This window comes from Astyanax mexicanus, chromosome 24 (genome assembly GCF_023375975.1).
Source record: "Astyanax mexicanus isolate ESR-SI-001 chromosome 24, AstMex3_surface, whole genome shotgun sequence".
In the NCBI taxonomy this organism is placed as follows: domain Eukaryota; kingdom Metazoa; phylum Chordata; class Actinopteri; order Characiformes; family Acestrorhamphidae; genus Astyanax; species Astyanax mexicanus.
In genome coordinates, this window is record NC_064431.1 from 20589953 (window position 1) to 20878310 (window position 288358).

Here is a 288358-nt window from a genome sequence, read left to right on the forward strand (position 1 = left end):
CTTTACTTTTAAGATATTTATTTCAAAGGATTAAACACAACCGACAGGGTTCACATCCCGATTACTGGATTCACTCATATTACTGGACGTACTAGAAAAGTTTCAGTGTTTGTGCAAAACCATAAACAATAATGCCAATAATGTCAATAACAGTAGACAAGTTCTACCAGGAGACTCCAGAGGCCAAATAATGATAAACTTTCATTTTAGACAAAGTCTGTTTCTAAAAACAGCAAAGAAGGCATGTTCAGGACTCTCTAAATCTAAACTGAAAACTAATTTTTTCTTCCAGCTAGGGTGTGCTCGTGTCTATGTTACCCTCTGGCTCTCTCCTTGTAGTTAGGCTGTTACAGACATCCCAAGTTGCAAAAGTTGATTTCAGGGAGGTTACCCTTTTGGAAGGCCTGCCTTCTGCTTTCTGCTTTCCCTGCCTCCGCCATGATCTGCTTTCTCTCACTCACTGAACAAATCCCGTCCGGGAGGGGGGAAAAACACTGCCCGCCCACACTAAAAACTGATTGGCTGTCTCACAGACTCTTTGCAGAGAACAGGCCAATCAGAACCCTCTCTGTTTTCCCTCTCTCCTTCCCACGCGCGATTAGAGAAAAAAAGTCTGTCGCCTGTGTGCACGTTTGTGTGCAGTGCACTCTTGGGGCGCTCGTTCTGAATTCCGGGAGATTATATGTGACTCGCGGGCATCAGGGAGCCACTACCGAAATGCGGGAGACTCCCGCAGCTTCAGGGAGACTTGGTTTTTTCTGCTGTTTTATACAGCTCTTGAAAAAAGAGCACACAAGAATGGTCACAAGCCAACAAACCAAGCTGAACTGCTTGAATTTTTGCACCAGACGTGGCATAAAGTTATCCAAAAGCAGTGTGTAAGACTAGTGGAGGAGAACATGCCAAGATGCATGAAAACTGTGATTAAAAACCAGAGTTATTTAACCAAATATTGATGTCGGAACTCGTAAAACTTAATTTATATGTGGACTTGTTTTCTTTGCATTATTTGAGGTCTGAAAGCTCTGATTTTTTGATTTTCTGCAAACAAAAGCTCTAAATGACATTTTTTGGGGGAGAATTTGGGAGAAATGTTGTCTGTAGTTTATAGAATAAAACAACAATGGTTATTTTACTGAAACATATACCTATAAATAGCAAAATCAGAGAAACTGATTCAGAAACTGAAGTGGTCTCTTAATTTGTTCCCATTCTCGGTTCTGTTTTTGAGTCTCTTTACCTTTTTCCAAGTTAAAGACTGATCAGCTGTCCGGGCCGGAAACTGATGGAAGACTCAACGTCCAGCTCTTGTTACCTTCCTCTGACTAGTTGCTATTAGTTTTTACAGACTAAAGTTTTTAGTGACACAGCATTAGAGTCTCCTGGTTGAACTTTTTTCGCTAGATGCTTTCATTTTAGAAGGAATGAACATTCCCAGATCTCTTAGCTCGTTGTTTGGCATGTCTGTGGAATTTTTGAATGAAGCAACAAAACAGCATTAAAGGTAAAACCCTCTAACCACGCTAAACCCTTAGCTCTTTCGCCATTCAGAGGTGAGTATTATCAGCCTGTAGCCTGCTGCTAACCCCAGCTAGCACTGCTGGAGCAGCATTATCATTAGCCACTAACCCCGCATTCGCAGTTCAGAGGTGACTATTATCAGCCTGTAGCCTGCTGCCAGCCCCAGCTAGCACTGCTGGAGCAGCATTAGCATTACTCTCTAACCATGCTAAGTGCTAGCTCTTTCACCTCCCAGAGGTAAGCGTTATCGTTCTGAAGCCTTTGTGTTTACCGTGGTAAACAAGCTAAGTGGGACAAACCGCTGGCTGATATCACCCTGGCTTACTGGAAAACTCAGGGTTCCTAAGTGTAGCTCTGTCAGGCGACATTTATAGGCAAACATGGCGACACCCCTGTTCCTTACTAGTGTTGCATAATGCGTCTTATAATCCTGTGTGTCTTATGTACAAAAAATAGCACCAGAAAATATACATTTTTTGAGAGTGCACCTTATAATCTGGTATATAATCTAGTGCAAAAAATTTGGTAAAAAAAAAAGTTATTTCTTTTATCAATGTCATTTTGATGTATAGCTTTGTAAATTGCAGTGTTTAGTCTTCCACTCTTCCTTTTTCATTGCTATTTTTCACTGAATAATTTCAGATGCTAAATGTTTGATGTGTTTGAGTGTAGATGCATACATATGAAGTTAGACTCCGCCTCTTTTCCAACTGCTGCCAATCTACTGCAGCATCCGATGAAAAGCAGTGGATCCCCAGCTCTGATACATCAGCTGACAGATGCAATGCGAGGCCATTAAAGTCTACCAGCCTGGTAAGGGTTAGGGTTACCAATCCATTGCTAATTCTCTAACAGTACGAGTCCACTGGCGCTTTTCTTCCACATATTCTGTTGTTCCGTATCTCTTGGCTCGCCTTGTGTCATTTTTGATTATTTTTTTAAGTAGGCAATCATATATTTTTTTGTAATTTAATTTGTAATCAACCTCGTTCTAATGCACATTTCTGTAAAATCCTGATTCTGATGTTGTTAGCTGCACTTTTCGTTATAACAGCATAATGTAAAGTCTTATTTAAACGTTATTTAAAAGGCAGGTGGACTTAGTGATTGGTCGGAAAATGAAGTGATTTATCATTACAGTCTCCTAGTATAACTTTTTTTGCCTTCAACATCCCATTCCATTTTCTTTAGCTATTTCTGACTAAATAATTTCACATGCTGAGTGTTTAATGTGTTTGAGTCTACAACAAACAAAACAAAAGGAATCTTTTCTGTATGGTGTTCAGTGGTTTTTATTCCAAAAACTCAGCAGTCGAGCCAGTTGGCATCCTGTTGATTCTATGCCATTTGCTGAGGTAAATGTGCGCTTGATTAAAAGGATGACATTTCTGTGCTTTTCTCGTTGGTTTTAAAATTTCTCATTGGCCATTTCTTTGACTGGCCACACATTACCATTATTTTCCCAGAATTCCACCAAATGTCTCCGGCATGCAGCGGCCAGTGTCAATTTCCTGTCTGACAATCCGCATTAATTTTTTTCAAAAATCACTTTACATCAAACTAAAATTCCAACTCTTCTAAAAATATCTTTGTATTTCTCTTCAACTCTTGCTTTATTGTTGCAGACTTTGTCTTTGTCGGGCTTTTGTCGGACCCTCGTCGGAGAACCCGTTGTGTTTGAGACGTTTTCGGGTCAAGATCTCAGACGTGCCGAGTTCTGGCAGATGTGTGAAGAGAACCTGATCCTGAGCCAGAGTGAGTTGGAATAACACACCACACCCTTTGTGAGAGTTTTTATATATATATATATATATATATATATATATATATATATATATATTTAAATACATATATGTGTGTATGTGTGTGTGTGTGTGTGTAGAGGAGTGTGTATAGGCTCTGTGACTGGGCCTGTCCTGCTGTGTTTTTTTCTCCCCCCCTCTTCAGTTTTTTTCTTTTTTTTTTGCTCACTTTTTGACTGGTTTACTGGTTTATTTACCCCTCCTGGTGGACGGAGTTTGTAGCACAGCAGATGAAGGTCCACACTGAACTCTGTGACTTCCTGACCTCAAGCAGTTCCAGATCAATAAACCAAATTAAGCTGAAAATGAAACTCAGTGCAGGAGGAGTATTTTTTCAGTTTGTCTTAATATGAGCTAAAATATTTGCTTGTGTGTTTCTTTATGGTAAAGGTACTTTAATTAACAGTACTTACAATAGAATGGCTCAGCTAATTATAATTAACTATACTTAAGACATTATTGTTAATTACAATGTTTTAAACTGTCTCAAATGTCTTAATTCATTATTATTTACAACAGTCATATTTATCATGAACATCCCATTCATGTAGCTTGCCATCAGCTGCCGGAGCCCTGAGAGAGCACAATCGGTCTTGCTCTCTCTGGGTGGGTAGATGGCGCTCTTTCTTCCCTCATCACTCCGAAGGGTGTTGAAGCTGTGCTTTTAAGCTGAGCACACTGTGATGCAATTGAGTAAAATGAACATTGATGTTTTATTCTATGAACTACTTACAACGTTTCTCCCAAATTCCAAATAGAAATATTGTCATTCAGAGCATTTATTCTCAGGAAATGAAAAATGATCAAACTAACAAAAAAGATGCAGAGCTTTTAAAGCTCAAATAATGCAAACAAAACAAAACAAGTTCATATTCATTTAGAAAAAAACAACAATACTTATGGTCATAAGGTGGCGTAAGGTCATCCAAAAGCAGTGTGAAAGACTGATGGAGAATGGAATGCCAAGACACATGAGAGCTATGTTTAAAAATCAGGATTATTGCACGAAATATTGATTTCTGAACGCTTCCTGAGGTAAAAACATCAATATTGTTTTTGATTCCTAATTAATATGATTTAGATAAATGCTCTAATTAACAATATTTGAAAACAATATATGTAAAGCATATATGCAAACCAAATTTGACTTAAGAAAAACAAAAACGGGAAAAAGAAAATCTAGAAGTGTCAAATAAGTGGAAATTGCTAACTGACTAATTATGTTATTCTCTCTCTATATATTATTAATTTATTTTATTTTTTTTGGGATGGTGGAAAGGTTTTCACAACAACCTTTAAAAATGTTCTGGAGAATTAAACTAATATAAGAAATCTTTTTCAGAATGGTTTGTTCTGAAATTCACTATTCAAAAGAAACTCACTCAGTCAGAATTGTTGACAGTGGTGCTGATAGGATCCAGATGTTAAAGCTATGTTACCTCCCTGAAAACTATTATATTGAATTGTTATGAGTACTGTTTGACAACCAAGACATTGTTTATCATTGTTTATCATTTTTGAGACGTTTTTGAGTATATATTTCATGGTGGAGCAGTCATATGTGCAGGGTGTTGTAAGACAAAATAGTCCTCAAATTATATAAATACATTGGTTATATTTTTGCAAGGTTTACATCTAATAGTTATTGTTCACATTGTACTAAAATATAATAAATGGACTGATCGAAATGCTACAGACTGTCTTGGATTGAAAATCTTGATTTTATTTATGATTCCTCCCAAGAAACTGGTATCATACATTGGAATTTATAATATGATTATAACTAATCATGGTTTAGGTTCATCTGAAACCTAAAATGTCGTATTTTACACCCTGCACAAGGTGCATCATGATGCTCATTGCTATCTTACACCTTGCTAAGAGAATATTTTTATGCCTTTTGTCTGCATCGTTCAAATAGCAACAGTGCTTGTGAATATATCTACGCAGATGGGCGTGGTGGTTTTGAAATGAGATGTGTTTATGTACATTTCTGGCGTATTGCTATCTTGGCAACAAAAAACACAGGTGCGCCACTGAATGAAAAAAACAACAACCTGGCATGAATCAACCGTCGGATGTTAATTGCTGTCTTGGCAGTGAATTTTAAAAACAGACATGTGCCCAATGTATATACAACCAAAGTTAGCATGTTAGTTAGCAAGTTAGCTTTTATATCAACAATAAACAGAAATAAACTATTATTCAACATTATTCCATAGCGTGAAAGAGCAGGTCAGTTTCCTCAGGGTAGCTGCGCCCCTGAAATAGCAATTCGCCAAAGGGCATGGCATTTGACATGCTGATTAGTTTGATGCACCTTACACCGAAAATAGACCCATGATTTATTAAAAGAGTTGGTACATGCCTTTCTTTTGCACATTTCAAGTCATACAAGGTGTACTTTTCCCGTCGTTACAATAGCAATGACACACTGATACACCCTAAATCGATCTGCATGGAGTCCATGGTAGGCGCCTTGTGTAAATATAGCTAAAATAAGGCCCAGAGGCTTTATTTCTCCTAGTAAAGGCCTGAGAAAAAGAAAAAGTTGCAGAAAGTGATGACACAGAAAGTGATGACACTGTGGGCCACTGTTGAATAAGTCATTTCTTCTTCAGTGAAATGCTAGCTCATGCTTGTGTAATTACACCCTCTCACTATTTTACCTTCCTGCAAACTGTCCAGAGGAATGATTAATCTCAGGAAACTGGTCCCACCACAGGAGATCAGAACAAGATTGGTTAATTCCTCTTTCAGTATTTATGGTGGACGTTAATCTGAAGTCAACTACAGAGTTTGTCCAGAGTTATGATTACTCTCAGGCGCTTTCTTTCACACAGATTTCACAGATTTTCTCAATGAAGTTATCCTTTCATAATCATAATAATTTACACATACAGTATAAAGCTCCCTCACATATTGCGCTTCTTGGTGCAATATTTATTTTTTTTTTCAGTGTCAATTGTAACTATCATTAGCTTTATGCTTTTTTAGCATGGAGGCCTATTTCAGGCAGGCTTCAGACAGTCCTCTATACTGCTATTATTATTATAATAAGCCCACCCAAGACCCTTCACATCATTTGTTCTCTCCAGATGTTTAACCCCGAACAGTCGAGGCCCATCTTTCAGGCCCGATCATTTACTCGTGCCAAACCCGATGCCACCAAGTGTCACATCTGATGCTGTTTTCTTTCTTTCCTTTTTTCTTTCTCCCTTTTTTGAAACTGAGGCTCCGCCCTCCTTCTCACACATCTAATTGAAAGCACATTTCTGGCGTTTTGCACACAGTGCAGGTTTTTCTGCAGCTGTGGAGAGAGAGAGAGAGAGAGAGAGAGAGAGAGAGAGAGAGACAAAGAGAGAGAAACAGAGAGAGAGAGAGAATAAGACAGACATAGAAACAGACAGAAAGAGACAGACAAAGAGAGAGGGTGAGAAAGAATGCAAAAAAAGGGTGAGAAAGAGTGATAGAAAGAGAGAGGATGAAAAATGGGGAGGTGATAGATAGATAGATAGATAGATAGATAGATAGATAGATAGATAGATAGATAGATAGACAGCATAGCATAAATTACATGTAATTAAAATGTATGCTATGTATTTTGTTAGGTTACCTGATTATTATGCAATTTAAACAATATACCTTATCTATTGTAAATAAATATTGATAGTTGTTATTCATTTTGAGTAATTATACTTTATTAATACTGAATACATAAACCTGAGGATTATGCATTTGAAATAAACAGGCTTTATTACACGAATAAATATGCACCATGTAGGGGCTATTCGATAGGTTTGTGTTAAAATTGGCTAAAAATGTCAATAGGAATTTGTCATGTAATAAAATCACATAGATCTTAAATGTTAGGGTTTCAGTATTTCTGTGATACTGGTGGAAGTCGACTCTCCTCTTACTACTACTATTACTACTAGTAGTAGCATTATTATTATAATTATTATTATTATTATTATTATATTAGTGGTAGTAGATTAGTAGTAGTGATATTAATCTTATTTTTTTTACATTATTCCAACCACCACTATTATGACTACATGAGTACACCTGTTAATTGTGACTTTTTTTTACACACAGAGTGATCTATTTTAAGCGTTTATTTATTTTATTGTTGATGATTTTGGCTTACAGCCAATGAAAACCCAAAAATCAGTGTCTCAGAAAATTTGAATATTATATAAGAGCATCTGGTACTTTTGACACTGTGCCAAATAAATTATTTTATATTTCATGTTTTGTGGATTTTTGTGGATATTTTTTAAAATACAAATACTATATAAATTACATTTGATTTGAAATGTTATATTTTGTTTGTAGTTTTTATTTCATTAGAATTTTCACATGTTAAATTCTGACAACAAAAAGAAATTGTGCTCTAAAATCCGCAGTTTTTGTTTGTGTGTGTAGAAAATTAAATATAATATTTCATCTGACCTTTGCATGCTGTATTATTAAATATAATGAATAGTCAATTTACTTGATGAAATAAAATAGTGATTGCTGCTAAAACACCCTTAAAAGTATTTCATTGTGTGGTGACAGAAAATGAACACTCAAACCAGCCGTGGACAGTGTAATAAGTATTTTATTGCATTTTATAATGCCATTGTCAATAATTAGTACAGATTACATGCAACTAGAACTACTGTACAGTTTTTTTATTGTCTGCATGGGCAGACACAAGAAGATTCAGGTTACAAATACACAGATATATGTGTTTTTTTTTTTATACAGCATGAAGAAAAAATGGCAGTGACTGGCATAAACATGGTCACCCCGGGGTAAAAACAATAACGGTGGATGGCTAGTTGCCTTTTTTTTTCTCTATACCATCTCAGAACCACCACCTATTCTTCCCCCAAAGTCTCATTTGAAAGATAAAACAAAACGAAACAACAAAAAAAAAACAAAAGTAAACAAAAATATTATATATATATAATAAACTAAGTACATAGAAGTCACTGCTGAAAAATTTACACACATTCTTAAGATGCGATGAAAAGGAGAGCTGAAGTGGTAGTTCCGTTCCATTGGCCAAAAAAAAAAGTTAACACCATTCGGGCTTAAACTCCCTTTGCTAGGGTCCCTTTTCCTGGACAATACGTCGCCTTTAGAGCCGTCTGTCAAGGGCAGTGGCACTTTACGCCAATCACAGCGCTCGGTGCTGGCATGAATGTGGTGGTGGCTGCTGTGGTAGAAAGTGGTAAAGCAGTAGAAAAGTTTGCTGAGAGAGAGTGAGAGAGAGAGAGAGAGCGTTGGTGCTGAAACACTGCTCACAGGTGCCGGTTCACCTTCGTTACGTCTTAGTTTGGTTACGACTGTGGTAGATTTGACCACTTTGGAGTACGAAAAAAAAAAATCTACGCACAACCACTTTGGTGGACGTAGAAGATGAACGGCAGTTTCTGAAAGCCTTTCTGGAGTCTTATTTGGTATGCTGCTGGAAAACGAACAAGAAAAAAACGAACAATCGACAACAAAAAAAGAAACATAAATAATGTTATATTATCCTCTGCAGACCGAGCTTCTCCCCAAGAGCTAAAATCAATAGAACTGAGACTAAAAAATAATCTAAAACCCAACTAAATCCATTGGAGTGCCATTATTTTTTAAATTTCCAATGGCATTCAATACAACTAAAGCAAACTAGAGCGAACTAAAGTGAAAAAAGGAAGCCAGTAAACCAGTGAAGACACAAGCATTAGCATTAGCATTGTTTAGAACTGTTCGCTAATGCTAATTGCACCAATAAGTGCCTTCCCACCAAGCCTGCTGGGTCAAGAGTCAACAAGAACGACACCACGCCAACACCACCAGCCACCGCGCCAACACGAAGCTAAAGCTACCGCCACATAAAGCGCCACTGCCACCGTTAGCGACGGCTACGCCGCCTTTATCACTACAGGAATGATTGGGTTTAAAGGGAGTCTGTACACACATATCGGCACCTAAAAAGGACCCACGAATAAAAGTCCCGCCTCAGATTTGCTCTTTTTGAAAAGCAAGAGAGGGCTACATATTTTTCTTCAGGTCTGTTTTTAACGTATTCCTCTTTCTCCTCAAGCGAGGTTTTGGTCCTGTCTTCTTTTTTTTTGGATTTTTGAGAAAAAAAAAGTCCTTCTGAGGTATCGTTACACAACGAGTTCAACTTTTTTTTTTTAACTTTGTGTTTTCTCGCATTTTTCATTTTTCGTTTTTTTTTCCTTAAAAATGCATAAATGCCATCATTATACAGAGACAAAAAGTATCAAAATAGACCTAACTAAGATAAATATACAAACAGGTGTTTACCTAAACCACTTATCTAACTTTTTTAACCTTTTATTTGTTTTTGTTTATTTTTTGACATTTTTTATTCTTCGAGATAATACACAAAACAAAAACAAAAAAAAGAAAAAAGAAAAAAAAAAGAAATAAAAAAAACAAAAAAATCATCGTCCCAGACGTTTTATGAAGGAAAAAATGAGAAAATAAATCATGAAAAACAAACCTATTTAACCGTGATACCTGCAACACATAATATGATAAATACATACACTTCAGCATAAGCAATACAGTATAGGAATTCTGAAGCTCAAAGCTTTACAATAGCTAGACAAAGTGTAAAAAAAAAAAAGAAAAATCAAATTCAGAATAAAAATAACAAAAAGCAAAAAATAAAATGAAATAAAAAATTGAAAAAAAGCAATCGGGGGAAATAAAAGTGCCCTTGAGAGCAAAGCCAGTAAAGAAGAGCAGTAATAATAATATACATCAATAATAATAATAGTAATACATCATTACAACAAGATTGTAAGAGTATCCAAAGTGTTGTGGTGATCGCTAATACCGTCGACGTGTCAGTCTTACATCTTTATAAAATAAAACAACTTTGTATACAGGTGTACCTTTTTTTTTTTGTTAAAGCACGATTGACCGTTTGTATTCAGTGAATGCAGCAGTTCCGTATTACTGAGAGAGTCAGTAAAAAAAATCCGTTATAGTTTTCCGTTATTTTTATCTGTATTTTATCATCATCCATCCGTGTATTTATTTATTTATTTTTTCAAGAGTGTAGCGTGTAGAAGTTTCTCTTTGGAAATTTTGGTTTAGTAAAAGTTTTATTTCGCTCGCACGTGTGCAGTCCTGTAGCCAAGCTCGCCTGAGCTCACCTTTGATCGGAATGACCTTTGCCTTTGACCCCGTTTACACCTGGTCACTTCATGGGTATTTAGTATCTTAATATTTAGTATCTTAATTGTATCTGGATGAAGCCAAATTATGTGTAAAAAATGCAAAAAAGTGTAAAAAGACCAATACATTATTAAAAGTTTGATTTAATGGAAAAAAACTGAGTACTCGTCTTTCTCTTCCTGAATAACCGTAAGCTGATGACATGTTTTTAACCCTTTCAGACCTGAATTATGTTTCAGTGAAAAATAGAGAAAAACCTGTATAAAAAATATTAAATCCAGTTAACTAAAGAATTTGATAGATTTTTTAAGGTGTTTAACACTTTTATTTTAGATTTGATTTTCACCTTTTTACTTCACAAATCATCCATGAACAGTTTATCATGTTAACATGATAACAGTGTTCTAAATACACATAAACAGATAAAATTTGATTGATAAAAATTAGCTTTTAATTTTAGTGGGTGGGGCTAAGCTACGGTACATTTTTGATTGACTGGAAAATGTTGTATTCTGATGGACAACAGGCTTAAATAAGCGTTATGTGCAAGAAAACATCGGGAAAAAAAAGAAAACACATTCTGTCCATTGTAACACATTGGACGCAGGGTCTGAAAGGGTTTAACTATAAAAAATGTAATTGCTGCCGTTTTTTATTTAATAATGCAAGAAAATAGCTGTAAAAGTGTGGCAATTTTCTGGCACCTAAACACCAGTAATAACTGGCACACAATATGCAAATTTGCGTATTCCATCTTATTCAGCAACATCATGGAATCCAGATACTATACAGTCCAGAAACAGGTCACATGACTTGCCCTAACAGCTGTAAACAATGCCCAGGCACAAATAATACCCAGGTGTAAATGTTGCCCAGGTATAAACGGGGTCCTCAAGTTGTTTTTGAGCTACAGAATGAAAAACTGTATTAGTCCCACTGTATTAGTCACTTCCCGTCAGCCAGCCGGAGCGCCGCAGACACTCGAGTGTGGTTTTCCACATCCACGTCCTGCCCAAACCCCCCACCGTCCGTTTTTCCCCCCACCCGAAGCCGTCACAAAGCCACACTCTGCATTAATTGGAAAGCGGGGGCCGCTGAACGGAGCGAAGCTTGGCGTTAGTTAATGCATTCTGCCCATCATCGTTCCTGACACCCAACTGACTGCCCCATCCAGTGCGCTCTAATGACTGGCCGTCTCATTGGCTTAAAGCGGGGCCTGGCCCCTCATTATGCATGCGGAATTAGAACACACAATTAAGCCTCCGCGCGAATCCAGAGGACGTATATATGTGTGTAGACATATATGTGGACGATAGGCTAATATACTAACGGCTCACTTAAAGATGGCGATGGACTGTGCAGTTTTTTTGTGGTTTGGAGTAGACCTTAAAAAAACGGGAGTCAGCATTTGTTTGTTTGTTTGTTTTTTTTTTTCATTTTGGAATTCGGTTTGGTTGTTATCGTTCGTCATAGGGCGAAGAGGTAGTCATATCTGTTGTTTTTTTTTTCATTTTCTTTCATCCCAGTAGTGCGATGCGTGTAAGAGTGTGTTAGAGTGTGTTACAAGTGTATGTTTTCTTTTTTTTCCCATTCATGCTAACGCTAATGTTAATGCTAATGATAATTCATTTGGACTCAAAAGAGATAAGCCAGCGCGAGCTGTCTGTTCACGAGCACACATCAAAAGAAGCGTATTTTGGTTCTCAACTAGGTTTGAAAGAGGATGAACGAGATAACGACACGTACGAGTGCGAGCGACGGTGAGCGTCTTTCGTTGGCGTCGTCGGCGTCTTTTTTTCTTGTTGTCGTGGACTACTTTTGAAAGGAGGTAGAGGCGACATTTTTGGTTTTTTATCTCACAAGCGTCCGTCCTTAAACCAGGTGCGACAAACCTCTCTTGAATTGAGAAATGAAAGAAAGAAAGAAAAAAAGAAGAAAGAACAAAAAAGAAACTTGAGAAAGCGATTTTGTCCTATTGTCTATTGTTTTTTAAAAACGTTTCCACCAGATCAAATGCAAGTCTGAAGTGCAATCACGGCTGAAACTGTCCAATCAAAGCTTTTAAAAGACTTCCGCTCCTGTCAATCATTCGACATTTGTTTTACGTGAACGATGCGTGTTTATCTTCCGAACCGTAATTTTCAAAGGACTTTCTCAGCACCAGTAAAAACCAGCAAATAAAATATGTTAATTAATTTCCAAACAATTAAATCGTAAATTAGCGAATTTTGACGTGTTTAAAAATGCACCAGATGAAGACATTGTTTTTTTGTTGTTGTTGTTGTCATGCTTATTTTGGTGAAATGCTTGCCGAGTTTATTTTTTGGTATTTGTCGCTTAAACTGAAGTGTATTTTGAAGTGTTACATGATACACACTGCAAAAAAAAAACTGACGGAAATAAATTACGGAACATAGGAAAAGGAACACTGAGCGTTTTCTGCTGGCTTCTACAGAGTCAAATATAAATTTCTCGCTGTTCTTCGCTGTCATTCAAGTGCCTTAATTGCGTAAAAGCAATCTTGCAAAGTTGTAAAGAAATCTTAGACGTTTTCTGTTTTCCGTAAATGTATTTTTTTTTTATTTTACGGAAAGTGAAGTTGTGTTCTTAACACTGCCATTGCCTAAGCATTAAGTGCTTAACTGTATTTTTTTTTTTCAACTAAAAGAACTGCAAGAGGCTTATTTATTTAATACTGTTTGTCTCTCTCTCTTTTTTTTATTTGGCCTCATTCCGTAAATAATTTGAACTCATTCGCGTAACGTATACTTAAAGACGGGCTTTTTATCTTTTTTCTCAAACCACCAAATTCTCTTTTGCATCTCATACTTTGGTTTTTTGGAATTCTCTGTACTGTAAGTTATGAAGAATATCTTAATGAATAATATTTAAGCTAATAAAATAAAATAAAATAATAATTAAAGCAATGACTGTCCTTTTGGCCATTTTTTTTTTTTTTGGAATAAAAAAGGAATTAAAAAAAAAAACATGGAGGGTTTTTGGTTTACTACAAATCTCTTTGGTAACCTGTAACGAAAGCAAAATGGGGAGGAAATTAAAACGTAAATAAAATTAAAACTTAAAAAAGAAACATCAGAAGAATTTGGCGTGGCACTGCTGAGAATGGTTATTTTCTAGTTTGGAATTTTTACGGAAAGCAAAAAAAAAAGAAGCTTTTAAAAATCTCACATGCGAACCAGACACTTTTTTTTTCTCAACTCACACAGTGAATTGTAGATAACTTTCATATATCTAGATACTATAGATCTTTGAAACTGATATGGAGAGTCACCATGTCGGCTAAGCCACAGCAAGTATCCTCTTGGTAACGGAGTTAAGAGGAAACACCGTGGTATGAGGTATTCCGTGACCGCAATGTCGTATTATTTGTTTTCATTTTTTTTTTTTACTCATTAAAGCGATGCTTTGTATCACAGCTGATGTTCATCCACCAGTAAGAAAAAAAAAGAAAACAAAACCAACAGAATGTTTCTTAAAAAAAAAAGAAAACAAATATATGATGTAGAAATACGGAAAATACAGTAAAAACATAGTAAAAGTGAAGACTACTGAACAAGTGACTGAATTAGGGTTAGGGGTTCATCCTGGAACCTTCAAGGAACCTGTACCATGTGACCCACCACTTTGATCTAGCCCATCTTAGCCCATTATAGTCTATCGTTACTAAACAGTCTCTCTTTTTTTTCTATGTATCTTCTCTGCCAGGGTAGTGTGTAAAATAAATTTTGTGATTTTTTGTGTTTTTGGAATTTGTGGTTTATCCTTGGAATTTGTAGATTGAATTTAGAAACAATGTCACACTGTTTCCTTTTCTCTGGCTGAAACATGTTAAATGTACAGAATTCTGAAATATAAAAAAAAAAAAAACATATTGTTGCTGTTAAGCAAAATTTTTGAATTTGAAAATTTTCCGTTTTTGATTTTTGACATTCAAATTCAAAATAATTCATTATTGTTTTTAAAGATTTTAACTCTATATTGAGCACTATTCATTCACCTATTCAATATTGTGGAGATATCAAATAAGAAATCTTCTCTAATTTTACCAAAATTTTCCATATTTTTTCTGTATTTGTGAATCCTGTACAGAAAGCACTCATCAACATGCCACCCAGAAGAGAGGAACAGTATTACATGAAAATTCTGAAAGAAGGGTTATTGTTTGATATTATTTTTGCTATTATTATTAATATCAATATCAATATCAATATATTATCAAAGTCCAGCCCCTTTTTTCGGAATGGTGACAGTGAATTGAATGCATCGATAATAATAATCAATAAAAAAGTATATATAATACTAATAAAATCAACATACAGAGACATACAGTATTTATAACCAAAGTACATCACAATGCAAAACGTTGATCCTTTTTAGAAAGAGCCGACAATGGATGTGAAATCAAAGAGAATCGAAAGCTACCTCACGTATTATATAACAATCCATCCAACCGTACGGTCCGTCAGTCTGTCCGTTTTTTTAATACGAGCCTCCTGTCGGTCCGCTGCGAAATCCAGCACCAGTTGGTCCTGCTTCCTTTTTCCTGAAATGCCATTTTTGGGAATAATTTCTTGTTTTTTTTTTTTGTATTGGTTGAACAAAAGCAGAGAGAGAAAGAGAGAGAGAATGATAGGTAGAGAGAGATACGTAAAAGAAGGAAATACGGAAATACGGAAAACAAAACGTCCTAGCTGCTTGTTTTTCCCCCAGCTTGCCTGTCTGATATCATCAGATATCATCAGACAGTGACATCAGACAGCAGAGATATAGGAGAATAGGCCAGTCAGTCCGAGTGTCCGAGCACTAAAGGTTAACACTGCTCCGAAACGAGAAAAGCAACATCCTCCGTTTCTTCTTTCTGTTGTTCTTTGAGTAACTAACAGTGGGATCAGGGGTCAGCGTTCAACCGTCCATCTGTCCAACACTCATACTTTCATTCTGTGATAATGCCACTCTGCATTTCTGGAAAAACACAGGGATAAGAAAGCCGTATGGCTCTGAACGGGACCCCGATTGGACCCTTGATAATATCCCCCCCAAAAAAGGTCAAGGACAGAAATGAGGACATTCTGAAAGGACATTCCGTAGGACAGTCTGAAGATGAGTCTGTTGTCTTCTGTTGCCTTCTCCTTTTCTCCTTTGAGCATCAATCTGAGGTAAACCACAAACCCACTGTACTGTAGTTTAGCTGTTCAGCCCAAAGCCAAGCAGTAGCAGTGTTCTCAGGCAAAAATTATTATAATAAACAAAACAAAAGAAATAAAGATTAAAGCTGATAACAAGAAAATAAAGAAAGACGACTCGCCTCGGGGAGGGGATAGGGGCATTTGGAGCGCTGTGTTTGACTGCAGCAGTTTTAAACTGGCCGATCTCAGTGTCCAACAAACACGCACCGCATCGGTACCAGTCCGAAATCTGAAAAATCCGTAATCACATACGTCAGCGAGCGACTGGCTGGCTCCGGTGGATGGGTGGCGCAGAAATAGTCTCTGGGAGTTTAGTTTAGAATGTGTTTCCTTAGTCTTTAGTGATCAGAAGCACAAAATCAATAAAAAAGAACAATAAAAAAAGATAAAGGGAAAGGAAAAACAAAAACGAGAAAAAACAAAAACAATGCATGTTCCGTGTTTTTGCATGAAGAAGCGACGAGGTCTAACCCTGTTTTGGTTTCATGTGACGTTTGTAGTTTTGTGGTTCCGTATCACCTCTCGTTGTTTTCCTCGCTTGTCTGTGGTCATTATTAACGTTATTAACACCTTTTTTTTGGGAAAGGAAGCAGAGCCGGGGTCTTCTCCTGGCTCCGCCCACCTCTTCCTTGCTCCTCCTACTCCAGCTCCTCAGTGGGAAGCTCCTCATCCATGTCACGCTCATCACCGGGCATGCTCAGGTTTTGAGTGACGGACGCCATCAGGGACACGGGCCTGCTGTCCTCCTCCATCTCGGCCGGCTCCTCCTTCACGTGGATCTGGTGTCTGGAGCATAAAAAAAATTACATGAATTATTTTAAAAAATGTGCTATAAAATACTGTAGTTTATTAGATGTTTACCCTTTTTATTGAGACAGGGATACTTTATTATAAAATAGAATATTATGACACCAGACAGCATTATTTCATGTTTTATTTAATAGGCTGTGTTAAAAAAAACATTGATAAACTGAAGTATACAAATAATAACATTTGAAATACAAAAAAATGGGCCATTATGAACAGTACTTGTTCTGATCAAATCAAAAAGATAGATAGGTTAACAGGTGAAAAGTGTGAGAGGATTAATGAGTGAAGGGGTGAATATGTGAATGTGCGAGTGGGTGAAGGGGTGATTGTGTAAAGAGGTGAACTCGTGAAATGGTGTGAAGGAGTGGATGATTGAGTGGATGAAGAGGTGAATGTGTAAATAGGTGAAAGTAGGAAGCAGTGGATGTTTGAAGGGGTGATTTTGTGAAGGGGTGAATAAGTAAAGGAGTGAATGGTTGAATAGGCAAAAGGAATGAATGGTTGAAAGGGTTAAAGGGGTAAATAGATTGATTATTGAGTGGCTGAATGGGTGAAGGGGTAAAGGGACGAATGGGTGAAAATGGCAAATGTGTGAGGGGGAAAGGATAAAGGGATGGATGTGTAAAGGGGTGAATTTGTGAAGGGATGAATAGGCAAAATGGGTAAATGGTTAAAGGGATTAAAAGTAAAATTGGATGATGATTGAGTGGCTGAATGGATAAAGGGGAAAGGGGATAAGTGGGTGAAAATGGCAAATGTGTGAGGGGGGAAAGGATAAAGGGGTGAATGGGTGAAGGACTGAACAGTCAAAAGGAGTGAATGGTTAAAGGGTTAAAGAGGCAAATTTGATTGATGATTGAGTGGCTGAATGGTTAAATGGGTAAAATGTAGAAGTGTTAAGGGGTTAACCGGACAAGGGATAAATGAGTGAATTGTAAAGGGTATAAATGGGTTAATTAGGGGTTTAATTAGGGGTTAATTAGTAAAGGGGTGAATGGGTGAATAGGTGAAGAGAAAAATGGGTGAACAGGATGAAGGGGTAAATCAGTGAAGGTGGGAATAAGTGAAGGTGTGAAGAGGTGAAGGTGTGAAGAGGTGAAGGTGTAAATCAGTGAAGGGGTGAATTGATGGCATGCTGGCTTACCCATACTGTTGCGGGGACAGGCCGGGGCTGCAGCTGCCGTTGCTGTTCACCTGCTCCACAGTGCTGCTGACGTCGTCATGCCCCACGTGCAACATGTTGAGGCTGGCGCCCGTGCTGTTGCTCATCAGGGTGGGGCTGTTCAGGAGGCTCAGACTGCTCTCTGCCAGCGCTGCCTGCATGGGCACACACACACATATATACACACATTAAACACACACTCTACGGTGAAGCTCACAGTCATTTTTTAAACAAAAAATGTGTATATATACAGAGATAGCTAGGTGTTGGCAGGTTCCAGCTGTTTCTGTACTTTGCTTTAAGAGTAAACGGTACAAAAAAAAACAGGTCCACAGCCTGGTAGACATAGACATGTTTATAATCCATCTCCAGGTCCAGTGAGGTTGGGTTATACAGGTCAGAGAGGACGTCAGTGATTCCTTTGCCTCAGGGTGTGTCTTGCTGTGTATTTAGATATTAACTATAATATATATGTAATCTAGTAATCTACAAGCTGTGTGAAAGAATTTGAGAGTTTAGGGTCATAAAACTGATTTATTATCATAATTAAAGCTGTATGGGGCTGTAGGTATGGTAGACTGAGCTCAGGTAGAAACTTGCTGAGAACTTTTTGGGAAAAGGTTTCACAGCTGGACTGGTTTATGATTGGGCCAGGGAGTGGCTTTACTGGAGTCATCAATATACAGGTCTGAACATCACCTGGTTTATTTCTGCTCCATGCTTTTATACGATTTAACTAAGTAAAGAATAAGAATTTTAACCTATCTATCAAGACTGCTGTAACTGGAGGCTACCACGGCTAGCTGTGTAGGTAAATTCATATAAACATATAGTTTAATATAGTTATTTAACTATTTATGCTGTAATTGAGCTTTTAATCTGCTATTAAATCACTTAAGCTTTAAGCTAATATACAGTTAAGGTTAGTTACCTCCAAAAATAATAAAAATAATGTAGGTAATATTTAATTAGCTAGTTAGCTTTAGCTAGAGTTTATTTTTGATTATCAGCTTCAACTAAATAAAATATATATTATTATCATATTAAGTTAACTTGTTTTGGTTTAAGTTATTTCAGTTTAAGGTGGCTAATTTCCAAGTAAGTTAGCTAGCTTAACTAGTGAGGCAGTGTGTTTACGGGTAGTTAGCTAATTAGCTAGCTAACCTAATGCTAGCTAACATTATACATTCTTTTTGTACATTTCATTTTTAGATAAATACCTCTAAAACTACTTATATTAACTAGCTAACTAGCTACATTTAATATTCAGGCATTTAACTTCTGTAACTTTACCTACCTGGGTGTATTTTTGGTTATCTTGTAGTTAGCTAGTTAGTTAGCTAACCTAACGCTAGCTAACATTGTATATTCTTTTAAATAGAGTGTCTCTTGGTAAACATGCTAACGCTAGCTGTAACAGTCAACCTTAGGGGTTATTAAAGTTTTTAATAAGTTATTTTTAAGGCTGAATTTGTGGAGAAAAGCTCTTTAAATAACAATTAAAGCTAGTTAGCTAATGTTTATACATAAATATGACATTATTATTAATATTAATATCATATATTGTATGATAAGTAAAATATTAATAATAATAATAATAATAATAATAATAATAATAATAATAATAATAATAATAATAATAATTAACGTGACAGACCTCATTACAATATAAGTCTATTAGTTTGTGGATCTGATATCTCACAGTTTGGAAATATAAATACAATTTTGTAGATATGCTGCTGTAATGTCATGTCATTTGAATTATTCATTTAATAATATTTTATTAAACTAATTAATATTTTAGCAAAAAAACTGTTTTTATGCTAATGTAAAATCTGCTAATAAATATACTCTTCATTATGTACTATAATGAATTTATTTATTTATTATTATTATTATTATTATTAATATTATTTACTTATTCTACATAATATAAATATATAGGTTATGTGTAATTCTTTATATTGCAGCTGTAACTGTATTGCTGTAACTGTAAATGCAATTTCCTATCTAAATGCAAGTTCTAGCTATCTAGATATGTTTTTAAGGGAAAAAATATATTTTAAAACATTTACAATTGTCATAAAATACTACAAATGTGACTGAAAAAAATAGGCAACTAAAATTATGTTTCTTTTTATGTTTTAAACTATTTTTCTGAGAAATCAATGAGCACATGAGCCCACAGGGTTTTTGTAGGAGATGTAGTTCAGTGTGTCACCACTAGGGGTCCCCTCGCCTCCACACAACAGCTCCCAAACCGCCGTGCATTTCTCCACAGCCGAGACCCACTGCCTCCTACCTTCCATTCTACTGTACTCTACTGTTTAAGGTTTGTTTGTTTGCTTGTTTGTTTTTAAATGCAAAAAACTCTATATTTTTCACAGTTATATTCTTACTATATTGTGTAAATTTAGTTTACATGTTTGTATTAATTTTTTAATTATATATAATTATAGTATTTTAGTTCTGTGTGAATGGAAAATTACCAAAAAATCATGGCTATGTATGTAAGAAATAAACTTTGAATTTGAACTGAAATTATTTTTGTCATTTAAAAAAAAAAAAAAAAAAACTTTTACTGTACTTTATTCAAAGGAAACCAAAAATATTTTAAACATAAGCATTTAGTGTAATAAATGTCATTCTCGGTTTTGTTAAACCCTTCTCACAATTTGCCAAATTCCTACAAAAACACACAAAATTTAAAAGAATTTTTGCTATAAAAAAGGAAGTCGTTTATACAGCTTATAAAGGGGATGTCGTCAAAAGTGATGGTTTCAGACGGAGGAAAGAAACACATCCTGGCATTTTAATGGATGAAGGTGAAGGAAAGGAGACAGAGTTCTGCTCAGTGTCTCACAGTTTTCCCGCACTCCACTTCGAAACGAGCCGAGCCGAGAATTTGCCAATATGTGCCGCAAAGGAAAGGAGAGAAAGGAGAGAGAGAGTGACATAGAGATAGACATAAAGGAAAAGAGAGAGAGAAAGAGAGCGAGAGAGAGACATTGAGACAAACCTAAAGGAAAATTAATGTTTGTCCACTGTAGTGGACTTAAGTGTGGGACATAAAATTTAGGCAGCATTTCTGTATAAATCTGTTTGCCACAGTTGTGGGGGCGTGGCAAACAAAACACAGGGACTTTCTTTTCTAAATGCTGGTCATTGCAGCTTTCATTATTTTTTGCTAAATAAAAAACAATTTGCTTCATTAAAATGAGAAGACAAAATACACTTTTATTCAGTGTGTTTTGTAGTGGATGTACAGGATGTATATAAATCTGTTTTATTTTCTGTTAAATTTTGTGTGTTTTGTAGGAATTTGGCAAATTGTGAGAACAGTTTAACACAACCGAGGATGACGTTTTTTACGCTAAATGCTTATATTTAAAATATTTTGTTTTTTAAAATGACAAAAATAATTGGAGTTCAAATTCAAAGTGTATTTGTTACATACATAGTCATGACTTCAGAAATCAGTATTTGATGGAATAACCCTGTTTTTTTATCACAGTTTTCATGCATCTTGGCATATTCTCCTCCACCAGCCTTACACACTGCTTTTGGATAACTTTATGCCACTTCTGGTGGAAAAATGTAAGCAGTTCAGCTTGGTTTGATGGCTTGTGAACATTCATCATCCTCTTGATTAAAAGAAGTCGTCTCTTATTTTTTCCAGAGCTGTATATATATATATATATATATATATAGGCCATTATTTAACTCTCACAGGGACAGGCCAGAATTGTTGGATCTGAACCGGGTCAGCCCTGGGTTAATTAAAACTAATGGCCACCAGCAAGGAGGACTATTTTTATTTCTAAAAATATAACAAACTAACACTACCACTAAACCATTACCTCTCCAACCCTTTTAGAAAAACAACAGCAGATGCTCACATGCTGGGATATACCAGGTGGTACTTAACATCATGTGACATCTATGAAAGCTGTGCAATCATGATTTACACTATATCACTTATGGGCGGAAGAGCAGAAACTTTTTTATCTTTTAGTGGATGTAAATGTAAAAAGATTAAATGACAATTTTTTGGGAAGTATTTATTTGATACATATTTTATCACAAAACTGTCACGCAGTGTAAATGATAGCTGCTGCGTTCAAATGATAATTTTATAGTAAGATGTATAGGTTGGCTTTTCAGAATTTGAAAACTTATTTGAAACCATGCTTGATTAATTTAATGATTCATTTTTCTAATCCAGTAGAGATCATCAAAAGCGACCAGATCGTAAAGAATCTTGTTACATTACACTAAAATGTTTTATCATGGTATAATGGTATAATTTTAGGAGTTATGCAGTAAGAGAAACGAGATTTTGCTCAAATTAGTGAATATTTGAATGTACTGTGTATGATTAAAATATGGTACACGCAGTACACACAGTACCATTGCACTCAATGAGAAAATGTCAAGTGGGATGGCAAAGCTGGCATTAAAGCAATGAATAAATTAGAAAATAATTAAAATAAAGATTGAATGAGAATATGTGAGTCCATATCTATGGAATAAGTGTTTAATAATATTCAAAAAATGTATAAAAATGAAGAAAGAAAAAAACAAACTTATTTTTTTAAGTCAAAGAGCTGCAGTGCATTTCTCCTCATCACGGTGTGATCTTGTGTGTGTGTGTGTGTGTGTGTGTGCATGCTCTTTTGTTAAAGCTTTGTTTATGTGTGGCCTTTTCGGGATGAGCGCTTCTATTTCCATAGTGATGGGCCGCCGGGTCAGTGTGGGACAAACTGGGCCAAGACGAAGCCTGTGTGTGTGTGTGTGTGTGTGTGTGCTGGCCTGTGATTAGCTGGGCTGTTTGTTTGTCAGGCGCTGACACGGCTTGTCCTGTGAGGAGACGGATGAGCACTGAGCTGACAGAGAGTGAGCGAGTGAGACACACACACACACACACACACAGCGCGAGCACACAGAGACCGACCTCCTAGATCCATCTCTGCTCCGTCACAGTGTGTGGGAAAAATATACACAGACAGATAGATGTGTACAGAGTAAGAGACACACACACACACAGTCACAGACGTGGATGCATCCCCCTGATAGTAAGAAACAGAAACACACACTCCTTCACACTCTGTCTGTGTCGGATTGCAATGCTATGCGGAAGAAAGATAAAAGTTACCAGACGCAAAAGATCTGAGTGACCCTTGGTCATATATATTGAGCTACACATAGAGAAGTAGTGTCTAACAAAGTTGTAGAGGTTCCTAATGGCGTGCAGTATGTGGACGAGCATTGTCCTGTTGGAATAGCGCAGTGAAGCGAACTATCACTGACATAATAGGCCTTAAATAGGTGATACAAAACCCTTTTTCTCTGCTGAAAATTAGGGAGTTATTTATACTGGCTGTTCACTTTTTACTCAATTTAATAATTTCAGATCAGTAGGACTAGTAATCAACCCCAAATTCTGCATATTTGAAAATAGATATGAAAAATTAGACAATCGTAATGAAAGAAAAGGTTTGGAGGTTTTAAAATGCCTGTAATGAAGACCGAGGGTGATTTGGCATAGTACAAAATTGCACCCTGCACAATCACATTCACCAGGTCTTCTGGATGTGCATGCGTGACAACGATCTCTTGATTTTTAATACCCTTGATTTTTAATTTCAGAAGAAACAATATATTTTGCCCATGTAGTATACATACAGCTCTGGAAAAAATTCTGAAAAGTTCAGAAATCAATATTTGGGGAAAAAAAACTGTTTTTTATTAACAGTTTTCATGCATCTTGGCATGTTCTACTCCACCAGTCTTACACACTGCTTTTGGATAACTCTATGCCACCCCTGGTGCAAAAATTCAATATATTCTTATATTCCAGAGGTTTTCAATGTGGTAAAATCAAAGAATCTCATCATTTTTAAGTGGTCTCTTATTTTTTTCTAGAGTTGTATAAACGTTTAGTGTACACTGGGGTTTCTGAGCAGGGAACGCCGAGCAGATTCTCAGCAGCGTGACACAGTGGCTTTCAAATGGATTTTCTAGGACAGACACTAATTTTATGCTGTGACCTTAATTGACAAATACTTGATGCTATAAATCACGGCGGGCTGGCTGAGAGAGAGAGTGAGTGAGTGTGTGTGTATGAGTGTGTGTGTGTGCGTGTGGGTGGGGGGGTCGAAGGGAAGAGGAGGTTTGGGAGAATGTGCTAATTAGTGGAGGAAATTGATATCAGTGCCCTTGTGCGCTTGATCTGGCCTGCGCCTGAGAGTGTACGCGTACGCATATGTGTGTATATATATGTGTGTATGTGTGCTTCTTTCTCTCTGTCTCGCTCTCTCATATATACATATATATACAGTACACACACACTTACCTGATAGCTGGCATTAAGTGAGCCGAAGCCCAATCCAGAGATCATGTTCTTCACCAGAGTGGGACTTCTGCACAAGACAGAGGAAAGAGACATAGTCATTTTGGAGCACTTCTATTGGTCTATTGGTAATTGGACATTGGACTGTAATATGGCAACTCACATTAAGTGATATTCAGGCTGGCTTAAAGTGTTACTAAAAAATAACATGGAAAACTCAAGTCAATAAAAATTGCAAAAGCAACAGATACTGTTAAAGCACCAATATATACAGCATGTATAGAATCTTTAAAATGTTAAAAAAATTTTCAGCATGCCAGAAATTGCAATGTAACTTTAACGTGAATTTGACAAAACTACTGCATGTTCACAAGAACTGAGTAACGCTGTGTTAACCAGTGCATATTAGAAATATGTAAAATCCTGTATTATTACCCCACTGCCTCAGTTCACATGCTTGTCTAAATTTCAGTAATGGTTATGTCACATCTCACAGCTTGCCCAGAAATGCATGTGTAAAAGTGTGTATTCCACTTCTCAAAAAACAGACAAATTGTTGCCTAATCAGGCCTAAAAACTATTTTTAACCCTTCAGTTTTTACCTAAATATGAATATGAGCAGTTGTTGTTAACTCACTGTCTCATTATTTCATAAATGGATCAATAGAAATTGGGGGGTTAGTTATAAAACATTATAAAAGTGTCACAGCCAACTAACTCTCCAGTGTTTAGGCTGCACTATAGTTTCATAATTTATGATGTATGGATCTATATATATATATATTTTTTATTTTTTTTTCAAAATTACTTACGAATAAAACCTTCTTATATATTGAACGTTATTAGGGTTTTTTGCTCCAGTAAAGCTTTGTTTTACCATGTTTAACTTGTTAAACTGTTGTTTAGTTAATTAATACATTTAGACAACTGCCTATCAAGCTGACATTCAATCAGATACTTGCTGTTTGTTTATTTATTCATCAACTACTATTTTTTTTCTCTTTGTTTATGGCAGAAACAGTTGTTTAGTGTTTTAAGACACCGGTTAAAAAAATCATCTTGTGACATAAATTCCCTCAGTAACAATACTAACAAATCACACTGTTAGTCGCTATAGATATGGTGTTTTCAATATTTTATTTTAATGTACAGCATGTGTTTTATGTGTTTGATTTTGGTGTTATGAATAAATACCGATACTAACTTTACTAACATTATACGTTATTATACGCTATCATGGTTTACGTCATATCGTATTCATATCGTAATGACCCTTTTTACTCATTATGGAAGTACATGGATACGCACTGTTATACGTTGATGATGATGTAAGTGGAACTTTTTTTTTCCATGTGTTTTTCCAATTATTACCTAATGCAGCTGACATCCAATCAGCTACTTATTATTTGTTTATTGACTGACTGTCTCAAAGACTCAGGAAATTGTCTTGTGACATAATTTCCTCCAATAACGATAATAGCACACTGCCTTCTGGCCCACCCTCACTGTGGAAGAACGCAAGTCAGGCAGAACCGAAAGCTCCGGGTGACAAAAGGCAGAGCAGTGAATTACGCAGAGCTTCCCGAGCACCAGCAGCCATTACAATAATACCGCCAACACCGCGCGTGCATCCGAGCAGACACCCAAAAACATGAATACACACAGCGGCTCGTCGGCAGTTATTCAATCTGACAAAGCGTATTGTTGTGTATAAACACACCCACACACACACACACACACACACATGCTCAGGGTGTGTGCTGCAGGCAGAAATGTGGCGAGCCAGTCGTCAGCGGGTAATATGCTGTCGTCTCGCTGGCAGGCCTTGAGAAAGCGGCTAACATCTGTTTGCACAAATGCGAGCCGGCGCGTTCCTCTGCCGTGCATCTGCTTGCCGTGTTCGCTAAACACTACAGACACCGAGGGGAAACACATATACACACACACACACAGCACAAAAGAGACCTTTGTGCTTTTTCACCACACAGGCAGCAATAGGGTAATGATGGTTAGCCCATTAGGCTAATCACACCCGCCAATAGCGATTACCTCCTCGCTCACAGGCAGGACCCACCGGCCGGCAGACCCGCCGCGGCCCACATGCTGCCGGACCCACTGCCAGACCCGCTGCCAGACCCAACCAATCTATTTACCTCTATTTTACTCAAACAGCCGTTCAGCCTTTATTGCATCCAGCTGGTTTGTAACACCTGTAATAACGGCTGAAGCGAGAGAATAACATCTTGAATCTTTAGACACGTGGCCTTTCCTATTTCTATATCCTGCCATTTGTTCTGCATATTCTACACTGTCAATGTGTTTCATTTTCGCAATGTTGTTCAGACTACAAGGTTGGAAACCTTTAGGTAAATGTAGAAGTCGACTGTGCGTCAATGTATGCTAAATGCATAATAAATGATTACATAATTTTACAGAATTTAAATGAATACACAAATGACTGCACCTAATATCATGCAAATACGCTAGAAATTGGGACTGGAGAGTTAAAGTTTTGGAATTTTGAGAAAAAAAAACACCTATTTTACATAATTTTTCACAATGCTCTATTACCTGTTGTTTAGCTGTTTGTTTTGCAGTGTTTTATTTTTATAAAGATGCATAGCATCGAAGTAAATTCTGAAAGGTTGGAAATGAAAGTCCAGGCTTTTGGTACATATAAATGTAAACATAATTAACGACATACTCAAATGCAAATAAATGAAAGAAATAACCTGTAACTAAGGGTTAATAAAAGCTGAAAGCTCTAGTGTACAGAATGATGCTGTACTGAATAGATCTCAAAGAATTTATTTGAACTTTAATTTACTGTAGTGTAATGTTTTTAAATGCAATGTAAATAGAAGGGACTGCATAGTTAAGCAAGTCATTACATTATTCAAAAGTTAGCTGTCTGTTCCTTTGCTGTTCTTATTGTAGTGTTTTATGATTGTGAGTAGACAGTGTAATTGACTGCATACTTAAATATGCACCGTAATTACCTAATTACATTTGAACAGTACACATAGTCTGTAACCTTTTACAGACTAATAATGGCTGAAAGGGCCTTAGTGTGTAGGTGAACCACCTACTTTACAGGATGTTGTTGCTCTGATTGGGTTTCAAAGGGCTGGCATTATGCCACTGTAGCATTGATACCTGGCATCATGCCACAGTGCCCATGGCTTTCCACTGCCCATCAACCAATCAAATGTAATCTGAAGCTGTTAAGCCAGGAAATTTACTGTATCAAATTTTACACAGTAATAAAAGGATGTCTTCCGGTTTACTGACTTCACCAATAAGTATGTATGTCAATCATATATTTGAATGTTATATTATTTTATTCATGTGGAAATTAATCAAGTAAGTTTGATATATCACCCCTTTTTTCACACACATTTCTGCTTATAATCCCAAATAAAGCATTTTGGATTATAAAGCATTATAAAGTTTTATCATTATAAAGCATTAACATTGTTTATTTGGCTTTAGATCGGCACGAAAAGGGTTCAAGGGGTCTACTTACCCGGTCATCTTTGGTGGTCTCCTCTTTTGGTATTCCACTTCATCCACAGTCCAAACGGCACCCTTGACATTCTCCACCCGCACAAAGCACTTGTGCAGGCTCAGGTTATGGCGCACGGCATTCTGGGTAGGCGAGAAAAATAGAAAACGAAAGAAAAAAGTTTAATTGAAAAACATTTACGTACATCTGTGAAAATGGAGGTCATTGGTTTGCCAATTCGGTATTAATATTCACATCCTATATTCAAGTTTGGTGTTTGAGAACCAGGGATCTTGACTCGCTAGCCATGGTATAGTCATAGTCTTGTATGGTCAGGTATGGTCATAGGCTTGGCTAATGACACGTGGGGCCCTATACTGGTTCTGGGATGCTAGCAAGGGTGGCACCTCGAAGGTTTGCCACAGAGTGTGTGGAGGTCTGTTGGTTTAGGGAAATGGAGAGGGGTGCCATTGGTTCCATAGTTCGGTAGTTGAGAACCAAGGGTCTTGAAGTTATAGCAATGCCCAGCGTTCATGTATGGCAGGTGTGGGCTTGGTTGAGGTCCTGTAAAACTTTGACTGAGGCACAAAATTGGGATTGGCTTATGCCATGCAAGACCCTTGCCTGGTTTTAAGATAGATTGGTTAGTGGTACCTCCATGGTTGGCCTCAGATTGTGTTTCCCTGCACTCTGGAGGTCACTGGGGTGCCATTGGTATCATCATGGTTAAGTGGTTGAGAACCAGGGGTCTTGAACCACTAGCCATTAGAAACCCCAGTAAAATGGTTCTGGAACTAGGGAATCTTGACTCAATAGCCATGCCCAGGTTTCAGTCACCATAAGCAATAAGATGCTTGAGCCTCTTGGTGTGTCTTTGTTTGGGGAGCTTTGAGCAGCCTTAGAGTGTATTCCCTACACTCTGGAGGTCTGTTGGTTCAGGGGAAGACCAAGGGGAGCCATTGGTATCATACTTTAGTGTGTCTAGAACCAGGGGGTCTTGCCCTGCTAGCTGTTCCCAGGGTTCAGGCATGGTCATGGCTTGGCTTATACAATGAGATACTCCAGTAAAATGGTTCTGCTGGTCTACAAGTAGTCCTGGAATCAGGGGTCTCGCCCTACCAGCTGTTCCCAGGGTTCAGGCATGGTCGTAGGCTTGGCTAATAACAAGAAGGTGTGCCATCCATATGAGTGCTCCGTGGTTTAAAACATTTTTAATATTTAATGTAAACAAATGAGAGGAAGCAAAAGCGACCGAGAAAAAAGATAAACCAGGAGAGCGAGGGGGAGAGAATAGCAAAATTAAGAGCTGGTCATGTGACATTGCTGGAAATGCAATTACAGTAGGGCCTCATATAAACAGTCTTTAATAATAGCATAAATCTTCGTCTACCTGCTTTCTAATTAAAAGCCTGGATGTGACGATAAGCACGATAAAAAAAAAAAAACGATTTCAGATTGCACAGCGGAGTTAGGAGAGGGATGTGTGTGGGTTGAGTTGAGTTTATCTCCTCATCTCATATTCCTCGCTGCATACACACACTATTACACACACACATGATTACACACAATACCCCCCCACACACACATACAGTATACAGTATATGCACACATGCACATGCGGCGGCACCAATTAAGTGCACATTCCACCAAGGGGTAGTGACAATAGGGTGCCACACCATCACAACAGCAGTAGGAGGTGAAAAAAATATTATATTAACCTTTTCATGCTCAGCTTATCTTTTTGGTGTAACACATTTGGAGTCGCTGTATCTTATTGAAGAAGGTGTGGAACATGGCTGTGCCATCTTTATCAACTGTCTTTTTGTTTTAATTTCTCGATAAAATGCCATCTGAAATATTTATAATTTTGTATATTTCAAAAATATTCAACACACATTTAATAATACGCCAAAAAATAATAATACACAAACAGCCATTGTTTTTTGTTGGTAAAGGCATTAAAGGGTTAAAAAAAATAATATAAAAAAGTAGAGGTGTATATGTTATTCTAAACTAATCCACACATGCTATTTGTTTAAAAAAATAATAATAATAATCCATCGTTGTAATCAATTATTTACATTTTATTAATTGTTTTCTTGGTGAGGACATAAAGACAATAGTTTAAAAAATAACAATAATAATAATAATGCTTTAATCTTCTTCGCAAAAAATATACATATATGTAAGAAAAAGAAACAAAAAAAATCTGCCCCATCCTAACCATCCACCCCCCCCAACAGTCAGTGTTCCCGCCCCCCCTCCATTTTTTTTTTTTTATAAATTTCACTAATCAGCCACTATCTAGAATAACACCCCCAAGGGAAGCCCCTTCCTTTTCATCTGCTATTTGTAGTTTGTTCATGCCCAATTTCATTACCAATTTTAATTCGTGTATAATTAAATCCTGTGTATTTTTTCTGACACGCATTTTTTTTTCCTTCTTCCCCCTCCTAATCCATGAGGGAGGGACTGCTGCCGATGCCGGAATCACTCCTAACCGTAATTACAAGTGCCATAATCAGACGAGGCCTCCCTCCTTTGAATAAATTTCCCCCATGCAGGAGCGATGATGCTTGGTTTTGCAAATTAGTATGACCCCAATTTCAGCCTGCCACCTCGCCAATTTTATTTGCATTCCCATCCGTGATGAAAGACTAATTCTCCCAGTTAAAACATTAGCAGCAATTTAAAGGGGGTCAGCCTTGGCAGACATAAACAAAATGCCTCGCTGGCTGACTGGCTGGCTGGCTGGGTGTGTGGGTGCGGTTGCGGGTGGGTGAGGGTGAGGATGGGCATAGATGTACGCCTGTGTGTGTGTGTGTGGCACGGGTGACGGGGTGGCTGCTCTGGAGAGGGACAGAAGTCTGTCGTGACGTGGGTGTCAAACGGTGTGTCTTGCGTCCTCGAGTGTCAGTGCCCACACCGCACAAAAGGAAGAGAGGGAGGAAAAAAAAAAAGCAGGAGTCCGCCATTTTAGCGCACCGTGGCTATCTGTCTTCCCGCGGCCGTGTTAACGAACCTGCGGGCTAACGAATGAATGAGCTAAAGCGTTAAGGCACAGCCATTTTAAACAACGCACAGACACCCACACAGCTAAATGCCGGCCATCCATTAAACACTCCAGAACACAAGTCGCTGTAATGGGCTTAAATACGGAATAGCTTAGCGCCAAGACACGAGGCTAAGCACTCATCTTTAGCACAACAGCCATTAAATTACACATGGCTCAGCGCATAAAGCAGGGACCAGCGCGGGGCTAAATACTGATGAAAACACTCCAGAGGAGCCGGTGCAACAGCAGGATTAAGCAGTGCCAGGCAGAGTTTATAATAATGTGCTTATACAGGGCTGGATGCTTCATAGCATAGAAAGCCGTGTAATAAAGCTATTCCGAGGGGTATGCAGTTGGGCTCGCTGTTTTTACTAGTATTTTGTCCTGTGATGGGTAGTTTAAGACATGTTTACTATGTGTCATCCACACCTTTTTAGAAAACAAAGCATTTTAAGGGCATTTTCTCACATATAGTTGGTTTGCTTTGGTTTGGTCTGGTCTTGTTTGGCTTGGGTATGTTTGGTTTGGTGTAATTTGGTCTTGTTTGGTCTGAATAGATTTGGCTTGGGGCCTAGTCTGGTTTGCTTTTCTGGTATGATCTTGTTTGACACAGGGAAAAATCCAAGCTCACCCAAATCAATGCATCTCAACAAACCATGCAACCAGTGTTCTCCATTATTGGTCAAACCAAAGGGTGGAATGTGGGCTAGGTGGGATCCAAATGGACATGATCTCTGAATGGGTCTTTTGCTTAATGTGTCATTACCAAGACTGGTACCAACTGGCCTCCCTTCTTAAATGTGCCCCATTATTAAAATTCACCTTAATCTAGGCACCTTCTAGGCCCCTCGTGCAGTGTAGAAGCTCTCAGATGGCTCTCAGTTGGGCTACCCATATAGTCCCTATGGCTGGGCATGTCTTTTGTACTGAGCTCCAGTAACCCACTTTCACCTCACATTCACTTGTTTGAGGCCAAATATCATTTCATTCCATTTTCAGCCTGAATATCCATGGGATGACACCACATTTCTTCTCGATTCTCTAGACACCCATCATTCTCAACGATTGCTCCCTGTTTGATAGTACAGCAATCATTTATAAAGCTATAAAACTCTGCTCAACTTGACTTGAGCTGGAACTGCAGGAACAAAACTGAACTGCAGGCCTCAAAAAATGACTGTAGGCAGACATCAAAAACCCTCCGCAAGCAAACACACTGTGGGAGCGTGCACTCCAAGAAGAGCATTAAGATAAATGGGGGTGGATCGCGGTTCCAGGCAGTGTCCATCTTCTACCTAAGAGACAGCCTCCGACTGATCAATGACTTCCCCCAGCTCCCCAGCTCTGACTTTCTATGAAATATGGATGGCCATTAAGAGTGCCGGAGAACATAGATCGCCATTTCTATATTTAATACTGGGGCCAAACGACTGGCAGGAGAGTGAGAGCGAGCGAGAGAGGTGGCGGAAGAGGTGGAGGAGGAGAAAGTGAGGATATAGCCATTAATTGTTAAATTTCATAAAAGTGAAATGAGTTGTTAAAGATATTCCTGCCACCTTCTTGACTTCTCTTCTCGTTTTCCTCCATCTTTAACCTCATCCCACTGCTTTTGGGTATTAAAGCCTAGAGAGGTCACTGCCTTCTACCTTCTCACTTTCTCTTTCTGGCATGCTGTCGCTCAAAGCTCAGGCAAATTAGCCCAAAAGGCCAAGCCAGGCTGGACTATGCAAGACTAGCCTGGACCAGTAGGCACTTGAGACACATTGGTAAGAAGGCGCCAGGATCAGGGGTCCAGTGACATCTCCATATGGGTACAAGAGCTGAGAGTAGGACACTCTGGAGCTTTTTAATGACTAGTGAGGTCGAGAGAGAGATCTAGGATAGTGCATTTGATGGGTTGCATACGAAGCCAGAGTATACCTTTAATGACCTCTAATGACCAAACTGACTGCACTGACCCAAACCACAAGCCCAGAGCTTTTAGTGGCTGCAAGGAGTGGGGCAAAGGCTGGGGCTGCAGCTTGTGGAAGTGGCTACCAATTAACCCATTCACTCACTAGAAGTCCTCCATCACATAACTTGTCTGGGCTTGCAATGGTCTGACACTACAAGGGTAAAGACAAGTGCATGTGAAGTCAACCCTGCCTGTTTTGCAATTGCCACCACTGCAGAATCATACGCACCCAAAGGAAAGTGCTGGATCCCCAGCTCTGATACATTAGCCAACAAATGCCTCATCACAATGGAATACTTGGCTGTATGCCCTCTCAGACTCTGGCTGCTGATAGCAAACGAGATTGACCCTGGATTTAAACTCATGATCCTTGGACCAAAGTCTTAGTCGCCTGAGCCAGGATAAATTCTTATTTAATACCCTTAATTTAGGAAGAAACAACATCCCAAATGCATCCCAAGCACAGTTCCAGAACATCTGCAAGTCAAGACAAACCTAATGTGTTGTCCCAACACCAAAGGCTAATGAAGGATATACAGAAAGAGACTGAATCTACAGTGAATCTACAATGGACAGGAGGAGAAATGACGAAGCAGGAGGTAAACGAGTTTCCTATTGCTTTTCAGTATCAGCTCCCCCACACTGTGGGCAATGCGGTAGCCGAACCGCATGCAGGCGAAGCGGCCGACTGGACATTAAAGCCCAGAGGTAAACACACGCAGGTGGGGGTCTGGTTGGCAGGGGCAGGACGTGCAGAGCACCGTGACTGGAGGAGGCCGGGTTCCTGGGGGAAGCGTCCCACAGAGCGAGGCGGGCTGGAGGTGGGCCGGAGATGCAGAGCTGAGATAGAGCGGGCAGTTGAGCAGCAGGGCGCAGCCTAATCAAGCAGGCCAAATTAAAGTGGCAGATAAGGGAAGCGCGGCATCGCACCAGTACGTGCCTGTGGTCTGATAAAACAAAGCCACAGGGCACAAGTATGTGTGTGTGTGTCTGTGTATGTAGCCAGCAAGAGCAGCTTGACACCATAAGCAAGAGAGGTTCATGCATAATCATAGAGGCAGAGGAATGTTGCCATGATAGAATATTCCAGAAACTTGGAAACTTTCGAAATCTCTTTTTGAAATTTAGAATTCTTAATGTATAGTTCTAAGTGCTTGGCACAGAAACTGTTTTTCATGGGTTGTACCTTGACGGTTCTCAAAACCAGTTTTTAAAAGCAGGTCTAACTCAACCCAACTCTAGAGATCTTTGTACATTGTCACCTAAAGATTAAACAAGCCAATATTTAGTAATTTGGTCAATTTACTCAAATCCCACAATGGGTGGGGTGGAATTGCTTGAGTACGAACCGAGGAACCACTATTGCTCTGTTATCCTTGCACACTCCAGAACAGTCATCCCAATGCCAACTAGCATTTGACATGCTGTATACAGAACATTAGACTGCCTGGCTGGCATAACCTCACATAGCTATCTCTCCCATAGCAATGCCTGATAGACAATTGAGAGGGCAAACCAGGACGGTGCAAGAGACGGTGATACAGAGAATGGAAAAAGGAACAGAAGAGGGGGGCTTGAGCGGCTGAGGGTCATGCCCTGGCTGGACGGGAGAGCGCCGGCATCATTAATTACGGCTGCTTGTTATCAGAGCGTTCTGCTGGTGGGCTGTATTGTGGCCAGACCCAGAGTGGCCATTGGAACCGGGGTAGAATTTACTACTGTTTGCATCAGGCAGAACAATGGGCTGACTCACTGGGTCTGCAGTTTATCCACAGCGGGACAGCGTGGCGGCGGGAGATGCTGAGCCTCAGAGTTAAGGCAGGAAGTAGACTATACTGTACGTCTAAATGTTTGTAGACGTCCTTTATAATGAATGTATTCTACTGTACATTCAGCTACTTTAAGCTGCTACATTCAAGTTGCACTAATTGCAAACTCAGATGTGCAATTGCTTGCATTACACAGCTACAGTTCGTAGTCTAGTTCTTGTAGTAGAGAAGTATTGCCCATTGACTCCATGCCTCCAAGGGTCAGGTATGCAATCAAATCTGCACAGCAATGCTTTAAAATCTAGTGGAAAGTCTTGCCTTGCCTTCATGGACTCTATTTTTTATACCCTATCGGTATTTACTCAAATTATATTGGCTAGTATCAGACTTTATCTGTACTATAGAAAATTTGCCAACCATTAGTTTTTATTGTAAGGAAGTTTTGGCTTGGAAAGTTTTCTTTTCAGGCTACAAAATTATGCAGAAATGCTGAACTCAGAAATAATCCTTAAACTTTTAATTATTTATTTATTACAATAATCAAAAAAAGTGCTCACCTTCCATGTTGCCGTATTTCTCCTGAAATAGGCGAACATCCGTGTAAACCAGTTGTAGATTTCGTTGAGAGTCAACTGTCGGTCAGGGGATTCCAGTATGGCCTACAGGGAGAGAGAGGGAGAGAGAAAGTGAGAGAGAGAGAGAGAGAGAGAGAGAGGGAGAGAGAGAAAAAGAGAGATAGTGGTGATTTTAAATGGCTGCTATTAGAAGCACATTAGCTGATGAGCCATCTGCGGGCACTGTGCCGTGACTGGAGGTGCATTTCAGCATGGCTGACACTCAGAAACGCTTAGGAGTCATCATAAATCTATAGCTATGAATGCAGTTACTGTAGGTGCTGGTCCAACTAGGAGAGCTGGTCTTGGGCAGGATCAACAGGACCATGATCTGATTTGTTTGCAGTCCGAAAACACTCTTTTTTAAATGTTTTGGACAAATTTATCAATAGACAAATAAAAAGAACTTGTTTTGTGCAGAAGTTCGGCTTCTCTTGCTGTGCAGGCATGTCATGCAGCAGTATGGGTGAAGCGTATCTACTGTAACTGTAGATTAATCCTTATTTATAAACAGAAATGAAAGGAATTCTGCTGCGGGAGGCGTCTGCACTCAAAGGTAGTTAGAATCTAGCAGAAAGGCAGAATTCATCATATCAATCTATTGCTTTCAGTGTACCAAACAGATAACCCTTGGTTAAGACTTTGGTTCATACTTTACGATGTAAAAAAATCAGCCATAGATACAAAAGAAGGAGACTTACATGGCGTATAAGGGAGGCGTATGTAAATGGAGGTCTGACATCAGCATTTTTGTAGAATTCACAATTCTGTGCAAGCTCTGAAAAAAAAACCAAAGAGCACACAAAACAAGATTAATTGATTTATGATCCTATTGAAACACATTTAAAACACTTTTAGCTACAAATTAAATACGGCTATTAATGTGAATATTTATATGTCAGTAACTACTACAGCTACTACAGAATAGTAGTAGTAGTTGCAAAAGAGGCAACTATTCCTAAGCACCTATCCCACAGTTTGTCTAATTCCTATAGAGTAAAAAAGTATTGCCAGTAGAATACAATAGGAGTCTCCGACAAGCTGAATAAACAAAGATGAACCTCTCGGCACTGTGCCAAATGCCAGGCATGGGCTAGCTAAAAGAGTATAAAGCCCCCCAGCTTTGAGCTGTGGAAGAATGATGTTCTCTGGAATGATGGAACTCCATCCCTCACTTTTGTTCTTACTATATAGTGTAATACATAAGTAATATTCAAGTTATGCAATGATGCATAACATGATGTGAGGATGATGTTGGAATGACTTTGCAGTTTTGCTTTGCTGACCCGATGCGATGGGGGTGCAGAACTTGTCGGAGTTGCGTCGGCGGATGGGTCCCACCCCGTGCAGGCTGGAGGAGCTGATGACGGAGGGACCCTGCCTCATGGGGGTGATAGGGGCTGCCGCTGAGGTGGGGGGGTGAGGTAAACCCTCTGGGAAACCCTCGCTGTCCCGCTTCAAGAGAGAGCCGCTGGAGGCCAGATTCAGCTGTAGACAGGGAGAAAGAGATAGAGACAGAGATATTTAAGATTCAAAAATGTATTCCTGAAATGCAGTTATCATCAGTGATAACTTAAGAATGGTGAAATTAACCAATCTGGTTTTACGTGAAATCAAATGAATGAAAAAAGTTGGAATTAATGTAATTAATATGTAATTGTAATAACTATGTAAATGTCATTACATTAGGCGCAAATGCTCCTACATGCTTATAAAACTATAAAAGTCCTGTAGAAAACTAGAAATGTATTGCCAAAAGAATAGGAGCAGATAAGCATACATGAACCTATAGGCGCCATCACTAATGCCAGCTTGCCAGCTTGCAATTGGTATGGGTAAGCTGGAGGGGTATAAATCCATACTTCAGCACTTTCGATGGCATTGGCAACTCAAATAAGTAAAGTGTACGAAGTGTTTTTTTTTGCGTGTTTCATCGCAGCTGTGTTAGATTCTAGGGCCACGTCCCCATCCAAGCCGTACAGTAAGCTGCAGCCTCCTGATTACAGCGTTAGGGGGAGCGTAATCGCTGTCAATTTGCTATCACTCCCATGCTGAGAGGAGCGCCATCCGTGCCAGGACGGGCTGGCACGCCGACTTCATTACCGGAGACGATCCCACTCAGCCGTCGGAATTCAAACAAAGCCCCCCGCAAGTCTTTGACACACACACTCGCGTGGGTATACAAAAAGCTCCTTAGCGGTGTATAGGCTGCAATTAGCGTCATGCTAAAACAAAACAATACAAAGGAGGAGGGGTGAAAGAACACAATCTGGCAACAAACAGCGTGTGCCAAAGCTGGCTGCTGCTGCGGTTAGCCGCGCTCTCGGGGGGCCTTTCGCCGCCGCCCAATTAGCTTTAGCGGGCACGGAGGAGAATGAGAGAGGAAGGGGGTTGCCGGGAACCCCCTGAACCCCCCACAACACTGCGTCTCCCCCCTTGGCCACACCACCACAATAAACCCACCGCCCCCTCGCACCATTCTTAAGCTTCAGTTGAGGGAGGCTGTTCCAGGCCTGCTTGTTTTGCTCTAATTAAAACCATCACGAGCACGTGCAAACGAACGAACGAGCGAACAAACGAAGACGGAGCGAGGAGTGTGTGTGTGTGTGTGTGTGTGTGTAGGGGGGGTGGGGTGGTTGTAGGTTGTTGGCACGGGTGCGGATGCGGGTGCAAGAAGATGGCATGGCGGTGGGTTTTGAAGCAAGCTAATATAGCGAATTAAACAGAGCCGGCCCCCTTTTTTTCCCCCTTGTACACTCAAACATCCCCCCCACCTCCCTCATCATCGCCAGAGGAGCCAACCTGGCCCATCTCCAGTAATTAGGGGGCAAAATTGTTTAACAGGTACTTAATTAACGCTGGAGCCGTGCCAGCTTGCTACAGTGCCTGCCAAACAGCGAGGACTGAAGGAAGGCGTGTTCTAAGCTCCGCCTACCAGTGACGGTCAGGACCTCTTTCTCTCCTTTCTTTCTCTTTCTATGTCTCTTGTTCTGTATCCCTTTATTCTTTCTCTTTCTATGTATTTTTTATTTCTCTCACCCTTTCTCTCTCCCTATATATATACTTTTCTATAATTTTGCTCCATTTCTCTCCTTTTTTCTTTTTTTGTTTAATTCTATATTTTTCTGTTTTTTATTTTTCTACTGTATACCTATTGCACATTTTCTCTCTTTCTTGCTCTACATGTCTCGCTCTTTTTCTCTTTTTCCTCTTCATCTCTCCTTCTATCTCCATCTCTCGCCCTTTCACCTCCTCTCTTTCATTTTATATTTTTTACTCTCTCTCTCTATTCCTCCTTCTGTTTTTTGCCCTTGTGCTTGTCTTCTTTTTGTCTTAAAATTCTATATCTCTCGCCCAATATCTCTCTCGATCTTTCTTTCTAACATCTATCTCTTGAACTCTCTTTCTTTTTTTCTTTTCTTCTTAACCCCTCGTTTAATGACTCTCTCTCTCCTTCTATACTTTTTGTCCTTTCTTTCTCTCTCTCTCTCTTTATTTATATCTGTCACTCTTTCTCTTTCTCTTTAAATCTCAATCCATGTTGCACAACTACTTTCTTTCTCTCTCTATGTCTCCTTATAAATCCCTTTCCTTATCTCTCTCTCTTTCCTTCTACACCTCTTGCCATTTTGCTTTCTCTCTTTGTGTCATTCTATTTCTCTAACTCAACACCACTTTCTATGTTTTCTTCTATATCTTTCTCTTTATCTGTTTCCTTCTATCTCTCTCCCTTTGTCTCGCTTTCAAGCTCCACTTCCATATCTCTCACACATTTTTCACTGTCTTCTTATCTGTCTTTTTCTTTTTACCTCTCTCTTTCTCTCTGTCTCTCTCTCCCTCTCTCTCTCTCTCTCTCTCTCTCTCTCTCAAGGCCTCAAGGGTCATGACCGGGCCCCGCTCCCCATTAGCGTGCAATGGCAGCCAATCCGAAGAATTTGTCACCAAACAGGAGACGCGTCCTACTTTTCCCGCCCCCCCCTCCTTCACCGCCATTTATATCCCTTTCCCCGAATTAAGACACTCCACTTCTAATTGACAATTAATTTCAACATCTTCATATTTTAATAAGACTCCTCATCAATCTTGCCATGAAATATTCATTAGATACCTAATAATTGTGTGCTGGGGGTTGGCAGCTGTGGAAAAAAGGGGGGGAAAAAAAGCCAGAAAATGAAGGCGTTATAGTAACGAGGGAGGGACCGAAGATTTTCCTCACCTTTTCTATGTCCACTAAAATACACACAAATGCTGTACACACAGACTAAAGACCATGCCTAGTCAGGAAGAGTCTGAGCTTGTGTTTAATCTGGATTTGAATGAACAGTTTATTTGTACTCAAAATTAATTACTGAAGAAAACGAGTGTAGTTAGGTAATTGGTAAACAGTTACAGCAGGCTGTATCAGTCAACAGAGCGGCAAGATCTTTCCACGGCTCTCCAGAAACAAACATTCAACAGCTGTTGAGAGTGATATTTCCTTAGAACGCCAACAGAGTGTGCTCTTCTGTAGACTGTAGATAAGCATTATAAGTATACAATCTCGGGGGCTATGCACTGTACATTTAAAGTCAGGCCAAACATTTTTGAGTTAACTTTTTCTTCTGGATCTGAGTTTGGTCCACAATAAACATATTGTACAAATGTAAATCAGAGACCACCTTTTTTCCAACTGCCACCAATCAACTGTGCTGGATTCCCAGCTTCAAATCATCAGTCAACAGATGCCTGTGCCAGCCAGTATCACAATGGCACAAGTGATGAGGGGAGTGATGAGCAGCATTAACTTAACGATACCCACTCAGAGAAAGCATGGACAGTTGTGCACTCTCATGACCTGATTAAGGACCACAAACTTTTAAGACTGTTGAAGCACTTGGAGCCCAATAATTGATAAAATGTATTAAGTATATTAATAAAGCTTTTGATTCTCAACTTTATATGTTTTGTTGACTTAACTAAGATGCAGGAGCACAAATATGTGAGTTACAAGTCAAAGTGGACAAGGGTTGCTGAGCTTTATTACTCTAATGGTCATAAACCATGGATGCTATGGTTCTGGCTCAATCTCAAAGACCTCTCCTTACTTCCTACATAGTGAACTTATGAGAAGTTTGTATCATACATTTGTCATAAAATTACAGTGCCTACACACAGATTGCACTAGATTTCATATACTGTTCTATAACAGATGTATAATTCCCTATAGAATCCGTGATTTCCTGACTTGCGTAGTGCACTACTTAAGGATTAGTTTTTAGGCAGTAATTTTGTTTGTTTTATCTGTCTTCCCTCTTTTTGGTATGCTCTGAACTGCATGTTCTCTCTTTATGGGGAACTATTGCCCCAAAAGGGCTAGAATACTTATGTATGAGGAGTTGTTTTTGTCTCTGTGCTGATAGAAATATTTGAAAAAACAATGAAGGAAGGAAAGTCTCAATTTTCAAAAGAACGTGTGGACGTAGCCTGGGGTCAAATGGCTTTAACTTACAGGTTGGTTGAAAGGCTTTGGCTCCGATGGACGCATGTGCAGGTGGGCCATCATGGCCTGCAGACGCTCGCTCTCCTTGGCCAGCTGCAAACACACACACACCTTTATAAGTACCTTTACATTGCTAATACTACAATATAACTACAGCACATCAGTAATTATTCAGTTCAGGTTCTTCAGAGTGCTTGTACAGGGTTATACAGGTTTATCTTTGCCTTTATCAAACCTACTATACTCTTTTCAGTCCAGTCACACTCCATAGTCTCTCTCTCTCTCTTCCTCTCTCTCTCTCTTTTTCTCTCTCTCTTGTGCACTCTCTCTCACTTACTTCAGGTTTAAGAGAGGACTCTTGTGTGCTGTATTGTGTTGTAGTGTCTGTAGCTCGTGGAAAATGCATTTCTTTTTTAGCTTAGGCATCTCACCAAGGTCACCTCGCACTCTAATCCACTGTGTGTTTATGTTTATATACACTATGCCTCCAAAGTTTTAATTGGTCCTACTTTCCAGATGCTTTGTTTGAGTTGGGGATGATAGGGAAATAGAATAGTGATCAACCTACCAACATTTGACACCTGACCCCAGTAATGCTCTTGTTGTCAAATGCAACCAATCAAATCCTCACAGCAATGTATGCATTCAGGAATCGTAGAGTAAACCTAAAAGTGTTAAACAAACCAAAATATTCTGTGGTATCTAAGGTAACTGTTGGTCTCCTGATGATCTTTGCGACTGCCCTTGAGGATACTTTCAAACTTCTTGAAATTCTTTGGATTGGCTGACCTTCATTTCTTAAATCATTGTGTTTCTTCATTTAGTTGAGTAGTTCTTGCCATAACATGGATTAAAACTTTACTGAAGTAGGGCTATTTAATGTGTACGGCAAGAAATGCACGCAATTAACTCTTAACTAAGTTTAGCACAGCTGTTAACTGATTTTTTAAATATATTTTGGATTACTTTAGTATTAATCCATTGATGCAGAAAAAATTGAATAATGTAGGCTTAATATGTGAGAAACATCCAAAAGCAAAGTCAATAAAATGCAATGGATTATTAACAATAGAGCATGTTTTAATTGTTTATATTGGTCAAAATTTATCTTGATGTTAATTTTTCCCCACATACTGTATAGGCTCTGTAAAATGAGAGGAGATGCGTTGAGCAGATGAGCAGATGTGCACGAGAGGAAATGAGAGAATGTGTGAGAGAAAAGGTGCGAGAGCTGGAGAGGAAGAAGGAGATTCCGGAAATCTTCCTGAGAGCAAAATTCTGAATTGCTGTCTCGTCAGTGAGCTCACTGGGACGCTCACACATCATCTCTCAGCTCCAGTTACTCGCGAATGGAATGAGCCTCTCTCTCTCTCTCTTTCTCCCTCTCTCCCTCACTCGCTCTTGCTTTCTCTGTCTCGCTCTCTCTCTCTCTCGCGCTCGCCCTGCAGCTGTACTGGTCTCTGTATGACGCTGCTGAACTCTATTTACAGTGTGTTGCTGTGTTAGTGGTGCCAAACTGAGAGCGAATCAAGCCCCCCAGCACTCCATCAACTCCATTCCACTGCGCTTATAAGGGGCTTATTACAGTAGACACTGGCACAATAGTGGGTGGCAGATGGACGTGATATTCCATTTTTGAAGGTGTTTGGGAATTTAACATTCCTCTATGATCCATAGAGGCTCATGTGTGCACCAGGAATAAACTTCCTTCATAGAAAGCACTGCAGCATGATCGTGACCGGCGATCTGTGTTAGCTGTGGTTGCAATGCAAAGTAACTGAATACATTTGAGGTCATTTGTTGTCTCAATTTTTTAAGTAATGTTAATTAAAAACCTTACACGTAAAACGTTTAATTCTGCTTACATAAATCAAATAGTTTTGCATAGTTACTCTACTTTAAATTCTACTTCTTTTTTTATTTAAGTAACATATAGATTTGAAATGCTCATAGATCATTTGATGGAGAAAGAAAATGCTACAGAGTGGAAATTATAGCACACAGCCAACAGAAATGTTCAGAAATAATGATTGCTCTTACAGCCTACAAAATAGAGGCCATGCAGGGTCAATCATAATACGTAATTTACAGTTTAACCTAAGGTAGCCTTGGGGGAATCATTACACACTGATGGTGACTGTCAGAAACTGGGGAAAAGCAGACTTAAGTCAGTTATTATAAGTTGATTAAAATGTAATATCTCATATTTAGCAAACGGCCTAGAACACTGTCCCTTATTTCAGATGAAAAAAAGAACACAGCGCCCACTGTTAAACTCTTATTCAAGGCCAATTTCCCTCCCTCTGTTTCCCACTCTCGGCATGTTTGTGTTATGCCGCTGTGCCCGCCGCTGCTAGCTGCCTGCCACCCTCCGGTCTGTTTACTCGCCCATTAACTGATCTGTGTTTAATAAGACAGCGGTCGGCACTGGTCAGCCACTTAACAAAGCAGTGGAAAAAATGAGCCTGCAAGCACCCGCGGAGTGGGCAGACTGGCATGGCCGGTCTGGGCTGGCGCAGGCTGGCCTGGCGCTTGGCACGAGGGGCTGGTGGGAGGGGTGGTAGTGGTGGTGGTGGTGGTCTTGGGTGGATGAGGTGATGGGAAATGTGCTGTGACGTGGGCTGGCCCTTGTGTCACTTCACATCTCCCCATGGCACTCGTGACCCCCCCACCCGTGACGAGCTATGGCCACCGCTCCTGTTGTATTGCTTATGTGTCCCAATGTTTGTGGACACCAATGCTTTTAATAAATGCATAAATACTACATACATATTGGAAAACCATGCCCTTGCCTAATGCCAGCTGTGGACTAGATAGAAGGGTGATATAAAGCTCTTCAGCATTGAAGATATGAAGTAATGGAAGAACTGTGTTATCTAGATTATTGTTGGGAATAGTCGGGGATGAGATGGGGTAGTGATCAATCAAATCCTCACAGCAATGCTCCAAATCTAAAATTATATATATCAGATATTTGGCTGCGCTGTCCGCTTTGGTGTTTATGATTGCCACTGGTTTCAATATGGGTTAAAATGTGCACCAGGCCTAAAATCATGTCCACAATTAATGAATGCAAGATGAATTGGAGATGGCAAAAGTAATGGGATACAATACTAGTCCAATGTCCAATAGCATTCCTTACATCAGTTTTACTTTTACAAACTTTAACACAGCAGTTTCAGACAATTTTACTGCAGGTATTAATAGTAATGGGTAGACAGACGTGAGGCTCAAGAGGCAAAAGAAGCCTTGATTTTTTTTTATATATATAATTTTATTTCTATTTTTTCCCATTTTATCCCCAATTTACACGGCCAATTACCCAACACACCCACTAGGACTCCCCCTATCACTAGTGATGCCCCAACACACCAGGAGGGTGAAGACTAACACATGCTTCCTCCGATACTTGTGAAGCCAGCCACCGCTTCTTTTCGAGCTGCTGCTGATGGAGCATTACCGAGCAGCCAGTGCGCTTGGAGGAAAGCGCAGGGGTTCGGTTCCAGTACATCAGCTCACAGACGCCCTGTGCTGCAGACATCACCGTAGGAGTGATGTGGGGAGAGAGCGCCATCTACCCACCCAGAGGGAGCAGGGCCAATTTTGCTCCCTCTAACACCGGCAGCTTGATGGCAAAGCTGCATGAGCTGGGGTTCGAACCTGCGACTGAAGCCTTGATTTTAAAGCCAAAAAGTTCAGCAGGCTGGGCAAGTTGGCGTGTGGGTTGGCTGTTGGGTGGGTGGTGGTGGTGGTGGTGGTGCAGGAGTTAAGGGAGTGTGGACAGGGGGCATGGTGTGTGTTATTTGAGGCTGGAAGGTCTGAAATGGCCCGTCGGAGTGTAAACACAGCCAGAGGTTGGGGGAGGCATGTCTGGCTGCTTATTTTACAGCTTTATAGAAGAGGAAAGTCCAGGCTGCGGGCACTGCATGGCGAGTTACCTCACCCGTGTCAGTGTGCATTAAAGTGTTTGAGAGCGGCACGTGTGTGTTTTTTTGTGTGTATATAAGTGTGTGTGGTCTTCACCCAGTCTCCTTCCCCCCGTTCCCAACAGCCAGTGGGCTTTTTCCCTTAATGTGACCTAACATGGCTGACCGATGGCTTGTCAACGTGGGGGCATCGGCTAGACAGCGTCAGTGTCCAGCCCGATCACGCGGTCAGACACTCGATTCCAGCGCAACCCTCGCTATTCCCCGAAAGCGAGGTTCGCTTAAATGCTTTGATGCCCGCTAAACGCTTGACTGACAGCTGGACGGATGCGTATTAGCAGGCGAATTGGCTCGGAGGTAGCATCTTTGTTTGGTGGAGCGCGGCGCTGCCAGCGAGTGGAGGTGATTGTTTTCAGGCTTTGATGTTATATGAAGTGATACTTGAGCTGTGGATCGCAAGGCGCTGGGCTGTAAATAATATTCAAGACGTGGCTGGAGGACTTTCTGGATCACTTTTAAAAGGTTGTCGAGCATATGACCTCGGGAGCTTATGTACGACTCAAATTCTATGCCAGCCTTTTAGACATTAGGGCTGCATTCCAATGAGTATTACACACTACTGCTATACTACTAGGGGGTAAATACCAGGGTTGTCAGCTATCATATCTATTATACAGTATGTGCTTTAGTTAGCTGAGTTAGCTACATTGACAGATTGCCCACATCTGTGTAGGTTGTGAGGTGATATATTGTGTGGAGTTAGGATGAACAATGGCCACTGTGCTCATGGCAAGTCCATATGAATTTTGGGAGTTGGAATCCTGATTGCAGTGTGTACCAGTAATTATACAACATATTCGTCCATAAAATTTAAAGGTCAGTGCAGCACACTTGTGTGTAACTTGGGTAGCACGTGGTATGGCAAAAGTCATGGGGCAATACAGTAATACCTATCTCTTGATTCCCTTAGCATTACATGAGTATTTCTCACCTGTATCTCCAGCTGTTGAACGACCTGCATCTGCACCCTGCACTGGGCTGTACTGCGGTCATCCAGGGCATGCTCATTGTTGAGGTGCCTGAGAAAGACAGAAAGAGTTGGAGAGGGAGAAAAAGAGAGAGAGAAAAGAATAGTTTAGTGAGGGGATATGAATATAATTATATATGAACATAAATTATGGTTTATAACATGGTTATAAACATGTAATTATATTTTGAAAGAAGGACAAAAGTTACCAGGAACAATGAATGATTGTTTAATGAGTAAAGGTATGGTGAAGTGACTTTACCCTTGAAATTATCAGTATTTGGGTCATCAGCTCAAGCTTTTGAAGAAGCAGTAGTCTATGGACAAGCATTGTCCTGTTTGAATGTGTGCTCAGAATAGGTTTTTAAGGTTTTCAACTACTACTAGTATAAATATAACTTTGGGCTGTCAAAATGCCTGCAATGAAGACCAAATATAGTCTGGTATAGTATGAAAATGCAACCCACACCATGACAACAAACCAGTGATTTTGGTGACCGTGACTTTTTGCACTGATTTGTTGGTCGTCTCAACAGAGACAAAGGCAATGAAATGACTCATCAATAAAAATGACCCATGATCATCGCAGTCTTTAGTGACTTTCTTTCCTGCCAGTTGATTCCTTTAGCTTGCAACTGTATTTTTTCCTTTTGTCGATGAGTGTATAGTATATGCACATGGTTATATACAGGATATGAATCCTATAAGACTTTGCACGAATGTAAACTCTGAAACCGCACGTGAAACTCTACCCAAAGAAGAGCTCGCTGCGAGAATACCCGAGGGCTTACAGCGAAATCTGCCAACATGCTGAGGCATCTGCCACTACACCATCTGCTACTAGCCCTGAGTGTGCAGCGTCTGCCTCCATTCAACACACATACACACACACACAGGCCGAGGGTCCGCCACAGAGACAGATCAGGGCGTGTGCAGCGTGTGTTAGTGCTACAGCCACCGCAGCCTGACAACACACACAAACACGGAGGTCAATCCGGCACCAGGCAGCAGCGAGGACGTCTCAGCCAAGCATGACTTCATATAAACAAACAGCCACATCAAACTCCAGCCACCAGATAGCTGATTATTTTCCCGTTCGGAGAGAGAGAGCGCTGTCCTGCGCCGCTCCGCCAGCCTTTTTACCACGGCCCCTCGGAGGAAACGCTCCACAATAGTGGATTTCCACCCAAAGAAACACTTTTCACTAGGCGTATAAACTTGATTTCCTCCAACGTGAAAATAAAAATAATTTGGGGACATGAAAGGGGCCGAGGGCAGTCGCATTGTGTATGTGTGTATACAGTATGAATGTGTGTGTGTGTTAGGGTGGCGAGATGCGTGTAACAATCCAGTGTCGGGCAATTGTTTTGGGATAAACAAGAAAGAGGAGGAGGAAACACACACGCACATATTTGTAGTATTTTCTTTTCTTTAGTTTTTAGCCCTACCCAGGCCAATTTCTTTTTATATTTTTTATAAAACATAAATAACTAGTCAAAAAGCTTATCTGTACTTTTGTACTTGGAGAAAAAAAATTATATTTGAGCAATTGTTGAACACTATTCTAGTTTTATTCATGATAAAATAATTAGTAAATAGAATTAAAGAAGGCCCCAACCAAATAACCCCCCAACCTGTCCACTCTTCATTTGCACAGTCTGTGGGATAAATGCAAAGGCTACTAGAAGGAATGGCTTACTAGAAAGAAAGGCTAGAAGCTAATGCTAGACAAGCTGCTGCAGTTGGTTCTGTGGCTGGGGGTACATCAGCTGTCAGCAGGGGAAAGGAACAAGCAGATGCTTGCTAGGCGCTAGGCTAAAAGCTACCCATACCACACCAGAAAGACTCAAAGGTTGAAATGATAAAGTTCTTGTTACAGTTCTAAAGTCTAAAATCTAAAATCTACGCTAGGCTAGGCTAGGCTAGGCTAGAGCAAGCTATGCTATGTGGCTGTGAGCTGGTAACATACGCAAGTCAGCCAATAAAGCATTTATTGCACAGTTTTATTCTGAGTCAAAATAACAGGGTGGTAAACACGGTTATAAAACTGCATCTGAGCATTTTTAACCCAAAGCAATGTCAAACACGTACTGTTCATGTATCAAACAAGCAAAACAACCTAACAAACATTAGAGTTTGGAAAGGCTCATTCCTCTCGGTTGCAAAAACAAACCTTTTGGCACAGCTCCTTTGGTATAATTCTTTTAATTCATTATAAAAATATAAAAAAAAATGAATGAATGTAATACTACATAACACTCCAAACACTCTAAAAATTGAGAAAAAAAAGAAAGCAGTAAAAGCAGGATTTCATTTCATTTTGTTTTGAACAAAGACCATGAACTTAGAGTGTGGGAGTATGAAAAAAAAAACAATAAAAAAAACACCTGGATATGATATCATTTGTTTTTCGGGGGAACATTCGGCAAACTCCGAGCGCGGCCGGCACTCATCCACCGCCATGTTTTTCTTCGTGAAGCAATCGCGTACCTCTCTCCAAAAACAAAACAAACAGATGACGAAGGGTGAATAAAAGGAGTGAGAAGAGGGGTGAGATGAGGAGGCGGAGGGAAAATAAGCGAGGGATGAAGTCAGACTGAGGGAAGAGTGGAGGATTTGAGCGATTGACAGGAGAATGCTGGAAGAGAGGAAGGAAGGGGGAACGGGGGAAAGCGTATTGCTATAGCGATAGCGAAAAACACACATATAATGAGAATAATAAAGAAACTGTGTGTGGAGTTTGTGTTTCTATCCTTGTGAGGACATTATAATGGTCCTCATTAGGTTTTTTTCTTTTGGTTTAAGCTTAGGGTTTAGGGTTTATGGTTTAAGGTTAGGATCAGACCTAGGATTTTATTGTTAGGTCAGACTAACAGTAATCATTGTGTCAATGGAAGGTCCTCACAAGTACAGTAAGGTCCTCACAAGTATAGTAAGAAACACATGTATGTGTGTGTGTGTGTTTGCAGTAGCTGTGTCGGTCAGACTAATGTGTGGAGGGACTGGGCGCTAAACTGTAAATAACCCGGATAGGGCTGGACAGAGGCATGCTGGGAAAGATCACAAGGTCTCCCGTCCTTCTCCATCACAGGAAACAAACAGTTTAGACAGCACACACACACACACACACACACACACACACACACACACACACACACATACAATTCCTACCCAACTCTACCCTCAAATGCTACACTGCCACTCCTCTGGAACATTCTCTACAGTGCATAATATCATTAAACCATTCAAGGAATCAGGACCAATTTTATCTCATTGTCTAAAGGTTCAGGGCACAAGCCTAAGCTCAATACCCATGATCCCCAATCCTTCAGACGCACTAAATTAAAATCATCATTCAACAATAGCTGATAGAACCACATGGACCAGGAATTACTTTGGCAGACCATTTTTGTCCAGCACTACAATACGACATTAAAGTTAAATTAACAAAGGCTGATTAAAAACACTGTCTGGGGGTGGGATTGTGTTCGTACACTCCTGGGATGCACGACTAAAGCAGTAATGTATACTTTAGATGTTAGAGCAACATTTGCTGCGTTCAAGTCAAATCTTTTTCCAACAAGACAATTTAAATCCACATGCTGCACATATTATAAAGGCATGTGGGTGCTTGTAAAACTGTAATTTGAAAACTTGCATGGATTTTCCAGGGATGTTTCAACAAGACAATGCAAACCCATATGCTGCACACATCACAAAGGCACGTGGGTCCTTGTAAAACTGGTATTTGAACACTTTGAAAACAAGGCAAGAACTGCCTTGAATCTAGGCTCTTCTAAAATATTTCTAATAGTTCTAATAGAACTACTTGATTATAAATATGATTGTTCCAGGCACCTGTTTAATAGGACACCCTTTATTAATAAACATACATAGAGTATTCAGACTGTACTGTACTGTTGGCTTTGGCTGCATGTTCAGTTCCAAGAAATATTGAGTTTTAGCATGTACCACATCAACTTGACAAACCTGAGGCATCTGCTTGTCCCTGTGCTATACTGTAAGTCCCTGTGGAAATGGAAAAAATAGAGAAGGACTCTTTGAAATGGAAAAATAAGAACCTACTAGAACCACAAGCACTAATAATGCCAGGTGTTTGGAAGGAGATTGGAATAGGTTAGGTAAGTGCAATCAAATCCAAACAGCAATGCTCCAAAATGTTGTAGAAAGCCTCTTCTTCTGGGCAATAGAGACAAAGTTACTTCAGGAAAAAGTACGAAAAAACTCTCTGTAAAACCCTTGAGTTTGGATAAAAAACAATAAATGAGCAGGTGTCCCAATACTTTGGTTCAAATAGTAAAGCTACTGTAAGCATGCACATGCTGACTATACATAGGCGTATTCCTATATTTCCATTTTGGTATCTCAGGTCTCAGTGCGGACGGAAAAGTTGTTTGTCGAGAACAATGTGGACGGAAAGTTTTACGACATGAAATTGTTGTTGTCGAAAGCCTCCGTATTAGTTTGGACACGGCATCTGCTGCTCATGTGACGGCACACCTGCTGAGGCCATACGACCCCAAGGTCAGGGGCCGTGAGAGTGTCCAGGGCAGCGGCAGGGAGGGAACCGTGCCGTGTTTGGACATCCCTCCACGGAAATAAAAGTTAAAGGCTTTCTTCCTGAAGCTTCTAAACCCCATAAAGCATGCGCTCTCTGGGGTTTCGGGGGATTAGTTTATCCCGAGGGGAGAATCCCGGCGGTATACAGCAGGGCTACATCAGACACCCCCCTCCTTTGCAGCCCCTTCACTGACTCATATCTCATAATCACTCATCTACAAATCATACGCCCCCGCCCCAACCCCCACTGACGCTCCCGCTAACGCTAACTCACTGCCTAAATCTCCTCCGATAATTCTGCCCATCAGGGGAATTCCTGCGCTGGTGTTTTCCAGCATCTCGGTCAGCAGTTGCGTGGGTGGACAAACGGACCAGATCCTGACGTAACGTTCTAGAGCACAGCACATCGCTGAGTGGCCGACAGGTGGGCGAGAAAAGAGTCTCTTTTACTGTAGATAGCCAACACAAGTTTGTTTCTCTATATGAACAACATGAAGTATTGGGACATCTGCTCTTTTACAGTTTCTTCCCAACTCAAGGGTATTAAAAGTTTTCAGAGATTTTATCCTGCCCTTGTTGTAACTTGTCCCAAATAAAAATACTGGATGGTGCACCATCTTTCCAGAGAACACAATCTGCAGCTTAATGCTGGGGGGCTACATACCATTCTAAGGACAGGAGCAGTTCTTCGCTTGCTATTAGGCACTGTTTATCCTGTTTATCTGCTTTAGAAAGTCATTTTCTATTGGCATGGCAATACTTTTACGCTTTTACAGGGACTAGACAAGCTGAATATGTGCATTTCCATGCCTCTTTCAGCAATGGAAGCAAGTTAAAGCAGCTGAATGTAGCATTTAACAGAAAAGGGGTGTCCACCAACATTTGGATACCCCTTGCAGAAGTTTGCATGGTAAATGGTGGCAAAGTTGTCAGTTATCAATTCAGCTAGTTGCCTTTCCAGAATTTGTTGTTGTGCCATATTCTGCCTACCTGACAGAACAGAATTTCTTTACATTTCTTTTGCTTCTGTTTGTACTGTAAATAAGGGTTAATCTACAGTTACAGTAGATACAGAGGAATTGCTTGTGTAATCTGTTGTTCTCTGAATGTAATACTGCAACACTGCTGTGTGATGTTTCCCCACAGAACTTCAAAGGAAGTCAGATTTTTGCACAACACCCCATCTTTTTCGTCATCTATTGTTTAACATAGGACAATAGCTTGCCTCAACTAGCATCCAAAAAAGTGGTTTCACACTGCAAACGAACCGAATCATGATTCAGTTGATCCGGACCAAATTTTGGGTCACCTTTCGCACCTGCTATTTTGGTTTGGATCAAATTAGTTAGATGCGAAAGCACCCTTAGAAGCATACTGTAGTTAAATCTGATTGGTTTACAGTCCGCCATTCTCATCTCATCCTTCGATATTTCCTTTCCACATTTCCTAAGTTTCTCCATCTGCTCATTCCCTCAGTGATGGACGTGCAGCATTATTGTCCAGGGCACTTTTTTCTTTTTCTTTCTTTCATTTTTTTTTTTTTTTTTGAGAATGTTGACGAGCCGGTCATTCTCCATGAGAAATTAAACGAAAACAATGATGTCATCCCCTCCACTAACCCAGGCGCAGATAGCACTTTTTCCCGCAAGCAAATAATGATAAAAACATGATCTCACCCCTCTCTTTTCCTTCTTTCACTTCTCTCGCTCTCTTTCTTTCTCTGAACAGAAGGACACACCACAAGCTTTATGGCACATAATAAACAGTAGCCGCATTTTTTCCGAGGGACCCGACAATGAGGTACTGTTTACTCGCTGCGCCCCGACCGGGATCTAAGCAGCATTTAAGACAGCTTAAAAAAAAAAAAAAAAAAAAAAAAACGACAGAAAAAAGTGGCACGGGCCGGCCCGACAAAAGGCCTGAGTATTCTAACACATGTAGTCGCAGCATGCCAGAGAAAATTGAACATCATTTAAGAGCTCAGGGGCGAGAGAGAGAGAGAAAAAGAGAGAGAGAGAAAGAGAGGGGGAGAGAGGGATTAGCAGCGAATGAGTGTTTTATCATACTTCTGGTGCTCTATAGGGGAAAAAAGGACAGAACGAGACGGTCAGAACTGCTACATGTGGCAGACAGCCAGCCCGAGCTATAGATGAGAAAAGCGAGAGAGAGAAAGAGGGGGTGGAGAAGAGAGAAAGCATGAAAGAACACAAAAGACATTGAGTGAGAAGAGAGAGAGACAGAGGTCATAAAGAAAGTAAAAAACGAATGAAAGAAAGCAGGAAAAAGTAAAAGTGAGAAAAAAGTCAGAAAATAAAAAGAAAGAAAAAACACAACAAACAAATAAAAGAGATGGAGAGTAAGAGAGAGAGACGTGAAAAAATAGAGGTAGACAAGTAAACAGACATGAATTGTGAGAGAGACACAGCATAATGAAAAATAGAGAGACATAGCAGTTGAAAGAGACACATAAACAGAGAGTTAAAGAGACATACAGAGACACAGAGAGATAGAATACAAGAGAATCAGATAGAGACAAAGAGAGATGGATGGAGAGACAGAGAGAGTCATAGAGAGACACAGAGAGACAGACAAAAAGGGAGACAGACAGAGTGAGAGAGATAATACTCAGCGAGACAGAAAGGGAGACAAATAGAGAGATACAGATATAGAAAGCAAGAGAAACAGATAGAGAGACACACAGAGAAACAGATACAGAGACAGAATGAGAAAGACAGAGAGAGAGAGAGAAAGACAGGGAAATACGTTGCAAGACAGAAAAGGAGACAAATAGAGAGATAGAGAGCAAGAGAAACAGATACAGAGAGAGACATTGAGAAATAAACAGCAAAAGAGATGGATAAAATTGTGAGACATAGAGAAACACAGAGAGACATAGCCATTCAAATAGAGACACAAATGAAGAGTTAAAGAGAAATACAGAGAAACAGAGAGATAGAATGCAAGAGAATCAGATACAAAGAGACAAAGAGAGATGGATGGAGAGGCAGAGAGAGTCATAGAGAGACACAGAGAGAAAGAGAGTGGGAGAGACAAATAAAGAGAGAGAGAGACTGGGAAACAAAGAGTGACAGAGACAAATAGAGATAAAGAGAGACACAAAGAGCGAGAGAGACTGGAAAGACTTTGAGGCAAGTAGAGAAAGTAAGAGAGACAGGGAAAGACTTTGGGAGACAGAATGAGAAAGACAGAGAGAGAGAGTGAGAGAGAGACAGGGAAATAGACAGAAAGAGAGACGAATAAAGAGATACAGAGATAGAAAGCAAGAGAAACAGATACAGAGAGACCCAGAGAGAGAGAAAAACATTGAGAAATAAACAGCAAAAGAGATGGATAAAGAGACAGACAGAGGGAGGAAATGAACTAAACCACATCCTCTCTCTCTTTCTCTCTCTCTCTCTCTGTGACAGTGATGAGTAAGATGCGCTGGCTGGGTCGTGGAGCTCAGGACTGACAGCGTTATCTGTCACCCCCCCCTCACCCCTCCTCTGGGCGAGCCCCTGGGCTATGTGAAATGAGACACCGTGTACCAAACAACAGCTCTGCTCTTAAAACTTTCCCAGACTCCCCGGCTCTTTGATGTGTGTGTCAGCGGGCCATCATCTCTCCGCTCCTGCTCCTCAGGCCCGTCGCCCGGGACGACGGCAGCTCATCTGCATGGGGCGGAGTGGTGACCTGTCACAGCAACCAAACCCCAAAAGGGGTGGAGCCCTGGAGCCACAGGCTAAACACATGGGGAAGTGTGCATTAGTCTGGGCAGAGTAGAGTGTACTGGGAGAGTATACAGTACCAGGACTCGCTTTCTGGGCCACAGTTCAGTTTAGCTCTTAGACCACTTCAGTTTCTGAATCGGTTTCTCTGATTTTGCTATTTATAGATATATGTTTGAATAAAATAAACAGTGTTGTTTTATTCTATAAACTTCAAACAACATTTCTCCCAAATTCCAAATACAAATATTGTCATTTACAGCTTTTTTTTTTTTTTTTTTGCAGAAAATGAGAAATGGCTGAAATATGCAATAAAAAAAATATGCAGAGCCTCCAGACCTCAAATAACGCAAAGAAAACAAGTTCATATTCATAATGTTTTAAGAGGTCAGAGATTAATATTTGGTGGAATAACCCTGGTTTTTAATCACAGTTTTCATGCATCTTGGCATGTTCTGCTCCACCAGTGTTACACACTGCTTTTGAAATAACTTTTTACCACTTCCGGTACAAAAATTCAAGCAGTTGAGCTTGGTTTAATGGCTTGTGATCATCCATTTTCCTCTTGACTATATTCCAGAGGTTTTCAATTTGGTAGAATCAAAGAAACTCATCATTAAAACTCTTTTGGAGAGTGTCCATCATAATTCATTATTGTGCAATTTTGGCACTTCTACAATATCTATCAGATTATGTGGTCAGATTATTCTCAATATTGTTAAGTTTTGAAGTCCAGAGAATTAAGTGGAACTGAAAAAGTAAGTAAGGGCTACTCAATAGAAAAAAGTGAGAGATACATATGATAAATATGTTATAAGTGTATTTTAACAATAATAATAATTATAGCTAGGCACTGGAACAATCGCTATTGTTATTACTGTCCTTAGTGTTGTCATTGTTATTTTGCTTTGGTGGTGGTATTGCACTGTGTTGCACAGCCATACAGTATTTCCTAGACCTCTCTGTTCATTGGGCAGGGGGCCCTCGGTAAGGCCTTTGGTGGGGGAAAGAGGTAGCAGTGCAGTGTCAGCAGTAATGGCAGCAGTTGTGGCATCAGTAACAGTGGCAGCAGTAGTGGCAGAATTTGTGGCATCAGTAACAGTGGCAGCAGCAGTGGCTTCAACAAGAGTGGCATCAGCATTAGCAATAGGCAGAAGCAACAGCACGTCATCGACGTACATCAAGACACTGTGAAGTCTCATTATTATTGTAACACCCAAAGACAATGGTGCTGTTTACCAGCCCATCCATCCTTTGATCTACCCCCCACCCTTTTGCCCCCATCTTACAATCTACAATCCCACCCCCCTCCATCCACTGTACACTCCCCCTCCAATATCCCTAAAGACCCCTTCACACCCACCATGCATTACACTGCAAGACAGAGGGATGAAGAGGGGGAAAAGGGAGAAAGGAAAAGAGCGAGAGAGACAGAGTTGGGAAGAGGGGAGTGATGAGGGGGCGGGGACTTTTTGATGTCTTTGCCAGAGTCCAAGAAACAAAGGGGTCTAATTGTAAATGAGCTAATTAAGTAAACCGCTAACGAAGCATGAAAACAATTTGCTTGACCCGACGGACGAGCCGGAGAGAGACGCTTGGGAGAGGGAGGGAGAGGCGAGAGAAAGAGAATGAAAGAGAGAGAGATGTGACGAGATAGAGAGAGAGAGAAGAGAAGAAAATTAAGAAAGAGACAGAGAGAGAGAGAGACACTCTCTCTCAAGAAAAGGGGCGAGAGCGAGAACACAAGGCAGAGAGGGATGCTTTGGAGACAGGGGTGAGAGACAGATAGGCAGAGAGACAGACAGAGAGAGTGAGTGAGAAAGTAAGAGAGAGTAAGAGAGGGATGCTTCAGAGAAAGAGGGAAGGGCTGAGAGATAGCCAGACAGAGAGAAAGAGTAAGAAATGTGTGTGAGAGAGAAAGAAAGAGAGACGCTTTAGAGAAAGTGGGTGAGAGACAGAGAGAAAAGAAGAGAGAGAGAAAGAGAGAGAGAGAGAGAGAGATAATCAGGGCCTGACAGCGGTAAGGAGTTACAGGCAGCTACCTGACAAAACACACTCTCAAACAGACATGCTCACACACACACACACACACACACCAGTGGATAGGGCCGCTGAAAGGAAGCAGGGTTTGAGGGGATATGTCAGTATGGGTACCCGCTGGGGCGTGACCTGCAGACATGTGCACACCGGCTTCCTGGAAGAAAGTATTAAGTGCAGCTTTGGGGGAAAAGTCATGGGAGAAGGCCAAACTCCAGCAAAAAAAAGACAAAAAAAAAAGCTGCGTGTCTTCAGACTAGAGCTTCAGACTAAGCTTCCACATCAGGATCGGGTTTCGGGCGCTGCCACCTTCTCCATTCATCACGCCGAGCCCAGCATTTTTATTGGTCTCTAATGGCTGAATGAAAGCTTCACTATGAGGCATGCTGATACTGTAACAGGGCTGCTGTATACAGGGGAATACCTCTGATTTCAAACTTCTGAATATTACACTACTTTAATCGATTTAAAGGGTTCAAAGTGAGGATGATTTGGTAAAATGCAATATCACGGTACCTGACACACTATATGGACAAACGTGTTGAGACACCTGCTCGTTTATTGTCTCTTTTAAAAAGCAAGGGTATTAAAAAATAAAGAGTTTATCCTGCTTTTGTTGGAGTAACTGTCTCTACTGTCCAAGCAAAAAAGACAGAGACTAATGTTTTCAATGTGGCATTGTTTCAATAGGCTTCTGTAATGTCACAAGATTTATTTCAATCCAGTGTTGCTGGATTCAGTTTTCGCCAAGATCTTGCAGCAGCATTGATGATGGTGGAGTCTGACCACTGCACAAAGCCTTCTCCATCCAGCACATCCAGGTCTGGACTCATGATCTCATGCTCCCTGAACCCTGAACTCTTTCACAATTCCAGACCCATGACTCATGGCATTGTCATCTTGGAATATGCTCGTGCCATCAGGGAAGAAAAACATCCATTGATGGAATAACCTGGTCTATATTCAGTATAATCACATAGTCAGCTGACCTCATTCTTTCATACAGCACATACTGTTGCTGAATCTAGACCTGCAGACCAACTGCAGCATCAACCCCACACCATTTACTTAGTTAAATCCAGGTGGCGACTTTTTTTTGGGGGGCCAGGCAGTGTAGTATTTCTTCTGTTTTCACTTGGGACAGGAGACACTGTCCGTTTGTTTTGACAGTGGTGTGTGTTTTTAACACAGCTGCCCTTCGATCATACAGTGTTCAGTCCCACAGCGGCTGAGAATCTCTCACTCCTCCACCATCAATAATCTCCCTCTCCTCCACCTCTTTGCGGAATTCATCCCTTGCTTTTCTGTTCAAACATCACACCTGTAGACCCATACCGCTCCCCTACCACTCGGCTCTTTTTTGCTGTGTGTCTGTGTGTGTGTGTGTGTGTGTGTGTGTGTTCACACAGATGCAAGAGTGACAGAGAGTGCTTATTTTGTCATCAAGATGCAAATTCAACTGTTGACAACAGAACAGTGAGCCATTTTTAAAGTACTGTTCATAGAAAACGTGAGCTAATTAGACCTGAAGTTTTAAATTGTATTGCCTGGTTTTCAACTAACTGTGTATTTAGTGTTGTTTTTTTTATTACACTTAAGAAAAATTTTATAGATTTGAAATATTTAAAGAAGATTTGATGGAGAATAAAAAGATGTTTGCTCTTACAGCCTACAACATATAAACCAGGCAATTAATCACAATACTGTGTGTGGTCTATAATTTAACCTACAGTATATGGTAGCTGGGGGAGGGGGAAATCACTACACACTGATAGTGAGCTTCAGAGCCTAGGGGATGCACTCAGTATGCAAAAAAAAAGATTGCGCCAAAAGCCAGTAGCAAAGAAGCGATCAACAGTACCAGAAAAAACTATTTACAGTATTTAAGTTGATTTAAGATGTGTCTGTAGTTCAAACTGATGACTGTGGGCTTGCAGTGTCATTAAGCTCCAGTCATTGTATTTAATTGCATAGAAATCTTTCCATGTCCAAATGGTAATACGTGCATCTATAGCCTCAACCAATTACAGAGCAGTGCAGCAACCAGCAGCATCTTTGTAGTAGTAGAAAATGTTGAAACACAGCTACCAGCATCTGTTTGAGGTGTCCTTTTTTGCTCTGGTAAGTGGAGGCCACTAGTGGAAGCCTCCATAAACACATGTAGCACATAGACAAGTATGTGAATAGATATGTTCACGCTTCACAGTCAGTCGTCTACGTAAAAGCATGGCCAAACACATGGTATACAAAGCATGTATTTCTCTGTCCTTAGAGTAACAGATTGTGCTTCAATGGCAAATGGCAGCTCGGTTGTCACTTACTTGATAAACTGGCCCATGTCTTCACAGAGTGCCTCGCAGCCTGGCCATTTACACTCGCCATGGCCGTAGAGCGGATGAGTGGCTGTGTGTTCCTCATGGGTCGAGCTGAAGGACAGATGGACAAATTATGGTTAGCGATCTAGTTTACTGCTTTTCAATCTCTCACAACACAAGTTCTGTATAACTAAGCCTTAAAAGAGTCCATGCTTGCAAAATATGTTATATAAAAAGATGTGTAACACAACATGCGAATGTTGTGGCATCTTGGCATGAAGTTGTAGAGGTTGTAGAGGTTCCTAATGGAGTTCTTTGATAATCTATCAGTTCCTGCTGCAGGTTTTGCATAGGGGTAGAGTGTTGATAGTGGCATGGTATCTGTGTCTTCAATGCAAGGATTTGAGATGGCAGTAGTACAGTATTCGAATGAGCATTGTCCTGTTGGGGTAGAGAACCAGATTATTCATTCAGAAATGGAAGGATCTCTGGTTGCAGGACCTCATTAATGAACTGCTGTGTTGTCAGAAATGTTAAAAAAGTGCCTGTAATGAAAACCAAAGGTGATCCGGCATTGTACAGAACGTCACCAAGATGAAAGCAGGTCTCTTCACTGAAGATGACCCACTCCTATTCAACAAGTCACTCCAAGACACCATTGGAGTGTCTGGTGACAACCCACATTGACAACCCACCAAGATTCATTCCTGTAGGTTGACTCCCACTGGGTGCACCTATTTTATTTTGATGATGAGGGTACTATATATGTTTCCTCTACAAAGTTCTCCAATATAAGAACGCACACACACTCTACAGGCACAGCAGAAGGAGGGACAATTCTCGTTTAGATGTACTGCTCGATCCAAACAGCTTGTCAGCACATAAATGCACACCATTTGACTATTACACACAGCAATGAAATCTGACATCCAAGTCTCTATGGTGCACCACTGCTGAAAAAGCACGCATACTTCCACTGTGGGCTGGAAACTTTGGTCGTTTTCAAGGATTTTTGACGTCTCTTCTGAACGGCAGCATCCTTTCAAAAACACCTGATGTGAGTGACATCGAATCCCCCATCAGCATCCAACCTCCATCAGCGTCCAGCCAAAAACAGCCGACCGCAAACACAAGGCCTAAAATCGAGCACCCTCTCTCGCCGACTCGTTCAGTCGGCTCACTTACGGATAAGGTGGCTTTGAAGCGCTGACAGAATAAGCTGGTGGAGAGTTGGAGTTGGGGGGGTGGAGTTGGCGGGTGGAGTTGTGTTTAGTTTGAGATACTGCCATTGTGTTTGAGGGTGGGCAGCTGGAGTTGCGAGGTTTGGATCGTGCCTTCGAGCTTGGCTTCTGAAAAGACCCACAGCATCTGTCTCTCTCTCTCTCTCTCTTTTTCTTACTTTTGTCTCATTTAGTTCCTTATAAGTTCCTTGAGTTTCTTTTGAATGTTTCTTAATTTGAAGCTGTGTAAGAACACTTAATGGTGCTTTTATGAACTGTCATGAAAAGCTTTTTAGAAGAAAATGTTTGCTGAAGGTTCCTTAAAGAACCTTTACAGAAGATTGAAGAACCCCAGAACATTCCCTAGAACATTCATCTTTTACAATATACACTGTAAGAAATGGTTAGTAACTTGTAAAACCTCTGGTTTACTGCAAAGATATACAGGCTCCTCCAAGAACTTAAACTCAAATGCTCTTAGAACTGCCTGTAAAAACCCGTTTGAACTGATGTTCCTCGATAAACTTCAGGCCACTATATTTGCGACCAGCGCTGAAGAAGTTCTTAAATGCACCTCTTGACCATGAGGTACCTCTTCAAGAAAATGTAGCTAAAAGTACACTATCTTTACCTGACTAAAATAAACTTTAACTTGTTGCAAAGGTTTTTTTGTCTAAAGTATCTAAGTTCCTTTTCTAGAAGGTTCTTTAAAGAACCTCTAGAAATTCATGATTCACAATTTCAAAGTGAATAGCCCCTAAAAGTTATTGAAAAGTTATTTAGGAATCTCTCTTAGGAGATCTAGAGTTTCTTCAAGGAACTTCCAAATCAATGAACCTCCAAAATTTGCTAAAGCATCTAGTCTTTTCTTTACACTGCAGTTCTTTTAGAAACCACATTTTTATTAAGGTCGTTTGATAGATTTTTTGACAGAGAGAGTTCAACTTGTTCTTGAAGGTTCTGTTAAAAACAATTTCAAGATAAGAATCTCCAAGAACCTTCCTTCAAACAAAGTAGCCTTCAATAAAAATGGGTTCTTTGAGGAACCAACTTTCATATTAAGGAACCCCCAAAGTTCTATCAGGCACTTTTGAGAGCACTGAGGAACTGCTCTCAATGATATGATATGATATCATGATTTCAGAATAACCTAGAGTTTTTTCAAGTCATTTTCAAATTGAAGAACCTCATCAAGGTTTTTCTCTCCCTTCCTCTCTCTCGCTCCCTCTCTCTCTCTCTCTCTCTCTCTCTCTCTCTCTCACTCTCTCCTCCACAGCCATCTTTCATTTCAGACCCTGGCTAGTGGCCACTGGCTAGCATGTAGCGTAGGCACTGCGACCACAGTATCTTCTGTCATGTGTCTGATTGCTGCTAAGCATGAGTTAGGATAAGTGTGTGTATGTGTGTGTGTGTATGTGTATGTGTGTGTGTGTTTTCCTTGTGGTGGTTGAGGGTCCGGGGAACTCGTCCCAAATCCACATCAGAGCGCTGTTTAACGCAAAGCAGCTTGCTTGCAGATGAGGTTCCCCCTGATGTGGAGCAGCGCACTCGTACACACACATGCACACACACTCGTACACACACTCATACACACTCGTACACACACACTGCGTTCTCGTTGTCAGATGTGCTGGCAGTGCAGAGCCCACTCAATTCAGAAGCTGCTCCGACTCTAGACATTACAAACTACTGGCAACCACATCGTCCACATGCGCCATGCATTATCCTCGCCGCACTGTTTTTCTTCTGTTCGGCATGTGTGTGTGTGTGTGTGTGTGTGTGTGCGCGAGTGTGTGTGTGTGTGTGTGTGTGTAACGCTGGCCCAGCATGAGCACACACAGCGAGGAGAACTGGATGGGTTAGAACACCCAGCGAAAAGGGATGGATGACTCCAACGAGCACAAGCTCGGATAGAATCACAAGGGTGTGTGCGTTAGCATTAGCTTTTTTAGCTAGTTTTCTTGCTTGTTTGCATTTATATGTATGTGTGGTGTGTGTGGTGTGTACTCACTGGGTACTCTGCAGAGGGGTGCCTTTGGAGTAAGGCATGATATGCTCGTCACTGGACTCCCCCTTGGTGAAGGACGAGATCCACTCAAAGAGTCTCGCTCTACAAAAAAAAAAAAAAAAAAATGTTCATCATGAACCAGAAAATGACAATGAGGGCCACAAAGATTTACTACAATGAGGAGACATGTGAGTATCCCATATGCACTATACAGTAGTGCATCATAGGATCATAGGATATGGATATGATGAGGTGGTCATATGAGTATAACATCATTAAAACTCTATTAAACTCATCATTAAATGTTTTAATCAGATCCTCGCAAGAAACTCCAAAATCCAGCAGCATAAACTCTTTTTAGTACCCTTGATTTCATACGAAACAATGAATAAACAAGCGTCCAAATACTTTAGTCTAATATAGTGAGTCTCCTGCGATTTCATAAGTGTGTGTTTTGTTTTCTTAAATGTAATAATTCAAGGCTGGCGCTGTCAGGGTCCAGTTTGATGTGCAGGTGTAAACTGCCCTGGGTTAATTTAATATTTGGTGCTTGTGCGAGTTCTTCAGAATATGGCGTACCTTTAGCGTCCCTAGCGCCTCTGTGCTAGTTTAGCATGTGTGTGTGTGTGTGTGGATGATAAAAGTGCACTGGTTTAGTCCAGGTGGGAGAAGGGTGTGTGTAAGTGTACCAGAGTAACAGAGGCAACAGAGTGTGAAGTTCTGTATTTTGTATACAAAGCTGTATTTTAATATTACTGGTAGGGATCTACGAAAATATCAGTATACAGCTCTGGAAAAATTAGGAAACCACTTCATTTTCTGAATCAGTTTCTCTGATTTTACTATTTAAAGCTATATATTTGAGTAAAATTAACATTGTTGTTTTATTCTATAAACTACGGACAACATTTCTTCCAAGTTCCAAATAAAATATTTGTCATTTAGAGCATTTATTTGCAGAAAATGAAAAATGCCAGTATTGATTCTCAGAAAACAAAATACAGTATTGATATGGCAATAAATTGCTTACATGTTTCACAAAATTGGTGTCAGACAGAGATTCGTTTAGTGTTGTGTTTAAACTCCGCCCACTAGATAGTAGCTGTGTTCTACTATGTGTTTAGATCCCAAGGTTCTGATTGGATAAAAATATCTTCAATATGCTTAAAAATGAATTGTCACAGCTTTATCTTATCATTAGCTTCTTGCCAATACAAAGCCCTTACAAAGCCCTTACATTTACTAAGTTACTACCATTAGTATTAGGTTTAGTTATATAATATTAGGGTTATATAACTACATATTCTGTACATTATATAGGCAAAAGGGTCAAATCAGGAGGTCAAATGCTAATAGATAGATAGATAGATAGATAGATAGATAGATAGATAGATAGATAGATAGATACTTTATTGAGCCCAAGGAGAAATTCTAGAAATATGTTGTAATATGTTGTTTCTTCCCAAAGAAAAAAATCAAAGGAATAAAAACTATAAAAACAAATGTTATCCTGCTTTGGTTGGAGTAACTGTCTCTGTCTATTGTCTATGAGAGCTTAGAAGTATTTCTACTAGATTTTAAAGATACTAACATTGTTTTGAGGATTTGATTGCATTCAGTGACAAGGGCTGAACTCATTCCATCCCAAAAGTATTGGACGGACCATGCATCATCCTTCTGAACCCACACTTTCTTCGAGTCTGACCCTCCACTCACCTGTCTCTCTTTGGAGTGTGCACAGAGTTCTGTCCATTTGGCAAAGGATGATGGGGGATCTGAGGTGAGACCTTGGAGGCCGAGTATGAGGTAGAGTTGGAGCTGTTGGTGCTCAGGTCGAGGCCTTCGTGCTTGACGGCCTCCTCCGCGCTCTGCACTACCGCCACGTCCTTCCACAGCTGCTGAAGATCCGTGGGACACATGGCTGAGAACAGAAACAAAGAAAAAGAGAAAGAAGATGGCAGGTTAAAATCTAATATAATAAAGTAGCAAAAACATATACAAAAATCGTAAGCATTAAATAAAAAGGTGTACTAATAAATGAGCAACTATTTGTTATTTTAGATTGTATTCTGTAATACTTTACAATAAGGGTACATTAGGTAACAATACCTATTACGCAAATTTAAGTGTTAAATAAGTATTTACAGACACCTAGTAAGACTTTATTAAGCATTACATATTTATAATAATCATGTCTCAACTTCTAATTATCATTTACAAGCATTAACTAATAATCAGTTGAGACATTTCTTAACCACTTAACAATGTTTATTATGGTCATAATTACTCTTATCTCTGACCCTCATTGTGTTACATCAATCAAGTGTTACAGATTATTCATTATATTATTACACTTGTCAATAATTCTTAATGTGTTTATTGCTATTTTAGTATTCTACACTCTTACTCCCAAAATTCATGTGGTCTTGCCATGAGCACACAGGCCAGTGCTCAACCTAACTTTAAAGTTAGCACCTCACCACTTACACAGATTTACATAATAATACATACATTTATGTATATATGTACTGATATGCATGCCACTGTTTATATTGATATCTCATATATAAAGCCTACAAATAAAGTTAATACTCTTTTTTTAATTGGAGCACCTATAGCTAGTTGATAGTCACATGACAGGTATAGTTAATATTAAAATATATTGATTATCTGGCTATAATTGCATTTATTGGTGGGTGTCAATGGGATCTACAGTATACAGAGTATTATATATTAGGCAAAAAGTAAATTTTGAGGTCATGAGCACCTAAAGCTCTCACTTATGCTTTCGGAGGCTCCGCCTACCTCTCTCCGCCCAGCTTTTAGGTCAGAATCGCACAGGACACTTTCAGAGGTCTTGAGGAGGATGTCTCTATACTGTAAGTCTATAAGTTATATAGTTATGGGATTCGTGTTGGCACAACATGGACCTGCCTAAAATTACTGTGGATTACTCTGGGTTACTATGGTTTTAATGTTATGGCAGATCAGAGTGTCTAAGGTTTGAGTCTTTGCATCACCCCCTCCCCTCCCTTTGTCTTGAACACAAGCCAACTGGCACAGTGCATCTCTCCCTGGTGGATCATAAAGCCTGGCAGCACGCTGACATTAGCATGGCAAACCCATAAAACACCCTGGGCTCACCCTGCACCATCCTCGGCTGAGCAAGCGGGACTTGTGAAATTTGTTGGAGAGCGAGTAGCAGCGGAGGAGGAGGAGGAGGAAGAATCGGGCTCGTCCCAAATTGGAGGAAGCGAGCGGATAATTCCAGCCTTTTTTTGTTAGCTTTCCACATCTCCGCAATTCCCCCGGCTGCCCCTATTTGTAATTATTGCTGTCCTGACTAACTTTGGTGCCCCCTTCTGTCACCGGCTGTATTAATCTTGGCGAGGTGGTCTCTTTTCTCTGTCCATTTTTTTCCCCTTTTTTTCCGACAAACTTGCTGAATTCGGGGTTGTTTTTGTTCCTCTCACTTTTCCTCCACTCTCAGCTGCGACGGAGGAGAAGGAGGGGGCTGCTGCAGGTTGGAGGGAGGGTCGAAGGAAGGGAGTGAAAAAAGGCAGAAGAAGAAGTAGAAGAAGAAGAACAAAAAAAGGGTGTGGATAATTCCATTGGCCACTACATTTTCTCCCCTTCCCCCTTCCTCACATTCACCCCCACCCCTACCCTGAGCATGTCTGGCGCAAGCTGTTCTCGAAAAGCCGCAGCCTGCTATGCTATCACACATGGCAGGGACTTAATAGCAATCCAAATATTATGTCTGGTGCGTCGGCATTCTTGTCTTGAGCCCCGCCAAAACAAAACTCCAGGCCGAGGCCTGTGTGCTCGCCTCGCAGCGGGACGGGGGCCAGGGGGATGATCTACGGCCACACTTTTAGCTCCGGTCTGTCCGGCACATCCAGCCTATCCACGGCTATTCGAGAACCCCCCTCTAAGAGACAACCTGTTGGAGCAGCGAAAAGCCCAAAAAGCCACGAAAGTGCTTGGACCCCTAAGATTTGTCGCTGGTGGGGGGAGAGACTTAAGGTATAAGATCCAGAACATGAACATCCACACTTTTAGCTCCGGTCTGTCCGGCCTATCTGTGGCACTTTTTGCCACACCTCCTCTAAAAGACAACCTGCCGGAGCATTAAAAAGCCCAAATGGCCACTGATGTGCTTCAAACTCTAAAATTACAGCTTGTGGGGTGAGGGACATAGGAATAAAGATAGAAAAAAACAGAGAGAGAGAGAGTGTGCAGGGTGGAGACAGAATGGTTTACCTACCATGAAGTGTTTTTGTTTCTCACTTTCTCCCTAACCAACACACACACGCACATCGAGCCGAGCCGACGGGCAGGTGGGGCGTTTCCTCTGTGGCTAGACTCCAGTGCTTTTCCTCCGTGCCCACAGACAACCCTCCTCGAACAAATATGCATGCACACACAGAAATCACACACACTTCCAGTCCGAGACCACCGAGCTAAGCCCCCCAGAGAAGGCCGGGCGATTGTAGGAATCACAGAGTTCCTGAAGTCGGAGCATATGGTGCTTTTATGCTTCCATGTGCACGTATGTTAATTCTGTTTGCTGAACAAAAAAATTTCTTCACTACATTTTGGCTTCCTATGCTCTTTTGTAATCCCCTTAAACTGCAAGATAACTTTATTTATAATTACTCCAGTTTATTACTTATGCAGTTTTATGCGATTGCTCACGAGAACCTCAGTTATTTTAACTGAATTGTTTAGTATAGTAGTTATGGAAAATTATTTATAACTTTAATTGTTTAACTTGAATGACTTGGATTACTTAACTTTAATTACTTATGTAGTTATCTGTGAGAAATAATGATCATTTTAAAGACTTAATTTTGATTAACTATGTAGTTAAGAGTTACAGCATTAGTTAGTTCAATTATTTATATAGTTATGACCAATTATTTACAATAACTTCAACAATTACTTTATCTCAGGTACTTATGAAGTTACAGACAATTGATTACAATTGAATTATTTTACTTTAATTGCTTGTTTAGTTATGAGCAAATCATTATGACTTTGTTTGCATTTCTTTAGATACTATTAAAACAATGTGCAATTTTGTTAATATAATTGTCAATTAATTAATGTTAATTACTGATAATAATAGTTATGAGCAGTTATAATAAACTCCAAGTGCTTAATTTAAATTACTTTGATTACTTATGCGACTGTGAGCAATTACTTATACTCATAACTACATTTGTAATTTCTTAGTTGTTTTAAGTGTTAGGGATCAAACAAACATCAATACAATAGAAGCCAATGAGCTGTTTCTTTAACTTATTTCACACGCCTGTTGCCATTGCCAAAGTCTAACAGCTAGAAATCTGACTTTAAATTATTGATTAATAATCTCATTAATATAATTGAATAATATACTTATGTTTAGGGATTATTGTATTTTTATCTGCACACTAAGCCAACACTGTCAGAGGGCTGGGGTGATGGGTGAGTGTCAAATCTTGATTCCTACCTCCCAGAGTAAAACAATGCAAATAAGGAGGAAGGAGGTGCAGAAAAAGTCTTTGACCACAGCCGACGTGACAGATATTGATATTAGAAAAACAGCCCAGTGAGTCGTCCCTCTGCAGGACGGGCTATTGAGTCATTTGCCAAAGTGGAAAATGCCAGTTTGCCCGAGGGAACGATTTGCAAGGAGCAACAAACAAAAAACAACGCACCGGGGCGGCGGCGCCACCCGCGGACCAGGAGGACAAATCCTTTTCAAGCGGCCGGCCCTGGCCAAGCATGACTGGCCCGAAGAATGCACACGGTTGGCTGGTTGGCTTTAATGGAAGGCCTCTTTTCAGAGAGAGAAGGATAGCTGGGGAAATTCCGCAATGCTCCCACTGTTGCCTGGCCTGTTGTGTCGATTTGAGCAAAGGAGGCTCAGCTTCATTGTTCTTCTTCTTTGGGCTCCTTAAGACCCCTTTGGTTGTTGATGTCAGGTGGGGTGGGGAGGGGGGGGTGAGAGTGCTAGCAGTGGTTTTGATAATTTCAGTTACTTGAAGTACATGTAATGAACAAATTCTTATTACAATTAGTAATTGTTTATGAGCAATCATTGAAACTTTACTCACTTAATTAATGTAATTATTACTTACATAATTAGTGCAAAGCTGTACTGTACTGATGTAATCACATTATCAGTTATGTAGCTAATATCAATTACTTATACTCATAACTATTTTCCTACCTACTTTTTTCCTACCAGAACTTTTAGTTTCTAGTTTTAGTGGTGATTCCTTCAGACAATGATGTAAGCAAGGGTTTCAGGGCAATGCTATTACCGTTGGTTATGTTAATGGTGGGAGTGGTCTGAAATGGCACGCCAATGCCAAAAGTTTGCAGCTGTCGAAAAAATTACGTCCCCAAAGTTCCCCACCTTGAAGCCTTCCATAGAAGCTCTCTCTTTTGGTTTCTTTTCTCGTTCGGTAGGTTTTCATCTTTCTTTCCACCAGACGAACCTTTTTTTTTTTTGCTAAAAACCTAAATAACCTTCTATGTAAATGTGCATTCACACACATACACATGCACACTTACTCAGGAAAGAGCATAGTGGAGACTGTTTTCTTAAGATTGAAATTATCCGAGCTGTCAGGCACAATAAGAGCAAATGAAAGTCAAGCACAGTAATAGATGGCCACAGTCTCGTTTCAGAGGCTCATTCTCTTTCTCTCTCTTTTTTTGCCCTCTCTCTCTATCTATATCTCATTCCTTCTGTCTCTTTCTCTCTTGCCCTCTCTCTCTCTCTCTCTCTCTCTTGCTAGTCCTCTCTCTCTCCAAGGAACAGAGGGAGGGGAAGTCTGCAGAGGAAACCCGAGAAGCCTCCTTGTTTGTTCTCTCCTATTGAGGCTTTTGTAATGTTACGGTCACTGTGGAACCCGTAAAAAGCCATGTGTCTCGTTACGAAGCGCGCCGGGGCCGGCCAGTTCGCAGTCAGGACTCATTTGCCGAGAGGCCAATTGACGAAACGAGGGATGTAGGAAAGTATATATAAGGCACACTTAGAGCGAAATAAAAAAAACGGACCAAAAAAGCCTAATTTCCTCTGGCGGGATCAGCGCGTCTGGCCCACCTAAAACTCCGGGACACACACATCCACGCACACATACACATCCACAGTCGTCCGCAGAGGCCGGCGAATTTTGTGGCATATTTTACCTATTATCCAAATGACTGCCTTCCACAAAACCAACAATCAAGTGTGCCTTTTATCTTTTTACGAGCTGATTAAGTTAACAAGCTTCACATGTGGCTCTGCGTACAGGGCTGCGGTTAGTCTCCGGGGGGTCACCCATCCCACTCTAATAGATTAAGATGATAGCCTGTTGCTCGCTTTAGGAGAGGGCCACGGAGGGGCTGGTTTTACGGCTGGCGTTATTAGCGATTGACACTGCGTGTTACTGTGCGTTCGCCACACGTTCATGTTTATGGCAGGGGGTCAGCATGCGAGCGTTTGAGCCCATATGGGAAGCAGACAAACACACAGTAAAACTGAAAAAAAAGTTCTACAAGGAGGCTTAAATACTGCATGACCTATACGTCAACCAATCAGCAGCTTCCACCTGCCAGCTTATTTCCATCCTGCCCTCAACCAGTTGCCCAGGGGGTTGGTTCCACCTCTGCCTTACATTTAGGGGGCCACATATTACAAGACCTGGGACAATTATGGGTCTTGTGCCAAAGACTTTGTCAAAGTATTCTGGTAGAGATGTGAAGCTAACAAAATTGTTTTACATATCATATAAATATCTAATAAAGTTCTCTGTGGAAGTGGCTAACATCAGAACATCATTGGAAAATATATATGTATATCAAGTCCCATAGGTTTCAAAAAACGATTTCCATTAATCAAAATTGACAATGTTTTTTAGAAATATAACGAATATATTTATCAAGAATAGCATGCTTTCCTTTTTCCTTTAAGTCATTACACATGTCATACAGTATAAATTGCCATGTCCACGACCCGTATACAAGACAGGACCTACCTAAAGGCGAGTGCAGAGGTGAGGAGGCACTGGGACTGTGTGAGATAGGCTGGCCTAGGCCTGCGAGGACCATCTGGTCCTGGGCAAGGCTAAGAATATACAGGCTGTGTTTATTTAGCATGCTGCATTTTTTCCTGGGCTACGCATAGGCTTGGCTTTCCTTTAATAGTCATCTCTAAAGGAGTGAACCCGCGGATGTGCGGTGGCCCTGTGGCAGGCGCTATGGGCTGGCAGGAGAGGAGGCTCTGCAATATAGACGGACCACCTGGAAGACAGACCTGGGTGGGTGTAGTACGTTCCCTTGAGACTAGGGGGAGCTGTACACAACAGTGTACATGGAGTGAAGCCAGTTTCTTTGAATGTTGATGCTTGCTTTGATTTCAGGGTATATCACAGTTTAGAGGGAAGTGATATATTTTATGGTGATGTCAACTGTAGTGATTTTCTATTGATTTTGTCAGAACTGATTTCTTTAGTTATCAATACAAAAGTTCAGCAGAAGTTATTTTTTTTATTAAGCTTTTAGCTCTAAACACCTATAAGTGGGCTCATTCTTCAAAAGCAGAGATACATATTTTATACATAGTTTTAAAGTAAATTCTGAATAATTGGCATCTGTTAAATAATCAGTAAGTACTAGGTAATTAGTAGATTCTGAATAAAACTGGTAAGTATTAAATAGTCAGTAGAATAATTCATAGATACTTTATAATTAGTAGGTTGTAATTAAATATGATATACTGAATAGTTAGTAAATTCAAAATAATTAGTAGTTACTAAATAATAATTAATGTGGAATAGATAGTGAATATTTCTTATTAAATTATTAATAGGTACTGAATCATTAGTAGATTCTGATTAATAAGTAGGCACTAAAATATTAATAGCTACTAGGTAATTAGTTAGTGTTTAACAATTGATTAGCAGGTACTTAATATTTTTGGATGAATAATTAGTTTGTTCTCAATTATAAAAAAAAATACTGAATAATAATTTAAAGTTACTGAATAGTTATTTAGATAGATACTAAACAAATAGTAACTACTAGGTAATTGATAGGTACTGATTATTTAAGGTACTAATTAGGTACTAATGGTGATTCAGTACTATTTAAATACTCTATATGTAACAAGTAGTAGTTATTTTCCTTTTTAAAAGTGTAGTTAGTTAACTGAAAAAATGGTATTCAAAAATTACTGTTAAAACTCATAGACATAACTGGGTTTTATTGTGATCATTTTTAAGGGCTTGGATTTCTAATATTGGGTCTATATTTAAGAATAACTCCTAAATTGATTTGTGGGGAAATTTATTGTGGGGAGATTTATAGATTCAGTAAATCATTTTCTGAAGCTGAATCAAATCTAATTAATCAAAAGTTGAAAAAAGAATGCGTAACTGTCCCAACAATCCTGGTGTATATACATATATATATGTATGTATGTTTGTATGTATGTGTATATATATATATTTTTTTATATACCTTGCTGCAGGCTCTGTATGGGTACCGCCCCCTGGCCCGGCTGCAGGCTGACCAGGCCCTGCCGCTGCAGGTTGAGGATGTGCTGCTGCTGAAGCTGCTGCATCTGGATCAGCTGCTGCTGGAAGGCCAGCTGTTTGCTGCCCAACTGCTGCTGCTAAAGAGACAAAGAGAAAAGAGAGAGAGAGCGTCCAACGAGTTAAAGAATGCCAAAAGGGACGGGACAGGATAGGAAGAGGCACAGAGAGTGGCAGGATGGGGAGGGAGGGAGAAAAGGAGACACTCATTTGCTTTTATAAGCCTTCAAACCTCTAGCAGGACATGTTTAGATAAGACACATCCTGGAATAGAGAAAGTTTTTCCCTTTGGTCACCACTGCACTTCCTGCAGCGGTGGACATCAAGTGCCCATACGCTAGCCAGCTGCATGGAAAGTGCAAAGTTTGTTTTTTTTTCCTAGAAAAGGGGGGTTGCGTGGAATCAGTATGGATATAGGTGTCTTATATCTTTAAAAAATGACTTTTTACAATTCGATTTTTACTAAAATTACTGTGAATATTCATCACATTTATACAACTTCACACTAAACAGAAATCATTCCTTTTTTAACCTTCTTAATAACATTTTATTTTATCATTTAAAGCATGTGTCCACCATGTCGCACAGGATGTCCTGCAATAACAGGGTGGACATTTAATTTTAGTAAAAATTGGCTTTTGATGAAAACATGGTTGACCTAAAGTTATTTCAGACATGTTTACTTTTTCATGGTGATGTTGTGTCCTGTTTTAATTTCATTTTTTTCTTCATTAATTACTGTATTATTTTACTGTGACAGGGTGGACAGCTTAAGCTTTTTGTTATCTACGAATGGAGACAATATCATATGAAACATAAAGCTATCGAGCTATCACTGATTTTGCTTTCTTAAAGGGGCGGAGTTATCTCAAGATGATGACAGTGTGGACAGGAAATTTCTTGATTTTTTTTTACTTTTTATTTTTATTAAATAGCTAAATGCATAATTTAAAGGCTTAAATCTAAAAGTAAATATGTTCAACTTAAAGCTACAGTGCTTAAAATATTTATTTTAAATTGAAAATATTATTTCTGAGTGGGAAAGAGGATAAAACATTGTAATACATGGCGCTAATGTGCTTTTGCGACCATCGCTAGAAAGCCAAGTATATGTATTCATTCTAAAAATGAACATAGAGTGGTCTGGTAGGTGCCAGATGATGAGTTTTACTGATACAGGAACTACTGCGAACATGGAGATGGAGAATGACAACTTGCTAAAATCAACAGATTCATCCGATTTAAAAAGAGACAATAGCACAATGCATGTTTTAAAAGTACTCTACCAATTGCACACTTTTACCAAAAAACTTACAGACTGTTGCGTTAACCAGGCTGCATTGGAGCCATGGCAAAAAACACACCCATCATCACCAAAATTACTTTAAAATGAAGGGTAACGTTCTCCCTCTATATTTGTAATAATGTATAATAATTCATTCAACCTACTATGCTGTGACACAAAAGGCACATTTTATTAATATTGACCTACATAATGCTCAATCTATGAGTAAGAAACTACTGCACATGTGGTCTGAAACCCTCACACACACACACTCACTCATCATTGCTACACATGGTGCAGTCGACGCTCTCACAATCCTGCCGACTACGCCAAGTGCAGCAGTCTGTTGCATGCGGCTGCTGCGCAAATTAACACAGCAATAAACAATGACAAACGACATCTGCTCAAGATGTTAAGCACAGTTCCAAATTATATGACATCAGATGTTTATCGTTTTATGATAAGGCTCAATCCGTATCACCCCCCCCCCCCCCCCCAGCACACACGTACTTATACACACATACACACACACACAAACACATTTACACAAACTCTCTGTAACCCCCAAAAAAACCCTCCCTATAGCCACCCCTCCACTTCCATCCCCTCCAACCCCACAGGGACTAAAAATGTGTGTAGCACACTTATGAGGTTTAATCTATGATGTGTGCCCCCCCCCCCCCCCCCCAAAAAAAAGAGGGAGGGCCGGAGGAAGGGAAGGAGTGACGGGGAGGACGGGGGGAGAAAAGAAAAGAGAGAGTTATCCCATTCGTTATCAGAGCTATGACATAAGGGCTGGAGCAGCAGGAAGACGGGCGGCCTGCTTTTTAAAAGAAAAAAAAAACACACCTCTGATCTTCGGCCAGGGCTGGAAGGGGTTTGTGTGTGTGTGTGTGTGTGTCTGTGTGTTGCATGTTATGACAAATTCACTGCCTTACTCTTAGACTAACACTAAGAGGGCTTTCACACTTAGCTTGTTTGATCTGGACCTTCCTTTAGACTTCAGACCAAGTTTTTACGGACCCCAAATAACAGGTACTGCTAACAATGGTACAGAATAAAGAAACAAAATTTGGTCCAGTCAAAAGAGGTGGACTCTGCCTATATCAACTGAAGCATGGTCCGATTCGATAACGGTGTGAATACACTCCTTTTTTTGGATCAATTACCGAACGTTAAGATAGGCTATCATCACTCAACAAATCACTCAAACTATAGAAGAAGAAAAAGGATTGCTGTTCCGCAAAACCTTATGTTAACACCTAAACCATTAAAACCTTAATGTTAACCATTTGTTCCAGAAGGACATCAAGATAAAATTCGCCATTGAGTTTAGTTTGTTTGTTTGCTTTTTATAATTTTTAATTAATTAAAGTAAATGCGACCTTTCCATGCGTGCAGTGCATTGAACTCTGGGCATTGCTGAACATGTAAACAAATAACAAAAGCAAAGGAAGATCAATAAAGTTAGACTTTGGTTCCTCATGGGAATTTCTGGGGAAACATAGCATAACAAAGTATGTTGGCAAAAACCACACTTTTTATTATCATAAGTAATAAAAGTGTGAAGAATCTAACGCTGCACTATTGTTTTTTTCGTGAGAAAGAAAATGTAAAACAAGCACTCGGACTGTTTTCGCCATATGAGTAATGTCATATTTTAGTTTTCAGAACATTCTCAGAACTTTATGATCCTCTATAAGGTGTGTAAGTAACTGAAAGTCACTGCAAGATCATTCAAATCATTCAAAGATTTCAATCATTTTTAGGTTACAGGAACATTAGGACATGTTCCCAGAACTATTGACCGCACAAGCAAATGGGATTATTCTATTCTATTTCTGGAAAGAAGAAAACTTTTCTGGGGAACCAAAGGGCAAGCAAAAACGATCCATTCCCAGAAGGCTTCAGAAACCAAAAGCTAATGTTCCCAAAAACTAAAACTGTTTAGCTGTTAGCAGACACACTCTTAAAGTCTATGAAAGTCCATCCGTCTCTAGGGTGGAAAAGTCCAGATTTGGGGAGTTGGGCCAGGGGTGTGTATATATATATGTGTGTGTGTGTGTGTGTTTTTGTGTGTAAATGTGTGTGTGTATATGTGTGTAAGGGGTAAAGGGTGAGCACTGCAGACTACATGGCATGTGCCGATAACGTCAGGCGGTGTCGCGGTGATAAATGTCCCCCTTCCTGAACGGCTTTCCAGCGGGACGGCTTTTTGATGTTCCCCCAAACGCGAGATGGGCCTTATCGCTTTCCAGATAACAGACAGAGCCGGAGAGAGGAGAGTGCAGGGCGAAGAAATACAGAAAAAAAAGGATGAGGAGGAGGTGGAGAAAAAGAAGGAAAATAAATAAATAACAGCACAGTTCCTCCATCTCGGGCTGCTCAGGCAGGCGGTCCCGGGGGGGGGGAACTCGGGCCAGCCGGGTCAATTCCAGCAGCGAGGGCTGAAATCCACCACTGCTGTAAAATCCTACTGTACTAACTGCTAAAGCACTGTTTCTGAAACAGATCTGGGGCTAGCGCTAGCACTTAGCACTCAACACTTGGCAGTGGATCGAGGCGGACCAGAGCTTTTAAGTCTAGAAAGTTCTGAGGAGCTGAGGAGATACAATGCTGTACAAACACTAAGAACCAATTTCTTCCATTTCTAATTTGTACCTATACTTCTTTGTTTTCAAGTGTAACACACTAACACTTCCCTTTTCCTCTTTAAGAATTGGGACAACCCTTTAAGAACCTGTAGGTAACCCTGCCAGACTTTGTATGTCTTCAAAAAGAGGGCAGGTGGTGCAGAAATTGAGCCAATTGAGCTTATTTAAGCCAAAATGAGCATTTTATTTTTCCGTTCCACCTTAAATGATGCCGTCTCTGCTGTCAGTTGCACCATTTAAGGTGGAACAGAGAATATAGCAAGCTTTACAGCTAATGAGACAAACCGATAGCGATATGTCTACGATTTTCTTGAAGGAAATAGCCATAAACATTTAAACTATACATCACACAATGGTAACAATATAATCCGGACACTAAGGAATGTTAAATTCATTGCTGACACAGATGTGCAAAGTGTTGCCAAAGGTATTGTGGGGGACAGGCTGATCATCTAACATTCTGACCTCCTGACCTCACTAATCCTCTTTTGTGGTGGAATGCAGTCAAATCCTCACAGATGGTGCTCCACAATCTAATACAAACGACTGAATGAGCAAGTCTCACTATATGGTTAAAAAAGTGTTCAAAGAGATCAAACGTATCTGGTGTTACAGTTATAATAGTAATAATTATAACAGAACAGTGTTAATTAAAATCTAGCTTGATAGCTAGCTAGCTATCGAAATGAAACATATTACTTAGCATTACCATAGATGTGAATGGCATTTACACTTCAAAACAGAGGTATAGGGCTTAGTGGTAGAGATGTGGAGTAAAATGGGATTGGGCCAATAGAGTATGTCAAAATGAGCAAGAAACAGATACCGAAAAAGATGCGAAAGAACCGAAAGAGTCTAAACTAAACTACCAGAGTCCAAGTGGACGAAGAAAAAAAGAGCGAGAAAAAAAAAAACAACAGAAAAAAAAACCCCTCAGCTCCTCATTTCCTTCCTTCTTTTTTTTTTCTTGGACTGTTCAGTCTATCCTTTTCCACTTTTCATCCCCCCCCCCCCCCGCCCCACCGTTCTCCATCCACCATTCTCCCCTATTCCCTGTGTCCATTTCTCACTCTCTTTCACTCTCTCTCTCTCTCTCTCTCTCTGTCTGCGCTGGTCTTTTCTCTCCTCGCTCGGCCCCCTGGGACACGGTTCAAGTTCTTTAACACATTGTGTCTGCGCGCTGTTTACATTAGATGCACTTGAGTGGCTAAAGCTAGCGGAGGAACAGGCCTGTCAGCTTGATTTATGAGCACATCAAACAGAGTTTGGGCATGCCAGCCACGAATGACAGGCCTACTTCATTAGGCTGACTCCGGGGTGACTCCACAGGCCCGACCGTCAAGCGTACACACACACACACACACACACACACACACACACACACTCTGAGAAACAAGAGAGACAGAACAAGAGAGAGAGAGAGAGCGTAATAACAGAGGGAAGAAGAAAAAGTTTAAAATGCCAGAATCGACAACACCCGCAACCGTGAGTGGCAACTGTCTCTCTCTTTCTCTTCTGTCTCTCCCTTTCTCTCTCTCCCTCAATCTACGCCTGGCGATCTTTCACCTCCCGCTCGTGCCGCCGTGCTGACGAGCAGCGGTGCGGACAGCAATTACAGCGCGCTTTACCGCTTTACCGCGATCGGCGCCGGCGAACTCCAGGCCTCCTCCCATACATTTTCAATCCTGCCCTTGTCAGAACTTCAAACAGACACTGATGACATCGGCAGGTCACTTTGATTGCTGTTTTTCGCTCAGCCGCTCATCCTCTGTTCTCTTCTTATCTTGTCGCATCTTTTTTTCTTTGTCGCATCTTTTGTTGCATCCTTGCATTGAGGCTTGAGTTGTGCCCAAGTGTTGAAGAGATTTTTTTTTATTATAACAAATTTCCTTTTTTTTTTTTAAATTCGTCTTACATTCATTTTTTCCATATATTAAAATGGTAGCATGGTGACCCCTTGAAATCAAAACAACGGAGATCTAAACTTAGCCTAAATGCTGTAAAATGTTCTAGTTTGAGGAGTTTTTTAAAGAGAGAAATGTGTTTTTAATTAATATCAAATATTTGTTATTGTTATATCATACTGATATTTTATACATTACCAAACAAACTTTAATATCAGACAAAGATAGCATGAGTAAATATAAAAAGGTATTTTTAAATGATGATTTTATTTATTAAAGCCCATTGTGAGAAAGTGTTTGCCTCCCCATAAAGCTGTAGAATTAAGAATTAAGAAATCACTTAAATAGAAACTGTCTGACAAAATAAAGCAGACAAAAGTTCCCCAAGACTTCAGGGTAAATATTCTTTAGACTGACGTGACAAAAGTGGAACTTTTTGGAAGGTGTGTGTCCCATTACATCTGGCGTAAAACTAATATATCATTTCAGAAATTCCGGAACATCATACTGAACGTAAAACATGGTGGTGGTAGTGAGATGGTCTGGGGCTGCTTTGCTGCTGTTTACCAGACAATCTGTATGTGACCTCAAGCTCAGGTGTACTTGGGTTCTGTAGCAGGACAATGACCCAAAGCACACAAACTCCAAAGTCCACCTCTGAATGGCTTAAAAAACAAACAAAATAAAGGTTTTGGAGTGATCTAGTCAAAGCCAGATTGCGATGCTGTGGCGTGATCTCAAAAATCCTCCAATGTGGCTGAATTAACACAATTCTGTAAAGAAGAGTAGACCAAAAAATCAATTTATTAGGTTTAGGGGGCAAACACTTTTTCACACAAGGCTAAATGGGTTTGGACAGTTTCTTTCCTTTTATTTTGTACTTTTTTATATATTTACTCAGGTTCTCTTTACCTGATATTAAAGTTTGTTTGATAAATAAAAAAAATCAGTATGCTGCAGGTACTGAAACCCACCTGGCCTTGAGTCAGAGAGAGTGAAAAATGAAAAAAAAAGAGAGGGATAAAGGATGAATGCTGCAGGAGAGGCTTGGTAGAGAATAACCACACTTCCACTCGTTCCCCCTCTCTCGCCTGACCACCTCTCGCTAAGTCAAGCATGGACACTGCTCTTATCCCCCCAGGGGGCACGCTACACACACTGACAACACACACACACACAAACAAATGCCAGCCCAGTTTGTAACCTACATCTTTCCACGCGACAGTGTGCATCCCAATACCCCAGAAATGACCCTTTACTACACTTTTACACTATACGTCCAAAAGTTTGTGGACACCCTAATAATGAATGCTGCGTTAATGAAGCCCCTCAGCATTGAATTTTGATTTTTTATTTCCTGTATTTCAGAGAGCAGGTGTCCCAATACTTTCCATATAGTCCATGTAGTGTACAGGGGTTGGACAATGAAACTGTCATTTTAGTGTGGGAGGTTTCATGGCTAAATTGGAGCAGCCTGTTGGCCAATCTTCATTAATTGCACATTGCACCAGTAAGAGTGTGAAGGTTTAATTAGCAGAGTAAGAGCACAGTTTTGCTCAAAATATTACAATGCACACAACATTACGGGTAACATACCAGAGTTCAAAAGAGGACAAATTGTTGGTGCACGTCTTGCTGGCGCATCTGTGACCAAGACAGCAAGTCTTTGCGATGTATCAAGAGCCACAGTATCCAGGGTAATGTCAGCATACCACCAAGAAGGACCAACCACATCCAACAGGATTAACTGTGGATGCAAGAGGAAGGTGTCTGAAACCTCAACCTGTTTCCATCAGAACTGTAAATTATTGTGGTCTAAAACCAGGTGTTTCAGTTTCATTGTCCAACCCCTGCATGTACTGTGTGCTGAGCTCGGGTCATGTTTCTGTATGTGTGTATGTATGAGAGGGAGTGTGTGTGAGTGTTTGTGTGCATGAGTGGGCGACAGAACATGCTCAGGTGTCAGCATGTACACATGTCTCTGCTGGCATGTGTGTGTGTGTGAGTGCATATGTGTGTGTGTGTGTGTGTGTGAGTGCATATATGTGTGTGTGTGTGTTTGTGAATCTCAGGCACCTTGTTGTGTGTTTGCCACGCATTTGCTCTGTCCTTCACGATGCCGTCTGGGCTGAATCTAAGAGCTCTTAATCCCTCTTCTCTCTGGCCCACCTCTCCACACACACAAACACACACACACACACACACATACTGCCATCCTTCATCCTGCCATTAACTCCAGAGCTTAATTTACCATACACTCCCACTGTTATCTTCTCTATCAGCTCTGCTGTTTTACACACTACACTACATTATTATATTTATTTGACTGAATGCACTTATTTCATGACAAACACCTTATAAAGGCTCAAACGTCTGATTACTTAAGTGTTTAAAATATATTTAACAAATGTAAGTGTGCTACTATATGGTATACAGTGCTACAATACTTCATATCGTTCTGCTCCTACACTACACAGTATATACAGTCACGATGCTACTATATAGTATAAACTCCTAGTGCACAGTAGTATGCAGTGCTATTATATTAGCTTATAGAGCTGTATGTAGGGCTGTTTATTGGGCTACTGTAGTGTATACAGTGCTATTATTTAACTGAATATAAGCCTACTATCCTGTATATAGAGCTACTTTACTTTATATAGAGCTACAATACAGTATACAGTGCTAATATACAGCATATAGAGGTACTATACAGTATATAGAGCTACTATACAGTAAAGAGTGCTACTGTATGTATATAGGACTACTGTATACATTGCTAGTATACTGCGTATATAGCTACTATAATATATATTCCATAATATAAATTCCAAATAAAAAATGTTGTCATTTAGAGCATTTATTTGCATTTGTTCGTATGAATAAAGTTTTAAGAGTTCAGAAATCAATTACGTTGGAATAACCCTTGGTGGTTTTTAATCACAGTGTTTTTTATGCATCTTGTCACGTTCTCCTCCACCAGTCTTACACACTGCTTTTGGAGTTCTTTATGCCACCAGTCCTGGTGCAAAATTTCAAGCAGTTCAGCTTGAGAGGTTTTTAAATGGTCTCTTATTTTTTTTCCCCCCAGAGTTGTATATAGTAGTATATAGTAGTGTATCTCCAGGTTCTAGTCTGAAGGTATCTGTGTATTTGTCTGTCAGACATATAAACACAGATAGATGGACAGACCGAGAGAGACAGACGTACAGACATGGATTGTGGACTCCAGAGCTACCCTGGATGTTGAAATTAGCGATTTGGTTTGAGGAACAGATTAGCGGTGATCTCAGCTCGACTGCAGGCTGCAGGCAGGCCTTTGTTGTAGTCGGGCTTGATCCACTCACCTTCATTACCCACAGCACCACTCTCCTCCCACGCCGCCTTCACCCACAATTAAAGCAGCTCTCCGCAGCCGCCGCAGATCCGTAATAGGGATTTTCCAGCAGGCTTAGCAAGCGGCGACTTGTAAATTAATACTTAACGAGTATTAGCGAGAAGCCCGCGGTGAGGTTTGGAAAACGGCTGCGGGTCTTCGGGGGAAAAATAAAAATCCATATTCCCTTGATGTCTTAAGCTGAGCTCTCAGATCGCAGAGTACACAAGATGCAACCGAGCGGATGAGGGGGGGGGGAAAAATAATGAAACGGAAAAGCTCGATTTGATGTGGTAAATCTGGAGTCTTCTTTCACTCTGACTGTTTATGTTTATATATATAAAGACTCAAGCAATCTGCTGACTCAATAAGTCCATATTAATGCCTATGGGCTTAGAACGAGATGTCAGGAAAGCTCATAAAAGCTGTAGGTGTAATGGAATGGTTTCCCAATGCTGTTTTACAGTAGATTGTATCGCTGTTCAATGAAAAACGTGTCCAAATATCTAAACTTCAACTTTACAGGAGACAAGAGACAAAACCTTTGTATCTTCTAATGGAAGTCAATGTAAAAAAATGGTTATTTGAGGTCATTTTGATGAAATTCTATAGGTTCATTCATCACAAAATTAAAAAAAAAGTGTAAAGAGAAGTTTGGGTGTTCAAATTATGTAGTAAAAAATTATTTTATCTGTCTCCAAACGTTCAAACCAACAACCTTACAGGAAAAAGATAAAACCTTTTTAACTTTCAATAGAAGTCAATGTAAAAAAGATGTTATTTCAGGTCATTTTGGTGAAATTCTATAGGTTCATTCATCACAATATTTTAAAAAAGTTTGGGTGTTCAAATTATGTAGTAAAAATAAATGTAATCTTCATATTTGACTGGTGCCTAATATATATGCATGATATATAGTTAGCAATAGAAATATATTGTCTTTGTATTGTATCACATTCGACTGAATTGTAACCCAAATATTCTGACATACTGTATATTATATTGCCAGGTTCCATACAATACACAGACCTACAGGTAAACTAGTATAAAAATACTATGAAATGTATTTAACTCAATATATTTACACAATTTACCTTTAGACTTTGAGTAACTTCAACTAACATTTTGTCAACTAATAAATCATTCAGAAAAGCACAGAAAAGCATATTGCTACTGTGAAAAATAAAATATATATATTTTTTATATTTTTTTAAATGAACATTACGAGAAAATATGCGGGTGTTGACTTATGTGTCATTTTGACATAAACCACCTTGTAATTATGACGAACTGTATAAATATATGATCTAATAGAAAAGTAAAAAAAAAAAGGCTTATGTATAATATTTAATAATTATTAAGGTTTTCAACATTGACTTCCATTAAACATTTAGAAGGTTGTTTTCTTCTTCTTCTTCTTCTTCTTCTTCCTTCTTCTGGAAAGTTAACATTTTGGAGATGTTGTTTTTTGGGTGACAACACATTCTTTTAGGGTGTCCTATATATTTTTTTAAATCCCTAATCTTGAATATTATTCATCAGAATGAATCTAATATAATTCCAGTTTTAGTGTAACAAATCAAACACTGCCTGTTGAAGGACAAAGCCCTTTCCTTTTAGCCCAAAAATGAGCCAATTAGATTGTGTTTAAAGCAGAATTGATTTTTTATGTTTGATGGTGGGAAGCTCCTCCCATGCAGCAGAGATGAGCGCAGGCGCAGTAGCCAAAACAAGTTTTTTGGGGAAGTTTTTTGGGCTTTATTGAGTCAAATGCAACAGACTCTTCATGAAGTTTCTATTCGATTTTATCAGTGAATTAAAATATGTTTCTGAAATGGTAATTCGACGAATGGTTTCCAGTATTTTGGCCTCTCTTCTCCATTCAAACAGATGGAACTGACTTGCCTGTAAGGACTTTTGAGTACACTCACCTCTTTGGCCTGCTTCCCTGCCTGCTGCTGCTGCTGGCTGAGGAGCTGGAGATGCAGCTGCTCCTGCTGTTTCTTGTAGTACTCCTGCAGCTGGAGAGAGAGAGAGAAAGAGAGAGAGAGAGAGAGAAAGAGAGAGAAAGAGAGAAAGAAAGAAAGAAAGAGAGAGAGACAGTTAGTCAATAGTTAATTACAAATACCTAAAATTTCTTCTTGAAATCTTGCAACAAAAAAAAAGAAAAATCGGGGCTAAGCACTGCCACTATGATCGTTAGATTGCCGGTGGTTCGAATCCTGTTTATGTGGCTTGCCATCGGCTGCCGGAGCCCTGATAGAGCACAGTTGGCCTTGCCCTCTCTGGGTGGGTGATGTCATTCAGCACAAGGCGTCTGTGAGCTGGTGTATCAGAACCGAGTCATTGGGCTTTTTCTCCGAGAGCGCTGTGATTTCGATTGCTACTCAATCAAAAAAGAGACAGTGGCTCTGTGACTTCACATGTATCGGAGGAGGCATGTGCTAGTCTTTACCCTCCTGGTGTTGGGGCATCAATAGTGATAGAGGATAGGGGTGAGTCCTAATGAGTGGATTGGGCAATTGGCCATGTAAATTGGGGAGAAAATGGGAAAGAAAAATAGAAATAAAAGTATTTTGAAATATTTTGATATACAATATCACCATCAGCACAATGCAATATCTTGCAGTAACCCTGAACAGCATATCGTCGCTGTCCTATGAAAAACACTTATCTCCACTTTTGTCGATTTTTAGTTTATTACATAATTTGAACAGACATACTTTCCCTTACACTGCACCAAAATTTCTTGATGAACAGACCAATAGAAATGCTCCAAAATGTCCTGAAATAAACTCTTTTTACATTGACTTCCATTGAAAGTTTACAAGGTTTTTTCTCCCTCCTGTAAAGTTGCTGTTTTGGAGATAAGTGTTTTTCATTGGACAGTGACGATATTCATGTATTGTATTGCGGTACTTTAGTGAAATTGAGCGCAACAAAAACCCGAGCCCAGCAAGTTCAGCAAGGCCGAGACCTTTAAAGAAAGGCTGGCAGCTCGTTCGCATCGCACACTTCCCTCAAACACTTGCTTCAACAAAAGCCCACCATCCTGTTTCCCTTTCACCTCCCCTTTTGTGCTAGCGCAAACTCAAGGCTCGCAACTGGAGAGCCAATCAGAAGCAGCATGTGGGCGTGGGTGATCTTGAACAGCGCTGGTGCTCTTGAGGAGGATGAGTCCAGGACTAATGGAAGCCTCCGGACCGACACAATAACACACGATTAATAGGAAGGCTACAGCTGCAGCATGCAGAACGTCCACACCTCCACAAGCCAGGATAACAGGTGATGTGAACCAATCAGTGCTGGTGATGAAGTGGGCTGTAATGGGTCCGTATAGTGCTTCCGTAAGCCTCCAAAGACTGCTAAACTAAGGTTAAGCCGCATTTGATTAAATTAAACACTTTTATTTTTTATTTATTTGAGTTTTAAATCTTTGGCATTTTGCCAACTGGGAGCAACCATATTGATTTTTTTATGGATTTTTTTTGTGAGACATATTGTAAGAATGACATTTACATGTAACTATAACTTAAATATTAATTTATTACAGTATGTAATGTTTTGACAAACTATCCTTAAAATCTTAAATTTCTGAAAAATAATACCGCTGTTAAATGTCATTAAGATGTTGTACTTCAGATTTTGTAAATAAAGAGAACATATTATGCAAAACTCCCTTGTTTGCATGCTTTTGTATTTTCACTTGGGTCTGGACTGCTCCTATATACACCATTTCCAGTCTTTTTGATTGAGAGCTTTAGACAATACACAGCAGGTGTAGTCAGTAGACTTTGTCTGAAGGAGGGATCTGTATCTGTGAGGAACATGTAAGTACTTTCAAATAATGAGTTTTAGTCATGCTTCTCTCACAGTTAAGCGTTAACTAGCTTGTTTTGCTTGTGTTTTGCAATTTAGCACAAGCTAACACAAATATGTTTTGTATAGACCATAGACCTATTCAAAGCATCACATTATTATGAGATTTTATGTCCTGTAAAAATACATAATTCTTTTTTTGATAGTTTGAAATGTGTCAATGTCATAACTGTAAATCTCTACTAAAATAAATAGATTGTGACATATTTGATTTTTTGTTTTTACCTTATGACTTTTATTATGTGTTGGGTCTAAATTTCAGTGACATCTTAAAAAGGATGAGATTATTTTATTTTAGCAAATTGAAAACCTCTGGAATATAATCAAGAGGAAGATGGATGATCACAAGCCATCAAACCAAGCTGAAGTGCTTGAATGCTTGCACCAGGAGTGAGTGGCATAAAGTTATCCAAAAGCAGTGTGTAAGACTGGTGGAGGAGAAAAAATGCAATGAAAAAAATGTTGATTTCTGAACTCTTAAAACTTTATGAATATGAACTTGTTCTTTTTTTTTTTTTGCACTATATGAGATCTGAAAGCTCTGCATCTCTCATTTTCTGCAAATAAATGCTTTAAATGACAATAATTTTATTTGGAATTTGGGAGAAATGTTGTCTATATATACATATATATGTATATATATATATATATATATATATATATATATATATATATATATATATATATATATATATATGCTTCCATATGGCTAAGCTTTATTACCAACAGAAAGGTATTTTTTAATATACTTTTTGAGTGGCAGGGTACAACACCCAGTCCGAAATAAGGACATGATAAAACAGGTTCGCTACTCGCTTAAGGGGCGAAAAGTTTCCACCTTAAAAACATGCTGTTCTTTTTTTTCAGTGTTTTTTCGTTAAAAGTGGAGAAGAAGCACCTGGCGAGGGGGCGTTTAGAGACCATCAGTAAATCATCTCCGGACGTGGCACACCTGACAACACTCAGACAGGCGTCTTTATTTATGAGCGACTCGACTGCAGCACCTGTCCTGAGAGAGCATCGAGATGAGCCGCCTTTAAAGCTGATCTGAGGCCACTGTTCCTGTCGAAGATGGCCTGAGGTCGTGTGGGACCTGCCTTGGGGTTGAACTGGTCTGAGATCAGTGTAAATGGGTGGACATGGCAGTTAAGTTTATCGATGTTTGATGGAGAACTGGAGGAACGTAGTGGGGGAACCGCTGGAGTACGGGTCTTTAATGGGTATAATGGAGCCTAATATTGCAGTTTCAAGTTTATACCCATAATTCCTGAGTAGCTTTAATAATGTGATAACACTAATAGCTTAAGCTTATGGATTAGCGCTTATATATTAAAAGAAGGGAATGAAGACAGTATCTGAAAAGTATCAAAATTATTTTTTCAACCATTTCTTCCAAAATGAAGGGTATTAAATATAGTTTATTCTGCTTTATCACTTTAGAGTTTAAATACATTAAAGGGTACATATTATATCTGCTCTTACACAAGTTAGAATATGTCTATGAGCTTTACATGTCTCACCAGCTCTATTCCTGCCAGTTTCACTTCCTTTCAGAACGAGCCGTTTAAGGGCTCTGTCACTTTTATGCAAATAAGCTGTTGCCGGCCACGCACATGTTCAGGCAAAACATTTTTACCACAAGTTTAGTGTTTTAGCATGTGCTAAATGGTAAAAATACTTTTAACTATTTTTCCTAGATCTTCAAACTTTAAAATTGACCCGGAACATAACAGGAGGGTTAAATGATGTAACTTTTAATTATCTATTGTTCTAGGTAGCATTTATTTCTTCTACCTTCTTACCAAATACCAATTTTCAACTTTGATTTTCTTCTTGGCAAAACTATATATTTTTGATGATGCATGTTTTTTAATTGGTGTATCAGAACAGCTGTGTATTACTCAGCTGTTAACAGTAACAATGTAGTCATGCTGTTTAGCTACAAACAGTGTCACTCATATACAGTATAATTATCAGGCTTTACCTTTCAGTGACCTCGTACACACACACACACACGTACACAAAGGCCTACAGGTAATAATCTGTGTAGCATACACTCCGCCACCTAGTTTCTGAGAAGCGAGTCGGAGTGTTTGCCCCGGGGGACAGGAGGAGGCGGGTTAATAAAGAACGCGCGAGAGAGAGAGAGTGTGTTTACACGCTGGTTACTGATTTCAGGCTCAGCTGAACGAGCCGCGATCTTTGTACACAGGTAAACAGCGCCGTGTGTGTGTCTTATCGCCGCCAAACACTTCAGAGCGACACACCTCGCCACACAGATTACAGCCTTGGGGAGACGACTGGGTACGAGTGCGTGCCGGCGTGCATGCACGGGTGTATTTGAGAAAGAGAGAGAGAGAGATAGAAAGAGAGAGAGAGAGAGTGAGAGATAGAGAGAGAGAGTTGGGAGGGAGGGGGGCGAGGCATTGCAAAATAAAGAGTGTGTCTCATTCATTTCATTCTTTTGAACAATGGAAGGTAAATACACAGGCTGTAAAAGTGAACACGCGCCAATGAAAATAAGCCTGTTCTTTTCTGCATGTTATTTATTAATAAAGCCAAGGAAAGCGCCGCCAAAGAGAGGCTTGGCCAAACAGGTTAACTGATGTCATCAATTTTTATTTTCAGAAAGAAAAAAAAAAAGATGCATTTAAACGATAAAAATGAACCTTTAAAAAAACTGACATCCACATATCTATACTAATCATAACTAGTCATAACATCAAAGCTATCAAAAACCTGTCAATTGGATGAAATATTACAAAGTTAAAGTAAAAACATGTCCCATCATTGAAGAACAATGATAATGATAAACTTCTTGAATCTTTGCATAAAGAGTAGCATAAAGTCACTCAAAAGCAGTGTGTAAGGCTGGTGGAGGTGAGAGTATGCCAAGAAAACATGAAATGAAAGATGTGATTAAAAAGTAAGGGTTCCTCCATCTAATTTTGATTTCTGAACTCTTCATTAGTATTACACATGTTAATAATATGTTATACATATGTAATACATTCCTCCCAAATTTCAAATAAAAATATTGTCATTTAGAGCAGGAAATGAGAAATGGCTGAAATAAACCAAAAATAATAATAATGCAATGTTCTCCTCCACCAGTCTTACACACTGCTTTTGGATAACTTAATGAGACCCCTCCTGGTGCAAAAAGAATCCAAGCAGTTCAGCTTGGTTTGATGGCTTGTGATCATCCATCTTCCTCTTGATTATATTCCAGATGTTTTCAATTTGGTAAAAATCGAAGAAACTCATCATTTTTAAGTGGTCTTATTTTTTTCCGGAGCTGTATATACTGTATATAAAAACTTTATTCTGCGATGTTAAGTATTTTTTTTGTAGTTTTAATATTTTTTTTCTACAGTATATTTTGCCTTGCCCTGGCTCTACTGTCCTTCCAAATCTCCCACTGCGCCACTTCCCTCAAACCACAGTGACCGCAGCAGAGCCCACCGCTGTTTGTTTTCCTTCCAGATTATTAATTTACCCAGGAAGCCCCATTTAGATTAGGATCTCCACCTCGCATGGATGACCTGTCCGACACGGAAGTGTGTGTCAACCGGAGGAGAGAAGAAAAACAACAAGGGAGCCCCTCAGACACTGGAGACCACTGGCTGGAACCTGGGAACACCAGTAACAAGAAGAGGAAGAGGGCTAGCGTAGCCGTTGGGCTAGTGTAACCATGGGCTCATTAAGTCCTGCTTTTACAGGACTGTACATGAAGCTGGTGGTCAGGTTATCTGCGGTTTAGTCCGTGGATGAGAACTGAAGTAGTATTTAGATGCATCTAGAGGTTTTTTTCTTGTACCATGGTTTGTTTTTCCAAAGTTAGACCTCCATCTCAGGTTGGAAAGAGCTGACTGCCTTTTTTCTTTTTCTTTTTAAAAAAAAATTTGCTTACTCACGGCCTCCATCATTGTTAATGCATCACTTAAGGAAAGCACAGCCAACTACAATGGTGTTCACTCATCACGTTTTTCTGACAGCAGGACTAATCGTAGGGCCAACTGGCCTGCAGAAAAGGGCTTGGCCAGGAAGTCCAGGCCATAAAGCTCAGACACGGCGTCTATGCAGGAGACAGCAAAAACCCTTACGTTTATTTTTCCTTCATCATTCGTTGCTTCCCTGTCTTGTTAAGTTTTAAAGAACAAACCTCCCCTCAGGCTTTACAAGGGCGTTCGTTGGGCAATCTGATTTGACTAATACTGTAAGTCCAAAGCAAAAAAACGTCAAAAAAAAAAGGCAAAGAAAAAGCTGGTCAATAGATTTGAATCATTGTATGTCTTGCATCCATCATTCATGTAATTGAAGTGACTTTTCTGCCATGCAGTTTGCTTTATTTTCCATATAATTAGTGCCACGGTATCCTCCTCCAGCATGGAAAAGCTGGTGAAAGTGCCTAGGCTGGACTTAAACAGTGGATAGTGAAAATCATGGCAAGGATAGGTTAACATAATAATCAAAACCAGAGGTAGCTGGTTAGAACTGTCCATGCAAACAAACAATGCAAAGATTTAATGTAGGAGCCTTCACCTATATCCCTATATCTCCCACAAGTCAGTGCAGCATTCTTTAGCTTCTATGGGATGTGACAAAAATGATGGGACACGATGATACCTTTTCTTTACATACATTTGGCATGTCAGTGTATATTATATACTACTCCACAGACTTTAATCAAAAACTTCAAGTAAAGTAGTCTGTCATATATCTACAGTTTTCTTCGTATCTTTCGGTGTCAGTAGGCCTATCATGATTACATGAATACATGTTAATGAAAAGTCATCATGCCACCTTGTTTATGTTAACAGGCTCTCGTCACTCTAAGTAACTCTAATTTCCAGTAATGTTTTCATACATAGTATCCTTATATTAATAAATTAACAATAAATCTATATAGTAATAATAGCAGCACAGATAAATCATAATGTATTACACGATATTATCAACTTTACTGCATCTTTACTGATTTACACTCTTGGGATAAGACTCTTAGGACCCTATTGAACACCCTGCGCAAGGTGCGTCGCGATGCTCATTGCTCCCTTACACCTTGTCAACAGTCTATTTTCATGCCCTGTGACCCGTACCATTAAAATAGCATTAGAGTTTAGGAATATATCTAAACTATCCATCGATGGGTGGGTTGTCTGGAAGTAAGGTGTGTTCAGTTAAATATCTGGCATGTTTCTATGCTGACGACAGGAAATACAGGTGCGCCACTGACTGACTAAAACCCTGACAACAGTCAACTGCATCAAGACTTGCAGTGACTTTACAAATCTGCAGGATATGCTTGTGGGGAATGTGAATGTAGAATCTATCCACTGTGGATGGTAATATTAACCTTCTATGATTCCATGTATTCCTGGTAAAGTTACAAACAGTTGCTTCCTGCTTTCTGGTTACTGCATTCTGTGGGTCAGTGCAGGTGTGCACTAAAAATAATGAAAGCTGTTGAAGACTACACTTTAGCGCTGGACAAATACGAACAAATGCGCACGACACACCATCACTTTCCACTGTACCGCCGCTTTGTAGGACTCTAAAGGCCAGTTACCTGCTTCACCAGGCCCAGGCCATTTCAACTAAGGACTCAGCCAACCGTGCGGCCAGTGGCAAAACTCTATTTAACGCACCGGAGCCGCGTCCGATCCAATATGTCGGCCCTTTCTCCGGGCGAAGCTGCCGTTGGATCCGCGCTCGGCTGCCGCCGGGGCCAGCCCTGCGCCCACTCACCCGCTCATTACCCTCTTAATTCATGCCTGCGTGGAGCCCAACGGTTGGGGGAATAATTAAAAGGATAATTAAGGGTTTTTTTTAATGATTTGATTCACTGGACCCCTTTTCACTGTTAACCACACTGCCTTTAGAAGGCATTCACCTTAAGATTCCCATTATTGTGACCTTGGCTTTCTTTAATAGCAGGGAGAGTGGCGGAAAAAAAAAGAAAAATATAGATCAGCTGGGCTGTAATTAAGGGTGGGGGTAGATGTAAAGGTTAACTCGTGCATGCATTAGCACACACACACACATACACATTCATACATACATACACACACACACACACAAATATATGTGTGCATATACACAGTATGTATAATTATGTGTATATGGCTATTCACAGTAGATAGAAAAATAGAAAAGGCAATATTTCCCTCCCCTTTCGCTTTTCTGTCTCTCTCTTTCTCTCTCTATACTGACTGTAATGAGAATACAGAATACATGGCCAAAAATGTGGCAATATCTGCCCTTTTCATTTATTGTTCAATTTACCTTTTTAATCAAAATATCGAAATGTTTAAAATGTGAGAATAACATACAGTAACTGTAGGTCTATTATCTACGATTGCTATGAGGATTTGATAGCATTCAACATATAACAATCCAACACCCATTCCACATCTCCACCCTTCAGTGCTGTGCGAACAGCTTTATAACCCTCTAGCTAGCATAGCTACCATACCTAGCATTATTAGGCATTTTATCTGTGCTTCAGATGGTCCTATTCTATTGGCAACTGTACAGCTCTTCGTTCTTTTCCTCAAGGACTAAGCAAGCTAAATATGTGTGTGTTTGGGCACATCTGTACTAGTCTCACATCTGTGTCAAAAGGTTACAATGGATGCAACTTATACGTTGATGATGTACTAATGTACCAAATTAATGTACCAAAACAACAAAAAAGACGCAGCGCTTCCAGACCTTAGATAATGTGAAGAAAACAAGTTTATATATATATATATATATATATATATATATATATATATATATATATATATATATATATATATATATATATATATATATATTTATAAGAGTTCAGAAAACAATATTTGGTGAAATAACCCTGTTTTTTAATTACATGGTTTTCAAGCATCTTGGCGTGTTCTCCTCCAGTCTTACACACTGCTTTTGGATAACTTTATGCCTTCACTACTGGTGCAAAAATTCAAGCAGTTCAGTTTGGTTTGATGGCTTGTGATCATGCATCTTCCTCTTGATTATATTCCAGAGGTTTTTTAATTTGGTAAAATCAAAGAAACTCATCATTTTTAAGTGGTCTCTTATTTTTTTTCAGAGCTGTATATGCAATGGGCAATGTTGACGTAACCAAAAATGATCTGATTTCTTATATACAGTTGTGTCCACAAACTTTTGGACATATAGTGAAAGTAAGTGTGTGCATGTGTGGGTGGGGGGGGGAGTGTCTCAGCAAAGTGGAACAGCTGGTTAAACAGCACTGCCTTTTACTGGAGAGGTAAAACGCACCATGAGCGGCGCTTCCTCGTTCACGTACCTCGTTAAAAAAATAAAAAAAAAACGAGGCGAAGAGAGAGAGAGAGAGAGAGAGAGAGAGAGAAAAAAAGAGAGAACGTTCTACGAGTGCCGTTTAATAAAGCGCTGAATTTTGATTTCTGCGAACGAGAGCGTTTTTCCGTCCTGATAAATTTGTCAGATCTTCTCGACACAATTTGGATTCGCCTGAAGCGACCTTCCTCCTCCTCCTCTTTCTCCTCCTCCTCCTCCTCCTCAGCTGATGATTAAATCCACTGTCTTTTTCTGCTCATCCCACAACTTCTGCTATTCAGTTGTTTAATGTGGAACAGCCCCCCTTCAACCCCCCTTCAACCCCCCCATCACTCTTTATTCCCCTACTGATTTAATCATACACTCTCACATGCCTTAAAAAAAGTCTTGGGACAGAACTCAAGTCCCAAGTATTGAATCAAGTCCCAAGGACACTGGACAATTTTAGCCAGAAGTCGCCGGTCGCCATCATTACCACCATTATCACAGCGCTGTCCACTGTGGATGGTAATAATAAGTTGGTACACACATGATAATTTTCTAGGCCATCCTCTGAGATAACACATTTATTAATATAGTTTCAGACTTTTGATATGTGAGTGGATATACACTACCGGTCAAAAGTTTTAGAACATCCCTATTGTTTAGTTAATTTTTTATTTTTTCATCTTAGCAATGACTTTATTACTGCACTTCTTCAACTGTCAGACCTCTAATTCTTCTTTTCACTGCTGAAACTAAGACTTAATCCAATGTTATGATGTTCTAAAGGCTGGCGTTGCCATGTGGGTCAGCCAGACATGAGTCTTTTGAAGGTGTAGGAAAGGCTTAATTTGTCATTTCTCTAAAGAAAAGACTTACACCTTTAATAATTGTGGAGTTCTATGTGTCTTTTTCTAGTTATTATGATGAAAGTATGAATGTGCTGTGTGTAAGTGTGTAAATGCTGCAGTAGAAAGTCCAGTAACATGATCAGTTCCAGCACTCCGTTACCACAGACAAAGATTTTATAAAGTAGTCCCTGAAAGTTTACTGCAAAACATATTTACACTTGATTTCCAGTTATTAATTGGACAAGAAGAGCTTAAATGGCAAAAATAAAGGGAAAAAAAAAACTGTGTTCTAAAACTTTTGACCAGCGGTGTAGGTGTATGTGTCTGTGGGTCAGCGCAAATGTTCCAGATGTGTGTTTATAGATGTATATACATGTTAATATATGTATATTTATACAGTAAATGTGATGGTCAAACTTATAAAAAAAAAAGATACACTGGAGGAGGATGACCTAATTTCTGGAGGGTTAGAAGGTCGAGAGGAGGAGTCTGGGGAGAAATAGCTGTTAAATATTTGAGAGACGTGTGAAAGACAGAGGTGTTTGTTTCTTCATGCCGATGCAGGGGCCACACCCCGGCCCCTCGAGCAATAGGGCGAGAGAGCATGGGCCTAGCAGTCAGTAAACAGAGAGAAAGTGAGCGAAAGAAAGCGAGAGAGAGAGAGAGAGAGAGAGAGGCCTGGACATGTAGATATAATAAGTACAGAAGCTAAAAGCTGTGTTATATGTGTTATATAGTTGTACAGCTATAGAAAAAAATAAGTGACCACTTATTTAAAAATGATGAGTTTCTTTAATTTTACAAAATTGAAAACCCCTGGAATACAGTATAATCAAGAGGAAGATGAATGATCACAAGCCATCAAACCTGAACAAAAAGATGAACTGCTTGAATTTTTGCCCAGGAGTGGCATAAAGCTATCCAAAAGCAGTGTGTAAGACTAGTGGAGGAAAACATGCCAAGATGCATAACAACAGAGATTAAAACTTTATGAATATGAACTTGTTTTCTTTGAATTATTTGAGGCCATTTTTTTATGTTCTGCAAATAAATGCTATAAATTACGATTTTTTATTTGGAATTTGGTAGAAATGTTGTCCGTAGTTTATAGAATAAAACAACAATGTTAATTTCACTCAATCATATACCTATAAAGAGCAAAACCAGAGAAACTGATTCAGAAACTGAAGTGGTCTCTTTATTATTTCCAGAGCTATATATAATTGTTGTATATACGTTAATGTATATAATCATAAATATGATCACTTTCAAGGGGCTTTCCTCACTATGCATGCTTTTCCATACGACATATCATACTATATTGTGCAAGTCGATGATCACACACACACATATATCTGCCAAGAGAGCTCGATTTAAAAGTTGTATTTTAGCATTTAGTGCTCAAACCCGTATTAATGGAGACTCAGTAGTGAACGAAGCAGCTTTATTCACTCACATCACGCACTCTTTCGCTCTGCGTTCAGTTCAGTGGCTGGCACTGTGCCAGCTCAGCGCTCAGATGTGAGAGGGAAGTCCTGAAAAACCGATACTCCTCAGTACCACCGCTGTTCCCCGGGCTTGTATAGATCGCATGCGTGTTATAGAGTAGTTATATTTTAGGTGCTGTTCCTCTTAAATGCTGAGTTTATGTTGCGGAGGGTGGAGGTATGAGGGTTGTGGGGGTGGAGGGGGGAATGTGGCGGAGCTGCTGAAACATGGCACAGGTTGATTGCATCCTTACACACACATACAGGATGGTACTGTAGCTCTGACGGCTTTGATGCGCTGTGGAACCGCACTTTTATATGCAGTGTTTATGAGCTTCGGCGACGCCTCCTTTGGCTCGTGCTTTTACATGTTTGAACGCCACCGGCCATAGACAGCTTGGGGCTGCCACACTCCCTCTTTCTTTCTTTCTTTCTTTCTGTCTAGCTCTACCAACGTTCTAGCTCCTTCGCTTTCTGGATATACTAGTGCATCTCAAAAAAAAAAGATTACCATTGGGAAGTTCAGTTCAAAATGTGAATCATATATTATATACCAATGAAAACCCAAAAATGAGTGTCTCAGAAAATTAGAATACTATACTAAGACCAATTGGTACTTTTGGCAGTGTGGGCAGTGTGCCAAATCCTGCTGGAAAATGAAATCTGTATCTCCATAAAGGTTTTTTTTTCCACAGAGGGAAGCATGAAGTGCTGTAAGATTTTCCGGTAAACCCGGAACTGACCTTGGACAGTGGATAAACACCAGTAGATGACATGACTCTCCAAACCATCACTGACCATCAGTAAATTTTGCATTTAATTTGGAAATCAAGGCACACAGTCCAAACTTCTTAAGGTCTAGAGTGAAGTTTCCACAATCAGTTTTCATTTTCCAGCAGGACTTGGCACACTGCCCACACTGTCAAAAGTACCAGCTAGTTTTTTCTAATGTTTTAATTTTCTGTGACACTGATTTTGGGGTTTTTATTGGCTGTAAGCCTCAACAATCATCAACAATAAAAAATATGCTCAATATATGATATGATATATGATATATAATATATGAGTTCCACATTTTGAAATGAATTACTGAAATAAATTAACTTTTGAGATAGAGTAGAGTGCTGATTAAGGAAATCAATGTCTAAATAAATAGCTGGCAACACAAGTGAGCACAACTCACAGTGATGAACAGATTGTTTAGACTGTGCCCAATTGTGTTGCTGTCCCACCTTTCGTGTCATGTGACTCGTTAGAAGTTACAAGATTTCAGGTCTAACTAGGGAGGAAGGCTGTTAACATGATGCTTAACATGGCATCTCATGGCAAAGAACTCTCTGAAGATGTGGAAATGAAGGAAATGGAATCTGCGTCTGCCGCAAAGCAATGGTTGCAACATAAAGTAGTTGAATGAAAGGGTATATATATTGTGTGAATGTTACCTGTTGCAGCATCAGGGCCTGTTGCTGTTGGAGCAGAGCCTGCAGCTGTGGAGGCGACAGGATCTGCTGCATCTGCTGAGGAGTGATCATCTGGGGGGTCATCATGGCCATGGACACTGGAACCTGGGCAAACAGAGCAGAAACAGAGAAAAGGGTCAGGAAACCGGTGTAACTGGTGAGCTGTGGTTTAGGTGCTGTTTTAATTTTTTTGTTGGTTAAATATCGCAGACATAATCAGCCACTATGCAGCCACTATTTTGCCCGCAGTACTGCCAGGATCTGAACTTAAGACTTACTGGAAACTTGGACAAGTGTGCCGTTGGGTAAACCAGTATATGGGCCTGTTTAACTGTACCACAGTAATATAGCCTACAGTTTGAACTGGTGACTCACTAAACCCCCTCAAGGACACTTTTAGAACACTGTAAAATGGTAAGACTCAAGTCTACAGAGGCATTTATACAAGTTTATTTCAACACAGGTTAGTATAAAGCAGTCTTTCTACTATAAATGGTTATGTGGTTGATGATATATGGTATTATCATATGATACGCCCCATGTTCAGCCCTATTTACACCTCCATACTCCATTCTGACATCTAAATGGAATGCTGTTTCTTAAAACAAACGCCAAGCATGCCATTCCTCAAGCGTACACAACACTACAAACTGCACTGTTGACACAACAGAGCGGCACACTGCCGCCATTGTAATAAACCTGGCCGTTGTTCCAAAAGAAGAGAAAGGAGAAAAAAAAGAGGGAAAATAAAATAAAACAACGCACATATATCACCCCGATCAAATTTTCCCTCTGCTGTGAAGTCTTATCTGAGCTGAACTACTTCAATAAACATATTATTATGATGAGCTATCTAGAGAATCGAGTCTTTGGCAAAAATAACAAACAATCTGATAAGATCCTTATCGGCAGGAAATGGCTTGCAACAGTCTGGAAAAGAGAGCGCAATTTGCCCGATGACAGCGAGGCGTTAAAACGAGAGGAGTGATGCTTATCTTATTGCAAATAAAGAGAGAGAGAGAGAAAAAAAAGACTGAGCGAGCGAGAGCGAGAAAAAGAGAAAGAAACAGAAAGAAAGGCATGTACGTATGAAGCTGAGGTTCTTGGGAAAGGTAATTGGGAAAAGGGCCCTACAGGCAGGAATCCCGCCGAGACCTAGACGCGCTCGTGCCGACTGACCGCTACAAGCCTGCGGACCTGGCCACACTATGGGAGTCTATGGGCAGCTTTTAGTTAGCGGACGGGCTGGGAGCTTTCCACCACCGCAGGCTGTGTGAACCACTTCCTCGAATGCCAGCAGCAGCAGCAGCATCATTCACTACACAGCACAAACTGAGACATTCACACACACACACACACATAGAGCAGCTTAGCTGCTCCGTGGTGTCCCATTTATTTCGCTATTTACTGCTCAAGGGCCATAACCGATCACGTCTCGGCAACTGCTCAATAAAAATGAAGCTATTTACCGGCAGAGGCTGCTTGAAGACAGAAATATGAGGGCGAATTACAATCCCCATAATATACAGTACATGCTAGCGATGCCATGAGTAGCGATACTTCGGTACAAAGACCTTAAAAAAGTACCAAAGTACCAAAAGTAACCAAGGCTACTGCAGCTTTACTCTTTTCTTTTCCTCCAGAACTGAAGGGGGCAGCATAGTAAGCCAAGACAAGTAGGAGTTCAGTCTGATTAAACACTGAATCCTGCCACACAAGAGAGAGTGTTGAAAAATGTTTACCCTATTTACCCACCTCTGAAGGATCTCAGATGCTACTTTAGACACTCAAAGACTTTAAGAGGATGAGCCTTGTTGTATGACTAAGAGACTGAGAGGGTGGTCAATTTGACAAACTGCCAACCATCTAGCTTCTCTGTCCATCAACCAGCCACCATCATTACAGTGGTGTTTGGAAAAAAGGACGGGTACTTGGACAGGAACCTTGTTTTTTGTTGGTAATCCAATAAAGAATCCCTGTAGTGATTGTTTCAACCCTTGAATCTTGATCTCTCTGCTATTGAGCAACACTCTGCCCAAACTGTTGGTATGACGGCCTCAGAACCCATTGCATACACAACAGTTGGTCACCTCTAGTAGTGATACAAGGGACACTAAGAGTTCAGTGATGTGTGCAGGACATCTTCTTGTGGAAGGTCTTCCAATTGCCATTTTTCTGCAGGTCAAATGCTCATCCAGACACAGTAGAGTTATCAGATTTATTGCCAATCAAGCATTTTTTGACCAGCTGGGACTCCAGCTTTGGAAGGATGCAGGATCTACAGGACCAGCTGCAATATCCGAGGTTACATATGCTGCCATGTGCCGTACATGACCTGGCCAAAGGGGTACAAGTCAGAGCCTTCTTTAACTTGCATGATTCAGATTTAAACTTTCGCTCTAATATTGTAACACATATAAAGTATTCATCTTTTCCCTACAAAGCTAGGGTATGAAGGGATCTAAGGAAATAAGCAAGAAAAAGGCCTGCGAAAGTGAGCACTTCCCAGCCCCGCTGCCAGTCCGAGCTGATATTTGCATTCATTTGTTTTGAGGCAACGCTTGAGTGCGCTTATTTTGAGTGCTCTATCTATTCAAAGCCTGAGGGGCGTGCGAGGAGGGGTAGAGAGAGAGAGAGGGAGAGATAAAGAGAGTGAACAAGAAAGAAAGAGAAAGAGAGAGAGAGAGCTGACAGTGGCAAATTAAATCTGTAAAGGTTTGACTTGATTTGACTTTGTAAACAAGACCGGCGGTAAATACGAACATACTTGTTCTCTCTCTCTCTCTCTCTCTCTCTCTCTCTCTTTCACTTTCTCTGTTTCGCTCTATCTCTCTCGCCCTCGGAAGAGGATAAACTCTCTCCTTGCGTGAAGCCGGAGGCGTACGGTTATCAGCAGAGGAGCGCGACCGGCGGGCCTTGTCCAATCCTTTATTGTAAACCGGCGTATCGCGATCAAACAAGCCATCCATAACCTAACACACTCAATCATGAAATCCCTCTAGTAGAGGGGAAAGGGGCGAGTGAGGCGGCGCTGACAGAGACAAAGAGACAACATTACACACTCCCTTAGCCCGAGTGTGTGTATATAAATATATATATATATATATATATGTGCGCTCGTCGATGTGTGTGTGTATGTATGTGTGTACGGATCAGATCAGATCAGATTGGATTGGATTGGCTTGAGTCATGCGGAGCCGTTCTATCAGCCTACCCATCCCTTCCCCATCCCGCTTGCCGTGGCTTCAGGCAACTTCAGGCAAGTCCGGGCTCACTGAGCCCAAAGATGATATCATATCTGGGATGGCGATGACTCGATGACTGGCTGCTATTAAAGGAAGGTTAAATATGATAAATGTGTTAAGTGCCAGGCCGTTTTGATATACGCTCCCCTACAGGAGATCTGGCAGCCTAGCTAAGTGACTTCAAGCAAAGGGTTCAAGCATTCCGGAGCGCTCCAATTAGGAGCTCGGAAAGCTGGAAAGCGGTGAAATAAAAGGCAGGCAGGTATACTTATGTTATAGTTATGAGTGTCCACTAACTACTTTATATACCCAACAGGTTTCTGTGTATTCTTACTTAAAGATGCCACATGAAATGAAATAAAGGCTGGTCATATTTGATGGTATGTTGCACCCAAATAATTCCAAACAGCTGTAGAGGTAAGATTTGGCATTACTTTTTAGTTAAAGTACTGGAACAACTGACAACCAATGAGGTTTTAGAGAGCCAGTTCTGTTGATAAGGGCCATTTTAAATTGATATAAGTTGCCAACATCTTTGGCCTGATGTGGCAAAAATCATGTTGGCCAGACACCAGAATACCAAAAAGAGGTCAGATTAACAGGGCAGCAATAGTAAACAACATACCAGGGAAAAAGAGCAGGCAAAAAGGATCGTACACAGGAGATCCAAACAAGAGATGGACTAGGCAAAACGAGTAGTCAAAAATACAAAAACAGGTCGCTAACTAAAACATGAGGTAGAAGAGCAAGAAACTTGGTTCAGTACTGGACAACGAGGAACAGAAATTAGGTATTCATACAAACAGAACCAGGTGTGGGCAATCAGAAACTCGGCGAGTTAGAACACCGTAGCGACACGTCTGGAAGGTCTAGTGTAGGTGCATGCTGGGAGTTGGAGTAAGAGTTCATGGCAGGCAGACTGATAATGTCAGGACTGACATCTAGGCTGAACTATCTGAATTCATTTGACTTGCAAAAAAGAAAAAGTAAAGCTAATTTGAAATTACAGCATGATAATAACAGCTTGTGAATTTTACACTAGAGCTAGGTCCAAATATTTATGGACACAGCCTTTAACAAATGCATTGAGCTTTTTCAATTTGCACCCACTTTCTCATGAGATGAGATGGGGTGAGCCATCAAATCCTCACTGCAATGTTCCAAAATATAGTAGTCAACAGCCTTCCTTCATAATATAGTAGAGACTCCCTTTTAATACCCTTAATTTAGGAAGAAACAATGTCCTAAGAACAAGTGTCCCAAATGTATCCACAAAGTTTATGTGCTGTAGTCCTCCAATCAAAATGGTGCGCCAATACTTTTGCTCATATCAGGTGGTCCATCGGAGAAAAAGTCCTAGGACAGAGACCCTACAGATATACAGTGAGGGCCTATCAAACATGGGGATAGACTGTGTCAGTAGCGCAAATGTGTTTATATGTAGGCATGCACTCGCTTAAGCAGGGCAGGATGATATTCAGGTAGGGGTAGGAGTAAGGGCGGGGTTGCTCCGGGATGGCAAGCAGTTGGCACGGCGCCAATTTGCCGCTTGTCACCGGGGCCCGGCTCCCGAAACGCAACCCCATAATTAATCCCTCTTCCGCGTCCCATTCTCCGGCGCCGACAACCCATACATTTTATTTTATACACACGTTCATTGACATTTCGGAGTTGCGGGCGTAATAATTACCGGAGTTATAACACCTTCCATTGCGGCGGCGGCGGCGGCCCTGGCGGCCCGGCTGAATGCCGAGTTGTTAAGGTTTGACGGCGTTAATTGCCCCTATAATCTAATAGCACAAAGGCGGGCCATTACGTGGCCGTGCAATTCGACACTGCGGTTTCGGGAGCCGGCGCGTGAAAACAAAAGCGTCGCCATTAGCCGCTTGACGGCTGCCGACAAAAGGCCGCGCACAATGCCGAATTATATTTTCATTCGGCTTTGTCTCTCTCTATAAATGATTTTCTCTCTCTTTCGCAAAACCCCACCACCACCCCAACCTCCCCAACCTTCCCTACATCATACACCCCCACAACCCACCCACCCCCACCCTCCCTCCCCACTCCCAATCCCTCCATCCCAGTGCCTTTCATTTGGAGCTGAATGGGCCTTGTAATAGAGGAGACTAAAAAACCTCCAACCACCATTTGAAGTCAGGCATTTATTAAATGCATTTAATTTTTCCCCCCTCGTTCTCTTTCTTTCTTTCTTTCTTTCTATCTTTAGTTCTTTTCTTTCCTTTTTTCCTTTTGCGGCGAATGTTAATTTAAAAAAGAGAGAGAGGAAGAGAGAGAGAGAGAGAGAGCAAAGGAGGTAAAGAGATAGAGAGAAAGAGAGAGAGAGATGTAGGCTAGATTAGCGTAAGCCAGCGAAGGCCTAGGTGTGAATAATCGAGCTCCAATTCTCGCTCTACTGTACTGTACTACTTTCAGAACAGAGACAAAAGGCATTGTCCCCACGCGTCATGAGCAAGCGAGCAATATATAGAGAAAGAGAGAGAGAGAGAGAGAGAGAGAGAGAGAGAAAGAGAGAGAGAGGAAAGTGAGGGGAGGCTTTAGCGCCGTATTGTTAGCTAGCGCATTAGCTTTCAGGAGGCTCTCAGAAGCAGCACTACGCCGAGGCCTTGGCCAAAGCCTTTGAAACACAGGCCAAGCCCTCAGGGAGAGTGGAGCACCTCTTGATCCGCGAGCACACAAAACACGCCTTTCTTTCACTGCCTTGCTCACTCAATCACTTGCTTGCTTGCTTACTTGCTCGCTCGCTCAATGGCTCTTTTGCTTGCTCGCTCACTCACTCACTCTTTCTTGCCACCTTCGAGAGTGTCGGTGCGAATGTGCTGAGCATTTTATACAGACTAACACATGTAACAAATACAAAGTGATGGGAACGGAACTTGCTTTGGGTCCCAAGACTTTTGCAACAGTATTTTTTTCCCACAGAAGCTACATGGTTTTCCTATCCTGCATTGAAAATAGATGCTCGTCACTAATCGCCTTGTCCTGTCACATGGACAATTGTAGCCAGAAGCCACCGGTCACGATCATAGAAACATCTATTTTCACTATTATTACAGTGCTAACTTCTGTGAATGGTAATATTAGCCTTCCCTATTAATGCAATAATACTTAATAATAGTGCATGGCTTGGGGAAAAGTTGTGAGGTGTTATCCTGTGGCCAGCATGCTCTTGGCAAAAGTCATGGGACAAGATACTAGTTACCAATACCAATACAGTAGTACATGAACCAGTACCTTTGCAAAAGAGTCGGAATGATGAAAGAAGTGTGGACAAGATTTTAAGATCTCTTGCTTATATATTTCTATATATATATGTGTGTGTGTGTGTGTGTGTGTGTGATATGCCCCTGTACCCACCCCTACCCCCACTGATGTGCGATCTCCATGACCATCTGAAATTGTCTCTTAATGAGGCAGAGCCTGTGGCACCTCGGCAGCTTCCCACTGCCATTAAGATTCTCCAGCACTGTCCACACACACACACACACACACAGATACACTACTGGCAGAGGTCAAATCAGAGCGAAAGAGAGAGAGAGAGAGAGAGAGAGAGAGATAGAAAGAGAAAGAGAGAGAGATATATAAAGAAAGGGAGAGAGAGAAAGAAAAAGATAATGCATTAATAATCAGACTAGCTTAATCAGAATACAACACCCCCATGTATACGCATCAATAAAAATAGACCACTAACAGACTGAGACCATTCCAAATACATCCTATAAATTCTGTCCAATAAAACGAGGTGGGTAGTCCCTTAAATAATTCACTTAATGCAAGAATAATAGTCTTGTAAACACCTGTGTCTGAATACATTCCCAATCGGAAAGTTTGAATACGTGCTTTCCATATGCATGTGCATTTGCTTTAGAGCTTGAGAGCTTAGCTTATACCATTTCACAATTATTTCACAACAATGTAGTGTGTATTAGTGTATATGTTACTATATGCATGCAAATAATAATTAAACCATGTTTATTCCAAGTACTTTTAGAGCGTTTCTATTGGTTTATCCATTAGAAATGATTGTTTGCCCAGTGAACAAAGGTTCAAACCATCCTAAAACCAGCTTAATTCTATAATCAGAATGAATTTGATCGGATTGTACATTGCATTTGTTTTCAATGTAAACATACCCAGTGATAAAGAATTAGAGAGAGAGAGAGAGAGAGAAAGAGAAGAGAAAGAACAGAAGAAAAGTAGAAAAGTGAAGCAAAGCGAAGTAAACAGGAAAGTGACAGGAAAAGGGAGTAAGACAAGAGCATGAATAGATAGTGAGAGAGAAAAAGAGAAAGGGAAGGATAGAGAGAGAGATAGAAAGAAAGAGAAAGAGAGAAAGAGAGAGAGAGAGGCTATGGCGGCAGGGGAGATGGGCATTTGTGGAGAGTGAGGAACAGTAATTAGAGGAGCTGTTTGAAGAGCAAGTTTAACTGATTAACAAAGAGAGGAGAGTGGAACGAGGGAGCGAGCGAAGGAAAGAGAGAGAGAGAGAGGGCGAGAGAAAGAAAGAGAGAGAGAGAGAGAGAGAGATGCGTCCCAGAGGGTCATAAAGGAAGAAGTGGAGATGTAACCCGCATTTCAATGAGTTCTAATCTCATCCTGCCTTTTTTTTTTTTTTTTTGTCGTTCGTGCCCTTGATGAATCGTGATTCTCCACGCCGGCCCATTCTACTCTTATTAATCAAGAAACCCTGCGGACTACGCCAAGTTCTCGCGACCCCAGCCAGCCGGACACCGTGTCCAGATCCCACCGCGCCGAGCTGGTATATGGGGGTCAAACTCCGAACAAGAGAATTTCCTGCCTGGTACATTTTAACACATCACTCCGCGGCACAATGCGCTGTCCGAGTGCCAAGCGCTTCATTTTAATAAAGCTTTCTTTTTATGTTCGCGCACTTAAAAGCGAGAAAAATTGCGAACGCCATCCGTCCGTCCGTCCGCGCCGGTGCACTCTATTATATTTCATCACCGAAAATATATGCGGCTTCATAATGCCTGTCCACAAATTATAATCCGCGCCGCCTTTAATGAAGCGACCACTCAAATTATTAGCCGGTTAGAAATGGATTCGGCTGATTCTGATTTATAGTGGACGAGAGTGAAAGGAAAAGACTACAAAAAAAGTCCTGAAGGTGACCAGCACAAGTACAAATTTCCACTTATTATTTCTCCAAATACTTGTGAACATACTGGTACTTGCAATCGATCGATCAATCAATCAAATTTGTAGAAATCTTTAGAAAATCTTTAGAAAAACCTTTCTTTCCATGAATACCAGAGACATACTCTAGGCTACTCCAAAACCAGGATAACACTTATGTAATACCTTTTATTGATTTCAGAGAAAAAAGTCCTGAATCAGTAGACGTCCTGTAAATTTTGTCACTTTTGCCATATACCATATAGTCACATCTATGGGTATCTAGCATGGGAATGGCTATCCTTGACTATATAAGTTGGTATATAAGGTGCGATCTTGTGATTGAGATGTTGCAATGTTTTAACCTCTTAAGGCCCAGCTTCCTCATATGTGGACATTACATTTCTGCTTCTCTTCACCATGATAGACTCCGCCTCTTTTCGAACTGCTGCTGATGCAGCATTGCTGAGTAGCATCACAGCCCACTTGCAGGAAAGCGCAGCGAATCGGTTCTGATACAACAGCTCACAGATGCAGCTTTGTGCTGATCGACATCACCCTTTGTAATGATGTGGGGAAAGAGTGCCATCTACCCACCAAAAGAGAGAGCAAGGCCAATTGTGCTCTCTCGGGCGTCCGGCAGCTGATGGCAAGCTACATAAATGGGATTCGAACCAGCAATCTCCCAGCAATCATAGTGACATTTATTTGAGAGAGAAATGGTATTTGTAGTTTATAGAATGAAACAACTATGCTCATTTTACTCAAACATATGCCTATAAATAGCAACATCAGAGAAACTGATTCAAAAACTGACGTGGTCTCTTAATTTTTTACTGATAATGCTGTTTTTTTTTTTAGACACGCTTTATTTTAGTAGTAGTATTTAGCGATAGGAGGATAAAAAATGAGTACTAAAAAAATTAATTCATAAATAAAAATGATTTTATTTTTTTTAATAAAAAATAAAATTAAACGGTGTGAGGATGGAGGGATGGAGAGAGTCCTTCTCTTCAGAAAAGGTCAGGCAGGCGGTAATGAGCGGTACACTAAATTATGGTATTTAAATAAATGGATGATGAATACATCTCCATTCTCTAGAGGTTTCTGTGCCATTCCACATTACGGGGTAATTATCACACGTAGGCCTGTGGTGTGCATACACACACACACACACAACCAAGAAGAGCTGGAGGAAAGGAGAAGGTGGAGTATGTGGTGGGTAGGGTGGGGTTGTCGGGGGGAGGCGGGGTATCGGTGGGCATGCAGCAGCAGCAGCTAGCAGGCATAAAAAACACACGCGCCTAAACTTTGAACAGACGTGGCGAATCGGCTCCATAAAGCCGTAATTGGGACTGGCTGAGTTCTTGAAAGGTTTTTTATTGCCGGAGAGGAATAATATAGTTGTCCACATAAAGAGGGGGAAAATCTGATAAATGGTGCTTAAAGTTGCTGAATTTAGCGAGGGCCATGAAGGTCCAGCGCTTTAAAGACTGCGAGGGAACTGCGCCGAGACGTCCAGTGTGAATTATGACGTATAGTACTGTATAACGCACTTAAAGAACTTAGACTGATCTTTCTCCGAACCTGATTGATCTGTATTTGCCTCATTTGTAGCATAAAAAAAAGATATATATATATATATATATATATATATATATATATATATATATATATATATAAATAATACCATCTTGAAAACAAAAAAATATTTCAACCTTTGTTAATAGTTAATATATAAAAAAAATATATATATATATATATTGCGATATTAACAAATATATATATATATATATATATTTGTTAATATCGCAATCTATATATATGTCTCAAAAACTCAATATTGCAAAGTTGGCTATTTGTTAATATTGCAATATATATCTCAAAAACAACAAACATCGCAATGTTTGTAAATATCGCTATAAATATTTAGCTCGAAAACAACAAAATATTACAATGTTGGTTTCTCGTAACTATCGCAGTATATATCTCAAAAACTATAACTATAAAAATGTAGCAATGTTGCTTATTTGTTAATGTCGCAAGATATCTTAGAAACCACAAAATATTCCGGTGTTCTTTATTTGTTATATATTTGTTAATATCGCAATATATATCTTAAAAATTTAATATTGCAATGTTGATTGTTTGTAAATATCGCAATATATATTTCAAAAACAACAAATATTGCAATGTTGCCTATTTGTTAATATCGCAATGTCAGTTCTTTGTAAATATTGCTTTAAATATATGTCTCAAAAACAACTAAATATTGCAATGTTGGCTATTTGTTAATAGTACAATATATATCTTAAAAGTTGAATATTGCAATGTTGATTGTTTGTTAATATCGCAATATATATCTCAAAAACTAAAAATATTGCAATGATGGCTATTTGTTAATGTCTTAATGTCAGTTTTTTGTAAATATTGCTTTAAATATATATCTTAAAAACAACAAAATATCGCAATGTCAGTAATTTGTACATATTGCTATAAATATCTTAAAAAACTATAACTGTAAAAATATAGAAATGTTGTTTGTTAAATGGTTATTTGTTAACATCGCGATATATATCTCAAAAACAACAAAATATTGCAACGTCAGTTCTTTGTTAATAGCGCTATATATGTATATCTTAAAAACAACAGAATATTAACAGAATACATAATGTCAGTTATGTGTAAATTTTGCTTTAAATATGTATCTCAAAAACAACTAAATATATCAAGGCTGATTATTAGTTAATTTCACAATATACATCTCAAAAATCTGAAAATTGCAATGTTGGCTATTTGAAAATACTGCCATGCATATCTCAAAACCTAAATATCACAATATTTATTATTTGTTAATATCGCAATATAAAGTATATTTCAAAAACAACTCGATATTGCAATGTCAGTTCTTTTTTCCAGTATTGTTCGGCTCTCAGTAAATAACAGCTCTGAATCTACTTCAGCAGAGCTCTTTTACCCATAAGAGGTGTGTGACAGCTCACTCGCCCTGCAGAGCTTCAGCAGCGGTCTAGTCAGCTACCTGTAAAACCCTGTCTGACACATATGCGAGTGTACACACACATGCACGCACACACACACACACACACACACATAAGCAGGCTGTTGCAGCCGGCAGAGACAGACTGTCAGATAGTGGCGAGGAAATGAACACAATTGTCCCTGTGTGGCGCGCTCCTCAGCACCAGGATGAATTTACTGCCAGAGTAATTCTCCCTGATGCATGCGGCTTTAACAAGCCCCTGAGCCCTGCCGCTGCCGCCGCTGCTGCCACTGCTGAGAGAGTGTGTGTGTGTGTGTGTGTGTGTGGGGCTCTGAAATGGAGAGCGATGGGGGAGAAAGGAACATATAATCAAAATATAAACAGCGCACTCCATCTAAATGATCTGTCTTCAAGCTCGCCGGCGGTGCCGGGGGACCCGCGAGAGGGCAGATAATTGAAAAAATGACAAGGAGATAGCTGGAGAAGGAGAGCTTACACACACACACTTATACACACACACACACTTGCACACACACACACACACATTCGTACACCTCAGTGCCACACATCGGGTACAACATCCCAGAGGTGTTTATCCCTGTCAGAAAGAATAAGCCACCTTACTGAGGGACGGCCTACACACACACATACACTGAGCAGTGTTCTCTAGAGCTCCGACCAGTAGGATAATGGAACAGGATGATTTGGGACGTTGAAAAAAAATATAAGGCAAATTGGTGACCACCCAACATTCTGATACTACAGCAACACCATACCAACCACCTAACAACATCACAGAAACTGCAAGCATAGTTTGAGACACTGCTAAAGCACACGCTTTACACATGCATTTCTGGACAAGCTGACAGGATACAATTGCCTAGCTGCCAACCACTTGGTGACATCATAGAAACTCCACGATAACCACATGGAAAACCAGAGCGACTGCCTAGCTGCCACCATGAAGCAACATCATACCAACTACCTGGCAACATCATAGAAACTCCACAATAACCACCTGAAAAAAAACAGAGCAACTGCTTCGCCGCCACCGTTAAGTAACACATCATAGAAACTCCACAATATCCACTTGTAATACCTGAGAAACTGCCTGCAGCTACAACAAAACAGCAATTATATAACAATACAATATCAGCCACCTTACAACTACCTAGCAGCCCCACAGCAACCATCTGATATACCATAGCTACCATCTAGCAATAGCAATAAAATCCCATCAGCATTCCTTGAGACACTGCTAAGGAAAACATGCTTTACACATGCATTTCTGGACAAGCTGACAGGATACAATAGAACCATTAGACCACTAGAAACAACATCATTGCCTCCCCATAGAAACCACCTGGAACACCTGAGCAACTGCCTGCAACTGAAACAAAACATCAAATATATACCAATACCTCATCAACCACCTTACAACTATGTAGCAGCCCCACAGAAACCAACTGATATACCATAGCGACCACCTAGCAAAGGTAAAAGAAAAGTTAATTCACGTCGCCTACAACTAAAAACTACTTACACTACTTAAACTTTGACTAAAAGCAAACACCAATCTAATCCCTCCGCAACATCATAGCAACCCCATAGCAACCACCTGGAATACTTAGACCAACTACACAGCAACGAACTAATAAACTAATAATTCCGTAAGAACTACCTACCAGTCCATTGAAATAACATCATTAAAACCCCATAGAACCCACCTGGAAACAAGAAACCACTTAGAGACCCAATAGCAACCCCTTACCAACATCATACCAGCCCCAAATTAACCACTTGGAATACCAGAGCAATAAAATATAGGCAAAATATACTAAAACATCTACTGTGTGTAGTGTTACTGCCGGGTACCTGTGCTTTATTCTGGTAGGCATTATGATCTGTTTATTCATGCTGACTCTCATCAGCCTCGTCTCGGCGGGTTCTGGCCGGTAAACAAGCCGTCACATCTCATTTACACAGGCTGGCGTTATAGCGCCGCGCCAGGGAATACCAACTACTAGGGCCAGAGGTGAGGGGGAGCCAGAGACTGGAGGAGGGGGCACCCGAGCCTCGCTTGAAGAGGCTGAGGAACAGGGGGTGGAGGATGAAGGAAGGGAGGGTATCCTGTACAAGAGATGAAGGGTGCTGGGTTGAGGGACCCTGTAAATCGATTTGGTTTGTATATATTGAGGGATACTATACTATATCAACTACTTTGAGCCAGTGCATATCATCACATCGGTGTCTTTTGAGCCACTGCTAAAGGACATGCTTTACACATGCACTTCTGGACAAGCTGAAAGAGTATCAAGTACATTTAAAGGACAGAATCAGGTTGAGGGAATGCAGAGCGAGCACCAGGCTATTGTATCAGCCTGTTTACATAGTGGAAACCACCTGGGATACCATATCAACTCTCTTGGAAATAAGCTACGCCCAAGCAACAACTCTGCAAATACAAAGCAAGCCCGAAACGAAACTATGGAAAAACAAAAAAAGCCAAAATAGCATCAACCTAACAATACCAAGGCAACCACCTGTTGTTTTGTTGCAACAATATTAACCACATGAGATACCGAAACAATGACCTAGTCACCACCAAGCAATACCCAACCAACCACTTAAAATAACCATGTGGGATGCCAGAGCAACTGCCACTTGCCAACAGCATAGCAACAACCAAACTATACAGTAGTAACCACCAAAGCAACACCACATCAACATCTGGTATACCAGAGCAACTGCCAAGCCACCGCCAAGCAACACCACACCATCCAATATATAGCAACATCATAGCAACACTGAAACAAACACATAAAAGAATGAAATACCTAAGAAACTGCCAGGCCAGCACCAAGCAACACCCTTGCAACCATGTGACCACAGAAAAGACAAAATACACATCTCATAGCTTTTAACCTAGCATTTATAACACTGTTATAACTGTTACACATTCACTTTCATGTAAAATTTTGTATATTTACTATGCTTTACTAAGTTCATATTCATAAAAGTTTTAAGAGTCCAGAAATCAATATTTGGTGGAATAACTCTGGTTTTTAATCACAGTTTTCATGCATCTTGCCATGTCCTCCTCCACTAGTCTTACACACTGCTTTTGGATAACTTTATGCCACTTCTGCTGCAAAAAGAATTCAAGCAGTTCAGCTTGGTTTAATGGCTTTTGACCATCCTTCTTCCTCTTGATTATTTCCTAGAAGTTTTTAAATTTAGTAAAATCAAAGAAACTCACAATTTTTAAGTGATCCCTTGTATAATTTATTAATGTACATGCAAAACACAGGAACGCTGTGCAACAGATGCTAACAGGCAGTTGCTTCACACTGCCAAAGTTGAAAAATGCTGAACTACCGCTTTAAGACAGAGGGTCAAAATACCGTCATTGTTTCATCGTAAACCCCCACCTCCCCTTAATCCTGAAAAAAAGGCCAAAAGGTCACATTGCTCAGGTGCACCCGATGAGGGAGGCCCGGGCGGGTCAACAAGACGGGAGCAGGGCGGGGGGGCCGGGCGGGGGCTTTTAAAGCGTCGCACCGCCACCTTCAAAAAGGCTGGAAGATATTAGGCAGCATGTGGAGAGTGAAGGGTCTCTATTGAGTGGGGACGCGCCGCTGAAGAGCCCTGTCATGTTAATAACGGCTGTGATGAAAAGCTCCAGGCCCTGAGACCAGGTGGATCCATGATTCAGAAAAAAAAAAGAGGGAAAAAGAAGTCCCGGACAAAAGAAGAGTCATGATGCGTGTCGTGCGCCACCATTTCCAGGGGTTAAGAATTCAATTCTGCTCTGTTTCTTTAGCTCTGTCTTTACTAACTATAGAGAGACTGTACAATTATATCACTTGCTTATAAATTAAAAGTGTATTTAAAGCAATGTAACAGGAATTTATTTTGAACTTTTCAATGGAGAATGAATATGAACACCTACATTGTTGCTACTTTGGGCTCGGCATGCTGCTAACTGCACTATGTAACTCTGTTGAAGCTGTAAATGACAATGTTTATTAAAAATATTGTACCGCCTCAGTTCTCAAGCTTTTCTCACTTTTAGTGATGCGTCTGCATCACTCAGCTTGTCCAGAAATGTGTGTGTAAAGCATGTCCTTTAGTAGTGTCTAAGGGGAGCCCAAGAATAAGAAATCAGCTTTGGACCAGTCGTTCCAGGCGACTGTTTTCTTTAAATGTTTGCACAAATCCAAACTGAATTTTTGATCCAAATCAAACCCAACAAATTAACATATATTATACAACTCTCTATACAGCTCTGGAAAAAAGGAAGAGACCACTTTAGTTTCTGAATCAGTTTCTCAGATTTATCTATATATAGGTACATGTTGGAGTAAAATGAACATTGTTCTACTGACAATATTTCGCCCAAATTCCAAATGGAAAAAAAATCATTTAGAGCATTTATTTGTAGAAAATGAGAAATGTCTGAAATAACAAACATATTCAGACCTCAAACAATGTAAAGAAAACAAGTTAATATTCATAAAGTTTTAAGAGATCAGAAATCAATATTTCAGGGTGGAATAACCCTGGTTTTTAGTCACAGTTTTCATGCATCTTGGCATGTTCTCCTCCACCAGCCTCACACACTGCTTTTGGATAACTTTACGCCATTCCTGGTGCAGAAAAAAAAAGTCAAGTAGTTCAGCTTGGTTTGATGGCTTGTGATCGTCCGCGATGGCTTCCTCTTGATTATATTCTGGAGGTTTACTATTTGGTAAAATCAAAGAAACTCATCATTTTTAAGTGGTCTCTTATATACTTTGTTGCATTTATATGAATAAAAGTTACTTGAATAATTGATTTCAGAAGAAACCAAGAGCCAAAAGCATATGTCCCAATACTTTTTCCACATGTGTATCTGCATGCACACAGTACATGCGTATCGTTGATGAAAACATTGGTTAAATCCAAACCACTCCACTGATTCAATGGTCAGAATGGAGAGTGAAGGTGGTTGGTGTGGTATATTTTTGTATTCACCATGTTTATGTGTAACAGTATATGTATAACAGTGCTTCAGGCCGGGTAAACACAGTGAGCCGCAGTGAGTAATGAGAGCCGGTCGCTGGGGGCTCGTCTCAGGCTGTCACTCGCTCCCCCCGTTCACGTCCAGTCCGGGGTAACCTCGGCCAGCGCTGGTGCCCAGGGAGCACTTTTTTGACAGCATTTGGACAAATGAAAAAGCAGCGTTGTGCGAATGCCCCGAGGAGAGCAAGTTCAAGTGGAAAATCCCCCTCCCAGTCCCACCTCATCCTCCTCCGGCTCCTCCCCCTCCCTCCCTCCCTCCCTCCCTCTCACCGTCCATGCATCCGTCCAACTTCCATTAGTCTCCTGCTTTCCGAGCTCGTCACACACTCGCACACACTCAAAACACACACTCGCGCTCGTACACACATCCTCGTGCCTCTATCTAACGCCCCACTGCCCCAGAATAAAAATGACAACAAATTTCCAGTAGAAACACGAGAGAAAGTGACCGGCTGACGGTAGCGCCGGGCCGGTTGGGGTTGGGTGGAGGGTTTGCGGCTAGCGGGGATATAAAAGCCCATTATTGACTGGCCTTCATCGCACATTTCGCTCATGTTTCACTTCAAAAAAATGGAACTTTCACACTCGGCTGCTCTGGAGCCCAAACCCTGAAACCCTGAGACCGGGCCAACGCTGCCCTGGACGTTTCTTCACAACAAAGGAAAAAAGAAGAAAGTCCCAACTAAGCATTTTCACTTAATGGAAGCAACCAACCAATGTAGAAAAAAAAGCACAGATAGTGCAAAAATTCTGTTCTCTCAGGGCTCCAGCAGCTGATGGCAAGCTGCATGACCAGGATTTTAACCAGTGATCTCCTGATCATAGTGGCAGTGCTTTAGAGCTCTGGACCAGTCGGCTCCCCAGTTGTGCTGAATTCAGCACCCCCGCCAGAAAAAGCACCCTCTCTCGAAGCGTATTTCTAAGTAAGTTAAAGCGCTTTTATCAAGAAGATGGTGCGTATGTGCTGCCAAAAGGGGGTGCTTTTCATGGCAGGGGTGCAGATTTTGGCACTACTATGTTGCCGAATTCAGTACCCCCACCAGGAAAAGCATCCCCTCATGTGAGAGGCTGCAGGTGACATGACTATTTTTCATTTTTCACTATGGGAATTTTCATCTTTTAAAAAAAGTTTAAGCCAAGAAGATGTACATGTGGCGCTACCGAGAGGGGGTGCTTTTCACGGCGGGGGTGCTGAATTTGGCATAACACCCCGTTTTCCCAGTTTGATATACCATAAGAAAAGGTGGAGTTACAATCAGGAATGAAGTGATTGACAGACCAGAAACCAGTACTGCACTCAACTCTGTCAAATTTGACAGAATAGATATAATAAATAAATATATTTTAAATAAATAAATAAATAAATAAATAAAAGCCTCAGTCTTCAAAGAAAAAAGGGTTCAGGTTCACTTTTTTTTTTTTTTCCTCTTGCAGGTTTTTGACGAGAGTGTGTGTGTGTGCAAGAGTGTGAAAGTAGCGTGTGTTTGAAAGCATGGCAGCTGAAGACCACTCCACATGACCTGCGATAAAGTGGACATCTCCATAACAAAACAGCGGCATGGGAAGAAAAAAAAAAGAAAAAAGAAAAGAAAAAAGGAAAAGAAAGCGGGAGATACTTGGCGAGGCTGAAGCACTTCGGAAGTTTAGCGCGGTTAACGACACTATAGGAACGGAACAGCGCGTGCTTGACCGCAGGAAGAGAAGTGAGTGATTATGTGAAAGAGAGAAGGAGAGAGATAGAGTGGCACGGAGAGAAGATGCAGCGAGAGGCGTGCCAGCTGGCGCCGCACATCTCTCCATCAGCTCATTTAAATGTGGCACTCTGTGAGAACAATGGCGCGGCGGCGACGCAGCCTTTCTGTTAGCGCGGGAGAAGGAAACTAATTAGCATGTCTCTAATGAGTCTTTTCATTTTTTTAATTAAACGAGGTCCTCAATAATACATGAAAAGAGGACACTTTTTTCCCTCTTTTCAATTACCAATGGATATGTGGCAGTGCCAGCCACATGCACGTGTTTTACAGTGTATTTCTCTGCTGTATATACATATTTATATATATATATATATATTTGTGGACACACCTTTTTTAAGAAATGCTAAATGCTTTCAGCTACTTTACACTGCAACCATTGTCCTTGTTAGAAAGTACTGCCAAAAGATTAAGACTCTCTAGAGCAGTTGTGGGTTATATTTCTAAAGCTCTGTAAAAAAAATTAAAAGAGACCATTTAAAAATGATGAGTTTCATTGATTTTACCAAATTGAAAATCCTCTTAAATACAATCAAGAGTAAGATGGATGATCACAAGTCATCAAATCAAGGCATAAAGTTATCCAAAAGCAGTGTGTAAGACTGATGGAGGAGAACATGCCAAGATGCATGAAAACTGTGATTAAAAACCAGGGTTATTCCACCAAATATTGATTTCTGAACTCTTACATCTTTATGAATATAAACTTGCTTTCTTTGCATTATTTGGAGCTCCATCCAATAATGTGACTAACGCCCTGAATAACTCCTATCACACAATGCAACCAATCATATCCTCACAGCAATGTTCCAAACTCTAGAAGCAAGACTCAAAATATTAATACACAGTATTATTACTATTATGCAAAAGCCTTTCATCTCTAAAATCAGTATAAAAAGATTTTGGAACATTTCTATTGGTCCATTCAGCAAAAAAATAAATAAGATACAAGGTCAACAAAAGTAGTGCTAATCTAAAGTTTTGCTCACAAAACCCTTTAAAATGGAGAAAGAAAAATAAAGAAATAAAGAAACGAAAGTAAGGTCATAGCCACACTGCAAAAATAAAATAAATAAATAAAAAAACTACATTATTTCTTGGTATATTCATACAATCCTCTTAAAATTATCTTAAACTATATATCTACTTTTTTAATGTCTTTTTTTTTATAGAAATATAATTAAAAACTCATTCCCAGCTTATTTTTTAAACTAATTTGAATCCTTTTAACAAATAAAAGTGTCTTATTCCTTCAGATAAAGGAATGTGTAGAGAGAAATGATAGATATTTCAGCTATTGTAAAAAAAAAACACACAGTATGTTCTAGTGGAATGATTCACATTCAGTAGATGAAATATCTTAAAACTCTCAAAATAACAAGTTAACAAGTTGGAAAACCTGTTCTTTATTCCTTTGACCATCTAAACATGTAGAATTGAACATTTTTGGCTACTTTAAACAGGATTTCACTTGCTAAGATACATTATTTTTTTGCTAATACATTCAGACAAAAGGCTGCTAATGGAACTTCTGTCTCCTTCTCGAGAAAAGAAGAAGAAGAAGAAGAAGAAGAAGAGACAGTGGAAGAAAAAAAAATCTAATTATCAGACAGTGAAATGATTATTATTGTTCGTTAGGCTTCATTTGCGTCTCTGAAAAGAGCTCCGCGAGGAGTTAACCCGAGCGGCAGCCATTTTCTGTCCGACTCCAGTGAAGCTGTCCGTCACTGCGTCCTCACCTCTCGCAAACGGCTGGATCTGACCGCTTTCACACTTCACCCTCGCTGACACTGCTGGATGATTGCTTCAATTATCTGCTGACGAAATTTCGGGAACCTTTACGGAACGCTTCTCACGTAAAAAAGGACGGAAAAATGGACTTTAGCAGGCTGGATTTTAACGTTTGACTTTCTATGGAAATTCTGTCCATTCTGTCCAATTGAAGAGGTTCAAACGGTGGAGTCAGATTAAAGATAAATCTCCTGTATTTTTAACATGGAGGCGAGTCGTTTGTCTTTGTGTTTGTCGCATTGGACAATTTTAGCCAGACACTGCCGGTCACGATCATTCTGTGATGGTGATGACTATGCTGCCTTTTATTTTTTCAGTATTTCCGGTACACACACATTGTGGACAATGTGGACCAAGGAATTGTAAACCGCACAATTAGTCCTTGCTCAAACTCTATATATACAGCTCTAAAAAATGAAGAGACCACCTACAAATGATGAGTTAATCAATTTTTTACCATATTTTACCAAATTCGAAAACCTCTGGAATATAATCAAGATGCTTGAATCTTTGCACTAGGAGTGCAGGCATATAGTTATCCAAAATCAGTGTGTAAGACTGGTGGAGGAGAACATGCCGAAATGCATGAAAACTGTGATTAAAAACAGGGTTATTCCACTTTGAAATATTGATTTCTAAACTCTTAAAACTTTATGAATAATAAACTTGTTTTCTTTGCATTATTTGAAGTCTAAAAGCGCTGCATCTCTTTTGCTATTTCAGCCATTTCTCTTTTTTTATTGCAAATAAAAGCTCTAAATGACAGTATTTTTATTATTTGGAATTTGGGAGAAATGATGTCTGTAGTTTATAGAATTAAAACAACAATGTTCCTTTTATTCAAACATATTTATAAAAATAGCAAAATCAGAGAAACTGATCCAGAAACTGAAGTGGTCTCTTCACTATTTTTAAAGAGCTGTATTTTGATTTGTTTAACACTTTTTCCTTCATGATTTTTTTGATGTCTTCAGTATTAATCTACAATTTAGAAAATAATAATTAAAATAAAGAAAATAAAAACATATTAAATGAGAAGGGGCTTATCCCAACTTTTGACTAGTATTATTTATAGAATTATGTAGTAAACAAAAAAAAAGTGTTTCTTTACCAAAATCAACCAACCTAAACCCAACTGGATGGTTTGGGAAAAATAGGGAAAAGTGAAGAAAAAGGAAGCAACAAGTGCAACTAGTTCTCACCACCTCTGAAAACTATATTAAAACATTAAAACAGTTATTTCCCCAAAAGTTCGGCAGCCAGTACACCTAAATATATATATATATATATATGATTCTGAGCTTAAATATACTCTGATGACGTGTTCATCTCCTGGTGTAGCTTCTACAGTTCAGAAGTTAATTAATCTAACAAGGAGCTAAACATCCGATAAAAATCCACACCAGCTGACCGCAGATCTATCAATCTGACAAACACACACACACCCCACCCCCCAACACACACACACACACTCCGGCTGACACAGGGGTCTGGTAAAGACGTCTCCGTTTCCCCCCGTTCTCGACTTCCCCTCGACTCGACACGCCTGCTGTAGCAAACTCCGGCCCAGAGTTCAATCTAATTAGTGTGGTTTGTTAATTAAATGAGTGCGGCGCTAACGAGCTAACCTGCTGTTCCTTGATAATGTTAATTACTCTGAAGGGAAAACCTCTCACCACGGCCATTTAGCCTGTCAGCCCACACTCGCTGCCGGATTATTGATGATCGGAGAAATTCAGGCCTGCTCTTACGTACTGCCTCACACGCTGACTGACTCGCTCACTGACTCTCAGCCCATCCAGTCCCTCACTCCTCACTTCACCTCACACCTTCACCTTACTGCCTTACTGATTCACAGTATGACTGCCTGCTGCCTACCTGCTTACTGGCTTACTGCCTCAGTGCCTCTTACTCCCTTAAAATCTCATTGACTGCTGCCTTACTGTCTCTTCTCTCTGCCTGCTGCCTACTTCCTTACTGGCTTACTGCCTCACTGCCTTACTACCATACTGGCTCAATGCCCTACTGCCTCAGTGCCTCTTACTCCCTTAAAACCTAATTGACTGCTGCCTTACTGCTTTAGTTCTTTACTGCTTCACTGCTTTAATGCCTTACTGACCACTGTCTTACTGCCTTAATGCCATACTGCCTGAATGTCTTACTGCCTTCTGCCTTACTGCCAACTGCTTTACTGACCGCTGGCGTATTAATCACTACCTTACTGCCTTAATGTCATACAGCCTTAATCTCTTACTGCCTCAATGTCTTACTGGCTTACTGCCATACTGTCTCAATGCCCTACTGCCTCAGTGCCTTACAGCTTTTCTAATTGCTGCCCTACTGCCTTAATGCCTTACTGCTTCACTGCCTACTGCTTTATTGACCACTGCCTTACTGCCTTAATGTCTTACTGCCTGAATGTCTTACTGCCTGAATGTCTTACTGGCCTACTGATTTACTGCTTTAATGTCCTATTGCCTTACAGCCTCTCTGATTGCCGCCCTACTACCCTACTGCTTTATTGCTTTACTGTCTCACTGCTTACTGTCTAATTGACTGATGCTTTTTGAGCACTGCCTTACTGCCTGTCTCACTGCCTTAATGCCATACTGCCTTTATGTCTTACTGCCACAATGCCCTACTGCTTTATTGCTTTACTGCCTCACTGCCTACTGCTTTACTGACCACTGCCTTACTGCCTGTATCACTGCTTAAATGCCATACTGCCTTACTTCCTTACCTTATCAGTGCCTTACACCCTCACTGCCTTAATGCACACCTGCTTTACTACCTTACCAGCTTATTGATAACTGCCTTAGTGCCTTACTACCTATGGCCTCTCTGTCTTCCTGTACTGCCTTAATGTCTTACTGCCATACTTTCTTAATGCCTTGGTGCCTTACTGATTCACTGCCTTGCTACCTGTGCAAATTCAATTGTAATTGCACTGCACTTTTAAATATACTTTGTATCCAATTAACAGAAATCTGATTTCATTTGGTTTCTGACTGTCCGGACTATCACAAATCATATTTTGACAGGCAGACTGAACTTAGCTTAACTCTTTCACCCTCTCTCTCTCTCTCTCTCTCTCTCTCTCTCTTAATAGAGGATTTTACTGTATCTGCATGCCAGTATGTGTTAGCCTCACAGCTTTGTGTGTGTATCTATATATGTGCGTGAGTGTGTGTGTGTGTGTGTGTGTGTGTGTGTGTGTGTTAATTTCTACTGTAGCAGAACAATTCAGTCTCCACACCTGCCAGTTTAAATTGGGCCATCAGTGATAACTGTGGACCTACTGTAGAACAATAGTGCAGCACACACACACACACACACACACACACACATACACACACGACATGTTTACACACTGTAAAATATCAGATACCACAGCAGATATCCCATCAACTTAAACCAAAATGCTAATTGTGCAAATTGCAATGCATAATCCATTTTCAGCACCATGCAAACTCATGATGTTATTTAACGCAAATATTAAAAAATAGTAATATATATATGAGTGCCAAATAACTGTGCAAAAAATGTGAGATACAATTTCGTACAATGCTAGATCAACTTTGATCTTCATTACAGGCACTTTGACAGCCCAACGTTATGTTAATGAGGTCCTGCAACCAGGAAATCTACCTTCAACAGGACAATGCTTGTCCACACACACTGCTGCCGTCTCAAGAGCTTACCTTGAAGACGTGAACCCATCAACATTCCTACACCCCTACCAGAAAATCTGATTAATTATTGCAGGACACCAATAGGAACCTCTACAACTCTACGCCTCACACATTGACTACACACTACTTCATAGCTACTGTGTGTGTGGCTCAATACATATGACCAAGAGTTTCTTATATCAGTCTAAAATTTTAATCATTTATTGTTCCTTCTGTCTGAATATTTTTTCAGTTCGACACTTCCTTCTCTGTGTGTGTGTGTGTGTGTGTTTGCAGGGTCAGCTGGGTGGTGTATCTGAACTCTAGCTAACCTCACACTCACAGTGAAGGAACTGTGTTTTGAATGTGCACTACAACCCCTGATACACTGATCTACCTGCTTTATAATACAGTGCAGCCCGCGTGTGTGTGTGTGTGTGTGTGTGTGTGTGTGTGTGTGTGTGTGTGTGTGTGTGTGTGTGTGTAAAATCACCTGTACTGGGCTCTGTTTGACCTCGTTGCTGCTGGGAGAGCTGAGTCCTGTGGCCTGCTGGAGGAGGAACTGGCGTGCTGCCTGGAGAGCCTGCGGACACAAGAGAGAGAGAGAGCACAGTGGTGAGCATCACACACACATATACACACACACACATATACACACACATATACACACACACACATACACTCACACATACACTCTTACATAGCTTACATTTACACAAAATCACAGGAGGGATATGCTTAACACAAAACTGTTGGCCATGGCCATTTATCGTATTTGTGTGACTGTGTGTGTATGGGCATGTGTGTGTTTATGTGTGTGTGCGTGTGTGTGTGTGTGTGTGTGTGTGTGCATCTAAGCGAAAATATAAGTACAGTGTAGTCTAATTACATTTGTTTAAAATAGTATGTATTCATTAATTTTAAAGCAATTCATTAACTGTACTAATTAATTACTTTAATTCTGTAGTTAGTAACAAATAATTACTTAATTACTTTCAGTTTACAATCTGTAGAAACAGGTTTCAGATTTGACACTATTTTCTCTACGTTTTATTTTTGTTCTATTATTATATTTCATATACACATTTACATTTACGTAGTTTTTTAGCATATCATCACTATCTAATGAAAAACATGTATCTCCAACAATCAGCAACTTTACATGAGAGAGAGAGAGAGAGAGAGAGAGAGAGAGAGAGAGAAAGAGAGAAAGAGAGAGTAAAACCGCCTTAGTTTTCAAGGGAAGTCAAATTAAAAAGAGTTTATTTCAGGTTATTTTGGAGAATTTCTAATGGTCCACACATAAAGTTATTTATCTGGTTATTTATTTGTAATACAGTTTATTTAATAATATTATAGATGATTGATCATTTATTTCATCCATTCAAATTATAGTTATACAAGTTAATAGCCTGTAATATAGTCTTTGCAATACTTACCACAAAGTATATTATCACTGTCTAATGAGAAATAAGTATCTCTATGTTTATTATGTAATTTGAACAGACAAACTGTCCCTTATACTGTGTTGAAATTTATTAAGGATTGGACCAATTGAAATTCTCCAAAATGACCTGAAATAAATGTTTTTTACATTTACTTTCATTAGAGATTAGGAAGGTTTCATTTCTTTCCCGTAAAGTTAGTATTTTGGAGATGCATGTTTTTCATTGGACAGCGACAAAATTAACATAATTCCCTTCATTAGGGTCTGTGTGATCTTTAAATTGGTACTGACTGAATACATTTAATCCACTTTCACTTTTAACACAATGTTAAAACATAAATATAAATAGGAATTTTTTTTAATCATTTTCCAAGAGTTATATGTATTTATATCAATATATATCAATATATATCTATCTATATACATATATATGTATATAAGAGGAAGATGGATGATCACAAACCATCAAACAAAATTGAACTGCTTGAATTTTTGCACCAAGAGAGGATTAAACTTATTCAAAAGCAGTGTGTAAGACTGGTGGAGGAGAACATGCCAAGATGCATAAAAAAACTGTGATTAAAAACCATCACAGTTTTAGGGTTATCCCCACCAAATATTGATTTCTGAACTTTATGTTTTCTTTGCATTATTTGAGGTCTGAAAGCTCTGCATATTTTTTGTTGTTATTTCAGCCATTTCTTATTTTCTGCAAATAAATGCTCTACATGCCAAAATTTTTATTTAGAATTTGGGAGAAATGTTGTCAGTAGTTTAAAGAATAAAACGTTATGTTTCCATGCAATGTTTTCTCTGTCTTCTCCATTCTCTCTACCAACCAATCTAACACCTGTACCCCACCATCCCATAATCTCCCTCCAGGCCTGTGTCTGAGCTCTGGAATTTTAGCTGCTGTGTTTTTTTTTCTCTCATTTGAGTCCCCCGGCCCCCAGGGATGGCAGGCCAATGGCGGAGCGCGCCTCCCCAAACAAAAACAGTGCGGGCCGCAGTAAATCAGCGGGTAAAAGCAGGTTCTGAAGAGCGCCATCAGGATGCACATTTGTTTCCTGGCCCGAAGAGACGGAGGAAGGCTACATGGTAAATATTGATATATGAGAAAAAAAGAAGAAAAAAAAAGAGAGAGGAAAGATCAGGGAGTGTGAGGGGGCAGTTCAACAGTGCACAAAATAAAGCCAAAAAGAACGGGACAGTAAGCATAAATCTCTGAAGTCACGCTCGGGTGTTGTTGGTAAATCCAGCCCAAACAGCTCTTTCTGAGTCGGGCCAGCTGCCTCGCCTCGGAGCTTCAGATGCGGCGGTTTTACAGCTGAGAGGAAAGATAAGCCTGCTTTATATAAACTGGGCTTTAACAGACACTGCCAGCACCTGTTACTACAAGCCGGAGAAGCCCGAGTCCTAAAACACTGGAAAATGCAAGGCCAAAAGTATTAGGACACCTGCTTTGTTTAGTCTGAAAACAAAAAAAAAACAAGAGTATTATAAAGTTTAAAGGGCTTATCTTGCTTCAATGGGGGTAATTTAGAGTAGCTCTAAAGAAATCTCTACTTTCTAGGAATAGGAGTATTGTGCAAAAGTTTTTGAACACCTGTTTATTTATGGTTTTGTTCAAAACCCTTAAAAAGAAGAGTTTTAAAACATTTAGAAGAGTTTTAAAGAGTTTCTTCTTTCCAGGAAAGTTTTGGTACACCTGCTTATTTATGGTTTTCTTTAAAGTATTAAAAATTTTATAAGGGTTTATCTTGCTTCCGTTGGGGTAATTTAGAGTAGCTCTAAAGAAATCTCTACTTTCTAGGAATAGGAGTATAGGGCAAAAGATTAAGGACACCTGCTTAATCTTTTTTTTTATTATCCAAAACCCTAAAAAAACAAGAGTTTTACAAAGTTTAACAGTCTAGATTCCATTGGAGTCATTTAGAATAGTTCTAAAAAGTCTCTTCTTTCTAGGAAGAGGCTTCACTTCTATATAGAATATAAGCAACAGTTTTGGGACACCTGCTTATTTTTAGTTTTGTTCAAAACCCTAAAAAAAAAGGGTATTAAAAAGTTTATGATTTTATAAGAGACTCTTAATAGTCTCTTCTTTCCAGGAAAAATTAAAATTAAAAAGTTTATAAGAGTTTATCTTGCTTCGGTTGGGGTAATTTAGAGTAGCTCTCGAAACCCTTTTTTTTTCTTTCCAGGAATAAGGGGATTCACTTATATAGTCTACAGGCAAAAGTATTGGGACACCTACTTATTTATGTTTTTCATTAAAACCCTAAAAAATAAAAGATTAAAACATTTATAATTAAAACGTTTCTAAAAGGCTATCTTGCTTCTGTTTGGGTAATGTAGAGTAGTTCTAAAAGTCTATTCTTTCTAGGAAGAAGAAGATTCACTTACATAGTCTACAGGCAAAAGTTTTGACACACCTACTTATTTATGTTTTTCTTTAAAACCCTAAAAAAGAAAAGATTAAAACATGTATAAGTGTTTATCTTGATTCTGTTGGGGTCATTTAGAGTAAGTCTAAAAAGTCTCTTCTTTCCAGGAAGAGGAGCCTTCACTTTATAGTCTATAGAAAAAAAGAAAGAATTGGGACACTTGCTTATTTATGGTTTCAGTAATTTAGAGTAAAAAAGAGCCTTTTGTTCCCAGGAAAAGGAAACTTCCTTTATAATGTATTTAAGCAAACATTTTTGGACTCTTGCTTATTAGTTGTTTCGTACAAAATTGTAAAATCACGTGTGAAAAAAGTTTATCTTGCTTTTGTTATGCTTTTGCCAGATCTCATCTAATCTAGGACTAGATCACTTCAGATCACTTCACTTCATTGTGGAAAATGTACTGCAATTATATTGTATTGTGAGTTGAAATAAAAAATTATTTATTGTAATCGAGGTAAAATGTTTATCCATTTATCGTGGTACTGATTTCAGGTTATATCACCCAACACTACATTCTACAGCCCACTTTACTAAAGTAGGCATTGTGGCAATGGGTATAGGCGTAGAATGAACATATGGTGTATTTGGACATATTGATTATATAATTTACTGTGTATATATTCTACACTATTTTACTACACACTTGCCATATTTAAATCAAGTCAGTTTAATGCCTCCCATTTTTGCTGGATGTGGTAAATGAAAAGGAGCAAGATGAAGCGTTTCTTTTTTTTTTTCATCGCCCACAAATGACTCACTGCGCGTAATTAATTCATTTAGACGAAGATTAATAAAGTCATTTAGACAACATCTGACACTCGTAGTTTGAGCTAATAATGATATCAATTGCAGAAGCACTTGAGTGTGTGGGTGGGTGTATAGCAGAGCCCACTACGCTGCCCTCTACACAAAAATCCCCATTCTTTTAAAAGAGAGAGGGAGAGAGAGAGAGTGAGAGCGATAGAGCGAAAGAGAGAGAGAGCGAAAGAGAGAGAGAGAGAGAGAGCTTCCCCCTCTCCACCACCCTATCCACCCCCTCGTTGCAATCAAATCCATTGGTCTGCATGATGAAAACCATCTGCTGCATCGAGAGCACTTGTTACTTTTGCTGAGGTCGCAACTGAATAGTGCATGCGTACACACACACATACACTTACACAGACACACACATCCCCTACACACACACACACACACACACCCTGAAAAAGCCCCTCGGTCCGGCTGCACAGGAACCAGACCCTCAGTGTGCATGACCTCAGCGGTGGGCTGTCCAAACTGAAGTGACCAAAAGCAAATCCCAGCAACGACCAGGTCATACATTACACTGTAGGTCTAAGAATGTGTGGACACCCTTTTTTAAATGAATGCATTCAGCTACACATTGCTGACACAGTTGTGCAAATGCACAAACAAAGCTAGAGCACACAGAGATGTGTTACCTATCTAAAAACTCAATGTCGGAAACAGTCTTTTTAAGGATATTGATGGACAAAAACTGCTTATTCAGCCTACTGCAGTATTGAGCTGCCTATTCAAAAAAAGTGTAGGCTACAGGGCGGCCAACCAGAGAGGACCTCATTTAGATACACATGTTCAAATGCCTGTGGACACTCCTTCTAAAAATATATATTCAAGATACTTTAACTTACAAGACAAAACTACTAACTTTAAGCTACACCCACTACTGTCACAATTGTGCAAAGTTCGGAAGCGAAGTATTGCCAATAGAGAAGGACTCTTGTTTTCAGAAGCAAACAAGAACCTACAGGCACTATGCCTAATGCCCAGTCATTGGCTAGATTTATAAGGATTTCATTATAAAGCTGTGGTGCAGTTTTAAAACTGTGTTCTTTGAAGGGACAGAGCTTCGTCCGATACTTTTGGAAGGGGTTTGAGAGTTCCAGAAGATCAATCGAACATCCAGACCTTAATAATACTGTCTTATTGGTGAATGCAATCTATCAGAGATGGACAGTAGAGCAGTAGAGACAGTTATTCCAACAAAAGTTACTCCAACAAAAGGTTTCAGAAAGAAAAGTAAGCAGATGGCCCAATAATTGTATCCCTTTGTTCCATACAGTCTAGTTCATTTTGTGCGGAAGCTAGCAGGAGCGATTTTTCCTCTTTGTCGTCTGGAGCAGCGTTTACTCTGGCTGTCCAAAAGTTTGTAAATCGTCAGGCCTAATCCGATAGGTTCTCTTCCACCCTGAACGGAGACAAGCCTGTACGCCAGTTTCCACAGGGAGGCTTCGGGTCAGCCCGGGCTCCTTCCAGCTCTGTTTGGCTTGGCCGACCTCTGGCCTCCCTGGGCCACTCTCGGCTCAGCCTGACGAAGCACAGAAGCGCCGCTGGCCACCCGTTCTCTCTGAGGCGGTTTCATACGCGCTACTCCGAGGCGAGTCAGCCATCAGGCTGTTGAGACGGCCCGAGAAGAGACAGACTTGGCCCCCAGATAATAGTGGCGTTTATTAGAGTCGTGAGGGGTTTATTACCAAAGTGCGGTAATCAGAGCGGCAATTTGGGGGCAAATTAGGCCTTATTGTTGCCAGATCTCATCTAGTCTGGGACTAGATCACTACTGGGTGTCCATGTGTGTTTTGTGTTTAAGAACGTGCAGGCACTAATGTGAGAGTGGGCATGGGTGGAAAAAAGTATATAAAGAAAAAGAGTATTTGTACTTGTTATTAATTTCTTCTGATGTCGAGGCTATTAAAAAGGTTTACTCAAGAGTTTAACCTCTTTTTAGGCAACTTTTTAGGGGCAGTAACTGCCTCTACCTCTCTCAAATGTTCAAGCAGGGGAGGCTTGATTTATATTAGATTTGATATGGAGCATTGATGTGAGGATTTGATTGATTGCATTAATTCAGCAACAAGAGGGTCATCTCCAACTCATTCCCAACTCATCCCAAAAGTGACCTTACTGGTGTTGCCAGTAGTCTGGAATAGTTTGGGACTCTGCAGCTCAATCTTAAAGGGCTTTTTAACCATCTAGCAAGCTCACGATTGGAATCATAGGCAAGATGCCGAAAGTTTCCTTTTATTTACATATATATGATCCAGAGAGTTCTATTCCTAAGGTTTTCTCTTCTACTGTCATCAGCAATGGCTCAACATAAAGCAACTGAAAGCTGAATTCATTAGAAGCGATGTGGACAATCAGTGAACAGCAGTTTGAAGCAGTGCTTGCTAGCATAGCAGTGTTAGCATAGCGACATTAGCATACACTGACCAGCCGATCCTTTGGGCCCTCCCGAAGGCCTGTGGCATTCACTAGTCCGCACTGCACCTTTAAAGAAAAAAATATGAGGGGAGGCGGTGGGCGGCCTGGCCCAACAACAGCTCCATTGTGCTGCAACGTTAGACAGGTTTTATTGCGGAGAGGGCGGGCGGGCGTTCCGAAAGAGGGAGAGAAAGAGAGAGAGAGAGCAAACGAGAGGCAGAGCGAGGGGAAGGGGAGGGTGAAGAGGTCAGCGCCCAGCTTGGCGGCCCGACTGCACAGTGTGTGAGTTCTCCTGACTTGTCATCAGAGCGCCCCCCCCAGTCCAGTCCTCCCCCCGTAAATCAACACTCCTGACATGGGCTTTAATAACAGAGCATTTTTTTAATTCAGCAGGGTCGGAGGGGGGTGGGCAAAGAAGTAGGAGTTTGGGGAGGTGGGTGCTTTTGGTGGTGGGGGGAGAGGTGTCCCATTTTTTCTTTTTCGCTTCTTTTTTTTCTCCTCTCACCCTGCACATGTTCACTTTAACAGGCTTCCGAAAAAAATGTTTGGTTTTCTTTTTTTGTCTTTCACAGAAGAAAAAGTAAGGACTTAAAAAAAGGAGGCAGCACCTTTAAGGGAGGAGTTTTAGAGCTTTGGAGAGAAACTTTGATTTGGTTGTTAAGGTTAAAATTTTTGTGTACGTCTACCAAAAATAACGGTGATCTGGTGAGTGTCCGTTAATGTTCCCTGTTTTCTGGTGTGTGTTCATTAAAGAAAAATTCATTGTGGCATAAGGTGATGCATGTTCCCTACAATCTGTCCCCCAAAAAGACAGAAAATGGGAAAATGTGTTCTCTTTCAGTCTACTTCTTTTTTTTTTCTTTCCCAAGTTCTGGTAAGGGTTTGTTAACGGGAAATAATTGCAGAATGTTCATTTTGGCGTAAGGCTTTCATTCTCTTTTGTTCTTCTTTGTAATTTCTGTCCACGTGCACCAAAAAAAATTTGGCTCAACTTTTTTTCTTCCGTCCAGTTTGACGGATGTTCCAAAACGAGGCACCGGGACGCACAAACAGGGGTGCCTCTTCCCTGGCGGGCCCAGGTTCTATTCATTAGGCTCAGGTTGCTAAAGCAAACAATTCTGAGAGGTGATGAATCTGGGCCCCGATCCGTCTGTGTTTGGGCGAGCGAGGGGTAGAATGTGGTGTACTCTCTCTCTCTCTTTCTCCCTCTCTCTTTTTCTCTCTCTCCCTCTTTTTCTACACCCCCACCCACCTACACCTTCCCTCTCTCTCTGCTGTAAATCCAAACAGAGGCCGGGTCGGCCAGCTTGTCTGCGTACAGGTGGGCACCAGATGCTGGAATGATCCATCATCGCTGACAGAGGACCATTGTTGACGCCCGCAACAACCCCCATGACTACTCCCCCCGTAGAAAAACAAGAGCCTCCGTCCCCGTGATTTTTTTGGACTGTGGGTGTGGGTGCTGGAGGCAGAACGGGTCAGAAGGAGTCCGGTTACCAAAGCTGGCCGGGCCAGGGTCTGCAGACACCTTCAGCCAGCCACTGTCTGTTGGAAAGAAGTCTGGGTCACATATGGACTGAAAGGGAAGGGAAAAACGAACGAGGGAAGAAAAAAAAGGAAGAACGCCAACTTGCCCTTTCGTTAAAGAGGCAGAACTGGGACTACTAGGACTACCGCTAGCTATTCCAGTAGTCTCAGCGCCTTAGAACCAAGAGTCATCACTGGTTATGACAAACAAGGATGGTGTTACTGTACATTTTCCACTTGTTGCTCATTGAAACAAACAGAAACATTCTAAAAAAAAAGTTAAAAGTGTGAATTCTAGACTTTCTACCTATGTAAAAGTAGGGTTTGTACGTAGACGATAATTTAGGTAGTATCGCAGACAAGGATTAAGCCTAGTTGTAGAAGATTTTGTTCTTTCAATGGAAAATCCCAATTCAAAATGTTTTATAGTCTAAAACTAGGCTTAATCCCAATCTGGGAAGCTTCCCCAACATTTTACAGTCTTTCCATTCATTCTCTCATCATTTAACCTCCTAGGACCTGGCGTCCACATGGGTGGACATCACATTTTGGGTTGTCTAGATCACAACACTAAACTTTGCTCTACAAGGGCCTGGTGTCCTCGTATGAGGCCATTATACTGTCACTCAGTGGGGGCAGAAGAGTTCAGAAATTGAAAAAAACATAAGTCTTAGTTTTTACCCTAATTAGGTGCTAATTATGGAGAGCTTCGGATTCAGTGCATTACCGGCTGATAACGGCACTCATAGAACGCCTCTCAGCCAATCACATTGCAGGGTTAGAACTAACTGTGGTATAAATTAGATTTTAAAACAAAACAAAACTAATAATACTAACAATTTAAACTCAATTCAAATATTAACTGGTCTTCAAAATGAGTCAGCAAATCTTTTGAGGTCTTTACAAAAATTCCCCCTTAAAAAAAAAGATTTTTTTTTTTACGTTCAGTACAATGACGTGTCCATGACATGTCCCTCAAAACTGCAGCTCTTTTACAGCTCACTGTTTAATAGCCTTTCTCTTGTCAAAGCATTCCAGTAACACTCTCCGGATTCTTCCAGCAAATGGCATATTTACTCCTGCTCTAAGCAGCTTTGAGGTATTATATCACACACTCCGTGACTGGGCACAATAACGCTTTTGTCCTCAACGACTTCTTATTGGAGGAGAAAAACAGAGCAGATGATGAGACAACCAGCAGAAGAAGTAGCGGTAGCACCAGATACAATCCCTATTTTGTTTGGTGGAAAAAAATAAAGGTTTGTCTGAGTTTTGTACTGGCATCTTTTTTTCTGTAAGTTTTCAGTAAAATGGACAAAAAAATCTTCCATGAAACTAAAACAATGAAAAATGCCAAAGATAAATAAACTGTCCATGTAATTTATTATAATGGCTAAAAATCTGGCATCCTGCTTCAAAAATGTGTCCTTTAATACCACAGAAAAAAATCAATGAAACAATCTGAATTTTCCATGCAATTTGTTTTTCTGGGTGACATACAATATGTTCTAGATGCTTTTTTTTAAAAGTGTCTTAAAATGACATGGACACTCCAAATTATTTAATTTAATTTCCACTGTTTATGCTTTAAGAAAGACTTTTTCGAAAGAAAAAAAAGTAAAAGAAATACAAAAAATAAATAATTGAACAAAAATTGCCCATGTAATTTGATAACACTGTTCAAAAAGAAATACTATCTGGCATCCTGGTAAGTAAAAAAATATTCAACAAAAAATTAAAAAAAAAGGGAAAAAAAAGAATAAAAATAAAGATGGATAAAGATTGGCCATGTAATTTGTTTACATTGTTTAAAAAAAAAAAAAAACATTTTTTTGTCAAATTAAAAAAATTACAATTAAGTAAAAAAATATTTACCATGTAATTTGTTAACATTGTTCAGACAAGCAACTATTATCTGGCACCCTAGTTTTAAAAAAAGGCTTTCGTAAAATGGAAAGAATCAGAAAATAAACAAAGCAAATTGGAATTGCTTTTAAGGAAGTCTTTTTGAAGAACAATATGTAAAAAATAAGCAAAAAAGAAAAATTTACCACATAATGTGTTTACACTGTTTAAAAATAATATATTTTTTATTATAGAACAGCAATTAACATTTGGCATTCTGCTTTTAAAAAGTCTTCTGTAAAACAGAAAAAAAATTATATTTATATATATATATATATATATATATATATATATATATATATATACAGCTCTGCGAAAAAAAATATGAGACCACTTGAAAGTTATGAGTTTCTTTGATTTTACCAAATTTAAAACCTCTGGAATATAATCAATTATAATCAAAATCAGAATTTTTGCACCAGGAGTGCAGGCATAAAGTTATCCAAAAGCAGTGTGTAAGACTGGTGGAGGAGAACATGCCAAGATGCATGAAAACTGTGATTAAAAACCAGAATTATTCAAAATTATTAATTTTTTTTTGTTATTTCAGCCATTTCTCATTTTCTGCAAATAAATGTGCTAAATGACAATATTTTTAATTGGAATTTGGGAGAAACGTTGTCTGTAGTTTACAGAATAAAACAGCAATGTTCATTTTACTCAAACATAAACCTATAAATAGCAAAATCAGAGAAACTGATTCAGAAACTGAAGTGGTCTCTTAATGTTTTCCAGAGCTGTGTATAATTTTATGTGTTAATACTGTTTAAAACAGCAACGGACATCTGGCATTCTGTAAAACATTTAAAAAAGAATAAAAAAAAGAAATCACCCGCGTAATTTGTTAGCGCTGTTTATAAAAGCAGCTAGGTGTGACGGCTGTAGCGTGGTGCACATGGCCTGGTGTGGTCAGACTCCTCCAGACCACCAGACCAAAGAGACCCACAGGAAGGACGGACTATTTTAAAACCAGGAGGGAGGAATATTTTTCCAATTAACCAAATTACACTCCATAAATACCACGTAACAGGATATTCTACCTTTTTCCACACTCATCATTCTGGACTTTTTCAGGTGGCCTGGGAATGTTTCGACGTTAAAAGAAAACAAGCATGAAAGAACGGCAATTCACACCGTAGAGGGAAAAAGAGAGAAAGAGAAAAAAAAAGCTCCACCAAACTAAATACGGACTAAATTCTGGCTGTTTTTTCTTTCTTTTCTTTCTCTTTTCTTTTTTTCTGGGACTAAAGACTGAAGGAGGACCCGTCGTCACACATGGACAGTTCTGCACTGCATGCTGGATAACTCGGGATCAGCAAGGAAGTGAGAAAAAAAAAGGCAAGAAAAAAGCGAGAGAGCGAGGAAGAAAGAGAGAGACAGAGAGAGAGAGAGAGAGAGAAAAAAAAAGAGACAAAGGCTTCCCTTCTTCAACTGATGGCATTCAGGCTTAAAGCAAAAGCAAAGCTACACTAAAGCTGTGTTGTTTTTTTTTCTTGGCTTGATCCACAAAGGTACACTTTATTGGAACACCTGTTAATTCACTTTTATTCTACTTTTAACCTGCTTTTATTAGAGTAACTGTATATATAGATTATTGTCCAGATATAGGTAAATTCAGCAAGATGCCTACAGAATGTGTAAGGATTGGATTGGATTATATTGCATTTAGCAACAAATGACAGGTGTGTTAGATGTTCATCACCCATCAAACCTCATCATTCCTCAGTTTCCCAATTCTCTAATTCATTCCATCACAAAAGTATTGCAAAGTGCACCATTTTTAGTGTATTTTTATATATATTTTTGTCCACATAATACACTCTGTTGAGGTCCATTGACAGAAAAAAAAAATATACAGAAACGTTTATTTCGATTAGTGTTCTTTGTTTTTCTATATTATCTCTGCGAAAAAATAGATAAATCCCATCTATAAATAGATAAATAGATAAGTAGATAAATCTATGATAAATCCCATCGCAAAAATGGTGTGCCATCGTTCTTGCTTTTTTTGTTTTACATTTATTTTTGTGTGGGTGTATTTCACTCCTTTTTAAATGGTGCGCACTAAAGCTATGCGTGCTACTTTGTAAAGAATGTAATTTTGCGAATCGTTCAATGAAAATAAGAAAGAGTAAAACAGAATGTAGGTAGGCAAGTTATCCCTATGTCACAATTATCAGTTAATACATCAGTTATTGTCTAATATATTGACAATATCTCAAATTCCAAAAGTCTGAATATTCCTAATGAAACTAACAAAATAAATAAAATTGCAATGGGTTTAAATAAGTAAATGATTCATTATTTGTATTAATATGCTATAATATCATCACTGTCTTATTTTTAGTGGCTAAAAATAGTTCTAAATTGATAATAACAACATTTTTAGCTATTTTTTTATCCATCTAGCTAGCTTATGTCTGGCATTATTCAAGTTGCCAGGTTCATGCTTATCTTGTTATTTTAAAAGTCCTATTCTTTTGGCAATACTTCTGTACAGGCACTAGACAAGCTGTGAATTTTTGTAGTTACTTTATTATTATTAAGTAAAACTCTTTGCTGTGTTGCCAAGCATTAGCATAGCATCATTAGCATAGCAACATTAGCGTACACACACCAGTCACTCCCTGGGCCCTTTTGAAAGCCTGTGGTGTTGAACACATTCATTACACGGGTTGTCCACAAACATTTGGCCACATATTCTTTCAAAGTTAAGCAGCCATGCCCAGCACCTGCCTGTACAACATCCTCAGCTGTGGGCAACACATCCAGACACTTAATACACTCGTCCCTGCCTGGCTGCCATCTCCGCCGGCTGCCAGCCGGGCTGTGATTAGGCCTGGTGACGGGTATGACAGCTTGCGGGATTGCCTCAGATCTAAAAGGCATGTTTAAGTGAAGCACTGGTTTCTGCCCGTAATGTACCGAATGCATCACTGTCAGCTGGCGGAGGAGCGTGTGGCACCCTCCAGAAAACCCTCGCCGGGCCTCAGGCTTGCGGTGGGCCACGGTATGGAGAAAACATATATATGTCAGGATCACATCCGACCATTCAGAAGTGAAGAATGGCTGTTTTCAATCATATAAAGTCAAGTTTGCTGCCAAATCACTTGGGAAATGTTTCTCAAATGGCCTTCCAATAAAAAATTCCAATAAACAGACAATGTATCAATACGTTTCACAATAATATTAAGCATTCTTGAATTCTAATCAGCCATAACATTAAAGTGGCAGTCTGTACTATTTTGTTTCTACACAAAAAAAGAAGTAGAAGGTTACAAAATATTGTGTTTAATGGTACCAATGGGGTACCATTCTACAAACAGGGGTGTTGTGTCATTTTTTGCTGTTCTTGGAGTCCTTCTGGCCATGTACTTACGTCACTTCTATTTACAGCTTCTAAAAAAGGATCCAGCTCAGTTTTACTGAAAGCGAGCGGCTGGTGGAGCATTGGAGACTTCAGAAGGGGGAAACTCAGACCTCAGTAGCTCATTCACTCATAGTAAAACAAAAGAAACGAAGTAGAGTAAATTTTCTGACTTAACCTGGAATCGGATTCATCCTGAAAGGAGGCCGCATCACACCCCCCCCAGTTTAAAACGATTCCTCCGCATGCTCTGTGCAATTACCCATTCTCACCAGAGAGGGTCCTCAATCCCCCAAATCCTAAAACTTACAGACATCAGCTTTAACAGAACATTCCCTACACTCTAAAAAACAGAGGTACGATATGAGTACTTTTTTGTACTCGAAGGTACACTCTTCATAATTGTACCCTCAAAGGTACAATATTGGTCTTTACAGGGTCAGATTTGTTCCCTCTGAAGTACAAAGTCATTTCGAACAGCAATAAGTACAAATTTGTACCATTTAACCAGCCAAAGGGTACATTCAGTATTCTGCATCACTGTACTAATTAACAATATATATTTAAATTGCACATTTTTTTATTTGAAAGCCAGACAATTTTGTATCATCAAGTTTTTGAGCCATATTTAGTTGATGATAATGTTTATAATCTTTATGATCTTTACTGCCACAAAAACCATGGGTACAAAAAAGGACTTTCACTGAAAGGTACTTTTTTGTGCCTCAATATAAGGTACAGCCCCAGCGACAAGCTTTGTACTCTTTTAAGTACAAATCTGTACTTATATTTCTTAGAGTGTACTTATTGCAAAAGTCCTGTTATTCCAACAAAACACATCTAAACCATTAAGGCTTGGACTTCTCAAGACTTAAAAAAGACATTAGCATAACATTAGCTTTGATTAGCTTTTAGCAATTTATTAGCTATAGTGGCTCTTCCATGGGCTTGAATCTTACAGCCTAGAGAGTCTTCGCTAGCCTTAAGATGACCCAACAAGATACAAGATTAGCCCATGACCTGGTCAGTGGTTCACAAGTTGGACCATTTTTGATAGGTACTGACCACCAAGGCACACCAGAAACAGGAAACACAAGACCTCAGAAGACCTGTCTGAGGTTTTGGAGATGTTCTAACATATCTTACATATCTTCAAGAACTTGACTTCAAGACACTGACTTCAAGTTCATTCCCTGGATAATGTACAGTATGTAGACCCCACCTTTTAACATGTGCCACACAAAGTGTTTTCTCAAGAGACGGCTTGGGAATGGAAACAAGCGCTAAGTTGATATAAGTTGGTACTTTGTAGTTTTGAGGTTTGATTGAACACAGGCCTTGTCCCATGACAATGACCTTTGGCTACAAGTGCAGCCTCTCCATTTTTCGTCTCCAGCTCTTTCAGTCTACACTGATAACAGAGGATTTATCTCCTGCTGGAGATCCGCCTACAACTTTTTTTTCAAAAACCCTCAAACGCCTGGATACAGCTGGTGACCAAATGAGCGATGTCTACCGCCACGCTGTAGTCAGCCTTGTCTAGCCTGTTAGCATCTGTCCAATCTGGGCCGCAGGGCAAGGTGCGTCCATGTCGGCCATGGCCAAACTTTTCGTAGATCTTAATTTCGTCCCTATGACTCATTACCGAGGCCGTAGCCCGCAGAGTCGGGCAATTTCACGGTGGGTTACGAATAAACTGCACTTTTGACCATTTTTCTCTCCTTTTCTTCTTCTCCCCCCTCCCCTTTTTCGCTCCTTCCCGATGGCCGAAGCTGGTTTTAATTTGCCACTTCCTGCTCCATCATGCAGTTCGCAGGCCCTCTCAGTCGCTTGTCACATTTGTTTTTACTCAAAGCCATTTGAATGTTAATCTTGGGAAAAAAATAATAAAAAAAACTGGAAAACCAAGAGTATTAGACTATTATCTATCCAATGCTCAAATCAAATTTACACGACCTTCAAAATGCATGATGGTGTCTCGTCATCCTCATTTCTGTTCTTTTCCTTTCTTTTCTTGTCGTCTCTTTTCTTTTCATTTCTTTACTTCACGTTTTTTTCTTTTATTTTTCTCTGTATTTAATGTAATGTTTCCGCTATATAAAGGCTATGGCAAAACCTTAAATTTTAAACGGCTACAGCAGGCCTCTCTGGACTCACGCTGGCCATTAAAATGAGGAAAGGGTGAACCGGAGCCAAGGCAATAAAAAAAATAAAAATAAAAGAGAAAGAGAGAAAAAGCGAGAGAGAGAGAGAAAGAGTGAGAGGGGGGAGAACTTCAAAATATGCTGTAATGTTTGAAAAGCCTGACCAGTTTTTCTTTTTTTCTTCACGTCCTTTTTTCACAAAGGGGACCTGTTTAAAACTTTGAAACTCGCAGCCTCTGCCGCCTTCCAGATGTGCGTTCCACACCTCCGAGTCCAAGTAAGGGAAAAAAATAACAAAAAAAAGGGGGAAAAAAGGAAAAATAAACATGGCCTTTAACAGCAGGGGCTGCTTTGGTGTTTGGGATATTGGATATTGAAGATATTCAGCATTTTTCAACAGTAAAGATTTTTGTGTTGTTGAAAACACAGATGTAATCCCAGAATTCCGTCAGAAAAAAGCTTAAATTTCAGATATAAAGACGGAAATGGAGCCAAATTGGATTTAAAAAAAATGGAAAATTGTTTACTATCTCAAAATTAAATGTATTAGTTCAATAAAGTGTATTAGCAATGTTCTCTGAAATCATCATCCCATAATTTGTTGGCTGTTCCTCAGGCTTATTTCAAACATAAAGGGGATCATGCATTTGCAGTTTACACTCCGAGGCTATTGAACAGAGTATGGTTTTATACCATAGTACCAGAGTACTGGTTTTATTTTGTTTTATCATTCATGTATAGTTTTATTTGTGTTTTTTGCATTTTTTAGCTTTTTTCTTTATTGTACTTGGTCAATGCAAGATGTTTGAAAAGTGCTTTGAAAAATAAATCTTACATACTTACTATATTTAACATGCAATATTATTCCAAATTATTCCAATATTGTGTAAAAGGGGGTTGTTCATCACAGGTGTATTTCATTCATTTTTTAAGTGGTGCGCGCCAAAGCGTAACTTGGCAAAAAATAAAGAAAAATAAAATGTCATTTGGAAAAAAAAATGAAATGGATGTCCTACTTAGGGTCAAACCTACTGCTACTCACACAAACACTCTCTTTCACAAAGAGGAGTAGGTACGTTATCCCCATGCCTGCTGCAAAAGAGCCAGTGAAGAGGATAATCCACTACTGTGAGGCTCTCTGGGCATCATTACTTTCACTGCTGGCATCCAGAGACCAGATAACATTGTACAGAGGATGAAGAGAGATCAGGACTTGGGCAAGTGGGGTTTTCATCCACCTATTTTTTTCTTTAGATTTTTTATTTTATTTTATGAATCTCTAAAAAAAGGCCAGATATAAAAAAAAACACCCAAATATCCAATAATGTCCAATGACACAATGTATTTTACTGTATTCCCGCTATACCATACTCGCTATACTTTTTGAACTGCCCTGCACTACCCTATACTATAAATATTCTATCTACATTCTGCTTTTTCTAGTAATTTTCTAGTAAACAGATAGAAAACCTGGTTACAGACAGACAGACAGTCAGTTAGACCTATAGTCTATGTAAGACTAGGCAACCAGATGGGAAAGCCTCCACTGCCCCAGTAGAAGCAGGCAAAGCAACAGCAGCAGCAGCAGCCACCCATTCGGCTAATTGACGGCAATTGCACGGCAGTTTTGCTGTGGTTTTCTTAACTCCGCCCCCCCTGGCAGCAAAACAAAGTCCTACTTGATAAAGCTTCACCATCTCTCTTCTGCAAGCGCTGCAAAAACTAATAAGCAAAAATGGCCTTTCAAGGCTCGTAGAGCTCTAAGAGCTTTTCAAGACCCCCGGCACCAGAGACCGTGCCGGACCCACGGCGACAAACCGAGGCGCTGTCGAGGTGTGAGGCTGAGTTTCAGAGTCGTGACCTTCCTCACCGGCCCTAAAAGAGATGAAATACAGCCCGACGCAGCGCTCTGAACGCTCGGCCGCCGTCCACCCCAAACCACACATTGACGAGGACAGCGCTGACTGGCAGCTCTGCATCAACACCGGACATATGGAACGCATTTCTGTGTTATTATTAATAAAGAAGGGGGAAAAAAACCCTAATAATAATGCACGCAGAATGCTGCCAAAAAGTGAACTCTGGAGAAAAGGAAACATATACAGTGTATTGTTTAAACAGACGAATGCCACGAGAACGCTCTAAACCACTCGCTCGGAAAGCCATTACCTTGCACGTCTGGTTAGGACGGAATAAAAAAAAAGAGAGAGAGAGAAGTAAGAGCTTTCATGTTTCGGGTTTAAATTTTCTACACCTGGTAATGGCTTGAAGTGCAGGCCTTTGGAAAATAATAGGAGGCCTAAAAAGGGACAGAAAGACCAAGAGATTTTGAAAAAAGAGAAAAAAAAACGCTGTGTGTGGCTGGGTCAAAGTTAGGGGTGGGCACATGGACATAGCAATACTTTGTCATGAATTGTAAACTCAGTAAAGTGGAGTTTTCCACTTTGGTCCCAGTTTGGCTTGCCTTGGGTTGATCCAAACTCACATCAAAAGCACATCAAAATGCATCCCACAAAATAAACCCAAAAATGTGTCAATAATTCTCTTCTCTCATTGGTCAGAACTGTTTGGGGCAGGGCAAAAAAGTAAATACAAAAAGAAGGCCCTGGTCCTGTTCTATATTATACGATATTATGTACAGTTTAACATGGAGCAACAGCAGAAATGGCATTAGTTCATTCATTGTTGTAGTAATTAGAATATCTGGCCAATATTCCAGCTTAAACTACTCTTGACAATTGATGGGTCAAGGTTAGATCGAGGTCATGTCATGTTCTCAGATCACATTCTTTCATTCTCACATTCCAACTCCAGATTTCATTTGGGAACTAAATGAGATTTCCTCTTCAGTGTCTCATGATTTCCCTTTTTTGTTGGTTCGCATTCAAGGACCAAATTACTGCAATTACTGTGTTCACACCTGTCTGAACGATTCACATCAAGGCTGAAAATGAACCTGATTGAGTCCGATTTACACAGAACAAAAGGTGCAGGTGTAAAAAAGCCCCAGGAGAATGAGAGTGGAAGCTCTTTTCGACCAAATGAACTCTGGATCTTCAACTGGTTCTATTAAACTTTTTTAGAAACTTGGTGCTAGCCAGTGACTTTGCCAATGTTTGCATCAGGCCAAGGATGCACCATAAACATAGAGCATAAAGCAGTAAAGCAGTTGAACTAACTCTTTGAGAGTGTTGTATTTGTTACTTCCTTCTCTTTTCTCTACAATTTAACATTCCCACAGTTGTTGTAAATAGCTTTCTGCTCAAAAACCTACTACTTTAGGGTACCAGCTTAGGTACACATCCTAGAAAGTACTGTCAGATTCTATTAACTAGAAATAGAGGGAAGGATTCACATTAAAGTGTTCAGACTAAAGATCAGAAAGGTCTTCAAAGCCAAATTAGCTCTTTATTAGCTGTACTCTCGCTTAGAGAGAGTCTAGGATGGCTAATTTCATTCTGGTCTAACTGGTCCATTCCAATTGTAACATACACAGACTAAACCATGCAGAAAACTGGGTGGTAACAGGTGTCTAAATAAGTTCCAGGAACTTGAAGAACACGGAACACCCTGTAAATACCCAAACTGCAGCAAAACGCCCCAAACGCAAGCAACGTCTCCAAGACCACAGTTAAAACAACAAACCACCCAACTCATCAATATTCAATTACATGCGTGGCATCCGCAATCCATCATCAATCACAACGAGCCTGGCACAAAGGGCCTTCATCTGGCTCCCCTACCCAGCCTTGGCTATTAAAACAGAAAGAAGGGAAAAAAGAAGCAGAAGAAGAAGAAAGAAAAAAGGAAAAGAAAAGAGAGAGAAACCAACATTCGCTCTTCTTTTCTCTTTTCTCTTTTCTCGTCTGCGATGCGTCTCCCTGTTGACTTTAATCTCTTTTTAAGATGGCAAACACAAAAAGCCAGCAGAAGCAAGCTAATTAGCAACACTTAAAAAAAGAATCCGGCTCAATTGTCTGGAGTCCCTGGCCCCCGCCAGTTACCAGGGCAACAACTTTCAGAGTGTCGCTGGGTGCATTCTCTTTCTCTACGTTTTTATTTTCTTTCTTTTTCTTCCTCCTCTTCTCCATTCTTTTTTGTTCTTTCTGCCCCCCAAACCTCCTCCCACTGGGCAGGAGTGGAGTTTGGGGAAAGAGAAGGAGGGAGATGAAGAAAGTGGAGGGGTGGAGCATTGGAGGGTTGGAGGGGTGGAGGGATCGCCCCATCCCACCGCGAGTAAAGGGTTGTCGGGATAGCGTGGGGATGGATCCAGGGCCTAATTTAGGGCCTTCTTCAATGGTTGCTTAGTCTGTGGACTCCTGCTTATGGACAAAAGTATCGAGTCCTGTTTGTTTATTATTATTTCTTCTGAAATCAAAGACTTTCTACCAAATTGAGCAGATGAAACATTGGAGTGAGGATTTGATTGCTTATTATCAAACCTGATCCCCAACTTCCAAACTTACCACCCCTACAGTTCTTGGATGGAGACCCATCATTTATCCACAGCCCCAAACAACCTGCCCTACAACACTTGAAGGCTTTATACCCCACTAGCTAGCATATTTAGAAAGCCAGAATTAGGAAGTTGCCAACAGGTTCATCTGCTCAGGTTTATCTGCTCTAGAGCAATACTACGGGGACTAGATAAGGATTGTCATGTATGTAATCTGCACCACTACGTAGGTCAACCATGGACGAAACTCTAAAAACCAGCTAAATGCAACGTTTATTAGAATATGTGTCAAACATGGACAAACATTTGTCCATACGGTATAGAATATGTAAATGAGTGCATTTCTGATCGCTGATTGGCTATCCTTTATCATGTCTCATTCATAGTAGGCTGTAGGCTGTTAATTGGCAGTACTTCTTTCTCTTCAGGGATTAGTTGTGACTACCTGTAGGATTCCATTCAAACTTAGTTATAATTGTTTTAACATTTTGACAAAAAAAATCAGCATTTTTAGCAAATTCTGTACGTAATTCTTTTTTTTTTTTTGGGAATCACTTTACACTGTATGATGATTTGAGAGCTAGTGAGGGTGGGGTGTTTAACAGTATATGCAGGGGTTAAGGTGGAGGTTCCATTTGGCACCAACTCCTGCCAAGCTGTTTACTTTCCGCCTCGTCACCTGACCAGTGCTGAGACAGCAAAAACACACACCAATTAGTGTCAATTATGGCCGCCATTTCCTGACGTGGACGGCGTCCAGTAGGAAATGTACTCCCGGGCCCAGCAGCTGACAGACCTCACTGTGCCACCTTACCCCTCCACCCAACACCCTCCACCCTCTCTCTCACTCTCTCGCTAACCCCACCACTTCCTTCCAGTGTCTTCTTTCCCCTCGTTTCCTTTCCCAATTCAACTTTTACCTACACTATCCCTCTCTCTCTCTTTCTCTTGTTCTCTCACTCTCCCTCCCTCTCTTGCTCCGCAACTCTCGCCAAATCGCTAAATCCATTCACTCCCGCCATCCCTTCCCGTTCCCTCCCTTTTCCTCTCTTTCTTCTCTCTCTCTTCCCGCTGCTCTGTCAATCAGCGCCAAAGGAGCAGTGCCTCCCGACGCCTACGCGCATTAACGTCCAACCGAGGATCTTTCATAATCGCCATGGTGACCAGGAGAAGGTCAGTGTCTGCGGCGATTCAAGAGCCTCCCGCGACGAAGATGAGCACACAAATAAACAGAACAGCGCTGCTTTGACCTCGCTGAAGACGGACTGAGGATGATAAGGATGTGAAACTCTCTAAAAAACATATGAATAAGTTGCATCAGTTGCTGACACAGATGTGCAAATGCACACACACTTAGCTTGTCTCTGTGTTGTAGAGAAGTCCTGTCAATTGTATAGGACTCTCTGTTTAGAGCAGAACAGATACACATGAACCAATTGTCAGCTAAAGGGGTAAAAAGCCCCCCAACACTGAGTAGTGGAGTGGCAGTGGAAGAACGGTGTTCTTTTTAATGGTGATGCTCATCCAATACTCTTCTGGACAAGATTTGGAGAGTTGGGGATGAAGTGGGGTGGGTGGTGATCAACAACCAACATTCAACCTGACCTCACTAATGCTTTTGGGGCTGAATGCAATCAATTAAATTCTCACAGCAGTACTCCCAAATCTAGTAGAAGCCAGCTAGCTTTTTCCCTGACAGATATTTTTTAATTATTATAACACAAGCAGAATAATAAAAAAATATAATACACTTGATTTTGGTTGGAAGAGAGAATAATTGAGCAGGTGTCTCAATACACTTGCCCATAAAAACTGTATGTTTATCAGTTTTATAGACACTTGCAAAGTGAAAAAATAGATGCTTTACAGAATTATAAAATACAATTTTAACAACAATTTAACAAGGTATATGGACATACAGGTTCACAGCAAGTTATAGAAAGAACCTTTAATTGTTATTAAACTGTTACATTTAAGGGATTTAATATTACCAATTTGAAGCGTTACTTATTCCAAAGGTTTGCGCCTTAATTCAAAAAACCCAAAACGTCTAAATGACCAGTATCAAAGTAGTAAAATATCAGCGAGAGGTTCTGCAAGATGCTGTGTTGGGCCTAACCAGAGTTCATGACCTTCGTCCATTCTGTCACAGACCTGCGACTGACCTCTCCGTCTTGCCAGGTCACTTCACACAGCCTCGCCAGCCACAGTGGGGACCTCTGACCTGCCCTCTTGTAAATAACTGTCCGCACAATCAACCATTCAGACTTCGGCCGTTGCACAGCATGCTGGGAGGCCGGGTCAACAAACAGTGCCGCTTCACTATTTGGTACTGCTGTTCTCGGAAATACTGAATACTTCAGAATACACCGTATGTCCAAATATTTGTGAACACCACTTCTAATGAAAGCTGTCCCAAAACCCAACTATAAACATCAGTACTGATGAGTATTGATGAGATACATTATCGGGCACATTAACTTGTTTAATTAGCGGATCAATAAATCGTAAATAAGATTTCTATTGTAAACTACAGTATATAGCAGTTGGTGTGAACTTATCTCGGTACAGTCACACAGGCGGCCACTAAAACACATTCAGAAAAATGAGGCTGTGAGAGACTCACTCTAAAGCACACTCCACAGGGTGTAAGAGTGAGAGTGAGTCCTCACAATGGCTGTGAATATGACTTCACTATCACACCCCGAGCTCAGCTAAAAAAAAAAACACACTCCATACAAAAGACTGTCAAAAATACCAGACACGCATATACACACACATACACACACCACAGTATGCATGCATGCACATGCATATACACACTACACACACACATCCACACACACACTCACAGAAATGGTCGGCCCTGTGTAGTCCCTGGAAAAAGTCATAAATTAGTTTTATAACCGCCCCATAAATATGACATTCCCACATTCCAGAATTAGGACTCAATGTGTGAAAAAATCATTAAATGAAGAATATAGGATATCACACAACACATGTGAAAGCCATTACGTTCAGGCAAGCCGTATACACGCTTATACAGAGCTTAATGCACATGTAACCAATCAAACGTCAGAGATCGCGGGACTACTTTCACTCTATATAATTTCTAATATGTATCTATTAGGTTCATAAACCTTCTGTATAGTCTACGAGTTTTAGGATTCTATTCTATATATACAGCTCTGGGAAAAAAATAAGACCACTTGAGATTTTTATTTTTCTTTATTGTTATTGTTTTTTTTATTTCATTAAAAAAAAACATGTCAAAAAGCTTCAAAAGCTTTTATCACATTGCCCAGCTCTATATTCATTTTGTGCATTTCTTCTGGTCCATTCTTCAATTACAGTATGTTGCACATTCACCAAATATACTACATTCACAAAAATATTGGGGCACATGCTTATTTACAAGAGTTTATCCTGATTTTGTTTCTAATAGATTTTGGATTTTGGAACATTTATGTGAGGATTAATTAATTTTTATCATATTTATCTGTTTTATGTTTGTCTAACTCTACTGGCAAAACTTCTCTACAAATTTCTCTTCTTGCCATAAGAAGTCAAGACTACAAAAAATCTCCCCGCTTCACTGCAGTGACCATCATCATCTCCACCACCTCCTCCTCCACCACACTGCCACCCAGCGTGACCTTTCCCCCTCAGTGGCCTCGGGTACAATGAGCCGGTTCGCAATTAAAAGCGCCGAATGCTTTTAAGAGATGACACCTCTCAGCGCGCCGACGGCGTCTGATTTACTGCCAGTTATTAAGCTGGCTTCTGGCCTAGACCCGGTCCGATCTCATCCCGGCCTAAAAGGGATATCATACTCTCATTCAAAGCCACAAATCTCTTCCTCCACTCTGCAGCTTCCCTCCATGCTGCCTTTTTGTTTGTTAGCCTTAAGCTAGCCTTAAGCTTAAGCTCCTCAGGGCTGAGAGAGAGATAGGGAGAGGAAGAGGGAGAGAGAAAAAAAATTGAAAGAAAGGAAGAGAACAATAAGGAAAATAAAGAATGATAAAGGGAGAGTTTTCCGCAAATTCCTAACTTATCCCTCCCAAAAGTATGTGATGTAATATTGGGTGGATATACTGGGCTGATTCTGATGCTGAGTCTGATTCAATGGTTTTCATTAGGTAAAGAGAATTTAAAAATATGTACAAATTAGTGTTTTGACTGTTCCATGCATGTATATTTATTTACATTTATTAGGTTTTTTTAGTATATTTACAATATACAGCAAGGATAAATGTGTCAGTTTGTTTTACAAATACTGAGATTTCTTTAATGAGAATGTTACAGATACTTTCATTACAAGACTTGCATTGTCAATATGCTGTGAAATGGTCAAATATTTCAAAATAAAAGTCCTTAAAAAGCAGAAATGACACTACAGCATATCCAAGTAGCAAAATTAGGTTCAGGACCTTTCTATATGATTTCACACAAGGACACGATTTGTAGTGTCGCCAGTATCACCCATCCTCTACTGACCGGTCAGTCAGCTATTGCCTGGTCGTAATGAGGCCACAGAAAACCAAATTGCGGCGAGTTAGCGCCTGTCCAAAATCACCCCTCTCCCGCCCGGCTGGCCCTGTCATGATCTGGAACCCAATTAGAGCGTCTAGACCAGCTTTGCAGGTACGCCGCGATCTGCCAGCGCCATCATCATCCCACACGGCCGACTCGATTCGGCCTAATCCGCTCAGACATCTGAGATCTATATCTCTTTATGTGTTCCCGTGGACACTTTAATTAAAGACACCATTAGGACCAATTTACCAGAGCCATAATGGCTCCTTAATGGAGGAGAGTACAGCAGAAAACAATACACACCTTGAAAGACGGCGGTACAAAACATTATTATTGTTATTATACGGGGAAAATATTATGTCTGTGCGCATAATCGAAAGATTATCGAAAGAAAAAAAAGTTTCACAAGTTTCTGCCTTAAATAAAAAGGAAAAAGTTGTTTTTTATGTGGTTTTATATATTTCATACTAATTAATGGATAATATGTTTGTTTTATGCATGAAAAAGTAAATGACTGGTATCCAGTTAATCGATAGACTTTCTTTGACTGTATAAAGCATGGACAGTGCAATGTCTTGCAGTATGAGGTAAAGCTCAACAATTAGTAATGTTTTTTTCTTAATATCCTTTAATTATTAACTTGCTATATTGGGAGCATATATGGTGGCAGGGCTACACTTAGAAATTATGTGATTGAGCATTACATGGAGTAGTCGAGTGATAGTCAAGCTGTGAGGCAACTACTGGTTAATCACTATTATTACTATTACTATTTTTGATCACGTGATCATGTGGTGTGTGGTTAGATATAGTAGACACATAATAGTCACCCACTGTACAAAGTTATTTGCAGGTGCCTACTTAACAAACTTGAAGAAACTGTGTATCCAGGGCAAAAAAGTGTGCTCTGGTTCTTGTTCTTTGGGCTTTACTATAAACTCAATGAAGGCAGACTGAGACAAATGTTTGAAACAAGACTGCCAAATGAGGCAAACCTACAAAATGACACGGGTTGCAAATTTGACAACATGCCGAACTGGGAATGGAACCAAAGTGCCCAAACTAATTTCTACACAGTCACTGATGTAAAGAGACTAAAGAGACGAAAGAAGGCAGATTAAGTGAAGGAAAAGAAAGGCTCGAGGTGAGCGAGGAAGCAAAGCGAAAGCAGAAGGGGAAGATGAGAGGAGCACGGGCGGTCGGAGAAGAGGAAGTGAGAGAGAGCGAGGCCAGGCATTCTCTCCATCTCCCCGTCCATCTGTGTGACGAGAGCGAATGTGCGCTGTGAGATGAGAGATCCATGGCTTCCACATGCATCATCTTAAATCCTCCTAAAAGCGAGCTGTCTGAGGGCCAGCACCAGCACCACCGAGAGGCTGGCCATGTCCCAGAGGGATGAGCAACAGCTAGTCTCTCTCTCTCCTTCTTTTTCTCTTCAGATCTCTGTCTTCCTACCTCACTCTCTCTGTCTCTCTCTGTTTTATGTTAGTTCTAATTTTAATATCTGTGCTAAATGGCAAAACAAACAAAAGCAAGCTAGTTCATGCTTAACTGCAATAGAAGCACAAAACTCATGATTTGTAAGTACTTACATTTCCCTTATCTGCTGACTTGCCACAGACAGTAGGTACAGATCCCTCCCTCAGAAGAAGTCTGCTGGCAAATCCTGCTCTGTATTGTCTGAGGTTCTCAACCTTTAGCAGACTGGAATAGCATTTATTTAACTGATCCAGTGTAACCATAGCCCTGGTCCTAATCCTAGCCCTAGAACTGTTAAGTAGTATGGAGTAGTATGTAGTCCCAACCGAATCTAGGATCAGATATTTTAATAGGTATTCAAAACCTGATCCAGCTGCAATCCTTTGTTTTTACTGCTATGTTCTAGCAGAGTGTCTATTCTGACCCCTGACTTTACCTGGAAAACTTTACCCAACTGCTCACAGGCCACAATTCAGTCCTAAACTCCCCTCGCTCTCTTTCAGCTCAGCGTGTTGCCCCTGATTCTGCTTAGTGTAACAAAAAATGAGTCACCCTTCCGTCCCCCTCCCTGTCCTCCTCCTCCTTACCCCCCTCTTTCCCTTCCCCGTCCTTCCCTTCTCTTTTTCTCTCTCTCTTTTCCAGTTGAGTGGTACTCCTGGAGGAAATGGCACTTCAGTGGCAACATACATCTCTCCGCCCTCCCCCCGCCTGCCCCAGCCCCTTGCCCTGGCTCTGGTGCGCTGACACACAGGAGCGCCCCTGTGCTGCGTTCAGCTGCTTCAGGTGCTACATCACAAAACTACGGCCCTTGCTGAAACGGGCCCCTAACCAGAGGAAGACCAGAGGACGACCAGAGGAAGACCAGAAGAAGAGGGTGGGCTTTTCTCGAACGAGTGGCTGTGAAGCTTTGAAGCCTCAGGGCAGGAAGGGTGAAAGACGTAGAGAAATAAAGAGAAGTTCCTTATAGGGATAGGGAAGTTTTAAAGGTTCCAAACAGGCATTTTTCAGCAGGACGATGCTCATCCCCAAACTGCAACACTTCATTCCGTTCCAACGACCTCTATTTGCGTACCCTAGTTTCCTGACAACCTGATACCTTTTTAGGTGGTGGACCCTAAAAGAGCCCAAAAGCTGGGGCACAGAAGAGGAGGGTGGATAAAGAAAAAACACACACAAAAGGAAAAGAAAGGCACCTGGTTCTCGTCAGAAACACACACACACTTACACACACACTTACACACTTATACACACACGCACAAAGGCGGGCAGCAAGAGGAGGGGCTGTTTGAGGCTTCACAGAGCCGGTCTGGTCCCGCCGATGTTTGTAACCTGCCCGCTCTGTGCCATTTGGAGCACATCCTGTCTGAACGGAGGCATGAAAGCAGGACCTACTGTAAAGCAAGAGAGAAAAAGAGAGAAAGAGAGAGAGAGACCTAGAGAAAGAACCGAACTGCAGTCTAGTCAGGCAGGGGGTCAGCCGAAAAGAAGGGGATGAAATACTGAGAGCACTCTTCTTCTACTGTGCACTCTTGTTGTTTTTTTTCCCCCTGTCTTCCATCTATCTACCCTGTCTACCCCCCTGCACCACCCCGACGTCCCCCCCTCCCTCCAAAGCCGAGGGTTCCTCTGGTTTTGGTGTTGTGAAGCAGACAGAGGAACATTCCTCAGGGGGCCCCCAGCCTCTCTGACACGTCTCAGCGTTACACTTTCACCCCCTCTTTCTCTCTCTCCATCCCTCGCTCCCTCATTCTCTCTCTCTCGCTCTCTCTAGCTCTTACTTCGACCCCACTCTCCTCACTCTCCCCTCATTCATTTCTCTCTCTCTTTATCTGTCTGCACTCTTTTCTCTCACCCTCTTAGCCCATGCACCCACAGCCCTCTATCTGTCCATACCTCTCTTTCTCTCCTAAGTCTCATTGTTTATGCTTCTCTCTTTCTCTCTTTCTCTCTCTACCTTAATCCCTGTCTTTTTCTGCGAGCCACTAATAGTCCCAAGTCACTTCCAATAGCTCCACCTCACTTCCATTGGCTCTCTGTCTACCTCACTCCTTATCTCTCTCTCTCTACCTCACTTATTATTATTATTTGTTTTTACTTGTTTCTAAGCCTCCAAGTAATGGTGTCTACCTCAACAACTCACTTGAGTCACCCTTATGTTACTCTCTACCCAACTCCTCATGTAAAAGTCTCTAAGGTTGTTCTCCTTCTCTGTACCTTAATCCCTACATCTCCTTCTCTACATCAATTTATATGTCTCTTTCTCTATCTCAGTACCTGTCTCTTTCTCTCTACCTCAATTTATATGTCAATCCCTATGTCTCTTTCTCTCCACGTCAATCCCTGTCTCTTTCTCTCTACCTCATTCCCTATATCTCTTTCTGTCTACCTCAAATCCTATGTCTCTTTCTCTCCCACAATCCCTTTGTCTCTTTCTCTACCTCAATCCATATGTCTCTTTCTCTACCTCAATCCCTATGTCTCTTACTCTCCCACAATCCCTATGTCTCTTTCTCTCCCACAATCCCTTTGTCTCTTTCTCTACCTCAATCCCTATGTCTCTTTCTCTACCTCAATCCCTATGTCTCTTTCTCTCCCACAATCCCTGTGTCTCTTTCTCTAACTCAATAGCCCAGTGTCTCTTTCTCCCTACTTCAATCCCTATGTCTCTTTCTCTCCCACAATCCCTTTGTCTCTTTCTCTACCTCAATCCATATGTCTCTTTCTCTACCTCAATCTCTATGTCTCTACTCTACCTTAATCCCTTTGTCTCTTTATTCACTACACCTTTTTCTCTACCTCACTATGTCTCCATGAACTTTCTTTTTCTCAGAAGCTCATCTCACTGTCTATCCCTCTCTCTCTCTCTCTCTCTCTCTCTCTCTCTCTCTCTCTCTCTCTCTGTAGGGCTGTGTTTGTTTAGCTGAAGGCTGCGGGGCTCTGTCGGAGACAGTGATGGCTGTGATTTCTCTCAGGCTCCCGAGGGACCGATGGAGAGAGCGGCTTGTGTCCTGACAACCAGCGCCTTGTGAAGAGCAGCCCACTTACTGCCTCTTCTTCCCCTCTCTCTCTCTCTCTTTCTTGTTTTTCTCCCTCTCTTTTCTGCTCCAGTGGATTTGGGCCCTTCCCGCCAAACTGCAGCGGGTCCAGGTGAAAGTGTGGGGCTTGGAGGCGGAGCAGGGTGTCGTTGGGAGGGAGAACAGAGAAGCGATAAACAGAAGGAGGAGGAAGAGGAGGCGTAGGGGAGTGTGTGTGTGTGTTTGTGTGCGGGTGGACAAGCGAGTGTGTGCGGGTGGGCGGGTGCTTTGGAGCGGGTGGTGGTGAGGCACTTCCTGAGAAAAACTGTGGCAATCTTTGTTTTTGCTTTTTTAGGTGAGTCAGAGAGAAGTGAAACACTAACCATAAACGGACACAGGCCTCCAAATGGCTTTGTTTAGGGGAAGTATACATATGAAAAAAACACACATATATATAAATATATATAAACAAAATCACCCATAACACGAAAAGCATAGTTAGAGCTGCTTTAGTGGCAGAAAAAAGGACTTACACAATATTAGGCAGGTGGTTTTATTGTTATGCATAAGTGTTATTAATGATATAAGTACATCTTATTATTACATTATCATATTTCATATTTTTTCCCCACAGTTTTCCCACTTTAAAATCTGAGCTCTGCACCGGACCAGACCCTATTTCTTATTAAGAGGAGCACTTCTCGCTCTGTCATTTTCAAACCCATCTTCATTAAAGCCGTGGGCTTCAAGGGTGGCCTTCGCCTTCCATTTATAATCAAACAGAAACGTCGGAAACCGACAAAGTCATTCGTTCATCAGCTTTCTTACGAACAATTATAATATAAGAAATGGGGAAATAAGAGAAGAACTTTGTCACTTTATTCTGGGGCCTCAATGTCGGGATTAAAGAATGCTTTGTCACGATTGCTGGCACAGAACATGAAGAGTAGCAAGCTGAAAGAATAGAGGATAAAATATGGACGAGAAAAGACAGATAAGGTCAGTTGGGATAAGTATGGAAGGTTGGAAAGTGATGAAATGGGTGCTAATCTAAAAAAAAAAACATGGATTGTTATGTGGTACCAGGTGGTTTTATTTGGGTTCCTTGGTTGCAGTGTTTTTCTGGACTGCAATGGAATTCCAAGCAGTTGCCATAATGTTGCCAAGTGGTTGCTAGGGTGTTGCTAGGTGGAGTCTCATGTGTGAACTTGAGTTGATATTAAGTTAGAATTGAAGAAAGTCTTGTAAATCTTTTTAATATTCCCATTTCTATTAGGGTCTGGAGGAGATGAACTACTCTCCAGGATCAACAACTCCAACAGTACCTAGCTTTTATTTCAAGTAATGGGAGACCACTTTGATTGGTTTGATCTGTTTATCATGAATGTTTCAAAGATTATAAATGACTCCTGGTGTTTTCTGAAGTATACAGTAAATAAAGTTTAAAAATTGAAAAGGTCTTGATCTGACACTCATAATATATTGACTATAGTAAATTGTTAATATTTTACTAAATATACTATATATGGAATAGAACTTGAAAAGATTTTAATTCATTTTAATTCTAATAGGGGGATGAGTAGATGAGCTTCTCTCCAGTATTAACAACACCATAGAAACATACCATTACTTAGCCTTATATTTAAATAAATGGAGACAACTTTTTTTGGTCTGTTCATCATAAATGTTTCAAAATATACAGTAAAAATGTTTAAAATAAATGTTTCAAAATATACAGTAAAAAATGTTTAAAACAAAAAGTTTCGATCTGACATTTATTATACTTTCTATGGCCTACTAAATAAAAAATTATGCTTATCATTTTTTGTTAGTTTTTTTTTTTTTGCTTATTTGCTTATATTGTATTAAATGTACTATAATATATGGAACATAAATGGGATAATGTCTTCATTTTATTTTATTTTTTGTCATTCAGATAACGCAATATTCAAACGCTGCGTGACACCGTGTTACATGTTTTACCGTGCAGCATTAGCCCGTGTCTGTATCAACCAATCACAAAGAGGCGTTGTGGTTAATAAAACCATTTGTGCATTGGTAACTTTCCAACATCAAAAGTGACAGCGGTTCAAACAGGCGCCCCGGGGGGCTGTGGAGGGGGGCCGGGGAGGGGCTGAGGGGCGGAGGGAGGGGTTCTAAAGCTCCAGGTCTTCAGGGAGAGTCAGGAAGCACCTCGAGAGAACGATGATAAAACGAGGAATGGGCTGAAGAGCAGGTGTGAGGAGCTTCGCAAGCGCTGCCCTGAGGGCTGGGAGAAATGGGATCCTTACAAACACACACCAACAGCCACACAAAACCACACACACACATACACACACACACACAACAGCACTTTCAAAGACCAACCACTGCCAACTATCACCATCAAAGCGCTACAGCGCCAGGGCTACACGGCCAACTGTGTAGAAAAAGAAAAGAAAAAAAAAAGAAAAAGAAAAAACCTATTCTGATACTGGTTCTCAGTAAATGGCCGGTTTGGGGCTCGTCTGGTCTCCTGATATGACACAGATAATCAAAGAACAAACACAGAACAAAAACTAAACGTATCATTGCCGGGCTAAATGACCGTCATTTCGTTTGTCAACAGCGCGGAGGAACACGCTGACTGCAATTATGCAATCATAAATCCATACGCATATCCCTCTGAGCCAAGAATCAGTCAGCAGAGCGAGCTAAGAGCTATTCTTACACAGCTAAAGCGAAATGTCATGTTTTTAAATAGAGGAAAATGGTTATATACAAACAAAAAGAAGCAAATTTATGCTATCAACACAAAACCCCTTTTTTTTCTCCTTTTTTTGGGGGCCATAATGTGAGTCTGGTACTTTTTTTTACCTTGGGTCAAAATTTAATAATGTATAGACCAATAGAAATGCTGCGAAATGACTTGAAATAGAAGCTAATATCATTTAAAATAAATACCATATTAAATATTAGGGTAAATATGGTAATTTCACAAACAAAGTACATACTATACCTACGATAAGTCAGGGGTTCTCAACTGGTCTAATCTCATGTCCATTAATTCGTTAAGACTCGCTTTTATAAAATATACAAACCAAACAAATTTATTTTTGAGAAAAAAAACAACAACTTAAAATTAAAACATACATATGCATGCAAAGTGAATTTAAGAGCAATTAAAAAAAACTGATGAGGAACATGACAACAACATGTATACAAGTTGTATACATGTATAAAACTAAAAAAAATATATAAAAACTGATAAAAATAAAATATTTCAGTTCTCTGCATATCACTGCATTCAGACTACATTAATAAGAAACTCTTCCTGTCTTTCTTTTCCCCAATATAAAAGACGAGTACAGCTGTCAGCAACCCACTTTTGGGTCCCGTCCCACCAGTTGAGAACCCCTGCTATAAGGTACGTACTACAGTTATCCAAAAGCAGTGTGTAAGACTGGTGGACGAGAACATGCCAAGATGCATGAAAACTGTGATTAGAAACCAGGCTTATTCCACCAAATATAGATTTTTGAAATATAGATTTTTTATTTTCTGCAAATACATGCTCTTAATGACAATATTTTTATTTGGAATTTGGGAGGAAGTTTGTCTGTAGTGTATAGTATAAAACAACAATGTTAATTTTACTCAAACATAAACCTATAAATAGCAAAATCAGAGAAACTAATTCATAAAATCTGAAGTGGTGTCTTACATTTTTTCCAGAGCTGTATGTAATGAGTTATGAATTTTGAGTTATGAATGGAAAATGTGTTAGCACTTTAGTTTGGGGCCTTAAAATCATTCATAGGACTTTTTTTAAAGGTTGCGAGAAATAGCAAAAGCTTTTTTTATAAATATCCAAATACATTGTTAATAGATACATTATTCAACATTTATAAACATGTTATAAAGCCTTCAAATATCTAAATATCTAAAAAGTGTATGTTTGACACGTATATATATATATAAACGATTAACATACCTATTAACTTATTATACGAATTCTGAATTTAATCTCTGATGGATGCTTTGTGATTTTTGTAAAGCTGTGTTAAAACTAACCACGTAGCGCGGAGGACGTACATCAGCCTGGCTTTCTCGTGCTGTGAAGTTCTTGCATAGACTACAAATAGCGAGCAAGTGGCATATTTACACTGCTACACTGCACAAACCACAATGAGGGAGATTACAGTCATATCAGTGTAAATTCTGTGGTGCAAAGACACGAAATGATGAAATTAAAGAAGCATCTCTCTCTCTCTCTATCTATCTATCTATCTATCTATCTATCTATCTATCTATCTATCTATCTATCTATCTATCTATCTATCTATAGTGAGGACAGTCTTAAGGGCGTCTCATGAGAAATATGCCGTATGTGTCCTAATATGGTCAAAACTTTTAAAAACGCAAAACTGAGACCTTGAAAAGGTGAAAAGGTCACTGTTTAGAAAAGAAAAGTGTGTATGTGTGCAGAACTGAGGCTGTGGCTGACATGTGTTTGACATTGGAAATGGTTTGGAGCGAAAGGAACTGGCAGTTTCTGTCTAATTAAAGGCTTCGGCTCACGTGACCACACACACACACACACACAGGTGCAATAACACCGGCTCGGTTGCCCCGCGGACCAAATAAAGGCCTACTTGTGTGGGGTAAGGCCCTCACTCTCGCTCGGTGGGAGGCGACAACGGAGCGAGGAAAAAGAAAAAGAATCAAAGGGGGAAAAGCTCAAGTTCAATTGAGTTCAATTACATTCATTAGGATTCCACTTCCTTATTTCGATTGACAAGAGTAGGAAAATATGGGAAAATTTCCTCACTTTATTTCCCTACTCTCAATATTACTCTCACTCTCTTGAAAAAAGAAAAAAAAAGAAGGAGGAGAAGAAGGAGGAGAAGAAGAAGCCGCCAGACTCGGGGCATCTGGTAACTTTTAAACTTTTGGCCGTCTGTGCGGGGCTAATAGGCATCAATCATTCGGCCGTGGCTGTGTGCTATCAAAGCTCATATGTTTGTCGTCTCGGTGACTCATATATTTGCAGCGCTTTTGTTCAATAATATTAAGATAAATCAAACGAGAGAGGCAAACACGCCACTGCTTGGTAGGGAGGCCTAGGTTCTGCAATGTATATTTATGTTTTAGCGGTTCTATGGATTCTATGTTTCTATGGTTCTATGATTAGGACACTTTTGGAATATACAGTAATAGTAAGGCTATCAAACTGTTATGCATTATATTCCATATGCAATACCTTGCAATGTTCATCATAAGCTTGAATAATAACTAACTCATTAAACTCATTAAAATAATGAGTTTCTTTGATTTTACCAAATTAAAAACCTTTAGAATACAATCAAGACAATTAAATGCTTAATGTTTTGCACCAGAAGTGCAGGCATAAAGTTATCATCCAAAAGCAGTGTGTAAGACTGGTGGAGGAGAACATGCCAAGACGCATGAATTAAAAACTGTGATTAAAAACCAGGGTTATTCCACTCTGAAATATTGATTTCTGAACTCTTCAAACTTTATGAACATGAACTTGTTTTCTTTGCATTATTTGAGGACTGAAAGCTCTGCTTTTTTTTTTTTGTATATGTACATACAGCTCTGGAAAAATAAATTAAGAGACCACTTAAGTTTCTGAACCAGTTTCTCTGATTTTGCTATTTATAGGTATATGTTTTAAAAAAATGAACATTGTGGTTTTATTTTATTAACTACAGACAACATTTCTCCTGAATTCCAAATAAAAATATTGTCATTTAGAAAATGTATTTGCAGAAAATGAGAAATGGCTGAAAAAAAAACCACAGAGCTTTCAGATCTCGAATAATGCAAAGAAAACAAGTTCATTATTCATAAAGTTTTAAAAGTTCAGAAATCAATATTTCAGGGTGGAATAACTTTGGTTTTTAATCACAGTTTTCATGCATCTTGACATGTTCTCCTCCACCAGTCTTACACACTGCTTTTGGGTAACTTTATGCCTTTACTCCTGGTGCAAACATTCAAGCAGTTCAGATTGGTTTGATGGCTTGTGATTATCCGTCTTCCTTTTGATTATATTCCAGAGGTGTTCAATTTGGTAAAAAAAAAAAAGAAACTCATAATTTTAAGTGGTCTCTTATTTTTTACAGAGCTGTATCTTATAAAGCATTGTAAAACTTCTCTTTATGAAGTCGCATACTTCTACAATATTTTATAGCATGATTCATATGTGGTTATATGCATGTACAAATGCATGCATAATGCATTATTATTGTTAATAATACAGGATTTCTAAGCAGTGTTACCAAAATAAATCCTCCAACAAAAAAAAAAAACCCAGTGCACCGTAATAGAGCAGGGCAGGCTCGGCCCGCCAGTAGTCAGGGGGATGGTGCGAACAAAACGCGAGAGCGTCGCAGCCAAGAAGGTCCGGGAAGCAGCGAGGAAATTCCAGCTGACACATGCACTGGATGGGGGAACACTGACGCACAGGCCAGGGCAAAAAACAGAGCGACGCGGCATTCTTAATGCTGACGTGTCACCGAAAGCAATGTGCCACTGAAAGAATTACTACAACGGGGTGAAAGCTAGGAGTTACCGTTAGGGCTTCGGGAATCAAAGTGCAGATCTGGGTTCAGTTACTGTTACGATTACTGTAATTACACTGAGTGTCATTGAGTTTCTACAGTATCTACAGTGGCATTTTAGGCAGCGACTGAACGGTAAGTTCTTGAAAGTGCTGTTTTAAAAGCGTAAGATTGTTTACTGTGATGGCTAAAACACATCTCCACAATTCTTCTCCTTACATTTGTGTTCCAATGAAATGATCAAATCAAACTGGAACATTGTGAAACCTGAGGTCTCAGGATGTGCTGAATCATTTCCTAAAGAACTGCAACCGAACCGTGACCGTAACTGTGAATATTAATGCTGTTTGGTTTTGCATTTTTACGAAGATTTTTATGCTTTTACACCTGAAAAACTCTGTTAGGGGTTTTCAGTAAACCAGCCCGCGTTTCCACCAGTTTTAGTGGAACCATCAAAACGTCACCTCATACGTCATCAACAGAGGGCGCTGCAAAGCGATGGTAAACTTCTGTTCTGTTCTGGTCACTGATTGTGCTGAAGAACCTAGTATTCTTCGGTTCCCACTGTGAACAAACAAACGTTCCTGGTTCCAGAACCTACTTTTTTTTTTGGTGGAAACACCAACTGAACACGAACTGGTTTAAAATTTGGTTCACGGACCAGGACGTTGCCAGTTCTGCATCGAAGGAAACACACTATTTCTGGACTGCAACTTGTGGGTCTTTTGTTTGATTGTTTGGTGAACGTTGGTCAAGGTGTTGAGTCTTTTCTTGCCTTGATGTTCCAATAAAATCAACCAATCAATCCATTTTTCCACCCAAACAAACTACTGCGTAGACAATGGCAGCTGCATACAATAGCTCCCTTGTTAAACAATTTCTCGTAAAATGCTCTCATTTACGGAAGCATAAACTCTAGATAGAACTCTCTTAGAAATCTCTAAAGTATCTCTAATCTCTAAAGTCGCAATTTAGAGATTTTTGTTAATAGTTACTGACCCTACATGATTCTCAGTTGCTTCTTTAGATGTGAGAGAGTCTCTGGCTAATGCTAGCCTTTCAAAAGAACAATGTCTTCAAGTGTACGCTTGGCATAAGACGCGTAGGCGTCTATTTGGATTTAGAAGATCTAAATCTGGCTCCCTGCCCAAGCTCAAAGTTTGATTTGGGCTCGGATAATCAAATCAAATAGACTTAAAGCCATTTCTCCTGCTTGAGGGACGTTAGTTATTCGGCTTATTCCGAAATGACTAATCGCTATTGTACGATATTGCAGAGGACAAAGTTTGCCCTGTCAGAAGTACAGACGTCTATTGTTGCTATCAGCTTCTTTGGAAATGGGTGAATGCTTACTCGCTGGCTGTAGGATATTTACTTAATGTGCACCTCTGATAAGGTGGAAGAAAAGTCAGAGATAATGCTTAACCAGAGGAGGGGCTGAGGAAACAGACAGTGTACACTTCAAGCCCTGCGATAATGAACTTGCGCAACGAGCTCCGCTGACATGCTATATGGATTACAATGTGTAATGTAAACTGCACAGTTTGCTTCTCATATAACCACTGGGGTGTTTATACATTACACAAGCCAAGACATCGAGACATTGCACAAGAGACGCAACTAACGGAACAACAACAGCCTTCCTGATTGTTAAAGAAAAGGAGAAAAAAAAAGAAAGCCAGTGTCGCACACATGCACACATGGACTTGCACACATACGTGTCCACACACATACACACACAAACACACACATATACACAAACACACACACACACACACACCTGCTGCTGCTGAAGGTGCAGTAAATCCACAGGGCTGATCTCGCCATTGGTGTCGCCATTGGACCCGCCTTCTCTTCCTCCGCCCTCCGACTGGCTGCTCAGACTGCTGACTCCATTTTGATTGGAGGACGCCGTTCGAATGGTCTCAGTTGCTGATTCTACCATCATCACGTGGCACCTGTGGGTGAACAGGGACAGTCAGTAGGAGTACGAGTAGTAGGAGGAGGAGGGGTAAGCGAGGTAGTGCGAGGGAGGTAGTGGTGGGGGGTGCTAGTGGTGGTGGTGGAAGTGGAGGGTGAGGTGGAGGTGGTGGTGGTTGAAGGGGGGGAGGAGGCTTGTTTAAGCAAACAAAGCCTAAATGACCATGAACGATTGCAATTGCTGAAGTCGTAGCTCTGGGCATGTTCAAGTCTCTGCAAGCAAACAAGTTTCGCAACAAGCGCTAAAATGCTAAAACACACAATTCCAACCAGGAACACACACCGCACTCGCTGCATGCCTGCCACGGCCCTTTGACAATGGAGGCCTTTAGCAAGCCTCCAGAAAGCCTTCAGGAAGCCTTCAGGAACCATTCAGTTTGCGACCTGCGCAGTTCTGGAGACTCCGGGCAATTCAGTGCTATTCCGAACCAACAGCGACAACAACGGCATGTCACATCTGTCAACCTTGAAAACACTTGGTAAACATGTTGACTGCCACTCGCTTTCAATTGGAGAGGGCAGGGGAGCCACCTGAGCCTCTTAATGACCTGGGTGATTGAAAAATTGAGGAAGACTTCAAAAGCTGTTGGGATGAAGGTCTTGACGGAGGTCTTCTTGGAGAATGCTCCAGAAGCAGGAGAAGCGCCGCACTGATCAGAGGCCTCGCGGCGGGGGCGGAATAACACTTGTGTTGATGCAAAAAAAAGGTTGCCGCTGTCAATTGCGGTCGCAATCGCGTCTATTTCTGAATTTCTGAGTGGCGTCTCTCACTGTTTCTCATCGAGGTACATAGTTTCCAGTCTGTATCTGAGACATTTCCAAAAGAATTCTGATGCATTGATACGCCGATACATCTCATGCAACAAACGCCAAAGGTCCCGAACCTTTTAATTAGAAATCAATTGAGCAACATGCGGAAGAAGGAAAAAAAAAGAAGGAAAAACCCACAGAAAACAACCACCACTTCCACGCACCTGCTTGTTGGTTGTTGTTTTTTCTTTTTTCTTCGTCTCAGATCGGAAAGAAAGGAAGAAGAAGGGAAAAAAACGTCTTGTTCAATAACGCAGGAATGCTGCGGAGTGGCGGAGGTTAAAGAAGAGGGGGAAGAAGAAGAAGCGTGGGAGAGAAAAACGACGAGAACAAACTGCCGGGGTGCGGGATCCATTACAAAAAAGCCTTCAAATGTGTGAACGAGGCCCTGTGTATCTATCTCTTCTCATAACAAGCTCAAGCTCGTCTGGCTGCCTCTTCCAGTTTTAAAAATAAAAGTTTTGTTTTGTTTTCTTTTGTTTATGTCTTTGTGCCTCGGCAAAAAACCTGGCCTAGCGGAACACGGAATGCCACGGAGGCATATTCTGCCGGTGATTAGCTTCTGGGAACGAGGGCGAACGAGGGTTTGATTAGTGGAAATAGACAGAGAGAGAGAAAGAGTCACAGGGACCAAAAAAAAAAAGAAAAACAAGAAGGCAGGTGAAGGAATGACACGTCTATTGGCAGAACGCCAGAAGTGAATCGCAGATCCTCATTTCGGAAAAATAAAGCAAATGGAGGGAATAGTGCAGGCCGGAGCAGGCACTGTATTGTTTGTTGTGGGAGCCGAGTTACTGGTACGTACAAGTGCAACCCAGCACTTGTGGCCAGCCACAACAACAGATGTGAGGCTCAAAGATAGACGTAGACACAGACGTAGACAGAGACATTCTCTTCTCTTGGCTTTGCTTCTCTGCCAGGAATCATTTACCATTCTCATACATCGCTGTCTAAGGGCTCAATTATGCTAAACTATATGTTAAATATGGAAATATGGACATACAGTAGATACCAGTATAGTCTTCATCCGTATTTCTGAACATTCTCTAAAAGTTTACAGATACCTACAGGATAGAGCAGTACAACACTGGAAATCATAGGGGCAGTACAGGCAATCTTAAAGACTTATCGACATTAAACAGCTCCGAAAAAAATTAAGAGACCACTTAAAAATGATGACTTTCTTTGATTTTACCAAATTGAAAATCTCTGGAATATAAACAAGAGTTATCCAAAAGCAGTGTGTAAGATTGGTGGAGGAGAACATACCAAGATGCATGAAAATGTTTATTATTCTTGTTATTAGTTATTAAAAAACAGGGTTATTCCACCAAAAATTGATTTTCCCACTCTCAAAACTTTATGAATATGACCTTGTTTTCTTTGCATTATTTGAGGTCTGAAACTCCTAAGATTTTCCTTAAGGTTTTTACAGATGTTCACAGCCCTTTACATTGCAATCTTATCAGATATATTAAATATCAGATATAATTATGTTTTAAAGATCAGATTATGTGAGAAAAACAGATTTTTTGAATGTGAACGTAACCTAAGAAGTGTTCTAAGTGTGTCAAAACTCAATCTAAACTTTCGAGACAAAACAACAAAAACGACAAAAAAAAGAGCCACAACGGATTGCAAATACAGTGCATGCTCTGTAGGACATGTCATTCAAACAAACACACCTGGTGAAAGTTTGGCTGCTCCAACAGGAGCTAAATGAAGCGTTCATGCTTAGATGCCAAAGGAGTGCCGGCATATCCAGCAGGCATGAGGGACTTCAAACCAACATGAGGGTGGATTGACTGGGGATAAGCAAGCTCAAGACATCAGTGCTTAGCGTCCATCGCCGCCTGCATGGAAACACTTACGGAGCGTGTCGTTATCTCCAAGACATCGCTTCAGATCTAATCAAGTTTGAAGCTTTAGATTTGCAGTGGAGCACCTGCTCCATCATTGTTTCTTCTGAATAAAAGGGTATTAAAAAGAGTTTGTGTAACTGTACCTTAAACTTAAAGTAAAGAGTTAAAGTAATGTACCCATCTAAAAGTATTGGGTGGTTCATTGCCATCATTCCAGAGAACACAATTCTTTTTAACTGCTCCTCAGATAAATGCTTGGGAAATTTATACCCCTCTAACTAACCCATACCTTGTGTTAGGCAAGGTGCCAATAGAACTAGTTTTCTGCTTCTCCAGAGATCTTTATTCTCTAGTTGGCAATACTTCGCTTTTGAGAATTTTGAGGTTTCACAAGTGTGAGCTTTGGGATAATTTACTTGTTACCTCCATAAGAACATGCAAACCAACATACAAACAAAGCACAATATGCTTTGGTATAAATTGTTCAGTCTTTTCACTTTCACATTGGTTGCATCCTAACTTATCAACCATGTTCAAGCTTCCAAATAAAAGCTTTGATTGTTTTCTTTTTTATTGTCCCTAATTTTCAAGGTGCCACAAAGCAGGGCGGCCCCCAGAATCTTTTCCTGGCAGGTACAGAGGGCCAATACCCTTGAATCAGCCGGCGTGACAGGGCCACATAGAAGCAGCAGGAGGTGTAAGCATGAGCGAAGCCTTGTCATATCCAGTAATGGGCATATATTGCGGCTATAATGGGAGGTCGTGAAAAGAAGCAAGCTGATAAATCAGCTTGCGGGAACCGCTGATTATGGCCGGGAGACAGTAGTTTGCAGAGTCTTGTAATCGTTTTTGGCAGGCCGGGCTGGCCCGACGGTGGTGTCGAGGCTTGCTGCGTCTCGTTCGAGAACCCCCCTCCAGCTGAACTTTGACCTTGGAGAATATAGGAAGATGCATTCTTTCTCGCAGGGGTGTTAGCGAAAAAAAAAGAAGGGAGGGAGGGGCATTCTTCTTCTTCAGATCTAAGAGATAAAGAATGCATTTGAGGGGTGAGTAAGGGGGAGCCGAGCAAATAAAAACGTGCGTTCGCCTTTTAATTGGACGGAAGAGAAATGGGACTGAACTTGCCTTCGCTTCAGGGACTAAAAATTCAGCTTGCTATAGATTAAAAAAAGGGAAGATGGTTAACGAAAACACGTTAAAGTCACAAAACTAGTGTCTTCCCATCTTGGTAATGTGTTACGCTTTTTTGCCCATGCTCTCTGAGCTTTTTAATTTCTCTCTCTTATTCTTTTTTTTTCCTTTTCATAAAACTTCTGATATCAGCACATTTTCTTTGGCACTTCGGCGAAAGGGTGGAGGGGGACTGTGATTCATTCTCTATCCTGTTTCTGCAAGTACAGAAGGCTACAACAAGCAAACCCTGGAAGCTCTCGCCTTCTAACTAACCGCCTGCTGCCTGTTAAGGGCTGTTTATATTGCTGAGAGATACCAAGAGTTGCTAAGGTGAGGCGGCACCCAGGGAATAAATAATAAAAAAAAAGACCTGCCTGACTTTTGGTCGCTCTCCAAAAGCGCACAACTGCAGGGCGAAAAAGTGAAAGCTTTACCAGTTTGGATGGTTTGGAGGTTGTTTCTTGTGCTTTGTAATTTAGGGAAGTCAAATACGCAAACAAGCTCAGGAAATGGCGAAACAAACCACAACTTTACCATACCATTCATGACTAAATCCTGTGCTTCCCCGAACGAGACAGTTTCTTTCGGAGGCTGAGGCTTGCAGACACCCAGGCATTTATATCTAATCCCCCACTCTTTCTCACTTTTTTGCTCTCTTCTCTTTGTACTACCCATCTCATTGGAATTTTGCACTTACAGGCAACCTTATTCTCTCTTTTACGGCACTTTTTTCTGTTTTTTTCACTAATCGACTCAAAATGTTGTGCCTCCAAACACTATGGAAACATGTCCACAGATGTTTCAGACGTTGATGTTGATGTACTGCGTGTATAACTGATTTAATGAGACAAATGAGACAAATAGATCTATGAGAGAAGTACTAATAATCTGTGTAATACTACTGACTTTACAAGTGTCAATCTGTGATGCTTTCATCTTAGATTTTGATCTTGCAGGTTGGTGAGGCTCTCCTAAATTCGTATTTGAAATTTTGAAAATGTCGACACCCAAATGGAACGTAGCTTGAATTTAAAGATCAAGAAACATTGAATTTGTTGCGCCAAAACCTTCGTTTAACCATCTTTGACCATTTGCCACTGTTCCCAGAAGAGACAACAACAAAAAAAAGGACTGAGGGAGGAAAAGCTCATCTGCTTCTCACCTTTATCTCTCCCAGCTACCAGAGAGCTGATGGGTATCTCCGGAGCGACTGCCTTTTTAAGGAGGGTGTGAAATGATGGCCCACCTGTTGGAGCTTTTCCCTCAGGGAGGCCTCCCGCCCTTTGCCCTACCTGGCTCAGGCGCCCACCATTCGGCTCTGGGCTTCTGTTCCAGTGCCAGCAGCCAGCCCCTGCCCAGAGCACAGGAACTGGAACTGCTGCTGCTGCCGCCCGAGGCGAACTTAGGGCCAGGGCCAGGGCCTGGGAGTGAGATTAATGGCAGTTTTCCACTACCTGGTATCTAATGTGCACTACTCAACTGAAGTTGACGGTACTTTTTTCTGCTTTTTTTCTTGCTTGTTTCTTTGACTTTGACTGGCAATTTTTGGTACCTTTTCAGATAGCATGAAGAGTCAGGTTGAGTTTGGTGGTTTATATTTAGTGTTGGCACAAATAGCGTGGGCAGATTGCCTTGTTATACTCGGTGACCAGAGAGTAGGCACAAGCAGCACAGGCCAATATTATATATTACTATATTAACTGCCTAGTTGGCGCAAGTAGTGCAGGCTGATTGCTGTATTACACTTTGTAACCAGTGTTTTGGCATTTGTCCATTTGGGCCAGGTGTGCACCTAGGTGTGGTATTCAGTCCGTAAATGGCCTAGATCATTTTTGCCATGTAGGTGGTCCCTAAGTCTGGGTACTTTTTTAGTAACTGTTATCTACTGTGCACTACTTGTCTTAAGTTGACTCTACTCTGCTTTTTTTCTTGCTTGTTTCTTTGGCTTTAGGCAATTTTGATTAGCACAAAGAATCAGGCTGAGTTTGGTGGTTTATATTTGATGTTGGCTCAAACAGTGTGGCCAGATTATCTTGCTATACTCAGAAACCAGAGAGTTGGCACAAGTGGCATAGATCTATTCCTATATTAACTGCCTAGTTGGCTCAAGTAGTGTAGGCTAATTGCTGTATTACACTTGGCAACCGGGAGTTTGGCATAAACTAAGCATTTGGGCCAGAAATTAGCCTAGGTGTAGTATTCAGTCAATAAATGGCCTAGGTAATTTTTGCCATGTAAGTGGTTCCTGGATCTGGGTACTGTACTTTTTTAGTACCTGATTTCAAATGAGTAAATTAAAGACAAGAATATAATATTTAAACTATGTGAAACTTTGATAGAGTATAATCGCTCTACGTGACGCAATGTGGCCATTACTAGGATTGGATGCAAGTAAAAATAAAGTACATATAAAACTAAACAAACAGACTGTGCCCAAATAAAAGTCACCAATACAAACCAAACTGTTACACAAACTGAAATTTCACTTATCTGAAAAAGCGAACCTATCTGTGATCAAATCCACATTTTGAGTTTTGTAATCCGTATGATCTGTTACATTGCTACAAATGATTTATTGTCGCTATTAACCAACATGATCAGAATCAATAAAATACGCTCGAATGATGACAAGCACTCGGGCTCCTGCAGAGTCAGAGATGAAGTAAATTCACAGAATCTCTTTCTGAACCTCTATGGATGACTAACGGCTCTGCAAGACTCCCGTGGGCTGAAGGCTGAGACTGGCGGATTGCACGAAGCAAGCTCTGACTTTAGATCCAGTTCTGCTCCAACACACTGCTCCAAGTCCCAGTAAAGCCAGCTCTACTACTTCTGCACTTCCAGCCTGGATCACCCTATACACTAGAGAGAAAGCATGCAGTGACTACTGCATACAGACCGAGCTTAGCGAAACTTCAGAACTCCAAAATAAATGAAAGCATTGAAGTTACTATAGCTATAGCTTCTGCAGTTTCTTTATCCTTTGGTACATATAGTCAGAGCACTCACAGTCTAGTCAGAATGTCATGAGGGAAAGAAGACGAAGGAGAAAATGGAGAAGAGGTAGTACAAAAAAAGAGCAAAAAAAATAACAATGTTAGAAGTAAAGGAAAGAATAGCATACCATAACTCACATCGCAATGTTGACAGACTGGTTTAAATTTGCAACTCGGGCTGGCCTACACACACCAGGGCTTTGCTTAACTACAAAGAGCATCTCCCGCTTCTAAAAATAAAATAAAATACCATAATATGACAACGATGACAAGTCTGAGCGTATTTATGAAAAAGATATACTGCTTTTCTCTCCTACTCCTACTATATTTTCCTTCATTGCTTGCCATCACTCTCTAGGTTGCTTCTTTTTATTTGCCTTTGATCACGAGCTCAAGTGAAAAATAATGCACAGAGAAGATGATATTTGGAATGTAATGCAGATTCATAGATGTAAATATGAAAAATGAGACAATATTAGAAAACTGTACTTTGTAATTGAAAGGAGGCTTTACGATAGTACCCTGTTGGACCCTGTCTAGCCTGGATGCGCGTTGACTTGTGGGTCCTGCAGATGAAGGTTGCCAAATATGTCTCTCAGTGTTTCATAGGAGCATGTCTAGTCTCTCACCAGGAGGTACACTACCTAAATGTCACCTCCGAGAGACTTTTTATAGGGAATGTCTTTTGCAAGACATGTTTTGCAAGACTCTAACTTCTTACGTCTAATCAGAACCAGAATAAGACATGCAGTAACTGCATGCCGAGTTTTGTACTAATCGAGAGAATTTGTTATTATTATAATTTCATCATTAAAATTGTTTCTTTTCTAAACTTTTTTTTGGATTGTGCATTTAAAAAGGGATGCTCTACTATGGTACCCTGTTGGGCGCCTCTAGCCTGGTTGCAAGTATAGATACGATTGGGCACGTAGGCATGAAGGTTGCCAAAGATGTCTTTGAGTGCATCATAGAGGCATGCCTAGTCTCTCACCAGGAGGTACACTACCCAAAAGTTGCTAAAAGAGAGGCCTTTATAGGGAACGTCTTTTGTCAGACATGCAATCAGAACCAAAATAAGACATGTAGTAACTGCATGCCGAGTTTTGTACTAATCGAGAGAGAGGGCGTTATTATTATAATGTCATCATTGAAGTTGTTTCTATTCTGCACTATCCTGTGACTGTACTCAAACCCTTACGTCTTCCCCTACCTGACCCACCCTCAACCCAGCAGCGTCTCTCCTCACCTATTTTACTGCCTGACAAACTCCTACCGTGAATAGAAGCTTCAAGCGGGTTTATTTATACAAGCCCCGAAAAGCTTCTACAGTTTCTGCAGCCTTGCGTCATCTCGCAGCTACACGGCTTATTAATAAAACAAAGCGGGAAGTGAACGTGATTGGAAGAGACAGCCGTGATTGTGCCGACACATCTGCCAGCCTCCCCCCCGCAGGGCTGCCCGTACCATATCGCTTCTACAGAGAAGTACACAGTTTATCAGGAGTGCGCACTTCCCCCTTTTTCCCCTCTCCTCGCGCCTCCGTAAGCGTATCTTATTTAGCAAGGGAGCGGACTCTGTAAACATGCGCCGGAGAAAAGCAGCCCGAGGGCTGGGAGCAGCTCCTGGGACGCTTGACGGCTAATGAAGACCACTTCAGGAACGAAGGTGGAGGCTGCATTAATGTGCGTGATTTGGATTAGATGATGCACTTTGTTTTTTTGATTTTTTTTAACTTTCATCAGTTACAAAAAAAAAACAGAAGCAGTATAACCTTACTGGATTCTGGGATTTTGTTACCAGTTTGTTACCACCGTTTGGCTTTTAACCAGCTTTTAACCTCCTGAACTCCTAGGAATAACTATTGATCCCTGGCTTTTTCCACTACTTAGGCACTTTGATTTGCACTGCTTTACATGTATTTATCAATTACGTAATCAGAGCTAAGTAGATGCTTAGTAGAGGTGGGACAATATATCTATATCTCGATAAATATTGTACTGTTAAGATCATATAGTACTGTATCGATGCTTGGCATTAAATTGAAACATAGGCACTCTAAACTCCACACGACTCATCCCACAATTGGACTTACTAAAAAAAAATACTCCTTCGCCACTCCACATGGTGGCGCTATAATCAAATCAAATTATAGGGTAAATCTGCGGTTAAAAATATTGTTTGTATGTTTCTGTAAAACAGACACCAATTATGACCAATACATAATTCCTGGTATTTGCTCATTGTGATCTGTGATCTCAGGATAGATAGACCAATAGGAATGCTCCAGAATTAAATGGAATACAATCCAATCCCTTTTTTTATTTTGATTTCCACTGACTCTGGAAACTTTGTTCTCCTCTTAAAGAGTTGACCTTTTTGTACAATGAGTTTTTTAAATGTTAGGTTTTTAAATGTTATTCACAAATGTGAGACCTTTTTTTCACTTTTACACCATTTTTGTTAATGTGACGTGAAAATAATCCTGATTTTACACCATTCGGTTTTATTATATTATTAAAATCAAGTAAATACCTATTCACTTTTGTTATTACTACATTATTACATGTGTATTATTACATTATAACATGAGACATTGCTGTAGGTTCTGTTTTTGACAGGGATGAGACTTTCTATTCTAAACGCATAAGTCTAAAGCATGAAATAGGAATACAATATCACATATATTACTTATAAACACAACAAAAATCATATTATTGTTTTAATAACTGTACTGTAACGGAACATTCCAGAGCTAATCAAGTCCAGAAAGGTTCACAAAAGGCGTAAAAAGGTCTGGGTGGTGGCGTGATTTGCATTAATATTGTTTATTTACTCGCCTGAACAGGAAGAGCTGCCTCGGAGATACAAACACCCAGAGCGCGTCTACGGAAGGATAGGGTGTATTTGTGTTAGCGAGGCCCGAAGCAGGGCCAAGGGCCAGAGGGCAGGTGTGGCCTCATATATATGTGTGTGTGTGTGTGTGTGTTTTTGTGTGTGTGTGTGTGCGGGTGTAAGCATGCTATGTGTGAGGTGTGGTGTTTTTTGGCGGTGGTCAGAAAACAAAGCTTGTGGGCAGCACTGACCAAGAGCTTTTATAACTACATATATTTGCACTATATGTCCCAAAATCTGTGGACACTTTCTAACGATTAAAAAAGCGCTCTGCTTAACTTTGATTTCATATATAACTGTTGCTGATACAAATGTGCAAATGCACAAACACACATGTAAATATATTGTCTACAATCCTACGATAGTAGAAGTACTGTCAATTGAAAACAACTATCTACAACTAAACTAACTTCTGAAATAATTACATGACTCTAGTTGCGAATGATAAGCCGGGCGTGATCCCCCAACATCCTGACCTCATTACTCCTGAGTTTTTGGCATTCCTGCTGAATGCAGCCAAATCCTTACAGCAATGTTCTGAAATCTAGTATAATGCCTTCCCTCTTTGGACAGTAGAGACAGATACTCCAACCCTAGTTCCCTTGATTTAGGAAAAAAGTGATAAATGACCAGAGATCAGATGTCCCAATACTTTTGTAGACTTCCTCTTTAATACAGTTCACACAAATAGGAGTATGTTTGATTATCAGCTCTACATCTTTGCTTTTAGGTGCCCACAAGATCAGGGAAGCTCAATGAAACTGATCAGAGGAAATGGACAACAAGTTTTGGCTTCCAAAAATATCCTGATTGTGATAATAGGGAGGTCCAACTGTGTCAAGCTGAATAATAGGAAAGAGTTTCAGGAATGACAGGGCTCTGTCCAATACTTTTGGGATAACTTGGGTAAGAATGAGTTAGGGAGTTTGGGGTGAGGTCAATCAAATCCCTACAGCAATGTTCTGAAATCTAGTACAAAGCATTCCAACCCTAAGCAGTAGAAACCTTGGATGGTTCTCCCAATAGAAGCAGAATGAAATCGTTTTAATGGTCTTAAATGATGATCAGGTGTCCCAATACTTTTGCCTATACATATAATGTAGTTCAGTCTGTCTGTAGAGTACAGTTAACCCAGATCTGCAAATATACTTAATGCAAGCTAACAGTACTCAGTGAACATCAATGGAACTGGTCTGGAAAAATAGGCACCAACTCAGTCCCCAGTGCCCAGACTGGTACAGTAATGCTGCCCAGCCAAGCTGGCAGGCAGGAAGATCAAGTGCAAGAACAGAAGCAAAACCACCAGGAAGCAAAAAAAACAAAAAAGCAAAGAACTACTAATAAGATGAACCCGAAAGAGAGCAAATGAATGAAGGCAACCTAGAGAGGCTGCCAGAAAAGGGGGCACAAAGGCCAAGATCGAGGACCGCTGGGTGTCTCCCGCTAGATTTCACCTTGCTCTTCCCTCGGCGACCCTCGTCGGCCACTTCAAAAGGCTTCATCCCACCTCCTCCCCCTCGAACCCTTCCCTCAATCCTCCAACCACCCCCCCCAACTCCCATTAGTGAGCAGCCTCGCAGGAATGTCCCGACAGTAAAGGAAAGCTCCTCGTTTGAAGACCGCTTAGCCGAGCACTCATGCGTTCTTTTTTCCATTTTTTTTTTATGAGCGGCCATTTCTCTCTCCGTCGCTGAGGACCAATGCTCCACTTGGCATTCCTTTGCTGTCCCTCACGCCACTCGCGCCAACCACTCACCGCATTAGAAAAAGCCCAATATTCCACGTCTCCAGCCGTAAGAGCCTGGCCTATTGTCTGGGCCGCGTTTTTTTTTTTTTTTCAAAGCGATGCGGGCTCAAGCGCACCTGTGGAACCGCAGAGTTGATGCCGTAAGTCTTTTGTTGAAACAGACTGTTTGACCATATAACTTCATATGCGGTCTATGAACTTATGAGTTCATAAATTTTTGTTATTTGTATCTGGTATCTGGTATTCGCCAGTGAAGTCAAGGAAGTCAGTAACTTTTACTTTAGATTTTAAAATACAACTATTTCAGTTATTAACTAACTTCAGTTTGTCAATGCTATGCTTTTATATGCAATGCTATGCTTTTAGAACATAAATGCAGGTTTCTCAAATATTGCTGGGATTAGGCCTAAAGCAATGTAGTCCATTGATTAAGCCAAGATTTGGAAAAGTAGAGCATCTTCATACAATTGTTGTTTAGTCCATAGCCTCCATGGGTTTGTTGGAAACTGAGTGAGCCTAGTTTTTGAATATTCCCAAGAACATTTTTTAGGAATTATTCAAGAGAATTACTCTTGTTTTTTGCCTATTTTTTGTTGCCTTCCTAATAAAGACCACCTTAAGCTTGTTTCTACATTAAAAGGACTCTATATGAACAGAGCACAATTATTGGGACACCTGCTCATTCATTTTCTTGTTTCTTCCAACCAGACAAAAAACGAGTATAGTCCAAAAGAAAGGGACAATGGAGAGGAAATATTGCAGAAACTGTGTTCATCAACAACTTCCAGCATTGAAGCAGCAAAGAGACCACAAAGAGCAAACACTGTAATTTTTACGAAACACTAGACTAATTTTACAGCCTCGTCTACACCGCGGTTCTGCAACCGTAAAACACAGACCCCCTGTGTCCAAAGATAACCAATTAATTTTCTTAACACACAGACCGGGACGAATTACAAAAAAAAAAAAAAAACTGAATAAAACCATCCCTATTCATCTATATTCATCCATCTATATTCATAATGCAGATAATAATACAACTTTGATCTCATGATAATAAAAAAACGAGCGTCTACGCCGAAGACGGGGTGTCCTACTTTTTCCGGCAGGCTGTCGGCTTTGGCTGAACCCATCCCGGGCCATCTCCCACGACTCCGTGCTCTAACCTATAGCTGCCGAGCCTTCGGAGGAAGACGCTTAATTGCCAACTGTCATAATAAGCGTCTGAAGTGTGTAAAGGACAATTCAATTATCAAGGACACTTTGGAATTAAAAAAAAAGAAGAAGAGAAAGAAAGGGAAAAAAATGGAATCTCAGTGGGTATAGGAAAAGAGGGCACATCCATGAAGAGGGTGAATCTGCTTGAACTGGAGGATGATGGGATGCAATGCAAAAAAAAAGTACTGAGGGAAACTGAAAAAATATTATAAAAATATATTAAAAAATACATTTTAATGCACTGATAGCTCTTACTAATTTCTCCTTTGTTTGATATTTCCTTTGACCATTTATTAGTCTTTGACACTTTGACACTCTGACTTAGAGAAACATTTTCCTACTCCTCCATGCAGAATTCTTTCAGCTCCGTTAAGCTTCATCTACAGTCTTGATGCTTAAATGGACAAACTCATACATCAGATACATTTAAGAATTCATAGCTTACGAATTCATACTGTAGCAAAGAAGCCCCAAACCTTACGTTAAGGCAGTGGTGCTAGGGGTGGTGGGCTAAAAAAACAAAAAGGATGTTCATGTCAATCTTATGTGCCATATGGTGTCCTGCCTTGTGGAGCGGCCATATTGGATCCACAGGCAGAAGAGGCAAAGTCCTGTTTGCAGAGCCCATAAAGATTAGCCCTTCAATCAGGTGGGCTCCACCACGGTAGGTAAACACTGCCGACATTCCAGGCCGATGAGATCGCCTCGGAGCGAGAGTGTGTATTAGTGTGTGTGTGTGTGTGTGTGTGTGTACGTACTGTATGTATGTGTGTTCCTGTGCAAGCGACCAGGGCAAACATTCACTCCACCGCCACCACCCACTGCTCTTTTTCTTTTTTTTTCCTTTCTTTCTTTCTTTCTTTCTTTCTTTCTGTCTCTGACCCGCAATAAGTGATTTTCCAGGCTGCCCTTGACGTTTAAGAGAGTGGAGATTTCTATACGAGGCCCCATCTCCATCAGACACGCGCTGGTCCTGGCAAATATTTGGAATAGGTGCAGGGTCCTCGCAAACGCCCCATTTATCAGGCGCAGATCACACACTCCGGGCCCACTATCTCCCCAGACATTGCTAAAAGTTAGCAGAGACATGAGAGAGACGCTGAAAGAGGAATATAAAGAGAGAAAGAAACAGTCCAGACTGGAGTATGGTAAAGAAAACGCTAAAGTAATCTATATATGCAAGTAATTTATGGAAAGTGTATTTACGGAAACAGTGCACATCAGCATTATTCGTCTGAAACTGCCTAAAAATGCACTTTCAGTTTTCAGCCAAATAGGTGGAGTATTCAAAAATCTGAAAATCCAAGCAAAGAATGGCCCACTGATTTACAGAAAATGTTTGTTTTTTTACGGAACATTTTACGGACTTAGTGTTAATCAGCGTTATTCGTCCGAAAATGCCTAAAAAAGCACTTTCAATCGTCAGCCACATAAGTGTCATACAGGAAAATCCATGCAAAAGAATGCCCCACAGATTTACAAAAAAAAAATTATTTACGGAAAATTTTACGGAAACAGTGTTCATCAGCATTATTCGTCTGCAATTGCCTAAAAATGCACTTTCGGTCTTCAGCCCGATACAATGCAAAGCCCATGCAAAAGAATACCTTACAAATTTACTGAAAATGTATTTACGGATCATTTTTTATGGAAGCAGTGTTCATTAACATTATTCATCCGAATTTGACAAAAAAAGCACTTCTGGTGTTAAGACGAACTATTCATGAATAACTGAATAAGCCAGACTGGACTATGATTCATTTCCATTTACATAATTTACGGAAAGAAATACGTAAAGAGGGTTCATTAGCCAGCATCTGCCAGTATTTTCTTCTTTAGAATACAAAAGGTGTGGTTTTGATGCAGCAGATCATTGGAGACCATTCAGCAACCAACAACTAAAGTGAAAAAAAAATAATAAAATAAAAATAATAAAAAAACAAAGACATCCCCAACTCATCTCATCCCAAAATTGTTGGATGGAGCTCCAACATTTGCAAGTAAGCACAGTTCCTTGGGCATAGTGATTTTAGGCAAGGTGCCAATGGGTTCAATAATCCATGCAAATTAAAGCTAAAGCTGAATGCATTCATTAGGAGGCGAGGAAGCAGTGTCCACAAACAATTGGACACTTCAGGATGATTATCCACGCTTTTGGTCAATCAGTTAATTGCCCAGGTTGTCGGATAGAATGCCTTGCTTTGCTTTGACCAGGTCAGCCTGTCTGAAATACAAATGTAAGTGTCCTGTCTTGTCCCGTTCTGTCCCATCTTCCCTTGTACTGGATCATGTGCGAGAGGGGGGGGGGGGGTGTGGACAGACATCTCAGCAAGCGACCAAGGGTCACATTAATGGCTGGTGGATAATATCCCATGATCATCAAGACGAATAATCCCATTCCTCATGTCCTGGAACAGTTTAAGAGGCTAATGGCGGGGCAAGGGCAGCTTTCGGGACGGCCCGAGGAGCTAATACCCAAATTGTATTTAACATGGCAGAACAGGGGCCAGAAAAAGGAGAGGGGGGGGTCTTTTTATGGCTTTTGCAACAATCACTCCACCGTACAATTAGCGAAGCGAGGGGCCATAGTGTGAGGCGTCTGTTTTTATGAATATGACCTTCAAATGGAAAGCTTGAAGGATGAGTGACTGGGGTTACTGTGGGACAAAGGCATAGAAAAAGCAATAAAGAGTGACTGGACTGCTAAAGATCCCTCCCCCCCCTTTTTTTTTTAGAAATTTATGGAAAAGTCATTTATCTGTATTGATACGTCATTTTAAAAATGTGCAAAAAAACACTTTTGTTGTTGTGCAAACCCTAAAGAGAGAGAGTCCAAACTGGAATCTCCTAAAGTTCATGCAAAAGAATACCGGCTTTCCCTTTTTTTTACGGAAGGTTTAACATCATATTGTTCATCAGAATGATCAGATTTGAATAATCCATTATTTTACGGAAAATAGGTTTACGGAACATCATCTGCATTCATTAATCATCCGAAAATGGAAAAACTAACTTTTAGTGTCCCGCCTAAAACACGAAAACACTAAGAAAGAGAGAGAGTCCAAACTGGACTATGCTAAAGTTCATGCAAAAGAATACCACCTCCCCTTTATTTTTTTACGGGTGATTTTACGGAAATATTGTTTATTAGAATCAAATTTGTCAAAAAATGGCAAAAATGTCCACCAAAAAAGTCTACGCAAAACAATAGGATGCTTTATTGCAAAATTTACAGAAGATTTTACGGAAACAGTGTTCATCAGGATTATAGATCTGAAAATTTAGATAAATTATTTCTGGTCTCCAGCGAAAAAGAGAGAAAGGACAGAATGGAGTTTGATAAAGAAAAAGAATACGCCAGTACTTTACAAAAAATTGCTTATTTTTATTGATGTCCAAAAATGGCTAAAGAAACCCCCTTTGATTATTGTCCTAAAAAGACAAAAAAAAAAAGAGAGAGAGAGGCCAATCTGAACTATGCTAAAGTTCATGCAAAATGTGAAAAAACTGTTCGGAATATTTTACGGAAATGTTGTTCCTCAGCCAGCATTTGCCATCTGCATTGGCTTCTACAGTACATAGAAGTAGTTGCAAAATCCAGGCAAAAAAAAGTATATCCCAGTTTTCTACAGAATATTTACTATTAAATTTTAAAGTTTGAAGGATGAGTGACTGGGATTAGAGTGGAGGGGATGATAAAGAGAGAGAGAGAAAAAAGAAAGAGAGAGAAAGAGAGAGAGAGAGAGAGAGAGAGATACCAATTAAGGGCCAGCTCTTACAAGTCAGCTGCTCGTTAAGAGGCGGCGGTGGCGGCGGCGCTGGATTAATCGCGGACTGGGAGACTGGGAGCGAAAGCAAATCGGCCAGAAAAACGCCAGCGCGGTTTGGGCGGCCCAGCTGCCGAGCCGATAGCGGAGAGGCTACGAGCAGCCGAGAGGTATTAATAAACATGAATACATAAACAGCGGCAAATCTGAAGCATGCATTATACATGGGGCGGACAAAGGGGGGGGGCTGGGGGGGTTGTGTAGAGGGGGTTTCGGGTTTGGGAAAAGGAAAAGTGATCTCTCGCCATGAGGGATCAAATCCACAGTACCAGAGTCAAGCTCAGATTAGCCATTCTAATGCGGTTATTATCTGCTATGGCCGTTTGCGGAATAACAGAGAGGGAAAAGAGAGAAAGAGAGAGAGAGAGAGAGGGAGAGAATGAATGAATAAATATGTAAGAAGTCAGTCAGCATGGCATAACAGACAGATGATTGCCTGGTGTAAATTTCACTGTAGAGCCAGAACAAATGCATAAAAGTCACTGTAGGTATGGGCCGATATAGAAATTTACGATACAAATCACAATAACTATAGATTAAAAAAAACAAATTACAGTAACCGATATTATTACTTTCAATGCATACAATGTCTGTCATATTTCAGCTATTGAATCATATAGCTTTTATATCATAAAATCTTTGTAATATTATTGTCCAGTAGAATTATATAGAATTATTGTCCAGTCCAGAATACGAATGTAAATGTATGATGTAATGTGCTGTTCTGAATGTCATTAAACAATCAATAGCAATAGCAACAGTGTAGGGCTGGACAGTTAATCAAAAATGAATCAAAATCCAATTTACAAATCTATTACTGAGTAATAATCTTGGCCATAGCAATATCATATCAGTTTACTTTAATTCACTTTTAATTATCTTTTTTTTATTGTAATTTAGTTACTAATACTTATATTACAATATTCCATTCTTTTCAGTGTTCATGAACATTCCCATAAAAAACATCCTCCCACATGACTCTGTACCCCACATGACTCCGCCCCCTCGTGAAGTGAACCAACTCAAATCCATCAAAATCAACCAAGCAAGAGAACACATGTCAAAAAGTGAAGTTTCTTTGATTTTACCAAATTGAACACCTCTGGAATATAATCAAAAGGAAAATGGATGACCACAAGCCATCAAACCAAGCTGAACTGCTTATTTTTTTTTGCACCAGGAGTAAAGGCATAAAGATATCCAAAAGCAGTGTGTAAGACTGGTGGAGGAGAACATGCCAAGATGCCTGAAAACTGTGATTAAAACCAGGGTTATTCCACCAAATATTGATTTCTAAACTCTTAAAACTTTATGAATAATGAACTTGTTTTCTTTGTATTATTTGAGGTCTGAAAGCTCTGCATTTTTTTGTTATTTCAACTATTTCTCATTTTCTGCAAATAAATTCTCTAAATGACAATATTTTTATTTGAAATTTGGGAGAAATGTTGTCTGTAGTTTATAGAATAAAACGACAATGTTAATTTTACTCAATCGTATATCTATGAATAGCAAACTCAGAGAAACTGAGGAACGGATTTTTTTCATAGCTCAATGTTAATTGCTGATGAATTACTACAAACAAATAACACACTGTGAACACTATGAACAATGTGAACACTGTGAATACTGTGGACAGTGGGGAGAAATGAGCTGAGTAGAAATGATGATATTTTCTAAATCAGCTTCCATGACTGGCACTCTGCATTTCTGAGTTAATTAATTGATTGGATCAGAGTGGGTTTAATCAAATAAAATTTAATAACTCTATAATAAAAACAAGACTTTCGAAGGAGACATCGGGGGAAATGATAGGGTGTCCATTTTTCATATTAATTGAATTTTACTACTTTTGAACTCGGTCCAAGGGAACTTGAGGAATTACTTCACACCAGGAGACACACACACACTTTCACAGTTATAGACTCACACGCACACACACACACACATACACATCTAAAACAGATTCAGGCACAGGTGGATACAAACACACACTCAAACACACACACACACACACTTTCTTTTATTCCGTGTCTTTTTCATTTTTTTCCTCCATTAGTTGCTCATAACTGCCACCTCCACTCCTTCCATTTTTTTCTCCTTTTTTATTATTATTCGACATAATAAAAGTGAAAGCTAAAATATCACCCCGTTCTGCAGCGGCGCTGATTGCATTAAAAAATGAAATGTCTGTTTTATAATTTAGCGCGGAAAGAAAAATCTTTGTTAAACTGACTCGAATGCAAATTAATATCACTATAACGAACATGGGAGGAAGCATTACTAATTTGCATCATGCTAATATTAACAGAATAATTCATGGCATAATATAAATAAATTAATAAGGTAATGCGTTTGAAAAGGGATGCCTTCAATTCAATTTACTAAGGGAGGAAAAAAAGGGACGGGGTGTTGAAGGGGGGGGGAGGAGGGTGGCGGGGGCAAATAACCCTCAACATAGACAAGAGCATTAATTGCTCTTTGTCGTGAGGTGTCAAAATTAAAGAACGGAGGAGGAGGGGGCGGAGTTAAACACGGGCTCTTCACTAAAACACTAAAACTACATTAATATTTCAGCTCATTTTATATTATTCAATATTCATGAAGAATGCACTTTTTCTCTCTATCCTTTCCTCTCTCTCGCTCTGTTTCTCCTCTTTCTATTTTCTTTTTCGGGCTTTTTGAGGTTTTGTGTATGCCTTATGGACTAATATGTTTTCCATCTTTTTCTTTTTTCTTTTTTGCAATATTTTTTTAAAGGAAAAAACAGACGTGTTACAGCTGAATGGGACTTTCTCCTCATTTGTAATATTATTTTTAATTAGTTAATTAATTAATTAATTATTTGGTCAATCGTTTTTTAAATAACAAACGGAATTAAGCTAATTGAATAGGATTTTCACCTCCTTTATTTCTTAAAATGCTTAAACATATTTATTTTTCAGATACAAAAAAACAGATGGCAGCCAATTGAATTGAGACTTTCACCTCCTCCGTTTTTCTTTTTTTCTATTCCTTTTCTATTCATGCCCCTGCAGAACATAAGCAGATGCTTTTGTGTCATTATCAGACTTATTACACATCATTAAAACATTGGCAGAACATTCCAGAAGAAGAAACACACACACACACACACACACACACTCACGTACACTCATACACCAGCACAGATCACTGGCTCTCTCTCTCTCTCTCTCTCTCTCTCTCTCTCTCTCTCTCTCTATGGGAGAGTGTGTCACACTTTTGTGCATGTGTGTAAGAGTGTGTGTAAGAGCGTGTGTGTGTAAGAAGAGTGTGTGTGTGCACGCGCGCACCCAAGTGACAAAAAAAAGAACAATATAATTGGAGAAATGTACGCAGTAATAATAGGTATTCAGAAAATGATAATTCATATTAAACAGGGTGCATAAAGTCAGCCTCATTTGCATGTTTTAGATTATATGCATTTCAAAAGTAATTTCCGCGGGGCATATGAATGACATTAATTCCCGAGCGGTTTCTGCTATAGACCTCAAACTATCAAACACTCAAACATTCAAAAGATGAAGAAAAAAAAAAGTACTGCCACATTTGCGAGGGGAGATTTCAAGGTTAAAGTATTTGAATGCGTGTTTTAAACTTCTGTCTTGCTTGTTTAAAGTTGTTGCTAGCCTAGTTTAAAACTTCTATGCAGCCAGGATTTTCTGGATTTGGGAGAAAGAAGTGAGGTAACCTTTTAGTTATAAATATTCTCTGATTTTGCTTTTTTATAGGTATATGTTTGAGTAAAATGAACATTGCTGTTTTATTCTATAAACTACAGACAACATTTATCCAAAATTCCAATATTGTTATTTAGAGCATTTATTTGCAGAAAAGGAGAAATGTCCAAAATAACAAAAACAATGCAGAGCTTACAGACCTCAAATAATGCAAAGAAAACAAGTTCATATTCATATAGTTTTAAGTTGGAAAAAAAAATGTAAGAGACCACTTACAAATGATGAGTTTCTTTGATTTTTACCAAATTGAATACCTCTGGAATATAATCAAGAGGAAGATGGATGAATTGTTTTGCTTGAATTTCTGCATCAAGTGTGATATGTATGGATGTTCTGGTTGAGAGACCAAACAGTATTAGGAAAGAAGCTCATTCACATTCTCAGTGATTGCGATGAACAGTAGATGTTAGAGATATAAGTCTTTAAGTACAAGCTGTTGCTAGAGTCGCTCAGTTGGCTCGGTGGTGTTTAAGATCATCTCTAAAGTGCATCTATGTTGCAGATTGGATGACGATGAGTCAGGTGACTTCACTGATACAGTAGTACAGTAGGATGCTTTTAAAGGGACAGTACAGAATTGTTGTTTTTATGTCAGTCAATGGTTTCAAATGCTAATTTCGATAAAATTTGATTCAAAAACTGCCCAGTACAACCAAAACACCCCAACCAATCAACCCCTCTGTCCACACACACACATTTCCCTCCAAAAAAAGGCAGTTCAAGCTCTAAAATCATCATTATGCCATGAAGCGCAAGCAAGGACAGCGAGCCCTTCAATTTCAAACCGTAATACGGGCCTACAGGCTACAACATGGAGCGAAAGAAGCGAAAAAAGAGAGAGAGAAGGAGAAAAGAGAGAGGGAGGGAAAGAGAGAAAGAGAGGGAGAGATCCCGTTTAGCCTCAATTCATTTCAAGAAGCAAAAAAAAAAAAAAAAAGAAAAAAGAGGAGGATGAAGACCCAAGGGCAGGAAACCCTCGGAATCTGCGACTCAAGTGGAAAATCGGCTCTGGAGTCAATAGAGGACATTTTTGTGTTATTAGAGAATTTGGTCGAGAGCCACGCCGTAGCTTCTGATTCATTACAGGGGGAAGCAGACAGACACTGCGCATGAATGAGCAAGATGGCCCCCACCTGTTTGTCTGCGCTGCCTTTGGCCGATTCACAAAGTTGCCGCTAAAAAAAAAAAAAAAAAGAAAGAAAAAAGAGAGAAGAAAGGCAGCGGGGAGGATACAGACACAGAAAGAGAGAGATAGAAAAAAAGAGAGCAAGAGACAGTGAGAGAGAGAGAGTACTTGTCTGCGTGTTTACGAGTTTGCATGTTGTCTTTGGTTGCGTTCCTTTCTAAATATAAAGCTTTTTTTTCCTTCTGTTTTGTTGTTTTTTTTCGCCCCTCTCTCAAACTGTGATTATCTCATTACCAATTTATGGCTCGAACACGAAGTTCAAACAGATTTGTTTGTGCGCCGCTTTGTTTGTGCTGCCTGTTAATCTCTTCAGAGCAAAGAAAACAAGACAACACAAATAAAAAAACACTGGAAAAACAGTTTGAATATACTGGGAAAATGTTGGGAAAATATAGGGAAAAACTCAAGGAACGCTAAACACAAATATAGCATCAACCAAATGCATTGGCATAGGAGTTATGATGATCCATGATTTTGCCATGTCCTTTTCTTCCATTGGACATCAAAATCTTGGGTCATGATACATGATACTAACCCCTGTCCAATGACTTTTGGCATTTGTAATGGACACTTCTAGCCAGATGCTGCCAGTTACAATCCTTACCACCCTCCTATTGTGCTGCTAGTCCACTGGTAGCACTTTTTCCACCAAAAGAACTCTGGTTGTTGAACCAGTTCCATTTGTGATTATAAGAACCATGGTGCTTTTCAATGAACCAGCCAAGTTCCCACCAGTTTTCACCAGAGAAACCATCAAAACGTCACATCATAAGTCATTAAGAGAGGGTGTTGCACTGTGGAAGTGAACATGGTTTGCGCTGAAGAACCTAGTATATTAGGTTGCCGCTGCGAATAAACGTACCTGGTTCTGGAACCTACTTTTGTTGTGGTCTATGAACCTAATTTTGAAATGGGTTTGCCATGTTTCCACTTTTCCAAAGTAGGTTCCAGAACCAGGAACGTTTGTTTGAAGCCAGAACTGAAAAATACTAGAGAATGTTCTTCAGCGCAAACCATCTTCACCACCACTTTGCAATGCCCTATGTTGATGACGTATGATATGATGATGTTTTGATGGTTTCTTTGGTGAAAACTGGTGGAAATGTGGGCTGGTTCACTGAAAAGCACCACAGTTCTCATGAGCCCGAGCAGAACTGGTTCAAGAACCAGAGTTCCTTTGGTGGAAAAGTGCTAACAGTGAACAGTCAGGATATTGGGAGTGTGGTAAGGATTGTGACCAGCAGCATCTGGCTAGTAATCATTGAACAGGAGTTAGGATCATGACCCATGATTTTGCTTCCATGTCCTATGGAAGAAAAGGACATGGCAAAATCATGGGTCATGATACTAACTTCTGTCCAATGACTTTTGACATTTGTCAGGGTATCTGAATCTAGCACTTTTGAGCACTGTCCAAGAATTAACAATGGCAGGCACACAGTACTGGAGCAAATAAGGAAACTGTAAAAGTGACCAAATTGACTAAAGGCTTATGGAGAATATCAGTGAGTAATATGTGACGGAAAGGGGGGTGGGGGGTAGAGAGAGGTGGATAGAAAGAGAGAGAGGGAGAGAGAGAGAAGAGAAGAAAGAGGGAGGGGTAAGAGGGACGAGAGCACTAGAGAGTGAGAGAGAACAAAAAAAAAAAGAAAAAGAAAGAATATCTAGGGGCAGAAAAATCGAGCTAATTAGGGTCTGGGAAATGTATTTATTTTTTGTTCCAATCTCTCCGTTTTTCTTTTTTTTTTTCTAAAGAGTTTTTCAGTCTCGCTCTATATTTTCCCTCAACAAGGGTGGCATGAAAAGAGGATTATATTTCTTAAGTCAAGAATCATGACGCACTGGATGAAAAAAAAAAACGGAAAAAAAGAGAAAGAAGTCCGTCTTTTGAACCTATCGAGTCCTGCTCATTAACAATACAAGCGCATGCACTTGGAGAAACTTCCAAAACAAGGTCCTAAACAATACAGCGGGGCTTCGAGAAACGAGGGAGAAAATGGAAAAGGAGGGGAGGGTGGGAGGACAGCGATTCTCTTAAGTCTTTGAACACCAAATTCTCTGCAAATACACACTCCTCGCAAAGTCTCAGTCTCAACCTTAAAGGCTTGTCTTGTGTCTTACGCTAAAACGAAGGGTACCATTGTTTTTCTGATGAAATTCTCTACCAGAATGACGTGTCACGTAACTCACTTAACTTCCTGTTTAAAAAAAATAAAGTTGAAGTGGCATTCAAGATGGCCGCCTCGCTTGTGGTGACATAGACTTTTTTTCTTCCAGAGGTTTTCCTCTTGTATGTAAAATTAGACCGCCAAACCAAATGGCAAATCAAATGGCTCATGTTCATTACTGTAGCAATGGACATTGTGATGGACAACCGATGGGCAACGATGGACAACCATGATGTGTCACATACCTAATTTAACCTCTTATTTGAAAAAAATAAAGCTGAATTGGCATTCAAGATGGCCGCGTTGCTGGTGGTGGCATGGACTAACAGGTTTTCCTCTTGTATATAAAATTAGACCACCAAATCAAATGGCAAACCAAATGGCTCATATCTATTACTGTAAGACCGTAACAATGGACAACCATGATTAATCCAAAAAGGTCAATTGAGGCACCTTAGCTTCCTTACAAAAATCCCAGCATTATGTATGTTAACGTAGTATGTCAAACTCCCTCAATTAAGAGAAAGAATAAGGGAAAATGGTAGTTTCCGTATTATTTAAAGCTGCAGAACAGTGATGATGGCGGAGGTGGACTGAAGGAGAGGGTGCCAGGCGTATCTCTGGCTTTAATTGGAGGCCTTGCATGACTAACTCAGAGAGAGGTTAGCGCCCCAGCCTGGAGTCTGGAGTCTGGAGCCTGGAGTGGAGGCCCCCGAGCGCAGAGGCAGCCAGGCAGAGCTAAGGCACTCTGTCAGGAGGAGGTGGCTGTCAACACAAAGCCAGCGTCAAACTAAACACTGGGGCTAAAAGGTAGCTGGGGTGAAAGAAGCTGGGGGAAAAGAGAGAGAGGGAGCGAGGCGGGGGCGGTAGAACAAGAAGTCACCATGTTTGCACTGGAGAATTAGATTGCACCAACTTCCACCTTTCTTCGGTTTTCCATGTAGAGCACTTTAACACCGCCGTCGGCCTCAACGTTGTGTTCCAGCGTGACCTGGTTCTGTTCCCGCGGGTTAAAATAAGTTCATGTTCATGACGTTAGCGCAACACCTGTGGCTTCTGGTCCCGTAAAAGACGCCCTGTACTGCTTTTATTGTCATTTTAGAGTTGCAAGAGTAAGACGGATGATCACAAGCCATTAAACCAAGCTGAACTGCTTGAATTTTTGCACCAGGAGTGCAGGCATAAAGTTATCCAAAAGCAGTGTGTAAGACTGGTGGAGGAGAACATGCCAAGATGCATAAAACCAGGGTTATTCCACCAAATTTTGATTTCTGAGGTCTGAAAACTCTGCATTATTTCTTGTTATTTTAGCCATTTCTCATTTTCTACAAATAAATCTTCTGATTTCTGTAGCATTACAAATCTTTTACAACAGCTTAAGAAAACAGATTGAAAACGTTAGTATATTAAAACGTGAAAAGTGAAAAACTGATCTGTAAGATAAAATTTGTTACCATAAATATCAAGACAAGCCTGGGTATTCATCTTTCTAAGTCTTTTGGAATTGCATAATTGCAGAATCTAAGTAATTATGTAAAACCATTGTAAGCATTTCAGGGTAACAAAATAAATAAATAAATAAAACAGCAAAGAAACTAAGACTAAAACTTCATGTAAACTTTATGATAACTCAAAGCAAACAAAAATAAAAAGAAATAAATAAAAGTAAGAAACTGGGTAAAAAGGGGTGTATCTAGTATCAAGTATAGTTTACCCAAAGGCTACAAACAAAACAAACCAGCTTGTTCACGTTAAATCATGGGCTCTTCCTGCTTAATAAACATAATGGCCGAATATAAATCAAAGATCAGCAAAATATTCACTTTAGCATTCTGAAATAATAAAATAAAATAAAAATAATGAACAGCTTAAGGTAACAGATTGAAACCTACAAACAAGAGAGGGCCAACTGTAGAATCAAGAAATCGGAGGGAAAACGGTGTATCTGGTATATTTCACCCGAAGGCTCCGCCCCCTCACTCGTTTTAGCCTCATCAGTCTTATTTAATAAGTTCAAAAACAGAAAAACAGAGGGGTGGAAAAGAAAAAAAAAATCCCGGCATATTTGTCATTTCCGAATGTTTACCTTTTACACGGCAAATTGATTTTTACATCTCCTTTTCCTGGAAGCGCCTGAGCGAGTTGCCTGCCAAGCCCCGTCTCCCTGCTTTATGGCACTGGGCCTCTGGAGAAGCTTTAAAGTTTTCAGCTCCGAAGTCATTTAAATGATACAATACCGCTTTTGTCTCCGTTTCTTTTTTTACGTATACTTTTGCTTTTTCTCCTTTCCCTTTCATACTCGCACTTATCCGATCTTTTTCTTTCTTTGAATTTATTCCCTTCGGTGAGTTCTTGACTTTACGTTGAAAAGCCATGCTTGATTTTTCCTCCTCATTTCTGTCTTTCTTTCTTTTTTTTCTACATAAAAATTATGTTTTTCTTTGATTTTACTGAATTGAAAACCTCTTGAATATAATCAAGATAAACCAAGCTGAAATGCTTGAAATTTTGCATTAGAAATGGCATAAAGTTATCCAAAAGCAGTGTGTAAGACTGGTGGAGGAGAACATGATGCCAAGATGCAACATAAAAACTGTGATTAAAAACCAGGGTTATTCCACCAAATATTGATTTCTGAAAGCTTAAAATTTTATGAATATGAACTTGTTTCACATTTGCATTACTTGAGGTTTGAAAACTCATTTTTCTCATTTTTATTTATTTATTTATTTATTATTTATTTAATTATTTTTATTTATAATTTGGGAGAAATATTGTCCATAGTGTATAGAATAAAAAAAAAAAAACATCTATAAATAGCAAAATCAGAGAAACTGATTCAGAAACTGAAGTGGTCTCTTCATTTTTACAAAGCTGTATGTGTTTTAACATACAAAAATAATAAGAAAAAAAACAGGCAAGCTTATATGCAGTTTATATATTTTATAAAGTTTTGCTGGGCTCTTATTGGCTGCAAAGAGTGGTTAATTAATCCAATTTAATACAAAATTGTATGCAATGCTGTTGAACTTGCAACCAAAGTCAACCAGACTTGGCAACTCAATTGGAAGACCCACCTCCTTTTCTTCCAGATCATTGATTAACTTTCTAGTTGCCTGACAGTTTGACTACAACTCAGTTATTCCATGTAATACCATGTTTTAATCACTTAATTCCTGAGAGTATCATTTTTTTATATGTAGTGTTTTGGAGGGAAAATGAAATATGTGGCAATTTTACCACATGAAAAAAAAACTTTTTGGAATTGTCGGGACACTGGAGATGAGAAAATGAGTTGGAAAATGGGTCGTTTTTTTTATATTTAAGGAGGTGGAGCTGCACATCATACTGCAACCAGCCAGCAGTGGCACTAGACCCGCGTTGGTACGTCATGCCTGGGTCTGCGTTATGTTACGGACTGTTTTGAACACAAAGACTCCATTAGGACCTGGCTGGGCCACACTGGTTTGCATTTCTAAAACATCTGACGAACGTATTCCACCACAAACCAAGCAGCAAAGAGAGCACGCCGCCACTTCTAATTCTATTTGGAAAATACATACATCTCTTACAAATAGATTCCATATGAGTTGTGCGGGCCTTCCTCCGAATAACGAAAACTGTCACGCAGCTAAATTGGTGTCATCCACCAGGTCGTGATTAACAGTCGAGTAAACGTCTTCGTATGGAGAACAAGACTCGCTAATAAGCGCTCCGAAGCGCTAAGCTAACAGCAAAGCGGGCGAGCAGGAACCGTCATTAATCCAGCAGGACTTCAGAACTTCAGAGAACTGGAGGCTAAACAGAACGGCATGACTAAACGCTTCTGCGCAGAAGGGCATGTTCAGGAATTGGGACGCGCTCAAATATTTCAATTCCCATTCATGCTCAATAAGTCCTAGGACATAATCCCCTGCTTTTCAAGTTTGAAGAAAGTGATGCATGTCTATAAATAAAGCTTCTTTGAAGTGCTGACATGGAGGATGAATTATCTTATAGGTTTCTTTAAAGAAGCTTTCAGTGTTTCTCGTCCAAGAGACAGGTCCCACCAAAAAACGTTAACAAGTATATTCAAGATAAGATAAGAGTTATTTACAAGCTTTTTTAGGAATATAAAATGAAAATATTCCTTTTTATAGCCTGTATTAGTGCTGGGCTACATGTCCTGATGTTTGTTTTATGATTAATTATTTATTTTTACCTCAATCACAGTCAGCAAATGATTTGGCTGCTTAAACTGTTAGATTAGTACATTATATAAGACCAATTGGTCCTATATAATTAGACCTGTGCCAAGTCCTGCTGGAAAATGAAATCTGCATCTCCATAAAAGTGCTTTGTCCTCTTTATAATAGAAGTACTGACAATATCCATGGTAAATGTATTATGATACTAATTTACAGTATATACTCTATGTGTAATATTCTGCCATATTGCTCATCCCTAGTCAAAGCAGAGCCATTATTAAATACAGTACCTTAATAAGGCAATTTACCTCCAATAAAGAGTCCGCCTCTAATTACTCGCAGCGATAACCTGGCACGTAGCCAGCCGTATTCACGTTAGTTTATTCACCATAGCTTAACACTGTAGCGCCACGGGCTAACCCTCTAATCTCATGCTAAATTTCAGACAAGTTCACCAATTAAAAGCCCCCTTACGCTTGTCACCTCAATTAACGACATCGCGTCCTACGTATTTAAAAGTCACTTAACGAGGACGCCACAAATAAACAGTAACACTCGTGACACAATTAACAATTAGAGGCTAGTTAATCGATTATCCCGGCCCGACTCGGCGGGCTCGGACTAAAGAGGGAAGCCGGGCCCGGCCTGCGGTTGCAAGTAATTGGGCTAAATAAAATATAAACGGCGAGTAAAAACGGCGGCGTTTGCGGTAGCGGCTCGGCCGGTGACGAGGCGGGTGTCAGGGAGGTCTCCTCTCATTGTCGGCGATTGGATCAAATTGTTGGGCGATTTGCAGAGGCGTTCCTCTCCAGTGTCAACCAATTAACATTTCCCCAACACCTCGCTCCTCTTTGAAGCTAGGTGTCTCCATTGTAATGGGAGGTTTCCAAGGTCAATGTCTTTATGGAGGCACTCTGTCACATTGTTATTCTCCTCAGTAGCAGCTTTTAATTGTATTTTGCATCTCTTTGCGTCCGCGGTAATGGCTGATTTTTTAAATATATAATTTTATTATTATTAATTCAGCCCCCCCCCACCCCCCTCCCCCCAAAGCCATACCAGAGGACGGCATGCCAGCAGAGAGGTGGCGAGTTGGCTTGTTGAAAGAGACACAATACAAGCAGCTATTCATTCAACCATTCATTCACCTAAAGAAGAAACAGTCCTGAAATAGTCCTGAGAGAAAGAAAAAAAAAGCTGAGATGATGGACCACAATGGAGGGATGGAAGCAAGGCAAGAGAGAGAGAGAAAAAGAGAGAGAGAGAGAAAAAGAAAAAGAGGACAATAGAGAGAATTCAAGACCTACAAGTCTACAACCTCCAAGGAATTACAAATGTGTTTGTATTTATTATACAAGTAGAGGTATGAAACCAGGTGTGCAACCAAGCCTAGTGCTTCTGGAAACTTCCGTAAGCTTAAATTAATTTACGAAGTTATTTTATCGAGCTTCGCAAACATCGATAGCTATCGGGTTATCCAACCGTTCTATTATACCTCATATTTTTGGACTATATCATACACCCTTAACACACTTATACACACACACATCCAAGGGAAAAAGGGGATTTCTGTGCCCGTTATTCCGTGGTGGTGAAAAGAGCACAGCTGGCAACATCTGGAGGCGTTTTGAGTCTGTTTACATTTCCAAAGCGCTGAAAAACCGTGCAGGTGCCAGAAGAGTCATAAAGACACAGGTTCTGAAAAAAAAATGGATTGTTTAAACTCTAATGTCTCTCTCTCTTTTTCTTTTTCTTCTCTCTCTCTCTTATTATCTGATTCCCTCTCTCTCTCTCTCTCTCTCTCTCTCTGTCTGTGCCCACTCCCAACTCCCAATTTTTTTTAACAATCATACAACACGAAAAAAAAGAAGATGAAGAAAGTGTACCACAGACAAAGTCCAGGAGTAATAGATGAAGGATGGAAGTGGGGAGAAAACAAAGAGAAAGATAGAGAGCGACAGAGAAAGAGAGAGAGAGAGAGAAAGAGAGTTTAAGACCTTACTTTCTTTTCTACAATTTGTATTATAAATAAAAGTTTAAAACAGTTAAAACTTGTGTGCTCAAACTGTGAGATTACGTGTCACTTAATACCAAGATGTCATCAATGTACACACCTGTGACTATACTATACTATACTATACAATACACTGTTACTGATGAATTGCAGAAATACAGTTTTTGTAATTATATTTATGTAATTACATAAATATACAACACCTGTAGCAGTGAATACATTACCACTAATTATACACTCATTTTATCACGTCTCTTTAATGTACATTTAAGTATGACCACACAGTAATTAGCTACACTTAATATAAAGTGTATATAAACCCCAAATGTCTCACTTCACCTCATTCTAAACTCTCTTTAAACCATAAACTCTATCAAATCAGGCGTATCTCAGTCATTTCTCAACCTAGCACCATTTTTTTCCTAACGACTCTCAAGCAGATGACATTTGAAGAAAAAAAAACACAAAGAAACAGCCACACATCGCTTCTTACTCCGCGACTGCACACCACCATTTGGTTAGCAGGCTGAGGAGTGTAAACGTCTCTGCGCTAATTGGACTGAATCAGACGCCACTTCAGCGCCGCCGCTGGATCTGGAGTCGAGGCTTATCGCACTGGTTTTAGCAAACTGTCTCCCATTACTGCAAACCGCCAGTACCCAGTGTTACGCATCTGCACGCCATACAGGCCTCGTCCTCCACATGGTACGACTTAGGGAAAGCACGCGTGCACATGCACATGTGTACACACACACATACACACACATATATATAAATATATACACACAAAGTGGTTGCACTTAAGCTGCTCCAATCCTGCCTTTCAGTAAATACAGAAAAAAAACAGGCCTGTTTTTGCTGGACCACCATTGGCTGCTTAGAATCGTCAATGGCAAAACAAACAATGTTTTAAGGTTATGTATGTTGTGGCACAAAATATGACAGGTATTATATATTTTATATATATTAATCATTTATCATGTCATCACCCTTTGGAGTGATGAGGGTAAAGAGCACCATCTACCCACCCAAAGAGAGAGAGCAAAGCCAATTGTACTCTCTCAGGGCTCTGGCAGCTGATGGCAAGCTACATAAATGGGATTTGAACCAGTGATCTTCTGATCATAGTGGCTGCACTTTTAGGGCTCTCAAGTTTTGAAGTCAGTTCAGACATTCAGTTTTGGTCAAATTTGGTAAAAGTTTTCATTCAAGCTCCCAGACTCTGGTCAAACTTATAGTTAGCAAGCAAAGCTATCAAAACGAATGGTACAGGGATGATAATGCTAATGGTGATGTTGCAGTCCTAATGATGTGGCAGCAATGATGTTACGTAGGAGTGCAGGAGTGATGATAACAACATGAAACAAAGTCAATTGCACTGTGGCATTGCTAACATACTTTGGATGGTACTTTGGATAGATGCTAATGCTAATGTTTCACAAATGCATCCATACTACTGTAACAGATCTACATCCAAACTATGAAACAACACAGAATGAAGCAACACAACAAACTTAGTTCACAAACTGATGTTTAACATTTTTTTTATGTTACCATTCGACCACTCAAGCTTAGCCAACTCCAACTCAAAATCCAAAGTCAACGAAGTTCAATAGCGAAAAACTCAGTTTATCATTTGAAGATAATCTGGCAAAAAAAGGAGACTTGGACCTCAAACAACCCAATCAAACCAGATGTAAAACTGCCCCAAATGCTGACATCACTTCTTCGGCTGCCCCAGCTGCCAGGGCAAGCGCAGCAAGGAACCGGTTTGAGAGGCAGAAACACAAAGACATGCGCTGTGTACGACACAATTACAGTGATTGAGTGTAATTTACCCATGTAAGCTGAAACCGAGCCTGGCAAATAGGAGGGAAGCTCCCGCCCCAGATCAAACCCCAGAGCCGATCGAGTCACGGCGGACCTCTTGACCTTTGACCTGTGCAGCATGTGCTATGACCAAACACCAGCAGAAGGAGAGGAGGAAGTGCATTCTAAAAACCTCAGAAAATGTACTATACTATACTATTCTTTACAGTACAGCACAATACAGAAATAGACAAGCTTTTCGCTTGTGCGTATATGTGTGCCTTTTGCACCAGGAGTAAAGGCATAAAGTAATCCAAAAGCAGTGTGCAAGACTGGTGGAGAAGAAACATGCCAAAATGAGTGTCCGCTCCAGAGAGTCCTATACTATTCTCTAGACAAGAAATAGACAACCTATTTGTTTTTGTGTGTATATGTGTGCATTTGCACGTCTGTGTCAGCAACAATATCAAAATTGTCGAATTACCCAAGCCTAAAACAATGGAACAATTTGGAACAACTTCCTCGAAAAAAAGAAAAGAAAAAAAGCCCCTGGGATTTCGGTAATCCCCTGGGCTGTTTCACTTTCTCATGGGAGCATTCTCATCTCATACCTTCCGCAGAAAGCAAAGGAAGAAAAAAAGAAAGTAAAGAAAAGCAAGAAAAGAAAAAAGGAGCTGTACTCGTCCGTCCGTGAGACTTTCCCTCCATCTCGTGGCCCTGGCCGCCAGAGACTTTCAGCGGATTAACATCAACACCGACTGTTACGTTATGACCAAAGTAAAGTGAAAAGGGAGGCGGTGTTAAATAATAATGACTACAGACTAAGATGGTCAGTCACATGTTAGTCCAGCTCCAGCAGACTCCTGGGAAAAGTCCAGGAACAGGCTGGCGAGAATGTGGGCTATGCGTGGAATTCAGAGCGGGTCGGGAGCCATCGTCAGAGCTTGGCATCGGCCTGGGATGGAACATGAGAATGGCTGTGAGGGCGAGGAGGACCAACCAGTGCCAACCTTTTGATGTTCAATGACTCAACTTTACAGGAGAAGGGAAAAACCTTCTTCATTTTCAATGAAAGTGGTTTTGGCGCATTTCTATTGGTCTGTTCATCATTAAAATTTGGTAACAGCATAAAAGACAACAGCCAGATTCAAAAAATTAACCATTTACTGTGTGGCCAAAAGTATGTGGACACTGAATTATGTTTTACTCAATGTTTCTTTTGAAACCCACCACATTGCCATGAGGATTTGATTGATTACAACTCATTCTTCTGAAATAATTTATGTTTTTACTGCTTTTATTGGAGTAAATTGCAGTATTGAATGGAGATCCATGAGAGTTCCATAGAATGTAGCTCTTCCACTGTTCTACAGCTCAATATTATCCTATTCTATTAGCAAGATTATAAGTCTACTAGAAGTCTTAACTAGACTAGACTAGACTTGAAGATTCTAGAATTGAGAGTTACAATAGCTAAAAGCATAAAGAAATTACTAGAAACAGTGTCCACAAATATTTGGACATACAGCTCTGGAAAAAAATGAGACCGCTTAAAAATCATGAGTTTCTTTGATTTTACCAAATTAAAAAAACCTCTGGAATATAATCAAGAGGAAGATGTATGATCACAAGTTAACAAACAAAGCTGAACTGCTTGACTTTTTGCACCAGGAGTGGCATAAAGTTATCCAAAAGCAGTGTGTAAGACTGGTGGAGGAGATTTTCAAAGATGCATGAAAACTGTGATTAAAACCAGGGTTATTCCACCAAATACTGATTTCTAAACTCTTAAAACTTCATGAATGAGGTCTGAAAACTTTGGATCTTTTTTGTTATTTCAGACATTTCTCATTTTCTGCAAATAAATGCTTTAAATGACAATATTTTAATAGCAAAATCAGAGAAACTGAAGTGGTCTCTTAATTTTTTTTTTTTGCAGAGCTGTACTTCTTAAGCAATAGTCCAGGTCTAGGCTTAATTCCTTTGAATTGTTCTTGGAAACTGCTCCAATTTCTTTTATGCTCCCTGAGTAGTGAACGAGCTTTGACCGCACTTTGTATCGCACTCTGTTTCATTAACTTTCATAGCTTTCGTCACGAAACCCACAGTGGTGATGGACGCCACCAAGCTATCGCAACTAAAAGTTTTTTTTTTTTTTTACCCAACGAATAAAACGACTGAGAGTCAGTGTTCTGCTTCCAGGGGAGGTAGACTTTTTTTTTTTATGTCTTCACAACGGCTGCACAGAATTAAATTTCATAATTCATTAATTTTTTTATACATTCACATTTTTACCCACATATACACACACACACATCATATACACACATCTGCAGGTGAAGTGCAGTCTTCATAAAGAGCTCTTCAAGCACTGAAACGAGAAAAGAGACGTGGAAGGTGGAAATGGAGGCCAGCCAACACACACATTTAACACACATACACTTTCTCTCCGGCTCCAGCTCTAGAGCAACTACAGTCACCCATTCTGGCACACACTCGCGCCCAGGAGGGGGGGGGGAAGCTGTATATTACAGAACGGCACTCGCGCAGAGGGCAGAGGAGGTGGCACTCGCACGCAGGGTTGAAACCGGGCTGAAAAACGGCTGCGGCGGCTATTAAATGTTTATGGAGTTGCCAGCCTGCCGTGGAGTTGGTTTCTCTAGTGCGGCCGGTCGTGACCGTTTTAGCCCGGAGAAGAGGAAAAGCTAATGACGCGGTGAGCCAAGAAGCTCAAAACGCACTTGTTCCAAACTTCCTAGGGGTAGTACATCAAATCAAGTGTGGCCTGTGCCCTGGGAAGCCCTGGAACCAGACCTTCATCCTGTAGCCTGAGGAGCTTTCAGACTAGGACTGGACGATATATTGTTTTATATTGATATATCAATGTATAGATGTCCAATAGTAGCATTGCAAAGCATGCAATGTTCTGTACACTGTCAAAAAAATGAATTTTTAATACTTTTTTTGCAGCTTAATGCAACAACAACAACAAAAAAAATTACACGGTTCTCATTTTACACAGCAAAAAAAAAGTCCAGTGTCGAATTAACTCCAATAGGGTTGATTTCCACTGTTTTCCAGTCTTTATAAAGCTCCACACTCTTTGCAGTTAAATGAACACACTAAAAAAAATGTACTTACAAAAAAAATAGTTTTGCAACTTTCTGCATTTGCTTTTTTTTAAAGTAAATTTAATTTCAGATAAATTTAAGTAACTTCAACTCAGTTTCAAGACTTAAATGTTACATAGAGTAAATAAGTGAAATTAACTTCAGTCAATCAAAGTTTACTAAAAGAAACTATTGATTCAGCAAAAAATAAATGAAGTAAAGTTCACTAAAAGAAAGGATTGACTGAAGTTCAGTTCACTTTTAAGTCTTGAAATTAAGTTGTATTTTAAGATTAGTGTATTTAACTGCTGATATTGTACTTGACAATATCTATCACATTATTATTAATATCTACCTAATGCCATTAATTTTACTTTTTAGATTGTATTATTAATAACGTAACATGTTGGATCACTGATTTCTGGCAAAACTTGGTCAGATTTGCTAAATAATTCAGATATTTGCTAATATTTGCATTTGCTAATGAAATTAGGTTATTAGCTAAAAAAAAAAAACCCCAAAAAAACTATTATTAAACCATATTTTGCGCACTATAAGGAGAATTAATTCTACCAGTTAGGTTGTAAGGAGCAGTAATAAAAAACACTCTGCTCAAGGACAGTGTTATAAAGGAGATTCAGTGAAGTTTCTCTGGCACCAAGTCTGGAGCAGTATTAGCATTAGCCAAAAAATAGATGTTCTTTTTATGCAACTTATATAATAACTATATATGGGTTAAATTCTAGTTCTAGTTCTGGTTTAGTAATCCAAACATATTTCAATAAATACATTGAGCTTTTTTTTTTTACCACAGAGTAATTTTTTTATATTGTCTGTGTAATTTTTAACTTGATGATGAAGGAAAATAAAAGGAGAAATGAGATCAAATCAGAAACCCAAAATGGAATTTAGGAAAATTTCAAACTGATTTCAAAACTCCCTAGAAGCTATTAGGCTAACATTTCCCAACACATGTCCTCGCGTTGTGCTAGCGTAGCATTCCTGTTTGTTTTCTTTGAACATACTGTTGTAAGACAAGCCTTGTTTTCCAGCATCTAACTGGTGCCAGAAGCGTCAGTGCTTACTGTAATGTAAAATGCACAAACACAATAACTCATGCTCTGGGAATAGAGATGCTCTGAATGATAAACAAAGCCCGGCGTCTGTTTTTAATTAGTATTAAGTGATGAATAAGTAAACTCGCAGTGCAGAGCTCAAGCCGCTTTGATTCGCAGTGTGTTCTTTAAATAGAATAAAACATAAACATTTTAACAAGTTCAGCTGGGTTGAATGAATAAAACAGGAATGATGCACGATTTATAATATTTAATTAAAGGATATAACCCAAATAATCATTTTTACAGGCTTCACAGGAGTCTAGAAAGATTTTGGATTCAGATGTCTCATTATTATGTATTATGAAGTTTGTATATTGTCACTTTTTTTAGGCAAATGCCTAAACGAAATGAATTTGAACCTATTGGCAGCATGGTAAATGCTAAATTTTAGCATAGGCTAGGCACTTTTTACAGATCAGTAGAAGAACTATGGTGGAACTCTATCCAATACTGGATAGAATGAGTTGGTTTGGTGATCATCAACCATCCTGACCTCATTAACTCTAACTTTAGTTCAGATCTTATCGCTAAATGCAACCAATCAGCTCATAAATTGCCTTTCTGGACAGTGGATATTAGAGTAGTTTCTCCAACAAAAAAAGAACAGCAGTATGAATCTTTTTTTTAAAACCCTTGATACTGAAACAAACAATGGTTCTATGAACTTCCAATGTCCAACTACTGTACTCTAGCATAATTTCCCATTTCTGTTGTCTATAGAACCAGACAAAGACCATTAACTGGTGTGATGAAACAAGCACTCATCAGGAAAGAAAGACCAAGAGTTACCTCTGTTGCACTGGATAAATTAATCAAAGTTACTAGCCTCAGAAACTGAAAGTAAACAGTGTTTTGGTTTGTTTAACTTTCAGCAGGCATCAGGAAGATGGATGATCACAAGTCATCAAACCAAGCTGAACTGCTTGAATTTTTGCACCAGGAGTAAAGGCATAAAGTTCTCCAAAAGCAGCGTGTAAGACTGGTGGAGGTGAACATGCCAAGATGCATGAAAACTGTGATATAAACCAGGGTTATTCCACCAAATATTGATTTCTGAACTCTTAAAACTTCATAAATATGATCTTGTATATGAACAAAACTCTATTTTAGCCATTTCTTGCAGTCATTTTCTGCAAATAAATGCTTTAAATGACAATATTTCTATTATGGAATTTGGGAGTAATGTTGTCTGTAGTTTATAAAATAAAAAAAACAATGTTCATTTTACTGAAATATAAACCTATAAATAACAAAATCAGAGAAACTGATTCAGAAACTGAAGTGGTCTCCCCTCACTTTCTCTCTCTCTCACACACACACACACACACACACACACACACACACATATACACACCCGACCCCTGGGTATCGCAGTAAGCTGGCGCAGTCCTCCGCTGCCACCCCCTCCTGTCAGGAGCATCTCACAATCCCCTCTCGCTATCCGAGCAGCCAACCAACCACGAAACACACTCTCAGACAGCGACTCAGTGACCATGAGCGTGCATGTGTGTGTGTGTGTGTGTGTGTCTCTGTGAATGAGTGTGTGAGTGTGTGTGTGTGTGTGTGTGTGTCGGGTATCAGATTTTTGACCAATCTCTCATCACATGGCTCCTCTGGTGAATGTCCAGACCAGCTCCCATAAACAGTTTAGTTAGAGGAGCTGCAGCAGCAGCAGCAGCAGTAAGGCAGAGCAGCGGTGAAGAGTGTGTGGAGTGTGTGACACCATGCTGAAAAATGTCTTTCCGAAGCCTCAGAACCCAAAAACCCAGCGCTTCACATCTGCAGACAATAAAATGTGCTTTATTCTATAATAATGAGCAAATAAGCCATGTTTATACACTATATATATATATATATATATATATATATATATATATATATATATATATATATATATATGTGTGTATCGGCTCTATTTTTTAAGAAGTATCTGTAATAACTGTGTAGTTACACATTAATAATCATGTAATAACAGTGTAACTACTAATGAAATATGCATTGTACTGGGATTCATTAAACACATGTCAAATTCTTTTCAATTTGACTAATTTTGATTCATTTTTTTTCACAGAATATGCTTTGCATATATTGAAATGTATATGTAAGTAAATGAGGCTGTGATTGTTTTTGAATATTAAACATTTATGATTCAGATTTTTTCATGAGAAGATAGAAAAAATATCCTGAGAACTCTAACTGACCTTAACAAACATGTGTAATTATGGAATCTGCCCAACTGTAATAATGTAATAATAAGAATATTATGTACTATAACCAGTAGTTACACTGTTATTACATGGGTTATAAACATGTACTTACATGGTTATTAGTGAAACAATTGAGACCAACAAGTGGGACCATTTTAAATGATCAAGTCCACAATATACTTAGAGTACGTTACATTTATCGCAATATCGATATCACCAAGAAACAATAAAATTAAATAAAAAATACCATATTTTTTGCACTATAAAGCACATTTAAAATCCTTTAATTTTCCAAAAAATCATCAGTGTGCCTTATTTATTAATTTTACCAGTCACTATATGACAAAAAATCTTTAGCTATTGGCTAATTTCAATGGAAATAAGTCAGAATCAGCCATTTAAACAAAAAGAATGATAAGCAGCAGCTTTGTAATAAATAAATGTGTCTCACAATCTCTGCTCATCTCATTTACTGATAAACTGAAACTGATATACAATACTGCAAAACCCTGCAATGCATCGTCTTCTGCTTTTTTTCTATTAAAACACGGGAAAGATGGAGAAAGGAAAAAGAAAAAAAGAGGAAAAGGAAAAGTTCATACTGAAGCGAACGCATTCCAATTAACACTCTCTCACACAGTAATTAGCTATTAAAATAGATAATGAACAAACTCAAATCCCTGTGAGCCGACAAGCTGCTTTTTCTAATTAATTCCGTGAAAAAAAGAAAAGAAAAAAAAAATCTGCTGCATGTCTTCCATGATGAAGCAAAGCGCCGTTATTTGTTTGATTTCACATCAACACTGTATCAGATCACAGATCTGTTATCTGTTTTTTTTTTTACTGTTTTTACTGTATTTTACTGTATTTATGTTATTCTTAAATAATTGTCTGTAATAACTGTGTAGTAACACATTAACAATCATGTAATAACAGAGTAACTACTGGTGAAGTACCTATTTGTACAGATTTATTACACACATGTCAAATTTCACATGGATGTAAAGAATATTCGTCAACAAAATTGTTAAACCAACTAAAATATGTTTGTGAAGCATTTAGGTAAGCTTTGTTAACTTGCGGTTTCTGAGACTGGTAACTCTGATTAACTTAATTCTCTTTATTTCCTGGGGTGGTCCTGATGAGTGCCAGTTTCACCAGTTTCCACATTTTTGATGGTTTTCTCAACTTTTTATATTTTCAATTAAAATGACAATTATGCTTTTTAGTGATGCTCCTTATCAAACATGGACACTTTTTTATGTGATGCTTGAATAGAAATCCTTAAGATTTCAATATCCTGAAGAAAACTGACAAAAATTCTGGGCTGTTAAGGGTTTAAAGTCATTGTTTTTCTTATTTGACTTATTTGAGTAGTTCTTGACATATTATGGAATAGAACGTATAGGGTCAACTCAAATAGGGTTATTCACTGTATAGCTGTCTCTCTCTCTACTCTACCTCTTCACAACCTTCACAACTGATGCTCTCAAACACAATTAACATTAAGAAAAGAAGAATTGCAAGTAATTAACTCTTGTTAATTACTATTTTTATTTGCAATTAATTATTTCATTTGTTTTAAAACATTTTTAAATAATGGGAAAAATAAAACACTGAATTTAGTGTTACAAGGTACACAATATGTTCAGGAAAGTGTGAAGCAGGGTTTTTTATTTATTATTTTCTTTTCTTTTCTTTCATTATGGGATGTGCTTTGTCGCTCACCTCGGCGTGTAGAGTTTAGTCCCATTCTTTTTTCTCTGTCTCTTTTGTCTGTCAACTTTCATTTTTCTCTCGCTCACGTTTATAAGGAGGCTAGGAAGCGACACGTAACATTAGAGGAGGGAGCTGAAGACCGCAGCCGTGGAGTGTGTGTGAGAGTGTGTGTGTGTATGTGTGTGTGAGAGTGTGTGTGTGAGGGAAAGAGTAGAACCTCCTCAAAGGAGAGCTAATTAATAGATAGCATGTTGGAGCCTCTGTCAGGTCTGCTGTCAGCTTATATGTGTAATGGAAAAAAAGCAAAAAAAAAAAAAAAAGCTGGCGTGATTTATTGTTCTGCGTCTGCCATCCCAAACGCCCAATGCCAGCTCTCTGAATGTACCCTTAGAACTATAGTGGGGGGGGCTATGTTGATGTAACACCCCCAAAACACACACACACACTCGTGTTCCGATAAGACATTTACTACCAACTGCTGTAAATGAGCCAGGGCACACCAAAAAAAAAAAAAAAAAAAAAACACAAAAAAAAAGGGTGGAGGGGTGGAGCTTAATAAAGGAAAGGCTTGTCACTTGTTAGGAGGATGATTGACAGGCGAATAATAAATGAAAGTAGAGTGAGGTAGGATAAGGTAGGAGCAGGTAGGAGGATGTACACTGCATGAATTGAAATCATATCAAATTAAATCCTCTTAAATCCTCTTAAAACTAGTTGAAATAACATAACATTTTAGGCTATTTGACTTATTTCTAACCAATTTATTCTAAGTGGTCTAGATTATTCGTAAATTAAGCAAAATGACCTGTCAATAATACGTCCAAGGAAATTAGAAATAGGTTTGTTTGATTGTTTGATTAATATTTTTTCAGAATAATAAAAAAAAAAAAAAGAAATTTAGTCATTTTATAAATTACAGTTTTCATGCTTCTTGACATCATGTTCTCCTCCACCAGTCTTACACACTGCTTTTGGATAACTTTATGCCACTTCTATTACCTTGCTCAAGTTTAACCTTGCTCATTTGTGTTTACATGAACAGTATGTTTGTTTATGATAGACACCTTACCATATTAAGAAAATAAAAGAAAAGAAAAAAGACAGAAAACAGCATTAAGAAAATATGCTAGAGATTTTTGATAGATCAGCTCACAGATGCCTTGTGCTGATTGACATCACCCTTTGGGGTGATGAGGGGAGAAAGAGCACCATCTACCCACCCAGAGAGAGCATGGCCAGTTGTGCTCTCTCAGGGCTCCGGCAGCTGATGGCAAGCTGCATGACTGGGATTCTTCAGCTGGAAAGCAGGCAGTTTATGGAAAGGTAGTAAAACTGAGGAAACACTATGTAATAAAAATTGTATTCAAGTAATATATTGTGCATCTTGATTCGATTAAATATATCATATTATTTAAGAAAATTGTCACTCTGCCAATCTGCATTTAGATTATGCCTATATTTGGGGATGAATGAACCAATAGAAATGAATGGACCAATGGAAATCTAGGGATTTTTTTTTTCTGAAAAAAAAACTGTATAGAATTTATTTATTTAATGTATTTATTTAATATTTATGTATGTTCATATGTATATTTACCTACTATCTCTCTCTCTCTTTCTCCAACAACTATCTCTCTCTGTCTCTCTTTCTGTTTTTTCTTTTTTTTCATCTGTTGCTTGGTGATGCACCCCCCCCCCCACACACACAACCCCTACAACAGCCCCCCACCCCCTCAGTGTCCCGCACTGGCTGCAGCTGCCTTCAGCCTGAACTTTTAACCCCTTTACTTCCACCAGGCCTCATGACTAGTGTGTGTGTGTGTGTGTGTGTGTGTGAACACACGTCTGCGTGTCAGTCATCCTCAGCCACTTGCGAATAGCCTGTCAAACTCCAATTAAGCAGCTCATAAAGCCGCCGTCACTCTCCATAAACACACACATATACACACCCTCACACACACACACACACTTACACTCACACCGCACACTTCCACACTCTACACACTTGCGATACCAGATCAGTCGAACTGATCAAGAGCCCTTAAGCTCCTGAAACTCCAGCAATCAGAAAAGATTCAATGTGCCAAAGAGTCATTTAGCGAAGCTTCAGAAGAAGAAAAACGGATGTAGTTGCCAAGTCATCATTTTTTAAATAAGAGGAGAGAAATAAGGAAGACAGGGTGAGGAGAGAAAAGTGAATGGTAAAAAAGCCTGTTGCTTTACATCGAGACCAAGACTACAAATTACAAATGCTAAAGGCTAAGGCTAGCTAAGCTAACGTTACCATACTAGCCCTGCGCAGCTTGTACAGTATCTTTCAGCCAGTTTCTGAAGAGGTAGTAAACTGAGTAAACACTTTCTAACAGCAATATGTGACGCTAGAGTATAGTAATAAAGCATAGAGTGAAAAAATGAACTTCAACCTGCCGTTTTGTGGCTCTTTTCCTGAAACTATTACTGTACACTTGTAAAAACTGTGATATTTCAATGTATCGATATTTTCTACACCTCTATCCTCAATTATCCTAACCTATCCAATATGGCTGCCAAGAAAAAAAGCAGCGGAGTCCACCGCTCTGCATTTTCTAGGCCTTTTTTTAATGAGGCTGAGATAGCCATCGCTGAAAAAAACGCACCGCTGATTTTACAAGCCCTGCACTGAGGGGCTTTATCAGCCTCAGATCCGACTCTTGTCAAGTGAACCTGTGATAAAGTCAGTGTCTAACTACGCCAATCGATGAAAGTAATTTATTTACCTCTGCTGGGCAATTTGAGTTCCGTCCTGAGGGTTCGTGAGCGAGAGAACGAGAGAGAGGGAGAACGAGAGAGAGAGAGAGAGAGAGAGAGAGACGTTTGGCTTGGCAAGGCTTGCCTGAACGCTTCCTAGATTAATATTCCTCCAGTGAAAGGCTTTTGAACACGCACTGCTACTCCATAAACCATGCTGAGGTTCAAATACCACCTTAAATCTACTTCGAATCACTATTCATCGGCTCAATTCTTCTGAAATCAAGGGGTTTAAAAAGACAAGTAAGAGTTTATTCTGCTTTTGTTGGAGTTACTGTCTCTACTCTGAAACACCATCATCCAGAGAACACAGTTCCAACGATTATTCTCAAATTTTGGACGATTAATACCCTTTTATCTATCTTTTTTTATCCAGACATTGATATATTTTAAGAATTGAGGTGGGACATGAGATGAAGGAATGATTGCACAGCTAAAGTCATTAGGTTGTTAGGTTTTTGGGTGGTTGCTGAGGTGTTACTATGCTTTTACTAAGGTGTTGCTACATTGTCACTTAGCTGTTGTTAAGGATTGCTATGGTAGCGCTGTTGCTGATGCTAGGGTGTTAGAAAAGTGGTTGGTTTGTAAGGAAGGTATTGCTAGGTGGTTGCCATGGTGTACAAGTTCCAATCTGTTAATAGGTGGGTTTGAAAATGAAAAGAAATGAATGGTTATACACTGTAGTTATATATATATATATATATATATATATATATATATATATATATATATATATATATATATATATATATATATATATATATATATACACATAAAAAAGCTTAAGTTAAAAAACGGAAAAATTGTGATATAACTTTTTTACCAAACCGTCTAGCTGTAAAATGTCTTCATATAATCATGATATAATATTCTTCTACCAAATCATCCAGCCCTGAATATCATGTATAGTAAAAATATACTTATTATGATATTATGATATAACTTAATAGATATATATTATGATATAACTTTTTTTAAACCATATCATTCATCCCTACATATCATGTATGGTGAAACTGCCTTTAAACATTGTGATATAACTTTTTTAACCATATCGTCCAGCCCTAAAAACTCTTGAAATATCATGATACAATGTTTTTATCCAAATCATCCATCCGTACATATTATGTATGGTGAAAGTTCCTTTAAACATTGTGATATAACTAGTTTTAACCATATCGTCCAGCCCTAAAATGTTTTAAAATATCATGATATAATGTTCTTAACCATATCGTCCAATCTGAAATGTCGTATACTGTGATTATATCTTTAAATATTGGGATATAATCATTTTAATCACAACATCAAGCCCTACAATGTCTTTACATATCCTAATATGATGTTTTTAACCCTAAATCTGATTTAAAAAAACAATACTATAACACCTCCTAGACCCATCCCTAGTTCCCCCTCTAATGGAAGACAAGCCCCTGGATGCTGATCTGGGACCAGTTCAGCTTCTCTACACTTATAGACCAATCAGATCCAGCTCCAGAGCTCTTGGCTATTGAGACGGGCTCAGGCTGGAGTGAATGGGGCCGGCTGTGGTGCTTAACTTTTCTGAATGATATAAAAGCTACTTAAAAGGCATCATAATCAATAGAGATGCGAGCGCATATGGATGCTACTCAGCGGGCGATGAATATTCATTATCTGTGTAATAGGGGCATGCGGAGCGGGCGTCTGGCATGGCAGTAAAGCTATCAGCGCGAGAGGGCAGCCCTAAGGTTAGCTCATTTGTAAATAGAAGCATAATCTGTGTGTGTGTGTGTGTATGTGTGTGAGTGTGTGTGTGTGAGAGAGAGTGTGTGAAAGAGGGCGAGCGAGATAGGAAAAGACTGAACGAGAGAGACAGAGAGAGAGAGAGAGAGAGAGAGAGGGAACGCAAACCAACTAGTACACTGCTAAATACCTTATAAACGCTCCTAATTGGTACTTGGCATTGTTCCAGAACTCGTTAATCTGAGACAACGAGATTCATTATACCCTTTTTTTCTTCGGTCACAAAAAGATATACTGCATGCCCAAATATATATGTATATATGTATATATATATATATATATATATGTGGACATGCTTTGTAATAAATAAAGCATTTTGCCTGTGCATCAATATATTGTGATACATTTTATCATGTATAATTTTGAGAAAATGTCTTTAAATATTGTGCTATTAAGCTTTGTAACCATATCGTCCAGCTCTAAATATTTTGTATAATGATTTAATGTCTTTAAATATCATGCTATTAATTTTTTTTAAGCATATCATCCAACTCTAAATATTATGTATTGTACAAATGTCTTTAAATGCTGTGATACAGCTTTTTGTAATATAGTGTATTGTAAAAGTGCCTTTAAATATCATTATATTACTGTTTTAACCATATTGTTTAGCACTAAATACCATGTATAGTAAAAAAAATATATATATTAAATATTATTATATTACTGTTTTAACCATATTGTTCAGCACTGAATATTGTGTTTTCTACCTTGGTCATAAAATATCATGATATTTTATTTTTTTATTTATATCGCCCAGCATTAAATATCATATATAGTGAAAATGTCTTTAAATATCATGATATGACTTCCTAATCATATCGTCCAGCCTTAAATATCATGTATAGTAAATATATCTTTAAATACTGTGATATTTCTTTTTTTAACCATAAAAGTCCAGCCTTAAATATCATGTAGGGTGAAAATATTTTTAAGTATCATGATATTACTTTTGTTAATCATATCGTCCAGCTTTAAATATCATGTATAGTAAAAATATCTTTAAATACTATGATATTTCTTTTTTAACCATATTGTCCAGCCTTAAATATCATGTATAGTGAAAATATTTTTAAGGATCATGATATAATTTTGTTAATCATATCATCTACCTCTAAATATTGTGTATTGTAGAACTGCTTTTAAATATCATGATATTACTTTTTAATCATATCATCCAGCCATAAATATCATATTATATAGTAAAATATCTTTAAATATCATTATATCACTTTTTGTAACCGTATCATCCGTTTAAAATATTATATATAGTAAAACTGCCTGTGAATATCACGATATTACTTTTTAAACCTTAATCATCCAGCTGAAATATCATGTATAGGGAAATTGTAATCAAATATTGTTATATCACTTTTTTTAACCATATCGTCCAGCCCTAAATATCGTATACTGTGAAAATATAATTATATAATTTTTTTTAACAATATCGTCCAGACTTTTACTAAAGATTTGCAAAAATGTATTGGTTTAAATATAATAAAATAAAAATAAAGTTCAACACATTTTATTTATTTAGTTATGTGAAATAACATTGTAATAAACTGCAATACACTTAATTATTGTTCCTTAATTATGATTAATTGTGAATATATAAATCAATACAAGATATATGAGTTGCTCAGTTGTCTCAGCTTTCCTATACAGTTTATTTACTATAAGTTTACCTATATGTTACTTTCACTGGATGGGGGGTGGGGGGGGGGGCGGAATCATGTGACTATAGAAGTGATAGTAACAGGTTTGGTCAGTTAGAGGTTCTGAACGTCGGTTTCCATTAATTTCCAGGTTAAAATGCAGGATGTGCTCAATAATAACAATAACATACCATATTACCTCACCCTCTAATGACCGACAACGCTACCAAACACTGATCCAGGACCAGCAACCCGCTTCCAAACTCCCACCCACGGCTTCTTACGTCAGGCGTCGTAAACCTGCTCTCAGACCAGCGTTCGGAGCTGGAGGAATAATGTATTCCACTGCATGTGAAGTCATCGGTGTTCACCTGGGAGTTGTACTTTACTGCCCTCTCCTTAGCCCGTTATTGTTTGCGGTGTGTCGTCAACACAGTGGACGGTATCCCAGAAATAAAGGCCCCGGCGTGTCCACGGGGAGACCCCAACGCCAGCAGCATTAATTAACTCCTCATGCCTGTCCCGACCAATAACGCGCCACCAGTGTAGACTCAACGATTGGACAAGACAGTTGCTAACAGTCGAGAGAAACGAAAGATAATACATTAAAAATAAAGAGTTACAAAAAAAAGTTTAAATTCAGTGGAAGAATTTGAGACAAATACCTTTAAATAAAGTGATATAACTTTTCGTAACCATATATTGACTAGCCGTAAAATTTTGTATAGTGAAAATACCTGTCAATAAAGTTATATCACTTTTTTTATAACCACATCTTCTAGTCCTAAATACTGTGTATCACAAAAAAACCTTTACATAAACTGATATATTTTTTTTAACCATATATCGTCCAAACTAAAAAACAATTGTGTTTTTTTAACCATATTACGAAGCCGTAAATATTGTACATCATAAAAACACTTTTAAATAAAATGATATAACTTTTTGTAACCATATATTGTCAAAAAAAAAATGTTAACCATTTTGTCTAGCCGTAAATATTGTGTATTGTATAAATGTCTTTAAAAAAAGTGATATAACCTTTTTTTATAACCATATCGCACAGTCTTGAATACTGTATATCATAAAAAAACCTTTAAGTAAATTTTATTAACTTTTTGTAACCATATCGTCGAGCATGAAAATACCTTTAAATAAAGTGATATAACTTTTGTAACCATATATTGTCCATGTGTTTTACTTATATATCTAGCTATAAATATTTTGCATCACGAAAATACCTTTAAATAAAGTGATATACCTTTTTTTATAACCTTATCGCCCAGTCTTAAATACTGTGTATTATGAAAACACACTTAAATAAAATGATATAACTTTTTTTAACCATATCTTCCAGCTCTAAATATTGTGCATCCTAAAAACACCTTTAAATAAAGCGATATAACTTTGTGTAATCATATCGCTTGACCCTTAATATTGTGTATCGTGACAATACCTTTAAATAAAGTGATATAACTTTAACAGTCTTAAATATTGTGTATTGTTTAAAAAAAGTCTTCAAATACCATGATATACATTAACTTTCTGTTTCATATCACTGTTTTATATCACTCCTCATGCCTGTAGCAAATGATAAACTATGAATTTGGGACCAGGCAGTCGCCAACAGACACACACAAAAAAAAGGGTTTCCTAAAAGAAAGTGTAAGAATTTGAGGCAGGTAATTCAGCGTTACTCATGGCTGAAGTGGAAAATTCACTCAGCTACAACCTCCAGCTTGTCGCAATGACAGTGTGGCGCAGTCGAGGTAAAAAGCATGGGCATCGGATTTCAGCTTCACTTCAAAAGCACAATGCAATAATCACACGCTGGACTCCTTCCAGAAACTGTAAAATACTGTAAAAATACCCAATTTTTACGTACAGATTGAGTGTGAAAATTTAAAAAAGGAAAAAAAAATGAATGGATCTTGTGTAGTTTTATTTTTATTATTATTATTTATTCATAAGTTTGCTTGCAGGCTTGCAAGTACAGTACCCTGGGTGGAGGGAAACGTCAACAGATTTGATATTAAGTATGAAATCATACGCATATGGAAAAGGTTAGGCCTCCAAAAACAGTAAGCTCTCACTTCGCGAGTTCCAGAGTTAGAGAACTCTAATCTAATCCCCCTATTATTCTAAAGAAACGACAAAAAGAAACCATACATCAAAAATGAAAGAAATAAAAAAACTGTCTTTTTAAAAACGTGTTTAAAAAGGTATGATTACATTAATACATATTATTATGCTATTAAACTAAATAAAAGAAATAAAAAAGAAATAAATTTGCTCAGTCATAAGTATTCAGTAGTCTGCCTGAAGTTTTTTTTTTTGCCTAATTTTTTTATTTGCCAAAAACGTGCATTTCTGAGTATCGTAAGTCTTAAATTAACGAATATCAATTCATTTTTAGCAAACAATGACATGAATGATGAATATGTGATCAATTTACAGCTAGCACAGAGAGTTTTTAGCAAAAAAAATAATTTCTATGAATTCTGTGGAAATAAATAAGAGACCATTTAAAAATGATGAGTTTTTTTTTTTATTTTACCGAAATTGAAAAACTCTGGAATATAATCAAGAGGAAGATGGATGAACACAAGCCATCAAACCAAACTCAACTGCTTGAATTTTTGCACCAGGAGTGAGTAGCATAAAGTTATCCAAAAGCAGCATGTAAGACTGGTGGAGGAGAACATGCCAAGATGCATGAAAATCAGGGTTATTTCAACAAATATTAATATCTGAACTCTTAAAACTTGATTATAAATATGAACTTGTTTTATTTGCATTATTGGAGGTCTGAAAGCTCTGCATCTTTCTCATTTTCTGCAAATAAATGCTTTGAAAACGATGATATTTTTATTTGGAATTTGGCAGCAATGATATCAGTAGTTTATAGAATAAAACAACAATGTTCATTTTACTCAAACATAAACCTATAAATAGCAAAATCCGAGAAACTGATTCAGAAACTGAACTTCCAGCCACTTTACGATGTTTAGAGGCGCTTTGCTAATGTTTAGACCTCGTCCACAAACCCAGCCCTGCCTGCATATAGCGTTGTGCTAAGCTAAGGGGCCCCCATGCTAACAGTACACAAACTCAACCCTCAATTAGAGCTCTGTGAATACACTCAGAGGCTGCGGAGACCGCACTGTTTACCATCATTTCTCAACAATTTAATGGGATCCAGCCCGATTTCAAATAAATGCGCACTTCCAGCGCCGATCTCGAGCCTTTAATGCTGTTTATCTAGAGCTGCCTCCTTTTGACCCCAAAGCAACCCGCCTACTTTTTGTTTTGGCGCGTCCTGAAAAGTCATCTGGTCCCTCAAACAAACGAGAAAAAAAGGGAGGGGAGCGAGAAAAGCGAAAGAAAAGGGAGAAATTCACAATGTGCGGCCACTTTAAGGCAGCTAACGCTCAACAAAAGCCAAGCTATAATTTATACTCGCCTGCCGGACAAAGCCTGGAAAAGCCGGTGGAATGTTTGCTAGCTGCCTGGATACTGCGCGAGAAGCCGGACTCCGTATTGACGCAAGGCCTGAGAAAATAACACAGGCCTGTTTACCGAGCCCATGGCCAAATATCCACAAACCCTTTTATCAAAGAGTCTGCTTATAGCCTGAATAAGAGCCTGAAGAGTCTGGAGCCTGGCAGACCAAGAACATACAGAGCACGAAAGAGAGAGAGAGAGAAAAAAAGTGAGAGAGGAAATGAAATAAAAATGATATATATTATATATACAGCTCTGGAAAAAATTAAGAAACCACTTCAGTTTCTGAATCAGTTTCTCTGATTTTGCTATTTATAGCTTTATGTTCGAGTAAAATGAACATTGTTGTTTTATTCTATAAACTACAGACAACATTTCTCCCAAATTCCAAATAGTAGAAAAAATATTCATAAAGCTTTAAGAGTTCAGAAATCAATATTTGGTGGAATAACCCTCTCCTCCACCAGTCTTACACACTGCTTTTGGATAACTTCTGGATAATCCCACTCCTGCTGCCAAAATCCAAAACTGAAGCAGTTCAGTCTGGTTTGATGGCTTGTGATCATCTGTTTTCGTCTTGATTTTGTTCCAGAGGTTTTTAATTTGGTAAAATCAAAGAAACTCATCATTTTTAAGTGATCTCTTGTTTTTTTTTTGTTTTTTGTTTTTTTTAGAGCTGTATATCTACTAGAGACGATTATATCTGTCTAGTATCATTTATTTGACTTTAAACCTGGATATATGGAGATATTTGGAGTGCATTATTGGTATCATGCCATTTTGGATCATTGACTTCTGTTAGAAATTTTACAAAATTCTTGTACTTTACTTTATTTTTTGCATTCAGTGGTTTTTTTTTTTCATATCGCCAAGAGTATCGTTATGGCGAAAAGACCATGAAATATCGTGATACTATTTTAGGGCCATATCGCCCAGCTCTACATTTGTATTTAATTACAGTTTTTTTTTTTATGTATCTTGGCATGTTCTCCTCCACCAGTCTTACACACTGCTTTTGGATAACTTTATGCTACTCACTCCTGGTGCAAAAACTCAAGCAGTTCAGCTTGGTTTGATGCCTTTTGATGATCCATCTTTCTCTTGATTATTATATTCCAGAGGTTTTCAATTTGGTAAAATCAAAGAAACTCATAATTTTTAAGTGGTCTCTTTTTTTTCAGAGCTTTAGTATCTTATCAATGCTTTATAATGTGTTATGGCTGTGTTTATAGAGTCTTATAAGCATGACGTTCACAGAAAACCGAAGTTGCTGAAGTTTTTCGCTATAAATTCTCTGGTTTCACTCTGTTCCCTCCCGTCACTTACGTGATAAAGTGAATACATCATTGCTCTGAGAGCAGGCGGCCAAACTGCAGGCCAGGTCATGGCATGTGTCAACAGTCCGCAGCCGTCCTCCTTCATTTCCAGCCCGACTGCAACTGTCCCATAAACCTGGCCGGCTTTCAGAAGGCGAGTTAAAGGAAAACTTTCCGTACTCCACAAACGACGGCGACATCTGGTATTTTGCACACGCAGGCGGGCCGGGGGGATTGAAATAAAGCCTCGTCACTGGTACAGAATCGGAACCAATCCCTGCAGAGAGTGCCAAGAGCCCAAATGGCTCTGCCATGTCTCTACGCGATGATCTCATCAGCCAGCACTCAGACGGCCTGCAGAGCCCGGGCAGACGCTGGGCCAATTCCACCACCACTATTCCAGTTCCTATTCGCCGGGATACTACAGGCTCGGGGCTATGATAATAGAAGTATGAATATTTACAGAAATACAGATGATTCGCAGATGATTTCCTACTGACTGGAATTGATTTTCCAGATTCAAACCATTTTACTGAGTATTTCAGGAATTGTTGGGGAATTTTTTTTGGTGGCTGAATTATTGGCTAAAGTATTGTTTACCTCTTAAACTTTTAGTAACTACAATTTTTAGGGGTCCAAGCACCGCAAGACGATCGCCACTTGCGGATATATATCTATTCATGTTTGTTTTTGCATTGCTTTGTTGGGAATTGTTGTTTTTTATGGCTGAATTCAGCATTTTCATTCTCATTATCTGCAAATAAATGCTTTAAATGCCAATATTTTTATTTGTGAATTTGGGAGAAAGGTTCTCCGTAGTTTATGGAATAAAATAACAGAGAAACTGATCTGATGTCACATTATGCGAAATTAGCAGTTTAGACAGGATGTGCCAAAACTGGCATGAATTCAGACCCACACACAGATAGATATGTGTATTTGATAGGTGGCGAGATAGGTGGCGGGTGGCGGGGGGATTGGCGGGGGGAGGTGGCAGGCACGTGTCGCTGCCACTACTGATGCTACCACCGCCGCCGCCGCCGGGTTTTGTAACTGGAACTGATTTGTAAGCCATATGCCACTTTCTCTTCTAGTGCCAACAGATGCCACCCCCCTCCCCCACCTTCACCCACCACCCCGTGTCACCCCCCCGCCGCCCCCCTCGCCGTCACTGCTCTGATGCCAGGCACACTCCGCCGGCACCCAGGAAAAAAAAAAAAGCCCTTCCACTTCATTAAGAAAGTAAACACAAGTACTGTCTGAAGTGTCTAATTAGTCCCCTAATTACTCCCTGCTCGTTACTAATGCAAATTAGATTACGCTGCTTAACTTCATCGTGTCCACAATGCCGCTGTTAATTGAGGCCTTTTGAAATTAAATTACTCGCTAATTAGCATATCAAAACCATTAATTCAGTGCCAGGAAAAAAAAAAGGAAAGAAAAGAAAGAAAAGAAAAGAGAAAGAAAGAAAGAAAGAAAGAAAGGAGGAGAAAGAAAAAAAAACACAACAACAACAAACGGCAAGTTTCGCTAATGAGTTTCGCTAATTGAATACGTAAGCTCAATATTGAGTTTAACGCCGAGCCGGCCCCGCATTCAAGCGGAGAAAGAGAAAGTCAAGCTTCTTTAAAGCCGTACTTAATGTACGGAAAAAAACAAACAAAATACGTTAAATCAAATGCGCCAGTGTTTTGTCAATATCATCAACCACACCCCCCCACCCCCACATCCCCCAACCCCCACCTATATACACATGGCACGAGAGCTCGGCTAAACGACGGAAACAAACAGTAGTTAAACTCTTCAGCAGACGTCTACTGTTAATTAACGAAGAAATGAAAAAAAAACAAATTTACAGTAATTTATTATGACAATTGTAAATAATAAAACTGTAAATAATGAAATAATGTGCAGTAATTGGTTGCTTAATTGGTTAATTGAACTTTTTATGTACAAAAAAAAAATTTGGTCAAAAGTGCAAAATAAATTAAAATAAAATAAAATTATGAAATTTTAAATCCCACCTGAATTTTTTTCTAATTGCAGTTGAATTTTAATTGACAGTTGATAGTTTGATAGTTTATTTTGTTTAAATCGATAATTTACTTATTTATTACTGTGCAGCACTTCGGTCAACATTTGTTGTTTAAAATGTGCTTTAGAAATAAAATTAATTGAGAAATTGAGAAACTCAATTGACATTGACATTGATAAAATATATTCAGCTGAAGGCTAAGTACAAAACACTGGAAAGATTTTATTTGTTATTGCCACAATTAAAGAAATCCCAAAAATGTAGAGATGCAAAAAATATTAAAAAATCTAAATCATTTAGCGAAAACTAGCAAAATCCAATTAGTATTTGGTTAAATAAGCGAAAAAAAGTACAAAAATCATTAACTAAACAATGTATATATACATATATATATATATATATATATATATATATATATATATATATATATATATATATATATATATATATAACAAATGGGTCATCTATTTACTTTAAGCTAAGCTAAGCAAAATCCTGAAAAGCTTTAGAATTTACAGTTGAAAAGACTTTTATTTTGAAATGAGGCTCAATCTAACAAATTGCAGCCCTCAAAAGCTACAAAACTGACATAAGAACATCAGAAAAAGATCTAATTAAAAAAGTACAACTACAGTTTTACACTATTGAAAACTTTCACAAGTTTCTTAATCTCAATCATCTCAGACCTTCACATTAAGAGTCTGACTGTCCAGGTATGAATAACCCTTAAATAATAAAAGTCTGTGCCTATTAGCTCATATAATATACGCCATCTCAGGGGTAATTTAACTTTTACTATTTAAACTTCTTTGGCTTGAATCTTGTGAATGACTGAGATTATTATTTTTTTTAACACCACCCCTCCTTACCCACCCCTTTACCCCCTTTTTTTCTAACCCCATTATTCTTTTCTTTCCTCCACTTTCCTTTTTTTTATGAAATATCAGTTTGACGTGAAATATGATTCATGAAAAGAAGCTAAAAGATTTTTTTTTATTACTATTTAATTTCATCGTTTTATTACACTTTCTACACATTCGCTTTACACCATTTGAGTAGTACTCTATCTATAGTTTAAAACCTCTAAAAGCCTCTTAAAGTCTGTAAAAGACTCTAAAAGAGAAGAGAGGAAAGAGAAGAAGATGATGATGATGGGATGGAGAAGAGGGGGGGAGTTTGGGATGGAGATGGAGGGAGTGGGTGAATAGGTAGGTGTGTGTGTGTGGGGGGTGGGGTGGGGGTTCATATATATAGCAAGAAAGGCAGTTTTCACTTCACTGAAAATGGTGGAATTGAGAGGTTGAGAGGTATGATCCACACGTACCAAAAAAAGAAAGAAAGATAGAGAGAGAGAGAGAGAAAAAATAATGAAATAAGCGTAATAATTAGATGTAAAGATATTATAATTCCTTTAAGGTGATGCATTGAAAGTGCTGCACTACAATATTTGGCCTAATTGCCAGAATTACCATATTAACCAGTTACCATTTGAGTAAGTTGATTAAAAAATTGATTATTCGTCTATTTCTTTTAGGAGTTTCTTAATCAAAATCTAACATCCTTGAAAAATTAATTTGAAGCCCCTCTTATCAGTTAATTAAATCTGGTTGGAAGTCATTTTTCTGTGAAGAGTGATTAGACAGTGCGTTCGGCCCCGACTCAGACAGCATGACGCTAGAAAACTTTTCAATGTCTCATCAAACATTCAAAAAATAAGAAGAATAGAATTTCTTTGAAGGGCTGTTTCTTTTTTTTTTCCCCTTCCCTCCGAAACCCGCTTTCTCTTTTTTTTTTCCTCTTCCTTTTTTTTTTTCAAACCTATACGCCTTTCTGATAAATTGTGCTATACCCAAAAGATCTCTCACTCTCGTTAACAAATTCTCATTAACAGGCTTGGAAAAGAAAAGAATGGATGGGGAAGGGGGTCGGTGGGGGGGCTGGTTGAAGGGGGGTGGGTGGGTGGAGGAGGAGGAGGTGGGGTGGGAGTGTAGCAGAAAAGGAATAATAATACTAATAATACGATTGGTAGATGCGTTAGATGGGTTGGATGGATGGTTGTACTGAACTGTGGAATTGTGGAAGTTTCCCTTATAGACGATTATAGACTATTCCATATGGACTGTATACGACTGTTTAAGAGTGTGTGTATCTGTGTATAAGTGTCTGTAAGAGTGTATATAAGTGTGTGTGAAAGTGTGTATGGGGGTGCCTGAGGTATTGTACAAAATGGGCACTGCTCGAACCACCCAACCTCCCACCCGCCCGCCTGCCCTGCTGGGGGTAAACCTTCAGCCAAATTAGAGGAGGAAGCCCAGCCACACAAATAAATGTGCTTATCAGATTGAGACCCAGCTGAAGATCAGTCCCTAGAGAGAGAGCTGACAGGCAACACCCCCCCCCCACCCTCTCAAAAACAAGGTTTCACAAACTACCAAACACACTCCAGTAAAACAAAAGAGGAAAAAAAAAGAAAAAAAAAAATAGAAATACAGCATTTTTTTTTTTTTGCATTTTCTCCTCCACCAGTCTTACTCACTGCTTTTAGAGACTTTATGTCACTTTATTCCACGCTGGATGTGGTTATGAAGTTTAATATCTAACACAAATATACACTTAAAAAAAGGTGGATACCTGACAGTAACAAATACCAGAACTAAGATACATTAATACTTTCAAAAATTCAAAAAAAAAAAAAAATTAAAAAATTCTCCCTCAAGTAAAATTAAGATCTTTCATTTTTTTTCCTCTTGTTGTATGCATGAGTATATTAAAATATTGTCGATATATCCTGAGACATGGACAGTTTTTCAAGGTGGTTATGATGTGTGACAACTATACAGGCTCCTTTTTTTAAAATGATGGACTATTTTATGGTGTTCCAAATAAATCTGGCAGTAAAGAATACCTGAACTAAGATACATTAATACTTTTAAAAAAATCAAACATTTCAAAAATTCTCCCTCAAATAATGAATACCTTCCATTTTTTCTCTTTTCATGTCTGAGTTTATTAAAATATCAATACATCAATATATACTTAGAACAGGTATTCCATCCCTTTCTTTTTTATGTTTTTTATTTTTTTTTTCTGAGCAAACCTGGCTTGGAAAAAAAGCAAAAAGTAATACCAGATATTTCAGAGCTGGAGGGTCTGAGAGGAGGTTTGATAAGTCATAATAGACCTCAAGGGATTTCTCTCTCCATATAAATATATATATATATATAGATATATATTTCATCACAATAAAACGCGCCGCAGTATCAATATCTTTAAAGTGTCTCAATGGACAGAGTTGTCAAAAAGATAAGACAGTTCATGTCAGGCCTGGGGTGAGCAGGGGGTGAGCAGAGGGTGAGTAGGGGGGTGAGTAGATGTAGATGGAGGGGGTGGGGGGGAGGGTTGTTGCTCTGAAAGTCAGCCAACACACACCACGTTTAAGCGATTCCTCCAGACAACCTTGGGCTGAACTGATGAGGACTAAACATCAAAATGAACAGATTACGCAGGTGATGGGACACTAATTCCATTATTCACATGGACACACACATATATATATATACACACACTTTTTTGTTTTTCTTGTACTCCCCTTTTTCAGACTCTAAAAAGCTTCTTTATCTCTAAAAAGAGGGTGGTCAGCTAATCTTCGCATTTATCAAATTCTTAATACTTGCGTTCCAGTGCTTGATTTAATGCAGGGGTTTTCCAGAGCGTATAATGGGACAACGCTGATTTTCCAGAGCTCTATTGACCAAAATAGTTCACAAAAGACTTCTAATGAATTGTTTTGACTGTAGTGTGAAAACCAGGCAACACCAGAAAGCGTGTAAAAGTCAACATAAAAGCTGTTGGCAAGCAATGTTTAATGGTACTAAACTCAACTAACAGTGCCTCAAATCTGTACTGCAATTAATGGAACATTTCATCTTGATTACAATTAATAAACAATTATTTTATAATTGTTTATTAATTGTTTAACCCAAGTACAAGGCTTCCAAGTAGAACAGTAGAAGAGTCTTGCGTAGAAGCGCATGCCTCCTCTGATACATATGAACCACATTCCACAGACTCAACCTCCACCTATGGTACTGCCAAACCTATGAATCCCTAGCTCTGATTCATCAGCCAACAGAAGCCTGTGCTGGCCACCATCACAATAGTAGTGATGGAGGGAGGGGGGGGGTGTTTCTACTTTACCGTCCCAAAAAGAGAGCATGACATGGACTCATGGACATGAATTTGAACCGGCGACCCACAAGCCATAGAGTCAGCACCAGCCATAGAGTCGTCTGAATCGACTGAGACTTGAAACATACGTCACTTTGAAGGGGCGGGGGGATGGATATATTGACTATATATTTGGAAGTATTTTCCATTTCTATAACTACAGTATATGGCTAAATGTTGTTCTTGCTTCCAAAAATTTTCAAGTTTTTGAGTATGAAACGTGTGATATGAAGATAAAATAACCAAGAAATGTAGATCCGAAAAGATTACAATATAATCTATGTACACGTAGAAATTAAAGCTTTAATAGCAGGGGTTGGCAATTAAGTTTGGCCACGGGCCAGATATTTTCCAAGCCATTAGGTGGCAGGCCACAAATAAAATTGTTTTGGAAAATGAAGTGTAATGGGATGGAGTGCTACAGACTCTCTCAGTAGCTCTCCAGCCCAGAGGGATGTTGAACCCAATTGCAGAACAGTTGAATTTAAAGCAGGTAAACCCAAGAAGAAAGGAAAAACCTGAGTCGTTAGAGTTGCGGTCCAATATACTACCGCTGCCCCAGCTAGTGAATTGGGACATGGCTGGGGAAAAAAATGCCCTTATAAGGAGATAGGGAGCCCAAGAACGGGTGGAAAAACGAGAACAAAAGTAACGCCATCGTTACAGGGGAGGAATTGTAAACAAAAGCTCACCAGAGAACCATTTTATTTTTTATTTATTTTAACTATTGTTCACTATAGTTCAAGTTCAAGACAACTCATGGGCCAGATGATTCATGCCGCTCTCTTTATTTTTTCTTTCTCACTTTCTCACTTTCTCTCAAACCCACTCGGTCTGTCCGCACTCGCCCCCTCAGGTGCATATGCAGCTGTGCCGCTCCCCACCCCGCACCCCACCCAAACGCGGCGGGTCAATTAGCCTGATTAGGCCTTTATTAAATGATTGGAGGGAAAGGACGCTGATTAGCATGCTGAGGGTCTCAGCTTACAATCAATCAATCAGGGCCCACTCCAGCCCCACCAGCCAGCCAGCAGCAACTCGGGTCAGAGCTTCGCTGAGCTGACGTCCTACCACCCCCACCCCTCCTCCACCACCCGTCCTCCTCCACACCCTCCTCCGCCTCCTCCTTCTCCTCTTTCTCCTCCCTGTCCAGCTCATCATCAGTCTGTCAGAAGGCGGAACTGCCGAGTGTGAGTGGTCTTTCACAGCGGGACCCCAGAACTCTCAAAGCCACAATTACCAGAAAAGAACTATCCATTTCCGGCACAAATGAACCCTGCAAGGAAACGGCAGAAAACTTGAAGAGAATACTTCAAGTTTGGGAGCGCGGAGTGCCTACCACTTGCCTTGCTGTTTTCCGGCTAAAGTAGAAGAAGTAGACGAAGAGTGATATGATGTTAAATCAGTATCGCAATTAGTTGTGTTAAGATTTTACCTCAATAATGATGAATGATTATTTACAATAAGAAAACATGAACAGATCTTTTTTTGCTCCTTAAAAAGTTATGTTTTAACTTTTTCTTTATATGGTTAAAATCCGTTACAATACATTTCAATATAAAGAATCAATAAAAAATAGCCAAAATGAACAGAACTGACATAATTAACGTAATGTAACCAATTCTTATGTAAACCAAAGGCTGGTCAAAAAAACTCTATGCTAAAAGGCTCGACACAAAAGTTCCACACTAGTGTACCTACACACATTTATTGTATATTAAAAGCCTTCATAAAAATGTTGTATACATAAAGTATAAGAATGTTTCCTAACAAAACATTCCAGACTGATATATATATATAAATATATATGTACTGTTGCTACACATAAACTTGCCTTGCCTTGCTTGACAACATGTTAATATGGTAGTTGGGGGGTTTTGGGGTGGGTTGCGCTCCGACCGCAAAGCAGACCTGATGAAAAACGATCTTCCGCAGGGAGTGAGCGTCTTTTTTTTTCCTCTTTTTTTTTTCTTTTATTCGAGGAGGGGATGAAAAGAGGGACGTTTTTTGGAAGAGAGGAGGGTGGGTGGGTTGGGGGGCTTGGAGGGGGGGGGGACAAGACAAGCCGGGGCTGTGTTTTGGAAATTAGCCGTGGCAGAGAGAGCAGCAGAGGGGTTACTCCGGGGGTTAGAGCGAGAGAAAGCGAGCGGCTGCTGCTCTCGCGCTCCCGCCACCTCGGGCTAAACGGCACCCTGGAGATGCCTCTCAGCCACCTCGGCCGCCACGGCGCTCTGGAAACTTCTCCCGGGCTACCGGCCTGCACAAAGCCTCAGCGTGAGGCAGCGAGGCAGGGGGGTTGTGAGGCAGCGAGGCAGCCAGTTTTAGAGGCTTCTTTCATCAGAGAAACCTGTCACATTTTTTTGTAATATATTTCTAATGGAAATTAATATTAAATTAGCATTTCATAATAATTATATGTGATAAAAATTAGCTAAAAGACCTATTTAACAGTACAGAGCATGAGCCTCAACATGACCTCAATATGACCTCGATATGACCTCATTTTTGCTAACCTCACCTCAAAATTGTTTACTTTTTTTTTTAATGGAAGAGCATGGGAATCTATTTCTACATACTTTTTTTTATACACTATTTAGGATATTTAAACATATTTACTGTATATTCTTAGTTAAATTACAATGCATTAATTAATATTCTTAATAACTACTAAAAAATGTGCATTGTTCATTAAAAGTAAATAAATGAACGAATGGTCTTAAAAAACAAAACGAAAAAAAAGATAATACTAGTTGTCATAATAATGATCATAATAGATAATAATAGAAGAATAACAGAAGAATGTATTAATTTCATTAATACATTAATATCACCCATTTAAACATTTCAATTTAAACGAGCTACTTTTTTTCTTAACACATCACATGGAAACTATTATACTATTATACTCCACACGCTTATCTGATTTAAAAAAAAAAATAAAATAGTTTTGATTGAAACGAGCGAGAGGAAAAAAAAAAGTCCAATAGATTGTCCAATAGATAAAATGTTAAAATTACGCATACATTTGTAGGACCTTTCAAAATACAAGCCCATTCAGAGTTATCTGCAAATTTTATCATTTAAGTTCTTTTAATAAAATCTGGTCAAATGTCAGAAAATGTGAGAAAAGGTAATTTAAATGGAAAGTGGGGGGATCGGTGGATCTCTGCCATGCCAGAATGCCATGTCATACCAATACCAATACTGTGGCGCATTAATTTCGATCCATACAGAGGATTATACAAATCAAAAAGTGAAAAGAATGATATTATGAAAAACGAAAAAAAAAAATAAAATAATGAACATGAATTTGGTTGTCAGTCCCGTTTTAATTAAGGCATTCAGTCTCCTTTCAGCGCGGGTTCAAGGATGCCAGGAGTCTAATTAATTTGAAAAGGTAAGATGTCTTGACGCAAATGTCTTCCGTCACAGAGATTTAAATGAAGGGAAGGAAAAAAAGAAAGAAAAAAAAGAGGAGAAGAAATGATGGGTAAAGACAAAGAGTCACTTCAAGTTGGCGCGTGTGATTTACAGGCTGTAGTGCCAGTTAAGTGATCAGTGGGAGCTGGGAAAAGAGCACTCACGCCTCACTATAGTGCCACAGCGATGCCATACTCGAAAAATCAGTGCACGCCAAGAAACACACACATACACACACTTTCATACATACGTACAAATACAGAATATGGGTCATTCTAGGATTGCAGGTACATTTCAAATATATCCCATATATAAAGATTTCGATATGTATCCAAAGCATGTCTTAAAGAAAGAAAAATCCTAATTAAATATTTTAAAATAATAACACCAATTCCATTCAATCATTTTCCACTATTAATAATAATGATAATAATGCTTAATTTATATTTTAAGCGGAATTTATATACAACATTTGTATTAACAAAATGATTTCCACATAATCCCTAATTAAAGCAGCAGTCCCAAACCTTTTTTTTTTTCTTATAAATTAAAAGCTGTACTATTTGTTAGGAGAATTAGGAAAGGAAAATTAAAGATAAACCCTACGACACTTACTAGCTCATTCTAAATGCTACCAGAGTGGTCTGGTAGGTTTTTAGGATGTAATTGTTCCCTACTCAAAAACATTGAATTTACTACTCTTCCACATGCAATGTGTACAATTACACATTCTCACCAGAGGGGGCTCCAAATCCCCAAAGCCCCAGAACTTACAGACTGTCGCTTTAAGTCTAAATTTCAGGTTCTTTAACTTCAGTTATAAATTAAATTGCATAGAATATCTATCTATTTTCTGTAGGATATATCATTTGGGTAATGAAATAATTATAATAATAACTTGTGTTTGTCCAAAAGTTCTGAACAAGTCTGTTAATTTTGAAAAAAAGATTATCAAAAATATATAAATCTTTAGCAACGTTAGCAATAACAGATAAAATCCATTTTATATATGTGTATATAGAAAAGTTTAAAGAAGAAGGAAAAAAATAAATAAATTTCAATCTAGAAAGATTTTCAATTCAAGACATTTTCAAGTATTTCTATTGGTCCATTCATCCTAAAATTCTGACACAATATAAACAATAACTGTCTAATTTATAATTGTCAAAAAGTGTAAAATGAAAGTTTCTCTATTATAATTACAGTAAAATATTTCTGTAAAAGCTGCTGATCAGACTCTCTGATTGGTCTTGAAAAAAAAAAAACAATGTCCCAAGAGCATGTGTCCCAAGACACCATATATATCTGTCCATATAGTGTATAATTAAAAAGTTAAAAAGTTAAGTTAAGGCAAAAAAAAAAAATGATGAAAAATATTACATTTGTTCATTTTTAATTGATTTAAATGCTTTAGATGTATTCATGATAACATAATGAGTTTGACGAGTCAGTTTTGATTCAAGTCTGAAATGTACCTGCAACTCTAGAAATATATGAATATATATGAATACACTCACACTCACACACTTTTTGGAGAGTGAGAGTGTAAGAGCGAGTGCGCAAGAGAACTCCCTGTTTCTTTCTCAAAAGAATTAAAAACCTAACCCTACCATATTATGTTAATATATCTGACCCATATATACACTCTCACACACACACACTCACACACACTTGTGGAGAGAGAGAGAGAGAGAGAGAGAGAGAGTATACAAGTGAACGCGCGAGAGATCTCTCTTCTGCTTTCTCAAAAGAATTAAAAACCCAACGTCGATTTTTTTTGGAAAGTGGCAGACGATAGCAATAGCTACCGTATTCTGATAATATATCTGACCCATATATACAATCACACACACTCACACACACACAGAGAGAGAGAGAGAGCCCAGAGAGAGCGAGAGAGCGCGCGAAAGCTCTGCTTTCTCAATCTCAGCCAGAGACAAACTGTAAAACATCCTCTCAATGAGGCTGCTGGAGAGGAGATGTCAGCTTGGGCAAGCTTAAGAGGGCCGGTCCAACTCTGGGGAGAGCTTCTCTCTCTCTCTCTCTCTCTCTCTCTCTCTCTCTCTCTCTCTCTCTCTCTCTCTCTCTCTTTCTCTCTCTTTTTCTCTCTCTCTCTCTCTCTTTCTCTCTCTTTCTCTCACCCTCACACACACACACACACACACACACACTCACTCAGAGTGAGAGAGCGAGAGAGTACTGGGATTACTAAAGGAGAAATAATGAGTCTTTCTTCATGCTGAGTGAGGGAAGAAAGGGTTGGTTAGGGGGGGGCGGTGTGGGGTTGGTGGGGGTGGGATGAAGGTGGGGGGGAGCATCTGCTGTTGGACACACTGATAAAGAAAGAGAGCGCTTAATTATATGGCCGAACGCGTTGCCAGTAACAACAGGCGTGTTAAAGAGAGCGCAGAACTTGTAAACTTGTGGCAGAACTCGGAGCTCGGAGGATTCTTCGTTACAGGGTGGATTAGAGTGCAGCTTTCTGTATTGAAGCTTATTATATTGATTTTATATCGACTTTTTTTATTGTATTTAAAATGTAGAAGAGGAAACTGATGGGATTTTTTTTTACAATAGTAGCTGTCACATAAAAAAAAATATTAAAATAAATTGTATCTCTAAAACAGCAACTTTATAGAATTGTTTTTTTTTTTTACTTTTCCCTTTTTTAACTCTTTCAGTTGAAGTATGTAAAGAATGTAAAAATTGGATTTGATTAAATTTTAAGTCTTTTTTTTTTTGCTCTATTGCTCTATTTTTTTAAAAATAAAATTCTTAGTCAATATTAAGAACAACTGCCAGATTAAAAAGCCTGTTTAAACCTGTTTAAAAGTGAAAAAACAACAAAAATAAAGATTAAATATTTGAAAATGACAGTGCTGACCTATTCTCATTATATAAAAGTATTAGACAGTTTAGATACATTTAGATGATTAATTGAAATTTTAAGGATTTTACTTTACTTAGTTTACTTAGTACAAATAGTCTTGTAAACTGTGTCAAATTTTCGACTTACAAAATGAATTGACCAATAGGAATTCTCCAAAACGACATGAAATAAGCTTAACTTTAATAACTTTTAATAATCTTTTTTACATTAACTTATTCTAAAATTAGGAAGTTTTTACCTTCTCCTCTCCTGTAAAGCTGCAGTATTAAAGATGCTGATATGTTTTTTTTTTTATTATTTATTTTGGACAGTTAGTTAGTTATAGTTTATTGAATGCTAATCACTGTTTGTCAGTGTTTATATGCATTGTAAAAAAAATAAGATACTACTTAAAAATATGAGTTTCTTTGATTTTACCAAACTAAAAAAGGAAAATTGATGATCGCAAGCCATTAAACCACCAAACTGAACTGCTTGAATCTTTTTGCACCAGAAGTGCAGGCATAAAGTTATGAAGTTATCCAAAAGCAGTGTGTAAGAATGATGGAGGAGAACATGCCAAGATGCATGAAAACTTTTTGTTTGTTTTTTCAGCCATTTCTCATTTTCTGCAAATAAATGCTCTAAATGACAATATATTTATTTAGGAAATTTTAATTTGGGAGAAATATTGTTCATAGTTTATAGAATAAAACAACAATGTTCACTTTATTTAAACATAAACCTATAAATAGCAAAATCAGAGAAACTGATTCAGAAACTGAGGGACCTTTTGAAAAAATAAAAAAACAGCAGGAGAAAAGAAAAAGAATGAAGGAAGGGGGAAAAAAAGAGCTGGGTCCTTTTAGTCTGGGAGAAGATGAGGACTGGACAGGCGAGGTAATCCCCCGGGTTTTAGGGGGTTGTGTTATTTCCGCTGGTTGAGGGGGCTACCTGCGCCAAATCCTTTTACAAATGTCAGACGACTGGCGGTGACCGCGAGGGTGGACCACCACATCCCACCAGCTAGTGCACACAGACCTCCAGTGACCCCCCCCCTCCCTGTAGAGGAACACGAGCAGAACGGCCAGTCGTCCGGACCCTCAATCATCCCACCATCCCACCATTCCATCATTCCACCGCCCCGCCACTTTGTTATCCCGCTATCCCGTTATTCCGACACCAGCCCTGAGGAACACACACTGCCTGCAACTTCTTCTACCCAGACTAGAGGCAAAGGAAGAAACGTGTGTGTGTGTGTGTGTGTGTGTGTGTGTGTGTGAGAGTAGTGCGAGTGTGTGTTGGAGGGTGGAGGGGGGGAGTAGTGAGGAGGGGGTGGGGGGTATTACACAATTATGCAGATAACAGCTGGGGATAATATAGTGGCAGATGTCCCTCGGTCAACAATGCTTGCAGCCTGCAGCCGGAGAGCAAAAGGCAACTCTACTCAACGGTTACCAGCTCTCAGCGTGCGCACTCGCGCACTCGCAGTTATTATTACACTCTCGCGCATACGTTATTACACACTAACTTACTTACCAACACATGCAAACACTTAGATTTAAAAGAATATCAATAAACTGCAAGAAATTACTAACTTTTTATGCTCTCCTACATTCACACACACACACTTGTGCACAGCTATTAAACACTTATACTTACAAATAAGTAAGTAAGTGAATCTGCAACAGTACAAATAGTGCAGAAGGTGAAAAAACACCTTTTACACATTTTCCTTACGTTATTATGCAGTTATTACACATTTGTACATATGTAACTACTGCAAAAGTATAAATCTGACACTTTTCACACAATTTCCTCATGTTATTATGCAGTTATTACACATTTGTACATATGTAACTACTTAAAAAGTACAAATATGATACTTTCCACACATTTTTCTTGTTATTATGCAGCTATTACACATTTGTACATATATAACTATGTAAAAAGTACAGATATAATGCTTTTCACACCTTTTCCTCATGTTATTATGCAGTTATTATACATTTACACATATGTAACTTTGCAAAAAGTACAAATCTGACACTTGTCACACATTTTCCTCATGTTATTATGCACTTATTACACATTTATACATATGTAACTACTTAAAAAGTATACATTTGACCACTTTCATGCAAACTTTTTATTCTAAATGAACAGAAAAATGCTTTAGAAGAAGAGATAGATCATAAAGGTATAAAATAATAAAATATTACAATTTAAGTTCAGAAAAAAAATTATAAATGTTTAAAAATATTTTTTTGTGCAAAATAAAATGATGCAATCTCCTTAATGTTTCACAAAAATTAAACTTTTCTGAACCTTTAGCAAAGTTTTGATTGTGCACAGCGTGTGTTGTGATTACTTGTACTTTCCTACGTGTGTGTGTGTGTGTGTGTGTGTGTGTGTGTGTGTGTGTGTGTGTGTATATACCAGCTTCTAGCTGCCTGGCCGAAGACGGTTAGTGTGTTTCACTAAGCGACAAGCGACTAAGCGAGAGATAACACACTCCTCCTGACCACAACGCACACACACACACATACATACACACACTCAGAGTGTAATGTCTCCAACTCTACTCCCTCCGTCTCCCTTTCTTTCTCTCAATCTCTCTTCCTCTCTCTCTCTTTCTCTCTCTCTCTGCCCTCTAGCCACTATGCCGTTCTGAAGAGGCCTGCGGAGAACTGCCTGCCACACACACACACACACACACCCCTCCACTAAGCCACTTCACCACGAGAGCCTCCCAAAGGAAAGAAAAGAAGGGGAGAAAATGAAAGCTCTGTCTTCGGGGGGCCGCAAAACCCTGCCCCTCACATGGGCACAGCTCTACAGATCTACAGCTGTACCACATGGCTCTCGCTTCGCTTCTGACGGGCACACATTACGTAGTGCTCAGTTTTTAGCCGCTTTTTTTTCTACTTTCCTAAAACACACGTTTTTTTCTTTTTCCTTTTTTAACTACAACCCCCAAGATCAAAGAACATATATAAAGAAAACAGCAGAAAACTATTTTGCAATTTTACACTGCATTTTATTTATCATTTCTTGTGCAAAAAAAATGGATTATCTATATTTATATATATATATATATATATATATATTATTATATATATTTTTAAAAATTACAATTTAAGGGGTCGCCAAAAATGTAAGCAATATTTTTAATCACTATGTAATGTAAGCAAAAACTTTAAACTCAGGATCAATAAACAAATTTATTAGAAAATGATACTTTGTTTTAAAAAAAAGTTGTATATTCAAAAGAAAGACTTTACTTTATTATTTTTCTCTTAAAATAACAATTTTTACCTTTAAACCCAAGATCAATAAACAAATTCTGCAGAAAATGATAAATGTATTTATTTAATTATTTATTTGTTTAAAAAAAAAAAAAACAAACATGGATGTTTCAAACAATACCTGTTTGTGCTAAAATATTAGCATATTTTTAAGCAACACAATTTTTTAACTTTAGTATTTTTCTGCTAAAAACAGCAATTTTAAACTTTAAACCCAAGATCATTAATCTAATTTAGCAGAAATTTATATTCTATTTTCATAAAAAAAAATAAGATGGATATTTCAAACAATATCTATTTATGCTAAAATATTACAGTTTAAGGTGTTGCCTAAATTTTCTAAATATTTTTTTTGTTTTAATTAAAATATAATAATAAAACTTTTAAACTCTAAACACAAGATCAATCAAACTTGTTTACCTTTTTTTTTATAAAAAAGAAAAACGTAAAAGAAAAAGAAAGAAGTTGTAGAAGAAGAAGATAAAGAACAGAGGGAGAGAGAAAGGAGGAGGGTGGTGTTGGTGGTGGTGGGGGTTGGTTGTGAGTGAGGTGGTTGGTTGGGTGGGTGGTGCTGTTGAAATCTGCCACATCAATCAGCCCGGCGGAGAGGTGAATCTGATTTTGTTGTACAGACGGTTAGGAGATAATTCTGTCAGAAGATGTATCGCCTCGGCCGCGTTTCAAATGCAAATAACTTAAGCGGGCATCCCTTGTTACCCCGTTACTAATACCATAAAGCACGGCAACACCGCCCCGCTCTCGCGCCTGTGCCGACAACGCCAACGCCGCCGCGATGCTGCGGATTAGCGCATGAAAATTAGACACATTTATATGGTTATTACTTATATGGTCACCCGGTGGGATACAGGATTTGGAGGGGTGTGTAGAGTGAAGAACACCACCAACACCCCACCCCCCATCCACCCAATACCCACCACTAATTCTTCTTCAAAAAAAAAAAAAACTGGAGGAATGCATTCCTTCCAATGGCCCTTAAGACTAAGGACTAAGACTAAGGTTCATGCTCTAAAGAGTTCAATAAAAAAAAAAATAAACAAATTACATATATTTAAAAGCAAAACTGAGGATGAGTAATGATGTATAAGGATTAGGATTATGTCCAGCCTATAAAAGGGTCTTGAAAAGGTTCCGATGGGGAAACAAAATCTGATGGAATGTGTTCCTCACACCTTCAACAGCTATGTGTAATTTAAGATTAGGATTAGGATTAGAAGTAGCCCAAAGTTCTTAGTCTAAAGATCACAGAAACAATTAAATAAAGTAAAAACAAAAACAAATAAATACACATATTAAGATTAATTAAGACAAGTCTAATTAAGGTTTTAATGCCTAGTTGTGGAACATATTCTTTGCACCTTCAACAGCTCTTGGTGGAGTAGAAACTGAGTTAGATCTGGACTAATATCGTCGCAGTCCAATGAAAAACAAGTATCTTCATTTTTGCCAATTTTTAGTTTACTACATAATTTAAAAACACAAACTATCCCTTTTACACTGGATTAAAATGTATTGATGAACAAATCAATAGAAGTTCTTTAGAATTAACAGATTTTTTTTTTACATTGACTTCCATTGAAAGTTAAGCAGGTTTCATCTCTCTCATGTAAAGTTTGCATGTTTTTAATTAGACAGCAATGATTCTAATTATTCATAGTGTTTTTAAGACCACCAAAAAAAAACTGGTGGGATTCATTGCACTTGCACTTTCTGCAAAGTGGATTAGGATTAGATCTAGTCTTAAATTTGTGATAAATTTGTGGGGTCCTCACACTTTGACACCTGTCGGTTGATCACAATTAGAATCAGGTCTGGATTAAAATTTTAAAAAAGGACCAAAAGGAAAAACGCCAATAAGACAAGAAGAAGAAGAAGAAGAAGAAGAAGAAGAAGAGGATTAAGGAATAAAAAAACACTTTTATGCAACGGATTTATATATGGATATACATGGATGTACGGATGTTCGGATATATTCTCCAAAACGTATGAGCGTATATCGGGCTCAAGTCCACTAATCGCCACTGCGGCGACTACTTTTCTGGGTTTATCGCTCAGCCCCAGGCTGTCATCGGCAGGATTTTCAGCACTTTTCAAGTCTTTAAGACACATGAGCAACAGTGGCTCTCGCTCCTGCTCTCGCTTCTGCTCTTTACGACAAAACTTTTTTTTTTTTAACCCTATGTATTATTATTATTATTATTAAAGAGGCACGTTCGTTCATGACTGCAAGTTCTCCTGCTTTCCTGCACAGCTGTCATTTACACATCAGCGACATGTCTTTTTATGGTGGCATTAAAAACTGCTGAAAGTTTCTCTTTCTGCTTTTTTTTTCTTTCTTCTTTTTTTTTCTCTCTCTCTCCAGAGGAGCTTAACTGATATGTATGCTCGCCCGTCCTCCATTTGATGGACGTGATGGTTTGTCAGTCTTTAACTAGGGTTTTCAAAATATACAGAGAGCTGTGTTATGAAGACCTTCATAAAGGGGGAGCGAGGGGAGCGATGGGGGGGTTGAGAGAAAATCCATAACCCAAATACAGCTGTCAGTCGGAATGCAAACTTAGCAGACGCGGCTTCGGTTCTAGCGACGAGGCGATGAACGGTGGCGATTCGATGGTGATAGGGCGGGTGAAAGTGGTTCCAGTTTCAGACAGGTTCCTCGCTTTGATGCTCTGATGGTATCTCAGGGTTTGGGCACTGAGGTTGGGCAGTGTCTTAGCATCATATTCTTCTAGCTGGTGTTCTTTATATATCGTCCAAATTTCATGATGAATGGACCAGTAGAAATGCTCAAAAATTAAACTTAAACCCCACCACTTTTTTTGCCAAAACTTTTCTGACTGCTGCCAAATTGCCAAACTGGTAAAATGAGGTATATATATATATATATATATATATATATATATATATATATATATATATATATATATAGCGAAGTGAGTATTTTTTTGTATCATACAGCCCAAGTACCCCTCTTGTCACTGGGACGGTACCCTGAAGGATACGAAGGTCATCAGTACCTTTGCTTTATCAATACTTATACCTTATTTTTCCAGGGGGTTTACTCTACTTTCTATTGGCATAGTTGAGACTTATTTGTGGAATTAGCAGACAAAGTACCTTTGTGGGATTTTTTTTTTTGCACCATTTGTACTTGGTTGCCAACTTATACAGTACACAGGAAATTTGGCAGTGTTAAATCAACACTGTTAGTGTTAAATCAACACTTATTAGTGTTAAACTTTACACTCTCACTGTTAATTTAACACTAAAAGTGTTGATTTAACAATGACAAATTTCCTGTGTACCTTTATTTTTTTCTGACAGCGCATATACTGTTTATATATTATCACTGTTCAAAGAAAAACATCCAAAATCTGCAAAATTTACAGCAGAAGAGAAAAACCTTCCAAACTTCGAAGCAAAAAAGCAAAAAAAGTTACTTTGAAACATTTCTTTTATACATTGGTCATCATGATTTGGACCCAATGTGAAGAACATCTACAGTACTACAGATACATGTACATCTACTATCTTTCTCATTGGATAGAGGATAACCATATATAGCAGCAGTAGAACAGCAGAATAGAGTTGCGTTGTCCAAATTAGTCAAGCTGAGCCACTATAGGTCAGACTCATTGACACCAAGAATGGAGTCTATGTGGGAGGTGGTATTACTAAGAATGGCCTCTGTAATCTTCTATTATCTACTCCCTCCCTCACTCTTTCACTTTCTCTCACTTCCTGACTTCTCTCGTTCTCGTTCTCGTTCACTCTCTCCCTTTTCCTCTTCCTCCCTTTCCCCGGACTTCGCTCTCCGGAGAGACGTCCAGGTTGTGGAAGTGCAGAGCGTGGAAGTGCTGCTCGGCTTTTCCACCAGCGTCTGCAGCTCCGAGTGCCAATAATAGGCCATAAAGCCGGGGCCACTGTCTGCAGAGCGCTCTCCGGGGACGCTTAGCTAATGGATACAGAGCAATAATGACCAACTGCTTCTAATACTGTCATTTCCGTCCAGTCGACACCCCCCTGCCTTGCCTTGCCTTGCCCTGCGCCGTTTGAACCGTTGAACCGGCCGTGCTGGAAACAGGCCCTCAACCTTCAGGAGTTGCACTTCTTCACTTCAGGAGGAAGGGGCTGCTTTAGAAAACATCCATCACAGCATAATGTTGGGCTGGAAGCTATTCCAGAATTGTTAGTAGAGTCCGGACAGGACACGGGAAGACAAGGGAGCGAGGTTAATATTAATAAGTAACCTACGTTCAGATTGTAAGCAAATTGGATTTGTTTCAAATCTGTTTCAAATCTGCGAAATCTTCAGATCTGTTGAGAGGACTGTCCGCACTGTAATTTGCAGTAACTTATATATAAGTATTTAAGTGGTCAGATCCATGGATTTGCATGATTGGACATCACACTTCTATATCTTCTCTATCTACCCTTTGGTGTTCTTCTTGGACCCTTGCATTCAAGCACTGACTCCTCAAATCCCTGTGGATTTGATGAAGTCATTGTTGTGAGTCACGTTGTGAGTGATTGACGCAAAAGACAAGTTTGAAATCCGATTGGGATGGATGTCTACAAATGAGATTAAACTCTATAATTACATTAAAATTGTTTGTCAAAAATCAAAGATCTGGATGCAATTTAACCTGGTAGTCTGGACATAGCCTTAAATTTGAACGTCAACACCGCTTGAATGCCATTTATCCTAAAGAAGAAGAAGAAGAAGAAGAAGAAGAAGAAAAGGAATAAAAGTGTACGCCACCCCGAATGAACGTCCTACAGCGGGCGGCTTCAAAGAAGATTTGCCTGGTTGCTGCTCCCAAAACTGGCACAATGGACCATGATCCATGCCAGCTAAACACATCATCAAAATCCAGTACAACCTAAATCAGATCAACTGGTTTCAGATCATCTGGAAAACATCCCGCCTTTCCTTTTCCACTAGAAGACTTTTTCTTTCCTCCTTCTTTCCTTTTCACTCTCGGCTCTTTGCTCTTTACTCGCTGCTTTTACTTTATTCCTGATTCACAGATGGGTGAGATGCAATGCTTGGTAAAAAAAAAAAAAAAAAAGTTAGGTAAAATTTGATTTACCGAAGAATTGTGGCAGCATAACTATGAACTCTCTTTCTCTCTTTTTCTCTTTCTCTCTCTCGTTTCTTCTCTCTTTTTTTCAGTTTCTCATAGAGGAGAAAATGACACCACTCTCCGAGTCGTAATAAAAACAGCTCTCAGTGTCTAAAAACGTGCGTAATTTATTATTCACACAAGAAGAAAATGCCTGGGCTCGCCGATCCACTGAATAACATCTTCAATTAAAACCACATGTTTAATCACCATTCACTGGCGCTGCTGGTTACTGCTGGTCAGCATTGGAGGCGACGCGTTCACACTGGAGGCAAACGGCCGTAAAAAATCCCGGCCTGACCTTTCGCTCGAGGTTTGTCGGAGTAGAAAAGAGCGAACTTAATCACGGCATATTCTTTTTTTTTTTTTTTTTTTTTTGCACAAACACTACTGTTCCCTGCTCAGAGGAATGGGGGATTGGGAATGCTGAACACGTCAAGGTCAGACCATACATTTAGGCGAGCTTTTTTTTTTTTTTTAAAAAGGAATAAAGGATGGGTGTGTATTACTCTTGAAAAACACTTTGATCGGGGAAAAAGCACTCGTGCAAAAACTAACATTATTTTTGGAGCCGCAGAAGTGTTTAATGGTAGTGGAGCCGACAAGTGAGGGACAGCGAGCTTTGTGGAATCAAAAGTGCTTGAAATTGAGGATGGGGAGGACTGAAAACTTAAAGCTACATCCATATCACTTGACTGGGGCTCATCTGAATTTTGGAGTGAGCAGAGAGCAATCGGACACACTTATCTGTGAACATTTTTGAGCACACACACAAAGATATATATATATATATTTGAGTACACACCAGGTAAAATACCTCTTACTTATTTTTTGGGGGGCTTTTAGATTTTTTTTGCCTTTTTTATACAATACTTCAATCAATTTAAGGCAGACTCAAAAAAATTAGCAACTAAGACTAAGATTTTCTTGTTCTGCAAAATATATTGCTAAATTAAAAACAAGCCGATGATCCAACATGACATCATTATAATTATAATGATAATAATGCACTCACTATGTGTATCAAAAATTGGATTAAAACAACTGCAACTGATTGATTATTTCAAATTGTTGAAACTGATCAATGGATAATTATACAATCTGCCTCTGGTAGATTTTTAAATCAAATTATTAGCAAATGCAATTTCTTAGCAATTAATTCTAGCATTGCATATCTTGCGATTAGACTATTCTAGCACATCTGCACATTGCAGCCATTGCAGCCCAAAAAGCCACCAACACAAACCAACAAGTATTCCATCTTTTCTTCCAGTTCTGACCACCCTGATGCTTATTTAAACACACACACACACCTACATATATATACAGGCTACTGGCTCGTCCACCCCTCACTTTTTTCACTATTTTCACCATTTGCACCAACAAACAAAAACCAGCTTCCTTTGAACCCACAATGCCCCAGACCCCCTAAAACTACACCAGCACTCCACCATACACTTATAATCAAATAGTTGTAATTAAACATGTTTAATTATATTATTACATGTATATAACGTAAGTGAATTAAGACAAAAATCATCAATACACACTTCCAATGCCATCACTAATAAATGACACAGCTAAAAACAATGGCAATTATACAATAAAGTAATATAGAAAGTCAGAAAGTCTTAAGAAAGTGAAAGTCTAAAGAAAAAGTAAAAAGTAAAAAAAAAAAAAAAGAAAAAACTAAACTACCCTGAACTTCCAGACCTGCAGCTTCTGGGCTCTGTCCACAGCATTTGATATCTGTCCACAAAGAGCCGGGTGTGAAAAACTAAAACTGAAGGGCTAAAGTGCCGTTTGCGGGAGCCTAAGCCACACAAAAGCCCTCAGAACAGAGCAGAAGTGAAATTCAGCCCGGAATGATCACTGTTGCTATTATTTAAATTTGCGTGCAAGAAAAAAAAAATCTGAAAAGAAAAGAAAATCTGCATTTTTTTAGATTCATTCATGCAGAACTGTCTTGACTTAACCTGAAGATCAGGTAGTGGAAACAGTGGAAGAAGTGTTCAAACTTCCAAAATATGTATTTAAAATTAAGAAATGTCCAATATAATTTTTTAGATCACACAAAAATTCTGTTCACACATTTAAAATTTTAAATTGGACAGTTTAAGCTGTTGAATCTGTGCATTGTAAATTGTACTAAAATCATTTCTACCCTTCTGCGCTCTTCTTTGATTTGATTTTGTTAATGAATCAACCAGAGCAACCCTGTGCTCAAGCAGATCACTCTCATGACTTCCCAACCCACAATCCCATATATCTGTCTGAGATGAATAACAAAAAATTTAATCACACAAATGATCAAAAATAAAAAAAAACTTACTCAACAAATTAGATCAAATTGAATAGAAAAAATAATAGGCACAAATATATATATATATATATATATATATATATATATATATATATATATATATATATTTTTTTTTTTTTTTTTTTTTTTTTTACCAATTTGAATTCTATCAGCAGGTTACGGTAAAAAAAAAGTACGTCTTTTATCATTTTACGCTGTAAATGGCAACAGACAGGCAAAGCAAAGGAACACACACACACACACCTCAACCACTGCAATGAGGATGAAGAATGCCAGAGGAAAACACAGGGTTCATTCTTGCGAAGAAGTGTCCAAATGAAATTAATTGTGCCCAAAGCCCTATCCTCCATCAATCACCTCATAATAACATGCTTGACACACACAATGGACAGCATCTCATGTGGATTTCTTCCCTTTTTTCTTTTTTTTTCTGTCAGACAAAAATTTACAAATAGCTTCACAGTTGGGATGTCAGCACTATAGAAGCGAATACTGAACTACTACACTGAGATTTATTGTACAGATTTATTAAATCTATCTATTAAATGCATCTAATCACACTTTTAGAAATGTATTACATTTCATAATTTGAATGAAATTATTTATTACAAGGATGAGATTTTTTTATTTCATATTGTTAATTTTATTGTCAATTATTTTAATAATATTGGCCAATATTGTTTGCAATTTGCATTTAATTACCTCACTCAAAAGTGTGAACAACAAAGTGCGTACTAAAACAAAACAAAAAAAAACATTAAGTGAAACTAGGCTCAAATCATAAAATCACATTGTTTATTGTTTAGTGTATATCTGCAGAAATTATAATGTTATTTTAAAAAAGGCATTACTGATTAGTACACATGAGTTCATGCATTAACGTTTCTTGTAAAATTTGAATGTTCATTTAAGTTAAAGTACACTTTCTACAGAATACAGCAAGCTCTAAGTATGGCTGAAAATCATATGCTTATTAGATTTTTTTTATATATATAAAAAGTACTCTTTTAAAAGAATGCTACTTGCGACTCAAATATTATATGATTTGGGTTGTTTTAAAGCTTGATCTAATCAAACAATGGCTAACATATTTTTAAGCTAAATGGAACAGCCTTAACAGGTAATATTCTAGTTTTAATCTTCTTAAGTGATTAAACATATTAACTAATATTATTCATAACAATGCATGGAAGTCCGATGATCTGTATAGCTGTCCGCGGGTTCACACTCAGCCAGGCCTTTCGGATTTGTGCGGATCAATAAACATCTGCCCTTTTTAACCTATTTAACATTTCTTCTTTTCGCTGCTGCTCTGATACAACCAGAATATTATCAGACTAAACACAAACACCGTGTCTGAAATAGTTTATTGAATTAATTTTCTTTATTGTAGGTGAATGAGAAAAAAATAAACGTTTAAACTGTTTTTGTCAGGTTTGCGCTGAACTAGCCCTTAAATAATATTAGCGTCAATCATCTACTCAACTTACTGAGAACATACAGTGAAGACCACCTTTTTAATAACCAAAAAAAAAAACAGAGTTGTGTTTGTGCTTATTTCTTAATTCAATAAAACACTTAGTGATCACTTAATAATACATAAGTAAATTCTAGTGGTTTGTTCGGCCTGTAAAAAAACAATTACTCGGCTCAGTTAAAGCTGCTGCTCTTTAGTTACAATGTTATGCAGAATAAAAAGAACAAGGTGGAGGTGATGCTTCAACGGATGTTTAAATTGATTACTAACTGAATTCGGATTCAGATAAAACTCGCAACTGAAGCAGAACCCGACTTTGTTAGAAGCTGGAGGGTCGAACTGGGGGTCGGACTGAAACTGGGGAACTGAAGGGCTTCTGACAAGACGTGACAGGTTGAAAATGAGATTTATTTTCTCTTCAGCTTCGAGATAATAAATACTTTTACATTAACTTTAACAGAAGAACCTAAGCGCAGCTTGAGGTGTCTGTTTTTTAGCTAAAGGAATGTGAAGCGTTTCACATTTGTTACACTTTGTTTGTGTGTTTTTTACATAAAATGTTTTTTTAACAGCAAATTATTTTTGGTTGTTAGCAGTGCAGAACGTTTTTTAAAAAGTTTTTAAATAAAATGATTTTTCCTTGGCAATGATATCTTCTGAACCATTGATAAATTGAATTTTTAAAACACTAAAAAAATAAATATGTAGTGTAAGGGAGTCTCCACGGATTAATTTCACGTTGTGATTAATCCATTGACATGCTCCTAGGTAACTCCGAAAACTTCTACACTAGAACGGACTATTTACAACCACAAAATCACAAACCCTGTAATGTAACAGTTACTGGTGCTGTATCTAAAATCTGCAGAAAAGTTGAATACATTAAAAAGCAATTAAAAGCATTAATGATTATCATTTGTGTGTAGTGCAAGTGCGTTTACACTTTACTATAAATTCTAACGTTAATTGTAAGTGACACTTTTTACAAAATATTTTAGCGTGAGCTAAACTAAACTAACAAGCAGCGATGACTTGTGAGGATTAACAGAAAAACAAAACAAAGTGCTAACAAAAGTAAAAAATAGTCTTAAACACACAACACGCCTATACACACACACAAAGCATGCATGAAGCAAAACATATATAAGTAAACCTGAATTACTGTAAAGTAAATAAACAAACTAAAGAATAGCAAGGAAAAAATGAATAAAAGGAAAAGAAAGAAATAAGAATATATGAAGCGGGATATCAACCTGTTCGTCAGTTGTGGAGAAGTAAAAACTTTCACGCGACGGGTTGGACCATGTGGATCCTCGCGCTTCCAGCGTCGGTGCAATCAATGTCAGTCCCAGCGATCCCAAAACAACAATAAAAAAGTAGCAAAGCGCGAGAAAAGATAAAAATAGCGCACAAAAAGATCTCGATCTACGGCTCGTGATCTTGTAGGTGCATTACTTTATTTTAAAGTCTTTATTAAAAGTCCTTCTTTGTCGGATTTTTTATTAGCGTCCCCTCGCAAACTTGATTGTTCTGTTGGGTGATAAGTGGAAACAATATAACAATAAACAATAATAATAATGTAACCCGCGCGCTCAGCTCACAGGCAGCATGCTCCTGTCGCCGCGCGCTCTCAAAGTTCAAAGAAAGGAGGAAAAAACAAAAAAAAAGCGCCGCCGCTTTAACGCCGTTGCTTCTCTCGCGCTTCTCCGGGCGCCTCTCAGCCCTTCTTCGGTCCTCCTGTCCGCTCTTTTCTTCTTCTCTTCCTCCTCTGTTCTCTCCTTCCTCTCCTCTCTCAGAGCGTCGGCTCTTCTGAAGTCCCGAATTCGCCGCGCGCGCCGCTTTCTCGCATCCCCTCGTGCGTCTCCGCGCGCATTCGGTAGAGAAATCAAAGTGTTGGGTTACTCCGCTTGTGTCTAGTGTTTGGCGATAATGTTAGGGGGGACAGTTTAGTGCTTTACCGTAATGCATGTAAGACATGCGCGCAGCGCGTGCTCAAGCTCCATGGCAACACACGCACGCGCGCGCGCACGCATGAACACATTATACACGCAGGCTGCACTGTATAAAAATGTTCGCAGATTTTACAGTGAAAATCTTTTAAACCATCGCAAAAAAATACATGCAAACCTGAAATACTGCAAATAAATAAAAAAATCCCTAAATTATTATTGCAACATAATATTCAGTGGCACAACATTATGTTGCACGTCCACTTTGCACATTTTGCACTTTACAATTAAGTACTCATTTGTACATTGTTATATACTTTCTATACTGTGAAAAACATTGCGTGTCAATTTAGTGTAAATATTTTTAATTATATTTTTTACCCACTTATGTTTACAGCTCTGGAAAAAAAATAAGAGACCACTTCAGTTTCTGAATCAGTTTCTCTGATTTAGCTATTTATAGGTATATGTTTGAGTGAAAATAACATTGTTGTTTTATTCTATAAACTACAGACAATTTCTCCCAAATTCCAAATAAAAATATGGTAATTTAGAGCATTTATTTGCAGAAAATGAGAAATGACTGAAATAACAAAAAAGACGCAGAGCTTTTACACCTCACATTATGCAAAGGAAATAAGTTCATATATATTTTTTTAATTTTTAAGAGTTCAGAAATCAATATTTGGTGGAATAACCCTTTTTTATCACAGTTTTCACTCATCTTGGCATGGTCTCCTCCACCAGTCTTATACACTGCTTTTGGATAACTTCATGCCACTTCATGCCACTGCAAAATATTAAGCAGTTCAGCTTGGTTTGATGGCTTGTGATCATCCATCTTTCTCTTGATTATATTTCAAATGTTTTCAATTTGGTAAAACTAGAGAAACTAAAGAAACTCATCAATCTTACATTTTTAGATCTTCTCTTTTTATGTTATATGACATCTTTGTTTCATCCATGTATATTTAACATACATTTTATTATTGTATACATCTGATGAGCATTTTATACCAATAATACTGAGTATAACTGTGTATGTGAGTGTGAAAAATAAACATAGACTTTTTTTTTTTCAAACCATCTATTTTAAATGGGTCTTGAATAATAATGCGTACTGTACTCATTTCCCACTATTAAAAATGATAAATACATATTTCCAGCACATGCACTGTGTATGTCTCAGTGTTACAGTCAACTCCAGTCAATCATTAATTAAATATTGAATTTCATAAACTTTTATACTTTTATACTTTTAAAAACTTCTGCACCCTTTGATATCACTCTCTCTGGCATGAAAACATTGTCAAATTTTCTTAAACTTTCTCTGTCTTCATATTTTTTTTTTAAATATTGAGGACACATCAACTATGGGTCAAATAGTTGTTTTTGTGATATTATGTAAGTTAATCTCGTATTAAACTGTAATACACAAAAATATTTTTGGAATACATACAATTCAGTTTGAAGATGTGTAGTGTGAAATGTCGTTTAAGTGAAAATAGAAAATGTCAACTCTCTTACTTGTTTTTAAATGTTTTAAATAGTTTAATGATAAACTGGTGAGTCAAATCTTTCTGTTCCCACATTTCTAGAATGGGCCACATTCTCTACTTCATACATCATAAATTATATTTTAGTTATGTATGGAGTCATGTTTGCAATATGGATAGCGCAGTGTAACTGTGAAAAAACTTTATATTGGTAAAGATAAAGTTATTTAGGCCTTTAAAAAAAAATATTTCCTCTTAATCAAGTCTGAAGAAAACATTTGTAGCATCTTTTGAAAATCTTGAATAATGTAGTCATGAATGCACTGTAAACCCTACTCTTGATAGAATAATGTAATAAAATAAGAATTAAATAAATTTACACCATATGGAAAAAAGCAAACACACATTTTATTAACAAATTGTTTTTTCCTACATTTATTTGACAAACTGTCTGTACTTAGAATCTTTCTTTTCAAACATTAAACGTTAGCATCTACACCAGGGGTCGCTAATTAAGTTTACGCTCTGGGCCACAAAAAAAAACTGTTTTAGAAAATGAAGTGTAATGGGATGCAGTGCTACAGACTAGTAGCTCTCCAGCCCAGAGGGTTGTTGAACCCAATTGCAGAACAGCTGAATTCAAAGCAGGTAAACCCCCCAAAAAATAGTAAAAAATAAATAAATAAACACACCGCTCCTCAAGGCGGGATCGAACCCGTGTCGTCAGGGTCACGATTCAATACACTACCGCTGCCCCAGCTAGTAAATTGGGACATGGTTAGGAAAAAAACGCCCTTATAAGGAGATAGGGAGCCCAAGAACAGGTGGAAAAACGAGAACGGTTGTCATGGAAGAGGAGAACTATTGCCAGTAGAATAGGACTCCTTTTGGCACTTTGCTTAATGCTAGGCGATGGCAAGAGGAGTACAAAGATAAAATTCTCTAGAATGATATGTCTGCGATGGGATGAGTTGAGGATTTGGGGATGAGGTGATCATTCAACATCTAAATGCAAATCAGTCAAATCCTCACAGCAATGCTCTAAAATTTAGTAGACATTATTTCCTTCACTGGACAAAATTGACAACAAAAAAACAGTATAACCTTAAAAAAAAAACAAGTTTTAGTACCTTGATTTTAAAAGAAGGAATGAATAAACAGGAGTCCCACTCTTTTCATCCATATCTTGTAGATAACACACTTCTCTCTTCTTTTTGTAAATTTATTTATATATATTTTTTCTATTTTCTCCCTAAATTACACAGCCAATTACCCACCACTCATTAGGACCAGGAGGGTGAAGACCAGCACACGCCTCCTCCGATACATGTGAAGTCAGCCATCGCCTCTTTTAGAACTGCTGCTGATGTAGCATTGCCGAATAACATCACAGCGTGCTCGGAGGAAAGTGCAGCGACTCAGTTCTGATACAACAGCCCACAGATGCCTTGTGCTGATCGACATCACCCTTTGGAGTGATGTGGGGAAAGAGCTCCATCTACCCACCCAGACAGAGCAAGGCCAATAGCCCTGTGCTCTCTCAGGGCTCCGGCAGCTGATGGCAAGCTACATAAACAGGATTCGAGCCGGCGATCTCTTGAACATAGTGGCAGCATTTAGCCTGCTGAACCACTCAGAGCCCACACTTCTCTTGTTAAAAGTCAAAACTTTTAACTGAGGTTTAAATTTATGATCAAATTGAAACTTTTCCCTCTTTCTTCACGTCTCTCTCGCTTCACCTGTCAGAAGAAAAGATGGCCGTCCTTTAGATGTCCATCAGAGATGATGACCTCCCTCCTTTGAGGACTATTAGAGAAATCAATAGCACTAAAACCGGTGTGGGTACGCAGTGGACGGGCCGAAAATGAAGAGGGGCCAGCAGGTCCTCGTAAAACAATGCTGACTTTGCTGCAAAGTTCTGCAAGAATGAGCTCCTGAAGTCTGGCCAAGCAAATCTCAGCTGATGGCGATCTGTAATAAAAATTTATGGTACATGATTTATAAAGATAAATGCACACTTTTTATTTTTTTTTCTCAAAAAGGTTTGGATTTATAAAACAAAACTCTATTTAAATTTGAATGTCCTTGGTTTTAAACTAACAACTAATGACCAGGTGTCCTGATACGTTTGTCCCTGTGACTTTTGTCCCTGCCACTATATCTAAATACGGACATTTTTACAGATTTAAAAAGGACATTTTAGATACACATAGACACATGTTGGTTTGAATAATCTTATCTAATTATTAATTAATTGGTAAGCTGTTTGTGGTTTCAAAATTTAACCGCCAACAGGGGACAGTAAAATCTGCAGAAAAATTTGTCTTTATTTTAAAGAATTTTTTAATAGATCAATTCTTCATAAAATTAGCACAGAATGTTTTGAATATAAAAACAGGCAGTTTTAAACATGACGTCAACTTGCGAAATTGAGATACAATGTTTCGAATGACAGGAATAATATTGCAAATTACACTCATTAGGTTGCTAATAATGCTGTGGATTGCTAATCACCTGAAAGTCTGGACTAAGATTTATGTTTTAGTCCAAACATTCAGTCCAGTTAGATATTGATTCACACTGCACTTCAAAAGAACTTCACTATGTCCTGCCATCTTCTTCACTAATTTCTTCCAGCTCTTATCTTGTGGTTTCTGAGGCTGGTTACTAACTGATGAACTTATCCTGTGTAACAGAGGTAACTCTTGCTCTTCCTTTCCTGGGGCATTCCTGATGAGAGCCAGTTCCATCGTAGCATTATTGATGGTCTTTACGGTGACTGCACTGAAAAAATTAGTGTGCTTGATCTACTTAAAAAAAATAATGTCAACTTTTTGCATCAGATAATTAGGTAGATCAAGCAAGAGAAGTCATTGTATTTACTACTAAATTTTCTCAAGTAGGGCTAACATACTTTTTCAGGTAGTGTCAACTTGAAAGAGTCCACTGACACTACATGGGAAATTTAAGTATTGTTAATTTAAAATTCTCTTGTACACTGCTGACTTAAAAAGCTGAGTTAACTCAACTTAAGTGTTTAATTTGTCCTTTTTAAAAAATGATCTGTTTAGTCAAATAAACTAACAATTAGTCTTTAATTTAATACACACTTTCAAGTTAATAAAACTTTGATAATATTCACATAAACTATCATTTTAAATTAACCACAAGTATTCTCAACATATTTACTATATTACTATTTAACTGCCAATACTGACTGTAAAATAATAGAGCAATACAGGAGCAAACTCAGTATAGAGGGAACTCTGAAGCTCAAAGCCAGCATACTGTGATCACTAGAAACACAGAATAAAAATAATGTGCTCTTACAGCTCTACAACACTGAGACCCGGCAAACAACATGTATATTATAATTACTGCACGCCCAGGATCAGGTAGCTTTGGGCAACAGACAACACAAAGATGGTAAGTAGGGGAGAGGCCACACCCAATATGCAAATATATGGTACCAGGAGCCTATAGGAAAGCTGCATGGACCAACACTGTAGAAAGAGCATTGACACAGGTAGTGAATAAAAAATAAGTAAATATAACAAGACTTTAGTTTGTTGTGCAGATTTGTTGTGTACCTAAAAAGATTTGTTGGGATTACATAAATAAATTATATTAAGGAAAAAATACACAATGTCTTGTATTTTGAACAAATGTGGACTAAAAAAACTAGATATATTCATGTAAAGGTAGAAACATATTTTTGTTGTTGTTAATAACACAGATTAAATTACGTTACATTTACTAACGCTCAGATTTATTTTTTTCAGTGTGCCCTTGAGGATACTTTTTTGAAGTTCTTGAAATGTTTCGAACTGACTAACTTTTTCTTTACTTAGTAGAGTAGTTCTTAATAGGAATTATGATTAATATGAATTAGACCATTACTCAAATAGGAATAATCACTGTATACCTGTAACTCTACCTCTTCAAAACTTCACAACTGATGCTTTAAAACACATCAAGAGAAAAAAAAAAAACAAGTAATTAACTCTTGACATGTTCAGAGCACAGCTGTTAGCTGAAAACTCACATCCCGAGTGACCCTACCTCATAAAGCTGACTGAGAAAATCCAGCCAAGATGTGCAAACCTGCTTCTAACTAAGCAAGAGGTGGCGGTTTTGAAGAATCTAAATATAAAATATTTTCTGGTTTGTTTAACCCCTTAACAGGCCAGGATTTTTTTTTTTTTTTTTTTTTTTTTTGCCTGACATTATACCCCTAAATATTAAGAATTTCTATTCAAGCATTACAATAAAAGGTTTCATGTTTGTTAGCAGGAACACTACTGAAAATCATAATTATAATTGTAATAGAAAGTATAGAAGGATGAAAGTCAAGTAGATCTGCAACTGTTATATTTTATGTGTGTATCTATATATTTTGAACTCAATACAAATCCTGATTACAAATCAAACAGTTCATGGCCTTTGTTTATGGTTGTCGAGTTTTTACATCTATTTTCACACATGCAGAATTTGGGTTAATTCCCGTTACTGCTCTGGAATTATTAAGCGAAGGAGATTCCAACGCCCTCAATTTTTTTTAGAAAAATTAAGTAAATAAGTTATTTTACTGCAGAGAATAAAGGTTATGTATCACCTGCACCTGTAGCCTGTATACGGGTCAAGGCATGTTAATAGGTTAACACTTTTTTCACATCTATCTTCAGTTTGGAAGACTTTAGTATTAGTCTACAATTCATTCCCAGTTTAAATAAAGGTGTATTGGTCAATCGATTGGTTGCTTTTCACAACTACACTGTAAACTCAAATGATTTAAGTCTGGTTTACATAAAATTGGATATTTCTAAACAATACTCACTATTCTGAGTTAGTTGAACATTTTTGGGCACATATATACATTTAAACTAAGATCTTTGAGTTGAACCAACTTATAATAACTGAGTCTGTTGCCATTGGCATCTTCTTTTCCATTGGCTTTTGTCACAATCTATTTGCATACTGGGCGTGTCCAACAGTTTCTGACTAACACTCACCATCAGTGTGTAGTGATTCACCCCGGGCTACCTTTAATCGCCTTTAATTCACCTTTAATCGTAATAACTTGATGTTTTAATTTATACTAGCTACTAAGTTTTCATTCCTTATTACTTAACTCTTTTAAGGCAACCGGTTTTCTCATTTTTTTTTAAAGTAATTTCAACTTTGAGCAAATTTGAGCAAACAAGCCAACTTAAAAAAGTTAAGTAAACCCAACTTATCTGGTTTTACAGTATAACAAAAATAAAAAAGTAAAATCAACTTCCATAAGTGTTCATTACCCATTACTTAACTTTTTTAAGGCAACCGGTTTCCTCTATTTTTTTAAGTAAATTCAACTTATCCGGGCTTACAGTGTACTATTTTGATTGGGGTCAAACAATAAAAAGCCCAAATGTCCAAATGGCCCAAACAAGGTACAGTAGGTGTGAAAGTGTCCTAAAATTAAAGGTGACCGATACCTCCATCGCTTCTGCTTCCCATCAGACGCACATGACCGCAAACACGGTCCAAAAACAGACGCCTTGACCCTGCGCTAAGACAAAAGGGGCCGGCCCGAGGCTTGGCTCGTCCACCGTCACGGGGTTAAGATTAAACGCTCTCGCGCTTTTCCCATCACTGGCTAATGAGGCAGCCGCGGCAGAACGGATTACGACTTCAAGTGCAGCTGAATCTCACTCCTTACTGACTCACAGACAGTACAAATCTCATACACACACACACACACACATCCACACAAGCATTCACACACTGGGAGCAAATCCCCATGCGCTAGCTTAAAGTTCATCTGGACAATCTTGCATATCTCCAGCCACGTCGCCTTACATCATCCTCGGGCATTCGTAATGTCTGTCGTTAAATGTCTGGACAAATGTCCTGTATGCGTTTTGGCCAGAGGAGCAGACCCTGTCTCGTTTACTTTTATAGTACTGTATATACCCACAGGATTAATGCAGACTACGCTAAAGCAGGCTAGGCTAAGCATATGAATATGAGATATGCTAGATTATACTGTACGCTGTTAGTACACTTTACAGTATGTCCACATACAACCCCAAATTCGTGTGATAATGTATCACTGATTCAGAAAAGTACAATATATTGAGAAATTAGAGCAACATATGCTGCCTCTAAAACCATGGGCTCCATTGAACCCCTGCCCAAGGTGCGTTGCAATGCTCATTGCTATCTTACACTCTGTCAGCAGTCTATTTTGATGCCTTGCGCGAAAGTTTAGGAGTTTGGGAATAAATCTACACTGATGGGCGTTGTGGTCGGGAAGTCAGGTGTGTATAGGTCAATTTTTGGCATGTTTTGTCTTGGCAGCAGGAAATACACAGCAGGTGCGCCACTGACCGATTAAAACCCTGACAACAGTCAGAGTCTGTTCCTATAGATACACTGATTGCTGTTACCTTAAATAAGCTGCTGCTGATTGGTTTGAAACTAACAAAACACCTTTAACAGAAACTCTGAGAAGACATAAGAAACAAACACAAACACGTACAAGAAACGACAAAGGAAACAGGAAACACAGGGCTATAAATAGAGACACAAGGCAGCAAAGGAAACTGGGAACACCTGGGCAAAAGGTAACGAAGAGGGTGGAGCTACAAATGAAACAGAAACTCCAAGAATACGTAAGAAACAAACACAACCTAAACTGACACAAACACGTATAAGAAACGACAAAGGAAACAAGAAACACAGGGCTATGAATACAGACACAAGGCGGGAAAGGAAACTGGGAATACCTGGGAAAAATTTATCAGTGGGCGGAGCTACAAATGAAACAGAAACTCTACAAAGACATAAGAAACAAACACAACCTGAACTTACGCAAACACATACAAGAAACGACAAAGAAAACAGAAAATACAGGGCTATAAATACTATAAATACAGACACAAGGTGGGAAAGGAAACTGGGAACACCTGGGCAAAGGTAACGAGGGGGCGGAGCTACAAATGAAACAGAAACTCTAGAAAAGACATAAGAAAAAAACACAACCTGAACCGATGCAAACATGTACAAGAAACGACAAAGAAAACAGAAAATACAGGGCTATAAATACTATAAATACAGACACAAGGTGGGAAAGGAAACCGGGAACACCTGGGCAAAGGTAACGAGGGGGTGGAGCTATAAATAAAAACACTTAAGGCGGAGACAGGGCCAGGATGTAACGCACCCATGATTAATTAAGAGAATTAATTCATGCCTTTTGCATGTTTCGAGTCTTGCACGGTGTATTTTTTGTGCTATAGATTACAAAAAATACAAAATACAAATACGAAATGTAAAATCTGGAAAAATATACAGTACTTAAGGGAATTTTGACATAATGATAAAAATCCTAGATTGCGAATCACAACATGGTCTTTTGCCAGCAGCCATCGGCTCTGCGAAAGTCCCAGTACCCTCCAGTTCACACGGAGTATTAAAAGTGCGGCTTAGTCGTACCACAGTTATGACATGTCATCATGTGACTACGCCGAGGAGGAATTCTCACCCTGGTCCAGACGCACACGTTAGTTATGCCTTTGTTTCTGAGGGGAACATCAAAGCTTATATGGATTTAAGTCCGAAGTAACACGCTTGCGGTGGGAACGTGGTGGAGGTTCAATCCGCCTTACCGGCCACTTCATTAAAACCACCTCCTTGTTTCTACTCTTACTGTCAAGTACAGTATATCAGCTCCACTGAGCATAAGGGTGCAGCATGTAGTTTAAGAATTAAAGGGTATATATTATACTGTATCTCTTTTTACAGTTTTAAGTTAAAATAGGTCTATGGGCTACACAAAACATGTGAATCATGTTCATGAAGTTCTTTTTAGAAGATCATTCTCACATAAAGAGATCTTGCCAAGATCCCGTTTTGGTCCCTTTCAGAGTAAGCTGGGTGTTTAAGGGCTCTGCCACTTTTATGCAAATAAGCTGCAAATAAGAAAACGAATGGATAATTTTTATTTTCACACTTTTAGTCATTTTAGGGGGCAGTCGAATTCCAAGTGGAAATACAAAAGCTAGGAAAAAGTGAGTTTGGCATAGATTGGTAGATGGTAGATTTATTTATTTTTAACCATTTTTATGTCAAGATGGTACAAATCGACTCCTAGCAACACCTACATGAACCACTGCAGAGCACCGGAGCAACTTATATATAGCAAGCACTTGACGACACCCTGTCAATCCCCAGCAACACCATAGCAACCACTTAGGACCACTTAGTAACACATTACATTACACATTACATATTCCTATTACAGAGGTGGGCCAATGTAGGGTTAGGACTCTTGCCCAAGGACTGGTAGCTCACCGGCAGGTAGTGGTGTTATCCGCTGCACCACACCAACCGCAATGCCTGCATCAACTGTGATTGGTCTGATGAGCCTCATATTCCCAACCACACCAACCACAAACATGCCTTTGTGTTTTAAACTCCATAGTACGCATCTTTGAAACCATAGCAACCAGCTGGCAACCACTTAGAACATCTTAGAAACCACTTCTATTACTATAGCAGCCATGTATCAACAGGTTAACGGGTTCAATGGTTGGAACCATTTAAACTACACAGTAGGGCCAAATCCTGTGTTTTATGCTTGAAAATGTGACCTGTAATTTTGGGTTAAAAGTTTATGAACACATTGTAATGCTCATCTATAGAAGGTATTTGGCCCCTATCATAGTGATGCCTCAACACCAGGAGGGTGAAGACTAGCACATGCCTCCTTCGATACACTGTCACTCCAACTTAAAATCACTAAGCAACTCATTTCCTGGTCTTTTTTAAGTTAGTACAACCTTATGGCTCATTAGTTTTCTGCACCTACAAAGATAATTTGATCTAACAATTCTTAAATGTTATCCAGACTTAAATCATTGAATCACTTCAACATAGAATTTATCATGGTTCTTTTATCATCACTAATATTTTAAGTTGGCTGAACTTAATATATTTAGTTGAGGTCATTGAAAAATGTATGCTAGACTCTCCATCTAAAAAATGTGCTTAGTTAGATTAATAAACTCAGAAGTGTTTGTTGTAAATGTCAACAGAAAAACAGAAAAACACTACTAAACTGAACAATTTTTATAAAAATATGGCAAAAAAAAAAATTTATTGTCTCAACTTAACTCAGTCAAGTCATCATTTAAGTTCATACAACTTAACTGAGGTTTGTTTAAACAGCAATAGCTTATTTGGGCTTAAATAATTCAGTTTATTTAATATATTCATAGGTTTTCTCAGCATATATTTTCATAGACCTACCCATACTGACAGCATAATACCATAGCAGCACAAGAGCGACATCTGTACGTCCAAGCTGGCATACTATGATCACTAGAAACACAGAAAAATGGTAACTTGCTCTTACAGCTCTACAACACCAAGACCCAGCAACCAACACATGTATTAGACTAATTCTCGCCTAGGATAAAGTAGCTTTGGGCAACAGACAACACAAAGATGGTAAGTAAGGGAGAGGCCACACCCGATATGCAAATATATGGTGCCAGGAGCCTATGGGAAAGCTGGATGAATCCAAGGGAAGTTTACTAAAAGTTGGTTGAAATCATGTTTTTCTCATTGGCTCACCAAGTATTTTTAAGTTTTCACTTTGAAGTTAACTAAAGCCACCGCCTCTTTTCCAACTGCTGCTGATGTAGCATTAACGAGTAGTCCTAACGAGTGGGTTGGGTATAAATTTATGGAAATACATGTTTATATTATTGCCTGAATCAATTAAATACACAAAAATGAAAATGCTCCATTAGTAGAACCATATAGTTGACCTATATGGTTTGTTGAGGTGTTAGGGCTGATGGAATGGGCAGTAATGAGTTAACAGGCAATGAGTTTTTTACATTTCAATGAAGTGGTTGATGGTTGTTCTTCAGTACATGTCTGCATTAAGTGTCGACAAGCATCTGAAATGAAAGTAAGCCTTTAAAAAACATGCGTACTTACCCCCGGATTAGGACCAGAATCCCTCAGCTTGGGTCGGGCCCTGTTACCTGTATCTCCTCTCTCAGCTCTAGCTGCTGCCTAACAAAAAAACCCAGCCAGAACCCAGCAAGAACTGTGGGATATGCAGAACGCTGCCTCACTGTTTACTGTTTGTTTACTCGCTGCTCTGTTTGTTTTTATTATTTGGCTTATCCCTCTCTCTCTCTCTATCTCTCTCTCTCTCTCTCTCTCTCTCTATCACTCTCTCTCTATCACTCTCTCTCTCTCTCTTACTAACTCATTCTCCACTCCAGGCAAGCATCGGCTCGGTTCATTGGCGGGTGATGCAGTGGGTGTGTGTTTATCTGTTTGTTTATCTGTTTGTTTGTTTGTTTGTTTACTGGCTTGATCTAACCACTGTATGTAAACAAGAACTCAGGGCACAGCAAAACAAACAAAAGGAGAAAGAAACAGAAATACTAGAAAGCCCCTAGCAACACCATGGCAACGAAAATGAAATACCATTGCAACCACCTTGCAACTACCTTAGAAGAACCATAGTAACTGACCAGTAAAAAAAAAACATAGAGGAAGGACTGTAAGTCGTGTTAGAACTAAATGCAAATCCTACACAAACCCTAAAGCATCATGGGAACACTCCATCGTCACAAGCCTTTAACACCATGAAACGATTGAATGAAAACTTCTAAAGACTTTTTTTTTTAAAGAAAAATAAATAAAAGGAAACCTTTTCTTTTTATCTTTAATTTTAGTTTCCTTAAAATTGCCATATAAAAGCTGTCCAGCACTCTAAAGCGCTGCCACTATGATCAGGAGATCGCCGGTTCGAATCCTGTTCATGTAGCTTGCCATCAGCTATCGGAGCCCTGAGAGAGCACAATTGGCCTTGTTCTCTCTCTCTCTATGGGTGGGTAGATGGTGCTCTTTCTCCACACATCACTCCAAAGGGTGATGTCGATCAGCACAAGGCTGCGTCTGTGAGCTGATGTATCGGAACCGAGTCTCTGCGCTTTTCTCCGAGAGTGCTGTGATGCTACTCGGAAATGATGCATAATCAGCAGCCGTTCGAAAAGAGGTGGACTCTGACTTCACATGTGTCGGAGGAGGCATGTGGTAGTCTTCACCCTCCTTCCTGGTGTTGGGGCATCACTAGTGATAGGGGGAGTCCTAATGAGAGGGTTGGGTAGTTGGCTGTGTAAATTGAGGAGGAAAAAAAATGGGGAAAAAAATTAAAAAGAAGTGATTTGTCTATTCTATTCTATTCTATTCTATTCTATTCTATTCTATTCTATTCTATTCTGTCCCATACATTCATTTGGTGAAATCACATGACGCATTAAAAAAAAGTACTTTTTTAAATTTAAGTTGATTTTATGGAAGCTAATTTACAAGGCAAATTCTGTACTTTACTGAAGGAAACAATGCACAATGGTTATAGAGCTGTGATTTCAACCAACTTTCAACCATTCTTTTTAAAGTGTTGCTTCATACAGCTTTCCCATAGGCTCCTGGCACCATATATTTGCATATTGGGTGTGGTCTCTCCCTTACTTACCATCTTTGTGCTGTCTGTTGCCCAAAGCTACCTTATGATATGCATGCTTTAGTGCGATATATGCGTTTGTTGGAATGCCTCAGTGTTGTAGGCTGTAAGAGTAAGTTACCCTGCTTCTGTGTTCCTAGTTGTTACAGTATGTTGAATAAACTTAACTGATTAGAGATATCGTTTAGCTGAATAAACTTCAGGTTCTGTATATTTGCAGCTTAACTGAGTCAAATCAAAGTGATAAGTTGAGTTAAGTTAAGTTGAGCCAGTAATTTCTGTGAGTCTGCATGGTTCGGCTGCTTAAACAGCAAAGGCACAATTGTGTGGGGGCGGGAACACGAAGCTCCTCAGACCAATCACAGCTGATGCAGGCCTGTGCGTCAGGCTACGCCATAGGCTACAGCATAGGGTACGCAAAGGCTATGTCGTAGATTCGACGCAGGAGTATAAATTTACCTTAAGGCTCTGTTAAGGTGGCACCTGTTCATGTGGGAGGCTGTAAATGAAATCAAAGAGTTGAGTTGAGTTGAGTAGAGCGCAGCAAATGGAAGGGCTTATCTATGAGGTCATTCAACAAGGAGGCCTACACAAGGACACACACACACACACACAGCATGTCACAGACGAACGCCGACCACGTAGCTCCAGCAGACGTATTGCAGGCGAAGGCAAAGGTTAGTTCTTCCGTCACCGAGATCTAATAACATCCTCTGTTCCGTTGAAAAACTAGGGGGGAAAAAAAACTCTTCAGCACTTTAGCCGCTTTCGATTAACATTTAAGAGCAAGCTTTGTGGTTAATCAGGGGTAATAATTATCAAAGTCGACAGGTAATTAAATTAAACCATAATTGGCTACACGAATTGGCTGTACTACAACATTTTTTCGGTACATAATTAAAGAGAAATGCGTGTGGATTCGAGGAGAGTGAATGACTGGGTATTTTTCTTTTTTCCTTTGATTTTAAAAATAAAGATGGATTAAAATCTGGACCTCCTGTACGAGTTTTAACACAGATTAGCAATGAAAAATGTGTTTATATCCAATGTCCGAATATTTATTTAATACACTTTCTAACAATGAATGCATTTAGCAACTTTACTTTACTAATACAGATGTGCAAATGCAAAAACCCTTGTAGAAAAGAAAAGAAAGGAAAATAAAAGAAGTGTTGCCAATAGAATAGAACTTCCTGGAATGGATAAAGAACCATGAACCTGTTGGACCCAATCATACTATTAGAGCAGCATTAAGAAAGCTTTCCGTCCAATCCAATTATCCAATCCAACTTTTGGGTTTTGGGATGACGATACTAAACTTCTAATAAAGCTCTTGTTTCATTGCTGAATGCAAAGCCATCAGATCCTCACTGCAACGTTCCAAAATCCAAAATCTAGTAGAAAGCATTTCTTTTCTGGAAAGAAAAAGCAATTACTCCAACAAAAGTGTAATAAATAATTTATTAGTAGAAAAAATATAGGATGTGCAGCGTAAATAGGGTTGCCACCTGTCCTGTAAAATACAGAACGCCCTTTATTTTGCAATTAAATATTGCGTCCCATAAAGTACCAATAGGCGAAGTGATTTGTTATTTATTTTCATAAATGTCCATTTATATAAATAAAACTATCTAGTTATTTGGTGGGCGTCCCTTATTTTCATTTCTGAAAGGTGGCAACCGCATGGCTGTGAGTGTGCAGTGAATGCAGCACAGACCGTGTGTGAAAACAGCATGGGGCAGATACATTAGTTTATAAGTTTTGTTTGAGACCAGACCTAGACCACCTCCGGTAACAGGTCTGGGTCCAGTTGTTTTGGGGTGTTTTCACATTAGCACTATTTGGTTCGGTTAAAACAAAAAACGGTCCATTTCTACCCTTGTAGAAAGTGCGGTTCGATTGAGCAGGTGTGAAAACAGTAATCGCACTTGGTTGCGGATCAAAAGAACCGGATCGAGACCTGCTAGAGAAAGCGGTTCGCTTGTGGTGAGAACGTGATCCGGTCTCGATCCGACCCAGCTATTAAATATAGTCAATTTATTTGAGCTAAACTGCTGATAAGGCACAGTTTAATCTGATATATTAGCCAGAGAATGATAATTACCACAGCTATGAACAAAAGCTGTGTCCATGCTGTTTACACGCGCGATCTGTGATGTGTTCACTGCTCGCAGCCACGTAACTCGGTTTACTATGTTTACATCTACGCTACACATCTAAACACTGTGTATAAAAGCATAGCGCTTTAGCGTTCAGTGTTGACATAGCACAGATATACACGCTGGAACACAGAATCTTCTCGCTATATTCACTTTTTTTGTGTATGTATATTTACTCCACGCCAGACAGCTCTGACCAATCAGAGGACACAGCCTGCTGGCGTGGTTTATTGGTGCACATTTTGGGTGCGTTCAGATTTATGCCTGTGTGAAACCAAACCAAACAGAGAGAGAAAACGCTTCAAATAAATGAACTCATCAACTGATTCGGACCAGAGAAACGAACTACAGGTGTGAAAACGCCCTTGATCTACACCCGAGTGCAATTAACGTGTTCACACCTGCTCAATCGAACCGGATTAAGACACAAATGAATGTACAAATGAACCAGAGTCCGTTTTAACTGGACCAAATAGTGCTGATGCGAAAACCTCCTAAAGACAACTAAACTAAAAGTATAGAGCACAACCTATACTTCTAATAAATGCCGCCAATGGGGCGATTCCACGGATGTGAAGATAAGGTCCACCCACTTTTTGCTGAGTATTGATTGGTTGGATGGGGGAGAGGGAGGGTCCGTACAAAGAGCCAAAGTCCAATTATACTCTGTTGGACGAGAGCATGGGTACACAGAGGCCGGCTCTGTCCCACACAGTATCCGTCCACCACAGTCTGAGGATGTAGAACTTCCCAGAAAATCTGCTCTCTCTCTTTCTCTTTGTGAGTGTGTGTGTGTGTGTGTGTGTGTGTGTTTATGTGTGTGTGGCGTCAGATTTGGACGTATTTGCGTGTGCGCTATTAACTCTAAAAAATAGCTCCTTTTAACAGCCATGTGGAAGCAATATAGTAAAATAAAACGCTGCAAAATAAAAGTTATTGCCACTGGTGTTTACTAACAGACCCTCTCGCGCTAGACAGGAGAGAGAGCGAAACAGAACACTCGCGCCCACAAGATTAGCATTAGCATCCGATGGAAAGAAGCCAGGATGGTGGTTACTGTCCCCACGGTGAGCTGTGACCTAAGAGTAAGAGAAAACAAACTGATAGAGAGAGATGTCAGCGTAAGAGGCGCGACAGCAACACGTGCAGCGCGACAGCGACGGGGGCTGCGCAGCACAAACAATGGCGTTTGATTGGGGAGGCAGATCAGAGGCCCGGCAGCATGTTTTCATTAAAGAGTCATAAAAGTGTTTACAGCTGCAGCTGCCTCTGATTAAAGCACGATAAATAACACTGCACCGTCCTGTTTACCCCTCCTCTGTCGCGGAGCACTTTTTGGCAGGGCTGCCAAATTTGGCACAGCACCTGTTTTTTCAAAATATTTTTTGAGACAAATTTTTTCAACTCCCATGTGGTAGCACTTTTTGGCAGGGCTGCCAAATTTGGCAAAACACCTGATTTTACAAAAATTTAAGAGACACATTTTTTTCGGCACCCATGGGGTAGCACTTTTTGGCAGGGCTGCCAAATTTGGCACGACACCTGTTTTTTTATTTCGGAGACAGCATTTTTTCGGCACCCATGGGGTAGCACTGTTTGGCAGGAGTGACAAATTTTAGACAACACCTGTTTTTTTTTTTTAAATTTGCTGCTTTTTTGCCAAAATGATCCAGATCTTAAGTTTTTTCGGCACCCATGGGGTAGCACTTTTTGGCAGGGCTGCCAATTTTTTTTCGGATGCAAATATTTTTCATATATATATATATATATATATATATATATATGTGTATATATATATATATATATATATAAAGACACTGCCTGCCCACACCTAAGAGAACAGGCCAATCAGAACCCTCTCTGTTTTGCATGCACTTCATTAATATGCACATTTTCCCTCTCTTTCACACTCACGATTAGGTAAACAAATTCTCTTCTGCCTGTATGCCCATTTGTTTTCATTCTTGGGCCACTCGTTCCCGATTTTCTTGAGATTTTATCTGACTTGCGGGCATCAGGGACCCATTATTGGTATGCGGTAGATTCTTGCAACTTTAGAGAGACTTGGGATGTCTGCATATAATGCAACGACTGTGTAGATGCATAGACAATGCAACGACTTTCAGTGCAATCTGCTCTTGGTCGCATTTGCTCCACTGTTAAAATGCACTGTAAGCTCAATGAAGGCAGTCTGAGACACTTGGTCAACCAAACACTGCCTTTAAAGTCTCTAGAATTCCAGTTTAATTTCTACAGAACTATAGAATGGATGGATCCACAACATCCATCCATCCATGCTTTTTTGCAATAATCGGCTCCTTCTAAAAGGAGATTGATAAATTGTCCACGTAGCGCTGTAGCATAGCGTTGCTCCGGGGGCAGTAACTGATCCTAAGTGACTGTGCTATCTGAGATGTGTATTCCTGAATGAAGCTGTCATAAAAAAAGCAGGGAGGGGAGGGAGTGGAAGGTGTTGGGGGTGTTGAAGGAGGGGGGGGTTGGGGGGTGTATGTTAAAAAGAGGACCTGGTTGAGGCCACTGTTTAACGAGCTGTTTTAACGTGCCGCCTTTTTAATACGGAGAGTGGGGTTCAAATATAGCCCGGGGCCGTTTGCAAAGCGGAGGCCCCTGCCTGGACCCCGAGCACCGTCACCTGAGACCCTGAGGGCAGCGGAGACTGCTGGGAGGAGGTGGATGGCTGCTGGGAGGAGGTGGATGGCTGCTGGGAGGAGGCGGAGGGTTCAGGGGGTCTATAGGAGTGTACTCTCTCGCTCCTTCTCTCTCTCTCTCTCTCTCTCTGTTACACTCATTCACTAAGGCTCTCACTCTTTTCTCTCTCTCTTTTTCTGTCTCTCTCTCTGTTACGCTCATTCTCTAAGGTGCTCACTCTTTTTTCTCTTTCTCTCTCTTACTCTCTCTCTCTTTTTGTCTCTCTCTCTGTTACACTCATTCTCTAAGGCTCTCACTCTTTTCTCTCTCTCTTTTTATGTCTCTCTCTCTCTGTTACACTCATTTTCTAAGGCTCTCACTCTTTTCTCTCTCTCTTTTTCTGTCTCTCTCTCTGTTACACTCATTCTCTAAGGCTCTCACTCTTTTCTCTCTCTCTTTTTCTGTCTCTCTCTCTGTTACGCTCATTCTCTAAGGCGCTCACTCTTTTCTCTCTCTCTTTTTCTGTCTCTCTCTCTGTTACACTCATTCTCTAAGTCTCTTACTCTTTTCTCTCTCTCTTTTTCTGTCTCTCTCTCTTTTACGCTCATTCTCTAAGGCTCTCACTCTTTTTTCTCTTTCTCTCTTACTCTCTCTCTTTTTTGTCTCTCTCTCTGTTACACTCATTCTCTAAGGCTTTCACTTTTTTCGCACACTCACACTCTGTTTTTCATCCTTCTCTCACTCTCTCACTTACTCTCAATTACACTCTTTCGCTCTTTCTTATACACACTCACACACTCTTAGTCTCTCACAATCTCTCTCTATCACTCTCTTTCTTATTCATACAAATACACACTCTTGGTCTCTTGCTCTCTCTCTCTTTCTCTTTTACACACACTCATTCTTAGTTCTCTTGCTCTCTCTCTCTCTCTCTCTCTCTTTTCCACACTTGTTCTTGTTCTCTCTTTCTCATTCTCTAAGCCTCTCACTCTTTTCTTTCTCTCTCTCCCTCTCTCTCTCTCTCTGTCTGTTACAGTCATACTCTAAGGCTCTCACTCTTTTCTCTCGAACACTCACACTCTCTGTTTTTCGTCCTTCTCTCACTTTCTCTCATTCATTGTTGATCTCTCTCTTTCTTTCTGTTACACACACACACAATTTTACTCTTTCTCTCTCTCTCTTCCTTTTCTTCTGTGTCTCTTTCTGCTTTGCTCTCTTTTCACACACTCAATCTTGTTCTCTCTATTTCTCTCTTTCTTGTTCTCTCTGTCGTTTGTCTCTCTCACTCTTTCGTTCTCACTCTTTTACACACCCGTCTTTCTCTCTCATTCTCTCACTCTCTCTTTTACACACACTCATTTTTAGTCTCTCTCTCTAACTCTGTGTGTCTTTCCTTTTGTCACTCTCTCCTTAACAAACACTCTTACATTCTCCCTTTGACACAACTCTCTCTCTTTCTCTTCTTTTCTCTTGCTCTCTATGTCTCTTAGTCTTTCTGCTGGGCTTTCTTTTACACACACTCATTCTTGTTCTCTCTCTGTCTTTTTATCTCACTCTCTCTTTTTCTTTCTGTTGCACTCTCTTTTACACACCAGTCTTTCTCTCTCTCTCTCATTCTCACACTTTTTTTTACTTTTTTCACTCTTTTACTCCCACTCAGCTCTTGCATTCTCTTTTTTTTTGCTCTCTCTGTCGTTTTCTCTTTTACACACACTCATTCTTAGTTTCTCTCTCTCTTTCTTTTACTCACTCTCTGTGTCTCTCTCTTTCTGTCAGTCTCTTTTACACACACTCATTCTTGCTCTCTCTCTCTTTCTCTCATTCTTGTTTTTATTTTTTCTTCAATCTTGTTTTCTCTCTCTCTCTTTCTCTTTCTTTCTCTCTTTTTATGTCACTCTCTCTTTCTGTCACTCTATCTTTTACACACACTAATTCTTGTTCTCTCTCTCTTTCTTTCTGTTACACTCTCTTTTACACACCAGTCTTTCTCTCTCTCTCTATCTCATTCTCTCACTTTTTTCACTCTTTTACTCTCTTTTACACACACTCATTCTTGCTCTCTCTCTCTCTTTCTCTCATTCTTGTTTTTATTTTTTTCTTCATTCTTCATTGTTTTCTTTCTCTCTCCTTCTCTCTTTCTTTCTCTCTTTTTATGTCACTCTCTCTTTCTGTCACTCTATCTTTTACACACACTCATTCTTGTTCTCTCTCTCTTTTCTCTCTCTATCTCTCTCTCTCTTTCACACACACAGACACACTAGTCACTTTTTGTATCAAAGCAAACAAATGACATGCTGTCACTCCTTCTTCTCCTCCTCCTCTTCCTCCTCCTTTTTTTTTGATCCTGTATTCGTTGCTAAAATGACACTCCATATCTGCAGCCGCTGACGTTATCAATCAGCGGCGCGCTCCAATCTTTCCGGCCGGACCGGCCGTTCCCAGAGGGGGGCTCAGAGGCTGTCCTTTGTTTGCCGGGAGGAATCCCACCGGAGCGGGCTGTGACTCTTCCCCGGCGCTGGGCGGGAGAGCTGTCACACACTCTGTTTAGCACACCGGCCCGAAGATTAGGACGGCCATTGTCAGCGCCGGCTCCTGCGCTGCCTCTTTCAGCTGCCGTTACGGAGCGAGCGGCGGCGTGGCATTTCTGCGCTGAATGCAGGCCCAATATCTGGCGCCCGCTGCGGCGAGAACACTGCGCCGGATCTGATAGCGCGCGTTTTCACAAATACGAAACATCGGGACCGTGCAGATGTGCATCTGTGTTGACAGATTTGGGATTGTTTTCTATTTTTTAGCTGTCAGAGTGAATTATGGGAACTGATAGAGGGTGCCAGATGGATTGGACATACCATTCTTAAAGTTCAGATGTGCAGGTATTTAACATTACAGGTGTCAGAGAAGAAGGCTTTAGAACAGGGGGGCGGTAATGATCGTGGTCGGCGGTGTCTGGCTTAAATTGTCCATGTAAAAGACTACTGACTAGCAAATCAAGTGACTTTAGCAGAAATAATAATATCTACAGTAAATGCAGGAGACCAAACACACACACACACACACACACACACACACATTTCCCACATACAGGTCAGCGCAGTGTTTTTTTAGCTTTAATGGAACGTGGCAAAAGTTACAGGAACTGATACTAGTTCCTGTCCCATGACTTCTGGCATGTCACTGTATTATTGCTATAGATACTACTACAAATATAAAAATGCAATATACATAATATAATTGAAAAATATACCTCATAACAATATTTTGTTAGGAAATAAATAAAAAACCTGCTACAAAATTATTATAACATAGTAATACATATGTAATAAACAGTAATGGAGATATAGTAATTACACAAACACTAAATATTATATAAGAATAACAATAACACAAAGATAATAACATCAATCGCTCTCGCGCACTCTTGCACAATCTTTCACAGTCTTTCACAATATTTTTCTATCCCTCTCATTCTTTTCCATACAACCAAACTCATATAGTCTTCCTCTCTCTTTTCTCTCTCTTTTACCTCCACACTCTTCTCGTCCTTCTCTCACTTTTTCTCACACACACACATTCTAAGTCTCTCACTTTTCTATCTATCTATTTACTCTTTCCCCAGTCTCTCTTTTTTACACTCTCACTCTTAGTGTCTTATCCTTATATTGTCACACTTATTTTTTGTCTCTTTCTTTCTCCCTGTCGTTCTCTCTTTTCTTCTTTTTTTACACACTCATTCTTTGTCTCTCTTTCTCTCTCTCTCTCTCTCTCTCTCTCTCTGGCTCTCTTTCTTTTCTTTCCTCTCTTTCTTTCTGTTACGCTCTCATAATAAACAGTATTAGTGATAATTACACTAACACTACATATTATATAAGAATAAAAAGAACACAAAGTGAATAAATGGAATAAAGTTTATTGTTATTCTACAACATAACAACAACAATCAAATATTAATAATAATAATAATAATAATAATAATAATAATAATAATAATAATTATTATTATTATTATTATTATTATTATTATTATTATTATTATTATTATTATTATTATTATTTGTATTTGTATTATTTATTTATTAATTTATTTATTAATTTATTTATTTATGTATGTATTTTATGGGATGTAGTGCTGAAATTGTTGTTATAGATGTCATATGATTAAATATTAACACAATAACATTATAATAACAATAATATTAACAATGGCTAACTATTGTTTGTAACTACAATGACCACTGCTAATACAAATATAGTTACTGCTACTATTATTATGCTTATGTGACTTATATATTGTTATTGGTGCAGTTGTTGTAGTTATAACCAAATCAAATGAAAGTGACTGTTTATTTTTGTATAGCAAACATTTTTATTAATAAATATGAAAAAAAAAATACAAAAATATTTTTTGGTAACTAATGCTACTATTATTATTATTATTATTATTATTATTATTATTATTATTATTATTATTATTATTATTATTATTATTATTATTGTGTATATGCATACAATACTAATCAAAAGTCTGGGCACACCTTCTTATTCAATTAAATTTTTTATTTCTTTATTTAATGTATTTTCTACATAGTATATTCATATTAAAGACATGAAAACGATTAAGAGACACATACAGAATTATGTAGTAAACAATAAAATAAGTGTTTTTCCTCCACAAGATGCTGAGAACTATTCCAGGTGACTCTTCCTCATGAAGAGACTGAGATTAAAATACCAAGAGTGTTCAGATCTGTCATTAAATCTACTAAAATGTGCTGCTTAAAAGAACCTATAATAAATAAACTAAACTAAATAACATATTCTGGTTGGTTTAACACATTTTCCTTTGTTTACAAAATAAATTAGCATGTGTTACGCTACAGCTTTAATATAGCCTTCAAAAATAAATGTACAGTGTAAAATATCATAAATATAAATTAATTAAAAGAGAAGAGAAGAGGTGCCCAAACTTTTGACTGGTACTGTAAGTGTATGTATTATAGCACTATATATTTATTTTTATTTTTATTTTTTTACTATTATAGTTATAGCTATAATTATAACCGTACAATAACAGCTTGACTGTGTTCATCTTCACCTCTCTCTCTCTTTCTCTTTTTCTCTCTCTCTCTCTCTCTCTTTCTCTGGGGCAGGTGTTGTAGTTGGTGAAAGAGACTGAAAGAATGAATGAGGATGAGAGGATGGGAGGATGAGAGGAGGGGTGGAGGGGATAAAGTGCTGAGTGTGTAGATCGGACAGAGTGGAGCGATTCATCCGAGAACGAGTGTCTGCTCATCCTCTATCTCTCCCTGAGGATCTGGGCCTTAATCTGATGACCAGAACCAGAACGCTCGTTCACTCGCTCGCTCGCTCGGCCCAATTACGCCTCCACTTTCTCTCTCTCTCTCTCTCTCTCTCTCTCTCTCTCTCTCTCCCCCTCTCGCTCTTTCTCTCTTTGCCTCTTTACAGATATAGTCTTCTTATTCTTTTCAATTTCTTTTTTTTTCCCTTTTTTTGCGTTAATCCTGGTTTAAATTCAAATTGAGGGAAATGATTGAGTTCTTTTCTCTATTCTTTCTATCTCTTTTTCTCTCTCTCTGTCTGCAGAAGAATACCTGACCTCTGCGGTTCTGCCCGTCCTTGAGGCCCATTTTTAAATAAATATTCAGCGGATTGAAAAGGGTGACGGGCTGCTGAAAGCCTGCATTAGCCGTATATTTCATAAATCCCATATTCCGATAATCCCAGTATTTGTCGGAATCAAACAGGAAAAGGCAAATTACATAACGAGCCGGGGAGGCGGAGCTTGGGCCGGCCGGGAATTAGACCGAGGGAGATACACTTAGCTGAGTGGAGGTGGACGTATGTGTAGGTGGTGGTGGAAGTGGGGGTGGTGGAAGTGGACGGGGAAGTGGAGGAGGAGGGTGGAGGAAGTCCTTGAGGCTGGTGGGTTATTGAGAAGTCTGCAGAGGGCTGGTACTGGGAGCACTGGGATGGAGATGTATATGGTGCTGGTTGAGGGTTAACTGCCCCCCTCTGATTATGGGGATAAAGAGAGGTCAGGTATGAAGGGCTACTGCTGCTGATGCTGCTCAGCATTATGCTTTAATGAAGGGATGTATGCACCTGTGTGTGTGTGAGTGTGTGTGTGTGTGTGTGTTTGCCTCACTTCTTTTCTCTCTTCACATCACTTCCTCTATACCTGCCTTACTTCCATAATCTTTCTTTTCCTGACCTTCCTCTCACTTTCTTACTCCTTTTCAATATTTAAACCTTTTTCCTTTTCCTCATTTCCCCATTTTCTCACGTTTCCTCCCTCACTTCATCTTCAATGCACTCTTTTTTAGTTTGATTTACTTCCTTTCCTCTTTTCCTTATTCTCTTATTTTCTTATTATCTTCATTTGCTCTCTCTTTCCTTTATTTTCTTTCTCTTTCTATCAGTTCCTTTTCTGTTTCTTTTCCTTGCTTCCTCTCTTACTTTTCTCACTCCTTTTTAATGTTCCGATATTTTTTAATTTTCCCCTTTTCCCCTCCTTCCCATCACTTTCCCTTCTGTTTTTTTGTCTCCCTCACTTCCTTTTACATTTTTCCTTTTAAATTCTTATGTTCCTTGTTTTTTTTCTTCACTTTCTCTCTCTGTCCTTCACTTTCTTTTCTATTTTCCTCACTTCCACTTCTGTTCTCTCTCCCTCACTTTCTTTGCACATTTTACTGAATTCCTTCTCAAATTTTCACTTCCTTTCTATTTCCATCTATCCCTTTTTCTTTTCATTACTTCCTTTTCCCTTTACTTTCACTTCCCTTCTCTTTCTCTATTTTCTCTTTCCATTACATCCTTTTCAATCTCTTTAGCTTTCCTACTCTCTTTTTCCCTCACTCTCTTTAGTTCCTTTCAGTCTCTTTTCTTACTTCCTTTGTGATTTATTTCCTCTTCCCTCAGTGTCTCTTTTCCTTGTTGCTTCTCATTAATTCCCTCATACGTTTCCTTATTCCTTCTTTCCCTCATTCTTTTTTTTACCTCCATTTCTTTCTCTATACCTCACTATTCTACTCTTGTTTGCTCCATTTTTCCTCTTCCGTTCTCTCCATATTTTTTCCCCTATTTCTCTCCCTCCCTCTCTCTTTCTCTCTCTCTCTCTCTCTCTCTCTCTCTCTCTCTCTTTCTCTCTCTGTTCACCTCCCTTCTCTTTTTTTATGAGCGAGTGATTACAGGATGAAAGCTAGGGCAATATGTCTGGTTGGCCTGCTCTCTCTCTCTCTCTCTCTCTCTCTCTCTCTCTTTCTCTCTCTCTCTCTCTCTCTCTCTCTCTCTATCTGACGCAGATTAGTTTAAGAACCAGCAGCTTATTACCCATCCAAACTCAAAACAGTCCCGCAGAAGACAGCTTTATTCCTGCAGAGGCTCTGCCCACAGCCGCCGCGGCCCAGCCAACCTCTCCAACCTCTCTGTATCAAACGGCCATCCTAAACTATATTGTAAGTTGTGAGGTGCTATCTTGTAAGGGAGGTTGAGCACTGGGCAGCATACTTATGGCAAGTTGAATAATCGTGAATAAGTTGGAGTGAGATGGACGGACGGACGGACGGACGGACAGACACATAGATAGATAGATAGATAGATAGATAGATAGATAGATAGATAGATAGATAGATAGATAGATAGATAGATAGATAGATAGATAGATAGATAGATAGATGAAGTGCCTTTGCACAAAATATAAAGTTGAATAATCATTAATAAGTTGGAGTGAAACGGATGGATGGATGGATGGATGGATGGATGGATGGATGGATGGATGGATGGATGGATAGATGGATGGATGGATGGATGGGTGGGTGGGTGGATAGATCACAAAAAAACAAAACAAGCTAGTTAATGCTTTGAAAGTACTTACATCTCCCACAGAGTAGGTACAGATCCCTCCCTCAGATGATGCACATTGCTTGTAAAACCAGCTGACAGAAATTGCAGATATTCAATTGATCTAGGGAGTGGGGGTCCAGTAATGGGGGTTGGCAGGTAAAAAAAAAAATACATCTGCATTTAAAGGAGGTGGCCCCAATTTTGCCTTTTATAGTTTCTCTTCGTGTTGTTTTTGTTCTTCCACATTTGGTCTTCAGTATTTTTCTGGGGTTTTCTGGGGTCTATCGAAGAGATACTCTTTTAATGTCATCTTAGGGTTTCCTGGGTATGTGCTTTAGCCATTTCCACCACTTGAAAATGACAAGTTTCTTTGATTTACCACATTGAAAACCTCTGGAATATAATTAAGAAGAAGATGAATTATCACAACTCATCAAAACAAGCTGAACTGCTTGACTATTTGCACCAGGAGTAAAGGCATAAAGTTATCCAAAATCAGTGTGCAAGACTGGTGGAGGAGAACATGATGTCAAGATACATGAAAACTGTGATGAAAAACCAGGGTTATTTCATCAAATATTGATTTCTGAACTCTTAAGACTTTATGAATATGAATTTGCTTTCTTTCCAGCAGTATTTGAGGTCTGAAATCTCTGCATCCTTTTTGTTATTTCAGCCATTTCTCATGTTCTGCAAATAAATGCTCTAAATGACAACATTTAAATTTGGAATTTGGGGGAAATGTTGTCTGTAGTTTATAGAATTAAACCACAATGTTCATTTTACTCAAACATAAACCTATAAATAGCAAAATCAAAGAAACTGATTCAGAAACTGAAGTGGACTTTTATTTATTTATTTTTTTCAGAGCTGAATACTTTTGGAACCGTGGCATAGTGTATGTTAGCTAGAGGGACTCTTAATGTAGTGTATGAACAGGTTTACTGTATTGATTTCCATATATTCATATAGGCTGTACAGATATACATACAGATACCCAACTGGTGCTAAATAAGACAGGTTACACTGAACCAGCTTAAGATCTTAATATTTGTTAATGTTGCTGCAGAACATTGTCTTTTTCCAATCACAGAACCAGCCCCCATTATTCCAGAACTGCTCATATTAATAGTTTAATCGTAATTAGACAATATCCACTCAAGGTGCACATGCAGCGTTTTTCTCGTAGCGCGTTATTTTCCCTCAGATATTTCACATTATGAGTTGCGACGGCTCTGAATCGCGGCGTTGTCTAGTGCTAGTGTGGAGTGACTATACAGTTTCAGGTTGTGTCCTTGAGTCGAAAGCTTGTTTGCATATTGCAAAAGCGAATTCTCTCGGCCGCATTGAAATCGCCCAATCTCCGGCGACTGTGCCGATTCGTCCGTTTGTAAAGCTCAGGGCAGCACCTTTTTTGTTCCTGAGCAATTTCAATTAAAATTCTCATACATTTGTAGTCAGAAGTTTACATACACTCTTCATGGACATGAATGTCACGGCAATATTAGGCTTTCAATCATTTCTTTGACCTGGCCTTTATCTGGTCCAGAATAACCGACAACACACGTTTAATAGGAAGAAAAAAAAATTATGTTTTCATTTGTGCGGGGTTTTTCTGAAATCAACACAAGGACGAAATTATATGTACAGGGTCAGAAATATACAGACACCCACATGCAATATTAATTCATTCGAAATGAAAGTTCCATGTTAAAAAAAGAAAAAAACTTGTCTTAACTTGCCAAGGCCAAGAGCTTTGTCCTACAGTTCTGTATTAAGCACTAACACTAATATATAAGGCAGGGGTTCACAACCTTTTGCAACTTGAAGCCCTCTTAAGATATCACAAAACTTTATGACTTAAAGAATATGAATATGTATCATTATAATCTAAATAAGTAGTAAAACTTGCCAGATTGTTGCCCAGTTTTGACCTCGCATTACTCCAAAATGCTAGAGCAGAATATGTTGATAATTATGCTCTTGATAGTATAGAAAGGCTTCTTCAAAAATGTAACTGTGTCATCTGATAAAACTTTGATTTACTGGTTTTATAGGACTACAAAATCTGGTTCATGCAAAACGAAGTTTGACTTCCCATTACTCCAAAATGCTACAGTAAAATAATTTGATATTTTTTGTCGTTGATGGTACAGAAAGGCTTCTTCCAAAATGTAATGGTGTCTTTTGATAACAGTTTGAATTGCTGGTTTTATTAGATTCCAAGTTATGGTTTATGCAAATCCAAATGGGCATTTTTCCTAAGTTTGACCTCACATTACTCCAAAATGCTACAGCAGAATATGTTGATACTTATGTTCTTGATAGTATAGAAAGGCTTCTTCCAAAATCTAATGGTGTCATCTGATAAAAGTTTGATTTACTGGTTTTATAGGACTCCAAACTGTGGTTTATGCAAAATCAAATATATATTTTTTCTAGGTTTGACTCCAATTACTCCAAATTGTTACAGTAATGTCACTTAAAACGTATGTCATTGAAAGTCTATAAAGGCCTCTTCAAAAGTTGAATGGTGTCATGTGATAACAGTTTGATTTGTTGGTTTTATAGGACTCCAAATTCTGGTTTATGCAAAACGAAAATATATATTATATATAAGGCTTCTTCAAAATTGTAATAGTGTCATCTGATAACAGTTTGATTTACTGGTTTTATAGTACTCCAAACTGTGGTTTATGCAAAATCAAATATCAAACCTACATTTCTAGGTTTGACTTCTCATTACTCCAAATTGTTACAGTAATATCACTTAAAACTTATGTCATTGATAGTATAGAAAGGATTCTTCAAAAACGTAATGGTGTCATTTGATAAAAGTTTGATTTACTGGTTTTATAGGACTACAAAATCTGATTTATGTGAAACCGATAATACATTTTCCCAAGGTTTGACCTCCTATTACTCCAAAATGCTACAGTAAAATAACTTGATATTTATGTGATTGGTATTACAGAAAGACTTCTTCAAAAATGGTGTCATTTGATAACAGTTTGATTTGCTGGTTTTATGGGACTCCAAATTTGGGTTTATGGAAATTTTCCTAGGTTTGATTTCCTACTACTCCACAATGCTGGTTGAACAAGATTTCAAATTATGGTTTATGCAAAAACAAATAGACCTTTTCCTAAGTTTGACCCCATATTACTCCAAAATGCTATAGTAGTATCACTTAAAACTTATGTCATTGATGGTACAGAAAGGCTCCTTCAAAATCTAATGGTGTTTGATTTTATAGTTTTATAGGTCTCCAAATTATGGTTTAGGCAAAACTTAATAGGCATTTTTCCTAAGCTTGACCTGCTACTACTCAAAAATGCTAAAGTAATGTCATTTAAAGCCTAAAACATTATGTAATTGATGGTACAGAAAGGCTTCTTCAAAAATGTGATGGTACAATTTCATTTCAAATTATGGTTTATGGAAAACCAATTAGACTTTTTTAGAAGTTTGACCCCATATTACTCCAAAATGCTACAGTAGTATCACTTAAAACTTATGTCATTTATAGTACAGAAAGGCTGTAAATGCGGCTAAAGTAAAACACTAGTGGTGGAATGGGGGGGGGGTGTATTTGTTTATTATTGTGTGCTAAATATCATTGATCGGATTTCAGACAACTGTAGTTAATGTGTAACAATGCAGAACAATACATTACCAGTTAGTTACACTGTTATTACATAGGTTTTTAATGTGTCATCACACAGTTACTAGAGATATGTATTATAAAATGGGACCACATCTTTTTTTAATGCCATTTTCAGCAAATAAGGTGTCCAAATACTTTTGTCCATATGCTTCAGTCCATTCTAAATTCTTATTTTTTTTATGAACGTCTGAAATCTAAGTCTGTTCTGAAGCAGAATTTTGTCGGGCTGCCAGCAGAGCAGCACAGTTGTGAATAGCGCTCAGTGTGCGTCGGTCCGTCCGGCACGTCTGAGCGTTTTGAGTCATGAACTCTGCAGGACGGCGCTTGGTTATCTGCCATACTGCCGCTGCGATTAACCGCAAAGATCAACATCAACTGCTTACATCAACCGCTGGAGGCCAGAAGGCGCTTTCAGAGGAGGGATGATGTCACTAATGTCTTTCACAGGCCTTTCTCTCTCTGAGCGGAGGCGTGGCTTTACTGAAACCGAGTGCTGTGCTCAGAGAAGCACACCTGTAATCCCTTCCTGAGGGCTATCCGTTTTTATCCAGGCTCTACTACAGTAAAAAAAATATAGAGCAGTAATATAGAGCAGTTTAGATTGTACCATGTGAAAACCTTGATACAGCAAAATGCCCACAAATGCTGGAGATGTCTGGAGGCTACTGGCTAACATGCTCACAGCTCTGTAAAGGCCTATGTTCTGTTTAGGCCCTATGTTCCAGTGGAAACAAAAAATAAAAAATAAATTGGACTATATGAGAGCTATTAACAAATTATATATATTTACAATAGTATATATTATATATATTTACAATAGTCACAAAAAAGGATGTCGATATGTTTCCCTTCTAATTCAGCAGCAGTCTAAGTAAACAAAACTGTAATTCTAACAAAAATTTCCTTTCAAAGTCAATCAAGCACTAGATGTTAATCTACACAGATTTTTCTCCTGAAAACTGTTTCTTTGGTGAGTAAAGCACTTTCATTTATTTACAGTAAGCTTAGGTTTTCAATATTTTCAACCTGAAAAGCTGCGGAAAAGATCTACATGCTATATCTAAAAAGATATAAGGAGGAAAGGAGCAAAGGAACAAAGTAAGGAAGAAAGAAAGAAAGATTGAAGGATTAAAGAGGAAAGGAAGCATATAAGAAAGGAACAAAGCGAGCAAAAAAGAAAAAAGACAAAAAGGTAAATAATGAACAAGCAAACAATGGTTAAAGAGGGAATGAAGAATGGAGGGAGGGAAAGAAGGAAGACAGAAGAGGAGTAATTATTAAAGATAGATAGAAAGGGAGAAAAAAATACAAACACAAGAAAGACATAAAAAAGAAAGAAAGAAAGATGGAATGACATGAGAAAAGAATGAAGCAAGAAACAATGAAAAAGAAAGAAGGAGGAAAGGAACAAAAGAAAGAAAGAAAGATTAAAGGAGGAAAGGAAGGATATAAGAAAGGAACAAAGCAAGCAAGAAAGAAAAAAGACAAAAAAGTAAATAATGAACAAGCAAACAAAGGTTATAGATGGAATGAAGAATGGAGGGAGGGAAGGAAGGAAGATAGAAGAGGAGTAATTATAGAAGATAGATAGAAAGGGAGAAAAAAATACAAACACAAGAAAGATATAAAAAAGAAACAAGGAAAGAAAGATATTTTGAGATTTAAACATGATCTTTATTCAACATTATATCAAACGCGTGGGAAAACTGTAAAAATTAGAAACTTCATGTATTAAACAGACAATTACATAACTAAATAATCCTATTCAATTATCCTACTATACCTTTTTTAAAATATATTTAAATCCTACTAAACAGTATAGACTGTAATATATTAAATGTGCATGATTAGTTCATCATCATCAACAGAACATAAAACTTGATTCTGAGCCCAAACTGAGCAAAACTCCTGTAATCGATGAGTTAGTTTAAAATAAGCAAATTCAAGTCTTAATCTTGATTTAACCAAGTCAAAAAAGAAAGAAAGAAAGAAAGAAAGAAAGAAGAAAGAAAGATGGAATGACACGAGAATAAAAGAAACAATGAAAAAGATAAAGAAGCAAATAAGGAACAAGCAAAGGACGGAAAGAAAGAAGGAAGGAAAGAAATGGAGTAATAAATAAATAAACAAATAAAAAATAAAATATAAATAAAGAAAGAAAGAAAGAAAGAATGATATGAGGAAGGAATGATTAAAGAAACAAAAAAAGATCCAGAAGCAAATAAGAAACCAGCAAAGGATGGAAGGAAGGAAGAATCTCTGAATGATTGAAAGAGAGAAGGAAGGAAAAACAAAAAAAAAAAGAACAAGCCAACAAGAAAAGAAAGAAAGAAAGAAAAAAGAAAGAAAGAAAGAAAGATGGAATAACACAAGAATAGAATTAAGCAAGAAACAATGAAAAAGATAAAGAGGCAAACAAGGAACAAGCAAAGGAAGGAAAGAAATAAGTAAATAAAAAAGTAATAAATAAATAAATAAATAATTAAAATTAAAATAAAGAAAGGAAGAAAGAAAGAATGATATGAGGACGGAATGAAGAAAGAAAGAAAAAAAAGATCCAGAAGCAAATAAGGAACCAGCAAAGAATGGAAGGAAGAAGAATCTCTGAATGATTGAAAGAGAGAAGGAAGGAAAATACAAGAAAATGACAAAAGACTGAAAAACAAATAAGAAACAAGCAAACAAGAAAAGAAAGAAAGAAAGAAAGAAAGAAAGAAAGAAAGAAAGAAAGAAAGATGGAATGACACGAGAATAGAATTAAGCAAGAAACAATGAAAAAGATAAAGAGGCAAACAAGGAACAAGCAAAGGAAGGAAAGAAAGAAGTAAATAAAAAAGTAATAAATAAATAAATAAAAATAAAGAAAGGAAGAATGAAAGAATGATATGAGGAAGGAATGATGAAAGAAAGAAGAAAAAAAGATCCAGAAGCAAATAAGGAACCAGCAAAGGATGGAAGGAAGAAGAATCTCTGAATGATTGAAAGAGAGAAGGAATGAAAATACAAGAAAAAGACAAAAGACTGAAAAACAAATAAGAAACAAGCAAACAAGAAAAGAAAGAAAGAAAGAAAGAAAGAAAGAAAGAAAGAAAGATGGAATGACATAAAAATAGAATTAAGCAAGAAACAATGAAAAAGATAAAGAAGCAAACAAGGAACAAGCAAAGGAAGGAAAGAAAGAAGCAAATAAAAAGTAAGTAAATAAAGTAATAAATAAATAAACAAATAAAAAATAAAATAAAAAGAAAGAAAGAAAGAAAGAAAAAAAGAAAGAATGATATGAGGACGGAATGAAGAAAGAAAAGAAAATAAAAAAGATCCAGAAGCAAATAAGGAACCAGCAAAGGATGGAAGGAAGGAAGAATCTCGGAATGATTGGAAGAGAGAAGGAAGGAAAATACAAGAAAAAGACAAAAGACTGAAAAACAAATAAGAAATAAGCCAACAAGCAAAGAAAGAAAGAAAGAAAGAAAGAAAGAAAGAAACTATGACCAAAAGAAAGGAAGGAGAAAAGAATGGACCAAATAAAGAAAGAACAGGAGAATAAGTATCACAGAAAGTAATAAAACAGGTCTGCTGCAGGTGCAGGATGATCAGACTGATCTATTATAGGATCTGAAGGTGATACTCAGATCAGATCTGCCTCCACTGATTGATCAGATGATCTGATCAGTCTTCCGTCTCAGTCTCTTCTCTCGGTCCTGCTCCAGCATTTACCCCCCGGTCTGTGATCCCCTCAGCCCAGCGGGGTCCGTTACGTCTGCGGGTGAATAATGCATGCGCAGTACTCATCTTTTATTCGGATGGAGGGAGCGCAGGTGGACGAGTGCGCTCGGAGACCTGAACACACACCTGCTGCTGTCGGCTCAGACTGTGCGTACGGACTGATGCTGGGAGGCTGATACGGACCAGTGCACAGAACAACACACACAGTGTTGTACAGTCGGGCTGCAGAAAATGCTATAGAGTAAACAATGTAGAATATGCAGGGGTTGGACAATGAAACTGAAACACCTGTCATTTTAGTGTGGGAGGTTTCATCATGGCTAAATTGAAGCAGCCTGGAGGCCAATCTTCATTAATTGCACATTATTGCACCAGTAAGAGCAGAGTGTGAAGGTTCAATTAGCAGAGTAAGAGCACAGTTCTGCTCACAACATTATGGGTGACATACCAGAGTTCAAAAGAGGACAAATTGTTGGTCTTGCTGCCGCATCTGTGACCAAGACAGCAAGTCTTTGTGATGTATCAAGAGCCACGGTATCCAGGGTAATGTCAGCATACCACCAAGAAGGACCAACCACATCCAACAGGATTAACTGTGGACGCTGTAAGAGGAAGCTGTCTAAAAGTGATGTTCGGGTGCTAACCCGGATTGTATCCAAAAAAACATAAAACCATGGCTGCCCAAATCACGGCAGAATTCAATGAGCACCTCAACTCTCCTGTTTCCACCAGAACTGTCCGTCAGGACAATAAATTATTGTGGTCTAAAACCAGGTGATTTAGTTTCATTGTCCAACCTCTGTAGCTCAGAAAATGGTAACTTGCTCTTACAGCCTATATCATTAAGGGCCAGACAGTTAATCACAATATGTGACCTATAGTTTAAAGTATAACACTATATTAAAAATACTATACTGTAGAATTATCATAGAAAAAGCTTACTTACACCGATGTCAAACCAATAGTAGAATCTAAAGAAATTTACACATAAAACACACACCTATAGAAAAACAATTAGTAGACCACTTCAGTTTCTGAATCAGATTCTCTGATTTTGCTATTTATAGGTTTATGTTTGAATAAAATGAATATTGTTGTTTTAATCTATAAACTACAGACAATATTTCTCCCAAATCCCCCCCAAAATATTGTCATTTAGAGCATTTATTAGCAGAAAATGAGAAATGGCTGAAATAACAAAAAGATGCAGAGCTTTCAGACCTCAAATAATGCAAATAAAACAAGTTCATATTCATAAAGTTTTAAGAGTTCAGAAATCAATATTTCAGGGTTGAATAACCCTGGTTTTTAATCACAGTTTTCATGCATTTTCTTGGCATGTTCTCCTCCGCCAGTCTTACACACTGCTTTTGGATAACTTTATGCCTTTACTCCTGGTGCAAAAATTCAAGAAGTTCAGCTTGGTTTGATGGCTTGTGATCATCCATCTTCCTCTTGATTATATTGCAGAGGTTTTCAATTTGGTAAAATCAAAGAAAAAATCTATATTTTAGATTTTTCAAACCAGACACCAGCTGTGCTCGACTTGTCAAGAGGCCATTACTTAAATTTCTTGCCTCAGCTGCAAAGACAATTAAAAAGTCACGATGGAACTGGCCCTTATCAGGACCACCACCGAAACGGAGGAACGAGGGTTATTTCTTTTGTACTGGATAAGTTAATCAGAGTTACCAGCTTCAGAAACCGTAAGTTAACAGAACCTTGTTATTTTGGTTTGTATAAGAGTTTTAAGTTACTACAGGATTCCTTATATGTTTCTTCAGTGTCTGGATGACTTCAGTATTCATTTATCAAAAAAAACCTGAAAATTGAATGAGAAGTTGTGCCCAAACTTTTGACTGGTACTGTAGTTTGTCGTTGTTTTGACATTACAAGGTCAATTTTAGGTAAAAGTGAAATACATTTACTGTATTCATTACACATTTTGTCTGGTATTTTTCCTACAGTCCCTAAACTTCCACTTGGGCCTAAAGTGTAACCATATACAAGTTAGGATTAATAAAATAAAAGTTATAGTTGTTGTTATATGTTGTTAATCATCGTTTACAGTACAGTAATATTACTATGTATCAAACATATTCGTCCTTATTCCGACTATTCTGTAAAACTGTCGCTTTAATAAGCATACCGTTATGTCCCGGTTCCACCTGTGTGTATAAACATGTGAGCCGTCGCCAGGGAAGCCGAGCATGTTGGGACACACAGGGCTGGTAACAACGCTTCAAACTCCTCTTTAAACGCCGCAACAAGCACTTAAACTAACAGGCTGCTGACAGATACGTTTGCTGCTGTGGTTTAATGAGGTTGAGGCACAAACTTGGGTGTGTTCGGTGCTTCAGGACCGAGAGACATCAGGGGCCCTATTTTAGCAATATGTAGTCAATATGCATTGCGTGGCTTGATAAAAGTAAAAGGCATGTACTCATTTTCTTAATTAATCATGGGTGTGTTTTGGCCATAACATGACATAAACCAATCTGTGTGCCAGTTATCATTCCTTTTAGGAGCCAGGTGAGCTCTGTCTTTGGCGCGTTGGTATTTTAACAGCGCTGCACTTTTGCATGTCTCAGCAAAGGATACTGACCTGCGAGTTCACGCTGTGAAGATATGCCTGCAGCTCATTTAAGGGAATAGTAAAGTTATTAGGATTGGGCAGCTGACTGGTGACTGTTGTCAGGGTTTTAATCAGTCAGTGGCGCACCTGTATTTCATTCGTTATTCATAAACTCTGATGCTATTTTAACAGCGCGGACACAAGGAGTTAAAATAGACCGTTGATGGGGTGGAAGATAGAAATCAGCATTGTGATGCGCATTGTGCAGGGTGTACAATAGGGTCTAATTAAATGAATAATAGCATTAAATAGTAATAAATAAATATTTCTTCTACCATCTGTTCCTATTAAATTTTAAGCCTGACTGAAGGAAGTGAAATTGAAGTCTACATGCAATAAATGCTAAATGACCATGTGTAAATGAATAAATACACAAAAGCCACCTTCCTTTGCAGTGGTGTCACAAATGAAAAACTTAGATAAAAGCTGTATTATTTTTAGCAACAAATCCAGATTCTGCCTGGGATTCAAATGCAACCAGACTTTCATTTGATTTGTTGCAGCAGGACCTGGAGACTTCTACATCATATGCAGATCTACTAAGAATTAATAACTTTTTCATCCCAGCCCATCCATGCAAACACAAACAGTATAGGTGATGCATCACACAGCTGAACGAATTCTGCATGGAGGAGTGGAAAACACTGTTAGAAGGATATAAAAAATCTCTAATTAAGGTTATTTTAGCCGAAGTGGGCAATACCAGCCAGTATTGTATAGGGTGTCCTAACAATAAATATTTCCTCACCAAAAAAACAAACAGCTACTATAAGGACGGTCAGATTTACAGAATTATTTGGGCGCATTAAAAGAAGAACCTATACTCACAGTAAAGCATGGGGGTGGAAGTCTCTTGGTTTGGGGTTTGCATTTCATTTGCCGCAGCAGGACCTAGAGACCTCTCCATCAAACATAGATCAACTATGAATTCCTAAGTTTTTCAAGGGTGTTTGACGCAAATGTGAGCCCATCCATGCAAACATAAACACTGTGGATGATGCATCACACAGCTGAAAGAATTCTGCTTGGAGGAGTGGGAAACACTGACTGGTAGATGGTTATAGAAAACCTCTAATTAAGTTATTTTAACCAAAATGGGAAATGCCAGCAAGTATTTAATAGGGTGTTCTAACTAGATTTTCTTTTCTCACAAAAGAAAAACAGTATAAACAGTTACTCCAACGATGGTCAGATTCCCAGAATTATTTGAGCACATTAAGACAAAAAAAACATACCTACTTTGAAACATGGTGGTGGAAATCTCTTGGTTTGGGGTTTGCATTTGATTTGCTGCAGAAGGACCTGGAGACCTCTCCATCATACATAGATTTATTATGATTTCCTAACTTTTTGACAAAAAGGTGAGACCATCCATGCAAACGCAAGTACTGTACATGATGTATCACACAGCTGAAAGAATTCTGCATGGAGGAGTGGGAAACACAGGCTGGTAGATTGTTATAGAAAATCTCTAATTAAGGTTATTTTAGCCGAAGTGGGAAATGCCAGCAGGTATTGCATAGGGTGTCCTAACTAGATTTTCTTTTCTCACAAGAAAACACAGTAAAGACCTTGATTAAAAAAAAAAACATGAATGAGCAGGTGTCCTAATAGTTTTGTTCTTATAGTGTACATTATAAATCAAGCTGATGTAATGACAGCCATTGTATAGAAAAGAGTGATGCTGAGTCTATTCATCAGATGAAATGTGAGTATTATTCAGTAATAACCGCGGTGATGAATAGTATTAATGCTTCAAGCTATATTTTTAGCTACTACCATCTGTCCCTATTGAATTCAGCCTGACTGAAGGAAGTAATTGAAGTCTACATGTGAGCAAATGCTATTTGTCCATGTGTAAATTAATAGATACACAAAAGCGGATTTCATAAAAGTGCAGGAAAGTACCTTTCCATGTACTGTATGTATTTGCAGAAATATACAAATCCACATAGTGTGTGTGCTGTGCCAGGCTGGGCTAGGAAGATAAAAGTCCCCCATTGAGGTCTCTGGAAAAAATGTCTCCCACAAAACGGCGAAGAATGAGGGATTAATCACTGATCCATGACCTTAATGACCCATAGGTGCTTTTTCAAAGTGACGAAATGTTCCAGAATACAATGACAGGCTGCCTCGCCGCGCGTCTCCAGCTTATTAAATTATTCCCTCAAATCTGTTTGATGATTTTCCTGTATTATTCACACTGTGCTGAAATAGTAAGGCCTTGAAAAGCCCTTCACGCTACTTCAAAAAGCCCGGCAGAGAAAGCTGAAAAGAGTTTGCCAAAACAGGCCGTGAACTTAAGAGCCTGGAATGCACGTGCCGGATCTCAATAAGTACAATTTGTTTATGTAAAGGCAAGGCTAGGTTAATGTGGCATAGCGTGGATCTTTCAGTCTACAAATAAAAAAAAAATATATGTATATAGTAGTAACATATAAAACATAAAAAACCCTACTTTTATATAAATTTAAATTTATATGCCATTCATACAGCATATTCAGCGTCCAGAATTTGTATACCTGGTCTTGAATAAAGTCACATGTATGATAATAATAATAATAAGAAGAAGAATAGAAGCCTGGGATGCATGTGGCCAGGTCTCAATATAGGGAATATGTTTATGTATGAGATAAGTAGGTAAGTAGTAGTACCAGTAAGTTATAAAACAAGGAAGATCTCAATAGGGATTATTTGAATTTGTACGTATGAGGCAAGGATTATTTAATGCTCCATATTGTGCACTGCAAGAAGTCTATCTTTGTCACACCTGCACCTTTAAGATCAGCCTCTCCAGAGTACCAATAACTTGACTCTGCTCTCCCACACACCTGATGATGGGACATCAGCTGATTATATGGAGTATTTATACTGGTTCTCTCCCTGGTTACAGTTGCGAGATATTGCAACATCCGTGTTGTATCGGGCGTTAGAGACATTGTTTGTTATTTCAGTTTTTTTTTTATTTGTTTTTTGATTTGTTGACTATGATTTTGCGTTGTGATGTTGGATTAATAAACTTGCCTGCATTTACATCCATACTACCTTGGTCGGTTCTTACAATTTTGGTGCATAACAAAAAAAAACTTGGCTTGTGGTTGTCAGAAGCCTTTTTTAGGTAGTGTATCACTTGGTGAGAGAAGCATTTTATGTCGTTTCATATAATTGAACAATATATATATATATGATTTCTGTTCGTGTGTCAGCCTCCACCACCTTCTTTTTCAGTGCTGTCATGAACAAGAAACTGCTACAGACTGGAACTGTATTATTTTTAGCAACGAATCTTGGTTCTGTCTGGGATTCGACGGCAGTCAGTTTCCCTGAATTCCCAGAATATATATAATATACAGTGCAATGCACATTTCAAAATTAGAATACTTGAATCAGGTTCTGAATTTAGCTTTTCAGCAGCCCACTGGGAATTATTCAGGTAATTCCTATGGCCAGCCCATCCCTGGTTTCAGGTGTTAAGGAGCAATTATCCACAAATGGCCAAAACATAGAACAGTGGTAAACTATCCCATGAGTGGCCAACTGACAAAAACTACCCCAAGAGCGCAGCAATGACTCATCCCAGAGGTCACAAAAGACCCCACAACAACATTCAATGAACTGCAGGCATCACTTGACTTTGACTAACATTTAAATTAGTTTGAAAAACATTTAAGAGTGACATGCAAAAAAATAAGACATCTCTTTTTTCACAACGTTGTATATAGTAAGGTACAAGACACCTTTCTTTTTACGCCCAAATTTAATTACATAGTCTATTACAATCTTAAAGTAAATTCACTTAACATCTGTTACTATGAATTCACATACAGTTCTGGAGCTGAACTGCTTGTTTTTTTGCGCCAGGAGTAAGTGGCATAAAGTTCTCCAAAAGCAGTGTGTAAGACGGGTGGAGGAGAACATGCCGAGATGCATGAAAACTTTGATCAAGAACCAGGGTTATTCAAATTAATATTGATTTCTGAACTCTCAAAACTATGAATATTGAATATTGATTATGAAATTGCATTATTTAAGGTCTGAAATCTTTGTATCTTTTTTTGTTATTTCAGCTATTTCTCATTTTCTGCAAATAAATGCTGTAAATGAGAATATTTTTATTTGGAATTTGGGAGAAATGTTGTTCGTAGTTTATAGAATAAAACAACAATGTTCATTTTATTCAAACATAAACCTATAAATAGCAAAATCAGAGAAACTGATTCAGAAACTGGAGTAATGTCTTATTTTTTTTATTATTGTATAATAATAAACTATGATAAAAATGTATTTCAGCAGTCTGATATCTGAGCCTGGGCACTATGTTGGTGCAAGACGTCGCACGCCATCAATTACATATTGACAGTGTTAACTATAGGACATTTAAATGTGACGGGCTCTCGACAAGAGTAAATTAAATTTGTGGCGTATTCACAGACTCGGGCCTTCAGGGGTGGCGAGGCTTCTATTGTATCTGTTCTTGAGGCGAAAAGGAAAAAATGAATCTCTGTGTCCTCTCTCTCTCTCTTTCTCTTGCGCGCCTGCTCTCTCTCTCTTTCTTTCTCTCTCTCTCTGCCCCTGAGGAATAGAATGGATCATCCCCAGTCTTCTTTCAGCAATTACTTTCTCCTCCCGTTCCATTGTCTCAACATTTCCCACTTAAAAATCCCCCCGCCGCTCACTCAAACCTAATCCCCCAAGGCCTCGTTCGTATTAAAACAAGTCCGGCTGACCCGCAGACAAATCTCCCAAACAAACAAAATGCTGGAGAGACATGAGCCAGATTAATACAGGACCAGGGGATTCGCATGCAGCGTGTATATATTTAGAGATGGAGTTAAAAGGTTATATTACTGTAAACCCTCCCCACCACCCCCAGCTCCTCAAAAGCAAAATAAACATTATGTTCAGCTCCAAATAAGGGTCAAATTCAAACTAATATTATTCCACATACAAGCCTACAGAGGATCATGGCCAGTTTTTTTTTTTATTGGAGCTTATTGAGACGAACTGCAGGCTGTAATAAATGTGTTATAATGCAGTAATATTGCATAATAGCTGACTGGGTAATTCTACCTATACAGCTCTGGAAAAAAAAATAAGAGACCACTTCAGTTTCTGAATCAGTTTCTCTGATTTTGCTATTTATAGGTATATATTTGAATAAAAGGAACATTGTTGTTTTATTCTGTAAACTACAGACAACATTTCTCCCAAATTACAAGTTATTTGCAGACAATAAGAAATGGCTGAAATAAAAAAGATGCAGAGCTTTCAGACATATTAACCCTGGTTTTTAATCACAGTTGTCATGCATCTTGGCATGTTCTCCTCCACCAGTCTTACACACTGCTTTTGGATAACTTTATATGCCACTTCCGGTGCACAAATTCAAGCCGTTTATCATGGTCTTGATGGTCTATTTTCCAGAGGTTTTTAATTTGGTAAAATCAAAGATTTTATCCCATTCTACCTTCAAACATGTAACAGCTAAGGTGGGGAACAGAATGGGGTCATCATTGTTGATTTTTTTGAGTGTGTGTTTTGAAGTAAATGCAAGATGCAAGTAAATGCACAACGTTTAACATATTCTTTTTCATTAACTAGTCTATATGATGTCCAGTTAGATCCATTTGTAGTTAATATCCATTGTTGAACTATTGGAATAAAAATATGTACACATATTTTCTTACAATAATCCTCGTTTTACAGAATCTACCACAGCCACTGGCTATAGAAACACAGTTATCAGCCCTGAGCCGCTACAGGAAACCCGCCCACGTGTCGGACAAAAGTACCCTCACGATGTACCATGACCTTCTCTATGTATTGTATATTCAAGAAGAAGGGCTTGACAGCATTAGCCGGAGAACTGGAAGATCTAAAGCTTCCACTACAGGTTCACACTTAGCCACGCATTATCAATCCGCCAACTAGTCAAAAGGTCCGGCAGTTCAAGCTGCCGATTGGTTTCTGCCTTTTAGCAGCGGGGAGGAGGTCGACAGGGGCATTGAGAGGAGTGGTCTAATCGGGCCCTCATGCAGGGCCTTTGTGGCCGGCTGGAGCCCGGCTTCCTGCTCTGAAAGGCTGAAGGTGCCTCTTGTCATTGAGGCAGAGCGCTCCGACAAAGAGAGGCCAGGGGAGGAATGCAACAAATTCAAAGGCGAACTGGTAGATCTGCACTGGTATCAAGCGCACAATAGACCAGTCAAGGATTCCGAAGCATCCACTTAAGGCATGGTTAACGGCCGGCATACTGTCAATTAAAGGGAGATTTCCATCTCGAGATTGTCATTCCTCCATTGCTAAAGGTCATTGTGGCTCATTGTCGTGGGGAATATTTTTCCTCAATGGAAGGACGGTGGGAGTGTACGAGCGCACCATTAAAAGGGGACATTTTTTATATTGCTTTGTGGTGTGCGGAAAAGTCGAAGAAATAACGAGCGTTCCACAAGTGCTCCACAAGCTTTCCGCAAGCTCGCAGAACATCGCTTGAATGTTAACTCGCTCAATTTGGATTGCAAAAACTATTTGTGCCATTTCAGCAATCAGAATTTGTTTTTTGTCTTTTTGATTAGAAGGCTTTTCATACCAGTAGAGCAAGACTAAAGAATTCCAGTTCTGGAGTTCCTGCACAAGAGCTGGTTTTCCAAAGTCTTTGTAATCTTTTATGGTACAGTATTTATATACGTACACACAGTCTTAAAAATCTTTCCAAAGTAGTCCTAGAAATCTTTTGTATACAGCCTACTACTTGCATAAACACGTTTGTTAAAATTTTTAAAAAGTACTTGAAGTTGAACTTGAATGAGTAATGCTACAGTAATTCCACCGATTCATATTATTCATATTATAAAACAGTTTGAACGATCCGTACAGTGTGTACCGTTCTTTTTCATTAATTTGAAAACCAGAACCAGAATTTCATGATAGAATACAATAGAAATGCTCCATAATGAGTTGGGATAAAATGTTTCTTTATTTTTTTACTCACTTGCTTGTGAAGTGGAGTGAAGTTGGATTTCAGATTTCATAATGCAGGTTCTTTCTCAAAGATCTTTTTCGTCTTCTATTGTTTAAAAACTTACGGTTTTTGATTGGTTCAAAAGCTGAACCACCTAAAAGCAAGGCGCGTCACTATGCTTGTTGCTATCTTACACCCTGTCAACAGTCTATTTTCATGCCTTGTGCCTACGCCACTAAAATAGCATTTGAGACCAACGCGCCAAGGTCGCAGCTGGCTCTTAAAGGGAATGACAACTGATATTTATTTCACGTTACACCCAAACAAAACACACACATGATTAATTAAGGGAATTAATATATGCCTTTTGCGTGTATTTTTTGCGCCCTCACGATACCAAAGACACACCGACACAGCCTAGATATGCAATGCGTAATCAACCTGTGCACTATAGAACACTAAAATAGGGCGCAAATTTTTTTTTTACTTGCATATCAGTATATCTGGACCAAGACCACCGCTATTGGTCCGACCAAACAAGGTAGACGTAAAATCATTCAAACTATGAGGCAACTACTAGAATAATCCAAACTACAAAGAAAAACATATATGGTATTATTTATTAAACAAAAAGTGTTAACAAACCAGAATACATTTTATATTTTAGATACTACTTTAGATAGTACTCTTCAAAGCCACTACTCTCAAGAGTGAATTACTTGAATTTCTTGTCTTTTTAATGTGTTCAAGAGCATAAAAATCAAAAACATTGAAAGCATCCTCAATTGCAGTCGTAAAAGACCATCAAATATGTCATGATGAAACTGGCTCTCATCAGGACCACCTCAGGAAAAGAAAAGCAAAAGAGTTACCAGCCTCAGAAACCACAAGTTAACAGCATCCCAGATAAGAGCCACCTAAATGGTTTGTAAAAAAACCTTGATTACATTTACAACATTATTTTTTATGTGTTCCTTGTGTGTCGGGATTAGTTTTTGTCAGGGTGACGTCTATAAAAAAATATTTTACACTTCTACTCTACAGTAGTAAAATTCTTGCATCCGGACTGCAATTGAGAAATCAGGAGGACCAGTGAGTTTTTTGTGGTTTTCTCGGTCACGTGACATCACGTTCAGTAGCTCCTCCATTTCCACTCACTGTTGTGTTTTTATGTGGATCTCCATGGAAAGGTGCGCCCAAGTGTAATTACGGTGCGTGGCAGTGGACAAATAGCTGTTTTTTTTAATGCGAGATGACGAAAGATGTGGGTCCAGAAGGGACAAAAATTACCTGAGGACCACGGAGTTCAGCGAAAAACAGTAGGTAATTCAGACTGTAATTTTTTCAGAGGACTTTTCTCTGAGAAAAATACATACATGGTCATTCTGGACGGGAATAAAATCACAGAGGACATCCATAAAAGAAAAAAATTGCCTCACAACCTCCTGTGTCAGGCCAGCCACTTCCTGTCTGCCTGCCATGGACTCATTAATAATAATTCAGTGACGCAAAACTCCACTTCCCAGAATTCCCATGTGCTCTCTCTCCCTTGGACTCTCCCAGTCAAGTGCCACAACGTCTCACGAACTCTCCGTCTTACTAATTAGTCTGATTGTTCTCACCTGTGCTGCCCTGTATAACACACCTCATTTTCTGTTCTCTGTCCCCATAATGGATCTAGTTTCCTAGCTGTTCTACCTCCTGTTCTTTCTATCTTCTCTGCCTTTCGTGTATGACCTCTGCCTGTTTGTTTACCGCCTACTGCTTCAGCTTAGCACCTTCTGTTTAAGATTGTGTTCTGGTTTTACCGTTGCCTGGTTTTGGAACTTGCTCTCTGCCTTGCCCGTGGTTTGTGTTGTTGGTCTCCTGTGTATGACCTTCAGCTTTGAAGACTATGGAATGTTTTCTGTTTTTGCTGCCTTTTTGCCCTAAAAGAACCCTAAAAAAACAACTAATCCCATTCAGAAAGGGCTATAGTCTGGATTTTTTTTTACCCCTCGCAAAAGGTTAGTTAGTAAATTGAGACTACAAAATTTGCAAGAATTACCAAATGCAAAACTTTCATATCATTCCACCAAAAACACTCCAATACAGTATTTAGTAACTTTGTACTTAGTAACAGAATTTAATAATTCCTTGCGCAAATTTACTGTACATTACGAAACCATCCGGACCACCCATACATCCTCAATGAAGCAATTCCCTTATTCCCTTGATAACTTCAGGAATACCACTTGGAGCCTTTTTGTTGCAAGGCGATGACACTCTCTCTGAAAAACGTTTGTTCCAACAGAGGGTTCTTTCTGCATTTTACTTTGTGTATTTTTTTTTTACTACACAGTGATACAGGCCTTCTGTCAAGGAAAGCACCTCAAACTGAGCGACCGAATAACAAAAACGTCCATTCCTCCCCCATTCGACCCTCCACCCTCCCTCCCTCCCTCCCTCCCTCCTTCCATCCCTACCTCCTCCCCACCCTTTCACTCCAAAACTCTACATGATGTGCACCTTGTTGTTCGGCGGTTATCTTTTGTTGTGGCGTGGGCTGATGCCCCCAGAAGTCAAAGTCGATTTCTTTCTTCTCGGAGACAGATACAATCTTCACTAGCCCATTCAGGGGCCACAGACGGAGTGGCCGGGGCCAGTCTATTATAACGGCTTAATGTGCCCTCCGGCAACATCATCACTGCCGAATCACAAAGGTAATAGTCAGAATTGAATGAAGAGATAGGCCTTTATGCTTTCTCACTCAAACATAATTCTTTTCTTCTGCCATTTTGACATCATCATTCCTTCAAAAACCCCCCTCCCTCCCTCCACCACCACGCCACCTTTTTTTTCTTCTTTCGTTCTCTCCTTCTTTCACCCGTAACAATAACGATGTATTTCTTTACCTGCTCCGATACACAATATTCAACCCCTATTTCTCCTTTAGACGTTTCATTCTCATCTTCGTCCGTTTCTTCCTTTCGTCCTATTGTGCCCCCCCTCTTCCACCCCATCCCCGCCACCCCTTAACTTCCAAGGTCAAACGGGACAAACAATGCCACTGGTGTCTGCTCGAATGGCGAACGCCACTGGCGACCATTGCCTTGGTTTCCAGGCAACGCACTAACCATTAATTTTCAATTAAAGCAGACAAAAGAGATGACAGCTCAGGCTCTATGGAAGATGTCAAGAATCTGTATTAATATACGACAAGTGAGCATAATTGTGCCCCACCCCCCACCCACTTTTTTCCTTTTTTTCCCGTTTTTTTTTTTTTTTCTTTTTTTTTTTGAAGTCTCATCAGTGCTATTAGTGAAATGTGAATGCCGCGGATAATTTGAGGGGCTCGCCGCCACTCCGAGCTCCTCTTCTAACGAAGGAGCTTATGATGTATCTTTCTAAAATAACACTCATGATTACTTCTTCACAGTGGCAATTATATTTCCCTTATCAATTCCTGCCATTTTGCAGTCCCGCCAAAGGACACGTGCAGGAGTGATTGGCCTGCTGCATATGAAACAAAATTGAAAAAAAAAAAAAAATAAATAATAATACAATACGTCTGTGTGGACAGGCTGTACAGGTGAGGCAGAAGAGATGGATAGAGAGACAGGGAGATAGAAAGAGAGATAGAAAAGATGGGTTTGACAGGTCTGTGGGTAGTGGTTTCACGTCTGTCACCGAGAATAGGAAGCACGAGTCGAGTCACAAAAAAAAAAACGAACCGAGTAAATACAGTAATTGTATATATATTCTACACAATTATACTGTACGTAACTGCGGGTTGAGAAGGAGGAGGTCTTTCGGGACTAGACATGTGTTGGGGGTGGGGCTTCTAAGAAAGAGAGGAACTCAGAAACTAATTCACCATCACTGTCTATACCAGGGGTCAGCAATAGGCAAAATAAATAGAAGAAAAAAGAGCATTTTTGTTTTTTCCTGGCCGTGTCCCAATTCACTAGCCGGGCCAGCGGTAGTGTATTGGACTGCGACCCTGATGATGTAAGTTCGATCTTGCATCAGGAGCGCTGTGTTTATTCTTTATTTTTTCCTTTCTTCTTGGGTTTACCTGCTTTGACCTCAACCACTTTGCAATTGGGTTCAACAACCCTCTGGGCTGGAGAGCTACTAGTCTGTAGTGCTCCATCCCATTACACTTCATTTTCACAGAATTTCTTTTGTGGCCTGCCATTTAATGGCTGCAGCCAAACTTAAATAGCCAATCCCTGGTCTATACAGTATCTGGCTAAGAATTTGTAGCCAGGTAGCCGATTGGAGGAAAGCACAGCAACCCAGCTCCAATACATCAGCTAACAGATGCCTTTGCTGTCCAACCTTACATTAGGAATGAGACCTTGCAGGAACGTTCTTCCTTAAAACACCTTAAGGTGTTAAAGAACTTCTAAAAGACCTAAACCCAACTGAGCACCTGTGGGGCATCCTCAAGCAGATGTGTCTAAGAAGGAATGAAGGGGAAGAGAAAGAACAATCATGCTCTCTTAGACTCTGGCTGCTGATGGCAAGCAGAATAACTTGCGATTCCTGGGAATTTGGGAGCCCGATTTGATGTATTTTTTTGTATTTGATTTGTGGAACTCTTTTTTTTTTCTTTTATAACGTTGAAAATTGTATTAATTAAAAAAATGCCCTTACAAGAACTTTGCAAGAAATGGAACGTCCCATCCATCTGGCACCCACTATCAGTTCTCGCTCCATCTTCCGCAATTCACATTGCCTTGCCATGAGCATGTTGGCCACTGTTAACAAACACGCCAGCCTCACTCACAAGATAACACCTCATGCACACAGGTATAGGCATTCCCAACCCTTCCTTTGAGGCAACACTTCAGAATGAATCTATATACTGCTGCCCTATACCTTTTGGCATGATTTTGGCAGGTATTTTTTTTTATCTATCCTCATTTCTATTTCACAGAATCAGCGAAGCTTGTGTTTAAACTCAGCAATCTCCCACAGTTCTGAGCCAGAGGGAAGAACCCCTTTAGCCACTGAGAGGTTAAGTGTTTCGGCCCACAGCCCATTCAATCTCCTCACCACGAGGTTAAGTGTCTTGGCCCGTGGCCTGTTCAAACTCCTCCACTGACTGGGAACACCAGTGGTGGGTTTCTGTCGGTAGAAGTCAAAATACTGTACGCTTTTCTATAGTAGGAAGGAGCTCTTTTGGGAAATATACACACAAATATACTGTACACTTGATTGGAAAAGGTGTATACAGTATTTTTACTAGGTAGACATCTTTTGCTCTCATAACAGCAATGTTATTACCACTTCATTGTTTTACAGCAGTGCTGCTGGAGTGTTTAAACACTCCAGTGTCCCTACTAGACTGAGAATTTTCCACCAACAGTATCCTATAGGCAGCGTCTTGTGGGCAGTGTCCTATGAAGACTGAAATATGACTTCTACAAGGTAGAGCAGTTGGGTAGGAGTGTCTAATCACTTGTGCCTACTGCAGACATATAAAATGAAAGCCTCAATGGCTGCCATCTTGAAAATAAAGCCCCAGAGCTCTGTTGGCCACACCCTCACAATTAAGGTCTCACAAGGTACCTTAAAGCACCGTAAGGGGTTCCTTCCTAATTTAAAATGAAAGAACTCCTAGGAGACCTACACCAAATTGAGCACCTGTGGGGCATCCTCAAGCAAAAGGTGCATCCACCAGCTCTGTTATATCAATGTAGACGAGCAGAAAAGGATTCCACCAAAAAATGATGAATTTCTTTGATTTTACTAGATTGACAACCTCTGTATTATAATCAAGAGGAAGATGGATGATCACAAGCCATCAAACCAAACTGAACTGCCTGCATGTTTTTGCACCAGGAGTGCAGGCATAAAATTATAATCCAAAATCAGTGTGTAAGACTGGTGGAGGAAAACAGGGTAATTCCACCAAATATTAATTTCTGAACTCTTAAAACGTTACGAACATGAGCTTGTTTCCTTTGCATTATTTGAGGTCTAAAAGGTCTGCACCTTTTTTTTTTTTTTTTTTTAGCCATTTCCCATTTTCTGCAAATAAATGCTCTAAAATCCTCCAATCAGAGGACACAGTCTGCTCGCGTGGTTTATTGGTGTGTTTAGATTTATGCCTGTGTAAAACCAAACCAAACAAAGGGAGAAAACACTCCAAATAAATGAACTCCTCAACTGATCTGGACCAGAAAAACGAACTACAGGTGTGAAAACCTGTGAAAAGTTATATCCAAGTCTCATTTTTATACTGTTGTCCCCATGAAAAAATAAGATACTATAAGAATTAGCAGAAATGTGCGGAATTTACTTACTTTTGTTGGAATCTGCATCTAAAAGGGCATTGCCCAAGTCCTCAGAGGCCCTATTTCTTCTTTCTTTCTTTCTTTCTTTTTTTTTTTTTTGAGACTGTACCCTATTAGATAAGCCTAGCACACAACAACAGCCCCTGAAACGAGGCCCAGCTCCTCAGAAAGCACAGAAAACACTGCATATGCAAAAGAGCATAAGAGCATGCCGTTGCGTAACCGAGTCCTCGGCGTTCACAGAGCTGAAAGGCCCTTATCAGGCACAAGCTTCCTTTAAAGCAGAGGGCCTCTCTCAGGGTGCAGAAAGCGGCTCGTGCCTCGGGCCGCCACGGACCAGAATGTTATCAACCTTTCACCTGTTCGGCTCAATTAGCCCTTCGTGAAAGCTGAGCCCTTTTTTTTTTATTTGCGCGAGGGCCGTTATCAGAGCGGTCTGCGAGCGAAGGGGAGGAAACCGGCGGCGCCTTCGGTTTATTCTCAGTGTCTCGGCGTGCCAGAGTGTTACTGTAGATAACGAGGCGAGACGCGGGCATTGGGCTGGCGGCGGCCGGGCCAGACAAACACAAGCGCGGGGGTCAGACCGCTGACGGCCGAGGGGCGAGGGTCAGTAATGGGGAATTTACGGCAGGTCCTCGCAGGCTATTGTCTAAAGGAAAGGAGACGTTAAGGGGGAGAGTTACAAATGAATTCGGGGGTTTGCTGAGAGGGACGGACGGTCCTGACGTTGAGGAGGGAGGATGGGGCAGGGAGGATAGAGTGTGGCCTTCTTCAGCAGGGATTAGTTTATAAGCTGCTGATCTAAGAATAGGGACGTTGAAAACCACAATGAGAAACCTGACGTCGGATCTGCGCCAAAGGGCAGCTTTTACCAGCAGATTCCCATCCATATCTGTACAAACATAGAGAAAACATACAACCTTAAACCGGAAAAAAGATGAAACAGTAACATCAAGTAACTGGAAACTACAAATAATTTCTATGTGGAGACCAAATTATGTGTTTCAGGTGTTTTTTGTCATTTTGTCATTTTTTTCCCAGCAAACACATCATAAGATTATTTGTTGCATTCGCTGTTGCATTTTTCTTTATTTTCTTTATTTTCAATGGGTGTTATACAGTCTTAAAAAGTCTGTTACGCCGTTTTAGTCATAAAAGTCATTAATACTTCTATTGTTTTGACCAATCCAATTTGCCTCACACTTTTTTTTATCTTTTCTCGTGTTCTTATAAATACTTTTTATATTAAATATTTTTTTGAAATTATCTTATTTTAAGGCATTTTTCTCTTACCAAGCATTGCAAGTGTAAGATTATTTAGCTTATTTTAAGAATGAATCTCTCTTAGAAGTCAGGTTGTTCAGGAATTTTGTATCCAAACTACGTTCTTGTTTAATGTTTTCCTTATTGTAGATTTGTCAACAAGAATGTTAGCATGTGCCAGAGATTTCTGTCACAAGTCTTCAGCTGACACTCTAGGATTCTTCCTCACCTCATTGATCATTCAGCGCTGTGCTCTTGCAGTCATCTTTACAGGATGACCACACCTAGGGAGAGTACATCAAGACTTAGAGATACTTTTGTAACCTTTCCAGCTTCATTCAAGTCAACAATTCTTGAACGTAGGTCTTCTGAGAGCTCGATCTTTTGTGCGAGGCATGATTCACATCAAGCATTGCTTCTTAAGAACAGCAAACTCAAAACTGGTGTGTGTTTTTTATAGGGCAGGACAGCTTTAACCAACACATTCAACACATCTCAACACATTGATTGGACTCCAGGTTGGCTGACTCCTGGCTCAAATTAGCTCTTAGGGGTTCACATAAGTTTTTTCAATGTTAACATCTTGTGTTCAATAAAAGCATGCAAACATATATATATATATTTTTGTGTGGTATTAGTTTAAGCAGACTGTGTTTGTCTATTGTTGTGACTTAGATAGGAGATCAGAACACATTTAATGATCAATTTATGCAGAAATCCAAGTAATCCCAAAGGGTTTACATACTTTTTCTTGTAACTGTAGAAAAAGTGAAGGGGAAGAAAAAAAACAGGAAGGAAGAAGAGGAAACAGTGCGTGTACAAGTGCAGTAAACCCGTTCCCTCGCTCCCTAAACTCACAGCGCTCCCTCGCTCCCTAAACTCACAGCGCTCCACTAAATCAAACAGTCCCTTAACCAGGCCCGTAAAAGATGCCTCCCTCTGTCTCGCCACATTAGTGCTTTTAATTAAGGTAATTACTTTCAAAGCACTCATAATAGGATTCCTTTTTTTTTCCTCCTGCCTGCCACGGTAAATACACTTTAATATGCATGCCCCTAAACCACACACTGACCCACTTTCCTCAGCCGAGAGTGGGACGCTCCGGCATACGCAGCTTTTGGTGCTTTTGGTGCTCTTGGTGACCCACTATCCTGAGGACCTTATAGTGAAATGAACGGTCTGAAGCAAGAAAAAGGCCGGAATAGCTGCTCTGGAGTGGATTTTTACACAATTTCAAATCAGATTTTACAACTAGCTTTGTCTAAAAATGTTTTTTACCTTTAACTTCTATTACTTTTTGTACTTCACTACTGTTAGTTGCTTTGCGTTGTGTTTTTTTTTATTTCTTTTTATCTTAAGCCCTATCCAGACAGGAATAGTTTCTCAGTGGGTCCTGGTGGAATGACCATGTGTGTGTTTTTTTCAGTGAAAAGTCCTCTGAGAAAATTACAGGCTGAATTTTCTACTGTTTTTCACTGAACTCCGTGGTCCTCCAGTAATTTTAGTCCAGTCCAGACTCACATCTCTAAGTTTCATCACCTCATATTTAATAAAACAGCTATTTGTCCACTGCCACGCACCGTAATTACACTTTGGGCACACGTTTCCATGGAGATCCATGTAAGTTAACAGCGAGTGGAAATGGAGGAGCTACTGAACAAGAAGTCATGTGGCAGAGAAAGCCAAAAAACTCACTTGTCCTCCTGTTTTTTGGCATCCGCCCAAGAAACTAATTCCGTCTGAACTTGGGTTTTAGCAACAACTTGATTACTGCACTTTACCAATCAGATCTACAGTATCTAATTCTTCTCTTCACTGCTGAAACTAAGACTCAGTCCAATGATACGATAAAGAGCTAGAGGCTGGTATTGCCATGTGGGTCAGCCAAACCTAGGTGATGTAATCACCTGGAATATGAGCTTTCAGTTAACAGCTGCGCTCTGAACTTGTCAAGAGTTCATTACTTGAATTTCTTGTCCTTTCTTTGTTGTAAAGTTGTGAAGAGATAGAGTGACAGGTATACAGCCAATAGCCCTATTTGAGTCATTACAGTAATTAAACATTACCAGGAAGTGAAGACCAAGAGTTGCCTCTGTTGCACAGGATAAGTTCATTTCTGCATTACCAGCCTCAGAAATTACAAGTTAACAGCATCACCTAAATGCTTCAGTAAGATTTTTTTCTTTTTTTTACATTTACCAAATAATTCCTTCATAATCTGGGGCCCTTTATAATATTAATCTACCATGCAGATTATTATTATTTTTTTTTAATAATGGAAAACCACTCACACTTTTTTTTGTTTGTTTGTTTGTTTCTGGTTGTCACGGCCTCGCTCTGTTACCCTGTGTTTCTGCTTTTCCCAGTGTGTTTCCCGTGTAATTTTCCGTCACATGTCTGTAATTTGTAGCTCCGCCCCTCATTACCTGTGTCCCCAGGTGTTCATTGTTTCGTGTTAGTATATATAGTGCCCTTTTGTCTATGTATATCCGTCGGTCTTTGCACCTGCCACTGTCGTTTGTCTTGCCACGTTTCTAGTAGTTTTTCTCCACGTCCCATAGTTCTTTGTTTATTAGTTATTCTCTGTTTATTTCTCTTGTTTGTTTCCTTGTTGATTTCTTGTTTATAATTACGTTTATTTTTCCTTGTATATATATACCCAGCCCTGTTTAGTTATTATCTGTCTAGATTTAGTTCTTTGTTTGTTTCCCTGTTTGTTTATGTTTTCATATTTTTTCGTTTATTCCTTATTTGTTTGTTTGTTTTTTTTTGTTATTTAATAAATTTGTCTGTCTTACCCGCTTTTACGTCCGCCTCCCGTCTGCTCCCTTCGTCACATTGGTGTGCTTATGAATATTATGAGGAGTTCTGTTTTGAAAGGCTGGGAGGCCAAATGCAAAGTTTTTACACTGCAAAAAAAAAAAAATCTCAGCAATTGAAATGTTATCTTATTTTTAGTTTTTTTTTTTCTCTTGCTAAGCAATGTAAAACTAAGGTATAAGATTATTTTACGTGTTAAATGTGTCCATACTTTTGACTGGTACTGTATGTACGGTATATAAACAGCCAGAATAGCTGCTTTCATGATGTGATGGATTTGAAGACAGACGTCTGTTCCAAACAACCTCTCAGATCATTTAATAATTAATCACGTATTAGCTCCGTTTTCTGCGTTCTAATTAATTTTATGTAAGGATCATTTTCGATTCACGTTTTTAATTTCCAGTAATGTAGCTTTTCATTTAGCATATTTCATACATTACTCTCCGGCCTTAGAAATGGAGATGCGAGCTGAAAACTGGCAGGTGGCGTCTTTGTTCAGGATCTGGCAGCAGGATCTCATCCTATCTCTCTCTCTCTCTCTCTCTCTCTCTCTCTCTCTCTCTCTTTCTCTCTTTCAATCTCTCTCTCTATCGTTTTTTTTTTTTTTTGCGCTGAGCTAATGATTAATTAGCTGTATATGGTGTATATGGATGTAAACAGGCTCATACAGGCAGATTAAAGTTCAAGTTGACTCAAGTGGCTTCCTAGAAGTGCCAGTGTGAGTCCATAAGTGCACAACATGGCCAAAAGTCATGGGACACCAGCTCGTTTATTAAGTTTTGTAAAATATTTATGTAAAAAAAAGGGTTTATCCTTTGTTTGGGTTTATTTGGAGCAACACTGGAGTCTTAGTGCTGTGAGAATTCGATTCAATGCTTTCAATAAAG

General features: G+C 39.1%; 1 protein-coding gene across 2 annotated transcripts; it reads right to left on the minus strand.

Moving 5' to 3' along the window:
• Positions 1-7911: 7911 nt before the first annotated feature.
• On the minus strand, positions 7912-234381 carry foxp4 (forkhead box P4). 2 transcript variants are annotated; one of them, XM_049472009.1, is made up of 19 exons: positions 233717-234381; positions 156613-156790; positions 119213-119302; positions 95025-95147; positions 81992-82081; positions 70768-70921; positions 62983-63187; positions 61270-61368; positions 58045-58149; positions 45342-45429; positions 40434-40517; positions 36232-36433; positions 35647-35723; positions 34889-34990; positions 27575-27696; positions 24212-24244; positions 24052-24118; positions 17679-17851; positions 7912-16510 (listed from the first exon to the last, which is right to left on the minus strand). In XM_049472009.1, exons 2-19 carry the CDS (start codon positions 156778-156780, stop codon positions 16363-16365), a joined length of 2130 nt encoding a protein of 709 aa, XP_049327966.1. In that variant the 5' UTR covers positions 156781-156790; positions 233717-234381; the 3' UTR covers positions 7912-16362. The 2 variants fall into 2 exon arrangements, with proteins under 2 accessions (XP_049327966.1, XP_022538438.2); XM_022682717.2 differs by lacking the exon at positions 24212-24244.
• Positions 234382-288358: the final 53977 nt, after the last annotated feature.

Coding starts and splice junctions, on each gene's coding strand:
- foxp4 (XM_049472009.1), bottom strand. CDS start 156,780: ATGATGGTAGAATCAGCAACTGAGACCATTCGAACGGCGTCCTCCAAT. Junction 61,369..62,982: donor CACACTCCAAAGAGAGACAG/GTGAGTGGAGGG, acceptor TTTTTTTTGTAG/AGCGAGACTCTTTGAGTGGA. Junction 17,852..24,051: donor CACTTAATGCCAGCTATCAG/GTAAGTGTGTGT, acceptor GTGCCCATGCAG/GCAGCGCTGGCAGAGAGCAG.